This window comes from Galleria mellonella, unplaced genomic scaffold, assembly GCF_026898425.1.
Source record: "Galleria mellonella isolate WM207_F2 unplaced genomic scaffold, CSIRO_AGI_GalMel_v1 utg352, whole genome shotgun sequence".
NCBI classification, from domain to species: domain Eukaryota; kingdom Metazoa; phylum Arthropoda; class Insecta; order Lepidoptera; family Pyralidae; genus Galleria; species Galleria mellonella.
In genome coordinates this window covers 5,058,884-5,280,982 of record NW_026442084.1, presented here as the reverse complement: position 1 = coordinate 5,280,982, position 222,099 = coordinate 5,058,884, and the positions used below count along the sequence as shown (strand labels likewise).

Below are 222,099 nucleotides of genomic sequence, written 5' to 3'. Positions count from 1 at the left end.
ATAAATGATTTTTGAATTTTGAATTGAATTTTTAAAATCTATCTTTACAATGCTGTCATATCACTCAAGTAGTGTGATTGTAGGACAGGAAGAGGCATTTTAGCAATATTTCGTAGTGAAAAATTATGTTTCTTACGCAACAACAACTAATACGTATTAATATCAAATGAGATGAAGTACATTAATCGACATGAAATTGTAATTGACATATTGCTTTTTTTATAAGAATTGTTAATTTAATATTTAAGTATCTAAAATGTTGCATGCCTAATTGTGGCGAAATATGTGGACTTAATATTATTTTATCTATCTGTATATTTACCATATTTCTTGCAAATAAATATTCATTCATTCATTCATTCATTCATTCATTCAACATTATAATAAATAATTATTCGTACGTAATTGGCAATGTATAATAGTCGGACAGACCTCGTTATTTTTGTTGACTGTAGGAATGTATGTAATCAAATTGTATGCCTCTCCTTTTAGTTTCCATATTATGAACTTGTTTACATTAAAAATATAAGATAAAACTAAACGCAATTTAAATTGTGGTATATTAAATAAATTATTATATATATATTAAATGTAATTTTATTTTGTTATTTCTTTTTTTACTCGAGGTGTTTTTTTAATGCATTTTAATGCAATCTACAATAATGAATTCAATCATATCATGGTATGTTATATTTTTTTCTACCATAGTGATTCTACATCACCATTTTTTTTAATGGGTGATAATGGAATGGTAACACCGCCTGCGCTATCGGTATACACTGGCGGGGTACCAATGAGAGACGATAGGTGACAATGGAAGGGCAGGTCAGTTAGCCCATAGTGAACGATTTCATTAAGAATTTAATACGATAGTTACCAAGAAGAACTGCAGGGAGGTCGACCTGATAGGGTATTAATAATAAAGTACAACGTAGAATGGCAAACAAGCTGACGGCCCACCTGATGGAAAGTGGTAACCGTCGCCTATAGACATGAGCAGTACCATGGATATAACAGAGTATACTGTTTCGCCCATGACACCCCCATGCGTTGCCATTTTGATTTAAAATCTAAATAACTAAATCGATTTTGATTAAATTTGTATGAGATCAATATGTAAATATGTATAACCTTTTAGATAAAAAAAGAATTTTCCAAATCGATTTACAATTAACATAGTTATGAAATAACGAACATAAAAAAACAATACAACGGAATTGAGAACTTCCTTATTTTGAGGTCGGTAGAAAATTTTTATGTAAAATAAATTTTTCCTATAAAAGTTATAATAAAGTTTAAGGTTGGAAACGTCTTTATACACTTACACCATCTAACTTCATTGTCTTCGTCAACAGTCTCCAGAAAATCTCAATAGATGTCGTGACACGTCGCATACGGAGTAATTTTCTATGTGACGTCATTTATAGTGCATAAAATTGAATGTAGATGGCGTAATATAATTGTAGTTTACATAATATCTTACACACCCACCCATATGCAAATAAATCACATTTAGGTTTATATTGACTATTTTTAACTTTTAAAATAGTCTTATGTTAGATTAAATTAATGAATGTAATGTATCTTTCTTTGAAATAAAAAGTATTAATTGCTGTAAATATATGTAGGTCAGGACGAAAAAACTTGTACGCCTATTGTCAAATCCGCTGCTCAGCTGAAAAAGACATTCCGCGCTGCGTGAGCTTTCAGCGATTAGTTCAAATTTTCGTCGCTTGAAGCGCCACTGATATGGGAAGTTAGACTAGATTATTATATTTCTATTTTCATACCTTATTCAATTAAAAGTATAAATCAGACTTAAACATTTATCATATGAGAAGTCTAAATTATATCTGAATAGAAAAATATTGAAGGAGACTTGAGATTGCCGTGGCTATAAAATTCATGAAAGCAATAGCTCTATAAACTAACAACTAGGTAAATGCCATAAGAATCAACCATTAATATCCCGAAACACCTGTTCTCACATGCGAGCGTAGTGCCAGTGCCAACCTCTCACATACTGCGATCGTTAGTGACAGTGCCCAGTGCGCTTGCGTACAGCACTTCTTTAGTTCAGTCGGTCGCGAGCTTCGGGCCCCGGCATACCTAGCCCGTCAAACCACCGCCAACAGTTAAAAAAAAGAACCACGTAGACACCGCGCATGCGACTATCGACCACCCTCTCTTGAAATGGTTCCGTATCTAGGTTATCCGGCTAAAATTAAAGGTGCGTTTCCCATTCAAGGTTAAAAGTCGCCGGCGCAGCTCCGAAATAGCTATGGTGCATGGAAAATGGAAAATGTTAGCTTAAGCCCTAGTGTGTGTAAGAGCGAAATTCGCTTGCGTGCCGCCCGAATGGCCGACCCGAATTATGTAAGAATCTGAAACATTGTTACCGTTTCACGTATCCTCATGTGTTTAGGTATTGTTCACCGTTACATTTAACATTTTCGCGTGTGTCGTGTCACGGCAGATATATGGGAGTATCGCACTGTACTGTAAGTACGCAAGAATGGACGTTCCCATCCTAAGATATATATAAACCGAGCTAGCTGTTTGCTACACGACCTAAAACATCGACGAAAATATTGAACGTGAATTCGCTGTAGAATGTTGAGGGCGATGTTGCGGTGTTCGGTTCAAATAATCCTATATCATAATCTAATCTAGGTTATATTAATATCTAAAAGCTTTATAACTAATAACTAACCCGTATAACCTATATAGATAATAGAAAACTACCGACCTGCCTATTGAATGAAAATGTAGCGCGGAACTCGTATTGAATCTTTTTCAAGCTTCTTTAAATAAATTGCTTATTAGCAAATTGTTCTACACACAATAGTCTCAGTAAAAATTGGTTTATATATATATATATATATTTCAATATAGTTATTATATATTGATAGATATACAGACTTGTATGTAGATAATAAAACATAAATCTATTATGTATTTTGTAGTAAAAATATTTTCTATTTATGTATATTTAATAGTAAATAAAATATTATAGATATATATACACATATATTAATAATTATAATCGATATTTATGTCTAATCTAATCTATTTAATGCAATGGCCTTATAAATAACCATTACATTGTCTAATGTCATAATCTTGAAATGAGAAAGAAAAAAGAGTTACCTAGAAACACCAAAATAATAAAGTACTAGATATTAAGTGTTATTTTAAAAGATTTGACAAATCTCATCGTTCATTATATAATAAGAATCAATATAGATATAACTTTTCGTAACGGCCGGATATTAAAATTTTTAGTATCACCAGTGATTTTCATAACCTAGAAATTCCATTTAAAAGTTTGGTCACACTGAAAATAGATGGCGTTATTCACAGCAGTCCACCTACTAAGACTTTTCCTCGTTTTCTTTTCATAAGAAAAAAATAGTTGAATAATTTAATATCGTTATTGTATTATATTGATTAATGTATTTACACATTTAGAATTACATTTTCAATTAGAAGTCATCGTCATCATATCAGACGTTAAATGTTCACTACTGTTAATTAAAACGATTTTAAATTTAAAAAATCGATCTAGACAGGCGTGTAGGTAACACAGAATCCAATTTAAATAGATAGAATGAATAAGTTTCCATGATAGAATAGAATAGAACGAGCCCAGTTGCTTGTTTATTACGTATGTTCAATACTCACTCACTCTCTCAATTGTAAATTCAATCAATACTTAACTCAATATTAAATTATTACCAAAATCTATTCCACTGTTAATTGGAATATGTGTATACTTCTATTTGTTATTTGTATTCGCATTAAAATATCAGTAGTATTAATATTAATTATATATATAAAGTAATTAATTATTTATACAAAGACGTACGTGGAGTAGTGTTATCCCGTTACATTACAAAGATTAGGTATTGCATTCAATTTCGTCAAAAATGACCATTTCGTTTCTAATTTGGACAAAACCCATATTTTCTGGTCTCTCATAAAAGGAGAAATTTGGCTATAACTTTATATGGATAGAGTGCCCCTTACAAGTGCTTCACTAAAAGCAGGTCAACTTTTTTTATCCATATGTACTTGAATAGGGTTACCAGAATGTACATTTACTACTCAATATATGGGAGAAATTATATTTTAAGTTTGAAAAATAAAAACGACACTAATTTCTTATAAATACATTTGAAAGAACAAAATAAACAGAGTATAATAATTCTCACTGATATTTATTTTTACTGATGACTTTGATTTATATTCAAGTACAGACAATGTGTCTTCGTCTTTAAATTATTGAAAATAGGAGCCATTTTAATTGGTATGTGTGTACTAATTTACAAGAAACACGTACATACGTATTTTTATATCATATCAGGAAATAGTTGCAAAATACAAATTAAAAAAATTTATGTAATATGGACAATTTTTCACCAATTGGAATTTTAAAAAAAGGCGTGTTCTGTTTCGATTTAAAAAAAAATTATCAACCAAACGTCAAATTAGATGTCTAAATTTTCACACTTTTTGATACTCAATGAGTCTCGATTTATATAATTTAAAGGTAATATGTAATAACTTAAAAATAATATAAAGTACAAGAAATGATCTTAGTAATATAATTAATTAAGTTATAAATAGAAGAACTCAAGTTTGTAACCATGGACGAATGAATGTTTGTCACTCTTTTGCGCAAAAACAGTAGTTTTTGTTTAGTAAAATAGGATTTGAGTCAAACTTTGTTCGAAAGTGGGTTATATTTTATCTGAATCAGTATTTACATAGTAAATAATAAATAGTACTGTAACATGTTACATAACGCCATCTAGTTTCAAACAAAGTAGAGTTTGTATTATGGATACTAGAATACTGATAAATATAGGTATATTTAAATAAGTATGCTCGTACACGTATTTACACTAAATAAACATGAATAGAAGGAATGAAGATTAACTCAATTGGTCTTGTTAAGAACCTCCTTAGTAATCCCGGCGTTGCTTAATACTGGTGAGTGCTACAACCAATTTCCTATATTAGGTCTTACTCATAGATTTTCAAAGGTTACATTACTATGTTTCAGTAATTTTTTTTTCATTTATTTGGGAAAACTAACAGTGACAAAATAAAGAATAATACACATAATATTAATCAAAGAAAACATTGAGTAAATATGCCACCAACACCGTTTACCACAGTTTCGATTCAAATATAATACAAATAGCTTAAGCAAAGAAGAACAGTTAAAAATTATGTGAATCTTTTAGAAATTACCTTTTTAAAAGTACTTAAATTAAGTAAATATTGAAGATTTATAAGGATAACAGCTACAAATCACATATCAGCCATTATCTGTCCACTACTGAGAACAAAAGCTATAGATTTCCTCCATAGATTGCCTTTGTCATTGGAGGATTTTGCTAGTTGCTTTTTTTTTAATTAGTATATTTGAGAAATAATTCTTGTAAAAAGCAATTTACAGTGGTACTCTGCACTTTGGTTATATTTAGTTAAGAGAGGGACTGGCTGAAAACCAGCGCTGTGCAGTTCACATTGCGCTGGGACACTCACAGCATCAGCTGAGTCGGTTCTTTTTGCCTAGTATTGGACACTTTTTGTATATGTTATATATATTTTATATTGTAATTGTATGTTTACTGGCAATAAATGTTTCTATTCTATTCTACACACTTGACAAACGGGTTAGCAAACGCAGTTAGGCGATGATGATGTTTCAAGAGGAACATTACTGTCCACCTCTCGACTAATAAGTTCCCTTAGTTGCTTCTTACGATATCTATGACCAAGGAAAGGGATAACATCAGACATTACCATTTCATTATATATACTGATACGTTCATACGTCAAATTAGTATGAAGATGCTCATAATTATTTGCCATTTTTCGACTTTTTCCTACTTTTTATAGGAAAATTACTCAGTTGTTTCTCTTTCAAAAAAACTCTAATAATTTAACCCTGTATAATACGAATGTAAGTAATTTACAAGTTACCTCGACTTGTAGACCTTAAAGGGACCTACATTCGATTTAAATTCATTCTTTTTTTTTTTGTCTTGAATATGTCTATCTGTTAACAGTCATTTTACTGTCTGTAATTAGATCTGATTTTGGTCCACATTTGACACATTCACATTATGGTACATTATTTGAAATGTCCATCTAAGTATGCAGTAGTATTATAACACTGTTAACCTATAAAATTAAGATAAAAACTACAGCGTAGTGTAAATATAAAACTACAATTTATCTAAACTTTTTGACTTAAATTTCATATAGGAACACCAGATCAACATTACTCTCAAATAAACTTTTCTAAACACACTTCAGGGCCAAAGAAAGTTATTTCTTGTAAGTTCACAAAATACTTAAGTATACCAGAAGCTACATCTAGTGTACATACAGGATTGCCAGTTACTATTTTTTTATTTTTACCCAATTGAGAAATATTTTTCCCTCAAATCGTTAACATTACATTCATTTTGACCTATTCAAAAACATGTGTCGATATTCACAATTGCCATGTTAATTACAAATTGAGCAACGAAAATAAAGGCCACTCCCTCACGTAGTTTCTTTTACTTTCTTCTTCTGTTTTACTACCTTCTTTGGTATATTTTTTTTGTATTTAAAGTTGTAAACCGTACAGCGACGGTTTACAACTACCAAAACTGTCAAAAGAAATTACTCAAATTTCTCCAAGCCCAGTTTATTTGTTTCCAAATATTTCCATGGATTTATTTTTTTTTTTTCAAAATTTCGCGAACACAAAAATTTTGATTAATGAATTGTAACTTGATCATTATCTGTGTATAAATTCCGCAAAAACTGCTGGACGGATTTCGATAATTTTTTTTTTGTATCATCATGTAGGTATGATACATTTTACGGCCGTAGTATATTTATTTATTCTCGTGGAAAAATAAAAAAATTTAACGCATCAACAACAATGCCAGCGCAGCAAATAACTTTAATACACCGTTTTTGAAGAATCCCATATTTTACTCTTTAGGGAAAACCTCTAGCTATACGTAATATACCAAATTTCATGTTTGAGTGGTTAAGGCTCCGAGAAGTATTCGTAATATGTTATCCATATTACGAATTAAGTCTGACATATAATTCAGAAATAGCCTTTATTTGTCTAATAATTTAAATACTCTTCTACTGTTCAGTAATCTTTATTGATACAAATACATTACTAATTTTAAAATCAACTTTTGTTGAAAAAAAAACAACAGTTTAATTTCCTGCCAGTTCTTTTAAGCTAAAATTGCGTTCCGAATGAGCGATAGAATCATAAAAATGAACTATTCAAAAATACGTACAATTATGTTTAATCGAATAAAAAAAAATTTTCTCAAACAAACTCACTTTTACGTTTATAATATCAATAACGTTATTTATTGTGAATATTTAATATATATATATATATATATATATATATATATATATATATATATATATATATATATATATATATATATATATATATATATATATATATTTATTCATTCGAGTACTAGTGATCTGCAATAGCAACGAATACGGGAGATGACGACCTCTGACATTTAAAGAGGCGGGGCGCGCGCCGCCTCGATCCTTAAGTAGGGTAACAGGACTCAGTTGGAATTTAAGTATTGGAAATTGTGTAGTTTATGTACCTACTTTTGTGCGCTCTAATTAAATGTTTTACAACATTAAATATAATATTACTGTTAAGAAAGACAGATGGCGTTTATTGGCAACATTATTACGGTTTATTTACATATACGAGGTACATTTAATTTGGACAGAGACAAACCATTTACTATTGTAAATAAAATATAATTAGTCTCTAGTAAGGACAGTATGAAAATGATATTTTGCTTCATAAAACAAAGAGCGACTTCAATTAATGAACATACAAACGGATATTGAAATCTAGCTTTTTGCCCGCTACTTTGTTTGCGTCGATTTCGGAAATAGAAAAATCAATGACCCATTTAATATATACTAAATTTTTAACTACCTTCTGTACCTTCAAGGACACTGAAAAAATCGCATTTAATTCAATAGAAGATTTTACGAAATTACTGAACAGACATACAGAAAAACTACAACTAAAAACTAGTATTTACTTGTGACTTCGTCCATGTGGCCGAGATGCATTAATTGACCGGGATAAAAGTAGCTCATGTCCTTCCCCACCGTTGCTGCTAATCCGTTAAGGCCCGGAATATAACAAATAAACTCACGTTAACATTTATAATATGAGTAAGGATTAGAAACTTTAAAAGAAAATAAAATCTTATGACATATAGCCGAAATGGCCGCCACTCGGCGTGTTTCAACTCTATTAATAGTTTACATTTTAATAATTAATAGCTATATCTATACCGCGGCTTTGCCCGCGTGAATTTGATCTCGTCGATCAAAATTGGTTAGCGGTATAACATACCGTATTACTTTTACAATGGTAACCGGTTCGAGACCCGAACAATACAATCGTCAATGCTCATGAATACACTCGTATGTCCGCTTGTGTTGAGCTAGGTGTTTTCTGTATATAATAAAATATGTATATATAATATGAAAAATTGTACTTAACTATTTCTATGAGATGTCTAATTCCCACAGCAAAAAGTCTGCTTAGATTAGGATTAGATGGCGCTGTAATTTTCTCCAATGGTATTTATTCGTAATATTATTTATTTAATTACTATGAAGAACTCTTTCTAACGCCTCTCGTGAGAAAATAAAGATTATTGATAGGTATAAGCGATTTAAAGAATTTTACCAAAATTAATTTAGCACGAACATCTTCAACCAATTCAATAATTTGGCATACATATTTGAGTAAACATCAGTCCCTAAAATACCTTTAAAATAAAAAAAAACACACACATACACAAAGATAATATAAAACGAAACCATTACAAGGCGGCATTACAAAGACAAACAAGCAATCAATCAATCGAAGTAAAAATAAAGTTTTGAATAAATGCTCCGCTCGCCGACAGATGGCGTTACTTGTACCATCATGGCGGATTATTTATTTGTTTAGTGGAAATTAACGATTTTATATCTTTTACACACATTGTGTGATGCTAATTTAAATTGTATTTTTTTCTTGGAAGTCGCTCAAGGGTATACATTTAATTTTGATATGAGTCATTGATAGGGGAATGCATGGAATTTCTGTTTTATGGATTCTTATATTACAGTCTATACCTACCTACTTACGTAAGTGGGCAGTCAAATTTTACTTTCACATTAGGTGGACAAACAATTTTTCTTTATTTTATGAAAAAAAATAATACCATAATAATACTAATACTAATACATAATAATAATACGCTAGCAAAGAATATGCAACCATAGCTCTCCTTTTATATTAAGTACATCTTTTTATTTTAACAAATAAATACCTACTTAAGCACAATTACTGACAGTGGGGGTTTTTTTTTAAACTTTGATTATATAACGTGTCAAAATTTAATCAGCTATTTTGACGGTTAGCTCTCAATTTTTTTTTAATCAAAAGAAATCGACCTTTTTCCAGTGTTACAAGTATTAAAAATTTCCCAGATTAAATAGATTTTTTAAATTTGAATTTTAAACTATTATTATATTTTCTGATATAATATAAATATACATATTAAGAGAAACGGGTTGATAAATTAAAATGCTTAATATTGTAGTTCCCTTTTATCACGTCTTCATCAGTAGGAAAACATACATTAATAAAGACAGAATTCTAAAAACATAAGAACAATAGAAATATAAAAATATGAAAGACGGAATATGATGGCCAGTTATAAAAAAGGCGTATTGTGATGGCCAGTAATACGCCACACATATGTACATGTCGCTTCTAAATGAATAAACTTGTATTGATTAAAATGGTGGTCATTTCCAATTATTTAAATATGAAATATTTTTTACATACAATTTGAATGATGAGGTGAATTTAAATGAGTTGATTTATATCTACGAATCAAAATATTTAATAAAAATAAGCATCATTACAGACAGGCAGGCGTAGGCGTCCATAGGCTACAATGACCTTTACAATCAGACGGGCTGTATACTTGTATGCCACCTTCATGATTTATTAAGAAAAAATCATTACGAATCATTATGCACTGTTTATTTTGTTCTCTTCAAATGTATTGTTTCAATTTTGTTGCGTTCAATTTATCTTTAAAACATAGATTTCACTCGCATACTGAGTATTAGCTGTATGTAATGGTAATCCGATTTACGCACACATACATAAGAATGCACACATAAAAAAGTTGCCCTATTTTAACAAAGCGTATTTATTTATTTATTCATTAGTACAAATATGTGTACATGGCGGACTTAATGCTAAAAGCATTCTCTCCCAGTCAACCATAGGGAAGTGTCAGAGTACTCGAATGCGGTACTAGTAATTATTGATATACATACATACTAAAATTACATATATAAACGAATAAATATATATAAATAACAAATACAGCGTATGTATAGAGTTGCTTAAGTTATAATTCATAATTCTAATAGAAATAAGTTATACATGTAAGTTAATTACTATGAATAATAAGCGTATACATCCTAAATAAGTCTCTTAGAAATAGCCGATAAAAGACAATTTAACCCTTAAATACCTGAAGTTTCAAATTTGATACCGGGGTTATAAATCGCATTGGGCGCCTACAATCGATTTTATTTTAATATTTGACTGTTTACATGTTATCAAGTGTTTTTTTTTTCAAAATAAATATATAAAAATATCGTTTTTATTTTTTTTATTATTTTTCCCCATTAGTAAGCACAGTAAAGGATACACTTATATATTTTTAATTTGATTTAAAAACCAGGCTTTTAAGGGTTTAATAGATGAGATATGAAACCATCTTAATATATATGTATATTATAACAGCTCCATATGTGACCACACGTTTCAGAGCGAACACGAGGACAGTATGGTCCATGAATGCGATCGAACGGAAGGAGGAAACTCTGCCCTCAACGGTTGGTCGCACTATGCCGGCTCACTAAGTGTTTTTCACGCTACACTTATAGGATTCGAGGTCATAGGATGAAAGGAACACATCCCGGGAAAGGCCGTTTCACAATCTTATGATCCGGCTCCAGTAAATTCGTAAAATCATTTGTACTTCTTTAGTGTGATTTTCTTATCGTTCCTCTATGTTTAATAGGGACCTAATTTTTAATGTAAAACCCTCAAATGGGTTAAAGCTGACAATCAGTGTTTTGTTTCTTGAACAATGTTACACGCTGAGCTTCGACCTTTTTGTATTGCTGCAGATCACACATAATAACACAATTTTATAAATCTTATGTTGTTTTATGTATTGTCTATTCTAATGAACATGTTGTGTGTGATTAGTAACTAACATATAAACGATATATCTATCTATATATCTAAAATGTTAACAAATAGATTTAAAACAATCTTTATTAAAATAAATTTGTGTGCAATATCTTTTAAAACGTCACTTTTCTATAACTATACCGACTTGGAATGTTGTAAGGTACTTACCGAGAAGTAGTCATTTTCAAATAAACAATATTCCTGTGAATAATTAGACATTAAGTGACGTGAAATTATAGTCGTAAATATATTATTTGTTTCTCCATTCTTCTAGATTATACCATCCTTAATATATAAATAAGTAAATTGTATTCCACCAAAAAAATCTATTGTGACAAAACCAGTTATTTTTGTTTATAAATGAAACTAATGAACCGATTTCGATAAAATTTCTGTAGGACTAATCTGTAAATATATCCTTTCGGACAAAAAAGAATTTCCTACATCAATTTATAACTGACGAAATTATGAGATAATATAAAAAAATATATACAAGCGAAATGAGAAACTTATTTCTGAAGTCGGAATATAACTTTGATTTTGATTTCGATTTCAATCTATGTAACCAAATATCGACCTCGATAATATTATGTTCATAATAATTTCGTTCAAATTTATTTTGCAATATACCGAAATAGTGTTGTACATCTAGTGTTGTAAGGAGTCAATCCCACAAGTTACATCTCAACTCACTAGGGGCAATATTCTCTAAACTATACGAGCAGTTCGTTGCCTCTCAATGGCTCTGAATCACGCCGAGCACCGAAAATGTTGCCTAGAACAAAGGCAGCTACGACTATTAAGTCTGATAGGACGAAAAATATTATGAAATAAGAAATCTTAATATAAATTATTCTATTTATTCCAGCTACTTAACATTTACTCTGCTAGAAAATAGGTAATTTCAGATGAAAGATTTACATGTTCTATATACATTCTGCCTCTACGTGGGCGTGCAAATGTTTAACAATATGACAAATGTACATATGTATTCTACATTATATTTTCTTCTATTAGTTATATAACCTTATCTTAATTTATTACAGTGAACAGAAATTAAATGTTAGTACACCAGTTGTCCAAATTAATAAATTATGTTAACAAATTATAAGAATGTTTAAGAGTTGTGAATGTTTAAGTTCATTAATGCTTAAGAGTAAAAGCGCCAATTGTATCTTTAGTGTAGGTTGTCAAGTAAATTTGTTTTCTTAGTGAAATATTCATTATTAGTTAAAAATTTTTTACATAACAGCCAATACATTTCACAACTAAGTATAGAGTGCCGACTCAAATCTTTTAAATATAGCAACAACTACTTTTAAATTGCTATGTATGAAACTAAGTAGTTTTATTATATGTAATATAATATACTATTTCGCAAACATGCTTGGTAATGTGAACATTATTTTGACAATCTTCTTCGAGATAAATCAAAATTGCCGTACTGGCCAGATACATGCAGGCAGAGGCCGGCAAAAGTTGTACGAAAATCCATATCTGTCGCGTTTTGTGACCAGATAAATTACTATGTAAACTCATATCTGTCCTGTAATTTAAAAATGGAATGACCTTTTACTTCAAAATATGGCTACCTAATAAAAGGTAACTAATAAAAGGTTTTATTTAAATTTCGAACTGGCTTGCAAATAGAAAGCTGTTTATTGAAAAAAAAAACAAAAGAACATTATGGCGCGTGAAAAATTATTATTGTTCATTATTCGTCATTGAACTTAAAAAGTAAAATTGTGTTTTTGATTTCCGCGCATTGTTTGAGAAAAGTACTATAGAAGCCTTGGCCACCACTAGGCATTGATGGACTCACGTATGTGTGCCTCGGCTACGCTTCGGCCCACATTTGCACGTTCGTCCATCAATGCCTCAATTGCTGGCCGCTGCAGTAATGTACTAATACTACATCTAAATTTATAATATAATATCATCATATCAGCCATTAACTATCCATTGCTGAACGTAAGCCTTCCCCAGAAGGGGAATTTTGCTATTAAATGTCATACTTGGCAGGCGGGTTATCAACCACAGTTACACTGGTGGTTATTATTATATCCCGCGACCATTAAATTCCCTTAGTCATCTCTTACGACACTCACAGGAAAATAAGGGGTATATAAGTATGATTTAATAAATAAGAAAAATAAATCTACAAAATAAAGCTGAATTGAATGAATTATGACCAAATAAGAAAATAGCGTTTGAAAATTAATATTAGCTGCTTTTTATACGTACAACTTATTTATACAAACCACGAAGTCACGTAGTTGCCTAATCGATTTATGAAATATTCGAAATTTATTTTTCGTATTTTGTTCATATTCCTTGGGGATTGTTGAATTTCATGAATAATAAGAAATCAGTCTCTTCGTTCCAATAATAAGCCCAAACATTACTATTTGTTCCAAAGACACATTTAATCAACATTTATACTTTTAAGTTTTGAATTTTGCATACCTAATTATGACAAAATATTAGGACTTACGTAGTTAACGTTTATGTACTTATCATGTTTCTTGTAAATAAATGTTCGTTCATATGCCTATGCCTTTTTTGATAACGTTTAAAAATAAATAAATAAATCCTACTGCTTTTCTAAACGCGAAAGTTTGTAACTATGTATGGATATTTATATCATGTTTCTGTTTTCATTCACTCAAAAACTATTTAAAGAACTGGTCGGAGATGAATGAAATTTGCTACATATATAGGTTATTTACAACTTAGCACATAGAATGTAACAAATAACAGCAACACTTAGCACATTGGATATTTTATATTATCATTGTCATCATATTATATCAGTCTTTCATTGTCCACTGCTGAAAATAAGCCTCCCCTTGGGGGGTGTTTGTAAAATATGCTGGTTCTTATTATTATGTATTATTATTAAATTATATTATTTGTAAGTAAAAATGCCGTCTGTTGACTTGAAGTATTATACATTTTGTTTGTTCTATTTTTTGTTTTTTCAATTGTTTATAAATATTCTTTTTTTTGTAAAAAACTACAATTGTCAATATATAAAAAGGTTAATTTTGAACAGGTGGTTTTGTCAGTAGTTGCCACGCTTGACAGGCGGATTGGCAATTGCAGTTAGGCTTCGAAGATGTTTTAAGAGAGACACTGTTGCCCATCCCTTGCCCTCCTTTAGTCGCCTCTTACGACACCCACAGGAAAGGGACTATTCTATGTATGTCGGGATCAAATGGCAATATTTTATATCCTATGTCATACGCACAATGGCCCAAGTGAGAGGCTAAGCGCGGAAAATGGAGTCCTTTTCACATTCACATTCACATTCACATCCTATGTGTTAAGTGGATCGCGTATACCGATACAAAGCTGCAGATTGCAGTTAGTCTATACTAATATTAAAAAAAAGAACAATTTATTAATTTATTTGTTTGTAATGTAAAAACTCAAAACTACACAAGCAATTTTAAAAATTGTTTCACCTATAGAAAGCTATATAATGTATGAACATTATCAATTAGTAACATAGACTATTTTTTTTATACCACTGAGGTGGCAAATAAGTAATCAGCCCATCTAATGGTAAACGGTTACCGCAGCTGTACGATGGTAGAAAGTGGCCGTGGCCATCATATTGAATAATTCCTCTGTAAACAGTCTGTAGTACGAATGGTAGAACATACACTATATACTATTCTCGGAAATTCTATCTACCCGTGTAAAACCGGGCCGGAACACTAGTACTGTATAAAGATCTTGACATTATTTTTAGATTATTATCGTGACTGACCACAATTACAAAGTTGTGACGTCATCGCACGTATTTTCAGGGAATTTCATAGGCAAAAACCATCTAAATAAAACATCGCGTGTTCGGACTATTATTTCTGTATACCATTATAAAGCCTTTTTAAGTTGTGTCAGGTATGTAGTAGGGAAATTACATATATACATAATTGTTTCATTCTAGAGTGTAATTAAAAAATCGCATGTACTGACGTAATATTAATAGAAATGACAGTTTTTTCGTGGAATACACTCGTTTCTCATACACACCTGCATAGTACAAAATTAGCTGACCCGGCGAACGTTTTGCCCCCTACCGCCCTCTACCGCTTCCGTTTTTCGTGTCGGGATAAAAACTATCCTAAATGGTAGACGGCACGCCGGCCACGATGGTCTATCAGTGTATGCCAGCTGAAGAACCCAGCGACCCGGTCGTCGCCTCCGGAGTTGAAGCCGGGGTAGTGGGGTATACCCCGAGGCCCCTACCTCGCCCGCCCACACATCATCTGGCGGGCAAGAGATGCCCATGTTGTTGTTGTTGTTCTTAAATGGTGTTCGCCCCGATGGACCTACCTCGCCCGCCCTTACCATTATGGCGCGGGTTATTGAGAAAACTAAGATGATGATGAAATTATCCTAATAAAACCATGCCTCACCCAAATAAGGGAAGAGCGTAGGTCCAGTGACCCATAGGTAGTTGTCCCCATAGTTGATGCCGGGATAAAGGGATCCGCCCCGAGGCCAACTAACTCTCCTAGGAGGGTTTAGAAGACCTGTAATGATGATGAAACTATTCTATCTCTAAAGTTGAGGCAAACTCTAAAGATATTATTCTAATTTCTCTAAACTTTTTATCTTTTAAAAATCCTCTAAAAATATAATAATTTTGACTTAAATCTATTAGAAAATTAGTTCATATTTGTCCTTCTAATAAAGATTTCGAGAAATAGCATCTCAGAATCGGCATATCTATGTGGGGTGAGGACCTGGTGATCTGTAACACAGGTTTATCCTACTTCAGACACCAGTTCTTCACAATACATTAACTTATGTAACCTCCAAAAATAAATATATTAGAATATAATAGATGTACAACTGGTATTGTGAAGAGAATAAACTTTATTATCGTTATTATTATATCATACATACGATATTAACGCTTTTTTAGATTTTTAAATCGATTGAGCAAACGGAGACAAAAATCGTGACACGGAATTTTTATATATTAGGATTAAAAGCGTCATTAGATAGAAGTGTAGACTGAAAGACGATGTAGCAACAAAAATCGGTGAATAAATGTTGCCACGCTTAGCATGCGGGTTGACAACCGCAGTTAGGATGTTGGTGATGTTTTAAGTCAGGGAGTCTGCTGCTCGTCCTCCAACCATCAAATTCCCTTAGTCACCACTTAAGACAACCACGGGAAAGGAATGAATGGCATATGGGCTATATATGGATTACCTATCTTATATATAAAATTCTCGTGTCATGGTGTTTGTTACCAAACTCCTCCGAAACGGCTTTACCGATTTTTATGAAATTTTGTATGCATATTGGGTAGGTCTGAGAATCGGCCAACATCTATTTTTCATACCCCTCAATGATAAGGGTGACCCTCCCCAAATTTTTTTTTTATTTTTTAACAAATTTTTCCATTTTTATTTTATTATGATTTAGCATTGAAAAATACACACAACTTTAAATTTTCATCGTTTTACGATCAACTCCTGTCTTTTAATCGCGATTTTTATATTTCGCAATAAGTGGTAAAACAACGTTTACGGGGTCAGCTAGTATCATAATAAAAACGAGAAAATAAAAAAAAAAAATTTTAAACAACAGCTAAGGTATCAATCGGTTGTAGTGACGTGTCTATCGCATTGTCTGCTGAAACAATCTGGCCATTCAACAGAGATCCCCGGCAATGTTTACTATTCCTGCCTAGAAATGGAGTTACGTTTTGACGGTGTGGCACGGGGAGATCACGTTATGCTGGTGGTGGAACAATACATGATAGAATGACTCTATCGCACACTAGCGCCATCTAGGTTACTTATTGTGGAATTGTTCGCTTGCTTGCGACCCCAATTGTAAGCTTATTTGGTTCACTTAATACGGGTACACCGATATAAAATTGTTGATATTTCTAAATGAACTTTACCAAATGAAGACATTAGTATATATTTGAAAAGGTTTGCTGGAAGAAATCTTTTATTAGAGACTAGCGGCCCGTCCCGGCTTCGCACGGCTGGACATTTTTACATTTTAAAAAGTGGCCATTAACTTCTCCCGTTTTCCTAACATTTCCTTTCACTGCTCTGCTCCTATTGATTGTAGAATGATGAAAAGTATACTATAACCTGCCCAGGAGTATGGAGAATAATTATACCAAATTTCATTAAAATCCGTCAAGTAGTTTTTGTTTCTATATCACTAATCACCCCCTGATAGTTATTTTGGAAATATAATATATATATTTCATGTTATATATATACTGTTTCGCCCATGATACCCCCCATGCGTTGCCATTCCTGAGGACTCAGGTGTTCCTCAGGAATGGCCTGTACCCTGTAAATTCACGTCATATCCCTCTCTTCACAGTAGAAACACAAATGGGACAGAGGTACCCAAGCAATCGACTTTTGTACAAAGTCTCTCTCTAATAAAATTACCACAATTAAAAATATTACCTGCAATTGGATTTAAATGGGGAAATATTTAGACACCTTTAGTATTGGGTATGCGCATGCGCGGCGCCCAGTTCCGCCGCACCCCACCAGAAACGGCCTCTGATATCTTGATTACAAAACTTTGTACGTGCATACATTACCGAAACACAAACACAACAAGTTCACGTGGCAAAGTCACAATTAACTGACTGTTAAATTGTGTTTTTCATAATTTATAGCAGCCATAATATATATTTTATGCAGTCGTTGTGCTGAACAATTTTTATTTATTTATTTATTCATTAGTACAAATATTTGTACATGGCGGACTTAATGCTAAAAGCATTCTCTCCCAGTCAACCATAGGGAAGTGTCAGAATACTCGAATGCGGTACTACTAATTATTGATATACATACATACTAAAATTAAATATATAAACGAATACATATATATGAATAACAAATACACTTACATATATATGACATATACTATATTATACACGAAATTGAGAATAATATAAAGCACTTACTGCTCGGATAAAGTACAAAAGTGAGCGTGAACGTTTTTTTTGAAAGACGATTTAGTCGGTAATCTCTTAATGGCATCAGGAAGCACGTTCCAGAGTCGTGAAGAATGTAGGAGAAAAAAGTTTGAAGCGTAACCAATACGGTGAGAGGGGAAAGATAGTTGGAGAGTATTATTGGAACGAAGGTTACGATCGTGAGTTTCAAAAAGATACTGGAATTTACTGCTTAAGTAGTTAGGAGACTGGTTTCGAAGAAGAGTGTAGAGGGTACAAAGAGTTCTAACGTTTCTGCGTTGACGAATGGAAAGTCACTTGAGCTGAGACCGATATAAAGGAATGTGATCGAATTTTATACCGTCGGATAGGTATTATGCTTAGTCTATATTTTTCGACAAACTTCAAATAGGATTGTGTTCCACAAAGAAATACAAAAACAATGTGTGAATTAAATTGCTACTAGACTAATCTATAAATATACACATTCAGATGAAAAGAAGAATGACAAACATAAAAAAATACATACAAAGCTTCTTCTTTTTGAAGTCGGTTACAAAGGAGGAGTTCCTCCAATTCGGTTGTATTTTTTATGTTTTTTTTTTGATGGGTCAAAATGGTATGGTAACCCCGCCTGCGCTAACTGGATACGCTGGCGGAGCACCAATGAAGAGTGATAGATGAGAATGAAAACAGGCCCGCTAGCCCATCATGATGAATTCATCAGGAATTAACCACGATAGTTTCCAGGGAGAACCGCGAGGAGGTCGACCTGGTTGGGTATATTGCTAGCAATGGGATTCTCAGTCTCCATTACTAACAATCCCTTTCCCCCTTGTATTTTTTATGTTCGGTACCTTTAAATTCTGTCACTTATAAACCGATTTAGTAAGTAATAGTGGGGGCATCTACATGACTGTACTTACGTTACTTTTAATACAATAAAACTATTATTTATTCTATTTTTTTTTTATACCAGTGAGGTGGCAAGCAAGCATACGGCCCACCTGATGGTAAGCGGTTACCGTAGCCTATAAACGCCTGCAATACCAGACAACATTGTTGACAGACAGCAAAACAACATTGTTGTGAGATAAGAAACTGTAAAAACCGCTAATCAAGGAAACGAGAATGGTTTTATATGAAAGACATAAAGTTTAATACACTAGCAAAAGAGTAAAGAGTGATTGGTTTTTGTTTATATATTTTTTTTTATTTTAATACAAAATAAGAATAACTTTTAAAGACAATAAACATGGATAATGTGGATACCGATCTGATATCTATATATCGGTTTGCTCTGGATATTGTGAAATAGTATTTTCGCGAAATTATAAAATTAAAATATTTATAACCGATCAGAAAACATATTCTGTTCACGCGGATGTAGTCGCGGTTAAAGACTAGTAAAAACATAAATATACAATTTATTTATTTATATGCTTTTGTACGTTCACCTGCAATATAGATATTAGGTTATACCAAAATATATACAGGCGGACTTATCTCTTAAAGGGATTTCTTCCAGTCAATCTTGAGAATCCAAAAGGAGAAAGTATTATGAGTATATTGTATAAGTATATATATGTATATCTCGTACATGCAGCGAGAAAGAAGCATTACATTTTCCATTTTCCATAAATTTGAAAGAGGAGCGCCAAAAATGTATGTAAACAAACGTTTTATATAATATCTATATTTTATAATTATATTCTTATTATTTCAGGTAAGTTGATTTATTCAAAGGCATCGTATACCGAAACATCACTAACTGTTTTAATTAAAGTTAAGGTAAGTACTAGTAACTAGTATAGTTTTATCTAAGAGTTTTTTTTTTTATACGACTTAGACTGGCAAAGAAGCTGACGGCCCACTTGATGGAAAGTGGTAACCGTCGCCTATAGACATGAGCAGTACCATGGACATAACAGAGTATACTAATTCGCCCATGATACCCCCCATGCGTTGCCATTCCTGAGGACTCAGGTGTTATTCCTCTGTACCCTGTAAATTCACGCCATATCCCACCTTTCAAACCGAAACACAGCCATGCAAACACAACTGCTTCATGGTTGAAACACGAATGGGACAGAGGTACCCAAGCAAACGGCTTTTGTACAAAGTCTCCCTCTCTTTAATATTATCTGTGATAATAGTAACAAATATACATAAAGCATATATTTCCGAACCGATACGACATCATAACCTTCAAGAAAAGAGCATGTTCCTTTTTAAAAGGCCGGCAGCACACCTGTAATGCCATTGGTGTTGTTGGTGATCATGGGCGGCGATAGTCACTTACCACCAGGTGAGCCGCATGCTTGTTTGCCCCCTGTGTTGTAAAAAAAGCAATTTCTTATCAACCGACTTCAAAAAGAAGGAGGTACTAAATTTTTTTGTATGTATGTTACCTCAAAACTCCGTCAATTGTAAACAGATTTGTGAAAAATCTTTTTTTATCTGAACGTATATACTTGCACATTAGTTCTATAGAAATTTTATTAAAATCGGTTCAGTTATTAACTCTTCTTTGCATAACAGTGGAAATTTCCAACATTTAATGTCCAAAAATTATATAAAAGAACAAGTTCACTTTAAGTTGATTACTTGTGTCTGGCTACATTTTTAATGTCCATCGCAGAAAAAAAAAACATAGCTGTCAAATTTAATTTTTTACCATTTTTCCTTTAATTTTGAACATGATTATATCACCTTGATTTATTTCACCAATAAAAAAAAATCATGAATGAATGAATGAGTATACTTTATTTGCATTATACAATATAGGAAATAAGCAAGACAATTTACAAACACAACGATACAATTGTAAGTACAGTAAGGCGGTCTTATTGCTGAGAGCAATCTTTTCAAGACAACCTTAAGGTAATGGACTAATTGTTGTACAAGTCGGTATAATAGTGCTGTATAATTAAAAATCATCTTTTGCAAATTAAAAAAATCATGCAAAGAAGCGTTAAGTTTTTAAATCATAAGAACCGGATTTGCTACAATTGAAGTAGATTTTTTTTGTGGATCATCAACAATCTTGAATTATCTGTATTTCTTATGGCAGGGTTACCATTCCATTATCATCCAGTAAAACTATTCTTTTATAGGTAGCTGTAACGACACTGACTGTTCATTGCAACGTTGACAAATCAATACACGACTCTGTGTCGGTTTTCAGTACAATTTCAATGTCATCGGGCGGCGAGACACTCACAAAAAATACTATTAACTATAAAAATAGTATATAAACGTGCTAGTAAAGGCAATTAAAACACGTGGACAGTGTCGCTATAGCTATTCCTGGCTGGGCTCTCGTTGGACCGCCGCCAGAGCATGTGTCCGCAGACCAATGCTTGACAGTAGCGACATCTCTGTTTTTCACTTGAAAACAAATATGTCACTGTTGGCGCGAAAATTTGTATATTTACTTTTTTTTTTCTACAAGACTCTGGATACACGTTTACAAATATAAATCTAATTTAATGCAATATTTAGATGTTCAAGAATTAATATGTGGACGAAGGTAAGGCACTTGGCCGATCGTGTCACATTCGCTAGGGAGTCAATCGGAGAGAGGGAGTCACGACGATTTTTAGGCAGATCACGTGGAGGTGAACTTGATAGGATATTATGGCTAGTAACAGGGATCATCCCATAACCTATGCAGTTGGCAGTCCGTTTACTTGTTTGCCTGATAATTAAATGAGCACTTCATCCCACATAATATATAAATACCAAATTTCATAATGATTGATTAAGCCCTTAAGGTGCTATAAGATAACAAATAAATAAACAAACTTACAGTTCCATTAACTGTCCACTGTCGTACATAGGTCTCTTCCATAGACTGCTATAAGAAACAGTCCCAAGCCACTTGCATTCACTGACTCAACACTGACAACTGCAATGCAAGTGATTATTAGTAATGGGGTTTGATCCATTGCCAGCAATACACCCTATCAGGTTGCCTTCCACGCGGTTCCTCTTTTTTTTATACAACTTCGAATGACAAACAAGCTGACGACCCACCTGATGGAAAATGGTAACCGTCGCCTATAGACATGAGCAGTACCATGGACATAACAAAGTATACTGTTTCGCCCATGATACCCCCTATGTGTTGCCATTCCTGAGGACTCAGGTGTTATTCCTCCGTACCCAGTAAATTCACGCCTGGAAGCCATAGAATGGTTCACCACTTTCCCGTGGGTGTCGTAAGAGGCGACTATGGAAACTTAATAATCGAGGGACTAGCAACAGCGTGCCTCTAAAAACATCACCAAAGCCTACCTGCCAACCCGCCTGTCAAGCGTGGCAACTATTGGCAAAACCCCCTTTTATGGGGGAGGCCTATGTTCAGCGGTGGACCATTCACGGGTGATACAATGATGATGATGATGACACTTTTTAACCCAATTCACAAGGGTTACGGCTAGTTAGTAATGATTGAATGTTTCCCATATTTCTATCAATAATGTCTGTACATTACTAGTATATGAAGAACTGGCATCCTCCGCTACCAACAAAGATATAAATAAACTTGTACAAAACATATATAAAATAGCTAAATATATACAAAACATATATAAACATCTATTTGGGTGACCAAATAGAATATTACATAATATACGCCATTAATTACGTCTGTCATATATTTGTCCCTTCTATGACGTCAAATGACGTCCATGCTTGCCAATTTGAAATGACGTCACCGACAGACCGTCTTGTGACCTCATATTTGGCATAATATCAGTTTTATTAGCTTACAGAATGGATCATTTTGCAGACTAGCAAAATTATCTTCAATAATTGTTATCAAATTCCGAAATAAATTGAAATAAATAACGTAATAATAAAAAAAAAACATTATTGAAAGCCTTAACAGCTTAACCAATTTTCATGAAATTTGGAGTACAGGTAGTATTAGACAGAAGGACGAAGATAAGATACTTTTTATACCGATTACTCGAAAGAAGTCGCGGACACAACTTGTATATTCATAAGGAAAATTGTCCAGTCTTATGAACTATAAGTATCATTGTATTTTGGCTGCTTTATTTAATTATTTTTATATCGACTGTTTACTGCCCATTGCTGAATCTAGACCTATACCATAAGTGGGATTTTGTCAATATTACTACCCTTGGCAAGTGGTTTTTTTTTTTTGATAAGTGAAAATAGTATGGTAGCCCCGCCTGCGCTAACGGGATACGCTGGCGGAGCACCAGTGAAGGGTGATAGATGAGAATGAAAACAGGCCAGTTAGCCCATTATGATGAATTCATCAGGAATTAACCATGATAGTTTCCAGGGGAAACCGCGAGGAGATCGACCTGGTTGGGTATATTGATAGCAATGGGATTCTTAGTCTCCATTACTAACAATCCCTTTCCCTGGCAAGTGGGTTGACAACAGCAGTTAGATTTTGGTTATGTTTTAAAAAAGGACGCTGCTGGCTATACCCTGACCATTAAGTTCCCATAGTCGCCAATTAAAACACCCACTTGAAAGGAAGGAGTGGTTCATTTTATGCCAGATCCACACGGGTATATTGCTATCGATATGGCTATTTAGCCCTATTACTGACAATCCCTTTCCCCCACACTAAGAACTATTTTACTTGCAGTTACGTCAATCGCGTTAATATAACACACATTTAAATTAATACGTAAAAAAGTTGCCATCACTACGTCATTACGCGAACTTATAAAACATTGCTCATTTTGCTCTATAAATATGCATATACGTAGCAGGAAATGGCACGCACTAATCCGGTAATTGCCGCCTTCCTACCACGACGCGGCGGCACGTTTACATTGTAACACGTCACGTCATAATACAAGACGTGACGTATTACTAGTACAGTAGTGTCAGCCAAAACGTAGACATAGTTGATTTTAGAAAATGACACTTCCTACTCCTAGATAAATCGGCATTAGTGGTCTAGCGGATTAACACACCGCTTTATCTTCCGATGGTCACGAGTTCGATCCCCGCACAATACAAACATTTGTATTCATGACTATATCGATTCAAGTCGATTGCTTGGATACCACTGTCTCATTCGTATTTCAACTGTGTTTGTGTGGCTGTGTTTCGATTTGAAAAGTGGGATATGGCGTGAATTTACTGGGTACAGAGGAATAACACCTGATTCCTCAAAAATGGCAACGCATGGGGGGTATCATGGGCGAAACAGTATACTCTGTTATGTCCATGGTACTGTTCATGTCTATAGGCGACAGTTACCACTTTCCATCAGGTGGGCCGTCAGCTTGTTTGCCATTCTAAGTTGTATAAAAAAAATATCAAGTTATATCGGTCTAAGTGTTTTCTATACATAATATGTATGTGTTAAAATGTCCATATTTAAGTACCCATAGAACCAACTTTTTACAACGCCATCTAGCCTCAAAGTAAGCAACCAGCTAGCTGATAGTAGATGGCGTTGTAAAACATTTTTGCACCAGTGGTATTTATTTATTACTAGTTGTTACTTATGACTTCATCCACGTAACCGGGATATATTTACTGACCAGAACAAAAAGCTCTATATCTTTCTCTATCATATATGGTACATATATACCAAATATCATACTGATTGATTAAACCATTAAGGCATTATAAAATAATAAACAAACAAATATTTTAAATTTTATTATAATTGATCCCAAAATAGTGTATCACATTTCATGACTGATTGTCATGAATTTTGGAATACACATAATATAAAGAAAGATATACTCAGGCTATTTTATATGTTGATTATTGAATGAAGTCGCAGTCATTGCTTATATTACAATATCTCTTTAAAAAGTATACTGACGACTTTAATTCTTGATGAGATAGATTTATAATATTTTATGAAATTTATACCTAGCCCGATTTAGTTATTCTCTTATTGTATTTAAACTAGTACAGAACTCAAAGTTCACCACCACGCAGTTTCCTCTAAAAACCATCCTGCTTAATTCTTGTCGAATTCGGCACGATGTACCAACTGATCTGCTTTCGTCCTCACCTGTCATACCACACTGATATCTTGCCAGTAAATCCCCGATAAAGCAGGACGCATTCAAATCAAATCAAATCATATTTATTCGCTTGCTACATGGTACAACAAGAAGTTACATATACAATAAGGTGCATAAGATGCAGCATTCCGCAGAGGTATGCAAATGTACATCATCGTACGGCTCGCCATCGACAGGGAGTTCACCCTCATACCTTACAGCCTAAATGGTCGCGTACAACGCGGTTTCAGAGATGTTTTCTCCCAAGAACACTCAGGTTATGGAATGAGCTCCCTGCCGAGGTTTTCCCAAGAGACTACAGCATGGGGTTCTTCAAAAGGGGGGTAAAGAGGTTTCTTCAGGGTCGGCAATGCGCGCGTAATACCTTCTGGTATTGCAGGCGTTCATAGGCTACGGTAACCGCTTACCATCAGGTAGGCCGTATGCTTATTTGCCACCTCAGTGATATAAAAAAAATTTTAAACTGTATTTAGTCTCTACATTATATTACAATTACAAAGTCCATTTTCCGTCATTAGAATTCCATTCTCAGCCAAAAAAAAAGTACGAAGATCATAAACTTTTTAATCTATGAATTTGACAACTAGATATAACCGTGACCGTTTGAACAGTGGAAACGAATCACTGTAGAGTAATTCGAGTCATTCGCGTAGATCGCGTGTTACTTGAGTGACAGCCCTGGTCACAACGTAGGGTCGCGACACACTGAGTTATGTCACACGCATCGCTGTGCACGGGTACTGTGATGTAATACATCATATCAGCAAAATTGAACTCGCGATGACTGTTATATTACAGAGGTAACGGCGCGCCGCGGCTTCGCATGCCTTTTTAGATTTTTTTTTATACAACTTAGAATGGCAAACAAGCTGACGGCCCACCTGATGGAAAGTGGTAACCGTCGCCTATAGACATGAGCAGTATAACAGAGTATACTGTTTCCCCATGATACCCATCAAGCGTGGCCATTCCTGAGGACTCAGATGTTATTCCTCATATAATGGAACAGCAATCAAACAGGAACCCAAGCAATCGACTTTTGTATATCTACACTAATATTATAAAGAGGAAAGATTTCTATTTTTGTGTGTATGTATGTATGTTTGTAATGAATAAACTCAAAAACTACTTTGCCGATTTCAAAAATTTTTCACCATTAGAAAGCTACATTCACCCTGAGTAACATAGGCTATGTTTATTGCTAGAAAAGATTAAGAATTCTTACTAAAACTTTCTTTAGTAACGTAACTCATTGTGTAAAAAATGCTATAAAGTATCTTTCGTCGCGTGCGCTGCGGAAACTATTGGTGATAGAACAAAAGTATGTTCTACAATATTGAAGAACATATTAATAACTACAAAAAACATTGCGATACTATATGTTCAACTATTATCATTATGTCAGAATAACCACTTTTTAATATGTTGTAAAATTGTCCACCCGTGCGAAGCCGGGACGGCCCGCTAGTAGAAAATAAAATACAGCATATTATATAATATAATATATATATATATATATATATATATATATATATATATATATATATATATATATATATATATATATATATATATATATATATATTACTGGCTGATAATGTAACTTTCTATAGATGAAAGGTTTTTTAAAATCGGTTAAATAGTTTTTTACTTTATCTACTATAATATTTTTAGATGGAGAGACATACTTTTTATCCCAATATCCCTGTCTCACGAAAAAAAAGAAATCGGAATTGAAAGCTAATTGAAAATATTAGCAAAAATTTATTAGACCGGAGGTCCGGTAATTTGGGTTACGTGAAATAACTGATTTTAACGTAAACACGTTAAGGCCCAGCTAAAAGATTAACAAAGACGTAGCGCGGAGTGGCTGAATAATTTAGCGCCGGAGGAATTAACGTCGCGCCGCGCCGCCCCCGCCAGCATCGGCGCGAGGGGTATTAACTTATAACACTTCTGGCTGACATAATAAATTATCTAATTTACTGATAATGTGAATATGTTTATTTTTTCTATTTTTAAACAATTTCCAAAGGTATTTTATTATTCCATTTGTTTGTAATTTTGTTATTTATCAAACGACTTCTAAAAGACAGTTGTAAACGGATTTGTAAAATTCTTTTTTTTTTATTTGTAAATCTATGCTCACAAATTGGTCTCAGAGAAATTTTATTAAACTCGATTCAGTGGTTTAGTTTTTAAATCATAAATGTTTCGTTGGTAAAGTAAATTAAACTTTTTAATTATTTAGTACCCTTAGTACAAGTTTTGTTTAAAATGGACCCAAATAGCACTGTGTAATATGTTAGTAACGACTAAAGATACTGAATTTTCTTTGTTTTTTTTTTTGTGAGTACAAATTAATTCTAAATTTAAAAAATTTTGAACTGCTGTATACGAAAACCACGGAGTCTTTTCGGAACGTAGCGTGACTCGTGTGTGAAGGCCCTAACCAAAAGCGTAGGCGGGCTACCATTTCATTTTCATCGACCAAAAAATAACCTGTTAAAAGATATAACTTCCTTAGGGAAATAACATCTTGAGCTATTAGACCCAATAGTGTTTATATTGATCGATAATTTTAAATGTAATTTTGACACCTCTCTCATAAATCTTATCGCTGACTTGGCCTCTATATATGCTAGGCTTTTAAACATTCAATAATCAATAAATAAATGGCATTAAACATATCACTCCGCTTTCGTAAACTATCTTTATTGGTCTCTAATCTAAGTTAAGATTAACTTAAGATGTGTGATTCCGGCACAGAATGGGTCATCCTTCCTTCCCCGTGAGTGTTGTAATAAGCGACTAAGGGCGAGCGAGGGTTGGGCAACAGCGTCCCTCTTAAAACATCACCAAAACCAGCTGTTACCAACCCGCCTGCCAATCGTGGCAACTATTGACAAAAAACTCCCTTATGGGGAGAGGCCTATGTTCAGCAGTGGACAGGTAACGACTGGTATGATGATACTAAGTTCAGCTTTTACTATAGTACTAGACAATTAAAATATACTAACTTTTAGACACAAAGATGGCATATAATCATACAGCCCGTCTGATGGTAAACGGTCACTGTAACCTATGGATGCCTGCAACACTAGGGGTGTCTCGTGCGCGTTGTCAACCCTGAAGAAACCTTAATATGTCCTGTTTGAAGAACCCCATACTGTAGTCTCTAGAGAAAACCTCGGCAGGAAGCTCATACCACAGCCTGAGCGTTCGCGGGAGAAAATTCCTTTGAAACCGCACTGTACGCAGCTATTTAAATTCAAGCGTGCGAGGAAGAATTCCCTATCGTTGCATGTTTTATGTTTTATAAGAGACGGGAAATAAAACGGTCATTTAGGTAAGCTATGATAACTTAAACTATGTTTTATATATATAATAATATGTATAATATTTATATCGATTAGCTTACAGCTTAGTCATAGTTTACCAGAGGGAGACTTTATACAAAAGTCGTTTGCTTGGTCCTTTTCGACCTCTGTCCCATTCGTGTTTCATCCGTAAAGCAGTTGTGTTTGCATGACTGTGTTTCAGTTTAAAGGGGAGGATATGATAGTGAATTTACAGGGTACAGAGAAATAACACCTGAGTCCTCAGGAATGGTAACGCATGGGGGGTCATGGTTGAAATAGTATGCTCTGTTATGTCCATGGTACTGCTCATGTATATCGTCAGCATGATTGCCATTCTATGTTGCTTAAAAAAGTTTACCTCAATGATCACGTTAGCTCCCGTTTGTTACAAAACAATTAAAATAGATTACTTAAATACATATAAAACACCCAAACAAAGGGTCAACCTTAACGCGGCCCACCCTGGAAACCACCGTGGTTAATTCTAGTGGAATTCGTCACTATGGGCTAACTGACCTGCGTTCATCCTCGCCTATCATCCCTCACTGGTGCCCCGCCAGTGTATACCGATAGCGCAAGCGGGGTTACAATTCCATTATCACCCATTAAAAAAACAAACTTACATACTTATAAATGCGAGTGTTTATACTGCGCGGGGATCAAACCTATGACCATTGGAAAATGATGTGGTATGAAACCGCTACACGGGGAAGGATTATATATCCAACCAGGTCGACCACCACGCAGTTCACCCTGGAAACCATCGTGGTTAATTCCTGATGAATTCGTCATGATGGGCTAATTGACCTGCTTCATCATCATCTATCACCCTTCACTCGTGGCTCACCAGCGTATTTCGTTAACGCAGATAGTTATAGCTAAAAAGAACAGGCGGGGTTTCCATTCCATTTTCATCATAAAAACCCGCTACACCAATAGGATCGACAAAAGTCATAAATAAGGAAATTAAAATTTTGTAAGTCATCAACTTTCCAACTATCATTCTCCTTACATTATTAAATATACAAGTGCAATATAAATTGAACCTTAATTACACGCGAACATAATTGTAAACAGCTCACTACAGCTTTCATTATGAATTCAGTTAATTGTTTATGCGGCTTGTAAAATGATAATGGAGGGGAGAGGCACGTTATAGTGTCATAAAGTCCACATTATCTATCTAACGAACATGGATGACGAACAAACAGACTGTATGATTGCACAAATTAGTTTTTTTTTTTAATGGGTGTTAATGGAATAGTTGACTCGTCCTATCGGTATACGTTGCTGGGGCACCAGTGAGGGATGATAGGTGACGAAAAAAGCAGGTCAGTTTGTTTTTTTTTTTGATGGGTGGAAATGGTATGGTAACCCCGCCTACGCTAACGGGATACGCTGGCGGTGCACCAGTGAAGGATGAAAAATGAGAATGAAAACAGGCCAGTTAGCCAATCATGATGAATTCATCAGGAATTAACCATGATAGTTTCCAGGGAGAACCACGAGGAGGTCGACCTGGTTGGGTATATTGCTAGCAATGGGATTCTCAGTCTCCATTAATAACAATCCCTTTCCCCCTTTGGGGAAACTGACCTGCTTTGGCAGATCAGTTAGCCCATCGGGAGAATTAACCACGATGGTTTCCAGGGGGAACCGCGTGGAGGTCGACCTGACAGGATGTATTGCTAGCAATGGGTCAGTTAGACCCCATTAATAACAATTCCTTTCTCCCCGCACAGATTAGTTAGTATCATAGTATAAAGAATTCCCTGTTTCTTCACTTGCTCTTGCTATACCACTATGGTATTTAAAAAATATTGCATACCTTACCTTTGGGTTTCCGTTAGGGGGAGGCATTGTTAATAAAGAGGAGATCAGTAGCAAACAATGTACGTTATCAGGTCGACCTCCACGATGTTTGTTACTTATTTAGCAACTAGACGAATTTGAATGAAATTTGGTACTCTCTCTCTCTCTTCTTCCACTTCATTACTGAAGGTCGCCTCCTTGTGTCTGTTGTCTCTCTTATGATGTTACTCCATTTCTCACGGTCTTCAGCCTCTCGCAGGGCAGCTGCAATTGACAGTCCCGTAACGGCGGTTACTTGGTCCGACCATCGACTAGGTGATCGTCCGCGTGCTCTTTTCCCCTCTATCTTGCCTACAACCATTAGCTTGTCCAGATTGTCGGACTGTCGTCGAGCAATATGACCGAAGTATCTGAGAATCCTCTGAAAGCAGACTGTCGAGAATTTGGTGCACCGGTAAGTTACATCCTAACTTAGCACATAGGATATTTTACGTACTGATTAAATGGAGAAAAGCCGCGAGAAACGGCTAGTATACAATAAGGAATCTTAATTCCTGTTCTGATAATTTACTATAGAACTATAAAAGCGTAGACGCAACATTGTTACTATTGTTGTCTCTGCTATTACTTGTTTATATATATATATATATATATATATATATATATATATATATATATATATATATATATATATATATATATATATATATATATATATATATATATATATATATATATATACATATACGAGTATAAAGTATTATATTGTTTAAAATACGTTCATGTAACGACATACTTAAACTTACACAAAGTAGCTTTTAGCTGCAATATGCATGCCAACTGCTTACCGCCCGCCGCGGCACGCTGGGATACTATGCACTCGTAGTTACCAACGAGAGCAGTTGCATATTTGATCGCCTTTTAAAATACATAAACTTCATAATTCACTATTTGTGTTGTAACTTTTTAAAGGAGTCCCATTATATTGACCATGTAATAGGGATGAGCGATATTACAAAGAACCTATTGATCAAATGTGATAGGAACCGAAGGGGAAGGGAAACACGTTTTTAAAAACATTTAATATTAATAAATTTGCTTTGGGTATTGTTCAGAGCATAATGCATGCTCCTACTGCCAAAATTGCTTTGTGCTTAAGTGAATTAGTAATTAGTATTGTTTAGTTATATTTATAATAGCAGATAACCAGTTTAGAAATAATGGAATTGACATGTTAAAAAACAAAAATCCCAAATTTTTTTTTTTTGATGAGTGAAACTGGTATGGTAACCCCGCCTGCGCTAACGGGATACGCTGGCGGAGCACCAGTGAAGGGTGATAGATGAGAATGAAAACAGGTCAGTTAGCCCATCATGATGAATTCATCAGGAATTAACCATGATAGTTTCCAGGGAGAACCGCGAGGTTGATATATTGCTAGCAATGGGATTCTCAGACTCCATTACTAACAATCCCTTTCCCCCCAGTATGCTCATGTTATGTATGATAGCAAACAATTATCATCTATCAATACAAATGTATTTTTTACATGGATTCGTAATCGGTGAAGATAGGAAGGTAATAGATTGCTAATAACGGGGACTAGCAGCCCCATTACTAGTAATATACCCTGTCAGATCAACCATCACACTATACCTCCCCTTGAAAATATTATAGGTAGCTAAATATATATATATATATATATATATATATATATATATATATATATATATATATATATATATATATATATATATATATATATATATATATATATATATATATATATATATATATATATATATATATATATATATATAATTTATTTGCTATAAAACAGTATATAAATAATAACAGACATACATAAAATGAGATAAAAGAATGCATATACAAAAAGAAAGCAAAATATATAAAACAAGTAATATTTTTTTTCTGTCATACGTTTGCCATAGTAACACAAAATAATCACAACTCAGTTTATTATTTTGCCCTCGAAAGAGCAAAACACTTATATTCTGTTGTGGTCAAGAGATCGTCGCGAAATTTCTTAATAAAAATAATAAAAAAAAAATGAATAAAATACATTATGTGTGTCCATTATATTCGCTAACATTTAATATTTAATTCTTATTGAATACGTCACGTAGTTTCCAAGGGAACCGCGTGGAGGTCGATCTGATAAGGTGTATTACCAGCAATAGATCAGTTAGTCCCATTACTAATAACCCTCCCCCCCTACATCACCATTAGTGATATATTTATTACATTACTTGACACCGATGACTGTGGCACACGGAATATAACTATTTATTATACCTTTTACGATGTCGTTTCGCAGCGCCCCCTATATCGGAAACGGGCGACACAATATTGCAACTCATAAAAATCATATTTGTATATAATCAGCACTGAGGGCCATAACTGATGGGAAACTCTTGTATTGAGAATTTTATGGATATAGTTGGTTAATATTATAACAGAGAATACATAAATAGTGAATTATTAATATGGTAGGTAATTTTTTTTTTATCTTTGATTTTTTATGCAACTTAGAATGGAAAACAAGCTGACAACCCTCCTGATGGAAAGTGGTAACCGTCACCTGTAGACATGAGTAGTACCATGGACATAATAAAATATACTATTTCAAACATAACACCCCCCATGCGTTGCCATTCCTGAGGACTCAGGTGTTATTCCTTTGTACCCTGTAAATTCACTGTTATATGCCCCCCTTTAAACTGAAACACAGCCATGCAAACGCAACTGCTTCACGGATGAAACACGAATGGGACAGAGGTGCCCAAGCAAACGACATTTGTACAAAGTTTCCTTCTGGTACATAATATACATATAATGGGGTCAATTCTGAAATTTCTGAAACGCCCTTTCTTTAAACCGATGTCTAAAATTAAAATTTCGGTTTCATATCACAGTGAAATCATTATTTTTTATTATTATTATTTCAGCCGTTAACTGTCCACTGCTGAACATAAACCTTCCCCATAAAGGGAGTTTTGCTAGTAGTTGCCATGCTTGGTAGGTTGGTTGTAACCGCAGTTAGGCTTTTAGAGAATTTTTAACAGGGACACTGCTACCCATCCCTCGCCCTCCCTTAATCGACACTTTAACCTTAACTTACGACATCCACAGGAAAGGAAGGAGTGGCTATTTTATGCCGGGACCACATGGCGACGTTTATTATAAAGAAATCATTAATATAAGGACCATATCTGATATTTCTGGTGACACGTTGTATTCTTACTTCATTATGTACGAATTCGCATTTAATTAATAATTCATACAAACATGATATGCAATAAAGTGTACTAACAAACTTGTATGCACAACATACACTAGTTATTAATTAATCAACTAAGACCTAAGTCTGTAATTGGAGCGTATTGTTAGAAGAATCCTTAGCAGCAAATGTTAATTAAATATACTACCTTCGTATGAATGGCATAGCGAATAATTGGAGTGTTATACTAATATTAAGATGAATAGATACAAAATTTGTCTATGAACACACACACACACACACATACACACACACACAAATATATATATATATATATGTATATATATATATATATATTTGAACTTGTTACTATAATATTATAAATGTGAAAAGTAAGCTGTGTTCGTATGTATGTTGACGATCTTTATGAAAAATGACATACGCGTAGAATTTGGCATGAAAAATAACAGTAGCTATTTTTTAACCCGGTCAATCAATACATTTCGGAGATGCAAATTATGTGCCACAGTTAATTTAAAAAAAAAGCTAAAAAAATCCGAAACAAGTAAATACGACGAAGATATAAGTTATTACTGCTGTAAATCGCTAGAAACTTGATAAATTTAACAGCTGTGTTAAGAGGAGAAAAAATAAGTTTATCCAACGAATTATGCGACTCATATACTAAACATAGTCTAAACGGTTATCATTTAAGTGACAATGGAGTAAATTCTAAGGCGCCATTTTCCTAAAACTACCTCTTAATTTAAAATTTCAATCTGATACCAAAAATAACAAAATCTTTATTCCATGGACCAATATGGATTAAATTTCTAATATTTTTGATAATTTTAATTTTTTTCATATATTTTACCAGAGGGAGACTTTGTACAAAATTCGATTGCTTGGGTACCTCTGTTCCATCCGTATTTCTACCGTGAAGCAGTTGTGTTTGCATGACTGTGTTTCGGTTTGAAGGGTGGGATATGGCGTGAATTTACAGGGTAATTTACAGGAAAACCATCTAAATCCTCAGGAATGGCAACGCATGGGGGGTATCATGGGCGAACAGTATATCTCTCTCTTTTTGTCCTTTTCATTACTGAAGGTCGTGACCTTGAAAGGTGTCCGTTGCCTCTATTATGATGTTATTCCACACATTGTTGTGCACGGTCTTCAGCTTCACACAGGGCAGCTGCAATTGACAGTCCCGTAACGGCGGATATTTGGTCCGACCATCGATTAGGCGTCGATTAAACAGAATATATATCCTCTTATGTCCATGGTACTGGTCATGTCTATAGGCGACGGTTACCACTTTCCATCAGATGGGCCGTCAGCTTATTTGCCATTCTAAGTTGTATAAAAAATATATATTTTAAATCAAAATTATTATAATTTTAGATTATGATGGTCCATAAAACAACTATTTCGTAAAACTGTCAAATTAAAATATTTGATTAAGAGATAAGATTAGGGAATTGGCGCCTCAGAATCGACCCCAATATATCATAGTAATAATCAATGGCATTTGTCGAATGTCGTTGTTATGGTGCACGTAACACTTCTAACACGCTCGCATTTCGCCGAACATATTAGAATCTAACATGATAGGGGGCGAACTTTCCACCGACCGCTATTGAAATTATTTGTTTTGTTACCGATGTTTTTTATTGCCGGACAGTATCAATTAATTTGTTACGAGGATAGCACATAATTGAAAAATTTTAATCCTTTTTATTGGGGGGCTGCTAGCAATATCAGGTCGACCTCCACGCGGTTCCTCTGACAATCATCGCGGTTAATTCTTGCTGATTTCGTCACGATAGGTCAACTAGGCGGGGTTATCATCCCTTTATCATTAATTTAATAAGCCCCTTTTTTTTTAATGCGTGATAATGAAATGGTAACCCCACCCGTGCTATCGGTATACACCGGTAGGGCACCAGTGAAGGATGATAGGTGAGGATGAAGCAGGTCAGTTAGCCCATCGTGACGAATTCAACAAGAATTTCACTATGGTTTCCAGGGGGAACCACGTAGAGGTCGACCAGATAGGGTATGTTGCTAGCAATGGGGCTGTCAAACTCCATTGCTAACAACCCCTTTCCCCCCAATAAGCCCCTTTATATTCTGCCAGATAGCAGCATACAAATTATTATAACTATTATATTAGTTACATTAATATAGATGTATATAGTATAAATAGATATATATAAATACATAAATATAATAATAAATACTCAGTGCCTCAGTACTAAGTAAAATATTAAGTATTTTATATTTAATTACTGTCACATAAAGTTTTTGACGGTAAAACAAAATGGCGGTCGGTCTTCGAATACATCAATATCGCTGGATATTTCGATCAGGCGTGCCGAATTTCCAAAGTAAATACCGAAATGCAATGGTGTGTATCCCCTAACTCGATAAACCCAGGGCGGTTGGCGTCCGAACGAGGGGCGCTGGCGGCGAGAAGGCGGCGCTCCGGCCTTGACACTTTGACCTCGCCTAGCTGAGAAATGACCAAGATTTCCATGATGAGCAATCCCAAGTTCCCCGGGACCTTGACTTAATTCCTACTATCGGGATACTTGTCGTGCCATTTCTGATTTATGTTATGTAAAATAGGATTGTTCATAATATGTGCAATATTTTAATTCTGATAAGGTTTCGTTGTTTGACGCAGTTCACAAAAAAGTAGATTCTCAATTCGTCTATCAGATTTTTTTTGTGGCTACATTACGCAATTGCGGTGCCAACTGTAAACCGATTTCGATTATCCTTTTTACTTACATTCGCAGACATATTTATTTAAATTCATGTTTATTATTATATATATATGAACTCATTGTACATTGTATAGAGTTACTCAAAAATACTGCTATTAAACACTGCCAAAAAATTGACTAGCTGTTACAAAGTAAAGAAAATTAATGAATAATATATAATCAAGGGCAGTTTTACATTGAATAGTTAATTCAAACTAAATACAAATTGCTACTAACTGACAAATCAGTACTTATTGACTTGAGGGTATACCATGAAATGTAATTCAGAATTTTCGGAATCAATTTCGTGTTTTTGTTCATACTGAAATCGGCCAAATAAATGGAACTTAACATTTCGTTCGTCATAAATCCTACCATAAAAGTCTTTGAACTTTAACGATATTTTTACATTTTTAATATTTTTAAACGCTATTTATTGTGAAATTTTAACATCAAATATATGAATCGAAATTTCGGAAACATTCTTTCTAGGCACTCAGACAACTGTCATGGCAAAGATAATTATTCCATTGCATTAAATCATTGCGTATAATTTAACCACTGACGCCTGTATTGGTCTAAATATGCATTAATAATATTATTTTTCAATTGTTCTATGCTTTTTAATTTATGATATTCTACAAAGTTTAACAGCGGTAAATTCGTAGAAATATCAATAAAATAAAAATTAAATAACAGTTTTTTTTTTTGTTATTAATCGAATAATAATACTCCCTACACTATGTGTCGCTTCCATGCATGTTATAATTACTGGTCGTTTGTTTCTCTTGGCCATTAGATACAAAGTTTTGGCTACAATTCAATGACGACCCATAGACATAACACGTCCAGTTATCCAAGACCCCTCCTACTGTCTAATCCTTGATATTTTATAATACGTTTCCCTTACAAAGTGAATTTGTCATAGCTCTTTTTACATTTGTCGACGCCCAGTACATTTTGATAGCTTTTAATACAACTCTAATTCAATAAAATCGGGAATATTTAGTTTGTTTTATGTCAGCACTGATTTGTTTCTGGTTTCGATCACTTGTTACGTTTTATTAACTGAGCAATAAGGTATATAGTAGAAGGTGTAGTACGACAGTGAAGTAGTGGTACGACATTTAAAAAAAATCAATAATGCCTACAATATGTATGTAAACAGTAGTTGATATATAAGTACTTAGTATATATATAGGTATATATATATATATATGTCACGCCTGTTTCCCATTGGGGTAGGCAGAAACAATGGAACGCGAAATGCTTCGATTCAGACAGACTTCTCTCTACTGAAAAAAGGCCAAATTAAAAGTACCATTGAGTACTTTGTACTTTGGCCGGTGCTCATCAGCGTATAAAAACATTAATGAATGTGAAGGAAGCGACAAAGGTCTATTTCAATTTACCTATTGTCTCCTCTGTCCCATTCGTATTTCTACCGTGAAGGAGTTGTGTTTGCATACTTGTGTTTCGGTTTGAAGGGTGGGATATGGCAGTGAATTTACAAGGTACACAGGAATAATTCCTGAGTCCGGGGGGAAAGGGGTTGTTAGCAATGGAGTTTGACAGCCCCATTGCTAGTAATATGCCCTATTAGGTCGACCTTCACGTAGTTCCCAGTGGAAACCATCGTGAACAATTCTTGTTGAATTTCACGATGTCACGATGGGCTAACTGGCCTGCTTCATCCTCACCTAATCATCTTTCACTGGTGCCCCGCCGGTGTATACCGATAGCGCGGGTGGGGTTACCATTACATTATCACCCATAAAAAAAATACCTGAGTCCTAAGGAATGGCAACGCATAGGGAGTATCTTGAGCGAAACAGTATACTCTGTTATGTCCATGGTACTGCTCATATTTATAGGCGATGGTTACCACTTTCCATTAGGACGGCCGTCAGCTTGTTTGTTATTCCAAGGAGCATAAAAAAAATTACTAAACTAAGTGTTATCTTGCAGAAGTCCATATCACTGGTTATTTAATTCGAATTATTGCACATTTTAGGTGCCGAACGGTTTTTTTTTGATGGGTGAAAATGGTATGGTAACCGCGCCTGCGCTAACGGGATACGCTGGCGGAGCACCAGTGAAGGGTGATAGATGAGAATGAAATGGGATTCTCAGTCTCCATTACTAACAATCCCTTTCCCCCCTATGCAAGCAGGTTGTATCTGAACTTGGTAGGGCTGTACGGCCGTATAACATTTTCTGTACACTAGCCTGCTATGAATTGACAATTTTATCACTCCTATGTAATTCCTTGTTCTTAGGTCTCAAGTGCATAGTTTATGATCTGTAGAAGTGTTTACACTACTAAAAAGCAAAACCTAATATTTTTTTATGCAACTTAGAATGGCAAACAAGCTGACGGCCCACCTGATGGAAAGTGGTAACGGTCGCCTATACACATGAGCAGTAACATGGACATAACAGAGTATACTGTTTTACCCATGATACTCCCCATGCGTTGCCATTCCTGAAGACTCAGGTGTTATTCCTCTGTAGCTTGTAAATTCACTGTCATATCCCTTCAAACCGAAACACAGCCATGCAAAAACACATGCTTTACGTTAGAAACACAAATGGGATAGAAGTGCCCAAGCAAAAACAAACGACTTTTGTACAAAGTCTCCGTCTGGTATATATAATATAGTGAACAGTAATATAGGTTTAGTATCCGGCTTGCGCCCTGCGACGTGTTATATCTACTAATGCCTATATCAGCCACATATCGCGTGATGAGGGTCGAATGGAACCCCAAATATAATGAGAATCTGTTACACTTGCCATGTCTTGTGTAGAATTATTGTAATAACGTGCTATTACACGTGAGGATTATAACCGACTCCAAAAAAGAAAGCTATCTATTTCACCTAGTTTCATTTTAACCGATATTTTTTTATACCACTGAGATGACAAACGAGCATACGGCGCACCTGATGGTAAGCGGTTACCGTAGCCTAAACACCTGCAATACCAGGGATATAACGCGCGCGTTGCCGACCCTGAAGAAATCTCTTTACCCCCTTTTAAAGAACCCCATGCTGTAGTCTCTTGGAAATACTTCGGCAGGGAGCTCATTCCATAACCTAAGTGTTCGTGTAATCTCAGGTTTTTGTATTTTATGCACGAAAAATTATTAATTCACTCTTGCGCCACCTACCCACTTCTATCTTTAACCAAAGGTTGTCTGTAAGAGATTGCTCTTGCGATAAGATCGCCTTTTGTACCTTTATGTGTATATTTCAATCTGTATTTATGTTATTGTATTTCACTTGAATTATTCACTTGTCATTGTATATTTTTATTTATGGTGCAATAAAGAGTTAAATAAATAAATAAAATACTAAAAGTATTAACGATTTTAAAAATTCTTTCACTTATAATATTAACAGTAGTTTATTTTCAAAAACACTATGAGAAACCGGAACACGTCACTAGTTTGGTATACTTTCGTAACATGTATATTTTTATATACAATGGATTTGAATAATATGCGTTACAGGATGTATTCGCCAATATTAAATCGGTTTTGATAATTCTTTATTACTTAACAAAATTTACATTTTGAAAAATAAACATTCTTTCTTTCTTATTGAACAAAATCACCAGAGGGAGACTTTGTACAAAAGTCGATTGCTTGGGTACCTCTGTCCCATTTGTGTTTCAACCGTGAAGCAGTTGTGTTTGCATGGCTGTGTTTCAGTTTGAAGGGTGGGATATGGCGTGAATTTACTGGGTACAGAGGAAACACCTGAGTCCTCAGGAATGGCAACGTATGGGGAGTATCATGGGCGAAACAGTATACTCTGTTATGTCCATGGTACTGCTCATGTCTGTAGGCGACGGTTACCACTTTCCATCAGGTGGGCCGTCAGCTTGTTTGCCACTCTAAGTTGTATAAAAAAAAAATCTAATATTAACTATTCAAATAAACGCCATCATTTAAGTAGACTATGATAATTAACCTGAATTATCTCGGCATTTCCATTAGGTTACACTGGCTGTGAACACGAGCACATCACCGCCGGACTATCCAAAGTTTAATACCTTTAGACATCGGTGTAATTTATGAATAACCTAAAAATATGAACCCAGTAAAATTTGTTCATTCATTCAAATACCAAACGTAAACAATCAACTTACAAATACAATTAAAAAATTCAAAAACAATTAAGTAATTGAAAAAAGTTACGTAATTCTAACTTTGGACAAAAGCTTGTGGAAGTAATATAAATGTTCTTATTTATGAAAATGGTTACTTGAAGATCGAAAGGTCTGTTCATAAAGAAATAAATTAAAAAATTACCCACTTTTGTAAAGATTGAAGACGTATTTTCATTAAAAAAAACGAATTTCTAATAGAAATAACAGATGGCGTTGTATACACTAATGTTTGATTTAATTGCTGTAATTAAATTAAAAATAAGATTTTTATTTAATATATTTTAATGTGGTTTACAAATGTGAAAGCGAGTTTATTTATTTCATTATTTGTTACCTCTTAAGGCCTTAAGTCAACAACTTGGCATAAAATTGATATGTGTATAATAGAGAAGAACGTCAATTATACTTGTCATAGTCATTAAAGTATTCTATGTTTCTAGATAGGATATAACCGTATAAATTATACGTATAACAACAAATTAAAGTTTTCGCGGGAAAGTGTAACAAACATACGTCAACCATACATTTTTAGGATTTTATTTTTATGACAAAATTGAGGGTACGACTAATATTTCTGACGTGACTTTTTACTATTGCCAATCGACATAAACGTCAGCTGTAGTTCCTAAAACGCGCTATCAAAGTTTTTCCTATGATTGAATTGATATACAACTTCTTTGCAAACAATGTTGGGTGATCCATTTCTACACAGTAAGCCAGTGTATCGGGGAGCTGGTCTGATTCCCAGACGCCTAATGTTCCTCCCAACACTCTATCTAACTCTGTATGTGTTCATATATAAATCGAAAACGTAAAAAAAAATCTGGCTCTTGACCATTTAGAGAAATTCTCAACACCACTGATGTAGAAAATTCGATTACCTTTTTCCATTATTATTATTATTTTTTTTTTTTGTTTAATAAAAACAGTTATAAGATCTATGGACTATAGCAATTTATTTTACAATAGACTTTAAAAATAATATTCTTTTTTCAATCGCTGTGAATTATTCCCGTCTTTGTCCCTTATTAATATCGTCTTGTTTCAATAAATAAATCAATAAATGAGTATACTTTATTTGCATTATGCAATATAGGAAATAAGCAAGACAATTTACAAACACAACGACACAATTGTATAAGTACAGTAAGGCGGTCTTATTGCTGAGAGCAATCTTTTCAAGACAACCTTAGGGTAATGAACTAATTGTTGTACAAGTAGGTATTGTATAGTTAATTAATCTATTTTTATGGATAAAATTATTAAATATAAGTATTTTAATAATATAATACAATTTGATTTAATTTAGTGCTATGTATCTAATTCTACGGCAATTTTTTTTTTACCAAAAAATATTATTTGTTTTCATATTAGTTCCAAACTAATTTTATGAGACAATTTTAAACTTATTACCTACTTAATACGATTTAATGTTATTTATATATGTTATTTATTTTATTATATATTTATTAATAAGTTCGTTTGTTAGTAGTTAGCACCTTGACGGCTTAACCAATTGTAATGAAATTTGATACACAGGTAGTATTTAAAATGTTAATGAGATATAGTTATGCTTTTTATCAACCGATTTAAAAAAAAGATGATCTCAATTTAGTTGTACTTTTTTATGATTACTGCCTAATAACTCCATCAGTTATTAACCTATTTGAATTATTTTATCTAAAAGAATATACTTACCTAAATAGAAATTGTATCAAAAACTGTTCAGTAGATTAGTTTTAAATTAAAACAATTGGTTTAGCCACGATTGAAGTTGGTTTTTTGTGCTACACATTTTTAGATTAAGTCGGTGAATAAACATATCCCGGTCACGCGGGCGACGTCGCGAGTGAAAACTAGTACATAATAACATATTATCGAACATGTTATGACTTCTTTGAGGTTACAAAGGGTCCATTTTCAAAGGGTTATGTTTATCCATATAATACAAAAGATCGAAAGATAATATCTACCCAAGTGTAAGCTGGCGGTATATTTATACTTTAGTTCGCGCAGCCCTGTATTCCCACGAGGAAGGCAAGTCTAAACTCACTTTAAATCTATAGGAGCAAAGTTCATTTTTGCACTTACATTGTGTAATTGAAGAAAGCAAATTTGTTTGTACAGAAGGCCATTGGTATTCAATATAATGCATCGCTATTTGCTATTAAAGAGTCACTAATATTATAAATTGCCGTGTGCTACCGCCATAGAATAGGCCACCCCATCTTTTCCCGTGAGTGTCGTAAGAGGCGACTAAAGGAGGTCGAGGGATGGGCAGCAGCATCCTTCTTAAACCATTACCAACGCCTAACTGCGGTTGTCAACCCGCCTACCAGGCGTGGCAACTACCGGCAAAATTTCAGACCTATGCTCAGCAGCGGGCAGTTGGCAGTTGACATCATCATCTTCCTACCCTTATCCCAACTATCATTTGGGGTCGGCGTAATATGTTTTCGTCTTCCATTCTTCTCTATTCCCAGTCATTTCCGCATTCACTCCCATTCTGGCCGTATCGTCCCTCACACAATCCATCCATGTCTTTTTAGGTCTCCCTCTGCTCTTATAGCCATCTACTTTCATTTTTAATACTTTTTTTTTTAAATATGCTCCCCATTCCTGCGCATCACGTTGATATATAATATTAATATAATCATATCGTTTTCCAGTAGTTGCCACGCTTGCCAGATGGGTTGACAACCGCAGTTAGACTTTGGTGATGTTTTAAGAGAAACACAACTGCCTATCTCTCTACCATTAAGTTCCCTTAGTCGCCTCTTAAGACATCCACAGAAAAGGAAGGATTGGCCTATTCTATGCCAGGACTACACGGCAATAAACTATATAATTGTATCGAAATAAATTAATATATCATATAAACATTGTTGTAATAGTAAGTAAATCTCACTTATCAACTCCCTACATCCTTAACGGATAATTCAGCTCTGTCCACAGGCCGGGCCCTTCGAGATGATTGATTACAGACTGTTAGTTGCGTCATAATTAGTCATGTCATATAGTTACTGATAAACTATTTGAACTTTGCAGTCCTTGGGTTTTTTTTTTTTAATGGATGATAATGAAACAGTAACCCCATCTGCGTTATCGGTATACACTGGCGGGCCACCAGTGAGAGATGATTGGTGAGAATGAAAAAGCAGATCAGTTAGCCCATCGTGACTAATTCAATGACAAATTAGTCACGATAGTTTCCAGGGCGAACCGCGTGGAGGTCGGCCCGATAGGATATATTGATAACAATAGGAACTAACATCCCTGTTACTAATAATCCCTACCCCCAAGTCCTTGAGTTTTAATTATTAAACCGTACACCACTATCTACTGTCACTATTTAGCTAAATCAGACGTTAGCTAAATAGTGATCGACTTTTAGTATAGATAGTAATAGACGTTTGGGACTCACGTCACTTATCAAAAAATATAATGTATATATAATTTAATGCTACAAGCGTTATGGGGAACCTTTTAATTAAGTACGAGATTTCAAGAAAAAAATACAATAATATAGGAGCTAAATAATTTAACTACATTTGAATATTATTGAATTAACCGTTACTGAATAGTTTTTTAATGTATTTTCTTCGTTTCTTTTTTTAATATACCCATTTATAGACCAGTTTGGAATATCCGTACATAGAATTATATTGTCTGTACCCATCAGTTAAGTAAAGTTTACAGTACAGATAAAACAATACTTGTTAAAAGAAGGTGATATTTATTTCGGCTTTCATAATTTTATATTATTATAATAGATTTTATATTATAAATTTGATCGGTCACTTTCAAGCTTTCGGTTACTTCTCCAGGTGTACAAATCATACAATTTAGTCTCTTTTTAGTATAATTTTGTATTAATTCCATAACCGAAGTAGCCTCAATACAATTTTTTTTGAGGTGGCAAATATGCATACGGCCTACCTGATGTATCCCTATAGACGTATCACGCAAAAACTGCTTGATGTATCTTTATTAATTTTGGCATAATGATAATTTAGTATCTGCATCAACATGCAAGATATTTTATAACATAACAAATTGTCTCTTTCCTATGGGAACATACAAAAATTCGAGAGATTGACGACTCTTGCACAGCTATGTAAAGTAAAAAATAAGGCAACGTTTAGATTGGGTCTGGGCCCACGCCTTCTTCCGCGTGAGTTATAAAATATTGGTCCCAGGAGCACCTTGTACAAACCTGTATAAACTTCTTGTCCATAAATTATATAGTCAGTACAGCAATCATACTGAATCTCGGCAATACGGACATTATATGTCAATTAAAAATAAAAAAAAAAAACACTAATTGTTAATGATTATTCAAAAAGTAATTTCCTATTTGTCCCGAAATATTTTCAACTGGAAAATCGAAAATTTTCAACTTGATTGTATTTTTTATGTTTATTGCCGCATAACTCCGTCTGTCTTTTTTTTATTTTTTATTTTATTTTTTTTACTTACAGATTGGTCCCAGAGAAAATTTTTTAAAATAATTTATTTTAAAATTAGTTTTATAATCTAAAAAACTGATTTTGCCACAATTGAAATCTGTTTTTTTTGTGGAATTGGAAAATCAAGCTTCACATACAAATGCTCAAAATTCAAACGCTTGTTTTAATTCACTAAATAGTTTTTACCGCATGAGGTAAAACCGCATATAACAGGTTGTTTAATTTTGGATAACATAGATATGCCGAGATATTTCGAACAAAACTGACCATCTATTCAACTATTGATCTAATTATTAAAAAGAATTTGTTTAAACAAATTAAAAATTCTTTTGTTTCAGGCTAATATGCGAGCAGAGTGAAAGAGAACAACGTTCCCGATACCCGTTACACGCTTTATATGGAGCGAGACGGGTGCAATACGCGAGCTCCGCCGCGTTGCAAAACACACACAAACCGTGAATGTAGATAATAGCACAGGAGCTGACTACCATTTCAAATGACAATTCCGTAACCGATTTGAATTTCGAACGCCTAATCCGAGTGAAGTAGACTCTTACGCCTAAACTCCTTAGTGGACTTTCCAGGTGCTTTAGTATGGACTTGCCTTAATTTCGATTTTATAATTATGTATCTGAAAGTATAATTGAGGGCGTCGCTCGCGGCTGCACTTGAGTAGGTGTGTAGATAAGTATAAAGAAATAAAGGCGGTGGGGACGGTGTGTGGGTGTATTTTAGAAGTGAGGGCGAGAACTGTGATGCGGCGGCGGCCGCGGCGACGCATCGAACGGCTACTAGAGAAGCAGCCTACCACGCTGGTCTGACGAATCCATTAAGGTAAGAATTTATTCTAGATATCCTAATACAGAAATTTTGAACATCTATTAAAAGATAAATAGGTAACATACTAAGAAACAAAATAAACACAATAAAATGTTAATACAAGTAGAAACGTTGTATGTTTCTTGATTTTTTTTCTATTTTGCATCACATAGAAAATTACAGTATAAATTTAACTAATATAAGTATGTATTTTATATTCCATTATTTCTGAGGTATATTTCACAAACAATTACGTCGTTTTTTAGATTACCGTTTTTGAAATTCAAAGTTACATTTTGTATTTAAAAATATTTCTCAGCCAAATGTACTCAGAAATATAGAATAATTTCCAATAATGAATTGCATGAAGCACCTAAATTTCGTTAAACAATCCATCTCTGTCACTCTCGAACACCCATTATGTGTTCGAACGTGACAAATATATTTTCAGGTTCCGTTATTTGATTGATATAGGTCGGTTGGGCATGCTCAATCGCTTGGTGTCCATTCTTAGATATTTTATTTCTAATGCAATATTAAAGGGTATAATATAAAATATATATATATATGTTAAAAACATAAAATGGTAATCACCAGTTAATTGTCAAAATCAAAACTGGAACACTTATAAATATTTTTAATAGATGTCCAGCTCCTAAACTACTTTGGTGAAGACTTTAATATTTTTATAACTTACACAAAGTTTGTACTAAGTATTTTATTTCACATGTTTTGATTCAAAAATACTTGCTGTATTATGATTTTTTATTTGAGATATGACTGTGAAATTGTTTTTATTTACATATTTATGAATGATAGTTTAAAAAGTACACAAAGATAGTTATAAAAATAACTAACTAAAACATTAATCATGCTTTCAAATTCTTATTATCTATGTATTACTACTAGTATAGTATTATATTATCTGTGGTATTACTAAAATTAATTAAATATATTGTGGAATATATATTATTTCAATAAAGCTTGACTGAAATTTAATTGTAAATATAAATCATCACTATGTAGTCCCAGCATAGAATGGTCCGCCCCTTCCATTCCCGTGGGTGTCGTATGAGGCCACTAAGGGAATTTAACGGTCGATGGATGGTCAGTAGCGTCCGTCTTATGACGGCACCAGAGCCAACAGCGGTTGCCAACCCACTTGCCAAGAGTGGCAACTAGTGGCATAACCCCCTAAGACCACAAAACCTCATTGAAAGTTTAATTCTAATGACAAAAATGTATTTGAAAATTACGAAGCAAAATATAAAGTAGGTGCAAATTTTGCGGTAGGTGGTGTGGTAGTTTGTGGTGTGTGTAGGTGGTAGATTTGCATATAACGTATTCTTTAAATAACGTTTTAGTTCATTATTAGAGCATTTTTTAAATAAACAATCAGAAACGTTAAAATGTTCAATTGTTTTTGAAAATTGACAGAGAATCGTGACGTTGCAATATTTCATTTTGTTACGAACATTCCTGTGCCAGTAGAAGACTACGCCAAATCTGACCGATCTGATCTATTATATCATCATCTAGTAAGATCATCTCATCACAGATGTATTTATAAGGGGCCAGATTAGTCGTGCCCACACCAAATATGTCTGGTGCCCACCTTAGGATGCGAGTGAAGCTGTCTGTTATGCGATACGTTTGAGAGTACATAAATTGTCTATATTAAGGGCTACGCCCCCCCCCCCCCTCCTATCCAGAAAATAATCTTAAATAAGTCTGACAGCTCCATTATTAGCAATATATCCTATAGGGTCTTATAAGATTAACATCCACACGGTTCCCCATTTTCACCTATTAATAAATACAAAAACAGTCGACAACTATTGTAATTATTTATGTCGGCTTTAAACAGGTACTACTTACGATACAGCTATGAACTGCACTCATGAATAAGGGCTTCTATTTAGTTCGAAACTAGTCCAGCATCCCTGAATTTAAAACGTGCGTAAAACTGACACAATTAAATACAATACAGTATAACTTAAGATGGTTATTATTAGATAAAACTCTCACTAATAGATACACTTTCAAATTGTCATTTCTATTCAGTTCCATCGAATACATCTATCTGAATTTTTCAGATTATAATTCTATTATCGAATTCAAATGCTATGATTCAGAATTAACTCACGCGTGTATACGACATAAACAAATTCGAGTTTGATCGTAAAACGCCTGATGAGTTTCGGAGAACTGAAATAAAAGCGGCCGAGCTATAAATCAATATACGTCAAACAATATCGCCCTTATCTTAAATCAGGAGAGGGTAGCGGGGCGGGCAGCGATTTTGGCACCACCACCTCAATACAATGAGACAGTAAATGAGTTTATGTGCACATGAATACAATAAAATTAAATAAAATAAACGTGTTGTTTTAATTTACATGTCGTATTAATATATTGTTACCTACTTGAACGATTATATATACAAGCAATATTTTAATGGGGTGAAAATCGAGATAGCAAATTTAATTAAACATAATATGGTTGTAACTATTTTCATGATAATTTTGTTATAAAACGGTAAGGATCAATCAATGGGTATTCGCTATGTGATTAACAAACATGACTCATACCTTATTTTCTACAGCACATAAACAACCATTTTTCTCACTATCACAAGGATCGTTGCCAATATTGAGATCAGTCATTAGCAAACTCCAGTTCCAAGAATTTTCTAAAAGATAAATCTGAACTATCTTCCAAAATGCACTTGGTTCACGAAAGAGAAATCCTTAGTTTCGCTTCTTTTGTCATTATGCTATAATCAACGTAAAAATGAGTAAATATATACTTTTGTAGTATAAAATGGAAGTAATATTAATTTTCAGCGAGTGAAACTACCTCCCCATAAATATTCTACCGTTTAGTTATTGAACAGACTGGATTTTAAGTATTTCTTTGCCATAATATCCAATTAAACGAATACTCTTTCAGTTTAGCATAACGGTTGACTGGTGGAGAATGCCATCAGGCATTAAATCCATTCTGTATACATATTTTAATATGTGCGAAAAATATAAATGTATCCCCTATCCTTACCTTCATACGTTAAATTTCCGTATGAGAACATTTCCCAATAAACTCTGTATATTATGGGGTTATGGTTTTGCTTACGTTTGGAATGACATCATATTATTACAATTGGTCTAATAATCTGTTTATATTACTATACTTGTAAAAAGATTCCAACCGACAGTCACTTTTACATTTATAATAATAATACAAAGTAGGATTTTTTTAAATAGGTGAGGATGGAATTATTACCTTGCTTGCGCTTTTAGTATACGCTGGCAGGGCAGCGGTGAGAGATGATATCTGAGAATAAAAGCAAATCAGATGGTCCATTGTGATAAATTCCACAATAATTAATCACAATAATTTCCACCATCACTACCACGTGATAGTAATATAGCTAGCAATGGGATTGTTAGATCTAACAGTTTCTTTCTCCTTATAAAGTAAGATTAGTAATGTGAAACGAATACTATATGTACTATATGCATAATATATACATATGAAAGGAAATTATCCTCGACGGCGATACCGCACCTTTACTAATTATATATATTACAGTGTGGGGTTCTTTAAAAAGATTTCTTAAGAATCGGCAAACACCCGCACATCGCACGCAACACCCCTAGTGTTGCAGGTGTCCATAGGCTACAGTAATCGTTTACCATCAGACAGGCTGTACGTTTATTCGCCACCTTTTTGATATAAAAAAAAATAGACGCTTAAATTACAGCATGACCTCTTTTCACTTGCGCCGAACCCGAAACGGTGGAACAATGTGACTGATCCTTTGGTACGGGAACTTTATACAGAGTCACTGCGGTGTTGCCGCGTCCGTTGCTGTTTTGTGCTGCCATTATCGTCTATTTCGGGATTAATTTAAAGTTCTCATTCTGTTCTCACCCTTCTTTCGATTATTTATTTTTTAATTTTAATCGCAGCTTCACAATATGTATACGCAAACGTTTTGTATATACACGGAAATCATCAACTGTTTTTTTTTTAAACCAGCGATATCAATAATCTTAATTCTAGATATAAAAAAAAACTTGTTCTACCGAAGAATTGTTTAGAAGAATTTAATAGGTATTTTATGAGAATTGCCATTAAATGTTATAATAAGATACTGAAGGACGTTTTGGAACTACCTTTTAATAAAATACTGTTATTAAGAAAGACTTATTGAGCAAAGCCTGTTACACACTAAACGATTATTTAAATGACAAACGTGCATGGTGTTAGTTGATCATACACGAACTAAATGGCCATATTGTTTTAGACATAGTACATTTAAATAAACACAAATATTGTTAACTAGAATTTGAAAGTGTAAATGTTGAATTTCTTGCGGATCCTACACCGAGTAGTAGAATTATAACAGATGGTGATTCAAAAGTGCATGTATTATATAGAAACAAGTACTATTTGAATTAAGTTCTTTTTGAATTTTGAATTACATAGTACTGATTAGTAGTGTTATAGGTATAACTTATACATACATATGTTCAAGTATATATTATTTATGTATGTAAATGCATAAGAGTCTTAACTGATTATGTTTGAGGTAGCTTCTATCTCAGTTCTTTAGCGTCTATTCAGAAAGAAGTAGTCTGAAGAGTAATATAACCTGCTCCCATCATCATACTGTCCATGGTACTGCTTATGTCTATAGGCGACGGTTACCACTTTCCATCAGGTGGGCCGTCAGCTTGTTTGCCATTCTAAGTAATATAAAAAAAATCATAATTTTACTCTTGATTCGAGAAGTGCGGTAGTCTTAACAAAAACTAGGAGTTCATCCACATGCTACATCAGGTGCTTATTAATGGTGCACCTGATGTAGGTGCACCATTAATAAGCTCATTTACCTGCCTAACAATAAATTAATTTTAACTGCAAACAATGGAGTAATGATGATAAGTAATATAAATTTTCTATAATATTGAGCCTCGCCCAAGTAGGTACTCCATGGATATTAAAAATGTTCTTACCAATTATATTTTCAGAAAATATATTCTATTAAAACTGCCTCATATTTTATTCAAGTTTATTACGCATAAATTAAATATTTGGTGTAGAAAATACAGGCCATCAAAATTGAGAGGCTCACGATAAATTAAATAATTAAGTTCCCTCATTCGCCGCTACGTGTCGCGACAATCGCCTGCGGACTAACGAACTCCGCTTGGAAGCCATATTGGATTTAGTAAGGACGGGAAATTATTACTATCAGATTCAGGAGGGGGATTATGGCGAACTTTTTTGAATGAATCTGCATTAATTGTCAAATTAATGTTGAAATGTGAGTTATTTGAAAGTCAGATGTATTATTAATACGCAAATATTTTTTTTTATGTCGGAGATTGTTGACACTTGATGGAATTTGAAATTCATCTTTCGCCGTAGACAGAAAAGCATTTAGCAAAATAACAATATTTTTACTCGAGCATATTTTAATAGTACTTTTTTTTTATAATTCTATCGCCCAATTCGAAACAAAAATTCAGCTGAGAAGAATTGACGAGAACATAGAGAATTTTACAAGTTTTTTTTTTTTTATTAGAATCATTGAATATCGTAAATAAATATTAATTAGGATATCACGATAAATCTCAGTACTCTTGAACAGACCAGCCTATACAACAGCACTCGTTCACGAGTATGACAGAGGGACCAGTCATCATTGTGTTTAACCATAATGATTTAAGATGGGCTCCCTTCCGAATATGGTACCATCCAGAATAGAATGCTCAGTTAGACCATCGTGACGAATTCCACCACCAGGGAGAACCGCGTGGAGGTCGACCTGACAGGATATATTGTTAGCAATGGGTCAATTAGACCCCATTACTAACAATCCCTTACCCTCCTCCCCCATAGATTGCCATAAGGAATTACTCAATTAATATCAATTTAGTATTAACTATTTATTAAGAAATATAAATCTATCTATAACAAAAAACAATACAAATAAATCTCAGTAACACCAAGAACAGAAGGTTTTAAGGAACTCTTAAAAATTCTTGTTTAAAAATATGGGTTCAATAAATCCTTTTGTTCTACGTGAAACCATTTCAAAACAAACAGAAAGTTGACTTGAGAAATGCTTCATCAGATTTAATTACTTTGGATTAGGCATGGGTAATATGGATACCGATCTGATATCTATATATTGGGTTTCTCTGGATATTGATTGCAGATAAAAGGTCATCACCCATTTCGATATCGTCCATATCGGTTGGATATCTATTTTCAAATAATCTAAAAGTCTGTTATCCAATATTGTTCTTTGTTGTTTAACTGACTTTTATTGTGTTATTAAAACAGTATATAGATATTGTAACTGAAATATATAGATATTGCTATATCCACTCCTACTTTGGATAATACTCAAAAGCTTACAATATATATAATACAAAAATAAAATGCATCGTATAATGTTAGTGTAGATTAAGACAGAATACATATAAAAGGTTACTCTGTTTACACTGTGTATTTATCTAGTAGGGGGACTTTGTACAAAAGTCGATTGCTTGGGTACCTCTGTCCCATTCGTGTTTCAACCGTGAAGCAGTTGTGTTTGCATGGCTGTGTTTCGGTTTGAAGGGTGGGATATGGCGTGAATATACTGGGTACAGAGGAATAACACCTGAGTCCTCAGAAATGGCAGCGCATGGGGGGTATCATGGGCGAAACAGTATACTTTGTTATGTCCATCGTACTGCTCATGTTACCAGGACGACAGACGACGGTTACCACTTTCCATCAGGTGGGCCGTCAGCTTGTTTGCCATTCTAAGTTGTATAAAAAAATCTAGTATGTTGCATTTTATAATAGGATCGATTCAATAGTGTCATTTGTCTAAATCTATCTCTAAAATCAAACAATTTTAATATCACAACAACATTTTTATTCTAAGAACTAATATGAACTAAATTTCTAATAGATTTTAATTAACGAAACAGTAATGTCGTGAAATTAATCAATTAAAATATTTGCTTTAGAGAAGAACGACTATCTAAACAAAAAAATCTTTCCCCCTTATTGATAAAAACCTCAAACATATAAAATATTTTATTCCTTTTCCTTTGCGCCAGTTTCTCAATTTGAAAGACAGTGATAAAACATTTTAATAGTTAAAATAAATTTGTAAGACGTATTAGCTATTAGGAATAAGTAGTTTTATATTTAAGTACAATAAAAATGTATAAGTATGTGTGGTATTACATTAAAAGATAGAGTAATAGAGTAAGAAACAGTGTGATTAGAGAGAAGTGTGGACTGAAAGACGATATAGTGACAAAAATCGAAAAAGGAATGTTGCGTTGGTTTGGTCATTTGGAGAGGATGGATGAAAGAAGAATTACGAAAGAGATTTATCGAGCAAGAATGAATGGAGATGTCGGTAGGGGCCGCCCTAGACGGACGTATGTTGACCAAATAGGCGACGTGCTGAAGAAGGGCCAAATTAAAAGTACCCGTAACCGGCGAGCGTGTATGAAAAGATTGATGAATGTGGAAGAAGCGAAAGAGGTTTGTTTGAATTGAAGTATTTGGCGTTTCATTGTTACTGCCTACCATAATGGGAGACAGGCGTGACAGACATGTATGTATGTATGTAAAAATGTATAACTTTTTTTTGTAGTAAAACTGAGTATGTTTTGAAATAAAAACTACCTATGACTACGTTAAACTGTCATCCGAAACACCATGTATCAATGCTGTAGTTCTCAAAGTTTACAATGACCATTTTCCATCAGACGGGCTGTATGCTTGTTTGCTACTTTTGTGGTATAAAAAAAATATATTAATAATATTAAATTCATGTATATTTTTAGCTCTTACGTCCAACATACTTAAAGAATCCTTCTCCCTTCCCTTAATAACCTATTAACGTTCTACGGGCCTCTCCCCATAAAAGAAGGACTACAGCCTATTATTACCACGCTGGTAGGGCGGCCCGGTATAAGATTTTATTTTGAGTTTTCCTTCTCTTGCGTTGGTGCATTGTGCTTTGTCCCTTAATCGCCACTTAAGACGTCCTGCGAATGAAAAGCAATTGTGACACATTGTATTCTTACTTCGTCAAATTTTGAATTGAGCTTTATTATAAACTAATATTTTGCCCGCTACTTCGTTTGCGTGGATTTCAGAAATAGAAAAACAAATGAAGTAGACCACTACTAAATGATGTATCAAGATAAATTGTATACCAGATTATAAGTTATATCTTTAGGACCATAATTGTGAAAACAGCATCCCATTTGGTGCAGTAGTTTTTGCGTGATGCCGGAACAGACAAACAGACTAACAGACAGACAAAAATAGCAAAAATTATTGTTTTAGCTTCTATGGGTCATCTAGAAACTTCTCATATCGATTTTTCCTAATGCATACTGTATTTACTTTATTACACAGTTTTTTTTTATCTATACTGTAACTCGTTTTTATCTTTAAATTATCCTACCGTAAAAGATATCTGACTGATTAACATACATGTGTGAATCAGTTGTTGGATCTGGAAACACAGTTATATTTTACTGAACTAGGCGTTATTTTTTATGCCGTGTGGTCCCGGCATAATATAGGCCACCCCTTCCTTTTCCATGGGAGTTCAAAAGGGGGGTAAAGAGGTCTCTTCAGGGTCGGCAACGCGCGCGTAATACCTCTGGTATTGCAGGCGTTCATAGGCTACGGTAACCGCTTACCATCAGGTGGGCCGTATGCTTGTTTGCCACCTCTGGTATAAAAAAAAAAGCCGTAAGAGGTGACTAAAGAGAGCGAGGGATGGGTAGCAGCGTTCCTCTTGAAACATCTCTAAAGCCCAACTGCGGTTGGCAGTCCGCCTGCCAAGCGTGGCAAGTATTGGCAAAACCCCCCTAAGGGGGAGGCTTATGTTCAGTAGTGGACAAGTAAAGGCTAATATGATGATGAAGATGAGGTGTTATTTTGTGGAAGTTCATATCACTATATATGGTAATTTTAATCAACTAACTAGTGAAACAGAAAAAAATTCGCAGAACTTCCTTGTGACGTAACGAATGTAACGTAAGTGACCAATAAGAAGTTCTTTTTAAGGAATACACATGGATTTTATAGTACTTAAGGTGAGCGAAGCCGCGGGAAACAACTAGTTTAAGAATATAATAACTGTTTCTACGTATATTGTTACCATAATTACAACTTCTACGAAAGTAGGTGAATAATGTTCTAGGCCCATAACCTTTTGCAGTGTCGCAATAAGTTATAGGTCCAATATTATAACATTGTAGTTTCTGTGGTATTAATTAATTGTGATACAAAGATTTCTTCTTTGTTCTTAGTTGTGATATGGTTACCATTTTCTGTCAAGTAGATTCTTAGCTCATTTGACTTTCTCAGTATGTTGTATAAATATTTAATTTATACTCTTTTATGTAGGTATATGACTACCTACCTATAATAAGATCATCTGCATAAAAATCTACCACCATTTTCCTTGTATCCAAGCAAAAAGTATCCATTCTTATGGCGCCAATGTACGAAGAAATATATCTCTCTCGCAAGCTTACTGTATAATTTATTTTGCCCAAATCTATCTACTCATTTATAAGATACAACTCCCTAATTATATTCAACTTCTTGTCTAAAAGAGGGGTTTTTTTTTTATTAAGAAAATCGCTTGCGAAACCATTTATGGAAACGGATTATACGTTCGAGGACACCACCGTCAAAGAAGTTTCCACACTCGCAATATGATCTCTATGCTTATACATTCAACGTTGATCTCCGATTGTGCATTTATACCATTTGTGACCTTTTGCTGTTCCAATTCCGATTGGAAAAACTTTAATTCAGCGCTTGAAGCGGCTTAAGGAAAGTTTCATAGAACTGGAAATTTAGCTTAGTAGGCGCGTGTTACAGCGCTGACAGATTCCGATGCCGATCGATGCGGGCGGTGCGCGCGCCTCCAGTGACGTCACCGCTCACCAGGGCGGGCCGTGAAATGCTTTCAAACCGAATTCAATCACTACCTGGATATTAAAAAGTAGAGAATTGAATTTCTATCAGAGATAGTGTAAGTATCACAATGGGATAGAAAATTTAAATTCCTAATATAGATATGTAATGATCGAAATAAGCAATAAGAAGATTTAAAACAGGATTGGATTACTATAAAAAAAATTTATTGAAAAAAAAAATTATTACAGTATTAACGAATTTATTAATGATAAATAATTGTATGTAAATTATTAGAATGTAAAATTAAATATTTTTAAAATTGAATAGTCAATAAATAAAACATACTATACTGGGTACTTTCAAAAATTGTTTCATGAATTAATACTATTTAAAAGGCATTATTTTACTTTGATGAATTATTTGTACACCTTTTAGGTCGACCATAGAAAACATGCTATATATATATTTTTTTTGATGGGTGAAAATGGTATGGTGACCCCGCCTGCGCTAACGGGATACGCTGGCGGAGCACCAGTGAAGGGTGATAGATGAGAATGAAAACAGGCCAGTTAGCCCATCATGATGAATTCATCAGGAATTAACCATGATAGTTTCCAGGGAGAACCGCGAGGAGGTCGACCTGGTTGGATATATTGTAATGGGATTCTCAGTCTCCATTACTAACAATCCCTTTCTCCCCTGCTAAATGTATTTTAATAATCTATTTCCATCTATGGTTCACAAATAAATTATTGATTGGTTGGAAAAATACACCATCTCGAAACAGTGGCAGTATACACGAACGGAATACTTTTCGTTAAGAAACATAGTCGGAATTCTTATCCTTGTTATCTTATTAAATGCTCAGCAGGCATACGTTTAGCAATGGACAAATAATAAGTGAAATGATGACGATGATCCCATTAAAATTATAAATGTGTCCCATTCGTGTTTCAACCGTAAAGCAGTTGTATTTGCATGGGTGTGTTTCAGTTTGAAGAGTGGGATATGGCGTGAATTTACAGGGTACAGAGGAATAACACAATAATGGCAATGTCCTCAGTAATGGCAACGCATGGGGGGTATTATGGACGAAACAGTATACGTTATGTCCATGGTACAGCTCATGTCTATAGTCGACGGTTACCACTTTCCATCAGGTGAACTGTCAGCTTGTTTGCCATTCTATTGTTGTATAAAAAAAAATTGAAAAGTTTGAAAATATCTTTTCGAACATTAAAAATTATTATTATTTTTATTCTTATTATTTCAGCCGTTAACCGTCTACTGCTGAACATAAGCCTCCCTCTTGGGGCGTTTTGCCAATAGTTACCACATTTGGCAGGCGGATTGGCAACCGCAGTTAGGCTTTCGAGATGTTTTAAAAAGGTCGCTACTGCCCATCCCTCGCCCACACTTAATCGCCTCTTACGACACCCACGGGAAAGGAAGGGGTGGCCTATTCTATGCCGGGACCACACGGCGAACTTTACTTTTTTACTATCTTATATGGAAAGAATCAGGGTGACATAAACTCTTTACATGCAACAGCAATAAATTTAATGTTACTGTAAAGAGTTCGTTGGATAGAACAAAAAGAAAATGAGTTACATGATTTCAGTTTGTTCTCAGTTACATGATTTAATAATTATTCCAAAAAAAAAAAATGAAAACTGAACCGAACCCTAATAACAAATTCGTTCAATAAAAAAAAACAATTTATAACATATATATCACAAGCATATAGGTACATAAAACGTATAGGGGTGTCACGTGTCTTATATGCATACTTATTATAATAAATAATTTGTACCACGTAGCATGCTCTTCTTTTTGTTTAAGACTTTCCTCTTCTCGGTGCAACTAATTCATGCATCTTCTTCCAGCCAGCTCTATCCCAGGCCATATCCTTGATCTTCTTATACGGCATGACACCTAGTGTTTCCTTTATCTGTCCCATGTAGTTATTCCTCGGTCTTCCTCTTTCTTTTTTGCCCTCTATTTTTCCTTCTACTATGCTCTTAAAAAAATCGTCATGTTGTATAAGGTGGCCCAGCATATCCAATAGCATGTTAGTAGTAGCAGCATGCGAATAAATATAAAATAAATAAATAAAATACAGATGTAAACCTCGTTTTCAATTTGGTGTATAGAATGAGTGAACTAATTATTTAAGACTCGGCAATCAACATAAATAAAGACCTCTCTCAACCCTTTAAAGGGATTAAACAGACGACAGTGACAGGATACCATACCGTTTACATTTATGAGTTCTACCCCAAAAATTCTCTTAATCGATCTTTTGTGGTTCATCCAAGAGACACTGTTTTAGTTAATACGGTTTACTGAAAATCAGGTACAATTGTTTTATATAGGTGAAAGGACTGTTTATAACGAGGAGTGACAGTAGGTCGACCACTACGCGGTCTCCTCTAAAAACCATCGTGATCAAATCCTGGTGAATTCGTCACGTTTACCAACTGACCTAATTTCATCTTCATTACTATCCCTAAATAGAAGAAAGCTTCTTGGGTGTCGACCCTGTACAAGCAAACTCGGTATAGGACGACCCCTCAATAGATGAAGTGACGACCTCAAATGTATTGCATGGAGTCAGTGGGTGCAGGTGGCTCGGGATCGTTCTTTGTGACAGTCTATGAAGGAGCCCTATATTCAGCAGTGGATAGGTGACGACTGATATGATGGATGATAATGATGATGATGATGATGATCCAAATAGTGTACCAGAAATAAAACCAATACCTTATTTATAGATCGTCTAACTATACCCTTGGGTTCTTCCAAGTGGACTTGAATTATAAATTACCCAATGGAAACTAGGCTCAAAGTTTTCGGTGTTAACACATTACAGTACGGTTTAAGACTATAATTATGTGTGCAAAATTAGATTCAAATTTGTTCAGCCGTTGATGCGTAATTGAGCAACAAACAGCTTCATAAACTTTCATATTTACCTACATATTTGCGAACCTGATATCTCACGGTCCTTTGGGAATTTCCGTGGAAAATACAATATTATTAGGCCGTATTTGTCATACTTACACACGTTCTCGTTTATCAGGGATAGTGTATCTCCAAATAATATAAAACAAAGTCGCTGCTCGCGTCTCTATTTCACTGTTCATTTTTAAAACATCCAATGGCTTAAAATAGAGTTGCGTATCATTTCAATGTTCATTTACAAAAGGCATCCAGTGGGAAATTTTGTACAAGTCGTCTGTTCGGATACATCTGTCCGATTCGCGTTTCTACCGTGAAGCAATTGTGTTTGCATGGCTGTATTTCGGTTTAAAGGGTAGGATATGCCAAAGAAATTATAGGGTATATTACGGAGGCATATTACAGAGCAGTTACAGAGGCATAACACTTCAGACCTCAGAAATGGCAACGCATGAAGGGTATCGTGGGCGACACAGTATATTCTGTTATGTCCATGGTAATATTCATGTTTATAGGCAACGGTTATCTCTTTCCATCAGGTGGGCCGTCAGCTTTTGTACCATTCTAAGTTTGCAGGAAAAAATTCTAATACTTTTTTCAACATTTTAAAACATGCAGAGTCGGAATGACAGATAGATACTCTTTATTGTTTCCTCCAATAGATTACATTAGTAAACTTATTATAAATACAAACAATTACAAGAAAAGATTATATTGAGAAAACAATGGGCGACCTTATCTAAGTTAGTTACTAGTAATAGATAAATAAATAAATGTTACTGAAAGAACTAATCTTTCGAGGCAGAAGCATTTTGTGATACCCACTCATTGTTCCGAATCATACAAATTGTATCACTATATTGAGGGTTTTTCAAACATCAAGATAAGTTTGGGGGGAAAGGGATTGTTAGTAATGGAAACTGAGAATCTCATTGCTAGCAATATACCCAAACAGGTCGACCTCCTCGCGGTTCCCCTTGGAAACTATCATGGTTAATTCCTGATGAATTCATCATGATGGGCTAGCTGGCCTGTTTTCATTCTCATCTATCACCCTTCACTGGTGCTCCGCCAGCGTATCCCGTTAGCGCAGGCGGGGTTACCATACCATTTTCACCCATAAAAAAAAAACATCAAGATAATTTAAGTAAATTATCATAGTTTACCTAGATGAAATAATAGTTTCCTTTTTTTCATGTATTTATTTGTTCCTTATTGAATATCCTCATTTTATCATGTCATTCATTACCTAACCGTCCACAGCTGAACATTGACCTCTCCCATAGACAGCCATAAAGAACGGTCCTGAGCCACCTGCACCCACTCCCTGTAATGCATTTGAAGTCGTCACTCCATCTAGTGGAGGATAGTACCACACTGCCCTTACAGGATCGCCACTCAAAAACCTTTCTTCCCCATTGATCGTCGGTTCTTCAAGCTATATGACCAGCCTATTGCCATTTTTATTTTTATTATAAATATCTAAGTTAATTATAAGATTTCATTTCATCAGATGTTACACAAGTTTCGTTACCAGAATCAAGGCGCAGGTCGTTTTTTCTACTTAAATCCGATTAATCCTTTTACCGCAATCACATTCGTGAGTACCGATAACATTAAAGTATGCGTCCTGACGCACTTTTGCGGTTTGACGCACGACGTGAGACATTGATAAGATTGCCTGAAGATTCTGCCGCAGTGTTCCGTCATTACAGTATTTATATAAAACTGATAATTTTAATCTATTTAACGTTTTATTATTACCTGTATCATTACGAAATCATTGCGTTGCTAATTAAAAACCATGCGTGTAATGTAACTTTATTTGTTAAGGCGTTAAAGTAGAAAGCCAATAATCACTTTGCCTTAAGCCTTTGACGAACTGCAAACTATATAAATTTAAGACTTTATTGTATAAAAAAAAAACAGTGTTAGCAAAATTGATATAATACTCGTACTAAAATGACAGTAAACCCCTTTGATTAAAAAAATCATCAAAATTATTTCAAAATAAAATATCGAATAGATAAGGTCCATAGAAAAACAAATACGTGCAATCAAATTGGGAGCCTCATTATTTTTAAAGTCGGTCAAATATAATTTGTCAATTTCTTCAAAAAGTCAAGTGCTCGCCCAAATTAAATAAATTTCCAAGTTTCACGAGTACACTCACGGAATGCATCAGCAGACCGAGTGAGTTCATTTGTCAAGTTTCTTGCGGACGAATTGCTTACGTGAGTAGCATGTAGGTAAACAATTTTTTTTATTTTTAAACAACATCGACTATGAGGTTTTCAATTCGCCTGTAATTTATTTTTTATACAGTATGTTAATTAACGTAGTCCATACCTCATAACTGGAGTTAGAATTCACTAATAGGGTTTAAAAAAAAATATTTTTCTAGAAAAAAAATTATATTACCAAAAATTAAAACATTAATTCAAATTCTCAAAAAAAGTACAGCCTATATCCGTACCAGTGCCATTACATAACCACAGAATATACTATAGGGTATGTGTAAACGTCGTATTGCTAATGGCGTCGGTACAAACGCAGGCTGTTCTTTTTTTACGACAATTTTTTTATACCACTAAGATGGCAAACAAGCATACGGCGAACCAAAGTTTAATTTTTTTTTATTAATTGTAATATAATTTTTTTAGGGAAATCTAATAATGAATACTAACACTAGTTTAAAGAAATGTTTTTTCCTCAATCCATTTCTTCATTATTAGAGGTCCTGACTGTTCCTTCACCTTTCATCACCTTTTCTCTAAAAATATTCCTTCATCTATGTCGGTCTTTATACGCTGACGAAGCACCAATAAAGGATTAAAGGCGAAGATAAAAGCAGATTTTTATGACTGATAATGGAACGATAACCCAGCCAGCGCTATCAGTATACGCCGGTGGGGCACCAATGTGGGATGATAGGCGAAAATGAAAGCAGTTCAGTTAGCACATTTTGACAAATTCTATAAGTATATATCATGATGGTTTCCAGAAGGGACTGCATGGGGATCGACCTGACAGAGTATATAGTTAGCAATAAGGCGCTAGTGCCCAATACACACACAAACAAATACAATATTGTATAATTGTAAATTTTTTTTTATTGTTGGGTGAAAATGGAATGGTAACTCCGCTCGCGCTAACGGGATACGCTGGCGGAGCACCAGTAAAGGGTGATAGATGAGAATGAAAACAGGCCAGTTAGCCTATCATGATAAATTCATCAGGAATTAACCATGATAGTTTCCAGGAGGAACCGCGAGGAGGTCGACCTGTTTGGGTATATTGCTAGCAATGGGATTCTCAGTCTCCATTACTAACAATCCCTTCCCCCCCCCCCCCTATAATTGTAAATTATTACAATATAAAATTCTATAAAAATTGTGTGGGTCCTGGTTACCTTATTAAAGAATTTATTTATAAATAATATTGTTATAACAAACGATCCCTTCTGCCCCCACCCCCTCCCATAAAAGTTGTTTAATTATGATGATTTCCAGATGGATCCGCGCGGACGTCAACTTAACAGGGTATATTGTGAGCAAGGAGGCCTCCAAATCCCATTATCAACAATCCCTTCCCACTTATATCTTCCACCTACATCTTTTGGTAATTTCCTAACCGATACGATATCGTAAACTTCACTAAAAAAGACCACATACCTTTTTAAAAAGCCGACAGCACATCTGCAGTTCCTCCTGGTTATAGCTGCTCATGGGCGGCGGCAGTCACTTACCATCAGGTGAGCCGCATGCTCGTTTGCCTCCTGCGTTATAAAAAAAGAACAATATATAGCATCTATGTAGATACATAGATGCTATATATTTATAGTAGATAGATATCTACTCCCGTTGACCTCGCACGACTGCAAAACGCGCGTAAAAATGTCCCTGGTTGTTGGTGTAGGTACAAGATTACCTCGCTCTTAAAATAGATTAATTCAAACAATACACAGACTAAACACATACAATCGATCCAAATCCAACAGTTTTACATGTAACCATCAATTATCTAGTATTTCAATCAAGTTTTTATGTGCTAATGCTTTTTCATAGGTACGTACATGTTACTGAAGTTAATCTAATCAAGTCGTTATTTGAAGAATTGACTGAAAGATAATGTAAACATCGAATAGGTGATGACATCATACGGGTTCTGTATAGGCCGGCTCATTGTCAAAAATATACGATCATACATAGCTAACGTCAATTAAAGAAACTATGATAAATTTTCATTACTACACTGTATTTAGATTTTATAATAAATTTTGATTCTCTCTTTTCATTTAAGAGTTTCCTCTTGTCGGTGCAACTAATTCATGCATCTTCCTCCAGCCAGCTCTATCCCAGGTCAAATTTTGATTATATTTATTAAATTCGCCGTGTCGGTCCCGACATAGAATGGGCCACCCCTTCCTTTCCTGTGGGCGTCGTAAGAGGCGACTGTGGGAAGGCGAGGGATGGGCAGCAGGGTCCCTTTTAAAACATCTCTAAAAGCCTAACTGCGGTTGCCAACCCGCCTGTCGAGTGTAGCAACTAGTGGCAAAGCTCTCCTTATGGGCAAGGCTTATGTTCAGCAGTGGACAAGTAAGGGCTGAAATAATAATAATAAATATTTATTAAATAGTGTACAGTCCTCATATATTTTTACAATACCCTTAATATTATAATTGTGAATGTAAATTTGATTGTTTATTACCTGTGGGCACTTTATCAGCTCTACCACAATCTTCGTAAAATCTCATTAATATAAGAAATGGGAAACTTCGTAAACGATGGATGAATGAGTAAATGGGTGTTTGTTGCTCTGTCACGTAAAAACTACTGAAATTATTTGAATTAAATTTGATACACGATTAGGTTATATCCTAATATAACACATATAAAACTTTGTGTATTAATTCAAGCAGGCGAAAGCAAAAGACACAGCTAATTTGAAATAAACGTTGTATTTGAAATAGAAAAGGACGTAGGCTACTTTTTATGCCGGTCAGTGAATAATATAATCCAGTCACGTGAATAAAGTCGCGGGTAAAGACTAGGTAGTAGGCAATTATGTAATTTCACTAATAAATTTTCCCTACTTTGTAAAACTTTGTAAAATTTTTATGACTATGCAAATGATGTTTTGCTAAAGTGTAGATGGAATGATCGCACACACTAAATGTATCTACAGAGAAGGTATGGAAAAGGTAATTTATAAATATAATATTATACTATAATAAAGTAAGAGGTGATATTGTAGTAATGTGGCGGCGGGTTAAAAACCTTTTTTGTAACATTAAATGCAATATCTATTTATTTAAATATTTTATTCTTTTTACTTTTTATTACAACTATGTTTCCTAGTCGCAGCGCAGCAGAGAGAGAGACCATAGAGTAGATTACAAAGCATAGCCTAATATCAACAGATTATTACATCTGTTTCACAGATAATATATTAGGTACTTAACAAGAGGGATGGGCAGCAGTGTACTTCTTAAAATGTCACCAAAGCCTAATTGCGGTTGTCACCCGCCTGCCGGGCGTAGCAAGCACTGGCTAAACCCCTTTCACAGATATTTAAAAATAACATTTTTATTTATATGTATCTCAACTAAAACTGGAGATTTTTTTAGTCGGATTATAGTTTATTTTATCTTTTATGTGGAAGGCCTATGTTTTTCTTTTGATGGGTGAAAATGGTATGGTGACTCCGCCTGCGCTAACGGGTTACGCTGGCGGAGCACCAGTGAAGGGTGATAGATGAGAATGAAAACAGGCCAGTTAGCACATCATGATGAATTAATCAGGAATTAACCATGATAGTTTCCAGGGGGAACCGCTAGGAGGTCGACCTGGTTGGGTATATTGCTAGCAATGGGATTCTCAGTCTCCATTACTAACAATCCCATTCCCCCCGGAAGGCTTATGTTAGTTTAGCAGTGGATATTTAACTTAAAAGATAATGATAAAGTACCAAGTGCCAATATGGGAGCAGTGTCGACAGAATAGTTTTACAAATGTTTGTACATCAACATTAAATTTACTGTAATTTAAATTAGTAAAATTAAGACACATTCACACGTGCACTATTTATTGGAAATTTGTTACTAATAATGATAAAGTTTACCAGAGGGATACTTTGTACAAAAGTCGTTTGCTTGGGTACCTCTGTCCCATTCGTGTTTCAACCATAAAGCAGTTGTGTTTGCATGGCTGTGTTTCGGTTTGAAGGGTGGGATATAGCGTGAATTTACAGGGTACAGAGGAATAACACCTAAGTCCTCAGGAATGGCAATGCATGGGGGGTATCATGGGTGAAACAGTATACTATGTTTTGTCCATGGTACTGTTCATGTCTATAGGCGACAGTTACTACTTTCCTGTAGATGGGCCGTCAGCTTGTTTGCCACTCTAAGTTGTATAAAAAAAAAGAAAAAAAGTAAGACTACAAAGCACTTACATTGGTCCCTACAATGCGTAAGTACAAAGCGCCAAACATGAAGCAGAAGAAGCAAAGTTTAATTTTTTTTTTTACCAAGCTGCTTGGCCAATCTGATCTATGTATACCCTTATTTTAACAGAAGAAACCAATGTCCAGTGGTTGTAAATTAATATGTTGTTAAGGAAAAATAAATAATTGTAAACCTATACTACCAATATAAATAGGAAATATTTGTTTGCTTGTGATAGATAAACTTAAAAATTACTCAAACTGACTTCAAAAATTCTTTCATCTATAGAAAGCTAAGTTATTAGCGAGTGTAGGCTATATATTTGTTTTTTTTTTAATTCTATCTACCCTTACCAGACCTTTATAAAGTTGCTGAAGAGATTTTTCTTACAGGATTTATATTTCAGCCATGTTCATATTTTTTCACGATTCGTGAATGTATGTATGTATGGTCGCATCGTACAATCCGTTAACGATGTAAGTGTCTCGTTAACAATGATACTAACAGTGATATTATCACATGTTTACTTAATCAGAGTTCACTGGGTTGCATTTAACTGAATCATGCAATGCTCAGTGCATAGGCACGTAATCAACTGAACCCAATTACCTGTATATATCTCATATTTATACCTATAATAGGTACTTGAATATAGTTATGTGGGGGAAAGGGATTGTTAGTAATGGAGACTGAGAATCCCATTGCTAGCAACATACCCAACCAGGTCGACCCCCTCGCGGTTCTCCTTGGAAACGATCATGGTAAATTCCTGATGAATTCATCATGATGGGCTAACTTACCTGTTTTCATTCTCATCTGTCACCCTTCACTAGTGCTCCGCCAGCGTATCCCGTTAGCGCAGGCGGGGTTACCATACCATTTTCACCCATCAAAAAAAAATGTTATGATATTGAATTTTGCACTTATAAAATTTAGCAGAATATTTAGAAGAGAAAAGATTTTCACCTGTCAATGCGACCTCCACGCAGTCCACGGAAATCGTCTGATCAATTCCTCTGAAATTTGTCGCAATGAACCGACTGATTGCAATTGCGAAATTCCATTTTCATCCATTAAAAAAATTATACAGCAAAAGAATAAATCACAACTTACTAAATATTTTTTTTTTATTTACAATCCAGAAAAAAAAAACAATACGTCAACGTGTGAATAAACCTTTAGGACGTAGTATTGAACGAAATTATCTCTTCATGCACGAAATTCCAAGGATCAGACACAGTTTTTACAATATTTTTAATTTCGTTCACAGAGTAATTTAGCTTTTTTTTATAATATATTAGCGAGGTGCTCTAGTTTGACTTAGGTGCAATTTACTTCAATTTTTACAAATTTTATATATTATGGTAAGTTTCATTTATAAAAATCTTCATTAAAGACATGTAAACGATAGTGAAATTTGTACAAAAACTCGTTTAGTGGTTTAGAAGTGAGCTTCAGAACAGACGGACACAGATAGTGACTTTGTTTTATAAGAATAGATACTATTTACAGATTATTTCACTACTAAATCCTATTTTAAATTGTCTCTTTGAGATGAGGGTCACGAACTTCAGAGAGTAGGTACGTTAAGTCCCTAATCCCGTTCTCATTTATTTAAAAGTCGTAAAAACATTTTGGCTTGGTGAGGTTTACTTTGACGGCACCGTAGTTCTCTGTTTTTGTTTAACCTGGATTTTGTCAAAAGAGTCTTATAGTAAAATTTATTTTAATGATAAATATAGACTAGATAAAGCTAGACGACGCAGTATGTACCTAGGTCTACATATTTATTTGTTTGTAACACTTTTTTGTACAGTAAAGTCTTAAATTATAGGATACAGAGTTCTTAAGAAAACTATGAGTACAATGACTTGTCCCATAAAAGGGATTTCTTCCAGTCAACCTTTGAATGTCTAATAGAAATTGTGAATTGGTCTAGAAATAATGACTAACATTAACATATTTATTCATTTAAACTTTATTGATCAGTGAAATATGGTAAAAACGGAAAACTAATAAAAACTATTTTAATAGACAGAGGAGCAAAATATAAGAAGTTTAAATATTATATATTCGATTTAATTAATGCATTCACTACCAGCCAACCTTTGAAATGTACAGAGATACTCATTGGCGGTTGATACGGAATTACTACTTACCTGTATCTAGTAGCGTAACTATTGCATCTGGCGTCAGCAGCACATTCATCGGATACGACATTTCTATTATATAAATACCACCACCACCAGAGGGAGACTTTGTACAAAAGTCGTTTGCTTGGGTGCCTCAGTCCTATTCGTGTTTCAACCGTAAAGCAGTTGTGTTTGCATGACTGTGTTTCGGTTTGAAGGGTGGGATATGGCGTGAATTTACAGGGTACAGAGGAATAACACCTCAGTCCTCAGGAATGGCAACGCATGGGGGGTATCATGGGCGAAACAGTATACTCTGTTATGTCCATGGTATTGCTCATGTCTATAGGCGACGGTTACCACTTTCCATAAGGTGGGCCGTCAGCTTGTTTGCCATTCTAAGTTGTATAAAAAATATATATATTTGTAATTTATATATCTAAATTATATATTTATATTTTTTTTTAATCTATGCACTGCCTATTACTTTCCCTGTTAAGCATAACAATTGACTGGTACAGAATGCCATCAGGCATTAGGTCCGCCCTGTAGACATATTTTATGTATGCAAAAGTATAAATTAATAAATAATTTTCAATGGATAAAATATTGCGCAGCTTTCCTTCGTCTTGATAGTTTATTTGTATAATTCGTGTATGTTCTTGAGTTAATACTCTAGTTCTTAAAGTAATTAAATATTACAAATTTATGTAATACATAAATATAAGGTTCATTCAGTGCTCAGGACCTCCTAGACTAGGACCTCCTCAGGCCGGGGGCCGGTAGCATTTTATACGCTCTGCCACCCTAACAAAATCTACTAACATAATATATACAGTGGTATAAACCACTGTCTATATGAAACGAATTGGTTCCACAAAAAAAGAATCGACTTCAATCGGAACAAAAAGAAATTAGGTATTTTAGAATTTTATTGATTTATTGATGAATTTTGTATGGGAGCTATCTGAAAATATATTCGAATCGGTATTTTCCTTTTGTATTTTTTAAAAACCGAATTAAGAACATTTTTTGAAGTGATTTGAAATTAACTTCTAGAAAGAGCAGGTTCTCAATTCATCAGCATTACATCTATATCTTATACGATAGGTGTCTATACCAAATTGGACCTCAAATTTGGAAAATCAAAATTTTGCAATCTTGTACAAAGATAACGTTACAATGGTTACTAAAAGTAAGAAAAAAAACGATTTTTTTTTTCTCTTTGCTAAATTTTATTTAAAATCGAATAACCTTCAAAATATATTTTGCAGTATATTTTTATACTTGTACTTCATGTTATTTAATTGAATTTTATTTTATATTTAAGTATTATTTTCATTTTTTAATCGTATTAACACTTACCGAATAGTAGATAGATAAGATTTGACGCACGCGAACCTCATAACTGTAATAATGCCTCAAACGATATCTTTTAACTAACAAAAGATATAGTTTTATTTTTATAGTAATCTGTTTAGCGAACATTGTTGAACACTTAATATATATCGAATTTTAGGTCGAATTTTAAACATATCTAATAGGTATGTTTAAAATTCGACCCATCGTGACGAATTCTACGATGATGTCCAAGAGGAACCGCGTGGAGATCGACCTGTAAGGGTATATTTCTAGCAATGGAACTATTAAATCGCATTACTGACAATCTTTTTCCCTCTCGCCTAAACATTACCTTTATGTAACCATTATTATTCCTATTAAAAAAAAATATAGCCCATTGCCTAGCAATGCCCTAGATTAGAGGACATTGTGATCAGTTTATATTCTCTTAATTTATTAAGACATGTTTTTATCCTAATTGTAGCAGGTAAGACCGCGAGACAGAGCTAGTAATCATAAATTTTCAATTTTAACTGGACGCTGAATTTTTATATTTATGGTAGACCATGGACATATATAATAGTAGTCACACTACTCGATTACTAGTAGTAATCTAGTAGGAGAGTAGATATTAATGCAAAAACACGTTTTAATATAGACTAGAGGGTGTTGTATTCTATCTAGTTAAGAAGCGGGGCGGTGGTCCAAAAAGGTTTGTTAGGTTGGGACCCACTGAAAGAAAAGACGGATGATTACTTTGAAAAATATAAAAGTAGCTCAAAAATAGATCACACTGAAGATAGCACATTTCTTTTGAAATCGATCGGATAATACAAGCACAGGGCTTGTCATTCACTGACGTCGTGTCCGCGGTCCATACGCATGCGCGTCTAGCCAACGTCTATCCCGCATAGATATAGATGAGTGTTGGCTTGTACATATTTTCTTAGCTAATGCCGATCTTTTCATTTTAGTTGCATTATTTTACAGTCCGGATTCCCGTTAGAATTGTTATCTCATATTTGTCGCACCATCATATAGATAACGTTGCCGTTAGTATAATATTTTGTCAATTATGCGATAATGAGATTGCTGCACATATTATATAAATGAAAATTAAATTGCGACAAAAGCATGCTGTAGATACAGTCATCTATCCATAGTTGTAGTCGTATAACGTGAAGTTAGTGACGCACGAAACGCGCAAGCAGATTGGTATCGTGTGTTGCTGGCTTCAGTACAGTCAGTCAGAAAAGCGGACTCGAACCGCGCGGACGCGCGGCACGTCGGTGCTTGTAGTTTTTTAGTTTGACAGTTGGCGCGTTTTTGGTTTCGGTTCAACTAGATATTTGATGTGAAAATCATAGATTTTAAGTTAGTGTAATCTGTGTATTTTCTATTTACTTCTAGTGTACAACTAGTCATTGTGAATTTTCCACGGCCGGCTGTGAATTGAGTGGTTGCGCTTGTGAACTATCGTCTTGCGTTTTTGTGCAGATTTTGTGATTCCAACATTGGAATATTGCTTCTGGGAGGTGAATATTCTGCTGCCGGGAACGACAGAGGTATGAAGTCATATTATTAATACATACTAATGCGATTGTCTTGCACGGGTGAAAATGTTTCTGTGCCAGCAAATTTCTCCTGCACACTCGAAAAACGGGTTCCAATTATAGCTAGTTAGGTTGTACGTGTACATGTTTGAAGGCGATGGCTGAGTAGTTATCGTTTTTACAGTCATTGAGTTGCAAATAGTGATATTCCGTTGGCCGGGCTCCGATGTGGCGGACAGCTGTGAATACGTAACGTGTAAAAATAAATAGGCGAACATTATCGGCCAGTAGACATACCGGCTTTGCTGAGGACAAGGCGGTATTATTAGTGCATAGTGCTTATTCCCATTATACAATACCATGCAGAAGGCAAAGGTTTTATGATGGAATGATTTAATACGAAAATTGTATAGGTTATGGTTTAGGAAATTATGACATAATGCCATAATGTAAAGATAATTAAGTAATTAAATTTATATTATAGTATTCAACATTAAGTGTTTGTTTGCAATTGGTCAAATATAAATAGTTATAATGGCATCCTAATTATGTAGGTATATATAGACAGATAAATAAAACAAAATAGATCTTTAAGTAATATGCATGAAGGTAGGTGACAGAAAACAGTATTTGTATTATTAAGTATCTACTATTCACAAATACAGTTCCTTACTGCGCTGAGAATATACACAGATTGCAATTATAATTTACACAGATAAGTAATAATAAATATTGACTCAAGCTAAATATTGACAACAGTACTGCAATGGTACTCCATGTGGTGATAGACTAGAAATACAGTATTTCATCCATCTTATATATCCACAATATGGGAAAAGACCAGGGAAACAAGACAGTGCAAAATAAAGAAACATAAAACCATAGTTTAAACAGCCTACTCATTGTGGTAATAATAGGCTATAATTGCCTACTATTGCTCTTTTACATAGGCATATTCAAGGGAGGGGCTAGGTGTACTGTGTCCATCCTAGAATTGTCAGGTGCCCACTCCAACAATGTGCTTCATAAAGACATGTCTGAGAGTACATATGCACCCTTTATAAGGGCTCAAGTCTGCCTGAAAAGTAATTGTACCAATGCTCTTTTATAAAAAAAAAACTCGTGTCCAGCACTACGATGTTAAGGATGATGACTGCAAAGATTACCGCAGAGTGTAAAATTAGTTTCCTATGCTGCTCTGTGTTAGCGTGTAATATTATGTTGATTACCACTTTCATTAGATTAGCTCAACTTGCTTATTATAACATAGTAACAAGTTTAAAAAAATTATAATTAAAAAATAATTCACTTAATTTTAATTCATTATTCATATTGCCCAACACATGTACTTTCAACTGACTTAAAAAAAGAAGTTCTAACTTTAGTTGTGTATTTTTTTTGTTTTATGTCTATTACCTTATAACTGTCAATTGTAAACCGATTAGAAAAATTCCTTTTTTATCTAAAAGGATAATTACGAATTGATCCAATAGAAATTTTATTAAAATTGATTCAGTTGTTAGTTCAGTTTTGTCACAATTTAAGTCTTGTTTTTTTGTAGGACACAGTCGTTAATAAAAAAATAATAATTGCTCCATTATAATTAAAAATCTTTTAAAAATTAATATGTTGTTTTTATAAACCTTGTCAAATCAATATCTTAATTAAAATGGTAACACTTGCATAATGTAATAATTCTAAATTTCAAATTATATCTCTAGACTTAAAATTTTTGAAAGTAATCATTTAACAAAACTGTTATGTTATAAAATATTAAGAAGGATATTTAGTTTAATTCTAATTCTTAATAAATTTAGTTTATACTAATTCTTAGATGATTATAGTTTATAACTTGTTTATAATTGTCTTGAGTATTTTTTAATTTATTTATTTATTATTACAGGAACCTTTTTTCAAATGTGTTGGTGTAGGATATGTGTAATAGAGTGTATATAAATTATGTAATGTAATAATAATATACAATAATATGTAATAGACAAATATAGTATTTATACATTACTTTCCATCTAAAAAAAAATATATTTTGTGTATGTCAGTTGATAATATTTTAAATAATCCACAATTATGTCTAGTAATATTTGTTGGTCATCGTTTGAACAAATTCATCAAATTGGCAGTCTATTTTCATCTACTCCTAGTTGTGACTAATTAAAAATATATAATATCATAATAAAGTAACCTTTATTTCTCTTTTATTAATTTATTAAATTATTAATTTGAAAATATGAATAGGTATTGCCGTTACATTAATTTTCTGACAATTATTAATATTTTTTTAATAAATTTTAAAAAAGGATGTGGAATAAATTTGTGTAACATATTTATCAATTAATTAATAGGCTTCAGTGTCTTACCACCAGACTGACCAATATGGTAGTATACCACCTTTGTGATATTAAAACATTTTCTTTTGTGTAACTACTTTTATGAGACATTCAATTCTGATTAATTTTACATTCAGATTTACTTCCATGTTGATTTGGTATTAATTTGTCATTATTGAAACACTTTTTTGTGTAATATATTAATAACCTTATTATTTAACAACTAAATTTGTTGGCCAAACATGACTTATATTATTTTAAATTAATGTTTAAAAAGTACTGGCTACTTGTATTAAAACAGAATCCAACATCAACATAAAAAAAAAACAGTTTAAATATAAATTCGGATCAATGTTTTTAAACTATCAGTTTACAAGTTTTATGTGAAAATAAAAAGTGTTGATGAACACAGTATGGGACTTTTTTAGTAACTCTAAATAGCATAGTGATGGACATTTATTGCTATGCTGTATTTTTGAATGTTGGAAGTATAGATGTAAGTACAGACTAGTATTTTTATATCAGTGTTAAATATAAAAATGTTATAAGTTCGAAAAAAAAAATTTTTGATTAAATATCACTTAGCTTCTTGTACTCACAGTACAAATGCTGCATAGTTTGGGAGTAGATGGCGCTGTGAGATATATTCTGCATCATATTTTAAGTATAAAAAAGAAAAAGAAGGAAAATCTTAGTCACCATTATGTAATTACGAAATTTCATATAAACGAGGTCACAGTAAAGGTTTACGCACAAAAAAAGTAGCCGGTATGTAGGTACTATTTACCTCCGAAAACAATTTATCGTATTAGGTTTGATAATGTATTTGTAATATGTGTAGACAACGGGAAAATTTAAAATTAACTAGTCTAGTCGTTTATTAATAGGAATAACACATTGAAAAGGTGACTGCAAATGTTTATACACACACAAATAATCAGACGGTTATTGATAATGATAATTACTGCCCACTTACTAACAACTTACGATAATAATTTCTGATAATACACATATTAAGTGAACAGAGATAGCGATCAAATTAATAAATGTAGGTCGCTAGATTAATCGAGTTGGTAACAATTTTTTTTATTTTATTTTAGAGATATTTATTATGTAACTGGCGATTCGAACTCTAAAATAAAAATTAAATACATGTGTGTATTTTTTTTTTTAATGTAGACTACATATGAAACAGATTTCCTATTTTTCTTAATGGGTCAAGCTACAGAATATTAAAAAAAAAACAGGATGTGTAAAATTAAGGATCTTAAAAGAACGAAAAAAAGAAATTATAAGTTTTAATGATTTACTCCTGTATCTGGCGCTAAGGAACCAAGCTAAATGAGTGATGGAACGAAATAGAAGAAACGCTAATTATGTCCACCAAATTAGGGGGATATCGTAACATATGTGGGTCTTTTTTTATGAGTGAAAATGGTATGGTAAATCCGCCTACGCTAACGGGATACGCTGACGGAGCACCAGTGAAGGGTGATTGATGAAAATGAAAACAGGCCAGTTAGCCCATCATGATGAATTCATCAGGAATTAACCATGATAGTTTCCAGGGAGAACCGCGAGGAGGTCGACCTGGTTGGGTATATTGCTAGCAATGGAAATCTCAGCCTCCATTACTTACAGTCCCTTTCCCCCCAGCATATGTGGGTCAGCAACACACATGTGACACTTCTAGTGTTGCATGCGTCCATAGGCTAGTGACCGTTTACCATAAGACGAGCGTGTATGTTTGTTTTCCACCTACGTTGTATAAAAAAATATAACAGTAATTTTACAGGGTACGAAAGCATAACATATTGATCTTGACGAGAATGACAACGCCCTTAATTATGTCTCATTGTGCTGTCTATCCCCTCGTGCTGATATCGATGGAGCTGTTCATGTCTATGGACAGCGAATACCATTTTTTAATAAAATGAAACGTCATGTTTTTTGTCCAAGTTACATAATAATAAATATTGTTTTTAAAAAAAAAAAAACGCCGACTTCAGTCTTGGCAATATCAATTATTTTTTATTTAAAAACTAAACTACTGAATTGATTTTGATAAAAATTTTATGAGATCAATCTGAGGATAGATCATTTCAGATTAAAAAAAATAATTTTCCAAATCGGTTATGAGTTCTTAATATTAAAAAAAAAACAATGGAATCGAATATCTCCTCCTGTTTTGAAGTCTTTAGAAATACAGCATTTATCAAGATTTACAATTATTATTATGCGAATTTATACGAGTACTTGTCGCAACAACCAACGTCAATTATCGTCCCACTGTGGGGCGCAGAGTTTTCCCATAAAGAGCATCCATCCCATAATTTTCTATGTTAGTCTACTATTATCACACTGGCCAAGTGGCTTGGTATATAAATTTATTTCAAGTTTTATACGTAGATTATGTTCTTTCTTGAGATATATATTATATATACAATCGCAATATAGAATTACAATTCTATTGATATTGAGCTTGGCCACCCGCCAAAGAGTAATATCGGAGCCGAATTTGCGGCTTCAATTAAGTATTCATTCATTGCTGTATAAATCTTTTCTATTTTATTCATAAACATCCACTATGGTTTGTCCTCGTTCTACTTGGAACATGAAGTCGCTAGTTGTATGCGCCTAGGACCGCCATTCGTTCTCATTTCAACGGCCAATACCCCCATTACGTTATGGGAGCGTGAGATTTTGGATAAGTCCACCGTCTAGAGTGGGTAAAATGTAGCTAAATATATTTATGCTATGTCTGCCAATATTAACGTCATCTAATCTTTACACGAAATAATATAACTGGTACGAGTATGATATTCATTTACAGCACATACATACAAGTTGACAACCTTATTTTATTGATAGCATACCTCCTTTCGCAACTTAACTCTTTTTCGAAAATATTTTTTCGTAATAATGTATGTAAAAATTCATTCGGAGTCAACTATCAATTAGTATTTTTTGCATCTAATTTAATAGCAATAATTGACATAAAAATACTTGCATTTGCAATACATACAAGCCCATATCCGAGGTACATTGTCGTGGTCTACCTCTCCTTATAGAACTCCAAAGTTCGTGAGTTAGTGTCTACCAACCACTTATCCATTGACATCAAAACATCGCTGTAATGTGAGATATTGTTTGTAATACAATATACATAATTATATGCATACTAAACAAAAAATAACAGTTGGTGTTTTACTACATAATAAGTCAAGGTCTTTAGAAAAACGGTAATTGTGCAAAATCATGGAATATATCCATGTTGTTGAATACCTAATTTTGTATTTTTCAAAGCATTTGTTCGCAAAAAAGCCACTTGCAGTGTATTCTTTTTCACATCTGACTTTTCTTGACGAGACCAATATTCAACATCAAAAAAATCTTAAGTCCAACTACACGCGATACCCCTGGAAATCGTGATTTATTCCTGCTGAATTCGTCGCCATCGACCAACTAAAGACATCATCTATCATCTCTCAGTTGTACCCCGCCGCCTTATACCAATAATGTAGGAGAAGTTACCATTTCCTTTTCATCTCTTAAAAATAAACGGCAAATAATATGGGCACGAAATGTTTTACTGCTCCATTAGCTAGAGGTTTCAATTCCCTCAGCAATAATTCCGTGGAAGCAATTTGGCAATGCACCATATGCAGTCACGCTTGTGTGAAGGGGCATAACGGCGTCAGGACACTAGGGAGGGAGAGGGGAATGGGGGATTTGACCTGAAATATTTCGGCGACTAGTCGGCCGTTACCCCGCTATGATGGCGCTCCAAATGTTATTAATTACGTGAAGGATTGCGATTGTCGCCACTTTAACTACTCTTTGACTAAATCTAGCCATATTCTAATACTTGTCAGCTATGATAAGTATATTAGTAGGTAAATAAATTTGCCACTTCTAGCAATTTTTTTTTATGAATGGTAACCCCGCCTGCGCTAACGGTATACTACTGGCGGGGTACCAGTGAGGGATGATAGGTGAGAATGAAAAGGCAGGGGTCAGTTAGCCCATCGTGATGAATTGGAATTCAGCACGATGATTTCAAGGGGAGACCATATGGTCAACCTGACATTGACATTGCTTGCAATGGAATCAATAATCTGCATTACAAAAAACCACCTTCCCCCTATACTTCTAATTATAGTACTAATTGCTTTTTTTCCGTTTTCCCGTAGACATTTTATTTCTAAGTGGATGCCTAGTGTGTGTGGTTAAACTAGTCCATTAAAAATCTAGATACATTTGATGCATTACACTACATCAGTAAACCAGTAACCCTTTATAAATAAAACACGTTCCCCTTGATGTATATTATATTATTCTTAAATCCATATTTAAATTTTTACCACCTCTAAGCTTTAAATAAATAGATCAGATCAGTCAGTTAATAGAAGTACTTATTTTTATATGTACATATTTTTTTATCATACACTTTTATGGTGCTGTTTAGATACTAACTTTGTAGCCGTGGTGGCAATACTCGCGACAGGGAGGTATTTAAAGCGCACGGGCCACGTCGTCAAGCGTGTGCGTCACTCCACAACGCGAATAGAAAACTAGTGACCCTCGGATCGGGTGACGTCACCGGCGTGCGTGATGACTGAGGCTAGGCTCACGTTACCTGATAGTGGAGATAGTGTCACGATAATTCAACTTGTCAAAACAACAGCATCCAGTTCGACGTGTATTCAAGGTTTGTTCAAGGATTGACACTCAGCTACACAGCTGAAACTGGCATGAAGGTAAAAATTAATATACTTATCACTAATATTGTAATTATGAAACCGTTGAAGGGTGTTTAGATGTTCCCTAGATGTTTGTTAATTAACCACGCTTAAAGAGCTGAATGGATTTGTATGAAATGTACAAAGATGGATTCAGGTCCTAGATTAAATATTGGATACATTTTTTCTGATTCACGCGAATAAAGCTGCAGGTTCCAGTTAGTATGGTATATTATAATCCAGATGACACCCTTGATGATGCGTTACAATGTTTCAGTGTAATGATACCCTACTTAGAGCTTAGAAAAAGTGAAAAAAAAAATAGCAAAGCATCAAAATAATCGTGATTCTGAATCCGTCATTTTCGGTTAATTTCATAATTTTTAGGAAAGCAATCGATCAATTGCAACTTGTAACACGAAGTTGTTTGTATCGTATTGTAACACCTTATTTAAAATCTTCAAATAATGAATTTTTTGTCTACCCTTTTTGAAAATTTAAATATAAAGATAGTTTTTCTTTAGAAAGTAGATACTGAGCACCTAAGACAAATTGTTCAATTACTTTTCCAGAAAATGTCGTACATACCAGACTGGGTGGGTATTCGAAGAATGCACTACCTATACATCTAAAGATATATGCTCTAAGTAGATTTCCCGGATGACCTTCATTCCAACTGAAAAGGCCGATGACAAATCACCATCTCTCATTCGGTGCCGCATAAAACCGCTCCTGAAAAACGAAGCGCCCTTATTTATCACATGGACTATAAAAGGGCTCGCCCCTCATCTCAGATTTGTTAAGAATGTCTAACGACATAAATTTTCTTTTATTTGTGGACGACGAGAATGAATTTCTCTTTTCGAAGATTTCACGATTAGTCACCACAGAGAATAGATCGGTAATTCAAGAGACAAGTATACTTATTAGTGTCGTTCTGGCTTAGGATGGGCCACCCCTTTCTTTCCCGTGTGTGTTGTATAAGGCGACTAAGGGAATTTAATGGTCGAGCAAAGGACAGGGACGTTCCTCTTAAAATATCACTGAAGCCTAACGACGGTTATCAACCTATTCGCCAAGCGTGGCAACTACTGGCAAGCCCCCCAATAGGGGGAGGCCTATGTGCAGCAGTAGACAGTAAAGGCTGATATCATCATCAGTATCTATCACTTCTCTCTCTCTCTCTCTTGTGCCATATTGGATTTAGATATGCTCGACATAATGCGGACAAGCCCTATTTCCGATAACGGAAGACTATTACTGAATGAAATTTCAAAAATCCAATAGATTGTATTACTCCTACGTTTACTATCTTGGATTTAGATGTGTTCTTTCAGCAAAAGTGCAACAGTTGATTGTAAATCAGCCGTAAGATTGTGAAATGGGCCTTCATGTGATGTTTTCTTCATCCTATACCTCGGATCCTTCAAGCGTAGCGTGAAAAAGCACTTGATGAACCGGCATAATGCGACCAACCGTTGAGGAAAAAATTTCCTCTTTTCTATTGATCGCATGGACCTTGTGTCCGCTAAGGACAATATAGTCACTTATTAAGTTATGATAAAAAAGAATCTCAAATTCCATAGCAGTCTATTTCAATCTCATACAATTATGTACATATCGTCATAGTCGTAGAATACTGACGGATCTGTATATGTAATATTTGTCAGATCCGTCAGTATTCTACGACTATGACGATATATGCTTATGAAGGAGGGATAGGCAGCAGCGTCCCTCTTAAAACCATTACCAAAAGTCAAACTGCGGTTGCCAATCCGCCTGTCAAGCGTGGCAACTATTGGCAGCCCCCACCCCTTATGGGGAGGCTATGTAGATGCATTATACACCGGTCATGCAAAGATCTCGCGGGCACATACCGATGAGCTCCGGAACAGACTTGTGTCTGAAATCGAAACTTCACTCGATAAAGTTTCGATCTGGGGTGAACGCAATCTTGTTCACTTTAACCCTAAGAAGACACAAGTCTGCGCGTTCACCGCAAAAAAGACACCGTTTGTCGTATCACCTCACTTTCAGGGCACTTCCCTTGATAATAAGTCGAGTCTGGGGATTCTTGGCGTCGATATATCTAGCGACGTCCAGTTTTGCGGTCATCTGGAGGAAAAAGCTAAGATAGCTTCCAAAAAGTTGGGGGTGCTCAATAGGGTGAGACGGTATTTCACGCCAGAAAACCGCCTGAAACTGTATAAAGCTCAAGTGAGGCCACACATGGAATACTGTTCTCACCTGTGGGCAGGAGCGCCACAGTACCAACTCCTTCCGTTAGACCGCATTCAAAGTCGGGCAGCTCGAATTGTTGACGATCGGCGTCTTACTGTCCGGCTCGACCCACTGAAACTGCGTAGAGATGTTGCATCTCTGTGCATCTTCTACCGAATTTATCATGGGGAGTGCTCTGAAGAATTGTTCGGATTGATACCTGCTGCAGATTTTCACCATCGTACAACCCGCCATAAACTAAAATTTCATCCCAACCATCTTTACGAGTGGCGGTCCTCCACCGTGCGTTTTTCAAGGCACTTTCTTCCTCGCACAACCACTCTTTGGAATCAACTTCCAGCAGCAGTATTTCCGAACCGATACGACAACATAACCTTCAAGAAAAGAGCATATTCCTTTTTAAAAGGCCGGCAGCACACCTGCAATGCCGTAGGTGTTGTGGGTGACCATGGGCGGCGGTAGTCACTTACCATCAGGTGAGCCGCATGCTCGTTTGCCCCCTGTGTTGTAAAAAAAAAAAAAAATGTTCAGCAGTGGACAATTAACGGCTGGTACAACATGTACATATAACTTAATAAGCGGTCCAGGTTCATTATGCAGGATTTGCAACTGTATAACGGTGCATTAATAATGGTATGCAGTGTCGATTTTAATTGAATTTATTATAACACGAGACGCGTTATATATCAATACGATACTCGGATACGAATGAGTACAAATGTGCAGGTGTGATATGGATACTATGTATATATCTAAGTATATACAAAAGATTGTAATTGTTAACCTGGCGATAAATAGATAAGTTAATAGATAAAACTTGACTAACGAAACGGTGCGATCCTTTGAAGACAAGATATTATATTTATTCATTCGTAAAATAGTTAATAATATTGAAATACTTTTAAATTGATTGGTTATTCATGGAAATAGAATATGTATAGATCTGTTAGAAACAATATACCCGTTAGAATATATTACGAGAATCGATGTAATTAAATAATATTGTGGTTGAAATATATTAAAGATTAAAATTCTACTTATCTATAGCTATACATTATGCTTAGCTATTTATTACCCACTCCTACTACAAAGTAACACGATGGTCGCTATAAAAAATAAACGACACCATTGGCCGCTACAAAGTCACTCATATTCCTTTATAGTTGACTCAATGTAAATTTACTATTATAATTACTCTGGAATACCTTTTAAAATGCTTGCTCCAGATTCCACGGACCAATGACACTTAATTACATATACAAGGCTGCCACCCACTGTCATTTGATGATGTGTACGATGATCTCAACTCGACCCCAACATCACGGTCGTCTTGATTCACTCTCGTAAATTAATTTAGATAGTCCGTGTACTATACAAGTGTCGCGAGATAAAACTATAAAAAGATTATCGCATTTCCTAATATAACTTTAGCTGTAGCCTTACCTACTAACCTATAAGATAATGGGTGTATTTTAATGTCTATCTGCGTGTGAAACAAATTCCCTTCAGTATTTTAAACTTTCACATCTATTATAGATAATAAGCAAGTAAGGGGACAAAAATAGAGGAGAGATATAAAAATAGGAACTAAATGACAGGTTAACACGCAGAAATTACTGGGTTTAAAAGTATGAAATGTTGAAGTGTTTATGTCCTTATGTGAAATTACCTTTGGGAAAACATATTTTATTTTTCCATTTTAATATGGCATCTAAACGTGCCATCCAAGTATAGATGGTTGAAATATTTTGTCGTTTATCGATACACTTTTTTTTTATAATATTTAGTTTTACTAGTAAGTAATATACTAAGGTTTTCTTAAGGTCGGCAAGGCGCCCGTGTAACCCCTAGTATTGCAAGCGTCCATAGGTTACAGTAACTGTTTACCATCAGACGGGCTGTATGATTGTTTGCCATCTTCGTGGTATAAAAAAAAAACACTATTTAAGATGTTTATATGTACGAGTATATATAAGAAGCAATCCTATAAACTTGCTATATTTGTCCTTTTCAATAATTGTTTCCCGAAATCTTCTTGAATGTAAAGCGCCGTACGAAATAAACAAGACGAAAATGAACATAAGTTTTAAAAATAAAATATTTTTAAAATGGTAGTGATATCGGTCTCATTTTGTATAATTATAGAGAATGAAATCAATAATGTATAAATGATATTAAAATAGTTCAGACACTTATGTTTGCGCTTTTAAAGTTTAAATTAGAATATCAGTTTTCATTATCAATTGGAAGGGTTATATTATTTTCCAACTTTTCAACAACTTTAATATACAAATATTGGTCGTCTACAGTCGATTATCTGGTCAGGCAAATATTTGTGGACGATTTTCAAATATTTGTATAAAGTAAAATACATACTAACGTATACAGTGTATTGTTGCATTTTTATAGTGTATTTAGAATCAATCTTCTTATTTATAACAATAAACTATTTTAACTATTAATATGTTTTGTCATTGTCTTTCTGTTTAGCTTAAAAGAAAATAATAAACGAGACTAGAGTTTAGCTCTAAACTATAGGTTAAAAGACATTTTGGGAACTTTAGGATTATCTAACATCTAACTAGACTTTCGAAGATAAGGCTTCGAAAGAGAATGTCGAAGTTTATTTTTGTAACTTTACTCAATCTTTTCCTGTTTGCTTGGCACATTGAATAAACAATTTTAACAAATCTTTTTATCGATAAAAACTCCATAAAGTGAGTTTTTATTAATATTTTACATTTATTTATGAACACATTTGATCACGGTCTCGCACCCAATCGTTTTTTGGAAATAAATAATTATAACAAATCATCTGTACTATGTTATAAAAAGTCATCACTGACTGTCTCATCATCGCACAGACGAAACTAGGAAAGTTAGAATTAAACAGTAGGTTCATTTTAGGACTTATGCAAATAATAATAAAGGTGTTTTCTGAATTCAGTCCCTAAGTGTAAATATAAGGGTGATAGTTTATATGGATTTTTTGCCAATTAGTATTTAATAAAGGTACCTACTCATCACGACTAATTTTGTGTGATCCAGATAATAAAGGACTAAGTCACGATACATCTCTTTCTATAAAATTTCTTATAAATAAATAAATAAACCAACAAAACAATACAACCTTGACTGTGACTGGGTGACACGTGTTTTGCATTCCTAATGAAAGTTATTTTAAATGGTCCAAACATTTGTAGTTATGCACAAACATGCTTATAGTGATAATCCCAGTTTCTAATTTAGATAAACTTCCAATGGACGCCATAAACTACCCGTATATCCACTGATATACATTATTTACTACACCTTAACCAGTTGAAATTAGAAATCTTATAATTTATTAAATATAATGAAATATAAACATCTTCTTAATTTAGATTTGTGTATAAATTCTTCTCATTTCATTATTTGAATTCCGAATCTTGTAGTGGATTAAAATTTATAATGATAGTATATACAAATAAGAGTACATTAAAGGTCATTTAAAGTAAAATTTACATATAACAAGATATAAGTATATACTAACTTCACATATTGGTATATATATATATATATATATATATATATATATATATATATATATATATATATATATATATATATATATATATATATATAATTTTCAATCTTATAATTTCTTACAAAAATAAATACTTCCGCTGACCTTCTAAATTTACATATAAAAAGATATATTAACTCTTCACATTTCAGTTGAGTCTATAAACTATGGGCTATTTGAATTCCGAATCTTATAATAGCTTACAGAATTTAAGATAAATAAATACTTCAAATAGTCGTCTAAATTTCAATTTAAGTACACATTTAAAAAGATCTCTTCACATTCCAGACGAGTCCATAAACTATAGCCGTTTGAATTTCGAATCTTATAATTAATTGTTTACACATTTTTAGATAAAGAAAACTACATTAAAAGAGCATCTCTAATAAATAAATTTCAATTTAGGTAACATTATACTCCAAACCCTTCATATTTCATTAGAGTCAATATAACTATTTGAATTCCGAATCTTACAAGTTTTAATAAGAAAATAATAATGCTTCAAAAGACAAGGCACAAATGCAAGATAATTGGTTTATAAATAAATATTGAAATAAACACATGTGACATCTTAGTACTAAGTAAAATATTCAGCGATATATTTAAGGGTTTATTAATATTTATATGTAAGGTTAATAATTTGATTCAACGCCTGGGGAACGAGAGTGTCGCCATCTATTCGGTCGTGGCGGTTAAGCCGTCCTTTAGAATTACCATACTGGGATCAATAAATTAAAACTATCCAGCCCTCTCTAGAAGTGGTAAACAAATCGATAGATAGATATGTTATCGCTATAGCATGCATTAAATAGATCAAGATAGTGACATCTGGTGTCGACAGATTAGTTTTTGTTTAATGGGGCTGAATCTTTTAATAGTATTATATAGGTACGAAGATGACGCCCTCTAGTGTAAAATGCTTTTACGCTACTGTCTATGACGAAGGATTCGAGTTTATAATCATGCCGTGTCAGCCTACAGGTGAGTCAGTTTGTTTATTCGCTAGTTTATTTGAATAATCCTCGCCCTACTTATACCATCTATTGCATATTAAATACATAGTTAAAACAATGGCAACACTGTTGACAGCTCCAACGTGGGGAACTTTTTTAAACTTTACAACAAATTGGTCCCGACTATTCTCTCCATTTTCAATCGACTTTAGGAAGGACAGGGGGCAGATATATTTTTCTGTACGTAACGACGTTACGGGAAATCTTCACCAATACTGAGTTCAGTAAAGCCGGTCGACTTTAATTATTAAATTTTAATCAAAAGATTTACTCCCATATTGATCAAGACTTAAGATTTAAGTCCTCTTTTTGATAATTTAAGATTTTTAATTTTAACTCAGCCGTCTTCTGTCCTTTTCTGAAAATGAAATCATATTAATAGGCTTTCCGCGATTTATAAAGCACGAAATTGGTAATTATTTTCTTAAATACTTGGGGGGTATCATGCGCGAAACAGTATACTCTGTTATGTCCATGGTACTGCTCATGTCTATAGGCGACGGTTACCACTTTCAATCAGGTGGGCCGTCAGCTTGTTTGCCATTCTAAGTTGTATAAAAAAAAAAAAGAATATATTTCAAACTTGAAAAATGCAAAAGCTTGAGCTGGGTACAACCCTTCCTATTCGGACCGTGGTTTACCGCGTTCAAACCTACTCTGCCGTTAACTACTGTTTTCTCATAGCTTTAAGAATATAATGTACCTAATGGATGTTTTATGTAGGACGATGTATTATGCAAATAGACTGCCGATGACGAGCAAAAGAAAATCTAGCCACACCTCCCAACTCTAATAAATCTGTTAGAGAATCCTTGTTATCTAAAAATAAAGGTTAATACAGTAATTTCACCATCTCCTTTTTTCTCATATAATCTCATATAGATTGGATTAGATAGGTTAGATTTTAAAACATAATTATGTCAATTTAATTAAGCAAGTTGGACAGAATAAAATTATGTCCGGAATAATTAAGACTGCAGGTTGATACAGAATGATGACCAAAATAATTAACATGATAGCATAGAGAATTATGACTAAAATAAATTTATGAACGTGGTTGGACAGCATGGAGTTATTGACAAAATATATTAAAATAAGTTTTTTTTTTTTTGATGGGTGAAAATGGTATGGTAGCCCCGCCTGCGCTAACGGGATACGCTGGCGGAGCACCAGTGAAGGGTGATCGATAAGAATGAAAACAGGGCAGTTAGCCTATCACGATGAATCCATCAGGAATTAACAATGATAGTTTCCAGGGACAACCGCGAGGAGGTCGACCTGTTTGGGTATATTGCTAGCAATAGGATACTAACAATCCCTTTCCCCCCATTAAGATAAAGTTACCAGAATACCTATGCACAATGATTTTGTATATTATGTATATATATCGTACTGCTTAATTATTCCACTGATTGACATCATCGGCGCCGTCGTAATTGTGAATTTGAAATTCAATGGATTAGTGGTACTATTTATAGCCTCAGTAATATTGTACTTTGAATAAGTCTGCGCCAATAATCATGTCGAACACGTGTTTATGGGGTTCCCTAATTACGTTTTAAGTTTTCTATTGCTCGTACACTCTAATTAGTAATCACGAGATATGAGTCTCTAAGTGTTAATGTTCTAAATAAAATCAAATTGGAATAGCTTTTAGAAAAAATTGTCTATGATCTAATAGATGTTTCTAATCTATAATTTAGCCTTAGATTAATTTTTTATACAGTATTGAAACGGCGTCTGGCTCTATTATGCGTAGGAGTCTCGTCGTCTGATTCACTCAAGATGGCCGCTTTACAATAAGCAATCATCTACAACAGATCCACAACACATAAACAGTTTTCGAATTGTTAATATTACGTGTTTCTATTCGACAATAACCGGTTATAACTAAGCTGAATTGCAAGGGGTCGTTTTGGCCTTCAAAAACCAGTTACTGTCTTACTGCGTTTTTTCATCTTCATTGAAATCCAGTGTCAGTTATATTTATATCTCATAAACACGAAAGATATGTTTTTTAATGTATTTTTTTTTTGATGGATGAAAATGGTATGGTAACCCCGCCTGCGCTAACGGGATACGCTGGCGGAGCACCAGTGAAGGGTGATAGATGAGAATGAAAACAGGCCAGTTAGCCCATCATAATGAATTCATCAGAAATTACCCATGATAGTTTTCAGGGAGAACCGCGAGGAGGTCGACCTGGTTGGGTATATTGCTAGTAATGGGATTCTCAGTCTCCATTACTAACAATCCCTTTCCCCCCTTTTTATTGTACTTGAAAAGTATTTTCTATACAGGTATCGGCTTATAATATTAATTTGTTATATTTTTAAACTTACAATGTTAGACATGTCATTATTAATAACTCAGTCAAGGCCCCTTTTCTTATCAACGAACCATATTAATGTACATAAAGGATTAATATTAAAACTAATAATTCAAAGGAAAGGTTTACTAACTTCATATTTTAATATTATATATACCATATAAGCTTTTAAGTCTGTTCAAATACTGTTTCAAAACTTTATTGTGTTTATAATTTTATAATATTATATATTTTATGTTTTAATGTAATGTTATTTTCTCAACTCGGTCAATTTCAAATCAATTGGAAAATTCAATTTTTTATCTGAAAGTATATGCTTACAGATTGGTTCCATAGAAATTTTATCAAAATCGATTCAGGTAGTTCAGTTTTTAAATCAAAATAACGTCTTTTTGTTGCAATCATTGCGTCAATTTGCTGCAATTGACGTCGGTTTTTTTATGGAACCCAATCTTTAATGATTATAAAAATGTATGTGCAGTGTAAGTAAAACATTATTCTCTCTCCCTCTCTCTCTTTCACATACCCTTACAAACGTGGTATTCATTTATATAAATACGAGCACTCCGGCCCGGTTTCGTACGAATAGACAGTAATATAGAATAGACACAATCTATCTTACTCGTTGACATGTGACTTGTTATAGATGAAAGAATTTTCAAAATCGGTTGAGGTGTTTATCCATTACAAACTAACAATGATATCTTTCATTTTAAAAATATTACATACATACATATCTGTCACGCCTGTCTCCCATTATGGTAGGCAGAAACAATGGAACGCCAAATAGTTTAAATTATAAACACTATCAATACATTATTGATTATTTCTTGTAATTGTTTGTATTTATAATAAGTTTACTGTTGTAATTTTTTGGAGGAAACAATAAAGTGTGTCTATCTATCTATTGTATTGACACACAATACATGACTGGAATTCTTAACGATGTATTAATGAAAGATCTGTCAATATTACGTATAAAAAATATGCCATTATTTTTTTTTATTTCTTCCCACGTGTCTTGAGGTTTGCAATAAGAGGCCCGCCACTTAGACCAAGGTCGCGTCGAATTACGTCACTGCGTTTTTTATTCTTACCTAAGGTGTAACTTGGTGCCCGAGACACATCTGAGTTATAAATACATTTAACAACTTCCTTTACTAGCATACCACTAAAAGATGATGTATGTTTTAGTTATTACGGTCATTTGCAGAGTCCTGTTAGCTAAAATGAAGTCAAATAAAAATTACTTAAATGTTACTTGCATATTGGAATTTGATGGTAAAAAACATTTTGGAGACTTCATAATCAAAATATGGTTTTAATAATGTTTAAGTTAGGTAAATAATACATTTTTTGAGCAATACAAAGCTACTTAATTAACAAACAATCAAGCCCAAAAAAATTAAAAACGGCAAAATATAAAATATACCATAGATGTATATACTGATTTGATTTATTATTTATTTATTAACTATTTAAGAATTTTATCTTACACGTAGAACAAAACTAAAATTAACGTTAAATTTGATAAGTCTGTTTTGCCGCCAAGTAAACATAAACAATGAGATTAGGGTAAGTGATATGAGGGATTTATATATTGTTCGAAAGCTATTCAAGATAATTTAAGACTTTGTTGAGAAAAATAAATTGAAAAATGATGGTCTCTTGTATCGTAAACTGTAACTAAAGATCATTGTGTATTCGACAAAGAGACAACAAAAGTAGTTTAACATACGGATGATAAGCAATTATAAAAAAATATTGAAAAACAATTGTTTTAAAATAATTGCCTACCAGGATATTCCCTAAAAGACTTCACAAAAATATGGAAGGTTTTATCACAGACAATTTCAAGGCATCCGTAGCACTATGGATACATTAACTAACATACATATCGCAACCACCTTATGTACTGTACTGTAATGTACGAGTTTGTTTAAAAATAATTTGTTGGCAGCCAGCTTTATCAGTACTTAAACATATTGTATAAACACTATGTCACAAATCATCACGTAGAAACATTGTAATTTTATAGCGATATCTAATATACAATGTACCAGTGAAAATATAATAAACTTGTACACAAATTCTGGTGCTATAACCACTGCAATTTGTATAAAACAAAACAAATATTATTACATTGAAGTTTAATTAGATCAGTATCCAAATTCGGCCCTGTGCTTTTTAATCCAGATGTAAATTGAAAACAAACCCCTGTTAGATAATTAAATGGAATATAAACCACAGCAACAAACCTTATTTATTATAAAATCTATTTAAAATATTATGACAGATTGATCCAGATATTTTGCCGCATTTATTATTGGATTATTATTATGGGCAAGTGATTATTAAATAGAAATTTATTATTGCTTTTAAAAATACATAATACATTTATTTCGGCGAACGGTATATAGGACGATTCCCCACTAGATAAAGTGACGACCTGAAATGTATTGCAGGGAATCAGTGGATGCAGGTGGCTCAGGACCGTTCTTTGTGGCAGTCTATGGGGGAGGCTTATGTCCAGCAGTGGACGAATAATGGCTGAAATGATGATGATGAAATTTATTTCTATTATCCAATGTTTATTTCATCATGTTCCAAACTAAACACAGCTTGTACTATGCATACTAGACAATAGAAATACTTTTGTGTAAATACATATTATAGAAAACACCTAGCCATATTTCTTTTGATCAATTCGGCTTGCTCCTCTTTTGTATCTTATTAATTTAGACACAAAAAGCCGATGTTGTTTTTCTGAATTACACATTATTATTTTTATTTTATAACAATTGATAAGTGGCCTAATCCACAAAGATATAGTGTTATTTAGTACACGAAAGTGTGTAGAAAAAACTAATACGTTTTTTTTTGCATTAAATTCGATTCTATTTGAAACTGAAGTGAATGCTCATTTCAGTGTTAGGTACACAACCGTTAACCTTCGTTTGATTTCAGTAAAGTGCGAAGTATCCTACATTTTATGCACCTTTCTAAATTCAATGACGTCTCTAGAATTTTGTTTAGATATTATTATTACCTATTCATTAGTTTTGAACTTTTTAATAAAAACTACTTACATGTAAAATGTCTTCTTCGAATTAAGTCCCAAGACTTATTTTAATAAAGAATATTAATATTTATGTGTTCATGTAAGGGACACGGCTGCGCTTTTAACTTTGTAGCGAGATGAAACCAAGAAAAGTTCGTTCTGTATCATGAAATAAATTAAATGTACCATTAAACTTCTCACGTGGTACTACCATAGAATAGGCCACTTCTTCCTTTCTTGTGGATATTGTAAGAGACGACTAAGGAGGGGTGAGGGATGGGCAGCAGCGTCCCTTTAAAAACATCTCCAAACCTTACTGCGGATGGCGATCCTCCTGCCAAACGTGGCAACTACTGGCAAAACCGCCCTAAGTCGAGGCTTATATTCAGCAGTGAACAGTTAAAGGCTGATAAGGTGATGATCAAGATTAAACTTCTTTTATGAAAAATTAATATTTAACTCCTTAAGAAAGCGATTTCAGTCTTAAATACATACATCAATAAACGACGAGATGTTTTGTAAGCACAATTACATCTAGATTAATATTTATTTTTTGTATGTTTGTTTGTTTGTAATAGATAAACTCAAAAACTCCTCAACCGATTAAAAAGAATACCTATAATAAGATAATTTATCAGAGAGTAAGATAGGCTATATTATTTTAAAAAAGTTGCAACATCCTCCATTGCTACCCCATTATTGTATTTCGTATACCGTTAGCATAAATGGGTGCACCATTTCATGTTCATCTCTTAAAGAAATTTAAAATCTCCTTCCTTTGGAAATCGCTTAAAAAGAGAATAAGCTTCATATTGATCTGTCAAAAAAATTATAAAATATTTTATTATACACTTATCGGTCTCAGCAACTAGCCCATATATCATAGTCAAACAAATTCAGAATTAATTGTCTAATTATTAAAAAATATCATCTTTCCAAGTATCAAATAGTTTATATGAGTCAACAGATAACAAATCGTTTAGCTACACCAATATGTTCCCTATTTAATAAAGATCACAATTGTAATTTATTGTCATTCCATGTTCCTAAAACCCTTCATCGTCATCATATCAGTCGTTAACTGTCCACTGCTGGACATAGGCTTTCCCCATAAGGGAGATTTTGCCAGTAATTACCACGCTTGACAGGCGGATTGGCAACTACAGTTAGGCTTTGGTGATGTTTAAAGGGGGACGTTGCTGCCCATTCCTTAACCATTAAATTCCCTTAGTCGGTGTAGTAACACCCATGGGAAAGGAAGAGATGTTCCATTCTATACCACATTGCCGAAAACCGTAAACTGTAAAGTAAGGACTTCATTACTAGTAATCTTATTATTATAATACATTTAAAAGTGAGTTTTTTTTGTTTGCTTGCTTGTTTGTTGTTCCGTGACGCCTAGCGAGTCAAACAATCCTTAAATTTCGTACAGACAGAATATAGGTGTAAAAAAACAAGTTTACTTTTATCCTGGTCACTTTAATGAAGTCATAGGCATAGCTAGTCCGTAATAAAAAGGGTAAAAACATTTCTAAATCGTCCACGCGTTCTACATCAGATGGTTTGTCGAAACATTAACAGAAGGTATTATAGCAGGTTAGTTTAGAGCTAACACAAATTTCTACTATCGTGAGTTATAATGTCGTAAGGCCACGTACGTGGACCTTAATGAGACAACTATTTAACGAGGGACCGAGAGATAGTCTACGAGTCTAGGGAATAATTGTCTTGATTACACGTAATTACAGTTTCGTATTCAAGTCTGCTTAGTTCTTCCCCCAAATAATTTGCCGATTTCTTCTGTATTTGGTAACGTTAATTGGATTGGGAGCAGCTTGATTGGTCTCAAGAGAATTTGTTTGTCTTTACAGTCTGTTGACTGAACGCCGAGATATGGTTCGACTTAAAAAATCTCCACAGATCATTAAAACTTATTAAAACCGTGTGTGGCGACCACGCACCCGGCGGTGTATGTCTTTTTATAAAAAGAGCATCGGGCACTGTCGTCTCCGAAACAGCTATCGCCGTTTATTTTCAGCTGATCTATGTCTGGCGAGAACTTTGTACGAAGTTTCGATTTATTTACTTGACATTTACTGATTGAAGAATCTATCTATTGAAAACTTTTATTATTCTGTACTTTAGACAACTCATACACTTTCTGTGAAATATCTAATCATTTTTTAAACGCATGGTTATACCACTTTCCATCAGGTAGGCTGTCAGCTTGTTTATCATCCTAAATATCACAAAAAAGGAGGTGGTTCTCAATTTTACTATTTTTTTTATTATTTTTGTTTGTATAAAATCCAATATCTTCTGCTCTATTCTTTATTATATAATTGGTCCTTTTCGACTTATGATTATATTTGCAATGTGTTTAAGCCTATGTTGGTCCAACATTAACTATGCCACGACTGAAATCTGTTTTTATGGAAAAAACTCTTAAATTCTCTCTGATCTTCTCATGTGTTAAAATCTAATTTAACAGTATATGTATCAATTTACATAAAATAATTGTTTTATACAATTCGATTTTGTCAGCATAACCATAACATAACCCTGGACCAAAATAAAAAACCAAGCCCATATGTCTTTCTCAATCCCAATACCAAATTTCAAGACGTTGAGCCCTTAAGGCACCAAGTGGTAATAAACAAACTTACTTTCACATTTACAGTATTATTAAGGATGTCAAAACAACTTTCCGGGATGAGGAAACGGAGATCGAAATTGTATTTAACGAAGAAACTTGACTAGAGTTGACTAATGTTCGACTTAGCTCGGAGGGATATTTCGGTCTGTATCAGTGACTCTTGAAATAACAACGGAATTATTCACCTAGCTACGACGGACACAAAAAAAGCTTCGAACTGGTACCTAGTTATTATTGTTTCAAATGGTAACATCAATTTTAAAATCTCTGATCTTTGATGTTTATTTATTAATTAGCAATGTTGTTGACAGAAGAATATACAAGTAACGTTTCTATTTAAAAATCCTAAGACAGCGAAGTTAAGTCTAGAATTAAAGATTTACCAACATTTTTGCATTAAACAATGGATATTAAACAGATAAAAGAGATAATACTACTGTTTTAACACAGTAATTTAATAATGTTTTTAAGGTACAACTTATTATAAAATAACTGATGGATCCAAAATAAGAAAATAAAGTACTTACAAGAAATATCAAAACGTCAGGAAAGAATAAACAATCTTGCAGCATCCAAATCAATTTCTTCTATTACAGTTGCTATTATTGACGTCCCCTATACACTCTTAACTGGATATGAATGGGTACACAGTTTGCGTCGTGGCTTATTGAATTGAGTGACACGCGAACTCGCACTGTGATACGTAGATTATCAGTTGTAGCGTTAAATTCTATTGCTTCGTTGATATTCTGCTGATTTGTGTTTCCATTATGTTAGATTGTTACTGCAATGAGATTGTGTGCATTTATTTCTTGTGTAATGTTTCTTTTAGCATCTCCTACACTAAAAGCGAATATAATATTATTCGGATATTGTCTTTTGTCATAAACTACCAAAGTTTTATGAAAAAGGAGTAATTCGCCTTTATCCTTATCTTTAACATTGTGACCGAAAATGTAATTCCGCATTTGTACCATAAAAAATATTACGTTCCTCTTTGTCATGCTAATGAAAATAATATATTCCACATTATACTCGTACTTTGAATGATATAAATTTATATGTATATGAATTCTCACAAACATTTGACCCAAAATAGAAGAGGGAGTTAATTCTCTTAACTTGTGACTTTTTCATAACCACGGAGTAATGTTGCTTCATAAACATTAGCATTCTTTTATTCGTGTTATCATGGTCTCGAGTCATTTAATATTGAATAGTTAGGTATTATGCGAGGTCACTGCTAGTAATTCCTTTGAAAATGTAAAATACAATGTTTTAATGCTGAACAACATTTAGTAGTACAATTTATATTGTCAATTAGGTATGGCAAACCGAAAATGTATCTATATTTCGTGGTCTAATCATCCAGTTAAGCCGGAACCGATTAATTTTGATCCAGATGATGATTTTGATTATGGTACTCGGAATTATTATTTATTGAGCGAAGTCAAAGAACGTGATGATGTGCATTGTATCATTCAAGATAATATCTTTGATAGAATAGTTAATAAAATCAAATTTCGTTTAACTAGCTACATACCGTGGTCGAATTTTAGTATGATCTTTGAAACAATCGTCAAATAATCCGTGACCCATTTAGCCGTTTAGTTTTAAACGACTAGCATATAATTGCAACAAAGGTACAAGACGTTGCAAACAAACAATCTAGTATGTGACGGCAAAACAATCAGCTTCACATTCGTTGCCAAGTTTACAATCATTAAACAACTATTTACTAACTAAAATGGTTATTATATTGTTTAGCGAAGTACTATTGCATAGTGACAAGCATTACTTTACTATTTATTTACGTTAACTGCTCAGTCGATACTTCGATATTCGAACTCGATTGCCTCTAGTGTCGTTTCAAATTCCATATTGCTTTTAAGAGAGAGTCTAGTACAGTTATACACCGCACCGCCAGCGTATGCATTGCTTCATAAAATTTAAATGCGAACCTTTTTACTTTCTTTATAATCGTTTGAGAAGTTGTTCTACTCGTATATCGCACTATAATGTTGCATAAAATCCTAATAATGTACATCTTTCGTACTATACGTTCTGGTTCAATCGCGGTCAACCCTCATAGACGTTAATAATGAAACTTAGAAATTTGATGGCAGATTATGTCCACAATCCCCAACTTTGTTCTATGGTAATTTATTTTATTTTATTATTTTTATAATATCTATTTATAATTATTTAAATTATTTTAAATTTGGTACTAGAGTCGAAGGCGTCACAAATATAACTATAAAAAACCAAGATTGGTTTTGTTTCTGATCACTGCAATGATTATTATAACATCGTTGGATCACTATGGAATCTATACTATCATTCCACGACTATTCTCATCTAATTCGAGATTTGATTGCAGAGTATCTACGTAACAGTCCAAGGTTGTTTCATCTTACAGACGTAATGAAGATCGATAAATCTTTGGCCGGTTTACGGTTTGTAGTTTGTAGAAATACTTGAGAGAAAAATACTAATATGATTGCATGCAAATAACATGAGATTTCGGCTTTGATCAAAGCGATAATGGACTTGTTATTATAGCTAGCCATGTCTATTAATCACTCACAGCATTCAACAGTAGAGAGTAATCGTGTGGGGAAGCGCCAGATGATCTGATACTAAGAGTTTCTATCTAAAACTTACTGGAAGACAGATTTACGCGTCTTCCGAAGGAAATAACATTTATTTTTTATAAGTTCCAAACATGAGATTGAAATTTGTAATAAGTAGAGCTAGGCCTACATTATTCAAGCATTAACCCAATTCGAGCATAACTAATTGATTAATTAATTATTTATTTGCGGAAATTAGTAAATCTTATATGTTTACTGTAATTAGTAAATCTGTTGGAGAGAGAACAATAAAATATTTGTATTACTTCGGATATTTCAGCTTATTTGCTCTGAAGATGATCAAGCACGAGATTCTTTAGGTATTATGTCTATCTCTGGATTGAATAAAATGTCAAGATAGGAATAAATGGTATAATAATGTGTAATAAATATATATTTTCGTTCATGTCTTATACATTTTATATATAAGATATGTCATCGTTATTCTTAAACTTGTTCGTTCGTTTTTCTACATACATACATACATACATATCTGTCACGCCTGTCTCCCATTAGGGTAGGCAGAAACAATGGAACGCCAAATGCTTCGATTCAAACAAACCTCTTTTGCTTCTTCCACATTCATCAATCTTGTCATACACGCTCGTCGGTTACGGGTACTTTTAATTTGGCCCTTCTTCAGCACGTCGCCTATTTGGTCGACATACGTCCGTCTAGGGCGGCCCCTACCGACATCTCCATTCATTCATTCATTCGTTCGTTTTTCTAGAGTCTGATAATCGGATTATTCGATTTATAATTCACTACAGACGCCGTCAGTCTGTTTTTACCTTATGTTACGTTTTCCTTTACAAATTTTAACGCTGTCGTTTAATTTATAGATTTATTTATAGTCTTCAATTGTTACATCTTGATTTTCTATGTTCAAGTTAAAAAATATGTGTATTAAATTAAACGTGAGTATATCCAAATTTCATGACAGTGATAAAAATGAATGAATAAGGCGCCAAAAGATAACATACAAACTCACTTTCACATTTATAACATTAGTGTGGGTAATTAATAATATGTAAATTACTAGTGATACTTACCCGCGCTCTTCATTTATTATCAAATGTTGTGCATATTGTACTTTATTATTTTGGTTTTATCGCCTTGACACACAGTTTTTAGTTCACATGACATATATATGAAACAAAAACAGCGGGTCAAGGCATACATCGCATATCATTATCAACAAGTGGGAATCTCATAAATCTGAAACCGGTCGAAAACTCAATTTAAGTTTAATCTTAATAGTCTGTACAGAAGAGGGGTTTATCCGTGAACCGGTGTTCGCCGGGGAATAGCAGATACTCGTGTGCGATTTTTCTTTTTTCGTCCGTTTTTCTTTCTTTATCCATCGATCATTCAACCGATGTAACATGTAATATATTTTTGGTTACTTTCCACGGATTCTTGCAAATAGGATTGTGTCAAAACCTTGTTTGTAATGACCATTATATAGTTAATTTTCTAGTCCTTATTATTAAATTCTGAAATTTTGTAATTTGAATTAAATTTAAGACAAGTTTCTGTAGTGCAATTCTATAAAGGCAAACTCGTATTTTACCAACGATCGGATCAACGTGTGATTTACATTTAGTGTTCTGTTAACTAGTAAATCGATGACAGTACTATTTCTTTATGTTGGCGACAAAGTGAATCTCATTGCCAAAGTTTACAGATTTGAAAATATAAAATTTAAACGATACGAAAATTGAGTGAAAGTGAAGTGAGTTGCGAAACTGTGAATCTTTATAGAATAGCTGATACGAAATAAAAAGTCGACGCCAGGTGTATTAATTTATAATGTACAAACAAGACAACGCCTCCGCGGACTGCTCGCATCTCCGAAAATTGAACCAGTTGGCAGACTTTTACACATTGGTCAGCTGGTCACCGCTGTTACTATTCCCAAGTATATCACATTTTTTATGCTTGGCATATTTAGTAAACAGTCTTAGTATGTATTTTTAGTAATTTAAAAATAAAACAGACAAATAATAATATGTAATAACACATAATCGTCAGCCTACTCCGATCAACTGTTAGATATAAATCTCCTTTAATGCTTTCTAACCAATACGGTTTTCTTTGCATCTATCTTCACGCTGTCTTTTGTAAATTGTCAATCCATCTGATCGGAATCACATTGTTAATAGAAAAACTGTTTTAACTGTTCATTCTGAAACGGCCGCTCATGTAATCCTGAAATGCGTTTACTCCTCTCGTGTCCCTTAATATTCACGAATCCTTGTAACAGTGAGGTCGTACCGTGAAGTCTATGAAAATGCCAGGAAATTTGACTGGTTGAATTAACCGTTACTTGCATGTACAACAGCCCAAATGAGAGGCTAAGTGCGGAAAATGGAGCCTTATATTTGTTTATTTGTTTTCCCTAGAGACTACAGTATGGAGGTTTTTCAAAAAGGGCATATTAAGGTTTCATCAGGGTCAGCAACGCGCACGTGATACCCCTTCTGTTGCAGGTGGCCTAAGTTTACAGAGACCGTTTACCATCAGATGGGATGTATGCTTTTTAGTACACCTTTATGGTGTAAAAAAAATTACAGCTATATGTACATACAATGTAACCTAGGTTTTAATTTTGTCTACGATCTTAATACGACTCTTTGTTCCGTTTAACTTGGTTGAGCAAGAAACACCTAAACATCGACATTAAATTTATTTCTGGGACTTCGCGACAAAAATAAATTTATAAAGCAGTAGAAGTTTATTCAATCTGAAACATCTTTACAAATGTTCACATTGACTTATATTAGTAGGATTTCAGATTTTTTTTTCTTTTAAATAGTAACTATATTATTTTTCTAAGCTTTTATAAAGCTCAAATATTTTCTAGTAGATATTGAAATTAAGGCATTGTAAATTCCCGTTAAAGTTATTTCTTTGTATCTTTTGTGTTTTATTTATTTAACAAATTTATATAAAAGACAATAAAAGAGGTATAAATGTTTTTGCATATCTGTATTTAAATCACGTTAACTCTTGCCTATCTCGTTAACTTGCAAACAATTTTTTGAGCTCAAGGCGTAAGGCGAGACGTTCGCGCCGGCGCTTTCGCAATCATCGTCATTCAGTTGTTCACGGTGAATGACAATCGTCTACCATCTCAAAACTATTGTAGCATGATGCTTTCTTCTTATTAATCTGGTCCCGAACAGAAAAAAAAAATATAAAATATATTTAAATACAAAATAATTATAATCATAATATCAGCCTTTAACTGTCCACTGCTGAACATAAGCCCCCCTCCTTGAGGAGTTTTACCACGCTTGGCAGGCACATTGGCAACCGCAACTAGGCTTTGGAGATGTTTTAAGAGGGACGGTGCTGCCCATCCCTCGCTCTTCCTTAGTCGCCTCTTACGACACCCACGGGTAAGGAAAGGGTGGCCTATCCTATGCCGGTACCACACAGCGAAATATTATACAAATTGGAAATAAATATTTTGTATAATACTCGTCTCTTGGCCCCAAATTAATCAAATATTTTGTAATAGATATTAAATACCTGATAGATATATAGTTTTTTCAATACCTCCATAATTATAATACGTATAAAATGGGTATACCTAATAAAAATAGATATCTTTATGAATACGAACCTACAATCAATGGAAGGTGAGACATTACGTTAAACCAATTTAATAAACCTACTTCATGAAAATCAATATATTTTCATTACAATGACAATGTTGATTTATTAATGCTTTCGACTTATTGTTAACTATTAATATATTATTTTCTGTATGCTTTCGATCTTCATTAATTACGGATACCCTAATTGGAGTACCTGTTATTTTTTTATACGTTAAAATAACACTAATATGACAATTACGTCTTGATAATATTTTGAAACGTAATTATTTATTCCTATCCTATGTTAATGTCTAGATTTTATTTAACTTTTTTAATCTTAAAAGTTCAAAAGCAGTAGATAAATATAATGATGTTGTCATAGCTGCATTAGTTTAATTGATTGTCCTTGCTGATGATTCAGTATGAGTACTACTAAGTTGATGCAATTAACTTGATATTGTTGATGACTCATGGTCCTATTATTAGGGTTCAATTGTAAACTTGTAAAATATTTTAGAGTAATGCACTTTTTGAGGAAACAGATTTCCTTCGTACTTCTACAGCTCTCAGATAATTGAAATGTTTTTTTAATTAATGAAGATAACGGTCTTCGTTGTCGAGATACCGGTGAAGAATGATTGATAAGATGATATATATGATGATAAGGATCAAGTTAGGTCAATTGGGCTCATCAAAATTAATTTATCGAGAATCAACCATAATGGTTTCCAAAGGGAACGCGTGGAAGTCACAGAGTATATATATATATATATATATATATATATATATATATATATATATATATATATATATATATATATATATATATATATCCCCGTTACGAAACTGACAATTTGAGCATCTGAAATGCCAAGTAAAATACATATTTTATATAATTAAATAAATGTTTAATCAAGATGTATAAATACAGGTATTTAATGATCTTACTGTGTTTGTCGTGTCTACAAAAAATTTACATAAGTTTTAAAAATAACATAATACCTTAATAACTACATTTGAAAATAATATAGTTCTTTTTACCTTTATTCCATGATTAATTTTGACGGCTAATTCGTCAAACCTATAACTTTGGGCATAGAGTTGATGATTTAACCCTAACTCCTTTTCGAGAAACAATGTAACATAAAATGGGGTGTTAACTTCTGCGTCGAAAATTAATCCGATATTTTTTTAATAAGACGGAACCATCTGTGCGCAAGCTCTATTCACTCTTTTCCGTCTTTTCTAAGTATAACGACATTAGCCATCAATACAACCTACTTGGTTTTATGTGTACAAATGTAGCATCATTTAATCATAATGATTATATATATTTGTAATTAATTAACTTTTAAATAATATGATGTAATTATAATTACCATATTTATTCATTAATGATTTTCATCACGTCCTTAACTATCATCTCTAAATACTGGGTACAGAGGAATAACACATGAGTCCTCAGGAATGGCAACGCATGGGGGGTATCATGGGCGAAACAGTATACTCTATTATGTCCATGGTACTGCTCATGTCTATAGGCGACGGTAACCACTTTCCATCAGGTGGGCCGTCAGCTTGTTTGCTATTCTAAGTAGTATAAAAAAAAAAAATAACTATAAAACAAAGTCGCTGTCTGCATCTATTTCTCCACTTACTTCTAACGCAACGTATTTTGATATAAGTTTCAGTGTCATTTAGATATTATTTCAAGTTTTGTATGTACAATTTGTACTCGTGCCTGTGCGAAGCCTGAACGAGTCGCTAGTATACGTACTGTAAGTAAATTCTTCTGCCTCACTCGCTTAGCCCTTTATCACGTCCTGAATATTAGTAAGACATTTCTTTGACAAAAAAAAATATATTCATGTGTTCATAGAACATTCAGAACATTTGTCTTTGTATTAGAGAAGATTATGATGAAACAAGATATCAAATAATTAGCACTTACTAATGACTTAATATTGATGTCTCAATGCCGAATACCTCACTTTTATATGGAACTATAAACTAGGTAAAGCGCAAATTGAAGTAGGTACATATGTATATTTTAATATAAATGTACATTAAAAATAGCTCTATTTGTAACTCACATTTATCGCAATGGTAAATTATAAAAGAAACCTTAACCTCATATTTCTGACACGTTATATTTAATCCAAACAAAAAAGAACGAGGGAAAACGCTCATCAAATTAAGGTAAACCCTTACATACCGTACACCGCCCTAATTGTGTACAGCAATTCAGTTACGTAACCCTCAAGTTAACTGTACAGTAACTATTAAATCATCTGTGGCCATACTGTAACCTACATATATCTACCTGTAGTAGATAGTACAGTAGTACATGATTTTTTACAAACGATACTACATTTTCAAAATCAGCCCCATTAATATGCAAGTCCTTAGTGAGCCCCCCGAATTAATGAAATTCGTTTTTTACACCCGTGGGAAAAATCTAATAAATGGTCATATTACGTAACACTGGAAGCTTACAAAGGAAAATAGTTCACGAATGCAAAGTCTAAACCTATTTTTACGCTATCGTACGTTCCACGTATACTTGTGTTTTTTGTTCAACACATTCTACAGGACTTTAATTAAAAATGAAAAGTTCTATGTGAAGTGTCTTTACTATACGTTGGTTATTCTTTTAGGTAGCTCCTCTCTCTCGTATTTGCTGACGTCCTTTTCTGGCAACCTACATTGTTTCCGTGCCAAGTCTGTATATCGAACCGTATAAGCTAGCCAGCTTTATAGATTTTCATATCAAAGAGTGTAATGCTAGAGATTCCTTAGAGTAATAGCGCAGCTAGGACCAAGCGGGCATACTTCTGCCGAATTTCGTGGGGTCTTGCGGTAAAAAGAGCAGGAAGTGCATAACTGGTAAGTATATACGTAGATGTAACCTTGATGGTGCAACTGAGCGGGCCTCCCGCCGCGTCTGCCCGGGCCGACGTTCGATTTTCACTTGGAGCATCAGCGCCCCGTGTCTCGCCCGGGTGGGCGTGGTCTGCAGGCCGGTCAATAGCACGGCATCCACCTTCTCGCTCGCACTCCCGTTTAACACATATCCACGTCTCTATCCCCCCGGGGATGATTGAAACGTCTGATGCCGCAGGCGCCCCGCGCGCCCCCTCGCCAAGGACGTTCAGTGAATCCGTCCCTCTCTGCCCCGAAAGCACGTGTCTCCGTTACTATTTCTTATAATGTGTGCCCCCTTGATACCGCGCGAAAATTCACAACCAATTATGAGTCAAGTGCCTGATAAATTAGGAGACATATTCGATGCCTGAAAGGAATCGCGAAGTCGCTTTTAGCGATGTGTGAGGAACTCCACTTTCTAGGACAATTAGGTGCCCATGTGAAGTGATATGGAGATAAGAAGATTTTCCGGGAACGTCACCTCTTCGTGTTTTCCGTCCTGTGTACTATCTTGCCTTTTTACTACTGCTCTCGTGATATCTTCAGGTACGTTGTGATATTAAAAATTATCTGGTGATCGTCTGTCTCGAATATACTGCTTAATCTCCTCATAAAATTCATCTGCAATATTCTTTCCAGTCAAATGTTTCAGCACCATTACATTACCATAGTCGCCTGGCTGTCGCCAACAGTCTAGACATATAATTATTACACATCGAGCCAACAAGGGCGGTTCAGGAGATGTGACTCATCCTAATTCGTCTTCGGCATCGATCGTATCTCCTCTGTATGTCGAAAAGGTCAGAGAGTAATCGAATACGGCCTATTGTTTGTGATAAAATCCAATGAATCAATCGTTGCTATCTGACACAGTTTTTGGTGCCATCAGCGAGCACTGGCAGTGTACGCGTGTTCTTCGATGAATAGTTACGTGATCACGATTGCAATGGAATCAGTGAATCGATTAAATATAAGATTGCCATGACACATAACTGATGACGCCAGAATGACATCACGGTTCCCTATAGCGGCAAAATTGTTTCTACATTACAACAATACAGCGAACGGACAAGTCCTACGCCCAGCGACAGTGACTGGTGGTATAATCATAGCCAGGGACGTAATTTACGTAACCAACATAAACACATCGTGAGATAAAACGCCTACCACTGCGGCCATTTCGAAATAGTGTGGTTCGTGAACTGCTGTTTGATGGAATCACTCGGTTTCGACAAATTCACCAGCTGCTGTTAATAGTCTATTGACGTGCAATTTTATTAGCAACTTTATTCACATTTTTTTATAATTTACGATGACGACCTAATGTTCAATGCCTAAGAACTAAGGTTACCATCGATCCTGATTTTTACGAACATACTCTAAACTTTTAATCCCATTTTTTTTCCGGATTATTTAATAAAAGATTTTTAATGAATGTTTCATTTTCATATTAATTATATTCGTCGTGTAAAACGTTCGTTGTGTGTGCTATTTATTATTTTGTAATAAAATGTTTAGCACTGATCAAATTTCCAAGTGGGAACCCTGTTATAACATTTTTAGAATTTTTTTTTCAATATATACTATGTGGTAAAAAACATCATCGTTCTATTTCGTGTTTTTAATTATGCTTGTATGTAACTGTATATAAGCTTAAATAAATTTATTTAACTATAAGTATGCATTTATATGCTTATAAGTGTCTATGTAAATTTCTAGTATCACTTTTAAATTCTGTGTCCTTAAAGGTTGTCTAGTAGAAAATGCTTGCTATCAAATCTACATTGTGTTCCCATATTATGTCTCATATTCTTATTTTTTATATAATTTAAAATTAAAATACTGCTTAAAATATCCATAGATATGAACTAATGTAAAATATGTCGCTTTTTATTTCTTAACAAAATAATTTATACCTGAACTCAGTGTTATTTAGCTCGGATGTTTCAGAGTTTTAAAGAAGTTCATCGAGATCAGTGAAACTGAACATTTTTCCCAGAGTAATGGAGAAAAGGGTTGATAAACGACAAAAGTTTTAACCCTCTGTATGTGAGGCAAAATATTTTGACATTTTTTCGTTAGTTTCGCTAGGAAAATACTTCCCTTAAATTGTGTATATACAATATATCTACTATAATATCAATTTTAGCTTGTATAGATATGCAAAAAGGTGCGTTTCTGTCTATCTAATACAGTCATTGATGAAACTATAACATACTTTATTTTTAATCATGTCGACTGTTTATGTAGATAAATCTGATCCATTCCACATACCATTGATGCCTTAAGAAAAGCTCGTCTCCCTGAATCAATCAATTCAGGCGCTTGATTTATATTTTTAAGGCCTTAATTGATTTCATTGATTGGTTCTATGTGAAAAAACTCCTATTATCATATTAGCCTTTACCACTGTTGATCGTAAGCCTGCCCCTTGAGGGTTTCTGCTGCCACGTTTGGCAGCCTAATTGACAACCGCAGTTAGGCTTTGCAGATGTTTTAAGGGAACGCTGCTGCCCATCCCTCTACAATTAAGCTCCTTTATTTGCCTCTTACAACACCCACGGGAAAGAAGGGTTAGCTTATTCTATGCCGGAGCCACACGGTCTTATGAACCCTGATAGCTGACTTCTAATATTGAAAGAATTATGTCAATATAAAATTGAACGGTCTATAAAGGATGTTTATACTCAGAGCTATAAATTATTTATCGCGCATTTAATTATTATTTACTTCAATGTAAAAGGCACATAAAATACCATAAGAATATTGATTTTCCTGTTCACAAATAACTTGCGTTTAATATTAGTTCATAGTTTTGTTGTAGGGGCATGTAAAAACTGTCGATGGTCGCTACTATTTGATTTATAATAAATACAGTATAATAGTAATAACAAACAAGTCAATACAAACAAGAATACAAAATACAGTCCACTAGAATACTACTAATGCCTAAGTCGCCTATTAAATTATAGTCGTTAGCGATCATGTCTTGACATTAGCATATATATTTTTTTTTATACAACTTAGAATGGCAAACAAACTGACGGTCCACCTGATGGAAAGTGGTAACCGTCGCCTATAGACATAAGCAGTACCATGAACATAACAGAGTATACTGTTTCGCCCATGATACCTCCCATGCGTTGCCATTTCTGAGGACTCAGGTGTTATTCCTCTGTACCCAGTAAATATTATAGACATATAGCGATTAATATCTGAACTACGAGTAAAATCGGATTTATGAATATCTATATATTTTGACAATATTTAGTAATACATAATATTTTGTATTTTTTTATTCCTCAGTCAATAATAATACTGACTCGAGGCAGAATACAAAATCTATCCTATTAGAATACTGTTAACGAATTCCTCGTACTATTAGTATGTATTGCTAGAAACTATTAATAAATTTTTTTAAACAACTTCAAGAAGAAGGAAGTTCTCAATTCACCTATACTTTTTTTTTATACATCCGTCACATGTTTGCCAATCCTAAACCGATTTCTACAAGTGTTACGAGTGTAACGTAATTCTTTCTACAAATTGATACGATTTACTGTCGCGGTTTCGTGATGATTCTTAAATTGAATTTGAAATAAGTGTTTTTTTTTTTATGCGAAGCAAAACCTTAAATTATAATATAGATAGATAATTTATTTGCGTTACTTACAGCACACAAACAATAACAGACATAGATGCACAAGCGCAGTGAAAAAAGATATAAAAATACATATACAAAAATAAAAAATAATAACAAAATGCATAAAATAAGTAACATTTTTTTCCTAGCGATTATGAAAACAAAAATCAAACTAATTAATGTTTTGTTTATAAGTACTTTTTATAACTTAAAATATTTACCGGAGATATAAGACATAACCTACTTTGATTAAACATAGTAGGTATAAAATATATTCACTTTAATACATATTTATAATCGTTAATTCTGACTCATATTTTATATTAAAAAAAAAAAAAACAATATATAATATATAAAAGTTAAAACAATTAGAAATATTTTTCTGTTAGTTTTAACTTTACAGTCACATTGTTATATTGTTTCTTATATTGTTTTCGCTATAATCTATATGTTACAGCTGTTCGTTTCACTTGTTTCATTAGTCATTTTCTCATGAATTCAAAACGCGTCATAATTAAGTCGACGCAATGTCACCATTTATATATCTTATAATAAGCGCTTTTAAAAATTCTGTTGCAAACGTTTTTTAAAAACAGAATTATGTTTTGTTAGCAATTATTATAATATATTTAATTTTTTTATACAACTTAGAATGGCAAACAAGCTGACGGCCCACCTGATGGAAAGTGGTAACCGTCGCCTATAGACATGAGCTGTACCATGGACATAACAGAGTATACTGTTTCGCCCATGATACCCCCATGCGTTGCCATTCCTAAGGACTCAGGTGTTATTGCTCCGTACCCAGTAAATTCACGCCATATCCCACCCTTCAAACCGAAACATAGCCATGCAAACACAACCGCTTTACGGTTGAAACACGAATGGGACAGAGGTACCCAAGCAATTGACTTGTCAACAAAGTCTCCCTCTGGTAAGAATTTAATTCAATTTTAAATGCGAATATTTGTGAGATTTCGATTTCACATATATTAAATGTGAACTCACGCATGTTCTGCAATCTTTATAACCCAGTTTTAAATAATACATTTTAATAGTGTTATAAAAATAATAAAACACTATGTGCACATGGATATATCTCGTATCGGTTACTTTATTTAATTAAGATATTTACCATACAAACAGTACAGTAGGTAGGTAGTATTTACACTACTCGCAAGTCTATCTCGACATATCAAACGGAAACGTCACATATATAGAGCCTTGAAAGATATTCTTTGGTAAGCAAACGGCTTCAGTAACTGCGAGAGACACCACTCTAAGTAAAGATTTAAGAGTAGAAATATAATAATAAACCAGCTCGGTGTTTAAAAAAAATCTTTTAATATTATTATTAGTATATTGTACTTGACTAAATAACTTTCATGAAATGATATTTCTTATGTGTAGTCCCGCTTTATTCATTAATACTTATTTGACAATCGGTATTTAAACAAGGATGGAATAAAAAGTCGATTGCTTGGGTACCTCTGTCCCATTCGTGTTTCAACCGTGAAACAGTTGTGTTTGTATAGCTGTGTTTCGGTTTGAAGGGTGGGATATGGCGTGAATTTACTGGATACAAAGGAATAACACCTGAGTCCTCAGGAATGGCAACGCATGGGGGGTATCATGGGCTAAACAGTATACTCTGTTATGTCCATGGTACTGCTCATGTCTATAGGCGACGGTTACCACTTTCCATCAGGTGGGCCGTCAGCTTGCTTGCCATTCTAAGTTGTATAAAATATATATATATATAGTCTTCGATAATTACCTAGTTGCGTAGCCAGATTTTTTTTTGTTAGTAGTTGACATACACAACCAGTAACTGCCACACTTATCAAGCGGATTGCCAACCATAGTTAAGCTTTGAGAATATTTAAAGAGGGACGCTGTTGCCCATCCCTCGTCTATAAGTTCTAAGTCTGGACCATACGGCATTACACTTATATATGTCATACATAAAATTAATGTATTACTAATTTACATTAAGATCAATAATAATAATATAGAACAATAAAATTATATATTTGTTAAAATATAAAGATTGGAGTGTACTATTGGGCAAATAATACAAAGTTGACAATTTGCTTGGAAAAAAGTTTTTGACTTTTAAAACTCCGTAGACATCGTTTAGTCTGCAATTCCACATTGAGACAGTTAAATTGTTCCATTCCCAGGTCGAACAGCTTTAACAATGAATTATTTGTCATAAAATTTATATAATGTACTAGTGTCTTAAGCTGCAGGTTACTAGAAGACCGGATCGTAATTTTTAAATTCTTATTTTTTTTTTTAATTTAACACGTGACTCAAAGCTTAAGAATGACGTCTTAAATATTATTTTTTTATGTATTTGTATGACTTGATAACGCAGAGTATCCTAGTATGACACACATGTGAAAACATATGTATATACTGAGTATAATGCGTTCTTTTTCGGCAGAAACATAAAAATTCACGAAATATGAAGTCGCGGGTAAAAGCTTGTGTACTATAAACCAATGTAAGGTCAAAAGGATTTCGTATACTTTATCTTCCTTAGACAGTAATTCTTATGTAAATTGCGTCTGTTGCATATTTGATAATAACATTTTAATTAACTAAATTAAATAAGTGAAGGTTAACCAAATGTGAAACCTTAAAAATATAAAAATATTATGTTATCTATTTCATATCATATATTTAATTTTACTATTTGTTTTACAGCCTTGTTCTTTATCACGTAGTATTTTTATATCAGTTTTAATATAAATTGACGAACTTACCTTTATACTCATCGTAGGGTTGCCATTTTTTCGTCTTATTCATTCATATTTTACTGTACTAGTTATTATTTTGCCTTAGTAAATATCTTTGATTAGTTGATTGGAATAAAAATACAAATATATTTATTTATTTATTTATTCATTAGTACAAATATGTGTACATGGCAGACTTAGTGCTAAAAGCATTCTCTCCCAGTCAACCATAGGGAAGTGTCAGAATACTCGAATGCGGTACTAGTAATTATTGATATACATACATACTAAAATTACACATATAAACGAATAGATATATATAAATAACAAATATACTTACACATATATGACATATACTATATTATACACGAAATTGAGAATAATATAAAGCACTTACTGCTCGGATAAAGTAAAAAAGTGATTTTGAACATTTTTTTGAAAGGCGTTTTAGTCTGTAATTAATTACTAATTATTTAACTAATCAATTATTCTTTTATGTTCTAATATAACTATAAATATCTCTGAAAAATAAAAAATAAAAGCAGATATATATATAGTATATACAGTAACAATGTCAAATCTGTACATGAAATGCTTTGTAAAAAGTAATTTATTCTGTCACGGAATACCTATTGAAATTCAAACAAAGGATATCAACATTTTTCTTTTAATATGTAAAATAGACCGCATGTTACGATTTTATTGTAATTTAGTATTCATAGAAACTAAAATGTTTCCAAATATGACGCATATTTAAAATATAGGTAAAGGAATTTTATTCCGGAATTACAGCTAACCCAACAAGAGATTAGAAAAGTCACGGATCTGAGTTTGTTATCATTGTGTCTATTGATATATGTTCTAATTTCAGTATCGTGAAATGCATGTCGTTGTCTTGTGGTGGTAACCCTGTCTCATTTACCGTATAACAATGGCCAAGTAAACAAATTACCTGTGCAATGCGTCACAAGTCGCGGCCCGACATTTTGCAAATATTTGTAGGTACCTACCATCGCCCGGCTGTGACCTTAATTGCTTATTTGAACTAGCATCTCAGCCTTGTGTGCTTTGCCCCGAAGATATCGAGTCTTGAGGGTGTCGAGATAAAATCTACGAGAGCTTTATTCCCTTATCGTTTTTAGGTCAAGCGTACTTAGATAGAATAGTATTTAGTATTGGATAATATAGCCTTACTAATATTATAAACTAACATTTGACCTTGTGCGCATATATATATCTATATATGAGGTATCTTATGTGTTAAAATATAACCTATCCGTGTGCTTAAATTATTTTAAATTCGTTAACCAGTTGAAGCGTGATTAAGTAACAAACATTTAAACACCTTTCAAAATGAGTACAATCTGAATAATAAGTGTTTATTTATTAACAATCGTTCGCAATTTAGCGTACACGTACTATTTGGGATGGCGAAGGAGTTAGGCTACTTTTTACGCCGGCAAATCAATATATCCCAAACACGCAGACGCGGATAAATACTAGTAAGTCAAACTTCTTCAAAAGGATATCCAATAATGACTATTTGGTTTTACACTCGAAACTTTAGAAGATATCAGTAACAATTTAACAGATAGTCCCATGGGGGTAATCTTCCGTCCCGACTGTGATAGATTAGTCGACGTTCTCGATAATTTGAACCTATCTTCAGCCGAGACAGGCTTCAGATAATCTCTCTTACCGAGAATCCTAATTACTAATTACAGCGACGAGTTATTTATAGATGGCTATAAAATATATTCATCACTTATAAAAATTTGACTATATTTATCTTTATTATGATTAGTAAATACCTATTATGACTTTGAATAAGCTTATAAACTTTCGTCAAGAAATAAGCTATCATATACAAAAATAATTTTTAAGTCTGACTCCAGTAGTTCCATAAATTAGAACCAGAGGGAGACTTTGTACAAAAGTCGATTGCTTGGGTGGGTACCTCTGTCCTATTCGTGTTTCAACCGTGAAGCAGTTGTGTTTGCATGCCTTTGTTTCGGTTTGAAGGGTGGGATATGGCGTGAATTTACTGGGTACAGAGGAATAATACCTGAGTCCTCAGGAATAGCAACGCATGGGGGGTATCATGGGCGAAACAGTATACTCTGTTACGTCCATGGTACTGCTCATGTCTATAGGCGACGGTTACCACTTTACATCAGGTGGGCCGTCAGCTTGTTTGCCATTCTAAGTTGTATAAAAAAAAAAACTTCTATTTTAGTATAAACATAAAAATCACACCACTCGGTGATTAAAATGAAGTTGAATGACAGCAAATATATTGAAAAGTATATAATGAAGCCATAGAAAAAATAAGCTAGCCAAGCCTGGCTGCCTGGCATCTGTCTGCCGCCGCTATTGCAATTTGCACATTCCAAAACATTATCATTTATGCCAAGTAACTTTCATTTTACATGAGAAATGTTCTTCAGATATCATCGTTACATAATTTATGTGTGAGTAACACAAGAGTAAAGCTTGTCAAATATAGAGAGAATTGGAAATCAGGTTAGAATCAGCGAAAATATTACGTAACACAATAGGACACAAAAAATATATATAGGTGAATTCAAAACCTTTTACAAAAGTGGTTTGAAAAAATACATGATATCGTTTTAGGAAAGTTTTTTTATGATACTTAGAACGGCAGAAAACAGATCACCTTATCTATAACAGTAATTGCAGTCTGCAGACATGAATAATGCCTTAAACATCATAAAATATACTGTGATGCCCTTGATAGGTACCCCTCACGTGTTGCCATTCTTGAGAACTATTGTGTTAGCCCTTTGTACCCTATAATTTCACAAAGTAGCTTTACGAGTATAATTAATTTGAAATAATTGGACGTCAAAATATGGTTAATTTTTAATAGCGTAACACTAGTATAGTGTTATATTATTTTTGACACAATTCTTTAACGTACCTGTTAATTCACATAAAAATTAATGGTCTTCAAAGTGTATTTTGGCCATGTGCTCCTGGCATAGAATAAGCCACCCCTTCCTTTCCCATAAGTGTCGTAAGAGGCGACTAAGGAAGGCGAGGGATGGGCAGCAGCGTCTCTCTTAAAACATCTCCAAAGTCTTAAGCATAAGACATGCCAAATGTGGCAATTAAAGCCTGATATGATGATAATGAAAGTGTATTTATCATATAAAAAACAATGAGAAGAAATTTCATTAAGTTTTTATTATTCTCATTATATTATTTATTAAGATGGTATCTAATGAAGTTTGCAGTTTATATTGGCTGACTTGTCTTAAATAAATGCATACCTATAACATTTCATATTTATTAAGAAGCATTACATTTTTGTCTTTGAATTCCTCTTCTATTGAAAGTTGCCTACCATTTTTACTCAACATCAGGTTGTGTTACAGCCAAATCACTCCTGCAGGTTCTTTAGCTAAGAATTTTGCATCCTTACCTCTTTTATAAGTTGTTTTCAAAAAGAATGCGAAACTAAATTCCGATGTATTTTTTTCGTGTGTATATTAGCATCTTCAGCAATTCTCTTAAAACTAATTTTGATAATTTTATAATGATAAATAAGAATATTTGTCCTTGTTGTTGCTTTTTAACGAAACATATATCTTATAATTATGTTTATATTATGCAACAAATAAACTATTTTGCAAGCTGAAAAACAAGCTTTTATATTTAATAAAAGTTGTGAATTTAATTGATCTTATACCCATTTAATACTAATCATCATCTTCCTGCCGTTATATCAATTTTTTTTTTTAATAATCGACGTGATATGTTCTCTCCCTATCTTTTCGATTTAATACTTATATTAAAAAATATAAAAATAACTTAGTATAAAAGTTAGAAGTTCTGCAAGACATAGAGAAGGTAAATATATTTGATAAATAATTTCACATGTGAATTACAAATATACGTAATCACATAGATATAGTTATAAATTAATCAAAATCCTAGTATCTTAACTTTCATAGTAACAGTGTATTTGTTAAATTACTCCTCAGTCCGGACCCCATAATTCAATTTACAGTCAAGGCCATAATACCTTAGGGTAATGCCGACGACACAATAATTAATACGCACGCAATATCCGTAAGCCAATGCGGAAGAACACCATATAATACACACAGGTGAACCCACTAATATGTGAAACGACAATTAATCAATATTTCTTTAACCGTCAAGCGTGGATCTAACTTGTAGTTTATTTTTGAAAAATAACATCATAATTGTGATTTCTCAAGATTTAGAATATACCTATTATATAGTTATATTTCTTTATTCACTATTATAACAAATTTGTCACACAACGGCAAGTGAATTTTTACATTATAAAAATAAATAAAAATAATGTTAAATTACAATATGGAAGCAAATGAATAACTAACTTATACAGATTCATTGTATGTATTTATTTTATTTTCATGGATAACAGGATCCATTTTATAAAAACAGACTTAAAGTTAGCAACTGCTTTTTTTATACAATAATGTATTCCCGAAGGTTATACCCAGCCTTCATACGCAATAATAATAGATCACTCTCCTGTTATATCTTTAATATTTCTTATTTATCGATCAACGCAAAAAAAAAATGTCTAAGAACATGAAATATTCTACATGACATTCCATATGACCTATGCATCCAATAAATAAACAGATATCTCTGTCGAAATAAATAATAGAAAATAAATATCATTACACAGTAAACACAGCGCCATCTAGTCTGAAACTAAGCAAAACTTGTACTATGTGTATTTGACAATCTGTGCGCATGGTGGAGCGTTATGTTCACCATAACGACAACAGCCAACAAATGTTACTTATTTTGTTGTCCTAAATATCAAAATAGCCTTAATAATGTGATAATAATAATATATTTATTTGTTACAGGTCGCCACCTGCAGCATAATAGGGAGCCATACGCCGCGGCGGAAAGACGGGTGCGACACGCACTCGTGGTATGTAACATTTTAATATATTTTATTCATTTTAAAATTGAATTCGTAAAAAGTTAAGGAAAATAAAAGTAAGTATGTAAAAATAAATTGAAATTGTAAATGTGATAAAAGGGCGTTTATTTATTATATCTTGACGGTTTAACAGCTCAACCTATGACTATGTTTAGTATATAGGTACGTACTATATGAAATAAAAAAGGACATAGGCTACTATTCATCCCGGTCATGCACACAAAGTTGTAGGTATAAGCTAGTTTTTAGTAATAATTCTGTTCTTCGAACCAAATCTATCTATTAAATAATGCTGACTCTTTTCCCTATCCTTAAAGTCTCGTCACATCTAAAAAATGTAATAGAAATGTTACAGATCATAAAAAACGAACAGCTCGAATGATTATTTCACTTCGCATATTCTATATTCACGTCTCGTTCATACTCAATATATATACTGCCTGTCAATATGTCACCCTGTTCAACCGATGTCCGATTCGGAGACACGTTCCGTTTCCATTCGATTCTATTCTCGCTCGGAACACTGTTGTATCGATTTCCACTCGATTCTAGGCCGCGATTTCGTAACGCTATGATGTGTTTTTGAAGCAGTTCGCATTTTTGTACTTGATTTTCTCTTGTTATTATTCCATATTTACCATCGTGTAATATACACATTACATACACACATATAATTGTTTATTTATATGCTTTTGTACATTCACTTATATTAGAATATAGCTAAAATGTACACAGGTGGACTTATCCCGTAAAGAGCTTTCTTGCAGTCAACCTTGAGAACCCGAAAGGAGAAAATGCTAACAGGGTTTGTATATAAAGCATAATATATATGGTGCAAAAATAATTAATTATTATATATATATATATTCTTTATTGCACTTGTAAGTTACATATAAAATAATCTATTTATAAATGTTGTGAGCAAGGGATTATTAGTACCTGATATAGTACATATATTTATTAATAGTACATATATTTTTGTATATCTAACAAATAACCTCTTTGAAGTCGCTTAAAACCTCTACCGATAACATAATAGCAACAAAAGTAATGATATCAAGCATAACGTTACCTCCGCCATTAAAGTTATCTCCGTTCGTTGGCGATAAATTTGCCACTTTAGTATCAAGGTGATGAGGTTCACACGAATCGAATTATCTGCACCCCGGATAGTGTTTCGAGAAAATAGCATTTATGTTGCACTAAACGATATACCTATAGTCTCTATAAGACCAGAAGAGATACGTCACTGTTGTTACCTTATGTTCAATGTAAGATATGTAGTACAAATAAAAAAAATTATGATTGATCGTTTCGATTTGTTACTAATTTTATTTAGAGATTATAACGTCGAAAGATTTAATTTTTTTGTTTGTTATTGCTTATCTCAAAAAATACATGACCTATTTAAAAAAAAATTCACCTATAGAAAAAATAAATAAATTATTAGCGAGCAATACGGTCTGTTTCATTTTCAAAAAAGCCATACGAAGCCGAGGCAGTCAAACAAGAAATACTAGATGGCGCTAGGATTGGGATTTGTGGTTTTTGTTAATTATTTTGATATTAAAGATAATTTGAAGTGAAATTTCTAAGTTGGCGTGTGGTTTTTATCATTATGTATAAATATGAAGTGACAGATAATACGCTATCTTTTCCGGAATATGTACCTCAAATTATCGTTTATAATAAAATAATCAACTTTTTTTAATTTGATTTAATTTAGTGACCAACCATAAAAAACTTGGCAAACCTAAAATTTTATTGAAACAGATTATAGTGATAAGCAGTCAAGTCCTTGTAAAATTATTTAACCTTTCTGCAAATACAATTCAAGTATATCAATAAATTGTCATTAATCAAAAGTAGTACTTAGAGAAAAGACAGCGTCGTGGTTTACCTTGACTTAAACCACATTTCCATCGCCATACGTGTGTAGTACTTGCGGAGCTTTATGTATGTATGATATATAAAACATAATCATCTCTTTAGATCACAAATATTTAGATGTCACAACAGCTATTTCCACTCAGAACACATATCGTCAAATTTTGCTTTAAACTGAAGACGACACCTACGACTATATTAAAACAAGACTCCTGTAAGCAAAAGGACTAGACTGGTAATTGACAAAACAGAAACAGGATTTTTAAGAAAATTATTATCTGGTAATATACAAGCACCTATAGAAAAGAAAGAAAAAGTAAAAAATAAAAAAGTGCATATAATGCACAACCCTAAATTCAGAAAGTTGTAATTTAGCAGAAAATACCAAAGATGCTGTGTCAGTTTTATTTCCAATTAATTTTCCGGTAATGGAAAATACAAAACTAAACGGAGAGAAATCGGTAAGCTTGCCCCTATTGTATCATTGCCTCGATTGATCATTTGATAATGCAAATGCGGGCAATTTGAGTATTTACGTTCACCAAAACAGCAACTGTCGATCTGATAATCCGACGCGAAAGATCGTTTTTTCTTTACAAATATTTTAAATTGTCATTGTCATGATTCCATCATCGGATTCTTGTTCATGATGTGAACTGATAGAGTATGGGTGCGACTGTGCAACGTGCATCACAAAGTGGCCGAAAATTTTTAGATTTTTTTTTTTTATAAAAAAGTAGAGACTTCAACGTAAAAACACATAGCTAAGTGCAAGTCGGACTCGCGCATCAAGAATTCCATACAAATTGTAATTGAAAAATAAATAATGTAATTACAAATTTACGGTTTTCAGATTTTTCTTCTTTACTTATGCTATACGACATTGTTTCTTGCCGAAGTTCTTGATCTACGGGTATAGGACAACGGTATACGTATGTCAAAGGATACACCTTTGACCTATTGTATATAGGAACCGCAAATTTAAATATTTGATATTAATTTCAACTTCATACTCCCACTCATTCCCGTGAAAAAGTCTTTACAAACAAACAAATAGACAACAATGTGATGCTATAAAGGGTACGTGTTTCCTTTTGAGGAACGGAACCCTAAGTGTGAGACCAAAACTGAAGTGAAGCCGGGAGTGATTGCAAGAAGAAATACAGAAAGAAACCAAGAAGCGAACTGAGTGCCTAATTCCATTTTAAGTTGATTAATTAAGGGTTTTGTGATTGTATTTGTTAGATATACTATATGTTCAACATTTGTCTAAAATATTAGTGCTAGACGTAACTACATTAGTTTCGTCATAATCCCCGAGTATTTATTGTCCATTAACGTCAATTCATCTGCCCTAAACGTCATAACAATTTCAATCATTCGTATATCGTGATTCGAAATAATGGTTTTAAACAAATCTATGCAATGATTGATGTACGTTTAAAAAAATTAAATGAATTATTATTATTTTAAACGTATATTTTTTTAAAGTTTTATATAGTAATAAAGCGCAGCTTACCTATGTTATTAATTGAAGTCTAAACATTTTATACAACTACATTACATGAAAAAGAACTAACAGAACCTGGGACGCACCCCAGATTCAGTAGGATCTTCTCCAAAAAAAATTGGTGAAGTCGTGTGATTGCTATTATGATGTGTAAAAAAAATCCTTTAATGTGCCCGGTATCTTCCCGTGGAGTTGGTGAAATTTAGTGAATTCGGCCTGAAATACCTTCCAAGTAGTGGTGAAAAGGTGATTTTGATGTTGTCAAATTCTGCGTTGTGTTTTGTTTCTAATTTTGGATCTCCGGATGCGGTGGATCAAAACCACCAAATGGTCGCTTTGTATTGGATCTATAATTGATAGAGATTAACTATCAATGGTTTTTCAACAATCGAGGAGAACGGATTGTTAGTATAATTGCCCTATTGCTAGCAATATACCCTATCAGGGCGACCTCCACGCTGTTCCCTCTGGAAACTATCGTGGTTAATTCCTGTTGAATTCAGGCAAACTGACTTGCATTCGTCCTCACCTCATAATGTACTGGTGCCCCGCCAGCGTATCCCAATAGTGCAGATGAGGTTACCATTCTATTAACACCCATTAAAAACTTGTTCTATTTACTGAAATTCATGTCAAAGCTATGCAAAAATATGTGTAGTTATATTGACGCGACGTGTTTGCGGTCATATGTACCTCTAAACCAATTTGCAATCAATTAAACGTGCATACTACACAAGTTAGTTATCGAAATGGCACTTCTGTATCCGAGTGCTGATCTAAGTGCATGGCATGCTGGTTTCACATATTTGTCACGTTGGTTTAGTTATTTCGCCTTTTGAGGGGCTATTGATTTTGGGAATTTCCATTTGCATTATATGCCGAAGCTCGTTTACTGTGTTAAAAATTTACCTTGTGGTATCTATCAACTGCGTGCTCCTTTATTCCTTTTAAGAAAAAAAGCTTTCGATCTACCTGATAAAATTTCTTAGAATCCTAGTAAAGCAAAACATGACATTATAGTATAACAAGATACGACAAAATACTCAAATAGGGCTTCCGACCTTCCGATAGTGTTAATAGTCACGCTACAGTGATTTTCTAGAAAGTTCACCGAACTCCGTTTTTGTTGTCTTCTTGTTTCAAAATGGCGTCTACCGTTTGATATTTAATAGCCTCGATGTGTTCAGAAGTTTTGCTTACTTTTTCAATGGCTAACATTGTTAGCTTGCTGGTTTAAAACTTTATCTGTTTTTATTCCGATTTTATATTTACTTCATGTCAATTCTTGCTATTGTTATAAAAGTGAGTTTGTTTCGTTTCTCACATTTCATTTCGGTGCCATACCAGCTCAACAAATCGTCATAATATTAACTATAGATTTAGTAATTGAGGAGGGAAAGGACAAAGACTACAGATTGTCCCAATCATTGTGATAATTTTGTGTCTACCTAGTTAAGAAATCGTTAAAAAGTGAATAAATAAGAGGACAATGTTGGTTAGGTATTTTAAATTTCAAAACTAAAACTCAGTCATTCTAAATAGCAACTTCTAGCATACATACTAGTTCCATTCCATAAAATGTTCTATTTATTATTAGGTAATTTCAACCAACATTGTTTCCAGGTTAACTGTGTTGACATTGTGTCACATTTTAGTTTGTCGTGTATTTATGGGTAGAAACAAGCTTCCGTTAGATTAAATTGAGCTTAAACCAACGTGCAGTTCCAGTAATTGACCACCCGGCTATTTGCGAATTGTATTTCATATTGCATTTCAACGTTACATTAATTAAACAAATGATTAATATTTTGTTGCTAAATACTATTTATTTTATACTGTTTCCCACAACTTCAGTCATGTGGAACATAATTTAAATAATTGACGGGTATCTACGAAAAATTAAATTTCACAACCATCACTCTGTTCTAAATCCTAAATCCATCTGTTCTATAAATGTACATTTGTTTGTTAATAGCTCTCGGTGCTTTAAGGACTCGGCCAACCGTCATAAATTTTGGCATACCGTAGTATTTGCCTTGCAGAAACGCATATACTTTATATCCCTGTCAATCAATGTGTTCTGGTTATCCGTTATGCGGACAAATTCAGCTGGTTCCTACAGCTTGAATGAAGCCATACTAAGAAATTGCTTTTTACGCTTAAACAAAACTTGATCCGTACCACAATTATAATACACTAATGTTATCAGAGATTTAAAAGAGTAACTGTTAAGTTTCTTCCTGGCTTTTCTCAACAGATAACAACCTTCCGAACCCTGCAGTAAATTAAAAATAATTACCATTTAAAAGTGCTATTTAATTTAATAAGTCTATTTGAATAAAAAATATTTTAATTTGTATTAAATTAAATTACATTAAAAGTAGAATGTCGTCCATTAAAAGCTGTACTTTAATTATTTGTATTATGCCATTATTTTATCATATACGGCCATAATATTCTTGCCGTCAAAATCTACAAAAAAAACAAACCCGCATTTTCTTTAAAATAGCTAAATGGGAATTCAAAATCAAATTTTCTGTTACAACAATTAATCTCCTTATGAACTCAATATTGACCTTAAAATAGCCAGTAAACGACCTATAAATGCAATTTACCGCTACTAAATCGACCCGAAAACCCCTGTTAACGCGCAATTTATTCACGATTTTAATAGTATTAAAACAACCAATTTTTATTTTAAACGTAGATTAATTAACCAATATTCGGTTGCTTCATTGTGAATTAAATTGATTAATAAACTTTAATGTTTCAGAATTAATATTTAATTGATATTTTAAATTGATCATACTATTTTCGGGCAATAAGCTAAAAGTCTACATTTCGAAATTTTCAATGAATATTCATAAATGTCAAGTCCTTATAATATAATACCAAGAATTTTGTTACCAAAATAGGTATCTTAGAAAATTTATCGGGCTTATTCAAAGCCTGCTTCCGGAGAGTTGAAGAGACAACCCGATTCAAATCTTGATTAGTCTGAGTTGCTTTAATCCGGCGTGCACGTGGTTTGAATCACGATGCACCAAAGCAAAATCCAAGGTAGACTGACACAACATACTATGAATTGGAAATGATTTATCTTTACTTTAATATTCTGTGACCGAAACATTCGTGACACTACTGCTACATTAAAATATGTTTATAATAAAGCATCAGAAAGAATAGAACATAATATGAATACTTATTATGAAGACAATAAGAGGTCTTCACATATTTATCAATCTATCAATTATTCACACGGTTGATGAACTCGAATTAAAGTTGGCGTGAAAGTTGTAAATAATACAGTCACTTTACAAATATCCTCTCGATTTAACCTAGTAACATATGAATACAACGACCATGAGTCAACCACGAGGTGAGATAGAAGCATCTGTAATTCTGTCTCACTCTAATGCATAATGTTGGTCTATATATTAACAGCGTGTACGACTCTTAAGCTTGACTCTTTTCAAGTTGAACTTTATTCCTATCATCTAAGAAACTGAATATATTGAGATCTTTTTGTCCTAAATTTTTGATGAATTTTCATATAAAATATAGCGTAGAATAATAAGTATTTAACACACAATATTAAAATATGTTTACTCGTGTTTATAATCTTGGTAGCTGCATAGAATTCTAAGTTTATAGGAAAAATCTTTGACGTAAATAGATTCGGACTATACCTTAAACTAATTTCAATTATTTACAAAGAAAAAATGGTCTATAGAATTCCTTTTATAATTGGATTAAAAATACAATTTTTCTTCATTACTATCAATAGGTCTTGGTCCTTTATCCGACTTATTTAAAATATCTTATACGTGTCAATCATTTATATACTCTATATTAAAGTATCCATTTTTCTTTACAACAAAACTTTCGCACAATTTTGCATATTGTCTAAATGAAAACAAAATGAGATTTCCCTACTCAGTATCCGAGTTTGTCATTTGGCACTACCTCAGGTATTTCAATGATTTTATAAATGGGTGCAATTGACATTTCTTATGTTTTATTTTCAACTTATTTAACCAAAAAAAAAACGGTACGTACATCGCAAATGGCTCGACCATTATGCTATTACTAAATATTAAAGATATTATCGTCCATGTTCCATTCTGTTATACATTCATGCCGCATTTTAGCGTTATCGTCACGGTACTAAAGTCACACTCACTTCCTTGGTATCCAGTTCCGTGGTACGAATACTGATTAAGTCGGTAACTATATTGTCACCCTGAATATTTGAAACTTTTTAAATCAGTAGTATGTATGGATTGGTCTCATCAAGATATTAGCGGCATGCTGCCACATTCAAAGCTAAATCTATTTAGTGTTTTGTGCGGATGTGTCCAATGTTTTGATATAGTTAGTTCGTTTGTTAAATAAACTTAATATGTATCTTTTAAAGTGTTTGTTTCGCTAAATGGATCTATCTAATACTTATGTTTTGTGTCTTGTCAAGTCAAAAGCAATTTTTACTGCTATATGTATGTACACAGTTAGCAAAAAAATACTATTCTTTTCTATTAAATATCTTCATTTTATATATTTCATTATGTATAATGATTTTAAAAAATAATTTCTTCTTAAGAACGTATATCTGTCCATCATCATCATCATCACCACCATCAAGAACAATATAAGAACATAAAATGTTTATTTCTTCAAAACTGTTTTTCTTTCTTATAACAGCACATCGTACAAAGACGTGTAAACTTTATTATACAACCTTTTTACGTGTATATTTCAAGAATGTGACCGATCGTTGAACGCGATCTGAATGCTAACTCAATGCTAATGCTTTGATAGTATCTCTTTTACGTATATATACTGTTAAATTAGGAAGTGTTAACCTTAGGAAATTTTGCCAGACTACGCAATTTATATTATATTTTTTAATATAATATATTCAATTACAGGTATCGCAATTTATCGCGTATATGAAAATTAATAATTTAGTTTTTTTTCCTTTTTTTTATTTTTTTTATACGACTTAGAATGGCAAACAAGCTGACGGCCCACTTGATGGAAAGTGGTAACCGTCGCCTATAGACATGAGCAGTACCATGGACATAACAGAGTATACTGTTTCACCCATGATACCCCCATGCGTTGCCATTCCTGAGGACTCAGATGTTATTCCTCTGTACCCTGTAAATTCACGCCATATCCCACCCTTCAAACCGAAACACAGCCATGCAAACACAACTGCTTCACGGTAGAAATATGTATATGTTTAAATAAATAATTGTATGCAAAATTTTGATTACAAAAAAAGGAAAAAAAATAAAATAAAAAACATTGTAATCTTCCCTACTATTCATACTACAACACAGTACGATAATACTATTGAATTATTTTGAATACACAAATGTATTAATATCTAGAGTTCTTTTAACATTATTAAATTTGATTTTTATTGTTATTCATGACCAAAGCCGCAGAGTGTAAAATAACTAAATATAATACCACGATAGTTTGTTTCTTCCCTCGAATATTTCAATAGCAGACTTAAAATTTAATATAAAAAATATCTACTTAGTAAACTTTGCCCGCTCATTTCCTGCTCGCCTGTCCCGGATGTGACGTCGAAACGTGGATACGTCTATTCCACAACTTGTAGTACTTACTGACATTCAATTCTAACTTCTCTATCAATTTACAAAGTATTAGTATGTTCAACTTGAAATTTAAATTCTTAGTTAATTAAAGTTTTGCCATGTTTTCAATGGCCTCTCCCACCCTCAGTCTTAGATTAGGCGGACTTTTGTTACATAGACCAATGGGAAATGAAACCTTATTGAAATGAATTCTCCTTTTCAGTGTAGGTGAAATGATATCAGATTATTGTCAACTGAACTTTATAATCCTAAACATAAGCTTATAAAGCTACTTTAAATCATCATGTTTTTGTTATGATTCTAGTAAAGTTGTTCTTGAGTTTCTAGTGTAGTATTTTTACGACACAATATGTTATGTGAAGCTACCAATCTCTTGGGCAACCGTTAGAAATCTAGACTTGCTAATTAAACAACGATCGAGGATGATTAAACGCTTTCAACACGCGTCTCATCCTTGAATCATTCACTGTCCGTTTTTATTCACTTTCGTGCTAATTGATTAGTACAGATATAACATCATTTCTTTCTTATTTTCTTTTTTTAATTGATGCTCATTTTGTCATAGACTTATCACCCTACAATACGAAATCAAAATCATTAGTATCCTCTTCAAGGACTTTTAAAAGTAAAATCGATCTTTGTTCCAAAAGAAACGACAAAAAAGTTAGAGCCTTTTCTATTGACTTGACAAGAAGAACCAAACTCTTTATCGTTTATGAACTACATTTTTTTTGTCAAAATATTTAGTTTCAGTGTATTAGCACTCCCATAAAAGCATGTTAACGATTTGGAATTCAACCTGTATTATAAATAGTAGAGGATGTTTAAATGAATCTTGGTACACAGATGTACTATAATTACGTATCCTAGCTTAAAATATAGAATATTTTTGAAAAGCCCGAGTTTTTAGTTAAACTATGTGAGTACTAAAGTAGTAGTCGTACAATAATTGGACGTATTGATTGACCTACTTTAGGAAGCGCTGTCTTATTTTGCACAGAAGTTTCTTGTTAAGCGTAGGTGAGTATTAGAAAGGACCCGCTGAATTCCCAAGGGAACAATATGCCTATGTTATAAAATCGGCGACTTCTTTGGCGTAGTGGTAGTTGTATTTTGCGTAAATAATGAGATCCCTGGTACGGTTCCTAGGTTTAACCATTTTAACACTTCTGAATTGGCTTGCGTCTAAGTGTTCTAGGTTAATCTACAAATGTTCATTCTCTGTTTCTAATAACACAAAGTGAAAATTTGAGAACCTCCTCTCTTTTTATTTAAAAGTTTTCTCTTGTCGGTGCAATTAAATTATGCATTTTCTTCCAGCCAGCTCTACTCCAGGCTATACCTTTGACCTACCTATACTACATTGCACCTAGTATTTCCTTTATCTGTCCCATGTAATTATTTCTCGGTCTATTTTGAGGACCGCGCGATTGATATAACTGAATAGCATTTTACCTACCTATTTACTCAACAGCTTAATAAATAAATAAACAGCTAGTTTCAAATTTTCCTTGGTGCAATTTAAAATTGCAAACAAACTGACGGCCCACCTAATGGAACATTGTGAATATTGCCGTAAATTACATAGATATACATACATATATCATTACATAGGTATACATGAATAACATTATGAAGTCACAATATACACTTACCGTTCTTAAGAGCTGAGCCTTTGTGCCTTGTTATTTGCACAGTCATTAAAGCACAGCTGCTTGGTGATATAAACACAAATAAGACAGGCATCCAAACAGGCGGATTTAACTAGATTTCATTCACAAAAACAAGACAAGTAAAATTTGTTGCTTAAAGTGTTTCAGCTATCACAATATAATATCTGATAGCCCATAAAGCTTTAGTAATTGCAAAAATTAACCTAGCCAACACTGATCCGCCCAGCCTACTTGCGAAACAGCAGGTGTGGCCAAGATAAAGCCTTCGTGAGCACGCGATTCACCAGTACATCAGAACTATTGAAGGGAACTATAATTTATCTATGTATTACCAATTTCACCTTCACTCGTTCTCCAGTTTACGTGTACGGAAGTACATTTCGGTTGATTTACGACCGTCCTTACGTATTAATGTTTATTGTCTTTATATTGAAAAAGGCTACGTGTTTTACTATATTACATTTTTATTTTCAGTTTAAATATATTTATTTTATGTGAATTATAAGAAACATTTCTGCTTTCTTTAGAAATTAATTCTTATTACTTGATCCCTTAAGGTTAAGAGTTGTGAACATTACGATTGCTCCCCATAACGAATACTCTCTTGCTCAGTCCCCCTTGTTTTGGGCCATGTGGTTTCCTGATTGAATATTCAATTTAGTGGCAGCTCGGCTTGTCTCAGTCTGTCGAGTTGTTGCTTTGTCTATATTTACTCTTCCTCAAATTCTAATAAGTACAATTGTGTTCTTTTCTATTACAATGAATTATTAGAAACCATATCTATATCCTATCAGATAAGCATACTATAAAACAATCGAATAATATTTATGTCGCCACACCACATTAAACATATTAAAAATAGACTTTCAAACAAATCATGCCTTATATTGATTGCTTCTTTATTATTAATATACTAATTTAATCTAACTAATGTGATAAAGTTAATTAATAATAACTGACTTTTTCTATTAACTTCTGGTGTTATTAATTGACTTTTTACGACATGGTTATTATATATTTAGTTGGTGGTAAGACTAAGTGATTAAATGCACGTTCTTACCTATCAGCGTCTGCTTTAGATTTTTAAATAATAAATAAATCATCACATTATATCATAGTATATTAACTTTTCTGTAATGTATTGCAGGATATTTCACGAAAAGAATGTATCAATGGCAAAGTTTCATCAACACCAAAGATTGTCAATGTAATTAGAGAAGCAAAATTCAACTTTAATACATCAAGGTCTCTCGAATCATTAATCAATCGCGACCACGTACGCAAGCCGCACACATCGATTAATCCTGTTCAGTGTAACCGATTAGGGGCACTTTCAATCGAGATTGTTTGCCTCGTTGTGCCAAGTTTGCACTGAAACGCTATGATTGACCCACTTATACCCGCTTTCTGTACGCTTTTGAATCGAAATGTACAAGCCATAGTAAAACTACCCTTTGAAAAGCTTTCTAAGCATCACCTATAGTTTCTATTGAAATTCAAAGGCTTAGTGGATTTATTTGGCTTCAACTTGTATTATCTAAATTGGCTGTACATTTATCATTTGAAGCAGCAAGAGAAACATTTCATAAACGGATAAGATAAAAGTATAAGTGGTCTTCAAAATTACTGTCATCAAAAGAAGACACTTTCACATAATCTCTAAGATTATTATTTTTACAACAATTTGGAAGATTTATCAGTTAGAGTTGTTTGTAGTATGCTTTTAAATTTGTGTAAATTTTCAGAATTAGTCTAAACGCTATCTGGAAATGAAAATACCGAGCAATTTCACTTGCGTTTAATTGAGATCTATTTAATTATTATTATCCGATACTTTGACATTTGCTAAGTAACAAGTATTTTCAAATGTCAAACGTCAAGCGTTCTGAGAGATTTATATGCTGCCGTTGTCGGCAGCGATTTATTAATTTCTATTTTGTAAGAAATTCATTCCTGTTAGAGCCTAAATTTGATGCTAAGGATATTAAAGAGAGACTTATATGCTTCTAGCTACTAAAGGTTGGAGTTTTTTTTTTATTTTTTTTATTTTGGTTGTTTCTCATTCTGATCATTGCACCATTATACATCTACAACTACATTAAAAATATCTTCATGGCAATGATGCTGACCACTTAAAGGAATTGAATAATTAAAGAATGGTATTGATATTGTATAAATAAAAAGTAGAATAGTAAAAATGTATTTATTCTCAAAGAATGTCTGCAAAAACACAGAATTTAGCATTAACTTCTATACCAAACTGAGTAGTAAACAGGATTCATTGTATCATTTAACATAGATTTTTTAGTAGTACAGGTAACTGTTTACTATTCGTTATATAGCGTGTATATGCATGTACATGTAGTATGTACGCATACATACATCTACATATCTGTCACGCCTGTCTCCCATTAGGGTAGGCAGAAACAAAAATTAAACATAATAGACAATAATACAAAGTATTAAAAATCTTAACTATTTCTATTTAGACTGTTTATTACTACATATATCGACAAAATAAAGATTGAAACATCGACTTGATAATTATATTAACCTATTTTCCTTTGTTTTATATCTTGATATTAAATCAACTCTGTTTTAAATGAACATCCAAAGACAGTGATATCTGTAAAACTGAGATTCAAACTCCGAGCCAGCGCATTTTACAAAGCTGGCCACTCTGCCGACCTAATTGCTGGCCGTTCAACGCCACTCAACCCGGATGCTGGCAACCCCTTGTCGGGGGCGCCCTCTCAGCTCATCCCTCTTTACCAGGGGTTAATAGCGAACACGTACTTTAGATGTTGTTTATAATATTGAACCTGTAAATAAGGTCATTAGAATTAGAATATTGATGCCTTTAATCTTAATATGTAAGAATTCCGTGTCGATTAGTTCGCGCTCTGAAACCGCTCAATCGATCCGAATAAAAATTTGTTAATGTGTTATGATTCATCAAAATTGTGAGATAGATAGTTTTTATTCCGATAAAAATAGAACCGGTTAATGGTGGTAAAACATCAGCTAGTCATTTTATATAATTTCTTCTAAATTTAATGTTTAAAAAATTAATTTACTTTTCACTACCACTCGATGTAAGATTGAAATATTTAAATACTTCTTATGGATTTATTATGGAAAAGTATTTTAGATAAGAAACGTGATGATCTAATTTTATAACAATGCTTATAATAGTACCAATCTGAAGGTAACGTTAACCCTTGTTTACTCGGGGAAGACAGTGATGAATTATTAGCTCTGGCTAATAATTTAATTGCTTATGAAGCGAAGCAAACTTTGACAGGAACAATAAACAATCTGCAAAGATCTGGAGTTTACGTACATGTCGCTACGGCGAACATAATTTCCGCTCGAAATACTCAAAATGTTGCTCATAAAATACGGAGTTACTACGCCCCTCCCCAAGTCCCCCCTCGCGTTGTGTATACTGTTCGCTTTATGGGGTACTTAACCCTTTATTTTTGGCAAGGCCTTACTTTGTACTTGTAATCTACTTACAAGCACTAATGTAACCCACCATGTAGTAGTGGCCCAGATAATCTAAATAGTAGATTTTAATAAACATTGTTCAGCTAACGTATCAAATAACATTACAAAAGATTTCTTTCCTCTGTTTCTTTATTAAATTTGGCAACTTTATCCCTCTTTCTCGCTGTCATATCCTTGTAATTTTATGAGAGCCATAAATATTGTAAGTATATTGCAAAAATAGATGTTATAACCACATTTCTTATAGCAGAAAGCTTACGGACGCCCATTTTATTAACTCCCAACAGCCCTTTAAATTATGCATAACATTGCAATAGGCATCAGATGATTTTGTAGGGCTATAAAAATGGTGTTAACTGCTAGCGCAGGTGTTCAATATGCTCCAGTTGTATATAACTCTATCATCAAATTCAGAATATATCTCAAGTACTTTTGTAATGTCTTTATTATCTGTCCTGTTGTCCCTTCCGTCCACCGTCTGCCGTTGTTTCGGATTATATGTTTATTTATATAAATCTCTTAATTTACCCAAGTTACCTTTTTCATTATCTTAATTTTATGTAGCACACTGCCTGCTTAATATCTTAAAATTAACGTTTCCCACACACACATTTGTGTACGTAGGTATTTGCAACTTATCTGTAAATTTGCTGACGTTTTGCGAATCCAACCTTCTGAGAATTTTGCTACGATGATACTAATACTCCAATAATTAGAGTCTAGACTACAGACAGGTCTATTATTAGAGATAAACTCACTTTTGTTCATTATATTTGCAATTAAAAATGTTTTATTTTAATATTTGTAGAATAAAATTATAAATAAAGTCCGTAAGTAATCCTTTACATCTTGTTGAAAATTATTTATCCACAATTTTTATATTTATTATGATTTTGCAAAAACCGTATGCTATTAGTTTATCACAAAATCATTAAAATTCTTTCGAATACTACCTGTAATGTTATTTTAATGTTGTAATGTAACTTATTTCGGCATAAATTTCATGTAAACTCTTTTTTTTTTATATACAACTTAGAATGGCAAACAAGCTGACGGCCTACCTGATTGAAAGTTCGCCTATATATTAACATAAAATAAAAATTTGGCTAGAATAACAAAATGCAGAACTACGAATCTACTTGATAAACTGCAAGAAATTTGTGAACAAATCGTACTTTCACTGTATATCTTTTTTTACAAATGCTACAAAGAATATATACGAATTTATTTTTCATCCGAAGAACGAGCCAATGTACTTTTACTCTATAAATAATTATTATATAGTTGTTAAATCTTTCCTTATACCTATTAATCTAACTTACAACTGTGTGCACTGCTCGTGCTTACAAACATGTCCTGATAATGAATGATGTAACATTTGAGAAAGGTTAGGAGAAACATTTGAAAGTCTCATTCAACATTGGAATTTGATTAATATCACCTTTAACTATTTTAATTTAAATATAAATATAGATAATTTTTTTAACATATTACACGGTATCTTCGTCAATTCTGTATCAGGTATGATAATTCTCTTTGCAATAGTTCTACTTTTCTGTTGGTCCCATACAATTCTATTTATTTTTTTGTAAATTAGAATCCTTAGTATACCATTACAATTCAGATAGATAATAACAACTATACATACATACACAATGAACCGGTTACCGAAAGCCTCCTATCCCCTTCCATATTACAATCAAACAAACAGCTTATCTCATTACCAGTGATATTTAATTGTGTAATGTGCCATAATAATTTTCCACCAAAATATGACATTTATGAAAGATAAAAGCTTTCACGTCCAATATTCATAGCTGTTAACTGCATAATTGTCAGCCCCTCACCGCTAAACCCCACTCAAAAAAATTTCGATGGCACCGATTATGAGGGACACGTTTAGGGGAAAATTTTGTTTTGAATAAAGTATAACAGTTTGTTGAGTCTGTGATTTATTTAGAGTGTCAACTGATATATAAGACTTAAAATAATAAATTATTAACTCTAATCCCTAGTGGGGTAAGCATCAGAGGTATTTATCGACTGCTATAGTTGTGTGAATAGGGTGATGAGTTTACACCCCACATGCTCACGTTTCGTCGAGCATAATATTAGACATGGTAACGTACTATCCAAGAACTTCTACTCATTTAAGAGTTTCCACTTCGGTCGTCGGTTTCCACGTCGGGGCAACTAATTCATGCTTTCTCTTCTAGCCAACTCTATGCCAGGCCATATCTTTGACCTTCCTGTTCCTAAATTTTCCTTTATCTGTCCCATGTAGTTGTCCGTTTTCATCTTCCCCTTTTATCCTCTATTTTTTCTTCTATTATGCTCTTTAAAAAATCATCATGGCATATACACCTTATACGACATAACCATTTTTTAAGCTCAGCACTTTAGCTAAACTCTAAGATCTATTCTATCTCCAAAAAACTTCAAGACTATTTTTTTAATATAAACAGTACGTGTACACATATAGAGACTATAAACAGTGACTTTACCCAAATTAACTAGGATTTTTAATGTAGCTAGTTAAACCACATTCATAATATAATTTTGGACATGGTTCGTTCTCAATCCAATTTTGATGTGATAAAATATTACGTAAAAAACAATCTCGAACTATGTCTAGTTACCAAAGCGAGATTTAGTCAGTAACTAACTTCAAATATCCTGGATGTTAATCCAAGGTATGATCCATCTACGTACCAAATTGTAATCAATTCTGTGCAATGATTTAAGGGTGATTGAGTAGCAAAGATTGAAACATCTTCGCAAACTATCACATTTATATTAATTAATAGTTGGATTTATCATAATAGTAAGTTACTTCTACAAGACACAAACATGGACCATCGACCAAATTGAATTGTGTCACTAGGAACACAGTAAGAAGGTCAGTGATCATTCATCATGTTAGACGTGCTGATTACTATGATCTAATTGGGGGAAACTAACACTAATAAATCAAAGTAGATATAAAACAAATAGCGTGACGAGTTCGGACGAAACTTTGTACTCATGATATTACGTCTTTCTCCCCCGTTTAACGTTGCACTAATAGTAGTTGCTTACATAATATTTCCGATATTTTCAACTGCATTAGCAAAATTAATCAATCATTCTCCTTACACAGAATACTACCTTATAAAATGTAAAAATATCACGACAGGACCTTTTTAATTTTAAATATAATTAAAAATATAAAGCTCTGAGTAACTGACGAATTGACTTGTGTATTTTAATACATCAGTCAATTTCCATCCAGAATTCCGAGCTCCGAACCCAATGGTAAAACTCTAATGGCTATCTTTGTTGTGTCATGGAAAACTTATAAGGTTAAAAATTTGAAATTTCGATTATAAATTGATCTTTTGCGATAAAGAAAGAATACCAAGAATACCGCGGAAACGGCGAATAACGTATTCTATCTAAAGAATCTGCTGGAAACAGAGATAACCTAAAACGATATCCCAATAACATGACCATCGATAAACAGTTTTATGTCATCGCAATCTGAATTGTAAATGGACATCAATAGATTCGTAGCACGTCGTGACGTGGGAAGACGAGATAGGACCTAATGCCGAGTCATAAATAATGCGATATCATAAACTGTAGTGCAAGAGTAACTTTGGAAGGAGGTATCAGGAACCGGGTAACTGTCGATATCAAAATAAAATGAAACAAACCATAGTATTTTGAATTATAGGATCGTATGAAAATAATTTTCATAATTCATTAATTTTACGATATGAAAGTGGAAGGATGCAGGCAAAGGGCATAATAACTAAATAGAAATTATAGAACAACGTGTAGTTTTATTAAGTACTGGCATTTATATAAAAGTTAAGCCCATCACTAATAAACTATTTGCCTTGTCTAAAAATCTTGTCCTACATTAAGCTCACAAATACCAACTATATTGCTTTTATAAAAAGAGACTCGGAATTGAACTGAATAGGCTCTATTTTGAGCTAAAAATTAACAAGAATATAATTAATTAATATGCAATTGTGACATCTATTTAAATCCATATACACTATATTGTAGACCTCATAAATAAGACCTAGCACTTAGTCACAAATAAAGTGATATTATCAAATATACAATAGCTCGAATGTACGTTAGTTTGAAAGAAGTCTAAAAATGTTGTTGTATAAGAACGGATGGAAAAATTAATCATATAAATAGATCAAATGCTATGCTTAAAATAAAAGGATCCAACGTGGGAGAACTAGACTGACCTAACTTATTAAGATAAATCGTAGGTGGTAGTGACATATTGTATCTCCGTCACCACACGGAAATAGACTGATAATATGACTGAAATACTTTTTAAAACGACTATTCTGAGCCTATTTTGATGATTCTTTTTTCGTTTGTTCCAGAGCTAGAGGGTTGTCGGGCGTGGTGCGGGCGGCGGCCGCGAGCCCGGCACCATGGCGACGGTGGAGGGGCGGCCGGCGCAGTATGGCGTCTCGCTCCGGCAGCTTCGGGAGCTGATGGAGTCCCGCGGCGCCGAGGGCCTGGCCAAGATCAACGCGCTCGGTGGTCCGCAGGAGTTGTGCAAGAAGCTGTACACATCGCCCACAGATGGTCTGTATATAGATTAGTAATCAAATAATCCATAATTCCTATGCTTATTAGCACGCATGCTGACACAAACTACACAGCGTGATGAAGCACAGATATACCTATAAACTATGGACATGTGTGTACTGTAGCGATTCTTTTACATCACGCTTGTTTTACTTACAAAGTGACGCATTGAGGGATGCCATGAGCACTATAGAATTATAGTGCGTACGATGTCGTTCCTGTCAATAGACGACGGTTATATCGCAACAGCGAGACAGCCTTACTGCATGATGCGTGGCTCTTTGCGTTGAACCAAGATTTGTACGAACAAGATATGCCCCTACTTGACAGCTCAAAATCGTTAATACAAGTCGTTGCATATAGCAAAGCAAGCTATTGTATGTTAATAAAATAAAAAAGTTTTAAAAAACGTTCTAATAAATTTTGTGGCGCTAAAATAGGTTAAATGTTACATAAACACTCTACCATTGAATTTGTGTTGATGCCCACAGTCAGAATATAAATATATTATTTTATCTCTACCCCAATTTTAATTTTCCGAATTATCTGACAATCTTTATTAATATAAATATATTATTATATCTCTAACGGCTCCCAAACGTTATGGAATTTTCCGTTTTTCAATTTTCTTCCACAATCTTCTTTAATCAACTTCCAGATATGAACCGATACGACAACATTTCAAGAAAAGAGTTATTCTTAATGCCGCTGGTGTTGTGGGTGATCATGGGCGGCGGTAGTCACTTACCATCAGGTGAGACGCATGCTCGTTTGTCCCCTGTGTTGTAAAAAAAAAAAAAAAAAATGTTTCGCCTGACCATATGGACGTAATCATCGGTTATTTATAACAAATATGGACCAAAGTTATCTGAATTAAAAATTAATTGTTATTATTATAGCTAGTTCAAAAACGACATAAATATTTACTAACTTTCATAAATATATTACTGGGGATCTACAAAACACATTACATTATATATTTTCTAAACCGACATACGATAGAGACCTTTGTAAAATATTAACTACATCTCATACTATTCTCGTTTTGCATTTACAAATGTACTTCACAATTGCGATCTGACAAAACAGTTTTCTGTATCTAATATAAAAATGTAATGCCAACCTGGCGAAGAGCTCACTTCGCAGAACTACAGCTAGGACATTAAATTTTCATGACTTGTTGTTACAAATCGCTCTGATGTGCTCCCAATAATATGATTGCTAGACAATTTCATTCCGTGGCATAGTACCGATCCGTACTTAATGGTCTTTTGGATCTTTGTTAGCTATATATTTTTTTTATTTCTACTATATTCTTGCATTTGAATGACCTTTTGGTGTATACTTATTGGTAACAGTTAGAATTTGTCACGTCCTCTTCAATTTCATTTACGTTACATCGCTAAAGTTGAATTTTTTTTTTCACAATATCTGTTTTTCTTTTATTTTCTTTGATTATTTAGTTTATCTTCTATATCAAACATAGATCAAGGGTAAACAATGATAAATGTTATGTAACCATATGGTTACTTGTTCACATTGCTTATAATTTGCACGGCTCGATTCAAAATGTTATTCATAAACATGTTTACTCCATCTACGACCTCCTTTTCATGTTCTGTCACCTTGTGCGTGATAAGGAGCTGTAGCAATCGAACATCTAAATCTACTTTCCTTATTGAATAATGTTGATCGTCAATTTGAATATTTGCATATGTACATATCACAGTCCCATTTCTATCTACGAATTACAAATACATATTCCCAAGAGATGTTAGATTATATACAGTTCAAACGGTCTCTGAAAACATTTTCAGTGTATAATATTCATTAAAATTGTTTCCAGATGGAATGACTGGTTACTATAATTAAACTGTTGCCCTTTACACGACACAACGACAAATGTCATATAGGTAGGCGTTAAGAAGAAAATTTTATTATACATATAATTAGATTTTTTCTTAAAAGTAATTGAAGACTACAGTCTTCATTTATATGTTCGTATATATTCTATGAATCTAATATGTGAAAAGCAATAATTTCCAGTAAATCTTCGAGGAATAATAGATTGATATTACTAATCGTTTCCTTTGGCGTCACTCCCACGGAACCACTAACCATGATCCAGACGGATTTCAGAAAATTCACGCTTTGAATTCCAAGCTCTCTCATAATAGCGAACTTCTGAATGTATTTCTAGTATCAGTCATTTCGTTTGTGCTTTAGTCAATCAAACTTTCTTTTGGATACGTCATCACATCAGCCATTAACTGTCTACTGCTGAAATAAGCCTCGTAACGGAGATTTTGCCAGTAGTTGCCACGCTTAGCAAGCGGGTTAGCAACCGCAGTCATGTTTTAGTGATGTTTTAAGAGGGACGCTTCTGGCCATCCCTCTATCGTTAAGTTCCCTTAGTCGTCTTTTACGAATCCCACGGGAAGAGAAGTGGCCTATTCTTTGCCGGTACCACATAGCAATACACTTACTTACACTTTGTGTATATAGACTCTCCAAATACGTCCACGTTGGACGTGGACGTATTTGGAGAGACCTTCCATGAGACTAAATATTTAACATAATAATTACTCAAAAATAACCTAACTGATGTGAGCAATAAAAAATAAAATGTAGCGGTTTTTTTAAAACGATGCCTATCGTTTCTTGTATTATAACAGTCATAATTATAGCCTAACGCTTAAACCACTGTTTTAACATTGTCTAGTGAGATTTGTGTCAAATGGCGTTTGTACCAGTGAATTAAAACTTACCTTTATTGACTATACCGTTACTTCATAACTAATTCAATTCGTGCGATGTCCTTATAGAGAACAATGGCTTTACGCTCGCATGAGTTACTAAGTACTTTGTCCTTATGTGACGCAAAGGTTTCATTTATACGATAATAGAATCTATTTCTAAATTATTAACACTCATAATTAAATTATGTATTTCTGTAAAGAGGAATTTTCCGTATTTAGAGATGTTTTCCGTTCAATACTAATCATTTATGTTAAGATATATTTTTTTTTATATTTCTAATTCAATTGAGTATGATTTATTGATATTCCTCAAATAGATTTCAGGCTTTGTATTAAGCATACTAATATAAGCGATGAGTGCCTTTGTCCATATTTATTTTGCCAGAAAAATCATATTTTTAGATGTTTTTTTTTACGTTATATATTGCGTATTTACAATATTTGAAAAAAAAAATTCAGACTACATCAGAAATTAAATACAATTCGCTACAAAATCTACAAGCTACAAAATCTAGCTAAATCGTGTTTAATCTCTGAAAATTTCAATATATACGTTACAAGCGAATACACCATAAAATCGTAAATGTAGCCTCTGACTTTTCGTCAATTCCCTCATTCTGAATAAGTTAACCGCAACCGGCTGAGGTGACGTGGGTTGTCCCTGGAGACATTCCCGGTACGAGCCCTCCGTACCGTCCCGGGACTGCCACATCGATGTTTTATCGGAACACCGACTCTGATGATGGATATCATACCCGGATTCCAGAATATTGGAATGACATGATATATTTCTGTGTTATTTTAGAACACTATAAATTGTTTACTCAAGCTTTTGTTACTGAAAATTCTATTCTTAGAACTTTCGCTAATTATTACCATTAATTTACATACAATAAAGCTTAACTATTTATTAATGCCCCACTATTTAGAGCAGCTAACTTCTTATGGAGAGAAGATACGACCAGTCGACTTGGCATACTGTTTTATTTAGAGTCCTCTTTCTATTGTACTAGTTAGTGTATTATGATTTTTTCATTTAATCGCCACTTTGATATTTTGGATATAAAAACAAATAATGTCATATCCTCATCCGTCACTGCACAAAACACTGTAAATACGAGTATTAAATTGACTTCTATCTACGTACCGGATTTACATGACTAATCGATTTTAATAATATACGTACCTACTTTATTAAATCAAGCCTTATTGAATGGAATGGAATGGGGAATGTCGCTGATAAAAACTAGTAATCAATAAATTGCATAACAAGTTGTCAAATCAAGTTAGCAATGAACGCGAATGCTCTGCTACCACCGATATTCACGAGCTTTAATATCAACGATGACATTATCAGTAAATCGACGTCACTCCCCATGAACGTTGCGATACTTATCTCTGATCGTTGCTTATTTATTTCATCGAGCCTCTCAGTACGAACTAATTGGATAATCATGAATATGATAAAGTTACACTCAACAATACTCGAAAAATTTTAATCTGTTTTCATTTATACTAATTATTATTATCTAAATTGATATAGCAACAAAAATTATTCCAATAGGTCTAAAGTCTTTAATTGAACACTCATTTTTTTTATAAATATTTCATTATAAGAAAACCTCAAACCTACTGTTGTGAATATTTTAATCCGCAGGTAATTGAACTATTGACTAATGAAAAAGAAAGTCACGAATTTATAGACAGTGAAACGTTGATGAATGTTTGAAAGCAATTAATAATAAAACTTACCATAATTGAGACATTGTTACAATCAATGGTAATGCAGAATTAGCGTTTGAATACAATGTTGAATCAGAGTAAGATCCTCAAAAGGGCGCCAAAGCAAACAAGCTTGAAATTAAACTTTTCATTGTGATGGTGGAGACAATTCCGCACTAACCTCGACAGAAGCGAGATTAGCATTTGTAAACTTGGTTATGTCGTTTAAAGATCTTAACGATTGTTCCATAAGGTTCACTTTATTAAACGAAAAGACCAAAAACAACACGATAAAATTGACATAATTAGTATACTTGAAGAAGTGTTCTATCTATGAAACATAAAATTTTCCAAAGGAATATTAGTCATAAGACGAAAAAATGTGTCTCTGGCGGCATATCCAGCTGTCATATCAGTTTAGGACGCTCAAAAGTTTTTATCAATTCAATATTTTTCTTTGAGAGAAATATTCGGTGTATTTGTTAGAACAATCTCACAGAAAGATCTCATTTATTTCGTAAATAATTGCGAAATTCATGACTGTAGTTGTGTTTGGGCGAACGAACGTATCGTCCCACAACGTCCCACTCATGCGATATACGTAGCAATAGCGTACTTATAAAGAAAAAATAGAATATGCCACGTACTTTTAATGCATCTCATAATCTTATTACTCAGTCTTTTCTCATCAAAAAGTAATTAGCGCCAACTAAAATACATTGTGAGTCAAGCGTGACGACGCCATCGCACAAATCCATTTTCTTTTCGAGACAGTTACTCCATTGGCGTCTCGGCTCGGCTAATTTATAAATGGATATGACAGACACTCAAAGGAGGCTTAATTCTGGAATTTAGTAGGGATTTTTACGACCCTCGTAACACCTACTGGATCGTTAATGAGGTCACGCCTTGCTCAGCAATGTTTTATGATGCTGACATCTCTTCTTTGGTCGATTTTGTTCGTTGAATCGAACAAAAGAGCCGGGGTGGAGTAGGACGAACGTTGGACTAACCGATTCTCGAGGACATCAAAGTTATTTATTCACAGAATGACCTTTCAGATATTGAAACAACGACCTTAGAATGAGATCACTCTATATGCAAGGTTATACTTGTAATTTCACTCGGTCATAATGAAATATTAGGAATATTATAATGTCTCAGTTCTCCCTAGAATTCGGATAGGTTAGAAATTTAAAAGTTTAGTAATGTCTGCGTTATCAAACAATTTTCAAAAACAATGTTCGATAATTCTAAAGAAGTTTCTTTTTATTTAAATAAATTACATGTATTCGTAAATACGAATGTGTCTAAAAACGTAGTAACTACTTTAAGATTTAACTTTTTAATCCAAAAACCATTTACCATAAATTGTAAAGTTCAACGACAGTTTACTAACATAGAATTCAAAAATTTCGATTATAAAGAATGAATAACTTACGTTTTAATTCGCTGTTTAAATCAAGCAATTTTTAAATTTTCACTCCAAATATGTAAAATTGTTTAACTATATTTAAATTTATTGATAGGTACAAAACTTGTCTCTTTTTCGGTTTAAACATTCATAAGATGATAATAAATCTAAGAAAAAACAGAATAATTCCAAAATATTGTCTCTGACAAATAATGTATCATATTAAAATATGAAATACAGATATTTACGAGCAGCAGTATAGACAATGGTATGCTTATTATAGAAGGTGTTATTTTTGTGTAAGCAACACAGTACATGCTGACTTATAAAATGTATTTAGTTTCAACTTGTGTTAGTTCATTGAACCGACCAGATCGATACCACGAAGGTCCAATGTGAACTGTGAACTTTACAGAATACGAAAGTATGACAATTTTCTATGTATGTATGTACATAACAACAAAACTTGTCCTGCCTGACTTATCTGTTAATACATACTTTGAACAGTAAGGGTCAGTAACATGATATTTTGTTTATGGTTTCCTTTTATGACATAAGCAAAAATAAAAGAAATAATAGGAAAAAATGTTTTCAGTAAGAATGACTTTTAGAAATTACCGTGAAAATGGGAGGTAATATTTGATAAAGCAGATAAAGTCAAATTTAACAGCTAATTTAATGTAAAACAACTAGATGAATACTTCAATCGTAACAAAATAAATATGAAACCAAGACTATCGATAAAGCCAATCGATTGCAATAAAATATTTCAGTTGATTCAAAATTGACTAAAACATTACATATAAAAATACAGACGAACTTAGAATTTCCTCTTTAAAATCGCTAAATAAACTAGACAGCGTTGTATTCTAAAAACTGTAATAAAACCCATTCAAAAAGACATCCGTTAACTATGAGTTCCATCGAATGTGACTAACTCCAAACGTGTCGTTTTTAATTTCCGACCAACTCCGACGGTGATTATTGATAGTGATATGAAAACACTGATAACAAACCTAATTAATGCTAGAGATCTCATCCCCGGTCACGTTTGTAATAACAAATACTTCTTTCCCAAACTCATTTCTATCGCCAAACAGCTGTGCTTGCATAGCTGTTTAAATTTTTTTTAAAAGTGGAATATGACAATTAGATTACGGGATATGGACGCATTACACCTTAGTCCTCTGAAATGGTACGAATGAGGTGTCCCATGGGCGTCATACAGTTTTGTCTACTCAAGTGCTGTTCAAGTGTATAGGCGACAGTTATCATACTGCTTTCAAAGTGGGCCGTCAATTTGTTTGTTTGCCTTTTGCATATGTCCGGCAACCAACTTGTCCAGTGGTAAATTCACCCACAATAATAAATACTCTCTATTTTCTATTTTTTACTATTTTCTAGATTCCTAGAGAAATATATAACTGAGTAAGAGTAACAACTACAAATATACTTTATATTAAAAAAAGAAACTAATTTAGAAATTTCTTATTATGAAAGTCATTTAATAAAAAACATTTTTTCTTGATAAATAAACTCTACGCCTGTATAATGTACAATAGAAAGAACGTCTTCCACATGTTTTATGCTCATACCATCTATTATTCGAGTGACAATAATTATGTCTATCGATATTCTAAACGCTATGCTATAATTATTTCTATAAAAGTTAACCGCCATTAACATAACCACAATATTATTATGTCGGCTAATTCCATTTCTTTATTGATCATAACACCATTTTCGTTGACGATTAAATGCTTCTGTAATGTAAGTTATTATGCTGTTACTAGATGGCGCCAAGTGTTTGTCACTAAATGCAGAATATGTGATTCCACATCGAACACACTCATTTTTTCAAAAAAGTTCAAATAAACACAATAATTTTCTGTCGACTTACCTCCAGTAAGGATTTTTTTCTTTTCCGACGTCTTCTACATAATAAGAAACCATCAGATTATTCTTTTGATATTCTAGTATCGCTTATGACTTTTACTCGGCTAAATGTTATAATAGCTTTAAAGTCGTTTGTAACAAGTCTTATATTATCTTGTTTCATTAGAAAGAAATCTCTCGCTGATAGATCGCTCGTGTCATCCGTTTCGCTGAACTCAAGCGGTACAACGAAAAATGATATTCGACGCTCCGCCGACGTAAAATAACGTCTTCATCTAGCGCTATACGTCTTATTACTCATCTTTACAAACCTAAAACACTTTTAAGTATTCAACCAAATTAAACGTTCGCTGGGAATATTTAAAACGTGTGGAGCAGTGCCAAATTTTCTACCACATTGTGTGATATACATAAAAAATACCTTTTGATGACTGAATTAGCAACTATCCGATTAACCGGCCATCTAATCGGTTCCCGTCGATATGTACCGGTTGTTCACATATAATTTATCAAAGCTATTAATTAAAGGTCTAGAGGTTGTCGTCGTGTATAAATTTTGGAATATTACCGAAGCCATTCTGCCCCGGGCGACCTCTATCAGCCCTTGTAATTAGTTAACCTCACACCACAGCCAAGGACATGTATACCATGTGAAGAGCATTTGCTTACATTAGTATTTACTTTGATTAGATGAGATTAATAAAATGACTAAAGCTAAAGCGGTAGGGTGAGGTGAGATATAATGCTGCTGAAAAGAACTGTAGTGTGAAGAAAATGTAATGAAAAGACTGAAAGAACATCGCGTTAAATCAATGATAGTTGAAAGAAAAAGGCAAGGACAAATCTGTCGAAAGTGTATAACCCTCTATATATTTTTAGTGCGCAAGTTTCTAAAAAACGTTTCGATATTTGTTACTAAATACGCTTAAACTGCTCAATGGATTTTGATTAAAATTGGATGAAAAGATATACTATGTACTAGGTTGAACATAGAATTCTTATTTATGCGAGCAAAGCTGCAGGTTGTAGCTAATGAATTGCTCATTAGTTGTAATTTGCGATAAACTAATATGAATGATCAAATGTCCAACGTACCATAAATGAATCATAAAAGGTATAAGTAGGATAACAATTAGAGAATTATAGTATCTCCCTTATTCAGCAGCTTTAATTAACGTTTGTGTATGAAGTAAATTAGAAACTATTTATTACAAGGGAAACATATACTGCACGTTGTTAAATGCATCAAATAGTGAGTCGTTTCAGATTACGTAACCCTTGTATTCAAAGAACGTTTTAAATAATGACTCGATTAATATACATATATATCATAGAATGGTAGCCCCGTTTGCGCTAACGGTATACGCTGCCGGGGCACCAAGGAAGGATGATAGGTGAGAATAAAGTTAGCTCACCGTGATGAATAGACCTGGAATTCAGCACGATGGTTTTCAGAGGGGAAGGCGCGTGGAGGTCTACCTGACGGTATATTGCTTGCAATGGGACTGGTAGTCTGCATTACATCTTTCCCTCACTTTTACTATTTTAGAAGTATGTGTCTTTTAACGAAATCAGATAAAACTAGCTCATGCTAACTCGAGTAAACCGTTACCGAACAACAGGGCAAGGCTAGTCAAGTCGCATTAGCTTTAATCGAGGGTCGATGGGGAGGTTACTGTTTTATTTCCCCTAGATATAACAGAGATGGATAGTGGCGTGAAAGGAACATCAAAGTTAGTTAAATAAGATATATTAACTAACTAGGCTACGTACCCTTAATGGCCTTCCTTCAGCCCGCCTTGATTTGATTGATTGATGTGCGAGTGCGATGTATATCCGGAATTCTTCTTGTTTCCTTGTATTTTTCTTATTTCTAGATCACACACAATGAAATATTAGTACTTATATGCTATTTCGACTGTTATTGATTTCGAGACGTCACTCGTAACAACTTTATATTGTGAATTACCAAAATCTTCACCTTTGTCGTAAGAAACCTGTGCTTAATTTTAGAATTTGTAAGCTATCCTATAAGTATATAGAAATAAATCTATATAGTTTTTTTTCTCCAAATTCCGATGAAGTAAGAATATTTGTTCTAATAAATGTAATGACTACTTGAACAAAACGAAATACACCAGAGCAAAACAAGTAAAACTCGAAAGTCGTCTGACCAACGTAGTAATAACAGAATACTTGTATTAAAGAAATCTATGTCCAACAATGTGATGTCTTTGAAGATTCCAAAAATTTCATCATTAATCAGCGAGCGTTATTTAGTTTTATACATGTTATACATGATTTGTAAAAATGGGGTGCTGATAACTTTGCCTGTAAACCGCCATTAAATGCTACGTAATCACTAAGCAAATTATTACTAATTGTCAAGAACCAATATAAGATACATCAAATGCACTTTAATAAACACCACCATTATCGATCAAGTAACAAAAGTCAGAATGTATTCCTAAAAAGCTCTACAGAAGCAGTACCCAACTTTCGCTCGCTTATCGCGTCCAGATAATACAAAATATGCCAAGTCATTTACTGTACATGCTGCACGTCTCTGGAATTCACTTCCTAATAACTTAAAGATGGCACAATCATTAAAATCCTTTAAAGCAGGTATCATAATATTTTATTCTTAAACTCCTTTTTCATTGAGCCAGTTGTGAATATATGTATTTGTTGTATATTTATATGTGTATTGGTTTTTTTTTTTATTATTTATATATGTAGGTGTATACAGTTGTTTTTGTATTGTTTTATGTGTTCAATTTAACTAGATATTATTGAGTTTATCTTTAGCTGTACGATTTTTACCCTTTTTACATTCTATACTTTTCTTTCAGCTTCTCAAAGGTTGACTGTAAGAGATTCATGTATGGAATAAGTCCGCCATTGCATATTAAATCTTTTAATATGTCCAATATATATAAATTACATATGCACAATAAAGATTTTACAATACAAAACGTGTCAGTAGTGAAGATCGACAGCAAATGTCGTACAATTTTCGCCTATCACAAATTGTCACGAGATACAAATAAGGGAGCGTGTAATTCTGAGTGATATTAATATATGTGCATCACTCAAATACTGGTGAAGGATTGGGCGGGTACGCACCGTCCGCTGTCAAAGCTGTGACGTCATGCATACTTCCAATCTACCCTCGTGCACATGGTATTGACAGCTCATACAAATTACATCAAGCCTTTGACCTCTCCTATTGTCTACACTGTTTTTTAAGTCATTTTCAGCACAAAGTCCTTTTTTATGGTTATCTTATGCCATTACGTTGCCAGTTCTGAATCGTCATTTACAATTATTATTGCAATCGATAATTCACCTCTGTGTGGGTTCCATTTTAATTTAAATACTTGTTTTCCAGTACACTGTTTCGAAGCAAAATCTGCTTATAGACGATTTCACGTTCTAAATTCAAACATTTTACATCTCAACGTTGTCGGTGAATGTATATCCACAATGGAAGTAGTTTTTCTTGCCAAGTAAAATGTACTTGTTAAAATTTATCTTTATTCTGTTACCGTTAACTACTTATTACTATTGCTTTTGTGTGAAAAATTGTATGGTGCCGACAGCCATATTGTACGGTGAAATCAAGGTCTACATTATTTTTATCATCAATTTCTTTGGAAGTTAGTCGTTTTTATTGTCGATTCATCAACGAAATAATCGTGAATGTTCATTTTTCTGTTTTCTTCATATCTATACCATAATTACCGAATATTATATGCTCGCTTTATGAACTCATTATAACAATAGTAACTAATTATCATCTTTTATATTTTATTTATTTATATAATATTAATATTTTATATATCTATCTAGTTGTATATTACGTTATATTTATGTATGTATTATTTATCTAGTATAGGTTGTTATTTTCTTTATCTATCCCTACAATAAAGTACCAAATTCGTGATTCATTATCTATCCCAAAGGTTGACTGGTAGACTTTTGTACCATACGAGGTCTGTCCGGAAAGTTCGTATAAAAGTGTTCTGGAATGCGATAAGGTAAGCGCAGGACCCCTTCCTTATGTCCCTAACAATGCTTCAGTTCTGGTCTGACCGCCGTATATCTGTGATTACCTAACGAAACCCCGTCGGCATGGAGCCCGCTTCCGTTGAAGAGCAGCGCGTCGTAATCAAGTTTCTCTCGAAACTCGGCAAGAATGGCCGTGAAAGCAAAGAGTGGAAGACATCCGGGGAACCACGAACAAAAAAATCAAGAAAATCCCGCTCAAATGTCAAGACAATGTTGATTGTTTTTTTCGATGTTCGGGGGATTGTCCATCAAGAATTCGTCCCTCCAGGCCAGACAGTTGATGGAAAATTCTACGTCGATGTGCTCAGACGCCTCAAAGCTCGTGTGGCACGAGTTCGTCCAGAATTGGCGCGAGAGGGGCGTTGGATTCTTCACCACGACAATGCCCCTGCCCACACCTCTCTTGTTGTCCGTGAGTTTTTGAGTAAAAATTCCATTACGGTGACCGAACACCCCCCCTATTCGCCGGATTTGGCCCCGTGTGACTTCTTCTTGTTCCCAAAAACCAAATTGGTACTTCGGGGGCGGCATTTGGGGGACATAAATGAGATAAAAAAAGCTACGACGGGGCAGCTGAGAAACCTACAACCAGAGGACTTTCAAGTTCTCACAGTGGAAACGGCGTTGGCACAAGTGCATTATGTCACAGGGGGAGTACTTTGAAGGGGATAAAATTGATTTACCTGAATAATTGTAAAATAAAATTTTTAAAAAACTTTTATACGTACTTTCCGGACAAACCTCGTATTTTATTTTAGTCAATAAAAGTAATAAGTTATTTTAATAAATAAATTATTAATAACCCGTTACTTCGTTTCATTCATGCACTTTGACAAAGTAATTTCAATTTGTAAATTCTCCTTATTCTTGATTCTGTTACTATATATTTTATTGTCAAGTTATGATCACAACACCTGTTAATAAAACGACAGATGTTCGTTATAGTTTCACAGGATCATAAAATAGTAAGAGACCAAAAACGAACAAGAACACAGTGAGAACTTCAAAGTCAGTAGAAAACATAAACAATATAATGAGTAAGATATCAAATCAGTTTCCAGCAATAATAGTTACTGATTGAATCCAAAAATGTCCAAAAACCCACTAACGATCCGTTCTGAATTATGTAATACAAACCCTTCGTAAGAAATTTCTAAATGACAGTTAAACAAAAAGAGAAAAAATAAGTAAGAAATTTCTAAATGAATGAATAAATAAATAAGAAATTTCTAAATTTCTAAATGACAGTTAAACAAAAAGAGAAAAAATAAGTAAGAAATTTCTAAATGACAGTTAAACAAAAAGAGAAAAAACAGACACGAGCTGTTATTTATATTATTTAAAAATTGTATTTAAAATGCCAGTGCGCCAACTACAATGCCTACAGAAATCGACACTGATTCATAACATTCTTTAATCATACATATGACTAACAGTATTTAATATTTTTTTTTTCAATTACTAATTATTTGTTAAATGATTAATTTCACCAATAATAATAATACGAGTGTATTACAAGATTTTTTATTATTTATATGCAAATAAATGTTTTGATATTATGGAAATTATAATCTATACTATAATGGATGAGCAGTAAATAGACTAGTATATAGTAAATAAATTAATAACACCTGAAATATAGTCTTTTCAAAAAGGTCAATTTGCGTCAGTTTTAAATCTATTTTAATAACTCTTATTGCAATTCTGTAGAGTTTACATCCGTTTTATCTAATATTTTTAATATATTACAATTGAAGTTGCACGCTGTTTTTTTTTTATTGCAGTAACAAAAAGAGAAACCACCATCCTGAATCACGTAGTTACGTCATAACACTGAATTTTTTTCTTCAATTTATATTTTATTTATTTACAACTTAAAACAAATTCAAGCTTAAATATCAATATATTATGTTATATAGTATATAGACGAGCATGATTGTACAGCTGGTTAGGTATGACAGATCGCAAATGACACCATGATGTCATTGCATACGATAACTACTGATTACTTACTATGGTCGTACTATTCCATGTCATTCCGTCAGTATAATGATTAGGATGATTAATAAATATGGAAATTTCGGTTAAAAAAAATAGTCGATTCGTGTCCTTAATTTTATGACATGTTCAAAAATGACGAATTGAAAACTTCTCTTTTGAGGTCAGTTAAAAACCGATATCAATCTTAACAAAATTAATATGGGACCTATATGGGAGTAAACCCTACAGACTGTAAAAGAATTATTAAAATTAAAACAGAGTTGATGATAAAAAAAAAAAGTCTAATTGTAAATATTCCTATTAGAAATCGGTTAAAAATTTACACTTGTTTATCTTGCTATGAGTCATCTCAAATCAATTCATAGACTCATTAATACCTACTACAAAAGATTATACATAAAATGTAAAAACGTCACCAAATGAATATAATTCTGTCCACGATCTTTAACTTCTATAATTAGCAGTATTATCATAGCAAATGGAGTCATACATACTCTTACGTCATGTTAAGGTCTCAGCCAAGTCAATGCTATCAATAAAAATTGTGACTGGAATACGTTAATGACGTCGCGATGATGTCAGAAACAGGATGTTTGTATGTTTGAATTGTCTTTATTTTAAAGGCCAAATAAAAATAATATAATTATTACAGTAGATATTAGTAATATTTAAAATAGGATTTATAATGTTAAAAACATATAAAAAGTAACATTTTGAAAAAAAAAATAAGTTATTGATATTATGATTGAAAATTAAAATTGACGTAACTCATATTATTATATATTATTATTTATACATATAGTAACATTTTGAAAAAAAAATTGTTATGGTCACTCAGCATGATGTAAGGATTGTAACGGTGTCCTGTACATCCAAATCTATTTAGACATTATGTAGGAATTATGGTGGAATAAAAAAACTTACATGCATAAATCCTAAACACATTCCTTTTTCGGACAGTCTTATAGAAGCGTGTAATATGACAATTTTTAAATATCTTCCAAAATAAAAAGTAACTATCTATCTGATAGGAATAATAGGTAATTTGAAATTCTATATAATTTGAGTATTATATTGTCATAAACAATATTGAATATAAAATATAAGAAATAATGTAAACAACAATACGAGTATTAGCTGAGATAATTATCTTTATCAAACGCAGACGTTAGTCCATTGGAATTCGGAATTGCTAGAGATATCAGTTTATTATATGACATGAAGTTAAAATAGACCTAATACAAGTGGGAGGAGACAGGAATTATTTTGAACAGTGACATAATTTGGTTTATCACTGCGTCCGCAGTGTAGGCATCATGAAGTTCAGTCATGAACTGTTTATTTACATTATGTACAATTTTGCTCCGCAAAATAAAAACAAACTCACTAATTCTTATTTTGAAATTAATAAAATGCACCAGTGGACGACGAGATGTCAAGAAGACATTAAATTTAAAATATTTAAATTTAGAGCGCAGACTAATCTATATAAAGTTTATATATAGAGAAACAACGGCATTTATTTGGGACCAATACATTGTAAACCGAATTGTCAAAATATGAAGAAAATGTACAAAGATATACATACTAAAAACTGACACCATCTAAAATTCAAAGCAGACACATAATATATATACCTTAACCAGAATTTAGTGGAGTCTTTATAAAAATATAAGTTTGTAATCAGACATCTTAAATGATACAATTGGTTCTTATGTATCAGTTAACATTTTACATACTTTCAAGACCCGAACAGACCTCCAACCTGTAAACTTAAACTACAACCACCCTTTTCCAGAAGCGTTTCATATACTTTTCACCACTTGCGTCACATAAGGTATTACAAAATTCATCTAAAAATATTCTAATTATGGCACATCGAGACAGAGCAATGCTTCCTGAATTTTTATGTATTCGGGACGTGTTAAAGGGGTTGGAAGATTGTTCCTTACACTGCGCTATAAGTACATATATGTGAAAGTTCGATGAATAAAAAAACTTATCGAGTCAAATTTTATAACACCGATGCTGATTGAAGGTCACCGCGTTTATCCCAGTCTGAAAGGTCTTTGGCCGATACAATTACATCATAATCTATTGGCATGTATCTGAAAATCCATTACGTAGAATAAAAGATGGGTCCCCATTCGACTTAGCAAATAAACCAGTAATTTATGCTTCGTCGGCGGACGCGGCGCCGGTTTTGTTGCGGCCTCGTTTTTCGCCCTCGAATCAATTTCCACGATGACGTCATCCACTCCTTCCCACTCCACCGCTCCCTTGTGCCCCCTTGCTAACATCGTACCCCCTAGGAACAGGGATACGACTATTTCCGCTCCTTACGTTAGCACTGTCTTTACATTCCCTCTCATCTTACTCATAATTGTTTCTCTTATAAAGTGAAACATTAATATTAGTTACATTTATATTATTTCATATATTATCTTTAGTAATCTAATATTATATCTTTAGTAATATAATATTTGTTGTTATTTTTTGAATAATTAAACATTTTGTTTTGTAAATATCAATAGAAGAAAATTTTATCGGTATTTACAAAACAAATAAAAGATATTTAATATATTAAAATTTATTATCATTCTTTTTTTGTACATATATATTAGTTTAAAAGTAGATTTCAAATATTATACGAGTATATGCTATATTTGTCGTCGCTGTATAGTGTGTTGAGGTAATAAATGTCTATCTATTTAAATCTCTCCCTAAGAATTATAGAATTATAGTATATTAATTTTTTGTTATGACCAATTCTTTTTTTTTTCTATAAGTTTCTACTGTATTATTTGAGTACATTAAAGTATAGCTTTAGTCCATCTATTTACATAAAATATCCTGAGGCATTCATCATCGCCGCCGAAGACGTTAAAGCCATAAATACTGTAATTTGATAGTTAGACCACACTTGGATTTTGTGAAGAATCCAGTGTGTTAGAAAATTGAAGATTAATATATATTATTAAGATTTTTTTTTTTTGTTTTATATTATCTTGATTATATTAAATGCTTGAATGTTCATATGTTGTAATGCAAACGGGCCAAACTGAATCTCAGTGAAATTCCAAATGTAATAGCAATCTATCTGTAAATATTTACAATGTTTTGACACGGGAAACACGCTGAAGTTACACTGACCTGCTAGTAATACATACACGTATTCTCAGTCTACGATGTTACTGTTCAGAGCCACACGCTCATTAGGCAACAAAATAGCGGAAGCACCAAGCGTAAACTGTATACCTAGAAAGTAACTAAATTTGTGCGCAACAGAAACAAACCAGGTACCACTTATGATTGAACACTCGCAGATATTTTCGTAACTAATATTAATACCGAGATTAAAATAAACTTTAACACAACGAAAGACGGACGATCGCCTAACTACAAAAGCTGTAAAACAAATAACCAATATGTTCAACATACGAGCCCGGTAGCCCATTTTCACGGTGGTACATCATTTTATTTACTTCACTTACAGGTTAATGTGGATCGTACAGTAAACTACATGAAACAATCGAGCTATTTTAAACTCTGTTTACATTCAAAGTTATGAGGCCTGTTCGTAATATGAGAATTACCAAAAATATTCAGTTAAATAATGCTTTCGATTAAATACCACATTACTGAATCGAGTTCGAAATTTCTATTATTTATGTTTGATATAATCTATAATACTGTTGACAAACACATCGATGTCTGCGTCAAACTTGCCAAACGGAAATTATTTTTACAACATAACTTACATAACTTCTGATGTCATTCAAGGTAATAGCCCTGAATTCATTATCTTATATCATGTCATAACACTTAATAGGAATAGCAAACGATCCCGACGTTTTTATATAGCTGGAACACGTCATTTTTTAAATTAAGCCGTAATTGTAGAAGCAGTGTGCGTACAATTAGCACGGATGTGACTTCCAACGGCGATGTTTGCGGTAATTTGCTAGCTTCCATATGTTAATACACTGTTTTAGCCTATGGATCATTAGTCACATGATTTCTGATGTTACCAGACACATAGAAACGAATTCCGAGACATGTTTTGCGACGAGCCAAAATAGAACGCAGCGGGTACTATGCGTGCTCCCTGTGTGACGCCGGCCCAGATCCCCATCTCGCTCAATCTTACAACCTGGACATTATACCTTTCTCATTCACGCGCACTCAGTTCATTGTTTCAAAGCGTAACTCCGTTGGCCAGTGGACTGAAATAGGTCGGGAGCGTCCGAAACAGACAGTTCATGCTATCGAAAGCTATTGCGAGGTCACTGTCGAAAAATCACGATATAATAATTCTTATAGGATTTTTTTTTTATATAATACTCTGAAAAGTATAGTAATTAAAAGCAGAACTAGAATTTATCCAAGATATATATTGATAGATAGTCTTTCCCTAGCAAGTAAATACGTAACTAAGGTTACAATGAAAATAGAGCAATAACACTTACATTGTTTTTCAGTACTACAATAAGCAGTCATTAGATTGTTTCCATAACTGTAGCTCGAGTTATGTAACAAATTGTATAATGTTCTACTACATTTACCCACTATACGGAATACGCAATAATAATGGTCGCCATTTAGTCGCGACCCCAGACTTCTTCGCCGCCGTAATTGCCATGCCTTTGTAATCCTTGGGGTAATCTTATTGACGCCAAAGAAACGGCTGCATTTAAGGCTAAAGATCTCCAATCCTCTTAACCATATTAATTTAGCGTCGGTTATTCATTCGAAATTCAGCAAGTACTTCGATATCTATGAAACTCTATTAGAATGGAGTGTTTCGCAAACTATTTATTTGTGTAGCAAAGCATTGTAGGCAGATAACGCTGTTATTCCATCAGAAACGAAATGGATTTTCTCTCCGCGTGTATTTCTATTTGCCTCTAGGGGATTAGTATCTAAACGAAGTATGTTTACTGCTACAATGTTCTCAAGTGACCTCTTTGCGTGTCTTCGTCATGTGTTTTATTTATAAGTTTAGCGAAAGTATCTATACATATAGTACCTGCAGCAAAGTGACGTGTTTACTTAATATTATTTACAAATTTACTTAAACATAATCTGTTTACGGGACCTTATTTATTAATCAATTTTTATTACTAAAGCCATATACCTTTATGGTGCAATCGTAATCTTTTCTATGATTAATTATATGATGGTTTAATAATATCATTAGAAGCGTGAATATGATAGATTAATATTAAATGCAGTAGACAAATGTCTATTTAGAATTATAATTTGTAATGTAGTATAGTGTTATAAATAACATATTAAACAAATATTTTGTTAGATATAAATAGCCTTAGAAAACTCAGTAAGTCCCATTGAATTTTATTGAGCATAGAATACTCAATTAGGTTCGGGATAACACTTGGGTGTCTCTTTATCTTTGACCCCTAAAATCATAAGTTTTAGTAACTTTAGTTTGAAAATAACTGTTACACTTCAAGTCTTTGGACATAACTAAATTATACGAGAAGGTTCTTTGAACATATCTATAGTTAAAGAATATCCTGTTGTCCAAAATAAGAATTGGTTTAAAAGTATAATTCTAAAATCCAATTATTGAACTTTTAAAAATTTATATCAATCTACAAAATAAAATTTCTTTCTTATAATAAATCTACTTGATCGAGATTCTCATAGAAGACTGTATAGATTTTCATGTAAGACTTGCATGGTCTCAATGGGAGTTTATTGTAAATATAGGTATTAAAGACTAAAACAAATCAATATAAGTGTGGCGATAGTACACACTTCAATAAATTTCCACAATAACATTTATATTTATTTTTCTTATCGTTCCTTGTATTTAATATTTTTAATCATTTTTAATAATCATCTATCTACAGAATAAGTAACAAAATTATATATATTGAACGTTAAAAGTTGAATTACAAATATAAAAGCTTTTTATCTTAGTAAACCAATGTTTCCTGTTCAAGATCTTTATAACAATGTACTTGAAATATTAGCTTCAAATATATCATGTAAAAAATTCAACAAACACATTGCCAAAGTCAGTTCTTTCAAGCGTCATATTCGTACATGCAGTAGATATAGACGACAACCTCGTCCGCCCTTTGGCATTCGCTCGGTGCCAGTAAACCGTAACCACATTTGGTAGACCTCTGACAGTTTGTTGGCTCCACCTCCTCCATCGCTTTCATTAGCTACATTCGGGGGACGGGGAAGGTCTTTTGGTCTGGTCGCTGTGTACTTGGCACATACGCTCACGTCTGCTTGCTTCGATTAATGTTTTGTTAGTTCGCCTCTGTTACTAACATCAACTTACCTACCCATTCTGTGTACTGGTACAGTTGTGCCGGCATTCAGAAAAGTGGGCCAAAGCAGCGGGAACATATACTATTTATACCTGCTATTACTATAAGGAAAAGACAGCTGATAGTACTTTAAATTAGAGATATGAAATTTGGAAATTAAGTTCTGTTTCATGCTATACGTAAAGAAATTTTGAAGAAACCACCGAGTCTAATGTTATTGGTGAAATGTTGTACCATATTCGAAAACTTCTTAAATAAATTAACATATAAAAAGTATTGATATTATTTTTAATATTGGGTTCCGTACAGTCATTAATTTTTTTTTTTTTTGGTGAGACTAAAAACACAGACAACTGCACTGTATTTGCGTTAATAAATTGTGAAATAAACAGAGCAATTCAAATACAGAAGGATAGAGTCTAATATTGAATGAGTTCGACAGTATCAGTAATTGCAATATTCTATGGGGGTGACAAGTTGTTTCTGTTAAACCCTCTGCAATTTAATAATGATAAAATAAATTGGAGTCATCAGAACTCAACGACCCTTATATAAGTAGGTAACAAGCCAAAATTGAATTAGTGCCCGTTCAATTTGTTAACGTATTATAAAACCGCACAACCTATTTACTGTCGAGCGAGTAGTAATAGAGACAATTAATTAAGTCGCGTTCGTTTTAACAAACACGAAGGGACTAGGGTTGTCATCCATCCGGATTTGTCTGATTTCCGATTTGTGAACCCCACCTTTCGACTGATATAGGATTATACAGTATTTTATATTCAAGGGTTCGCATGCAATAGATTTTAACTGATTTTATAATGCAAGCTTGTGTACTTTTGATTTAGTATTCTACCATTACTATTTTTGGAACATTATCATCCAAAATGACATTTTCATAACAGTATACGTTGTTTCAGTCTAAAATATCCGATCCGAACTTCCCTGTCCCAGTTTTATTATTTTGCATATGGCAAAGGTGAATGCGCTCACAAACCTAATACAATAATTAATAATAGACTCATAATCATCATTTCAACCATTTATTGTATACTACCATTCAATGTGCCGTTACTCATTTTTATTCTCGGAATATCGTAATTAACAGAACAAAGCATTGTACACCCATTGAAAAATTTATTTTTTTAAATCGAAAATTGTCACACAATATTTCATATCTAGGTACCTGTTAAGTATGATAGTGGTAGTCCCTCTTATAGGAAGAGAACTATGCCCAGTAGTGGGTCGTCAAGGAGGGAAGGAAATTAGACCTCTCCAATAGTTTTGCTCGCTTATTCGCACAACAGTTCCTATTGTTATATTAAAAAATACAACTATTTAAAAAATAATTATGCCAAACAGATTATATAAAAGTGTATTTTGAAAGCAAAAAATTCCCACCGCATATTTCCATGTTTATTTGCAACTCACCAAATGGCCAGTCCATAATCAACCAAGCAATAACGTAGAGCACAATAAAAAAGTAATAAATGGCAGCCATAGATACAGTAATAAACAAAGCAACAAAAGTTCACGTTGCACGTGTTGTTTTAAAAATAAAAAATTCGCAATTCAAACCCTTTCGCCCGAGGAGACTAGAGATATAAGATAACGCGTATCCAGCGAATTAGTATCGCGTGACGTTACTCTTTCGACTTCAATGCGGTCGGCGTGACGTTGAAATTCATCTAGACGTGTCTCTACATTTACTAAACAATAAATATAATAATACCTGTTATTTATGCCCGTGACGCGGGAATACACTATTTCTGTTCACGCCTGGGAATAGTTTGTCTATTTTTATTACTTTTCGACACTAATTAAATAATTGAAAATAAAAATGTAATTCGCAAATCAACGTGAAGTGACCTCGAGATTGTTAATAACTTTTACAAACACCACTACATCTGTTAATTTTGTCGTTTCTTTTTTAACATTTTATATTCATAGCAGTTCTTTAAATGTTTCTCGTAGAATTTTTTTACTTTTGATTTTTTTTTTTATTTTTTGAAATTTTTGGTAGATCAACAGTAAAAGTGTTAGGATATAAAAATCTAGCATCAGAAAGTAGTATATTTTATTATTATAATACGAGGGGATATATAGATTCGAATTATTGAAGTTCAGTCTAGTTTACTCACGAGGTTATTTTACTTGCATTCAGTATTCTGTTAAATGTGAACAAATTGCTAAATACTAGATTTCCTAAACAACGTATCTAAGTAAATTGGATCTCACGATTGCAATCTAAGTAAATCTAACCTAAGATTTGGATTCCGCTGACTAGGAACCACTTAAGCCAACCAATTTCAAACTATCTCTGCAGGTATTTCATTTGTCAGGCACAGCCGTGTGTTCAGAATCGAAACCAACGTTTTGCAGATAAGATTGTGCCGCAGTTACATTGGGAGCCGCATTGTAGATAAACTAGATTTCTTTAAATTCCCTTACTATTTCAAAGTCAATCAGCATAAAATCTATGAGATCATTCATTTTATCAGGAACAAGTTTAATATTGCGTCTTCTCCTGTTTTCATGGATTTATCTTCACATTTTTCATTGTAACTCTTCTTCAAATTATACAGAGCTCTCTCTTATTGAGAATTATATTTCAAACGTAATTTTCGTTTATCCTTATGATATATCGTTATTATAATATACGAGTATCTTAACTAATTTAAAATAATGTTTTTATAATATAGCAATTACAGTAATGGTATTTCATATATCAGTAATATCAAAGCTATATACATCAGTAAAATCAAAGGTTCCGCAAACAATAAGTTTCATAACATGAAACCCTTTGCCATATAGGTACGATATGATACGAGCATTGTAATATCTTTATTTGTTTCGACTTATATGAAACCAGGTAGAGTGGAGTGGTGGAGTAACTCAGAACTTTATAATATTTGTGTTGTAATCGAAAGAACTACTCACGTTATGAAGTTGAAAAAATAAACTGACGTCAGATTGTGCAGAAAGCGTATCAAACGTCTACCTGGGTGTTTAGATGTAAAATTTTACAAGTATTAGCGATGTACCTAATTTTCATCATTTTACTGTCTATTGCTAAACATAGGCGATAAACTGCCTTAACGATCCATCCTAAGCCATCCTGGATCTATTTTAGTCAATTGAATAATATTATTTTGTTTAATTCTACTACCATACGGCTACAAATATTTGGTATGGAAATCGGGCCCGAACAATTTCATCGCATACAAATTAAAATAAAATATTAAAATCCATTGACAACTAACCGAAACCTTAAAATTTATTAAGTGTATGACAAATGGCAAATTTACAATATGAACTATTTCAATGCATTTATTTGTAAAGCGTTCCTATATCTTGCATACAAGGATGACTTCACCGGGTCGTTTAAAGAAGTTCCACAATTGGTAACTGTATGATAACTAAATGAATGAATCACAAATTACTACCTACATGAACTCTCACATCTCTATGTAGTATGTATATCTAGTGTTAATTTTAATACACGTAAATATGTCTAACAACCTCTGTATATAAACTACGAAGCCTTTAATCAATGCATGTTGCCAGTGACGATCTACGGCACTGAAACGTAGTGTTTACACTGTTAGATTACAGTAACATTATCTAGGTCAATCTATCAATTTATGAAACACTGACATGTTGGCAACACCAGCCAACTGTATTTTTTTAATTATATTAGTCTCATTGTAAAATTAATATTACTCTCTCTCTCTCTCTCTCTCTCTCTCTCTCTCTCTCTCTCTCTTCCTTCGTAATAATTCTTGCGTATTGCTTATAAATATTTGTTAATTATTCTTTATTATTAAATAATTGTTCAATTCAGACTGCAATATCACTAGTAAATATTTAGTTCTCTGAGGAAAGAAAATTTACAATATATTGTATCGTTTAGAAACAATGTAGTTTCATTACTCTCACATTTTCTGTTTAGTGTAAATGTACTAAAAGATACCTGTGCTTTCTTTCTCTCAATGTAAACCTACTTGGTTCTAGTTTTTTAAGTGACTTTAAAAAGAAGAGGTTCTCACTTGTATTGTGTATTTTATTAATTTTTTTTCAAATTGTATGCGATAAGATTTACTCCCGTTAGGGTTCCATATTAATTTTGTCTAGATTAAAGTCATCGTATTTTTTTTCAGATCAATATTTAAAATGATGTTTTGTGTTCTTGTTTGTTCTAATTTATAAACCGTATACCTCGTTAATGTGGTTGTGTGGTCCCAAACATCTCTAAAGCCTAACTGCTGTCAATAATTGCCCGCCAGGCATGGCAACTACTGACAAAATCGCCCAAGGGGAGGCTTATGTTCAGCAGTGGACAGTTAAAAGCTGATATGATGATGATACCGTTTTATGGAGTTCGATATACAAAAAAAAATTAATTTTAAGAACACAATATAGATTAAAACAAATACCGCGACTGTATGCCTATTTTGCCATTAAATAAGCAAAAGCATATACTCCAGATATACGAGTATTTCGACTCGCGCCACCTACATTAAACTCATCTCGTTTAGACGATTGACAAAAACAGCATTACAGGTGGTATTTACAAATCGATTAGGCGCGGAATGAATCAATAAATAACTCTTGTAACATCATAGTAAGTAGAAAAAATAGGGCACGCTTCAGTCTTCCCATAGATTGTGGTATTTGCGGTATCTATAATATATACTCGTATATATCTTCTCTCTCTTTCCGGCTCGTTTGGTAGCAAGAAAAAAGAAATGGAAAAAAACAAATCAAAATATAGTTTGAAAAATTAATGGATTTGTGCATCGTTAAGTGTTGTATTTTGTTATTCCACTTCATCATCAACATCATAAAAACTCTTAATATCACACTGCGGAAATTAAACCTGATGATTTCCAGGGGGAACTGCATGAAGGTCGACGGGTGTATTGTTAGCAATAGATCAGTTAGATTCCATTACTAACAAGCCCTCTCCCTAGATAAGTACGTTAGGTACTATAACCACGCTGATCTGCTCACATAGTATCGGATTTTATTTCGAGATTTCCTCTTTTCGCGCTGGTGTACTGTAATTTCATTGTCCACCTTTTTAAATATTAATCCTCCTTGAAATGAACCCATCACTTACCAGATCCCAAGAGGATTATTTCAACTTCTACTCCCATCAAATTCAGTGTTTGTACATTTTACCACCATTATTTTCTCTGCCGTGCCTATACGAAAAGTAATTCGGATTAATGTTCTTTTTTACGTGGCTGACAATTACTTTAGCTTTTCTAAACAACGCACAAACATACATCCTATTTAAACTAATGCTATATACGAAAATCCAGCTAGGCTTTTATATAATCACTTCACAACCCAACATGAGTAATATAATCTGAATACAGTATTAATTTAGAGCAAAATATTATATTTAGACGGCAGTTTCTCTTCCGTGATTCTGTGACAGTTCAACGTAAATTCACCTTTATGTGTTTGTGTTAGAACATAATTCACATTACGAAGCTACTTAAGAGGATTATATTTGGCTCAATTTGACTGGCTCAATACACTTGAAAGTGAAGGCGTTCTATGACGCGATGGTGGCAAATAACTTTACAGGACTGCTCTATGTACGGTGGATATGCAGAATATGCATGCGGGTGGACGGTAGTATATTACCCTGCTTTGATATAAAGGTAGACGTTAAATAGGGCTGCGTATTGTCAACCAAATTGTTTGTCTTATATTCAAATACATAATTTCGGGTTACTCTATCTTTTGAGGCATTTGTTTAGTCAAACTCGAATGTTAAAGTACAAATGAGGTATCTAGTTGTTAAGGTGTGCTCTATACAGCTGTAATTATTTCCTCTCACATGGATTTGCAAACCATATTAGATAGTAACGAAAGATGATTTCATCAGCAAAGGCATTTGAATATGAAAAATACGGAAGATATAACTGTCATATCTTTTGTTTCGAGAAGGAAAAAACAATATTTATAATATTATATTATTGTAATTAATGACGTCTGAATTCAGATAAATTTGCAAATACACCACAGATACAGAGAGAAGGATAAATGCTGTAAAATTAATGGTGTTTATGAAAACTATTTCAGAAACACATTTTAAGGTACAAAATACTGCGGGGTATAAAAAAGTCAATAGTTGTCCCTACATTGTTGTATGGCAACGAGAGTTGAGTATTTAATATTTAAGAAAATAGAATAAATACGGTCGAAATGTGAGCCGTGAGCGTTGCGGAAAATTTGCGAAATAGGGATAAACAAACCACATTCGTAATACAATAGTGCAAGAGCGAGTTTGATTTAAAGTGTCGATTTAAAAACCTATCGACGTAAATTATCTATAATTCAAACATACAGAAAGAATTACGGATGATAGAGTAATTACACATATGAGAAAATGAGCAGATTTAGATACCGGAGAAGACCTTATGTAATAATCAGAAAGATTGTTTTCTGGAGAAGGAGTCAAGTGTTTCCGGAATATGCATCAGAGAATTTACGAAAGTTTAGGAAACAGGAATTAATGTAAAGGTTTTTTCATTTACCACTCGGTTCTATATGTCCTTATAAGGTATTTGGCACAAAGGTAGTTATGCAATATCTGTGGCTTTAGGATCTTGATAAGGAACGCTTACATAGCGTGTACAATAAGCTCTTGGCTGACTCTTCTATTTTTCTAAACTAACATTAATATAATATTTTAATGAACTCAACCTGTCACGTGTGAGATGACAGTTGTTTTCAAAACGGCATTCAACCAGTAAATAACGTCAACAAATATTTCGAATATTTTCATGTCCAATACTGGTTGCGTAGTGACAGGTTATATAACTCTGGCAATCGATGTTCGATGTAAATAAAAGTGAAATGGAAATATTTATTTTTAGTCGAAAATAATATTTTATTTATCAGCCTGCTTGTAATCGTAGCAGATTTTAGATTTACAATGATAGAAATTAAATAACAGCTTTTCCCTAGAAACCTCGGCAAGAGGATGATAAGGTTTCTAAAAGGCCTTATTATGCCCTTTTTAAAGAACCTCAGAAGAATAATGTATAATGCAGTAATACGTAGCATCCCTAGTGATTCAGGGGCCCATAATTACACTAACCGTTTACGAACAGATACACCATATGCTTGTTGCCACCACTGTAATTACAAAAAAAATATGATTCCAAATAGCTTGATTGCTTTTTTTTTGCAGAGTAAAAAATCTGCTAGTTGCTCATCAAACTACTCATAGACACATGATTTTGCATTCTTAATTCAAATGTTTTTAATCTAATATGTCTACACAAAAAAATATAATCGTTTACCGGTATGTTTTGACTCGATTCTAGTCACCGTTTATTTGCAGAGTAAATATATTTGTACGAAATGTAGTATCACTTTCATCTTATATCCATAAATCTGAGTTTGAATGGAAAACTGATGCTGATAAAAAAAGGATGAATTATATGAAATGTGATATACATGAGGGGTAAAGTGAAGACAAAGATAAAAGCTCGATAAGTAAGAATGGAAGAGGAAAACATTTTGCGACGACACCAAATAATGATAAAGTGAAGGTCACGATGTGGTGTCAAATCCACTTGCTTACCAGTTTGTCACGTAGTACCTATTCATAAATTCAGAATCATGGGAATAAATGCAGTTTTAATGGTGTATTGGTCTAAATAGGATCATTTTGAGTTATCTAAAACTATGTCATTGTAGAAGTGAATAAATTTTCTATAACTTACATAGATTTTACGAACTGATTTTATTCATATATTGACATGAGGTTCGATTCTACTCTATAAATACTATATCTTTACAATTATCGTCATATCAGCCATTAACTGTCCACTGCTGAATATAGGCCTCCTCCATGAGGGAGGGTTTTCCAGTATTTGCTACTTTTGGCAGCCGAATTGTCAACCGTTGTTAGGTTTTGCTGATGTTTTAAGAGGAATGCCGCTGCCCATCCCTCAACCATTAAGTTCCCTTAATTACCCCTTACGACACTTATGGGAAAGGAACGGGTGGCCCATTCCATGCCGGGACCATACGGCTGGCACACTTTCACAATCACACAGGTATAAATAAAACAAAGCAAGCCGACTTTTGAGGAATTGGAAGATCCTAATTCGTCAAAAGTCAGTGTGCTTTGTTCTATCTAGATAGATAGATCCCAATTCTTCTTATTTTAATTGTAAATTTGATTAGATCAAATTACTACTAATTAGGTGTTTGATATTTACATCATTTACACGTTTGTTCGATAACATACCCATTTGTTCCCAACTCTATTGTGACAATAGTCTGCCTACAATCTAAAGATTTTTTCCAGAAAACTAATAGTATCCATTCAGAACTTTCAAGTTTAGTGCGGACAGACATTCAGGCGACGGGCGACTCTATACAATGTATTGATGATATTTTCCAGTTTATTAACTTTCTTCATTTCTTAGTTTACTCAGCCTTTGTCACGCTCCTTTACGGCGTCGAGTGGCACTTTCGTGTCGTAAATACAACAATGTTGTATTTAAACAGAAGTACATTTTCTTTGCAAAAATCAATATCGTTAATTTTTTTTTTTTTCTTTAATTTAGAAGACGAAATCCTGTTTGCCATTAGATTTTGCTTGGTAACATGCAGTTTTTAACTTTTCTAAAAAAACAACAACATTAAATTATATCAGCCTTTAACTGTCCACTGCTGAACATAAGCCTTAGGGGGTTTTGCTAGTAGTTACAATGCTTGGAAGGCGGATTGGCATCCATAGTTAGGTTTAAGAGATGTTTTAAAAGGGACGTTGCTGCCCATCCCTCGCCCTCCCTTAGTCGCCACCCATGGGAAATGAAATGGTGGCCTATTCTATGCCAGGATCACACGACCAACAGTATCAAATGTCACAAATTTAACATGTAAATAAAACAAAAATTTACCCCATCGATTGCGAAAAGACTTAATAAGAACTGTTCAGAATTGGCGACGTAACGTAACCTCCATTAACCCTCAAGAATTCCCCTTTTGGTGGTCGCTTAAAAATCATAAAACCTTTCTTAGCCGCCGCTTAAAGTGTATTATATCCACAGGGACTGTATTCTCGATTCCCGGTACTATATTATCGATATCTCATCGCTCGCCGTAAGTGTTCCCGATTCGGGCTTTGCGTAAAAGAGTTGCCGAGGTTTTTACGACCGTCGGACCGTGCCAAATTTCGGTGGATACGGCTGGAATCGACCCGTAATCTAATGTCCACCTTATCTTAACGTTGGAAATAGTAAAAAGAAAGTTGAATGTCACTGTTAATAACAATGTATCTTCAGTCACAGTTTACTATATTTTGGAAAAATCATATAGATAATACAATGACTTCAGAACTTGTTAAAATCAAAAACGTCTTATCATCATACTGAGTTAGTTGGGATATGTAAAAAAGGAAGGATTATGATGTAGATATTCGAGTGCAAGGGAATATTAATGGAAGGAAGGAATAGTAATGCATGAGGATATCACGGTTATCTCCTTTCATCAGGTGGGTTGCCAGCTTCTTTGCCATTTTTAATAAAAAATAAAAACAAGTCAAATGTAATAAAAAAAAAAAACTACGTAAATAAAAGGATGCAATGCAAGTATTAAACGTTTCATATTAGGGTACATGTAGAAATCTTAAATTAGCTCAATCAGACAGAAATTATAATAATATTGTAGAATGCACTAAATGAATTGAATTACAATGAATTCATTTATCGATGGAGAAAGTAATAATGTCATTACTCCATAATTCCTTTTCCAGTATTTTTTTTTTCATATATTGAAATCTGTTTATATGTTTAATGTATGTTTATATATTGTTTATATGTGTATATATGTTTATGTATATATGTTTCATATATTGTACTTCTGTATGAATAACTAATATAAAAATGTTCGGTGATGCATGTATTTGTTTGTTATATGGGGTCACTGACCGATTATCCTATTTTAGTACAACTATATTGTTAGTGTTCACGAAATATTCAAAATAACTCTCATAAAAGTGCCTACATTTAATTAGAAATACTTAATAACCAGAACGACATTTGATACTAAAAGTTTTACATAAAAGAAATTATTGTACACATAATTAATCGTGAATGTGTGACATTTTTTATTTCAATTTGGTTTGTTATTGGTAATTTCTGTTGATAAAGGCACCTTTAACCGATTTCAAAAAAGGATAATATCCTCAATTCTTCAAATTAAAAAGACAATTGAATAAAATATAATTGTGTTTCTTTATATGTATCTTACTCGATATCTTCGCCAATTGCTTCGCTTTACGCTTATTATTTTTTAAACTGGTTTTTCAATTAGTTTCTGCTTGGAATTAAAAATGTATTGAGTATATTAATTTGAAATAATATTGGAATATAATGCGATAAAGTTGTAGTAACAAACAGGATGTGGGTAATTATAGTGGTGCCAGAACGGAAGGTCAGGTCATGGAACCTAATATAACTTTTTTTTACTCGATCCCTTTTTATAATTTACCGTAGCACGACACGAAATCGATTCGATTACAATTTCGTGCCGTGCTACGATAAAGTATAAAAAGCCCATAGTTGTATTTTCTAGAGCCATACCTCTATTTGTAATGTTAGTTATAATTTAATTAAATAATAAAAAGAATAATAAAAAATAGCAGGATAAGCAAGCCGAAGGGGCAATGAGCTGAGAGCCTACCATGAAATGTTTTCCGAAATTTCGGAGCCAAACGAAACACAAATTTGATATTAAAATTACATAATACATGCCGTTTGGAAATATTAAAAATGTTAAAATATTGTTCCTTTGGACTTTTATAATAGGATGTATGACCAACGAAATGTTAAACTCTATTTATTGATCCGATTTTGGTATAAACAAAAACACGAAATTGAGTCCGAAATTTCGGAATTTCATTTTATGGTAGACCCGCTGGTCGCATAGCTCGAAAAACCGATTACTGTTATATAATACTATAGCTAGATTGATATTCGAGACTCACACGAATATTTGTCCACTATCTATATATTAAACATAGTGATATTCAACACACACGAGTATAAACTTTTAGGCTTCCATTAGACGAGTTCGATGACAGTTTTGAGTATTAAAAACCAGCTTTACATGAATTATAATACATTTACCTACTATGGATTAGTAATATTACACCCTCAATTTACTAGTATTACTTGTGGGTTACCTGACAAACTATTTTACTGGTAAGACTTCTAGCCGTTAAAAATTAAGCAGCAAATCGACATAGTTTTTACAAAAATACAGTGTTATACACTAGACTACAATAGACAATATTGGTATTCAAAAACATGTTAACACATCACTAGAAGATTCCTATATCATCATCATCGTCATTATAATATGCCTGCCTTTATCCTAATTATTTATTTAGAGTCAGCGTTATATGTTTACTTCTTTCGTTCATCTCGATTTGCATTTATTTCAACATTTATTCCCATTCTGTCTGTGGCTATGTCATCTTCTACATAGTCCTTCTTCTTCCTGCCCTTTTCACATTTCTATATTGTAGAGGCGTTTTATTTTCTTCTTCTATTCTTCTTTATTAACAGTCATTCCGCTATTCGTTTTCTCCTTTCTGGTCATGTCATCTTTCACGCAATTCATCCATATCTTTCAAGGTTTTTCTCTAGACTTATAGCCATACACATTCGTAATACTTTTCTGACCACGTGCTCTTCTTCCCTGCGCATCACATGCCCATACTGCGACAAACAATTGCTTCTCAACTTCTCCATTATTACCGTTACTTACAAACTTTCTCTTCTATACTTATTCTTTATCTTAACCATTCTTTTCACATAATAGATCAACATTCGCATCTCAATTATATATCGCCATCTTTCATTCGTTACTCTTACTGGCCAACATTCAAATCCATACAAAACAGCAAACCGGATTACTCTTGGAAATCATCCTGTTTCACAGCCCAACTTGTGTTTTTTTTTTTTTATCTCATATAAATAAATAGATAATATTTTCAATTACAACTGGCAGCACAACCTGCAATTGTGTAGTGCCGTGTAACGGAGGCCTTAGTTGCGCGCTAGGCCCACCGCTATCGATGTTCTATTTCCGTAGTGGCCCAGACACCGGCGCTGTGACGCTTCATCAGTTATTCAGATAGCTGGTATTGTTTCGGTCACGTGACCGCCGCCGCCGCCGCGTCCTCCCACCACGAAGGGGGGCCGCTGTCATATATCATTTTAATAATAATAAATACAACTGGGCAAATTACACAGCGCTTTTACATTAACTTAGTTTAGGCAGAGCTTACACTATGGATGCTAAATATTGATAATACTTTTTTGTTAATACATACATATTGTACAATAAAGATATTCAGACCAGAAGGAAAGAGATTGTTGTAATGAGGTTGAATAGTTCTATTGCTAACAGTATCGGGTCGATCTTCATGCAATTCCTCCTGGAAACCATTGTGGTTTATTCTTCTGGAATTCGTCGCTTTTTGGGATGAACGATGAAAAATTATTTAATATAATATTTAATATAATAATTATTTTCGACTAATTAATTCATGAAAATAAAGAAGTAAAATACATTTATTTAACTAGATACTTCGTTTTACGGTAAACTATTTACATATCTTAATACAATGATTTTTTCATTATAATATCATCGCCTGAATACACTACAATGAAAATTTCACTCACTCCCAAATCCGCGACCACTACAACGTCACAGGAAGTATTACAGCAAAGATTCGCTACATAAATCTAACAAATAGCGCACTTAATCCCCGCCCTGCACTGTGCGGAAGTTTTTACAACATAAATGTACTACTGCCTATCGCGACCACGTCCAAACCACATTATAGTCGTATACAATCTTCTGTGTAAATAAAAATGAAATACTGTAAGCGAATCGCTCGAGGCTTTATAAATTATTTTTTTAATATTCTTGAATACTACGAATCTTTTTTTTTCTTTTTCTAAAATAAATTCGTTTTAAAAAATAAAAGAAAATATGTAATAATCACTGAAAAGATGAATTTTATAATTATTTACACAAGCCCTTTTGTACAAAGTAAGATATTGATCTCACTTTGTACAAAAGTCATTTGCTTAGGCACCTCTGTCCCATACGTGTTTCTACAGTGAAGCAGTTGTGTTTGCATGGCTGTGTTTCAGTTTGAAGGGTGAGATATAGCAGTGAATTTACAGGGAACAGAGGAATAATATCTAAGTCCTCAGGAATGGCAACGCATGGGAGGTAATATGGGCGAAACAATATACTCTGTTATGTCCATGGTACAGCTCATGTCTATAGGCGACGGTTACCACTTTCTGTCAAGTGGGCCATCAGCTTGTTTGCCATTCTAAGTTGCATAAAAAAACTTAATCCTTAGACTTCCAAACGAACGTAGTATTCAATTGATCAGAATACTTTGTGACTATTACATGATTATACATGTCAATTCTGTATCGATTTTCATAATAATACGTATACTTTTTCCAATTAATATAGGGTTTACTCCTATGTTGATTCCATCATCAAACTGGTAACGATTGCAGTGGATATTTTTCTGTAGCAAAGAAAACTTCTTTTTGTTGCCCAAAATCTGTATCGTCATCATTTAGCCATTATCTGTCCACTGCTAAACATAGGCCCTCCCCTATAGACTGCCATAAACAACGGTCCTGAGCTACCTGCATCTACTGACTGCCTGTAATACTTTTAAAGTCGTCACTACATCTAGTAGAGGGTCATCCTAGACTGTGTTTGCCCGTACGGGGTCGCCACTCAAGAACCTTTCTTCCCCATCGATTGTCGGTTCTTCGAGTTGTGTATCCAGCCCAAAATCGGTATGCTGACAGAAATAAGTTACAATGCTGAGTATCCACGAAATATCTCGTTATTATCAGTACGTTCACGATTAAGATCTTTTTTGCGGAGCAATATATTTGTATATATAGTGGATGCAGGTTGTTCAAATCCGTCGATTTTTATGGGGAAGGCTTATGTTTATGGGAGACCTATATTATAGAAGAGACTTATGTTATGCAGCAGTGATCAGATATTGGCTAAGATGATGATGATGATGATGATGATGCTATATATACTTGTTGGTATAGCACAATATTCATGTATGTACCTATATACAGTTTTGGCCTTGTTATGATTTTATATAACATATATATATTTTTGTTATTACAAAGAATAGCGTTCCATTCCATTTCCTGTAATGACCTCTCTAACGTTTTTGTTGGTCGAAGGTCGAAATGCTACATATAGCGAGGCGTGAGGTCAAGGACGGCTCGTCATATATTCAATATTTGTTTAGCCATGTGTGCGTAAATACGAATTTCACTTTTTATTTTGTGTACCTTAAGTTACGGTACAGTTGAAGTGGGCAAACTTATAAATCTTTGTTAGAACTAGTTCTAGCATTATTCATGTGAGTTAGGAAAAAAATACCTTATATGTTAGTACAAAATATAGTCCGTTTCTATATCTAATAAATTTCATTGAAATCGTTTAGCCGATCTCGTTATCAGAGCATTTTTAAATAATCAATTAATTTAATTGTTTTAAAAATCTTAATACATCATGATATTTTTTACATTAACTCCAACCACTCAACCGCTAAACCTATTTTAATGAAATTTTATAAATGTATATTGTTTGCTCGAACTTGAGACATAGAATAGATAATTATATATAATATACATCTATTACATATATTCCGACGTCGCCTCACTTCGATTAGCTTCGGTCTGAACGCTCATAATATTATATACCTTTAGAATTGCAAATAAGCTCTCGTAGTTGCTTCGGTATTCAAAAGTATAGAGTAAGTTTGTTCGCAGACTCGAGATAACTTCAATAAATTACTTCATTTCGAAATACGTTTGACAACCCTAGTGGATAGTGAAAATGTGAAATTAAAATGGAAAATAAAGTTCAACCTTGACCTATTGTAAAGCATAATTATAATTGTTCTGTTTTTAAAACACAAAATACACAATAGTGATTGAATTATTATGACTGGGACGGTCGGAGTTGATGCCAGGCCATTAGGCTAAAAATAATTCGGAGCAGTTGACCCTTAGTAGTTATTAGACGATTAGATTTCCGTCAAGCCAGATTATAATTTACCCGACTGGGTACATTATAATTATAAAACGTTTAAACTTTTTTTTTTACTTGAAAAAGAAAAATATTTATTCTAAATATAAAATTAATTTAAAAATATATCCGTCAGTTATCTAATGCTTATCTATAGTAACTAAAAAACTAACTTTATTGTTTATTAATTTTACATTTTCACGTGATTATAAAAACATCAACCTCTCGTATTGCAAATGTTCATGGGCGACGGTAACCACTTTTTATCAAGTGGGCTGTCTCTCTAACAATAAAAAAAATACTTTATTATTTGTCTACTCAAATGTTTAAGAAAATAAAATAATCACGTTTCTATTACTGGATACCGCTGTGTGGGCGAAATGTCTTCCAAGCACCACTCAAGTAGATTACCTCTTATAATACTAAAGTAGTTATAAACATTCTTAAAAAGTTATTATAGAGCAATAAGCTGTACAAATGCTGCCTACAAGGATCGTGAGCTAGTTAGGCATCCCACTTGGTTGATTATTAGATAGGTACTATATCTATCTGTATTTTTATACTGTTTTTCACTGATTCCTATATTTTGAAAATTTATAATAATGTTAAATAAATCCGAGTGAGTGCCGTGTGGTTTCGGCATAGAATAGACTCCCCTTCCTTTTCCATGGATGTCGTAAGAATCTGCTAAGGGCGAGGGATGGGCGTCCTTCTTAAAACATCTCTAAAGCCTAATTGCGGTTGCCAACACGCCTGCCAAGCATGGCAACTACTGGCTAAACCCCCCAATGGCGAGGCTCATATTCAGCAATGGACAGTTAAAGGCTGATATGATGATAATAATGATGAAATCCTAGTGTCGGATTTAGACTCGCCTGCTGGCACTTAGGATTCTATGTATTAAAAGCTCTGCATATGCGGATATATCAAGAGTTTACGTCCACCACTATTGGCCATCGGCAACATTTGACTAATACCTCTGATTGTATCATAAGGAATCGATATCAGATATTTTTTTTTTCTTTATTTTAAATAAATAAATACACATTGTATTTTTACTACAATGCTGAAATCCAATGTATAAATATAATAATTAAACATATAAGAGCAAAGAAGTTTATATCCTCTTGCCCTTCAAATAAACGACCTGCCTAACGTTATACTGAAATTGTATCAACTAAATAACTATAATAGTTAAAACTAATCTACTGTAGGTATATCCGAATAAATAAATTTGGTATTTATGTATTAATTCCGATGTTAGAAATAATTTTATTGTACCTAATAATTTTTAAACTTACAATAAATTCACTACACGATCACGTTTATTTATTTCTATACAGGATGCAAATACAGTGGGAGGATCAAAAGTTCTTCACACTGTGTGTGATATAACGATGACAGTTTTCATTATAAACCCTGTTTGTTTGTTATAGCAAACAAAGTCACGTGCAAGTAATATCTACGCATTAAAATACGGAAGACCCAACTTGCCAGGACAGTAACGCCCCATTTACAATTAATTGTCCATTAACATTGTACCGGAGCTAATTTCGATGCGGATTTTGTTCGTTGCGTATTTTACTCGTAATTTTATTACACGCATAAAGCGCGAGCCACACTGAGAGTTAAGCTAAGCTGTCCTTGCTTAGCGTAACGCGCGTAGCTGCGGCGCCTTTTAACATAATGTGACAGTCAATTCGCACAGCGAACTACTGAGCCAAACTAAAAAGAAGGAACTAAATACGAGGTTTGTCCGGAAAGTACGTATAAAAGTTTTTTAAAAATTTTATTTTACAATTATTCAGGTAAATCAATTTTATCCCCTTCAAAGTACTCCTCCTGTGACATAATGCACTTGTGCCAACGCCGTTTCCACTGTGAGAAGGCTCCTTGAAAGTCCTCTGGTTGTAGGTTTCTCAGCTGCCCCGTCGTAGCTTTTTTTATCTCATTTATGTCCCCCAAATGCCGCCCCCGAAGTACCAATTTGGTTTTTGGGAACAAGAAGAAGTCACACGGGGCCAAATCCGGCGAATAGGGGGGGTGTTTGGTCACCGTAATGGAATTTTTACTCAAAAACTCACGGACAACAAGAGAGGTGTGGGCAGGGGCATTGTCGTGGTGAAGAATCCAACGCCCCTCTCGCGCCAATTCTGGACGAACTCGTGCCACACGAGCTTTGAGGCGTCTGAGCACATCGACGTAGAATTTTCCATCAACTGTCTGGCCTGGAGGGACGAATTCTTGATGGACAATCCCCCGAACATCGAAAAAAACAATCAACATTGTCTTGACATTTGAGCGGGATTTTCTTGATTTTTTTGTTCGTGGTTCCCCGGATGTCTTCCACTCTTTGCTTTCACGGCCATTCTTGCCGAGTTTCGAGAGAAACTTGATTACGACGCGCTGCTCTTCAACGGAAGCGGGCTCCATGCCGACGGGGTTTCGTTAAGAGGTAACTTCACAGATGGCGTGACAAGCCAGTTCGCACCGCACGGCGGTCAGACCAGAACTGAAGCATTGTTAGGGACATAAGGAAGGGGTCCTGCGCTTACCTGGCCTCCCCACTCCTCTTTCTCGCATTCCAGAACACTTTTATACGAACTTTCCGGACAGACCTCGTAATGTAAGCTTTCAATGTCAGCTGTGCTATAAGTTGTTTTTTGCGGATGAAGAGAGGTCCCTTGCTCGAAAAACGAACGTCGACTCTAACGGCACCCTATCCCGTTAATATCTCTTTCTTTTATTCTTAGTTTTCAATATGAATCCAATTAATTTACGCTATGTAATTTTCTTAGCTCGCATGAACGATAAGCTATGAAAGCTAAACGGAAGTTTTTTTTTTTATATTTATCTAAATAGAACGATTACCTCCCTACGCCACTGATTTACTTTATCGAAGTGACATTCTAGAATAATAGATTAGAATAAAATCAGGTCCGTTGACTTATCGAGATGATTTTACCAGGAATAAACCACAATTATATCTAAGGTGTTTTGGTAGAGGTCGATCTAAAAGATGTTACTAGCTATGGAGCTTCTAATCTTTATTACCAGTAATCACCCCACTCAGATGATCAAAATTCGCTTAGCCTGCCTCTCAGTGTCGCCAGCACCTTTTTCCACATATGTGTGCGTATGTTTGTTCAGTCGCAAGGGCCACCGTCATTTAGCCGTGTAGTCGTAACACCGATTTATCGTCAATAAACCGTTTTTACACGTAACAAGTGTCTAAAAAATAAATTGTTTATACTTTAATCGATAAAAAAAACGCGAACATAAAATTCATTTGTATACAATACATTTTGAGTTATTCTTAGTCACAACACGGTAGCTACTGAATTGTTTATGGGATCGATTCTGTCGACGAGTCGATTTTTTCTCGGTCAATCTGCAATTTACTATATGTAGATCGATAGAGTTATTCGATTACTCGTAGTATGTAATTTTATTGAATAATCATCGTCGACGGACTATATATTACGTGTAATTCGTAATTTGCAATATAAAAATAGATCAAACAGATACGGCAATCGATTGCAAAAACTGTAATGGAATTGTAGGTTAAATTTATTGCTACTACTAATACTAATAATATCACTCAGCGCCGTCTAGTTCTGAACTATACAGAGATATGAAAATACTTATAGAATCTGTGTTACCAAATATATTTCCGCCACACACAGTTTTACTACAGTTAAAATAAAATTCATGACCCATAGATATGAACTGTCATCATCAGCATTTCAGCTCTTAACTATTCAGTGCTGCCTAACAGTATACTATGCCTTAAATAGAGATTTGCCAGTAGTTGTCACGTTTAGCAGGCAGGTTGGCAACCGCATTTAGGCTTTTAAAGATCTTTTAAGATGGACGCTGTTGCCTCTACCATTAAATTTCCTTAGTCGTTTCTTACGACACCCAGAGAAAAAAGGGGTGGTCTATTCTGTGCTGGGACCACACAGCCAATGTACCATATATGCGCCCTACTTAGGTAATATTAAAGTCATTTATTGTTAGGTATTAATTTATTCTTTAATTAATTATTTTCTTTATGTATTTTATTTTCTAATTTTTTGTTATTAATTGTTTTTACACTTAATCTAATTATGATTGTTTCATTAATTTACAAATGTTTTAATAATTAAAGACAAGAGTTATTTAGCATATTACATACAATAATTCTGATTAATATATTTCATAGAAAAATAATTAATAAATTACATTACCTGTTTAAATTACACATGCTTTTTTCAAGTACAAAGTGCAAATAACACGTAAATAGCGAATTTACTTATAGTCCAATAGAACGTAAGCTATCATCTCGCCATTACTGAGCAGGTAGATTTATTTATGCATAGCGTGACCGTGACTCACCGTCGTCATACAAACTTTATTGTATGAATTTTTAACGCGACCCAATGTGTTATCTGCTACGGAACGCGGGAGTGCTTGACAAGGGAATCATTAGGTCACCAATACGCCTCCAAGTCGTAGATGATTGTTTATTTATATAAGGTATAATGGAATCTATGTAACAAACAACAATCCGAATTAGTACTCTTATACTAGATATATTCCCCTGCTTTGTCTGTGTATGTTAAGATAAAAAATTGTCATATCTATCCAGGTTATGGTACATCTCATTTCAATTCTCTGCTTAGTTTCTTACCTGTAATGGTATCCTATATACAATATGTTATTTAATAATTTAAGATTGTATTCCACAAAAAACGACTTCAATTGTAGCAAAACTAGTTATTTTGATTTAAAACTAAACTTCTAATGTCTATGGAACCAATCTGTAAGTATATCCTTTTAGATAAAAATATAATTTTCCAAAACGGTTTATAACCGACGGAGTTATGAAGTAACAAACATAAAAAGAAAATACGACCGAATTGATAACCTCTTTTTTTAAATCAGTAGAAAAATATTTTTTTTAAAGTCAATTCCCGCTATCATTATCATCATCCCCTACTACTACACTACAAAATCTAATGGATCTAACATTGGTGAATGTGATAGATTATAGTCAATTAAGCAAAAGAGAAAATTATTACCGAGCATCAATCTTCATGACAAATACCGTATTGGATAAGCAGAGAGAATCGAATACCGAACGACTCTATCCTTACATCCATCTTTTGTGTAATAATAATAATAAATTCTTTATTGCAAACAATAGAGATGTATATAAGGAGTATTTATACAGAATGTGCATATAGAAAAGGCGATCTTATCGCTAAAAGCAATCTCTTACCAGATTTAATCTCTAAGGTCATTTTTGTTTTGAAAAATATTTTACTTATATGTAAAATTATTTATCCTTTACATCTTTGCATCGCTAATTATTTTTAACAAGCTGCCACATTAATTATGCTCTGTTAAATTTCTCTCGTTAAAAAATTACAGAAATTTCATATAAAAGTTACTTTCTATTGCAAGCGCTGTGGATTACATATTTATGAACATTTTGTCGAATTGCATGTGGTCCATCAGGCGGAACTTACGCTTATTTGACATATAAAATGATTAATATTTTTTTAAATATATTTATTAAGGACACATAAAGTAACAATAAGTAATAAATGGTATTTTCTACCAATAGTAGAAAATACATATTATATATATAATAAAAAAATACACCATCCTAAACTTTTACCATGATTTCGATAGTGAAATTATAGAGTACTGAGTTAATAACACTTAGGCTTCAAGAATGGTAACTAATGAGGTGTACCATGAGCGTTACAGTTCTGTGTATTCTGTTATCCATGACTATAGACGACGATTATCAAAATAAAAAAAAGGAAAGAAAAAAAAACATTTATTGCATTTTGTCGAAAATTACCAAATCACTTGCAACGATAAAAGTCTTAAAACGGCACCCCGCGCCGGAAATATCCGGCAATAACGCAAAAAACTGTTCCCCAAACAATTTCTTATACAATTTTATAGATCCAATCTCCTCGTAGCGAATATTTCCTTATGTTTATAAGAAATTTAAGAGGTCAAAGCAAATCTCTCCCCCTTTCTTTCTTTAAGATTTCCCTTCCGAAACAAGAAATTTATTCGACAAATTATCAGATACAATTCAGTAAGCAGTAAACACTTCGTGAGAAGGGGGAGACCTTTATCCTCGATCAGAGAGTTGATTTGTTGATGATTTTTCACTCCAATAATCACTGAATAATATTAAATCAAATCACTGTCCGTGTCTGTCTATTTTTACTCCTAATTCTTTTTAACCGTAGTCGTAAAAAAATCAAACTAAAAAACTTTCTTCTTTAGCAAATCGCTTCGTGACGATTCGAATCGCGAAATGACGATTACGTCACCAATTCTGAACCGATTTTCGCAATTCTTTTTAATACGATAGGACTTCCGTGTTGGTCCCATTGTACTCATAATATTGTGTCATTTTTTTTGCGGAGCAAAAAACTATTATGTTTTATGCTCCATACTTACGTGTGTTCAAAATTGGCAAGGCTTAGAAATATTAGAAGAGCTAATTAAACTTAATTTACAATTTAAATTTTTATTAGCAATCTTCTTAATGGAAACAATTTATTTACAATTTCAATCCAATGCTATAATTCATTGACGTATGTAGTAAAACGTGATATATAACAGTTATAAATCAAAATTAAATTATCATAAATATTAATTACAAAGATAAGACGAATCGAAATAAGAGAGCTGCAAATCTTTAAAATATATACAGCGAATAAAATTATCTTTGAAATATCTACGGAGCTGAGTCACTTGCCTTCGAACGTCACTATGAAAATTGTATTAAAAAATGTTACACATTTCTTTTAGAATTCTTCACCACTTCATTCCAACGGTCAGACAATATTTGAAACTTGTTTACATGTACGCATATAACTGGAAAAAAGCTTTACGCTCGATTCAACAATAAATTTCAAATATGACCTATGTTTATATTAGTTTTAATGTAGTAAACTACAAAATACCAAAGAACACAGGTGTTGAAAACTGTATAATATATTATTGGGGTTCCTGGTTACTGTCCGACGTTTTTCGATTTCAAGGCAATTTTCTTTTTTACACATAGTAACATTGAAATAGAAGAAATGGAATTGGCGTCTTCTCTCTCGTCATGTGTAATGATGGCTGTCCCCAAAATAATGAAAGAGGCGATTAAAAGAGCAAAACTTAATATGCCAGTATTGCTAGTACAAGAAAAGGAAAATCCGAAATAAAGTATACCAACCACGTGACCAGTACAATAAAAGTATACTAATATCCTTCTCCTAATAAGAGTCTCGTAAACATTAGTGGAACGATAACGCCTTTAATGATAATACCGTCGCTTTCGATTATTAGTCTTTTTCATACTATTGATAGTATAAATAAGCAAAGCAAATAAACTGATGGAATAAAATAAAAGACTGATAATTATTGACTATATTTACATATAAACCATACCTCCACACTTTTTTTACATTGTCAAAACTTAATTTGTTCATAAAGTCATATAAAATGGAAAGGAACAGAGGACAATGCAAATGGTATTGATTTTTTAGTCTGCATCTATAACATTTTGCCTATAACGTCAGTAAACTATTTTTTTTTTCACATGATAAATTATACATATCTGATAACAATATTTCATTGATATTGGCTTTGGCTTCGGATTTTATTGATTCATGATTTACAGTAATGTTCAGCTTACAAACCCAACTATAGCGCAATAACAGGTAACATTAACGTACGAACCAACGAGCAACAAGAGAACGCTAAAGAATTAATGCTAGCACCATGCTAGTCGTCAGATAGTAATTTCATTGTTGCACTTAAATTTTATTACACGACACGTTTCGTTTCACGGATGGGTGCGCGTGTTATTTTATCACTAAACCGTTCATGCTCGTCTATTATGAATGAAAAGGAATACGTCCCAGTGAAACTGCTCTCGCATAAACTTTACGATTACGTGCCTGCCTACTGGAGCGGTTTTTGCAATCAAGTATCGTGTCCAAGCCGAAAAGAATTTTATCTCGCGTAATAGAAGGTCTATTTATAAATAAGCTAATATAGAGAGTACAGAATTAGAAACGCTTCAAAGGTAGCACAGTGCTACCGGGGGGGGGGGGGGGGGGGGAACTTCAAATGCATTAGAAGTAGTTTTAGTGTTTGTTTGTGTAATAGTATTAACGGATGTCTTACACACTCGTAATTTTAATGGATTCGCAATTAATGTTTAATTCTTTTTTCATATCATGCAGGAAACAAAACAAAAATGTCCTTGTTTACGCATTGTCACTTTGTCAGTTCAGAATAGAATAAAGAAGAAATATTTGTATTGACACAATACTACGATGATAATGCTCTATTAAATTATTGAGGTCAAATGTTTTTTTACATCACAAAGAGAAACAGTAAATAATTGATAAGGATTATTGTAACATTTACTTTCTATTGTCTACAGGTCTTAGCGGTTCGAAAGCGGACCTGCAGCATCGGCGCGAGGTGTTCGGTTCAAACCTTATCCCGCCGAAACCTCCCAAGACCTTCTTGACGTTAGTATGGGAGGCACTGCAGGACGTGACACTGATCATCTTGGAGGTGGCCGCCGTCGTCTCCCTAGGGTTGAGTTTCTACAAGCCGTCCGATGACGCAAGTGATCCTGGTGAGTTTGCTACATTCAGTTTTTTCTAACTTCAATGCTCGATGAAAATACAAATATCTTTTTCAAATTATTATTTAATCTAATATTGGTTTTAAATTCTTAGATTTAGAATGTATGTTTCATCATACGTATTAGAAAAATATACAATAGCCAATTGAATTTGCATGAAAATACATGATCTTGCCGAAGCTTCGTGTATCAAGAGCCCACTCTGAATTATTCAGATGGAGCTTTTGATGTTTTCCCCGCAATTCGTGTGTGCAGCTCACGTCCAAAGATTAATGTCCAGCCAGCGAAACATCTGCGCTGTAATTCTGTAACCTTATCCGGCCCAAATTTAGTCATGATGTACACAGGGAGTGAATTGGGAGTTGATTATCCCATTTTATATTCTTGTAACAAATCTTAATTACCTTAAAGACCTTAATGTTTTTATCTTAAACAATGTAAATTCAATACTGAGAGAAAGGATTGTACTATTACATGCTAAAGGTAAATAAAAAATTCTATAAATTGTTAGTGTTACTATCAAATCTGAAATAGTTTTGTGTTCTGGAGAATGTTCTATAATTTCCTTTGGTGAAATATTTATATTTTTATCAAATAATTTTATACACACATTTGCTCAGACACTCATCTGTGTAAGGTATCCTCCTCTATGATTATTAGAACATCTTGTATAGAAGTAGCCATTAACTATAATAGATTAATGTGTGTATTTTCTTTTTCAATAACAATTTGGAAACATTAGATGATCCTGGTAAGAATATGCATTAATGATAAGTGATAATAATCCGCTCGTCTTCCCTTAATGTACTCAAGTAATTGGCATTGATTTCAAGTGTAAAAATATCTACGAATACAATTTGCAACTAAATCGATAAGACAACGTTTTCTGTAGTACATACATTTTATTTCTGTTTCTGTGTGTGAATATTTGTATTACCATGTACCATGGTTCATAGATTCAAACATTTTTCTTAGACATGACATAAAAATGTTATGTTTTAATGAACTAATGATACCGTGGTAATAGGGCATGTTATTGGTTTAGTTGCATACGACTCTTGAGTACAATTTACTTCGTCTGAGTAGTGAATGCAACCTGATCGTCCCCGATTGTGTCCTTTGCAGGTCCCTTTTTCTGTCTGCTTGTGTGCTAGTCTTATCTCTGTATGTTCCATGACCTTCTTCATTTGTTAAAATTGGAAAACCTTCCAAAATATTCATTATTAAGAAGTGTTCAACAATTTTAACAAATTTCATCTTCTATAAATAATGTCAGTGAACATCATGCTGTAGCCAACAAATATATTGTTGTTTAGTATATTATAAAAATATATATTAAGAGTAGTATAATAAATGTAGTAATGTTAAATAATTTGTAGTGATCCTGTTTGCAATGTTATTTTCTTATCTGTACCTACAACAATTTTTGTTATTAAGTATTAAGCACACGCCATTCGGTTCTAATAAACACGATTTACTAAAATTAAATGACCCTTTATTAATTTTATTTGTTATATTTCAATCTGGAAGTTCATGTACTGGTTACCTTGAGATCGTTGATTTGAAAGTAGGTCAAACAAAAATATTTTATTTTTTATAATTAAGCACTTTGTTATATCGTTATTAATTAGAAATAATCTTTATTGAAAATCTTTAAAAACCAAAGTATATGGATTTTGAAATTACACCTCTTGCTACACCTGGGCGAGTGTGTTTATTGATCAGACCACCTACTGCTTCATTAGATAGCCGCCTCGAAACTGTTAATCCATTACATACATACATCCATGATATGTAAGATAGTAAAGCAATTCTCGACCCGCTTCATATTCTTTCAATACAATGTGTTTTTTACTTTGAATTTGCGATCAATAATTAATTTCACTTGTTATTTAAGAATCAAATAATATTCTATTGTCCAAAAACAGATTATTATCAGATTATTATTACTATCAAGAGTAGTCAAATTATATATTATTTTAATCAATCATATAATTTTATTATTACTACATATGTATATAGTAAAAATCTGACTAAAATATATATATAACTAATTTTCTTTTTTATCAACGAAACACATTCAAGGTTACAACTTGAACTCGTCGTACGTTCCCATATAAAATGAGTCTCATCATTATGGCGGCTACATATTAAATAAATACTAAACCGACCGTAATCGTGGATTATCTTTAGGGTCTAGTTTATATTAATAATAGAATTTCTATCATTAAATGTATTGAAATCGATGGATTTTTTTTAGTTTCTGTCTTCATGTTTTGTTCTTTTCGTGTTAAATTTAACTTTACTCCTTAAAGTAGAATTAGCAAGTGACATTTAAATTTCATCTCCGTTGTAGTAGGTACTTAGGTTAATTAGTATAAGTATCCGCAGATTATCCAGTATATCTCAATTTGCAGAATAATCAATAAAGACAACAAAATTTAGAATATAGCAATAGCATATGTGAAGATTGTGTCGTTAAATTCAATATTCTGCCTTTATCACCGAGTGTGCTACCTGATATGGTTACTTAATGTACTGTTATCTCATTCACACCTATTATTGTTACTGTTCACGACTGAGATAGAACTACTGACGTGTCGTCCAATATCGGTTTATTGAATTAATAATGCCGGCTAACTGGGTGACCAATTAACTAATATATTTATCACAGTGCAGAAACCCCAAATGTACTGTCTTAATTGAACCTAAATATCTTTATGATCTCGTTGGTTTCGTGATGTGGTTAAATTAGAAGCAAGCAATGATAAATTAATTCTTGTTAAGTGTTAAATTCACTCTATGATTGATTTAGTGGCACACTTTAGTTGAAATATACCCTTCTGTAGTATCCTTCCAATTAATATAAGTTTTTGTTTGTTTAATTCCATCATTGTTCTATTGTTACAAATTTACAACAAATGGTTTATACGTATAAATTCATTAACACTAAAGCTACGTTTTTCTTTAAATTTTTCTCATTTTGTATTTCGAAAGATTAACTTGGCCAGAATGGTTGCTCGTAGCAACACATTAATGGTGATGGGATTGAACAAACAAACATTGTATCAGTACTTGGTGTAATAGACTTCCTGATTAAAAAAATAGTTGTTCCCAATACTGCACTTGGAGTGTTGAACATCTACAATCAGAATCAATTAGTTTTAATTACAGAAGCTCTGATTTAATATCTTACGTAGAATTTGTGTTCGTCTATTTAATTACATTAATTGCTACCTTCAGTACAGGGGAATAAGTATCTAATTGTATGTTTCAGCTCATCTGGACGAAGAGGAAGGCCACTATCAATGGATCGAGGGTCTGGCGATCTTAATATCTGTCATAGTCGTCGTTATAGTCACAGCGTTCAACGATTATACGAAAGAACGGCAATTCAGGTTGGTACAATTATTTGGAAATGGCCATTACGTCTCATATTGTAATAACTTATCCACGTAACGGTTCCCGTTCAGGTTGTAAAATAAACTTCCGTTTCCTCATCTTCTAAAACCTACTCTAGATATTACACTAAGGGCGCAATATTTTTATTTTTCTATACAAAATTAGCAACTTCAAAAGGCGTTTCCCTGTTCATATTCCAAATATTTTTCTATTTAATCGAAATACGAAAACATTAAATAAAATTAACTAAACTAATTCAGCTATTCTCATGAAATGCACTGACCAACAAAGAGGATTTTATTTTATTTATATAGATAAAGAAATTGAATATTGAAAATGTGAATCTGTAATTTTTTAACTCCTATTCTAAAAAAAATTATTTTATCCTAGGTATTAGACATATGCTCGCTCTGCCTACTCCGTAATGGATTTGGCGTGAAAATAGATACAGAAAATGTTTTTGGCAGCTTACTAGTGTGATATTTATGGTATACTGTCGCCATGTAACGTAAAGCACTCCCTTAAGACAAATCTAAGGATAACCTCTGACTCCGGCCAATTTTGCACTAAATATAAAACACTTAAAATACATTACTCTCCTTTTACCGGTAGTTGGATAATTACATAGGAATATGGCATCCGAAATGTTTATTTATTTTGTCTGGAACGATAACGAATTTATTCATACAGTCATCCAGAGTTCGGTGAACTCACCCGCACGCGCGTTTTTTTTTTTTATATAAGACGCGTGCCCAGTGACGTGTCTATTATACCATCTGAGACCCGGTGATACACTCATCGGATAGGACCCTCCATTTACTTAAAAAAAAAGTTATAATTAAATTTTTGTATAACACTAAGTAAATATGCATATTTATTTACCAACACAATTACAAATTAATGTCTCTAGTGCTGGTTTTACTTGAAAATACCTTGTAGAAATCTTGATAAACAAAGAAATTGAACAAAGCCTATTACACACTAAACGATTACTTGAATGACAAATGTGCATGTTAGTCCAACACGCACGGTCTCTTTAATGACCAATTTTAAACATAGTACATTAAAATAAATACACATAATGTTATGTTAACATCAAACATTTGTTTAAAAGATTAGTTAGAGAAGTTTCTTGCGGGTTCTTCTCAGCAGATATTGTTATCTGAACCATGCATTTCCGAAACATGCATTCATAAATTAAATTGATTAATTACATTTTTTTACAAAATTATGGAATAAATGTTAGGTTCTTCCTGTGCTCCCCCACCCATTGGAGCTAGGAGTCACTTCAGACCAGGGGCTTGTGGATTTTACACTCTCTGCCACCTTATTGTTAGGACACTGCGCGTATACATACATATATCAGTAAATAAGTTTTAGATTAGTTTAAAATATACGGATACTTATAGCTTTTATTTGAAACATAACTGTCAGAGATATATTTCCGTTGACTGTCATTCATCATCAATATTTTATTTCTTGATTATAAATCAATTCCACCATTTTATAGCTTGATGATTATGATATACTATTGTTGGTTCCGTGTGCTTCAATAGAGAATTTACGACTTCGATTCAATTTAATCAAAAAATGAAATTTTTGATCGATTCGAAATCGGTTTTCATGAAATCGAATTTCACAATTTTGCCCAAAATTGAAAGCCCTAATTCATATCAAGTTCCTACCATTTATCAGGTATGTAGTTTTGACTGCCATTACTAAAGTAGTCCATAGAATCCAGAATACCAGTTTACTTGGATTTACCTCGATTCATTCTAGGAACTAGACAAATACTAAAATAATGTTCCTATTTGTATATACGTTTACGCTACGCACACATGACAAGGAACAAGACGCCGGACGCTGCTGTCTGTCCTATCTCATGCATCAACGAAACTAAAGATAGATACGTTTGTCATTTGTTTAGCCGTTTTGTTCCTTTGTACTGGTACGAATTTGATTTATTTTACTTTTGAAAGATTTCAAAATTAGAAGGTTTTCAATTCTTCTCTTGTTTTCATGTGTGTGTGTTTTTTTTTTATTATTTGCTCTAGCTGATTCCGCAACTTCGCCCGCGTGGCGAATTCACGTTAGGAAAGAATAATAAGCATCTTTTCCGTCGTCATAAACTTTTACGTTTATAATAATAGAAAGTGTCCATCCTTTTAAACCTTGCTATTTTGTTATTTCCAGAGGACTCCAGTCTCGGATAGAGGGTGAACACAAGTTTGCAGTAATCCGAGGGAGCGAAGTGAAACAGGTGGCGATCAGCGACATAGTCGTAGGCGATATCTGTCAAATCAAATATGGTGACTTGCTGCCCGCCGATGGACTGCTGCTTCAGAGTAACGACCTAAAGGTAAACCTTGTTATTGTACTACACTTACTCACGATTAGGAAGAATAAAATATTTATTGGTCATCGTAACAGAGTCAATGCATGGGATGTATCATGGGCGAAACAGTATATGTTATGTCCATGTTACTGCTCATGTCTATAGGCGACAGTTACACTTTCCATCAGGTGGGCCATTAGCTTGTTTGCCGTTCTAAGTTACATAAAAAAAGTGTAGAAAATTTACAAATCTCATTTTACTAATATAATAAAATTGTAACTAGACTATACCTGCGAATATTTCAGAAACATGACAGATATTTAAGAAAATGGATTAAAAGTGTCAAAACAATACTTTTAGAACCTTCGTCTGTCTATATGTATGTCTGTTACAGCACCACACAAAAAACTAATGCACCAAATTGGATGCTGTTTTCAGAGTTGTATTCATATTGAATAACCTTTAAAAAATTATCTCTTTTATTGATTTTCCTACTTCTGAAATCCACGCGTACAAAATAGCGGTCAAAGAGCCAATAAATGAAAAAATATTTTTGGAATAATTCTAAACTTACGGATTATTATAAGTTAAAAATCCTTACGTGATACATATCCCTTAGAGCTAAAATTACATAACAGAAAATGCTTTTAATATAAAAGGTTCCTTTAAACTACAACCTCTTACGATACCCACGGCAAAACAGCCCACCATTAACCCAATCTGATTAACAACGTTTCCCTGTCTAACGGGAGATCAATTAATCTTTGCACAAATAAGCTTATAATGAGGGGAAGGCAAAATGTCTCCAAATCTCATTTATAGACAGAGGGTGTGAAAATTTATATATTCACTGAAGTAAAGTAATTGTAAAATATATTTTAAAACTCACAGATAAATCTTGAGTAAAAGGGGTGGAGAGTGGTAGTCTCAGCGCATCTCACCAAAAACCGGTTTGGGGCCAAATAAAAGTGCCTTGAACAATTTATAAATGTTCCTTGTACTATCTATCTATCTATATATATGTATCTCTTGATTTGTCCGTTTGACTGAATCAGACTCGTTCGTCTATAGAAGTGTAATTCAATTATTGCAAACTGCAAACATGATAAATATTTGATCAGTCGAAAAATAAAAGTTGAAATATTTCATTTGTATATTCGTAACTTTGCTATGCATATTAAATTCGCCCGGTCAGTGAGCTGAGCGCGGCGGGTCATCACCTGGAATGTAATAGTCATGATGGATTTTATATTATAGATACACAGTTTTAAATAGATATGTTTTAACTAACTTAAAAAAGGAGTTTCTCAATTTGGTTGTTTCTTTTATGTTAGTTGTAAACCGACTTACGAAATTCTTTTTTTATCTGAAAGAAGACTTACAGATTCAGAAGTTTAGTTTTTAATCAACATAACTGGCTTTGTCACAATTGAAATCGGTTTTACCTTTATTTAATCTATTTTTATTGGAGGCTTAACCTAGTGTAAACGGCGGATCTACCAGCCCACCGTAAACAGAAATTTATGTATAATTTTTGATATGTACTGTACTCGTATACTACTGTATTTCACTTGGATTTTTCTAATTGTCATTGTATATTTTAATGTTTTTGTATATAATAAAGAGATAAATATAGCATCGATATTTCCGTTCTGTTCGATAAACTGACCTGAAACGTCGATCTAGATCGCGTTTATTGTTGTTTATCGACCTACTATAGAAATGTAATGGACAAAGGGTAGTACTGTTGACATTATTGTGTCAAAGTTGTATACAATGGCCTACATATTACTTTCTTTAAAACAAAATCAATAGAACAACTCTAGAGCGTCACTGTCACATTTGAAAACTCAATTAACCCGTTCTGTTCGAATCAGACTTTGAAACACGTGAGGGTTCAACAATAAAATTTTCCTACGACTCTGTATAGATTTTGGGTGGGTCTTTGGAAACCCAACGACAAGACCACTTACAGATGGCGTTTCAAGTTAATGCCTAAATAAAGGCCTCTAGACAAATGGCAAACGAATTCGTCGATGGAATCGACATCGCTAGCTAGTCCGTGAGATAGAATAGGATAGCAACGCCGGATAACTCATTCTAACTTACGGACTCGCTAGCGATATCGATTCCATCGACGAATTCGCTTGTCACTTGTCTAGAGGGCCTGGCCTCCTAAATAAATGACAAGGGAATCCATCGATGCAATCGTTATCGCAAGCAAATCCATAAGTTGGATGAATCATCGGACATTGCTATCTCTTTCTATCTCATGGACTCGCTAGCGGTAACAATTTCACTTGTCTAGAAAGCATTATTTTAGGTTAGACTTTAAGAAATATAACTGTGAAAACCCCATCCTATTGGGCGTAGTTGTTTTTGTTTTTGTGATGCCGGAAAAAACACACAGAAAAACTCTAAAATAAAAAAAAAAAAACTTCTTTGGCTCTTACTAAGAACGTTCATATCAACTTTTCTACAATTTATCCCATGCACAGACATTGTCTATTAAAAAATTAAAAATATTATCAACCGTGCCCGCTGTAATAGTTTTAATAATATATACTTTATCTTTAAAATATCGCTGTATCAACAGTTAACAGGTAGCAATATTTTTTTTTATATTTACCTTTTATCAGATTTATTGATAACGTGTGCGTCACACAGATAAATATTAACGGTTACCGTAGTCGGGTCGATATTCTGTATATTGGGTTACGCTATCTACAGCTGCTCCTTTCGTTATGTGACCTTCGAATGTTTTTTCATTATACTACTAAAGTAGAATCTCGATTATCCGAATCAAATAAAACCGTAAATTCGAAAATTCGGATAATCGATTTTAAAGTTAAATAAAACGATATGTAATTACATTTATTTTTTTTTTGTAAAGGGTTTTATATACGTCATTTAGACAATACTATATAAAAAAATTAGGAGCTATAAAGATAATGGATTACATAATAGCTATTTACCCAACTAATACTATTATTAATAATCGAATATTCGAAATTTTATTTGTATTATTATTAACAGATAATTATTTAATTTATAATTCGATTAATAAATTTTATTTAAATAAAATATTAATGTAATTAACAAATTTTAATTTAAATGATTAATTATAATTAATAATAATCGCTATAATTATTTATTATTTTAAATTAAAAACCAAAAAGTACTAATTCCTGTCTTAAATTTTAACTTTTTTTAAATATTTTAACTTTCTCGTTCGTACGTAATCGCCAAAGCTGGTTTACAATTAAAAGAAAAAAAAAAAAAAAAAAAAAAAAAAAAAATATAAATAAAAAAATCTATTTAATTTTGCTGTTCGTTTATTTGCACATGCATGTTTAACGATAAAAAGACATATCAAGATTGTTTACGAATTCTGTCAAATATTTCTATATTCACTTTTAACAGATCACGCCATTACGAATATGTTTTATAAAATTTTTATCTGTCAGTCTTTTTGCGTCAATCTAGTATTATGTCACGGCACAAACAGACGTATTCAGTGATTACAAATAGTCACTGATAATACGACAGAATGCGGCATTTTTATCTACCACGTTTGTAATATTTGTGATGTACTTTACAAATGTAGTACAACATATCTTACGATATCTTCTTTTTAATTTATTCCAAATATGACATATCTTTTTACTAATAATCTTCTCAATGCCATTCAGCAATAATAACAGCTGATGGTTGGTATTTTTTTTTTATACAATTTGCGATGGTAAAGGCTACAGACCAGCTAATGAAAAATGGTGACCTATAGACAAGTACAGCTTCATAAATATACACTATCGCCTATGGTATTGTCATGAATTACCATTTATGGCGACTAGTTTTAAATCAATATACTAAATATCACTAAATAATAGTAAAAACATACACAAAATTCCTACCCTTCAACCCGAAACATAATCATGCAAACAACTTCTTGGCAACAAGAACACTAACAAATAACTTTTGTACAGTCCCTAATTTATAACATATTATATAGTCATATAGGACTCGGCATAGAATAAGCCATCCCTAACTTTCCCGTGGATGTCGTGAGAGGCGACTAAAGGAGCTTATGGTGGAGGGATAGGCAGCAGCGTCCCTCTTAAATCACTCACCAAATCCTTACTATGGTTGCTAACCCGTCTACCAAGTGTGGCAACTACTGGCGAAACCCGCCAAGGAGGTCTATTTTCAGCAGTGGACGAATAACGGCTGATATGATGATGATGATGATGATTGAATTAAAATAACAGTATTGAATGAATGAATGAGTATACTTTATTTGCATTATACAATATAGGAAATAAGCAAGGCAATTTACAAACACAACGATACAATTGTATAAGTACAGTAAGGTACTGTACAGCAAGTATTCTCTCGTATACCTATTAAAACAGAGCATGATTCACCTGTATATCTAATCTTCTTAGTCCTTTAAGTGTTATTCAATAATAAACATGTTTACCAACCTTCACATTAATAAAGTTGGATATAACAATTTATATTGTGAGATTTCAATAAGCATCCAAATTAAACCTTATTTCCTAAAGATTATGTACTTTTATGCAGTGGATTACTTAGTCCCTATTTGTTACAGATCGACGAGTCATCGCTGACGGGCGAGTCGGACCATGTCAAAAAGGGTGAATCTTTTGATCCCATGGTGCTATCTGGTACTCACGTTATGGAAGGTTGGTACATTATTTTGTACGTCTCAAGGACCAATTTTACTTGCGACGATACGTAAACTCCTTAGTACCTTGCCGCATTGACATTATTTGTGTTTCTTAAGAGTTTATTAATATACTAGCAAGTTATTAATACGACAAGGTGCCAACTAAATTATTAATGGGTACATAACACGCAACTGTATAATAAATATTCCACACGAACTATTTATTGGTAGAATTTAAGCAACTTACTTAGATTGATACCACTCTCTTACCTATTTCTACCTATGTATGTACTTTATGTGGGTGTCGTAAGTGGCGACTAAGGGAGGACAAGGGATTGGCAGCAGCGTCCTTCTTGAAACATCTCTTATACCTGACTGCGGTTTCCAATCCGCCTGCCAAGTGGGGCAATTACTGGCAACCCCCTCCCCCCAAAGGAAAGGCTTATGTTTAGCAGTGGTCATTTTTTTAATAGATGATAATGGAATGGTAACTCCGCCTGCACTATCTGTATAAGCTGGCGGGGCACCAGTGAGGTATGATAGGTGACAATGAAAGCAGGTCAGTTAGCCCATCGTGACGAATTTCACTAGAATTCCACGGTACTTTCCAGGGGAAACCACGTGATGACCTGATAGAAGGGTGTATTGTTAGCAATGGGATTATCATTACTAACACTCTTGCAGTGGACAGTTAACAGCTGATGTGGTAATAGTATTTTGTCCTTCAGGATTGGAAACGCAAGATAACATAAAAGCCTACTATTACCCAGACGGTCAGGTGGCTCGGTGCAGGCTTTATTTCGAGTTCAAATTGACCTTTACGCGGTCCCTCATTCCGCGGTTGAAAACTATTGTACTTAATTCTTATTCAATTCGTCACATTGAGCTAATTTATTTTCTTCTTTCTTCGCCTATCACACCTCACTAATACCCGACCAACGTATATCAATAACAAATACGGGATAACCATTCTATTATCATCCTTTAAAAAAATCTAATACTAATCTAACAAAAGAATTGGTCGTCACTCTGTCTACAGGCCGTGAAGTGTAGATAGAAAAACAGATAAAGAATAACTAACTACATTACATTCCAGGCTCTGGCAAAATGCTTGTGACAGCGGTAGGTGTGAACTCACAAGCCGGCATCATCTTCACACTACTCGGTGCCGCTGTGGACAAGCAGGAGAAAGAAATTAAACAGATGAAAAAAGGTCAGTGTGTATTAACATTTGAAATGGTTGCGGTAGCCAGTATTGTTCGATTAGTTGGCGCTTTCTGATGATTTTGTAGTGTTGTGCCCGATCGTACACTGCGCGATACGACAGCGACAGCGGAGAGTGAAATCGTTGATTAATTGTTGACGCTTTATTAAGCTATTGTACTGGTAACTAGCTATTCCGCGACTCACAGATCGTGAATAAAAATATTTTGTTACAATAGAGACCTGCTTCAATTAGCACACGGGAGTATGTCTTGTCGATTGGAAATATCTTCCAAAACTGGTATAGAATTGGCGATGACATGAAGCAATATTATTACTTAAATAGATAAGTGACATGAGGATAGAGCGATATGAGAAAAGGATGAACCTTTTCAAAGTCTCTTAATCAATTATAATAAAGATCTCTAAAGATTAAATTACTTACTACGAATATATTTTAATGAAATAATCTTAAGTGATCAACTCGAATCCATAGTTTGCATCGTGTTGTGAGTTAAGTTGATTGAGGCAAATTATCGTGCCGACAAGATACTGGCACGATGTGTGGTTTTAAAGCTGTTTATGGCATGCAAAGGTCTCTATTTGCTTGGCATAGCGTTGTACTGTAAGCAATAAAGGAAGTGTGTCCGTATTCGCTTCATTTCACGCGATATTATAACGCTTTACGTTCGGCCTCATTAACATTAAATGACAATTAAAGTTATGCATAAATTGGAGAATTTTCAAGAAGGGCGACTCTGTAAAAGCAAACTTAAGGTCGTGTTATTTTTACTTATACGTAGTTGCTACTCGAAATTTCTTTATTACATAGAGTATTGACTTTACTCGCAGTAGTAAATTAAACAATGAGTTTCCACTATCACAAAATAACAAGGTTGATTGTAAGAGACCCCTCTATGGGTCAAGTCCGCCATTGTATATTAAATCTTTTTTTTTTGTGTCCAATGTAAAGAATGAACAATAAGAATATATATTCAAATTTGTTAAATTTTAATCGATCTTTCCATTCGATCAGATCGAATTGAAGCCTTACTCCAAACAAATATGAATAAGCCGATAATTTAAACTATAGAAATTAATACAAACTTTAAAAATTTTACAAATTGTAAAAAGCTTTCCATACTGTTCTTTATTCATGAACCCTATACACCTAATTACAGAAGTGCCTTTTTTGGAAACATAATTAAGTATCGTTTTGCGTCGATTAATGTTTAATGAGAACTAACGTGCGTTATAGCAGAAAACTCCCAGACGTATAAAAATAAATACAGCAGTTTACGTTTGGATACGTTGTAATTTTAATGATTTCATTTGCCGACTTGTTATGTTGCGCAGTGTGCGATGGGCTTTATGTTTATAGTATGGTGGTAGTTATTGGCATACATTTGTGTAACGCATAATATTACATGTTACATTCGTGAATAATAATTATTTTGTGTTTAAAAGTCAAGTTCTTATAAAAGTATTGTGAATCTGTATTATGTGTAATGAAAACTACTAATATCTTATTTATTTTGATCCGCAAAGAAAAACGGTACCTATTTTTGAAGATTTTGACAGACACTTGTAAGTATATGTCCTGATTTAGCCTACGATTCGTGACTGAAAGTAAATATCCCTCTTACTAACTACAAGTGTGTTTGAAACCTTCCTGATGTCCAAGTATACATGACGTATAATTGAGCATAGTTGGTTTAATAGTATCCAAGTATAAATTTATTTAATGTAAATTTAGACCTGATCGCTTGTTTTTATAAAACAATATTTAATTCTCAAATCAGTTTACAGCTGATGGAGTTATGAAATTCTTCTTTTTGAAATCTGTTGAAAACGACAAACAAGCTTATGCCCCCGATGGAAACTGATAACCGCCGCCTATAGACATGAACAACACTCTCTCTCTCACACATACACATACACACACACGCGCACGCTTATAAAGGAGGGTAAAGGAAAATAAGAAAGATATGTGTGTATGTGTTGCGTGAACACTACACAATAATTTTATACAACACAAATGCAAATAAAAAATTACTTACAAATCTTTTTGTGTATTGTATACATGATTTCCTTATATGCAGTATTGATACTTTTGTGGATTTTTTTTAATGGATAATAATGGAATGGTAACTCCGCTTGCGCTATTGGTATACGTTGGTGTGGCACCAGTGAGAGGATGAAAGCAGGTCAAGAATTAACCACGATGGTTTCCAGGAGTAATCGCGTGGAGATCGTTCTGATATGGTATATTACTAGTAATAAGGCTGTTAGACCCCATTACTGACAATCCCTTTTCCCGTGTGATCTTGACATAGACTAGGCCACCCCTTCCTTTCCCGTGGCTGTCGTAATAGACGACTAAGGAAGGGCAATGGATGGGCAACAGCGTTCCTCTTAAAACATCTCTAAAGCCTGGCTGCGATTGCCAATCCACCTGCCATGCGTGGAACTACTGGCAAACCCCCCAAAGGGGGAGCCTTATGTTCAGCAGTGGACAGTTAAAGGCTGATATGACGATGGTGATATACGAAGCAAGTTCTAGTACAATTCGTGTACAACGGGGTATTTAACCCTTCTTGTGTTGCAAGTGTTTATGGGCTCCGGTAGCCAATTATCATCAATCAGAGACTGTAGGCTTGTTTGTCTTCTTTCTTCGTAAAACAAAAATATTAAAAAGATTAATTTTTTTTTCGGTTGATTGCATTAGTGAACCATGTTGTCTCAATATTCGCTCGGGACTGTGTAGTCACATATTATATTATAGAAAAAAAAAACTATTAATTTATTTTTTTGTATTTCCAAAACGCGACAATTTAACTCGCACGTAACTCCGACATTATCGTTCCGTCCTTTCACTCCAATCAATTCACAATTATGTGCAAAAGAGTCAAATGTAAGTATTACAATATATTCTTAGGAAAACATGTAAAGTCATATGAACATGTATGCCATACTATAATCAGTCATTTCATCAGTAGAATCAAAATCATCAGATGGAGCATCCCAAATAGTGCGACTTCGCAAAATACCTATAGTTCAGCATTGTGTTAACGCTCTGTTCATTTAGTTATAGTTATAAAGCATAGACAGACTTACAAAAAAGTCAAAATGCTTGTATGTACGTACTACTGTATATTAATAATATAAATAAATATTTCAATATATCCCTGAAGACAACAGATTGTAAATCGTTTTAAAGTTAAAAGATATTTTTTTTTATCTGTGGTCTTTTTGATTTGACTCATAGTGAATAACTGAATAGTCTGCTGTTTGTTGTAATCCTTGACACGTTCATTTATATTGAAATTCTAATTTGACCATATGTGAATACGTTTCATGCAAATACAACCATATTAATTTTGATTTCGTTTACGTACGTATAGACTATTTTTTACCAAAGGAAAAGCTTCACAAAATAAGTGAAAATAAAAATACAATCATAGTTATTTAAAAAAAAAAAACATATTTTTTACATCGGTTTAACTTACGTTTTAAATTCGAATATGTCCAACTAGTTCTGAACTGTAATAGAATAAATATATTTTTTTTATAATTAATTGTGTAATAAATATTCAAAGTTTAATTACTCAAATTGAGCAAAATTACTTTAATTTACGGTAAAAATTCTAACACAAATAGTTATAAAATTTATTTCAAACTAAATATGCTCACGACTTCATTCCCAATGGTCTTAGTCAGGGTTGTTTAGAAATAATTTTATTATGAATTCTGTCGAACACCCATATCCTACTTAATTGTAAAATTTTGAAAATTAGTATAATGGAATGACCATCTTTTAACACATAAATAACTTTTTATTACAAAATAAAGCTGCAACTTATAACTAATTTTACGAATAATTCAATATATGTTGTAACTATGTATCCTTTACAGCATACTTGTAATGGTTGCAAAACAATGCGGGGCGTTATAGCATTATAATAGTCTTATTACTTCGCTGAATACTCTATATACGCTTTTATGTTAATAGTGTTAATGATTAAAATAAAAAGCAGACTTTAAATTAAATAGTATACTTATAAAGCAATAAAAATAAAGTTTCCCATAGACTAAATGAGCATAGTGCGAGGTTTATGCTTTATTGCATATTTTAGTGTACCCACAATGAAGTAAGGAGTTTCCCCTACCATCCACCATTATTCACTGCACCCCTTTGTCCCTTTAAATATAATATTTATTGGAAGAAATTCGATAAAAGCAAAATATAATTTTGTAAGCGTTTTCGTATTTTCTCTATTACTTAATTACAGTTCAGTTCAATTATAGTTCAGTTCATGTATAATTATCAATTTCTTCCAACATATGAGATTATTTTATTTATTGATGATTTTTTTTATTGTATTGACCACAAAGGTTTTACGTAAGGTTATGGTTATATACAATTTTGTTATTTTTACCGTCATTGTTAAATGTTGTCTTTATTGTTGTGTTTGACTAATAGCCTGAGTTGTCTTGTGGAAGCATGGAACTATTATTAAATACGAATTTACTATATTATTCTGTATTTTTAACTATGTACCTATTTAAAATTCCATTTAAATGTAAAAACATCAATAAAATAAATAATCTCGTCAATTAAAATCATAAACAAATTTTAAAAACCAACCGTTAAAAGCAACCATTTGTAAATGCAATTTTAGATGCGACATTTAAGTACTTGTGGCCGAAAAAAGTATAAATTGATTATTTTAACGCCACAAATACTTGAACGATTTATGACATTAATTTCCATAGAATTAGTGCCACGAAACCATAGTGTGATCCGTTCAATGACATCCAACTTTTTTTTCTCCACCCCCGACCCCGGCCTGCTGCACGCCCACCTCCATGTCGCCGATGAAAATAAATAAATAAATATAAAATAAATAAAAACATACACATTGATACTGCATCGTGTAACTGTCGTGTTGACTGCATGATGTATAAAAAAAAATGAACTCGTTGCCATAAATGTGTATGCTTGTATATTATTGAAAATTACACTCGCAACGGATATGGAAAATTGATGAAATTAGAAGCTAAAAAGCAGCAACGAAAAGGAACCCAACGCAAGAGTTTGTCCGGTAAGTAATCCCTTTGCTATCCCCCGCTTAAATGAAAACCCTGCGTACATTCAGGGCCAGAGTATTATATAAGTATTGTATTGTGTTTTATAGGGTAATGTTGGTGCTTAAATTTGTAGCTTCGCTTTATTGTGGTGGTGGGATTATTAATCTGTCCTTAAGTGTACGCCGAGCTGGTTAAATTATATAAATTGTAAACAATCTTTTTACGAACCGTAGTTAATTCTAGCTGATACTCGTACAGTAATACAGTAGATAAAATTCTTTGAAAAGCACCTAGTATAGTGTATCGAAGTTTTAACTTTTTAATAATGGTAAAGTTGACTAACGCCATTGTCATACCATCCTTTGACGCATTTTAGACTTTTTTGCATAGCATTCTACATTCTTTTATCACTATAGTTTAATATAAGTAATTTATTCATATCTACTTACTTTCTTTAAAATATAAGCTTTAAAAAGAGACAAGAATAATGTTTACTAAATTTTTATCCTAATATGTAGTTTTATATATTTATACATATTCTAAACCCACAATACTGTTTTTGAAATACTTTATGCACCTCTTAAATAATAAATTTGTCCCCAAGTGCAAAAAAACTTTACAATAAATATTGTTTGGTATGGAAAGACATTTTTTAATTAATAAATTTTGTTCCACAATATGAATTAAATGTTGTTTATTTTTTTTTTATTAGTGTAAAAGAATATTTACCACTTCTTTTTGGAAAATGGTTTTGTTACATCTTATAATCTTTATATAAATATTAGTGTGTATTTTATATGTACTTTCATGAATATATTACATACATTATTACTATTTAATTAAATATATATAAAACGTGCGTTAATAGTCCAAATCTTTATATCTTAATCTATACAAGACAATAATGACATTCTTATTAAAACTTTAAATCAGTAATATACCTATATATTTTTATTTATTTATTTTACACTTTATTGTACCATTTATAAAATAATAAATACAGTTATTAAATAATTATATTAACTGTTTTATGACCATATCCAAGCTTAAAAATAAAAAAATAAACTTGAGTTGTTATGCACAGATGTTTAATATTATTTACCTATTATTATTATGTAAATATATGTAAAAACGTACATGTAAATTATATATTTAACAAACATTTAATTCAATATAACTTTAAAATAATACATTTTTAATTAGTAATTTAAAAAAGAACATACATAATCATTGTTACCCCAAAACCTACAAAAGACCGTACCAAGCAATATCTCTTTGTTGGCAATCCATTGACGCGTACGTTGATCGTGTAGGGGACGAGGATGCAACACTGCCAGCGTCGGGCAACAGCCACGGCGCAAACCACGCGCGGCCTGACGACAACCACGTGCCCGCCCCGGCGGTCGACAAGCCTGCCGCCGAGGCTGGACATAAGAAGGAAAAGTCGGTCTTACAGGCTAAGCTTACTAAATTGGCTATTCAGGTACGAATTACGTGTAACTGTCACTTAAAACATAGTAATTTCGTCATAGAGTTTTAATTTTGAATGTTACGTAATTACCCCCTAGCTACTGCGGGGTAATCGGATTAGTAATAGATTTTTATTATTAGAAATGACAGAATATCGGCGTCTTTGACTAATTTTTATTCAGTTTACTACAAAGCACACATATTTGTATAGTTTTGAACATTTTAATAAGGTGAGGACTTTTTTTAGTTTTTATAGCTCCACGTACATATAGTTAGAAGGATATATTTTTGTACAATGTAATAAAGAGGTCTAAAAAGTAATGTAATTAAAAGTTACATAATTATGGTAGCTATTCTAATTAGTTTATGTTTGTCCCCTTGCATATAATATTATTATTAATTTTCACTTATCGTTCAACAGATTGGTTACGCCGGCTCCACCATTGCGGTTCTCACTGTCATCATCTTAGTCATCCAATTCTGTGTGTATACCTTTGTTCAACAACAAAAGAAATGGAGCGCAGTATATGTCAACAACCTTGTCAAACATCTCATCATTGGTGTCACCGTATTGGTGGTCGCTGTACCTGAAGGTCTACCGCTTGCTGTTACCCTCTCTCTGGCTTACTCCGTAAAGGTGAGAATGAGATAAAAAAAAATATACGGTAAAAGAAAAAAGAACATAAACTAAAGATTAGTTGTCACACAGTTTATTAGATTGTACTATTCTCCTTGTGATACATTGTAATTCTTTATTTATAATAATTATAACTATCGTTATTATATATTGCATAAATTTCCCCCTGGGGTTACTTTAGTTATCGATTAAAATTATTACTACGCTCATTTAAAAATTTATATCAAGTGTTTAACACACCTAATCTAATTTTATTTTCCTGCAGAAAATGATGAAAGACAATAATCTGGTACGGCACTTGGATGCGTGCGAGACGATGGGTAATGCGACTGCCATCTGTTCAGACAAAACGGGAACCCTCACCACCAACCGAATGACGGTCGTACAATCATACATCTGTGAGAAGTTGTGCAAAGTTATCCCCAACTTTAGGGATATACCCTCCGAAGTTGGAGAGACACTCGTCGAGGGTATATCTGTCAACAGTGCGTTCACTTCTAGAATTATGGTAAGATTTTTTTTTTTACCAACAACCGTCCACTATTCATACAAACCAGACGTTCTCATCACCAATACGTTTCAAAACAGAGGTGATGAATATAACAAGAGAAAACTGACTTAACTAGCTAACTGACTGTCTTTTCATTGGATCTGATTAAAGCCTCTATTTATTAGGAAAATGGCATACCTTTACCCCAAATTAAACAATTTAAATAAGTTAATGTACAGAGAAGAGATGTTCGAATGATGAACAAGAAATGTTCTTATTTATTCATTATACCTAGCGATTTCTAACTGATCTTTGTATCCGTACTTAGTTTTAAGTTTGTAAGGAACTTGACACAAACCTTTAAAAACTTGACAGGTTTATGTCACGTGACCAAACTGGCCTGTTTTGTCTACATTTTTAGTGCCAATTTATATAGCGCTCATATTAAGCCTGGTATTAATGATTACTCTTACCGCACAGCCGTCTCAAGACCCGACCGGCCCACCAATGCAAGTCGGCAACAAGACGGAATGCGCTCTTCTCGGGTTCGTTGTCGCATTAGGTCAAAGCTACGACGCAGTCAGGGAGCGACATCCCGAGGAATCCTTCACCAGGGTCTACACCTTCAACAGTGTACGCAAGAGCATGTCCACAGTCATACCGTACAAAGGCGGCTACCGGTTATACACAAAGGGGGCTTCCGAGATCGTTCTCAAGAAGTGAGTGCATTGATTTACTAACTTAGAAGTTATTTTCCTACTAAGTTTATATTATCATATGTGTAGGGACTAGGTAGAAGTAGCTGACCCGATAAACGTCCTTTTGCCCCCTTTCACCATCTACTGAACCAATTCTTAATTATAATAATAAAGACTATGCTGTCTCTTATGTTGGAGCAAACAATCGATATTTAGAACGTAAACTGTGAACGAACACCTGACACTTCTTTAGGATCATAATATATAAAAAAATATTATTTGTATGCAAGTGTATATGAAACTATTTCACAAATATTCATACACTTCATAGAATCTCTATTTATAATTAGCACGATGTGTAGTGTCTCCATTTATCGTTGGATAAATGGAGACACAGAAGAAACTGTTCGTAACTGTATATTTCTGGATTCATATGGCTACGTATGAATTAAAGAGGTCTCCGGCAAAAATGTCAATAAATACAACTAGTGCTGCCCGTTAGTAAACTTTAAAAATTCAGAAGCACTAGTACCCCCATCCCGAAGCTTGGGACCCCCGCAGCGCAGGGTCTATGACCCATCGAGTCACAACATACGAGACTACACGAGTATCCATCCTCCATCATCATACAGAATTATAGTATATAAGTGTCATCACATATACAGATGCGCATTCATCTATGGACACGAGGGCCGGCTGGAGAAGTTCACGCGTGACATGCAGGAGCGGCTCGTGCGACAGGTTATCGAGCCAATGGCGTGCGACGGCCTCAGGACCATATCGGTGGCCTTCAGGGACTTCGTGCCGGGCAAGGCGGAGATCAACCAGGTCATTTGCTGTTTCCACTAATATTATACCAATCACAAAGATGATTTGCCGGGACGACCCCTTCTTCTCCTGTAGGTGTGAAAAGAAGCGACTAAAGGAATTTAACGATCGAGGGATAGGCATCAATGTCCTTTTACAACGTCACCAAAGCCTGACTAAAGTTTTCAACCCGCTTGCTAATCGTGGCAACTACTGGCGAAACCACGCAAATCTATATTCACCAGTGGACAGTTAACGGCTAATCTGATGATGAGATAGTTATAGTCTATAAGTTGCTATGCAGACGACAGTACAGGAGATACATTATATACCGGTCATGCAAAGATCTCGCGGGCACATACCGATGAGTGCCGGAATAGACTTGTGTCTGAAATCGAAACTTCACTCCATCAAGTTTCGATCTGGGGTGAACAAAATCTTGTCCAATTTAACCCCAAAAAGACACAAGTCTGCGCGTTTACCGCAAAAAAGACGCCGTTTGTCGTATCTCCTCACTTTCAGGGCACTTCCCTTGATAAAAAGTCGAGTCTAGGAATTCTGGGCGTTGATATATCTTGCGACGTCCAGTTTTGCGGTCATCTGGAGGAGAAGGCTAAGATAGCTTCCAAAAAGTTAGGAGTGCTCAATAGGGTGAGACGATATTTCATGCCAGAACACCGCCTGAAATTATATAAAGCCCAAGTCAGGCCGCATATGGAATACTGTTCTCACCTGTGGGCAGGAGCGCCACAGTACCAACTCCTTCCGTTAGACCGCATTCAAAGTCGGGCGGCTCGAATTATCGATAGTCAACGCCTTACTGTCCGACTTGATCCACTGAAACTGCGCAGGGATGTTGCATCTCTGTGCATCTTCTACCGAATTTATCATGGGGAGTGTTCTGAGGAATTGTTCGGATTGATACCTGCTGCTGATTTTCACCACCGTACAACCCGCCACAAACTAAAGTTTCATCCCAATCATCTGGACGAGTGGCGGTCTTCCACCGTGCGTTTTTCAAGGCACTTTCTTCCACGCACAACCATTCTTTGGAATCAACTTCCAGCAGCAGTATTTCCGAACCGATACGACAACATAACCTTCAAGAAAAGAGTATATTCCTTTTTAAAAGGCCGGCAGCACACCTGCAATGCCGCTGGTGTTGTGGGTGATCATGGGCGGCGGTAGTCACTTACCATCAGGTGAGCCGCATGCTCGTTTGCCCCCTGTGTTGTAAAAAAAAAAAAAAAAAAAGTCTATTATGATAAAACTTAATGAAATACTTTTCTAAGTTCCATTGGAGTTATCATAGAAACAGTATAAATGAAATTGGTAAAGAATAGAAACAACTAATAAATAAACAAAAAAAATGTATTACTTTTTGGATATCAGCAGACTGTCTTATGGTAGGGTCAATTATTCATTTGTTTACATGTTTACAGATAGACAAATATATATTTATTACAATAATACCAATAATTGTCTACTTAAATCACCGGGTTTTAAAAGACGAATTTCAAGATGATGATAAGACCCTATGTCACTTTACTTCATTATTAACTGTTTAACTATACACAGGTGCACATAGACCAGGAGCCGAACTGGGACGACGAGGACAACATAGTGAACAACCTGACCTGCCTCTGCGTAGTCGGTATCGAGGATCCAGTCAGGCCCGAGGTATGGATATGCTTATTTGTAATTAATATTGGTTATAATAGAAATCTAATCATTATTTTAATTGCCTTATGAGCAATATACAGATACGAATATATATATTTTTACATGTAAATATTTTTAACATATGTATTTTTTTATCTTAATAATAATAGTGTATACTATTAAGGCTATACTTTCACCATTTCTGAATAAATAATGCTCTTTTTTTAATCAGAAGGTTTACTCCCGTTGGCCTTGAATTTTTTTTTTTTATTTATTACTTATTAGCAGTATTAGTTATCACTCAATAGTAAATATTTTTAGGTAATTTTTTAAGTAACTCTACGTATTTAATTTTCATAATCTATCTTGATACAGATTTGCTAAATATCTTTGCTTAGCGTTGTATATTAACGCCATCTAACGGTAACAATAGTAACTATTGTAGTACAATCATACTGAAAGGTATTGGCGAAAATTATTTTGATTTCTTAAATATACATAATTAGATTATGTATACGTGATTGTTAAGGTGCCGGAAGCCATCCGCAAGTGCCAAAAGGCGGGCATCACGGTGCGCATGGTGACTGGTGATAACGTGAACACGGCCCGCTCCATCGCCATCAAGTGCGGCATACTCAAACCGTCGGACGACTTCCTCATACTCGAAGGCAAAGAGTTCAACAGGCGGATTAGGGATAGCAACGGCGAGGTATCCTAGCTTTTTTATTATAAACTTATTGATCTGCCATACGTTTTTTATAAGTAACTTGCCATAATACAAAAGTTACCTCACAAATTGAAACAAAAAACATACATTTACAAAATTTTATTAAAATCGGTTGAGCTATTTCAGAGATTAGTGTGAAGGAACATCAAAACATGGAATTTTTATATATTATGTATGTACCTTATAGAGTAAACCAACTAAAATCTTTTGCACAAGTTAAAATACATTAATATAACCTAAAAATTGTTTTTTGCCAGTTAAACATAGTTTCAATTGGTCAAAATTCCCCCAGCTTTTTTTGTTGTCAAAAATACTTCGGATTTCTTATGACTTGACATAATTATATAATTATATCGTTGCAGGTCCAACAACATCTAATAGACAAAGTGTGGCCCAAGTTACGCGTACTGGCACGCTCCTCCCCAACCGACAAATACACGCTAGTTAAAGGAATGATCGAGTCGAAGGCGTTCGACACTCGCGAAGTAGTCGCCGTCACCGGCGACGGGACCAATGACGGGCCGGCGCTGAAGAAGGCTGACGTTGGATTCGCTATGGTGAGTCATCGTGATTGTCACAACTCTATTCTGTACTTACAACATGTTTGTCAATAATATTATAAAATGATTTGAGACATATTTTTATTAGCACTATTTGAGACCCCCCTCACCCCTCTCCTCTCCCCCTTTTCTCTCTCCTGTCTCCTCTCTGTCTCCCCTCTCTTTTTTCTCTCTTAACTCTCACCACTGCATCTCTCTCCTACCCTCCCCTCCTCTCTCTTCACTGAATACAAATAAATAAATAATAATAAAACATTATAGGTTCATTAAATATTTACATAACAAGCGGCCATCGACGTATTCCAGGGCATCGCTGGCACAGACGTAGCGAAGGAGGCGTCCGACATCATCCTGACCGACGACAATTTCTCGTCGATCGTGAAGGCGGTGATGTGGGGCCGCAACGTGTACGACTCGATCGCCAAGTTCCTCCAGTTCCAGCTGACCGTCAACGTGGTGGCCGTCATCGTGGCCTTCATCGGCGCCTGCGCGATACAGGACAGCCCGCTCAAGGTTCGCGCGCGCATGTCACCCGTGCACCACTCACTACCATACCATACCAACTCATCTAAAATTACAATTTGAATATAATTTGAATAATGGATAATTTAACGAAACTGTTGTGATATGAATCATCGAGCATTTGAAACAGTTTAAAATAATCTTACTGTAATATAAAAAAAAAAAAACTTATTTTAAAAGATAGAAAATGTGGCTTCAAAATCGACTCCCAACTCATATTATTGGCAGATTAGCTGACTCTTTTTAATGGTCTGTGCACACGAGGGATATTCTGTTTTCAGACAAAATTTCACTTTTTATATCTATACACACCTCGTCGGCATGGTCGGTTTTAAATCCGACAAAAGACGGTGTTGACAGTGCAGGAAAAATTAAAAAGGAAAAAAGCATTACCAAAAAATATAGAATTTTCCTTAAAACCTTGATTTATGGAAACTCAAAATTTGATAAAATCAATTTAACCTCAAAGAACATTTCTTTGATACTAATTTTGATTTTACCTGTTTCATATGTATCTATATTTTTTCCTTTTGCTGTGGGTGTCATAAAAGGCGATTAAAGGATATTAATAGTCAAGGGTTGGGCAGCAGCGTTCCACTTTAAACATCACCACAGGCTAATTGCGGTTGCCAATCCGCCTGCCAAGCGTGACAACTACTGACAAAACCCTCAATAAATAAATGTCTCTGTTCAGCAGTGAATAGTTAATGGCTGGTGATAATTATATAATGATGATGAATGGAGAATGACATCCCTGTTACTAATAATTCCATCCCGCCTATATCACCTATAAAAGAGTAATTGTTGCCTTCGACTCTGTTTGGAATTCAATTGTAAATATATTAATTCCCCACCAGGCGGTGCAAATGTTATGGGTGAACCTGATCATGGACACGCTAGCGTCGCTCGCGCTCGCCACCGAAATGCCCACGCCTGACCTGCTGCAACGAAAGCCGTACGGACGGACCAAGGCGCTCATCAGCCGCACCATGATGAAGAATATCCTCGGACAGGCCATATACCAGTTGTTCATAATATTCGCGCTGCTGTTTGTTGGTGAGTCACGTTACGCTATATAATTATACAAAATATTATATTACAATACATTTATTTAAAAGAATATCTAAATAATGGTGGAAACATTATTAAATCAGTTGCGTGATTTAGAAGACGTAAGCGAAAAAAGTGCCCATTACAGGCAGTGCCTTTGTTTTGGACTATTTAGAACTAAGCTGAATGGAACTGTAATGCATTTAAATTAGAAATCAGCAGACATACCGTTCTTTATAGAAAAACAATGATCCAAATGCCAGACAAAGCATGATAAACCGATTTGTATTCCAGGCGACATCCTGCTGAATATCCCATCGGGGCGCGGACAGCCGCTGGGCACCGAACCGACTCAGCACTTTACCATCATCTTCAACACGTTCGTGATGATGACTCTCTTTAACGAGATCAACGCGCGAAAGATTCACGGCCAAAGGAACGTGTTCCAAGGCCTCTTCACCAACCCTATATTCTACTCCATATGGATCGGAACGGCGTTATCGCAGGTATTAATTCATTCTAACGTGTAAGTGTCGCTCTCAGGTGTCGATAGTTATAAATCGCCGTTATTATATAAAATGGCCTGTCATGTGAACAGGTGATTTTACTGGTCATCTAAATTATTTCCAACTCGAAATAACGAATAAACTAACGGTTAACTTGGAGCGTAGTAACCGCTGGCTTTTTTTTTATTGGTAAAAATGGATGGAAAAGGGTGATAGATGAGAATGAAAACAGGCCAGTTAGCCCAACATAATGAATTCATCAGGAATTAACCATGAAAGTTTCCAGGGAGAACCGCGAAGAGGTCGACCTGGTTGGGTATATTGCTAGCAATAGGATTCTCAGTCTCCATTACTAACAATCCCTTTCCCCTCTACTCATAGATGGGATTGTCCATTCCATTTTCACTCAAAGAAAGAACTCTCCCTGACGACTATAGTGTTGTGTCTCTCCACTCTGTAATGTTACTATCATATCCCACTAGAGGTGGTAATATATAACAATATCTATATATTTTAATTAATAATATCCGGCTCGAAGGACCAAAATGTTGGGTTAAGCAGTGTTGCAGTGGTGGGAACTTCAAATAATAAAGTTCATAAATGTTAAATAAATGTTTGTAATGTTATGTTAATTATTAATGTTAATGATTGCACGTTACGGTGACGGACACGGCACTGTCGTTTTTGGGTCAAACGGATATAACTCGATGAGTTTGACGTCATTGTTTGGTGTCAATTATCTATACACCGAACATGTATATTGTCCCAATTATGGATATGTTAGATATTACCTAAAACAAGAAGTATAACCACAGAAACCGACGCCTACGAGAATAAAGAGAAGGACAGGTCGATCTCATTATGTACATTTTTGTATAGATCTTTAAATTCGAAGAAATTCGAGAATAAAAATATCTTCGTTTAAATCGAATCGAGATTGGAATCTCTAATTTCACTGCCCAAACCAGATTACCAGGACATCGTGATAATAGTGACTGCCGCCAATTTCCAGGTAATCATAATCCAATTCGGCGGCATGGCGTTCAGCACGGCCGGCCTCTCGATAGACCAGTGGCTGTGGTGCCTGTTCTTCGGCGCTGGCACCCTCGTCTGGGGACAACTCGTCACCACCGTGCCCACTAGGAAGATACCAAAGACTCTCACGTAAGTATCCACAGATTGATTTGAATGTCGTCAAATGCAGGTCTAGATCTTATACCTTTAGATGGAGTATCTCAATAGAAATGCTTTGTCGAAAACAAGCCAACTTCTTTATTCCTATTACGTGTTTTATGTAACTATCTCTTTTTAGTTTTCATTCCATTCATTGTAATTTATATTTGTTAATATAATTTGGAAACATTATTGCATTGGTTAATTATTACAATAATATCACTTTGAGAATCATACAATTATAATTTTACAATTTGGTCCTGCTGTCAAAACAGCTGTTTTGGACCAAATTGTAAAAACCAAATTGACCAAAAGTGACAATAAATATAATAAAATATTTGTTGTATCAGCCATTAACTGACCACTACTAAACATAGCCGCCCCTATGAGAGGGGTTTTGCCAGTAGTTGCCACGCTTGGCAGGCGGATTAGCAACCGCAGTTTGGCTTTTAGTGATGTTTTAAGTGGGATACTGCTGCTCTACTCCCACCATAAGCTTCTTTAGTTTCCCAAGGGAAATGCATATTTACGGTGTAAATATTTACGGTGTATGACCAGATGGGGCCGCGGTCAGCCAGACCCTGAGACGATCCAGCCGGGGCCGGATTACGACGCTGACCTGGACAAGAAGCCCCGCGCGGGCCAGATCCTCTGGATCCGGGGGCTCACCAGGCTGCAGACGCAGGTACATACGCCCATCCACTCGCCCCACAGCCCCTACCACATCCCAGATCCTGAACCGCCCGGTGCGAAGTACTAGCAATACAGCCTAGTTCGATCTTCTTTAGTAATTTAATCGAGTGACAAATAATTTAGCAAACATTATACTAAATTTTTTTTATTGTTGAGATTATTTGACAACTAAATCACTCGTTACTCTACTAAATTACTAAATAAGTCCGAAGGCCTGTTGGCGAATACTAGCACCGTTAGTTCGCCATTCGCAATCCGCTCGGCGCTCGTACCAAGTGGAAGTGACGTCAAGGGACGGGATAATTACTTATAATAAAAATAATTCTAGTGTAGTTTCTATTTTTTAAATATAGCTCAAAGTACCTGTAACAGGCAGCTTTATCTGCATGAATTAAAGTATAAAATACTATGTGCGTATCTAAAATATGATCTCAAAAACTTTAAAATTTAAAAATAAAGATACCATAAATTTATTTTTACAATTTTATAATATTAATAGAATATAAGACTGATTTTTTAAATAATGTTTTTTTTTTTATATGGCAATTATCTCGTCTATCTATGTCTCCTTGGGAACCCTATCTATGGCATTGAGTTTTTTTATTATAGTTATAAAGAATTCTTGCTTAATATTCTATAATAAATATTATACTCGTTTTAATATTTAATATAGAATTTATATGGGAAGTGTAAGTTTAGGGGGATATAAATGTTGGGAATTTGTCAATGTATCTGAAGGGTGTCCATTATTTATGATTGAAACACGTCCCACAGAGTTCAAATGTGAATCTTAAAATATTAAACAAAATATTTTTAGAAATCAGATTTGAATATCGAAAACTGTAAATAATTATCAAAATAGAAACTATTTATGTGTTTTATATTCACGTGAAATAAAATATATTAAAAAAAAAAATAATAATAAAATAAATTTTAATGGAAATGTTATTTACGGTTTTTAAACTGACGGCCATCTGCAATTTATTCTGAAATTCTATTGATAATAGTTTATAAATTTTATAATTCAATATGGAATCGTTATAATTCGAAACAGTAGGCCGTCAGTTGTTTCATATCATAGACAGCGTCATGGATATTGGCGCTGATACAAAAAATAATCAGTACCAATAAACCATGGTGAAATACTATGATATATTTATATAATATTTTCTAAGAGTGGTCATATTGTTACTGTATAAGCTGAATTTAAAATTAAAATATAAACTTAATTATATATTAAATTTAAACAAACTATCTCATACAGTAACAATATTAATTTAAAAATTTAAATATGGAATTTAAAATTCAAATATGGAATAATATGTTAAAAAAAAAATAGGAGTGGCAGAAACATGTTCGTGCTTAATACGAAAGAGGGATAAGTTTTTAGTTTACAGCTAATATATAAAAATATATACAGCAAAGTCAACAGGTCAACACTGCGGATACCTTGGGCATCCTAACGCTAAGTTCGATATATTGTCCATTTATATATACTTTTACTATTTTGCATACAAAACGAATAATACCACCATTTTCAATTATACTATGCATCCATATATAGAATTATATCGCCATAGAACAATAGAGATTACGCTGATTCATTTTATTACACATCTTTTTGATTTGTTGGTACAGTAAGCCGGATATATCACTCGATTTTAAATAAAAAAAAAAATATTACACTAATATAATTTCGATAAGAATCAAACTTTCGATATAACTACGTTTTCATACTTTTAGTTTTTTTTTTCTTTTTTATTTTTTATTTTTTTTTTCAATCTCGAACCTTTGTTCTTTTTTACGTCTCGTATTTTCATTTCGTTCTCCTATACTTCTGTTCTCGTTCAGTTTATTTTATACCTACACAGAGAAACACTTTACAAAGTAATAATAGTAGAGACGCTATATTATTTTTGGCCCATACTTAACGTAGATTAAATATTGTTCGGTCACTAATTTTAACGTCAGAGTAAAGCACCTATGTGTAGCTTAATTAGTACATAAAACAAAATTGGCAACCGAGCAACGCTATACTTACTAGATTTTAATTTCGAGATACTTTCATTGATTTCTCTAGTGCCTGGTTTCATGACGCCATCTCTCTACGTGTTTGTAGGGCCGTCACTAGAAACGGCACCGCTTCGACGTAGCAAGCAATTTGTCATTTAAATTTCGACTTTTAATTGTGTGTAGCAGAATATATTTTACTCTTGTCTTGTTATGACAAGATAAATTATCCGGCAAATTTGCCACTACTATTGAAAGGGAAAATGTATCGTGCTACACATAATTTAAAGTCGAAATTTAAATAACGGGTTGTTTACTGCATGTAAGCAATGCTGTTACGAGTGACGTCCCCACGACTAAACTTCATCTGTCTCTTATTTCAATCTCGCTTTACTTGCTCGTGTTCCTATATATATATTTGTTTCCACCTAAAGTTTCGTTGTCATGAAACCGGTACAGCTCCGTTAGTATAACACTAATTAGTACATCGCGTGTTACTGCCGTGCATGATCAGCAGTACCGTATACAGTCTGACGCTTCCCGGTTTTGTTTATTTTACTTTTACTTCATAAAACCTGAGTTGACTGTACCGCCCCCACCCTTACCCTATTGGCATGCTCTTTATGTAGGCTGTGACGATGTTACTTATCCCTCAAAACCTTCAAACAGTTACTATGACTTCTCCTAATATTGTATGATATATCACTATACATGAACTACATCGCGGTATGAATATGACTATCTCTTTTTCTATCTCTCTTTTATTTACTCTGAGTCATACTGACTGTTTGATTTTTTTTTTCACTACTTTGTTTTATTTTGTTTTATTTTTTATTTTTATTTTTGTCTGTTTAACGTTTTATTTTGAGGAATAGTGTTTTATTTTTGCTTGTAAAACGCCAACCCGTTACATCCTCGCTACTATCCAAGCAACCCAGCTCTGAGTGTGGTGCCGACGACGCGGCCCGCCCGCACACGTTCGACTAACATACCGTTACCGATACGTAAGCAGTAACATGTTCGTTTTCTAATTTATCCACTGTTATATATTGTTTTTGGATTTGATTTAATTATTTTACCGTATTGTGTTCAGTTACTGCTGTTAAGGGAACGTTAATTTGAGTGTGGAGTGGATTTTTCTTGAGAGAAATAAACAATATAAGTACACACGTAGCGAGAGCATGCCGAGTGTGCTCGCATTACTAACAGATGTACCGTAATCGTTCGGACCTCTACCCTTTGCCCGTTGTGTTACTGTCGATGTTTTGTGTTACCTTTATATATTTTTTCTGTTTGTTTTATATTTTATTTTCGTTTTTGTTCTGTGAATGTTTGTTGCCCCCTTAGAGCCGTGCTATGTCGGGGTGTCATTGTCATTCAGGTGAAATGGGTGAAAGCGTCAAACTGGCCAGCGAAGGGTGTTCAAGTAGTGTGCCTATGCCTTGCAGTTGATAATTGCCTTCATTGTGTTATTTTGCGTACGTTTGTTAGGCTTGATGTAGTATCCATAATATATAATGTATATAGTGGTATTCAATAGGTGATGCTGCTATATCGGTAAGTATATATATAGAACAAGTAACGTAATCCAAATATTTCCTTTATTAAAATTGAAATAATAAATGATTATTTTGTTTAGCTTTCTAACATATGTTTGATTGTACATTTATGGAAATATTGTAATTAATTACTAAATTTAATTATACACATAATTAGTTTAATATAAATTATATATTAAATATATATAAATATAATTAAATTCATTAAAATTATATATATAAAACATAATATTTAACTAAAGATGAATTATACACTTTATATTTCCATAATTGTACAATGTCAGAAGAATACTAAAAAAATATCGTGGACTGTTCCTCCTTGGCTCCTAAATTTTATGTGTTTTAATAAAAAAATAACATGGCATGGTAGTTATTAGACTAAGTACCTATTGTTAATGTCACATGTATATGTAACTTCGGTGAAATGCGAGCCACCACCATAGAGGCATAAATTAATATGGAATTTGAATAAGTCTAAATAAAAAAAAATTATAAATAAAAGTTATGCATTCTTTTTTTTAATTAAATAGAAGAGAATAAAATTGAAAGCCATTATACTGTGGCATATAAAATTAGGTGTTACGGTGAGGATGGTAGTGCACCCTGGACCCCAACCCAAGCATTTGTAGGAAGACATCTCCCTGCGTTGTGTAGGCTTAGTGTAGTCGACAGTCGATCTTCAGGGTAGTTAAGGCCTCGATCGAATCCTATTCTGTTTATTTCCATTATATTTGAGTTGTTTTCTTTCATTCGGTTGGCACTCTTCCGAGTCATATTCGTATCACGTGACACCGGCCGCTCAAGTGCCGCATACACGCATCAGAATGACACGATACACATTTATTTCCTTTTTTTTTTTTCAAAAAGGGTCTGTTTTTCCGTGTTGGCCTGCTTGTGGCTAGGACAGATATGGGACAAACTTTTTGATATTCTAATAATGATATTGACACAAAAAACACAATAACATGAACGTAAAACTGTAAGTATTTTCTATGTATATATTTATTTCAAGTTTTCCTTTAGTTTATGTGCAGTCGATGTGAATGAATGATCTTTAGTATTAAAAATAATATATAAGACTGCACTCATAGATAAATTTTATTACAATTTCTGTCATTTTTTTAATTAAAACAATAAGTGCATATTGATTAATAAATTTGAATTGAGACGAGTCTTTTTGTGAATAAATGGAAATCTACAAAAAAAATAAGATTTGTAGTTGCAATCTTTTTTTATATAATTTAAATATTTGTAACTTTGTTTCAATATAAATCCATATTATTTTTAATATTTTTATTCATTTATTGCTTAAATACTTTTACAAACAAAAATAATTACAGCTTTTTTATATTTGAACATGCATATAGAAGTAATAGAATGTATTTTATCAGTTTAGTTTTTGAACTTTAATAAAAGTTTATTCTAAAACGATTATCGTATTTAAATATTGCTTTCCATTATATATGAATAAAAAAAAACAATTTAAAACAATATAAATTTTGTAATATTTTATAAATTATACATATTATATAATTTACACAATTATACAATATAATATAATATGTATAATATTATACATATATTAATTTAACTCAACTAAATGTTAAATATCAAAAATTCCTAAAAAATAAAAACTAATTTAATTTATTTTCATTTGCAACTAACCTGAAAATCGTTTAAAAATAATAATACATATTTATTAAAATCATCAGGTTTATAGAAATCTTACATACACAATATTAATACAAGTGGTGTATATGACAAATGTCGATTATATACAGTGGATTACACAGAGCACACACCGTCCCATATCTGGCCACCGTGCAGTTGTAAAGCTAGGGCGTATCCGCGTAGGACGGTGTCGAATGGGGCGTCGAGCCGCGCGTTGAGAGATGTTGTTGGCAGCAACGGCCCGTGCTCGAGACCGAGGTGTAGTGGCGGCCGCGGCGGCTGGCGGCGCGCTGCGTGCGACGGACGCTGACGGTACCCGCACCCCTAGCCCCCGACCCCCGCCCCACACCCGTCCGAGCCCGCCCTAGCATAGCGTAGAGCCCCGGGCACGTTCCGCGAGTGGCGAGCGCGACGACACTATCTATTCTAAATTCAAATATTCTTATTTAAATTTTAAAATTGGAATATCACTTTATTTTTTATACACTGGCCTATATTTTATAGGAAGTGGTGATGCAGTTTCTACAATGTAATAAAGTTTATACGTTTTATATATTAAATAGTATTTTAATCTTTGGTTATTTAAATTTTGAAAAATATATAAAATAGAATTGTTTTTCTGCATCAAGTAAATAATGACCAAAGTAATTTGATATTATTTGTCTTTATTATAATCACTATACAGTAACGTTAATTTTGTCATATATTTCTAGAAGAAATTTGAATTCCATTGCGGGATACGCAATTAAAACAAGTGTCGTTCACTCGCCGCGAGCACCTATAGTTCTGTTTGAGCGTTTGTTTGCATCCCACGTCTTTCGTTTGTACATCGCCCTGTCCGAGCATATTCCGTCTTGTCTGTTCATCTGTCTCCATGGCACCGTCTCGTCGACCCGAGCACCTGTCTCCGGCCCGACCGAGCATCGATGTCGTCACCCTGTCGTCCCCCCGCTTTGTCCCGTTAGCCTCTAGGTTTGCCGCGTAGTACACGTTAGCAGTCCCGCTAGCACCTAGTACTTAGCTCTGGCATGGCCACCCACGCACCGGTCATCCATCGGTCATCACTCGGTAGCGTAGAGTCAATCGCACAGGTCTCGATAGCTGCATGTTTAGCCCCACGATCGTCGATGTCCCGAACTCTGAATACAGACAGTATCGGTCATAAAGAACATCCACACCACACTCTCTGTCGAGCTATCGGTGGCGAGTAAGTAGCGCGGGCCGGGTCGCGCGGCGGTGCGGGTGCGAGGAGTGGAGGAGGCGGAGGAGGCGGCTGAGCGCGCAGGGTTGTTGTTGCAGCTGCGCGTGGTGCGCGCGTTCAAGTCGACGCTGGAGGACCTGGAGGAGCGGCTGTCGGCGCACTCGGCGGCCGGGCTGCGCTCGCGGCTGCGCGCGCCGCCCGCCGACATCGCGTACATCGACGCGGACGACGTGCCCGCCGCCGCCCGCACCGAGACCACCATATTCTAACGCGCCACCGGCCACACACACACCGACACCCGCACCCGACGAACCGTTGTTTTTCTTTAGTTCTGTTTATTTGCGCCGGCGCGCGGGTCGACCTCCCGCGGCGACCCGCGCGCCATCTCGCTCCGCGTTCGCATCGGCTCCCGCTCGGTTCTCGGCCGCTCGGACGATTTACGATTCTTAATTTAGTGTAAGATTTTATTATTGTTGAAAATATTTAGCGCTAGGTAGTCGATAGCAATAAACTAATAGAGGACATTAGAGGCCCGACGTTAGACTCCTAAACCGAATTGTGCCTGTTACGCGCCCCCGTTCGGCGGCGCGCCTGAACGTTTTCAATTCATGTTTGTACTCTGTTGATGTTTCACGTTATCGTTCCGACGTCGCGTCCACGCCGACGAGCGTGCGACGTCACCTTCGGGACCCCTCGTCGTATACACACGTGTACGTAGATGGTACGAATCTATCTGCCAGTAAATGAAACACTGCTATTTTAGAGACGATCGTGTTTGTACATAAGCTAGAGATTCTTGACGTCTTATTATTATGTATATCGGAGCAGTGATATTTTGTATAGGTAGCTATTTAATGATGAAACAGATGAGGCAAACTCCTTTTTCAATATTGTAACTTTTTAAAAATTAGACTTGAAATTTTACTGATCTTTTAAAATTTTCAATCTCACTAGCTTTTTGTGTAAGTAGTTTGTTACGGAATATATTTACTTATTGTAAAGTTTTTCGATACTCGGAAGTCAGTGTGTTTTTTTTCATAGTAAATTTTGGGACCACTTTTAACCCGTTTCTAAACTTAATAACTGAGATACAATTAGATCTAAAACAGTTATGTACTGAACTATAATATTTTTATCGAATTATCTGTCTAATAACGTGTTAATCTATCTATAAATTGTATGCAGATGCCTAAAGTTTAGTATGAATGGGACACCTCACGCTTAGTAAGCAAACGAGAGCTCTAAAAATGTATTATCTGAATTACTTTGGTTTTGCCAATGTTACGAGAACTATTTATATTGATAAATAAATTTTCAAGCAAATTCCATAGCATTTTCTTTCGCCACTCGTATAGTTATGGTGGGGGCCGCCCAGTTTTAGAAAAATCGCTCTATTTCAGATGTTGACGGTAAGTTTAGGTCTGACTCGCATAGGGAGTAACGTTTGTAAGTATTTGTAAGCGACCGGCGAGGCCAACCATAGTAGGTACACCATAACGAGTGATTAATTAGTCATTAGTCATTGTGTAGAGCATGGGATTCATGTCAATGCACGACTACTGCGCAGTGACTCGCTCTTCGGTACATACTCTCTTTGACACAATCAAATATTATTGTTAAATAAAAATAAACAGGAAACGCTACAAGAGTTGTATTTAATAAATCAGTATACATTTATGACCACCTCTAAAGGTGAGAGCTCTGGGCGCCATTTTGTATGCTCGAGTGCACAACAAAATGGCGCCTCATTAGTCGTATAAGTATTGAGTATATATTGAAGATAATGTGTATTATTGGTACGAAAGCCAATTTTTTAATCTTTTTTTTTTTATTATGCTTGGCATTTATAGAGTGTTCGTGCTTATGTTTACAGTGTTTTGCATGTATACAGATGTCTGTGAGTATGCACAATTTGTATATTTTTTTCATTTTAAAATTGTTTTTAATAGATGTTTGGTACAAAGATTCTGATAATGTTTAGCGTTAAAGTGTTCATTTTATATGTAATCAGTTTCTCGCATAAAAGTTTTATATCCGAATTTTATTTTAGATTTTTAAATATAATAAGTATAGTTTCTTTTTTTTATATATTATACATATAATATAAACTTACCAAACTTCTAACATGATAGTGTTTAAGCTGAATAATTATATAAAAAAATATTACATATAGACGTTGAAAAAAATTGAAGGTATCTGTATAATCTCCACTACACCAAAGTAGTCTAATAAGAAATCATATATCACTTTAAACTGAATAAAAGCGGCTTTTACATTTTATTTTCGCTTAGTTTTATATCATTAACTCGGTTGTGTATGTACTTATTTACTAAGTTGATTTAATAATTTATTTTGAGTTTTATGTAACGAGTCTTATTTATTGTTAAAAAAAAAATAATTTTTAACCGGCTCTAAACTACCAATATAAATCATAAAAACTCTTGAAATAAAATTATTTATTTCAAAAACATTGATATTTCATTTGTACCTCAATCGAATGACACAATACTCGAGTGGACAACAGTAACAAAGCATACAGCGCGCGGTGTAGCTCACATACCGGATCCTATAGGTACTTACCTGCGTAGTTTACTAGCTTCTCACACGGTAATTCCTATTTATCTTTTTTTTTTATATAGTATTTGCTATTGGATGCCCTCGTTTCCCCGACCCAGCTAGTGTGAATGCCCCCTATCCTAGTTCAAGTTAGGCACCTGTTTACTAACGAAACTGCTTTCTAAATTATCCTTTATTTTATAGATTTTTTCTACAGCTACAACTTCACTTCTTAGTAGTTTTTGAGATTCTAAAGCCAAATTTCATATTTGTTCACATGTGCCCGAATTATATTATATTTATATACATATATATTAATATTTATATTTGGTTTTGGAGTGCCAAATATCCCTGTCCCCACGTTTTGTTTAGAATTGGCAATAAAGCAGTTTGGTTACGGCTGTGGAGTGTAGTAGAGACGGACGCGCCCGAGCCGGGACTGACACGGCCGTCATGTTATTTTGCAGCAAAAGGCGGACATATTGGCCGGCCGCAGGATATTTGTCAATAATTATTTGGCGGAGCACCGGAGGATCAGCGTGCAATCCGGCGGGAGCTCGCTGCCCGCGCTCAGCCCCACATCGCATCAAAGCGATGAATAAAATGTCCCCAATATATATATAACCAAACCATTCAAAACAATACAAAAAAAAAACAAAGCCGGAGACGCAATACTCCGCGAACGATCTAAAACAACGACGCTCTGCAGGTTTCTATACTGTTAACAGTCCAAACGTAACAAAATTATTACTGCCAATAAAACAAATATAATATAAAATTATATAAATTATATTCTAAATAATTCATGGAATTCTTATTATTAAATTAAACAAAACCTTTCTAAAACTTCTTAAAATGTAAATGCGGTAGATATCGTGAGGTTATAATGTGTACTAAAATATTTAGATTTAAGAGAAATATTAGTGAAATTGCAAAATATATTTGAATAGATTTGTATGTAATTATTATGGTGCACCATTGTTTCGGTCGGATATCTTAGATTTTTAGTAGTGTCATCTGTTTCATTGCCAATATAAAATTAAAATTGAAAAAAAAAATCGGAACACACACTTTCTGATGTATTTATTTTTTACTAAAGATATTGTCAAATAAAAATTACTTTCTGTAAATACATACTTATATATACTTTCATCCTTTTGTAATTAATATTATTATAATATTTATATTTGTTATAAAACTAAAGTATAAAGTACATAATATGAAAAAAAAACGTGCCATTTTTTATATAAATAGAAAAAAAAATAACATATTCACAATTTGTGCTACTCAAGTGCTTTTATAAACGTTTTTAAACTAGGATGATATTTAAATTTGCTTGTTATCGGTTTATTTGTTTTATTTGTATTTTGAAAGAATGCCATTTTTTTTAGATGTGTGTCGATACCGTGAACTGATCATGTTTAAGTGTTATTTAGATATATATATATATATATGTTTTTATAGCGGCTCGAAGCTCGTTGTGTAACTCCTTTATAATTGTGTACCGTAGTGTGTGCAGTGGATCCTTGTATGTCTACAAACACTACCGACACACGACCTGCTAATTCTTAATTTAACTTTGTTTTTGTTGATTTCTTTTATAGTTTACAGATTTTAGCAAAATGTAGTGCAAATAGCAAAATTGAATGCATAGTGCTGGTGGTTAGCACTAGGTTTTAAATAGATGCTGCCGAATGCATGGAGATAAGAGACGGTTGAATCAACAAAGAAAGCAATAAGCAAGATACCTTAGCTACTTATTTCAAGTGTCGTGGTAATGGTACGTGTACATAGAGTATAAATATTGAACGTATAGTACAGTAGTCCGAAACTGAACGGTACACCGTTACCACGATACGCCACTGTGACCTTCTTTATACACTATACACAATTCTCTATAACTCTCTGGTCTTCCATACTTTCCTATTCTTATTTCTTTATCATTCTTTTTTTCTTTTCTTATCCAAGGTATCGGATGTCAAGCAAATTTAACTATCCGTCGATATGTACCTACGGTGGGATATTAGTATATCATATAACGTTTATATGTTAAGTATAATAGCTAAAGTATAATTATTGCTGTGTATTAATTAATACTTAAATGAAAAACTCGTCTAAAGCACTTCGTGTAGTGTTTAAATCGTTGCCTGCTACATGAATGTTAAGATTTAAATATAATATACATAAAATATTATATTAAAATATAAATGATTAATCGTGTCTTGGTGTACCTTAAAACCAAAATTAGATGTAAAATTATTTTTCATTGAAAGATAACTAAATACGCTTATAGTGAGTACTCACACGCCGAATAGTGGATTCTAATATCACTAATATCATAGTGAAGCATGATCTCCTGCTATACCTACCTACCTAAACTGGTACTGTCTGTTAAATGATTATTTCTAACGCTTCTTGTCTCTTAAAATTTAGTAATAAAGTATCTATATTCCAAAGTAACTTTCATTTCACCCAACTGTGCCACGTTGCGGAGCGCTGCATATTAAGGTAACTGGCCATCATGGGAACTGATGTTGTATCGATGTTGGTCCAAATGTTTGTTGTTGGCGGCCCGTGGCCCCCATGGGCCCGTGTATGTCGTACGGTCTAGATCGATGTTAGACTCGCTTAGCGCTTACACGCTACTGTACTGTAGATATGTAGCATCACCAAACTAGATGAAACAAAGTGACGTCACTGCATACACTCCGTGCATCATCTCAGAATATTCGAGTAGCTCCTCGAACTCGTGTGTATGCGTTGACTACGTTCCTATATATATATATATGGATTGGACTGTTCGTAGCTTCTTAGTGATCTGCCATGAAACATGTAAATAGTCCCACACATTTAGGGTTCTGTTAGAAACGTTAAAATAGATATGTAGGTAACTCAGTTGTTTATTTGCAAAATCACAATGTCCATTTATATGCTTTTGTATATAGTTGTTATTATGTAGCTTATTAGTGATTTAGCGACTGACCAAGATTTATATCATCGTATAGATATCTGGTATGTGAGCGACGACGTCGAAACTATGTGTGCTTCACTATCACTAGATCATAATAGTTGGCATGAAGATAACATGAACACGACACATACACACACACACATACACGAGTGCCGTTCATTAAGTACTCACACACATACACAGCAGCACAAAAACAACTGTTTCTTTTTTAATGATTATTACATAAATACATTGATCTGGATGTACCACGCTTCACGGAGCTCGCAACGACCAATGTTGGATAAAACCATATAAATGTTCGATGTCCATGTATCAATGTTTAAATATTATGTTAAGTTCTTTATGTTCTTATTGTTTATATGAGTTGACGTTTCCAAACGAAGTAACGGAGCCCTGGATGGAAAATGTATAAAATAAAGAATAGTTTTAAGTGCACAACCCATGAATGTGCTTCTTAAGGTAATAAATAGGACGAACCCTGCGTTATATATTATTTTGTTTTACTCTGTATTTATATTTATATATATATCTTCTTCCTATAATATATTCATCGCTTCGCGAGGCGCACTGCTTCGTCAGTCCCTGATTTCTATACTTTCTGATATACACATTGTTGGTGATAATACTTCCACTGCTTATCGAACGCCCTTCTAAATTGTGTTTTAATCATTTTTATATGTATCATGAATTATTTCATTATATATATTATATTTATACAAAATAATATATAATTATATATTATACAATTTATATTTAGAATCGCGTTCGATATCAAGCACCGCAAATATCTATGTACAATATCTATTCCTATACAGCCGGGCGGCTGCCCGCAGTCCTAATTTCTCTCTTCGTGTCGTGACTCTTTACTTCATGTTCTCGTTTTTATTTTCTTTTCCATGAATACCCCATTGCACACGGAAGGTCATAGGTGGCGAGTTACAAGAACGCTTGATACCGGTCCCCTACAGCAAGACATCAACCGATCAAGCTGTAAGATTTGATACAATATGTGAAGGAAGCCTGTTTCGTTTCACTCACGTCTCTTGTTAACTATTTTTATGTTGGTTTTTTGTTTTGTTTTTATGTTCAACTGTTAATACTGTACTCTGTCTATCTACCTACAACTGTATCCATTCTGTCTACTATTGTCCCATTATGTCTCGTCTTGTCTACGCTGACCTTATTACTTTCAAAACTTGTCATATATTTTTAATAATTTTTACATATTTTAATATTATATATATATGTTTATAAATGTTGCTTCCAAATTTTTTACATAATTTGAAATTAATAGGTCAGTGTGAAGCTGCATGTTCCAATTTTATCATATTGCATGTATCCTGACGCATGCGCTGTGTTATTCATACAAACTGTAATTTGTAAATATAATCTTATATATTCTTCATAAATCTTTATATTATATATTTATAGCTTTTAATCGACTTCAAAAATTTCTCAATCTTTCTACACGTCAATTTTATTACTTTCATTATATAAATAACTGCATATCTATAAATATTGCATTAATTAATGTATTCTTTCAATTGAAGTCGATTCTTTTTATATTACCTTAAAAATAACTGCTTATGTAAATGTTTGTACATAATCGCCGTATTTCATATTGAATATCTTGTATTCCCACTAAATTAAGTGATAAATATTATAATTTTTTTCTTACTAATTCAACGCTGTGATGAGTATGTAATTGCTGAAACATTATCACGGATGAACAAATCAATGTTAGTTTTACGACGCGGCTCCCAGACTGGACGCGAGAGAATAGCTTTACAGTATTATTTTATGTTCGCCCCATACATCATAGCATTGTAGTAGTGTTTATTTTTTTGCATCACATTCTGCACTAAATCGATCGATCCTGGGTTCGACGCTCTACGAGCAGGGGTTCGTAAGGGACGCTTCTAATTCATAAGAATCTCCGCATAAAATTTATCGCTTTTATCATTAAAATTTTATATATTCTAGGCTAGTGACAGTCGCTTAGTCTTAGGTCATGGGAAGGTTTTGGTCTAGAGGGTCCGTAAGCTTGTACGTTGCTTCAGAAATGTTCGGATATATAGGACATGGAGAGCGCTCGATGTTGCTTAGTATATCATGTGCATAGTTTGTGTATAGGGCAACAATACAGCTTCGCGTACAAGTAGCCAGACCACTAGGTAAACATCCGAATACAGTCACAGAGTAAGTCAGGGAGTACGTTGCATGACACGGCCCGGGCCCGTACACCGACGGCACCGCTCCGGCGACGACATGTCTGTATTCAGAGGTGCAATACTGAGGAAGCAAGTGTGGTTTACCTATCACCGAGTTCACTGCATGGCATGAGGGCCGGAGGCCGCCGGCCGATCTGTGACTGGGATTTTGAATTACCTACCGCTTTCTCGCCTCTTTTTTATGGCTCGGTGTGCTTCCATTTATGTTCATTTGACAATATTATATTATTATATGGACCCGTCGCTCGCTCCCTGCGGCCCGGTACGTTCGCACTCCCTCGTAGTGTCACCGTCGCAGGGAAGCTGGCCATATGCATTTGTGCCGCTCTGATTAAAACTATTCTTTACTTATGAACCGAATCACCTTCGTGCCCTTGTCTTTTTATTACAATCTATTTACAATAAGTAGACGACTGACAATTACTATTTCTACGTTACCCTAGTATTTATAAAATGAAAATATTAATCAAATCTCTTGTAGTATTTCGTAGGACAGGACACATTTAAGAGTTATGTGCTTTCTTCTCCAATGTTAAGTTACCCAATTATGTATTTGAATTCGAGTTTACATTTGTGGATATCAGCCTCTGGGCACCGCTCACGAAGTCCCCGCACTGAGTGGCAACAAACTAACTCCCTCTCACCAACCGAGTCAGCTTGATGGTCGCACGTCGCGTCGTGAAAGGTGTCCATGCAGTCTCTCAGCCTGTCAGAGCGTCACCAATGGCATATTTACGCGGCAACAATTTTTCTGTGCCGAAATCTCGCAGCCAGCGTTTGCACGAAAAAAACAAAACATCTGAACCCAGTTATAGCAAAATCGGCGCTGGTTCGTAATAGGTCATCTAATTTATAGCGCAACTGACCCCCATATCTTATACATTTCCCCGTACTTAAAAAACTGTTTGAAACATGCTGCGACGATGGTTACTGGCGGCGAGATTTCGGCGCCGCAAAATTGCGACCGCGTAAACGCGGCTTGCAAAGCGAGTCGCTCGGTGTGGTGAACTAACCGCGGTGTGGTGGTGGTGGCAGATCCGCGTGGTGAACGCGTTCCGGCAGGGGCTGGACTCGCGCGGCTCGCTGGCGGACGCGGCGCTCGCGGAGGCGCTGCGCAAGCAGACGGCGCTGTCGAAGCGTTTCTCGCACTCGTCGAGTATCGACTACGCAGACGCGGCGCGCGACACGCTCGCGCCGCACGACATCGACGTGGAGCGGCTGTCGTCGCACAGCCACACCGAGACCGCGGTGTAACCGCCGCCGCCGCCGCCGCCGCCCCTGCGCCCCGCGCCCCGCGCCGCCCCGCCCGCCGCCGGCAGTGTCGCTTCTCTATAGATATAGGTATACAGTGCCCGCGCGCCGCAGCTCACCGATGCAATAATTTAGCGATAATATCAGTATTACGCAGGCGCGGCGCGGCGCCGACCGAGGCGCACGGACTTCTCCGACCGTTACGCTGCCATCGCTCTAATTATATTGTAATAATGCTAAAACGATTGTGTATAAAATCATATTTTTAAAGTAACGTGGATGATGAAGTTTCGTATTTGATTTTGAACATGTATGGTTGAGTTGAGGGTATGCCGTGCTCGAGCCCGCGTGGGGCGGCGTCGGCGCCCGGCGCCCGGCGTCCGCCGCACTCTGTACCTACTCACATCCACCAGTGTATTTGAGCATAAGTTATATTGTTAACTAGTGTGTTTAATTATTCGATTGTTTTGAAAATATTTTATTATTATACGCGCGCGTCGTATCGCGCGCGTCTGTTGAACAAATAAAAATATTGTCTAATTATTAATTTTAGATTTAAGCGCAAGGACGAGCGAATGGACGTGTGTTTTTTGAAAATAAAAGTTTTCGCATACCATCGTGTCATCTCTTACACGGAATGAAATGTTTTATATTGCTTTTGTCAAAGACATGTTGTGGGAGTGCCGCGGGGAGGGGGCGCGGCCGCGCGGCCACATCGACTCATCCTTTTGTATAAAGTTATTTCATTTGTAGCGCAGCATCATCGTTTGTACGTACGCCCGAGTGATATTAGCTGCGCAGCGCGCCCCCCCTGCCGCCAGCGCACACTATATATACTTGAACTAAATTATTGAAGTATTCGTTAAGGTGTTTGTTATAAATTTCAATAACTTTTTTTTTTGTTTTTACAACCTTTTTCCCCTAAATCTAAGTATACATTTAAGTCATATCTCGAAGCGTAGACGCATCAACTAAAGGTTTCTACACAAGAACCGTAAAGCAATATTCTTGTGTAAAAACTGACGTAGTCCACTTTAAACATCTTCAAAATGTTTAAAATAGAAATAAACATTAAATTGTATAGCTGAAGGTATTTATTTGTAATGCTAGTCTCATATGAAAACAAAATACTAATTATTCAATTATTATAATGTACTTATTGATTATTGATAAATACTTCAAGTTTATTAAACAAGATATAGTCTACGATGTAACGAATTGATTTTGGAATTTTTTCTCTACGAGCAATAGCGAGGCGCGCGTCGCTGCGGTCCCGCGTCCCGCGTCCCGTACCGCGTACTGGTTACCTGGTATACCGTATACCGCTAAGTACCGCGTAGCCGCTACTAGCCGCTAGTAGCAGCGTACTCGCCGTGCCAGTGCCCGTGCCAGTGCCCATGCCAGTGCCAGTGGCGGGCACGCGTAGCCCGCGGCGAGCGCGCGCCGCCGACACGCGACGTAGGATCACAGCAGTGGCATTTTCAACTTATAACGTAAGACATGTACTTAATCGACTTAGTGACGGGTTGACTCGAGAGTCTCACGAGAGCGGCCGACCGCTCGCCGCCCACTTGTTTTTAGTAATAAATAAATCAAAGCGATCTAGTGAATCGGCAATGTTCAATTTTGTATAGAACGTTTCATAGTAGCGGTATTGAGAAGTTGTTACGTTTTATTTGTGAGGTTCGTAGGCGCGTTCCGTTCCACGCAAGCCGCTGTGTACAGACAGACAGACGCACCAGTACGATAGAGCAAGGACGGACGAGTGGCGCGACAACTATTAAACAATCTTGTAAGTAATTAAGTATTAGCTTCAAATCAATAAAGCCTTTTTAAAAAATTAGTTAAAAATGAAAACTATTGAAACTTCACATGTTTAAATAAATAATAAATAGTTATGATTTCAGTGAATTAGAGAGTTCATGGTATCGTTTTGTGTATTCTGTATTTTTTGGTTGTAATTCGTTACCAGTACCCCAATGAAAGACATAAATTAGGAGTCTACTGTAATGTAGTGCCGGACGCGGCCGCCGGCTGCGAGCCGGACGTACCTAACAATAAATTGTTTTGACACGACAGTCTGCCACTAACCATTTTAGGTGATAAGTCCCATTGTTGTATTTTTCGTCTCACAATAAATGAAAATCTATTTTATTGTTTTTAATACTGTGGTTTTATTTATTCCTTCGCGAGTGTGTCGCCCGCCAATTTCGCTAAATAAACATTAAATACTTGTAATTAGTTCCATCCTTTTAATTGGGAAATTCTATAGTTATTTACACACGTATGTGCATAATAAAAATATTTTATAATAATCACAATGGAACTATGGTCAGGCAGGTGGCCGGTCGTAAAACTAAAAACCAAATCTTTTTGTAATATGAATAAAATCATATTACGCCGACCCCAAATGATTGGGATAAGGGTAGGAAGATGATGAAACACTATGGAACTAAATATAAGTATTTAAAAAAACATATAATCAGTATAATGAAATTGAAATAAAAAAAAAACTATATTAGATATCAAAAACCTGTGCAGGCGAGGTACAATACTTGGCGTTATTTTAATCAGTCATTATAAAATTATACGCGATCGACAGAGATATTTGTCGTACGCCGTTAAAATTGCCCGTCGTCTACACAGGTTTGCGTCGTTCATCTTGATTATGGGAATATATATCAACTAATTTTCCCCATAATAAATAACATACTATTATATAATATGTCAATTGGGAACGTCCATTATATACAATTCTTAAAAATTTGGACCTTACTCTCCGTCACTTGATAAGACGTGGTGCCTCACCTTTCTATTCTACCTTAGTGAGAATTTAAATGTATTTATTACATTGGTGACTTTTTTTTCCATTATCTCTTAAACACCAATCTTCTAATATTTTTATACCAATTAAAATTGACGACAGATTTTCATTGGCCATATAAATAAATGAGATTAGAAAAAATACCAGCCCCCCTCTCCCTCCTTAAGTTCACGTAATCAATAGATTCCCATTGCCCTTCAGGTCGAAATATTTTTTTTATACAACTTAGAATGGCAAACAAGCTGACGGCCCACCTGATGGAAAGTGGTAACCGTCGCCTATAGACATGAGCAGTACCATGGACATAACAGAGTATACTGTTTCGCCCATGATACCCCCCATGCGTTGCCATTCCTGAGGACTCAGATGTTATTCCTCTGTACCCTGTAAATTCACGCCATA

The 222,099-nt window shown here is 33.8% G+C and overlaps 1 protein-coding gene across 9 annotated transcripts; it reads left to right on the top strand.

Moving 5' to 3' along the window:
- The first annotated feature begins 2,069 nt into the window (after window positions 1-2,069).
- On the top strand, window positions 2,070-221,037 carry LOC113519451 (plasma membrane calcium-transporting ATPase 2). Of its 9 annotated transcripts, XM_052897055.1 has the most exons (25): window positions 2,070-2,230; window positions 45,542-46,037; window positions 112,827-112,894; window positions 131,511-131,718; window positions 175,498-175,698; window positions 178,985-179,105; window positions 181,303-181,468; window positions 186,057-186,150; window positions 187,231-187,347; window positions 192,395-192,442; window positions 193,742-193,911; window positions 194,320-194,535; window positions 194,801-195,043; window positions 195,506-195,744; window positions 196,389-196,551; window positions 198,109-198,210; window positions 198,722-198,901; window positions 199,282-199,476; window positions 199,786-199,992; window positions 200,859-201,057; window positions 201,346-201,557; window positions 202,570-202,721; window positions 203,289-203,415; window positions 216,313-216,381; window positions 218,658-221,037. In XM_052897055.1, the coding sequence occupies exons 4-25, from the start codon at window positions 131,562-131,564 to the stop codon at window positions 218,874-218,876; spliced, it is 3,597 nt and encodes a 1,198-aa protein (XP_052753015.1). In that variant the 5' UTR covers window positions 2,070-2,230; window positions 45,542-46,037; window positions 112,827-112,894; window positions 131,511-131,561; the 3' UTR covers window positions 218,877-221,037. The 9 variants fall into 9 exon arrangements, with proteins under 9 accessions (XP_052753015.1, XP_052753014.1, XP_052753022.1 ...); XM_052897054.1 differs by lacking the exons at window positions 2,070-2,230; window positions 45,542-46,037 and adding an exon at window positions 70,108-70,441; XM_052897062.1 differs by lacking the exons at window positions 2,070-2,230; window positions 45,542-46,037; window positions 216,313-216,381 and adding exons at window positions 70,108-70,441; window positions 208,847-208,975 and having other exon boundaries at window positions 218,658-218,798.
- Window positions 221,038-222,099: the final 1,062 nt, after the last annotated feature.

Excerpts from the sequence above, each read along its gene's own strand:
- LOC113519451 (XM_052897055.1), top strand. The coding sequence starts at position 131,562 with ATGGCGACGGTGGAGGGGCGGCCGGCGCAGTATGGCGTCTCGCTCCGG. Across the intron at positions 175,699-178,984 it reads CGATGACGCAAGTGATCCTG|CTCATCTGGACGAAGAGGAA; the intron begins GTGAGTTTGCTA and ends TGTATGTTTCAG. Across the intron at positions 192,443-193,741 it reads CCAACGCAAGAGTTTGTCCG|GGGACGAGGATGCAACACTG; the intron begins GTAAGTAATCCC and ends TTGATCGTGTAG.